Genomic DNA, 270352 nt, shown 5'->3' on the forward strand with positions numbered 1-270352 from the left:
TATAGTGCATGTATTTCTTTAGTTGATGGCAGCCCATGAGTCCTGTAGGCTTTCTTCATTCTTTTTCATTCTTTAATCTTTATGTTCCTTTGACTGAATAATTGTGAATGACCTGTCTTCTAGTTCACTGATTACTTTTTCAGCTTGATTGAGTTTGTCATTGACAGTCTCCATTGAATTTTTGAGTTCAGTCATTGTCTTCCTCAGTTTCAGAATTTCTGTATGATTCCTTTCAGTGGTTTCTATCTTTTTGTTAAACTTCTCATTTTATTCATGTATTGTTTTCCTAATTTCATTTAGTTTTCTCTCTGTGTGCTCTTATAGCTCACTGAGTGAGTTCCTTTAAGGTGATTATTTTGAATTCTTTGTCAGGCAGTTCATAGATCTCCATTTCTTTCAGGTAGGAGTTTTATTTTGTTTCTTTTTTTGTTTTTTTGTTCATTTGTTTTGTTTTATTTTTTTCCTTTTGGTCCTAGTTTGTGGTGTCATGTTTTCCTGATTCTTCACGATCTTTGTAGCCTTGCATTTGTGTCTGCACATTTGAAGAAGCAGTCACATCCTCCAGTCTTTACAGACGGGCTTTGGCAGTGAACACCCTCCACCATTCAGCCTCGCCAGAGATTCTAGGAGGGCCAGGTGCCAGGATCCACTGCAGGAAGGTCTACCAGGGGCTGCAGGCTGACAATTGAGATCCATACCTACTGGTTGTTGAACATCCCCACCCCTTTTCTTTGTTCTGATTCCTTCCATGTTCTGAGTGAGGCATGCCAGAGGTGGGACTCTTGGGTAGTACCTCAAAGGCGTGAAAAAGTTGGACATTCACTTTGCTCTCCATCTTTCCCTCTTGGAAGAACTTATGGACTGAAGGGATTTCTCTCAATGCTGCACCGTGCTAGCTTGGGGGAGCTGTGACATAGGTCAGAAGTCCCCAACCTTTTTGGCACCAGGGACCAGTTTTGTGGAAGACAAGTTTTCCACAGACCAGGGGTGGGGGGATGGTTCAGGCGGTAATACAAGCGAAAGCGGGGGATGGTTCAGGCAGTAATGCAAGCAATGGGGAGCGATGGGGAGCAGGAGATGAAGCTTTGCTAGCTCACCTGACGCTCACCTCCTGCTGTGCGGCCCGGTTCCTAACAGGTTGCAGACTCATACCAGTCCATGGCCCAGTGGTTGGGGACCCCTGATGTAGGTAAAGTAAAACTGTTCTTCTTACCCTTTTCATTATGTTTTTTCTCATTTTTGTGCTCCCCTGGGGTGCTGTAACCTCTCACCTGGGTTCTGAATTTCTTGTGAAGGTATTTTTGACTGTGGATGGTTGTTAAATTGGTGTTTCTGTGGGGACATAAGGGCTGAAATCACATTACTCCCATTCTTATTCAACACAGTACTAAGTTCTATCCAGCACAATAAGGTAAGAAAAGTAGATAAAAAGGAAAAATAAATAAAAGTATACAGATTGGAAAGGATAAAATAAGTGTCCCTATTTTCAGATGTAATGACTATTTGTATAGAAAATCTCAAAGAATTTACAAAGAAAATCCTTTAATAAGTGAGTTCAGCAAGGTCACAAGATACAAGATGAACATACAAAAATCAGTTGTATTTCTATATATTAGATATAAAAACGTTGAACATAAACTTTTACATAAAGTATCATTTGCAATGATTAAAAAGTAAAATAAAATTCTTCCGTATAAAACACATATAGGACTTATATGCTAAAGACTACAAAAAGGAGATCTAAATAAATGGAGAGAGATATTGTGCTCACAGGTTTAAAAACTCAACAAAAGACATCAATTCTCCACAAAATAACATACATAGGTTTAATGCAGTTCTTATCAAAATCCCAGCAAGGTTTTTGAGAACATAGACAAGCTCATTCTAAAATTTATATGGAAGGGCAAAGGAACTAGAATGACTAAAAAAGATTTTGGAAAAGATGAATAAAGAGGAAGGAATCACTCTACCCAATTTTAATACCTATTAGGTAGCGACAGTAATCAAGACTATGTGGTATTGGTAGAGGAAAAGACACAAAGATCAATGGGACAGAACAAAGAACCCAGATATAAACCCACAGAAATATACCCAATTGATTTTCAACAAAGGTAAAAAGCAACTCAATGGAGGATTTATCTTTTCAACAAATCATGATGGAGCAACTAGATATTCACAGGCAAAAAAATAAAAACAAACAAATCAACAACAACAAAACCCTCCACCTAAACCTCACACCTTATACAGAAAATAATTCAAAATGGATCACAAATTTAAAAGTAAAATGTAAAACTATAACACTTTTAGAATAAAACACAGGAGAAAATCTTCAGGACCTATGTTTTCCTAAAAGTTTATTAGTTTTATATTTGATCGAATAACTGGGAGAATTTAGCTGGAAGAATACTACGAAATGGACATTGCCTCCCATCTGTGCTCCAATTTTCATGAGACAATGTCCTTTGTAGCCTGCCCTAGCTGGAAACATATCAGAAAAGGAACTCTGGAAAATTATATTTCAGGCTAGCCAAATTAACACATCAAAAGCCATCACAGATAATATATATATGGAAAAACTTATGGTGACACCATACAATACATTATCACACCACACACAATACCAAAAAATCAATTCTGAATGTATTATATATCTAAATATTAAAGGCACAGCAATAAATCTTCTAGAAGAGAACATAGATAAATATCTTCATGACCCTGAGGTTGCCAAATATTTCTTAAACAGGGCACAAAAATTACTAATCACAAAGGAAATGACTGACAATTTAACTACATTAAAATTTGGAAGTTCCACGTGTGGAAAGACAAGACACAGACTGGGGGATTAAGCGTATGAAAGCAAGCCTCAGGCTAGTAAAATATATTTGCAAGATGTATATATAACCTACAAAGAACTGTATCAATAGTAGATAAAAAGAATGTCTAAAAAACTGAGAAAAAGGCAGAAAAGTAGAAAAAGAGGATTTCCAAATCACCAATAAACATGTGAAAAGATGTTCTTCAAAGAAATGCCAATTAATATATCCAGAGAAAACCATAATTCAAAAAGATACATGCACCCCAATGTTCATTGCAACACTATTTACAATAGCCAGGACATGGAAGCAACCTAAATGTCCATCAACAGAGGAACAGATAAAGAAGACGTGGTACATATATACAATGGAATATTAGCCATAAAAAAGAACGAAATAATGCCATTTGCAGCAACATGGATGGACCTAGAGATTGTCACACTGAGTGAAGTTAAGTCAGACAGAGAAAGACAAGTATCATATGATATCACTTATACGTGGAACCTAAAAAAAGGGTACAAATAAACTAATCTAAAAAACAGAAATAAAGTTACAGATGTAGAAAATAAACTTATGGTTACCAGGGGGTAAGGGGGAGGGAGGGATAAATTGGAAGATTGGGACTGACATATACACACTACTATATATAAAATAGATAACTAATAATGACCTACTGTATAGCACAGGCAACTGTACTCAATACTCTGTAATGGCCTATATGGGAAAAGATTCTAAAAAATAGTGGATATATGTATATGTATAACAGATTCACTTTACTGTACAGCAGAAACTAACACAACATTGTAAATCAACTATACTCCAATAAAAATTTTAGAAAAGAAGAAATGCCAATTAAAGCCACAATTAAATATCAAGTTCCGCCCAACAGAATGGCTAAATTTTAAAAAGCAATATCAAATGTTGTCAAGGAAATGGAGTAACTAGAACTTTCAGGTCCTACTGTAGGAGGTGTAAATTTGTACAACCAGTATAGAAAACTGTTTGGCAATGTCTACAAAAGTTAACTGCATTTATAACCCATGATTTAGCAATTTCCTCAAAAGATAGAAACAATCCAAATGCCACTAATAATAATAATAATGCCACTAATAGAATGGATAAATTGCAGTCCTTCATACAATAGAACATAGCAATGAAAATGAGTGACCTCTTGCTATATGTAACATCACTGTTGAATCTCACAACAGAAAATTGAATGAAAGAAGCAAGGCACAAAGAATATTGGGTGATTCTATTTATACAGTAATAGAGTTCAAAATAAGTTTAAAATCTATGATGTTAAATTCAAAGTAGTATTTATCTTTAAGAAGGAGAGTGGGGGGGCTTCCCAGGTGGCGCAGTGGTTGAGAGTCTGCCTGCCAATGCGGGGGACGTGGGTTCGAGCCCTGGTCTGGGAAGATCCCACATGCCGCGGAGTGGCTGGGCCCGTGAGCCACAACTGCTGAGCCTGCGCATCTGGAGCCTGTGCTCCGCAGCCAGAGAGGCCGCGATGGTGAGAGGCCCGCGCACCGCGATGAGGAGTGGCCCCCACTTGCCGCAACTGGAGAGAGCCCTCGCGCAGCAGCGAAGACCCAGCACAGCAAAAATAAATAAATAAATAAATAAATAAGAAGGAGAGTGGGAATAACGACTGAAAGGTAGCATTGGGTGTCTTCAGGGATATTGTTAATGTTCTATTTCTTGACCAGGTTAGTGGTTACAAGAGTGTGTTCCTTTTATAAAAATTCACTGAACTCACTTAAAATTTATCTACTTTCTTTTTAAATGTTACCTTTCAACAAAAATGTTATTAAAAAGTTAAATTTGAAATGGTGATGATCAACAAATACTAACACAAAAGGGGCAGAAGCTTTTAGATATAGATTGCCCTGGAGAGGATACCAGGATATACCAACCATGCAGGGAACCAGATGCCTGGAAATGAGGAACTTATCAGGAATGAGTGCCAGGAACCAAGAGCAGGTAAAGCCAGGAAAGATAAGCCAAGATACCAGACCTGGAAGAGATGAAACTAGAAGATCCCTGAATTACAGTAGCTGAAATACGAGATCAAAAGCTGAGGGCTTCCCTGGTGGCACAGTGGTTAAGAATCTGCCTGCCCATGCAGGGGACATGGGTTCGAGCCCTGGTCCGGGAAGTTCCCACATGCCGTGGAGCAACTAAGCCCATGTGCCACAACTACTGAAGCCTGTGTGCCCTAGAGCCAGCACTGCGCAACAAGAGAAGCCACCGCAATGAGAAGCCTGCACACCGCGATGAAAAATAGCCCCCAATTGCCGCAACTAGAGAAAGCCCGCGCACAGCAACAAAGACCCAACACAGCCAAAGATAAGTAAATAAATTTATATACATAAAAAAAAAAGCTGAAAAAATCTTCACCTTTAAAGGTGAAGGAAGTGGTGCCCCAGTGAGCATTCAAATAATGCCAGCTCAGGCATTACTAAGCAATGAGATCATCTGAAATAGTGACCTGTTTAACCTTTTATCCTAATTATTTTTTAGTCTTACTGTCTTGGTTCCCAACTGACACAGGTCACCTTGCAATCTTAGATTATAGAACTTAATTTCTATTTGACAATACTCAAAGGATTTCAGTGGAGGAGAGGAAGGGAGTTCTCACTATGATATATACTAAATATTCAGAACCACCCTTTCTCTGTCTCTCCTTGGTCTTTGAAAAACCAAGAATGTTTATAATACAATAATGAAATAAAAATAAAGTCATTCATCAAGGACCCTGTGTTTATTTTCTTTATGTCTGAAGGTTGTTAAATCCTAATTATCCTGAACTATTTTCATACTGCTAAGCAGTCTCCACTTATGAAGTCAGTAATTAATATTCAATTTGCCTAGAGCTTTCAGATTTGCATGTTAATTATTGATTTCTTAATCACCATGATGGGTATTTGAGAGATTTAGAGAACACTGACATTTCAGTAAATGTTACAGAGTGATCATCTCTGTAGATTGGGGTTTTTAAGAAAATATTTTGCAATCTTTTATTTTCAGATTTCCTCTCCACCTGCAGCTCTGATTCTTTTCCTGAGGCATCTGCGTAAGCTTTGCACTGGTGTTATTGATAGAATTATGAGTATGAATCTGGAAAGGGGCAATGTTATCCTTTATGGTCTCAGCCTGACCATCCTTCTACTACTGTCCTCTCTCTAGCAGGCGCAGATTTGGGAAAGTAAATTATAGCTAGTAGCTTTTAAATTACCTACATGAATCCACTTTTTAAGCAACTTTATACAACATTTTAAACTTATTTATTTATTTATTTTTGGCTGCATTTGGTCTTTGCTGCGCACGGGCTTTCTCTAGTTGCAGCGAGCGGGGGCTACTCTTGGTTGCGTTGTGCGTGCTTCTCATTGTGTTGACTTCTCTTGTTGCGGAGCACGGGCTCTAGGCATGTGGGCTTCAGTAGTTGTGGCACACGGGCTTAGCTGCTCCGCAGCATGTGGGATCCTCCCGGACCAGGGATCGAATCTGTGCCCCCTGCACTGGCAGGCAGATTCTTAACCACTGCGTCACCAGGGAAGTCCCTAAACATTTTAAACTGAGGGCATCGTGCCTGCAGTTTTCCCAACTCAAGAGGAAGCCAGATGCTTGACCGTGTGTACCTCCATTACCAGCTTTATATTCTACTCCATCCTTTTCCTGAAACATTTCTGCCCCATACTGGGATCTAAGCCTGACTTTGAAGTGGTCCAGCCTAAGCTTGATAGAGCAGCCGCTTTTAAATGGCTCACCCAGTGCTCAATTCTGACCCTCTTCTCACTTACCTGCTGTGGGAGATTGTATTGATAGCTCCAATTCTTCATCCTCCCTGGATCTGTTCCCTTTCTTTGTGATGTTTCAACCTCTCCTATGAAAAAGGTAAATGATATTCCTGTGCCCACTCCCACTCTGCCCCCAGCTTGGGTTCTGTCATGTGACTCACTTTATCAAAGTGAACGTGAATGGGCCTGAGTGAACAAATATTTGAAAAGTGCTTTTTCTGCACTTGGCTAAGAGGCACCGTCTGGATCTTCTGCATCTCTGACATGCCCTCAGCTAACTCCCACCTCCATCTAAGGAATATAAAAAAATTCAAGCTCTTATCCCTCTTGGGGCAGCAGTAATTCAGTAGGGTTTTCTATGGTCTTCTCTGCCCTGATACCCATATTTTATTTTCCTGCTTCCATACCATGGCAGCAGGGGAATAACTGAAAAGCTGCCATCCTCTAGGATTCCCTTGACTCTCAGATGCCTCATATTTTCTAGAGGTTACAGCCCCTTCACAAACAGTTTGGCGCTAACACTGGTGTCAGCTGAAAAAAATGCACAACCTAAAAGTTGAGAGTTATGTTTTACTCAGCAGACAAAACTGAGGACTTAAGCCCAGGACTCAGCATCTCAGATAACTCTGAGGGACTGTTCCGAAGAGGCAGGGGAGGAACCAGGATATATAGGAGTTTTTGCCACGAAGACCAGGTAGTTGGAACATCAAAAGATTACTATTAATTAAAGAAAACCAGATATCTCAAGGTAAGGAACTTAGCACTTTTCTATGTACGGGAAGATGCAAAGTCTGGGCTCATTGAATTCATTCCTTTGATGGGCACCTCAGCTATCTGGGGCCAGTATCCTGTGCTTCTCACCCTGAGTCTCTTCCGAGTGCACCATCTGGGGTGGGTGCAGTGGGTGACTGCTAGATGGGGGGCAAATCCTGCCTCCATCCTGAGTTCCCTCAGGGCTCACCACCAGGACAGCTGTAATGTGATGGCTTGATGGCTGCCACGTCCTTTGTTTACTGATATGGCAGGTGGCATTTTTAGTTCACACTGGGGACCCCTTTCTCAATGACCCTCACCTGCATACACTCTCATCCTTCATTCCCAACTCTTTTCTCTCTTCAAGTACAGAAATTTCTCTTTTCCTCTAACAGTAGAAATACAGAGAAAAGGGAATTGGCTAGCCAAGTATACTTCCAAACCAATTTCTTATGTCAAGATAATTCATTTTGCTTTTGTTTTCTTTCCATGCTATGACCTCCCTTCCCTGAAGGCCAAGGTCTAGTTTCAGTGATGGGAAGGACAATAGAACAAACAAGGGAACTGAGGCAGCAACAGCAACAGCACCAGCAGAAATCAATTACTACCCCATTTGTTCATTTGTATATCAGACAAATAAGTGCCACCTCACAGACAGGTGTGATCCAGGTGAATTGGCATGTCACCTGAAGTATCAAGCCCAAAACAGGAGCTCAAAAAGAGTATCAAGAAGTGGACAGCAAAGTAGAAGAAAGGTACTGGTAGAAACCTCAAGCCATAGAGACATCGAAAGAAAGAGTCAAGTAAGAGAAGATAAAATAGAAAGATCCATGCTGTGGCAGGGGTGTAGGATTCAGAAGAAGGCAAATTGAGGCTGTGGTTATACTGTGCATATGCAAGGGCGGGCCAGAGAGATACCGTCATGGCCACAGCTTGCTATTTCAACACGCTCATGCCTCAACTGTGCTGAGACCACACTTTCTCCTTCCTAATGCAGCTGTGTTCATAAGTCACTGTCTAACAATCTTGAGGAGTCTGGAAAGGATCTGTTTTGGTCCTCCAAATGGAATATGAACCAGCACTCATGGCTTTTTTGAGTTTTGCCACATTCACGTGTCTTAGGGATGCTCTGGTCATATAATTATAGGTACAAATATTTCTATCCCACCATTCTCACCTGTTATGAGTCCTCTCCCTTTAACAGAACCACCCTGATATTTTGAGGGTTTCAATGATTAGAAACAAGCATTTCTGATATCAATATATTTATCACTTCTACATCAATATAATAAAAGATGGAAGCAAAGCCATATCCAAGCTTACAAAGTCCAACACATAAAAGGATAAAATAGGATCCCCTTCCCCTTCCAAGCCAGCCTCCTGTAAGTAGTTGAGGTTTTTCCTTCTTTTCCTTTTCTCCCCAAATTAGTCCTTAAATCCTTGTCCACTTTTCCTAACTTGGATCTCAGGACCACTCCCAAGCTGGGTCAGATGCCTCTTCCTTCCCTGTGCCCCATGATACATCATGCATCTTTCTGTCACTCGACTTCCAATTTTTTTTAAACTCACTGTTTATAAGCCTCACTGGACTGTGAACTCCTACAATGAGGGACTACGGCTTTTCGTCCCTTCTCTATCTCATTCATCTCTGTAACCCCAGGACCGACCTAGCACAGGGCCTGGCATAGATTAGATTTTAGGAATATACAGTGGTGGTCAAAACACACTTGAAGTACTTGCGGTGTCTCTGATCTTTGTCCAAAAATCTGGATCAGGGGACTTCCCTGGCAGTCCAGTGGTTAAGACCATGCTCTCACTGCAGGGGGTGCGGGTTCGATCCCTGGTTGGGGAACTAAGATCCCGCATGCTGCGTGGCATGGCTAAAATTTTTTTAAAAAGGAGAAAAAGACAAAAATCTGGCCCATGACTTTGGTTGGGGACCTCCTTGGTACAGCTTTAAGAATCTCTTAGTGATTTCCTGCTGTTGGCCTTTCCCCATTACCCTGACCATAAACTGAAGCTCCCATGTACTCACATGGTTCTAGTATTGACCTGGACTAGCTCTACTCAGCCATGAGTCTCTAAACCCTAGAAGAAATATCTGGAGAAGAGGAAAAGGGAAGTATTCGAGTGCGTACAGCCTGAATACCAGTCAGAGACAAGCTGTGGAAGAATAAACATCTTCCATCTAAAAAATGATGTGCAAGCACTTTGTGCTGCCTCAGCTGTGAGGCAAGAGCAAGGTGCTGTCTGGGTCAAGGATAATCATTATTTCTGCTGTCTGGCCCACTGGAGACAGGATCCATGACCCCAGTGCATCTTCTCCATCTTTGACATATATTATTCTACGAATTTTTGATGTTTCAATCTGTGTACTTTGGGGAGAATAGTGGTAATTACAAAAGAGTACTTTCCATTCTCTTGGGCGTGTGATAGATGACTGGTTTCCAAGCATGTTTCCCTGCAGTAGGGGGACACCGAGGGGGCATTACGCTAGCTGTGAGCAGTTCTTACATCCACCACTTCTGAAAGACAGACTAAATCCTTTCAAGATAGAAAGGTGTGGGTTTGCCTCTTCCCCATCTTGGCAATTATCCTTTGGCTGCTCCATTTCATACAGTTATGGAGTGGTTATTTGCGATTAAAGGAGCAATTGAATCTGTATCAGAAATAAGTTTGAGATTCCTCGCCTCCCTGACAAACGTGTTATTACTGCCTGCGCAAAGGGGCATTTACCTGTCTGTCAGAAATACACTGTGTTTTCATTTTGTACGAAATTCTCTTTTACCTCTGAAAATGCATCTGTGAAATAAAATGAAGGCTTCCAGCAGATATTTCCCAAGGGGAAGCACAAGGCTTCACCCTGCTCATGTGGGTCCTGGCCTCTGAGCAGCACCATTTGCTAATGAAATGCAGTCTTGGCCCACGTGCTTTAAAAATAGAACCCCATGGATTGCCTTCATTTCCAAGGTCCCCACTGCTGCCCTCATTCACACGCTATTTAAGAGATTCCTTTCCTGAATGTTCTCCCTAGTTTTTCTGGAAATAAGTACTTTGCATTTAAAGGGGGGAAGCGTGGTAGCTCTGTGACTACCCTACCTAACTAAGACCCCGGGGCGTGGGTGCTCTCTTGTTTCTGAAATGTGCTCAGAGTTAGCAGTGCACCATCCTCTGGGTGAGTCATCCAGTTTTCAGGCTATCATCTCTCACACTTCATGAAAACCTTGAAAGTGTGTTGTCAAGAGCCAGCTCCAATATGAGTGGTAATACCTACCTAGAGCTTTCGATTTGCAGACTGCTTTCACATCCACTACCTCTTTTGAGCCTTTTAACAATCTCAGGAGGTGATGTTTTCCCACTTTCCAGATCAGAAAATGAAGGCTTGGTGAGGATAGGGGTCTTGCCAAAGTAAAGAACACTATGGATGGCCTAACCCAGCTCTCCTGAGTTGATAGCCCAGGCTTCTTCCACTGCCAAAGCAAAACCATTACTAATTAGACAAAAGTTATGGGACTGGGGCCTGGACCCAGGTAGGTGTTGGGCATGCCCACAGTTTCCTGGGGGTTCTAACATGACAGGGCTGAGACCAACTGCATTCCCCCATACATTCCTCCTCCAGACTCAGCCCTGGGCTCAGGGATCACAATGGAAGTAATCACTTTTCACGTCAGAAGAGGCTGGGGCTTTGTGTATGGGGGTGGGTGGGTGGGTGTGTTGGGGGAAGGGACAGGAGGGGAGTCTAATCTGCATATGTACCATAGGAACACTGGGAAGTCAGAGAAATGGGGTCCCTCTTCCTTAAGTATCTTATGCTCACTGAGAGAAACAGTGAAGGGGTTTTGGAGAAAGGTGATCAGATTATAACCACAAATTTGACTGTCTTTGCATATTGTACATTGATTTTATGTCAGAGTTTCTCAGCCTCTGCACCATCGACATTTGAGAACAGATAAGTCTTTACAGTGGTGGCTGTTTTGTGTATTTTAGGATGTTTGGCTGCATCCTTAGTTTCAACCCATTAATGCCAGAAGCAGCCCCCTCTTCCCCAGTTGTGACAGCCAAAAATGTCTCCAGATATTGCCAGATGTCTCCAGGGGAACAAAACCATCCTTCCTTGTTGACAACTACTGTTTTATTTCATTGTTAAATGTACACATATCTGTCTCCCCCTAACTGTGGGCCACTTGAAGTCGGGGGCTGTGCCGTCTGCACTCGCCTCTCTAATCCCCCAACCTGGCAGCAAACGGTAGAGACCTTTCAATTCACAGTGGCCACTTAAATTAACCTGTTGTTCCCGGGGTTTGTACTTCACAGCCCTGGTCCCTTGGCTGTAGTTTATTAGAGAAAAGGTGATGCCTAATTCAAACTCAACCGTCAGATTCTCCCTCCTGTTGGAACTGAGACTGATGGACTCTATGTCAGCATGGGCTGGTCTTCTGCACAGATGAGTTGGGAGCTGGGAGCAGCCTCTTGCACTATCACATGTACTGAGACACAGAGAAAGCCAATCTTCCAAGACATAAGAATTAAACCTATTCAAGCAGAGGCTAGGGACTAGATGGAGTACCCCTGGGTCCCTGATGGTTTTTCAGACACTGGCTGCATTCCTGTCCTTGGGTCCTAGGAAACATCCCTCCATCTTTATGACAAACTCCCTTTTTGTAAGTAAAATAGCTTGACTTGGATTTTGATACTTGCAATCAAAGAAACCTTACTAATACATGGGATCTGGCACTGCGTAGATAGCCAACAAATTTTGTTTAATTAATTGGTGAATGAATCAATGGGCCAGCAGCCAAAAACAAGAGGTAGTGAGAGCAGCAAGGCTTTCTCAGTAGCAATAGCACCGCTGGTCACCAGCGGTCCACTGGGACGGAGAAATGGCTCTTTCCTCTAGACGTTGCCTGGCCCTGCCTGGAAGCAGAGGCAGATCCAGACACTGGGAGACGAGGAGTTCCATGGTACAGTGAGATGTGCAGTAATAAAACCTGATAGGGTGTCGACAAGAATCCAGTCCTCTGGGATTCTAATTCAAACCATTGAGTCTTTCCAAGCTGGGCTCAGCCTGGGGTAAGAGGGTTCCAACTGGCCTACAAAGAATCTAATCATTTACTCAGCCACAGCTGTGGCTCCTAAAGCATTTCAGGGAAACTCCCATTTCTTAGTCACCCACACCGCAATGCAACTTTGTTCCCAGAGCCCTAAGAGTCTCCCAGGATGAGCTGAGATTCCTTCTGGATGTGAGTCTGCCACAGACTGGGATCCGAGGAAAGCTCTCCCAGCCTCCCGTGGGCACACCAGGATGGCATTCAGCTCTAAAAGGTAAAGGGCACCCAGTGAGGGGACCAAGCTGAGGTCCTGTGTGACACTGAGGGCAAGCAAACACACCCCTGCATGAGGTCAGGCAGGAGAGACACAGAAGGTCCCTGGCCTGCTGAAAGATCAGCATATGAGTCTAAGTGGTGGGATTGATTTCAGTAGTAACCAGCAAGGCTCCACATTATTAAGTAACAGTGGCTACTGACTGTGGCATCAAATAAGTGAAGTCAAAACCACGATGGCTATTATTCAGAATCGCCAAAAGATGGAAACAACCCAACTGTCTATCAGCAGATGAATTGATAAACAAATGTGACATACACACACAATGGTGTATGTATAGAGTATTCCCCCTTAAAAAGGGATGAAATTCTGGTACATACTACAATATGAATGAACCTCAAGGACATCATGGTCAGTGAAATAAATCAGTCACAAAGAGAAAAAGTTGTATGGTTCCTCTTAAGCACAGTACCTAGAGTAGTCAAATTCATAGAAACAGAAAGTAAATGGTGGTTGCCAGGGGCTGAGAGGAGTGGGTAATGGAGAGTTGTTGTTTAATGGATATAGTTTCTGTTCGGCAGGATAAAAAGAGTTCTGGAGATTGATTGCACAACAATGTGAATGTACTCAACGCTGCTGAAATGGTTAAGTGGTAAATTTTATGTTATGTGTATTTTACCACAATTTTTAAAAAACAACCGTAGTGGCCAAGAGTGTCACCAACATGCCAAGGCTGGAGAAACTAGACAACTAACATCTGCTCACTGAACAGATAGCTCTTTGTGAAAGGCTCTTAGCATAAGGCAAACAACTGCCAGCTGAGTTTCAGGAAAGGGACTTCTCTGCCTGGGTAGTTTCACTTGGACAACGTTTCCCTGTAAAACCTCCAAGGCATTTGCACGGCATGTTTCTGAGTCCATTCTTGCTGATCTGTTGTACCATCTGAGGCTGTCTCGGGAAGCTGTGACTCAAAGGCAACCCGAAGAGGGTATGTAATCCTCTCCATTAGCCTTGTAGGCATGGGCTATCTCTGTCACCAGAGGATCCTAGGAGTTGGGGGTCACAGAGCAGAGAGAGACAGATAAGTGAACTTTGACAATGAAAGTGCTGGATACCACTGAGATCCCAGGGTATCAAGGTAGATGTTACCGTTTCTGTACATTGAGGAGATAAATTTTGGTTGTGAAAGCAACCTTTGATAGCTTGAAAGAGTAACCCATAGGAAAGTGGATGGTCAGGAAGAAAACACCTCCTTGGTAAGGACTACCATCCAGAACCCTGACAGTAGGCAGCCAGTGGGATAAACAGTCTCCCACAGCCCCACTGAAGCCTAGGCAGGAGGGTCCCTCTAGGAATTCCTCCTCTGCTCAGCCTTCCTGGGACACCCCCAGAAGAGTGAGCCACCCCTTCCCAGGGACCCCAGCACTTCCAAATTCAACAGCATCTGGCTTGTTCCACAGGAGGGCCTCCCAGACGCAGGGATGACAGGCACGAGCTCTATACACGTTTGTTGCAGGAATGAACCACTGAGGAACACAGGTCCTGACAGCGAGGGACACGTCTTGTGGGGGGTCTTTGTCCCCTGCCCCAGCTCCCACAAAGGGGATTACTCCAGCTGACCACAGAGAAAGCCTGAAGGCCTACAATGCAATTTTGACATAAGCATTTCTAATGTGGCAAGTGACCTATACAATGTGGCATCTCTGCCCCAGCATCAAAGCTAAGGGAACCAACCACTGAGCCAAGCATGGCACAGGAAGTCCCCAACATCATTACACAGAGTGTTCACAAACCCCTTCAGGTCTAGGACTCATAAAACTGAACCTGAGCACCGTGCCCTTTTATAAAGAGGGTTATAGCAGCACCATGCTCTACATATCGAGGGTTCCTGGTAATGAAGACTCTACATTCCCTCCCAAGGGCCTGTCTTTCCAATACAGCATCCTAGGAGCCTGCCCTAGGGAGGAAAGTTGAGTCTCCCATCCTGGTCCACAAAGAAGCTGGTCTTTTAGAAGAACAATCACAATAAGGCTGTGTGTCGCATTAACTCAAAGCAATGACTTTTAGAGTGAGACAGCTTGATTCCACTACTTACTGACTCTATGAACTTGATCCTCTCTGTGTCTCAGTTTCCCCATGTGTAAAATGAAGATAATAATCCCAACTTCCCAGAATTTCTAAGTACATTGAAAGAGGGCTTGCACCAAGCCTGGCATATAAGACTCAGCAAATTTCAGGTTCCCCCTCCTCCTCTGGTCTGACTCTCCCTCCTCCCAGCCCCTGATGTGGACCCCATATGGTCCTCTAGAGCACCCGACACAGGCTTCCTTCCCCTACCAGGATAGTACTTGTTTCACCGAAACTCCAATTTCCCCAGTTTCTGTCAACAGAAAACCATCAGGACCTGAGGCATCCTTGGGACCACAGGTCTGTGAGTCCTCAGCGCTTACCTGTAGACCCCGCACATAAAGAGAAATAGCCCAGAGGAGGATTCAGGGGGTGTGGAATTCTGATAAGGGAATATTGGGGATAAGGAGACATTCAGAAACTCCCGGGAACACTCTCCCATCCCATAAGCACATCAGGACAGCCCTTCAGCAGTGAATCCACAGCTGAAAACCCTTCCACTGACAGGCTAAAGTGATCAGTTTTTCCTGAATTCCCCCTCTCCCATCCTCCTTCTTCCAAGACAGCACTCGAGGGTGGAGGAGTTGCCTATTTGCACGGTAGTGCCTCCCGGTTTTATTGCAAATTAAACATGCACACATTGTAAACAAACAATAGATGTTTCTAGAACAAATATACAGCTTTCAGACCCTTCATAAATTCTTCAAGAGGAGCTCTTTGCAGTTTATAGCCTCAATACAATTTTGAGTGAGTTACAGCCCTGTGGGGATGTCAGGAAGGAGACCGCTCACTTAGGGGGCGCTGAGAGTGACAGTCTCCACTCTCCCGTCTTGCTGCCAACTTGTTCAGGGTTGGAGTGTGGTGAAGGTCCGGTCTCACCCTGGCCCACACTCACTTTTTCTCCATGCCTTTTGATTTCTTATAAGATTCTCTTCCTCTAGCAAGCTCAGAATTCACCCCTGCTCCCCAAATACCAGGATTCTGGGACTAAGAAAATTGTATCCACTCACCTACTGTTACTGCTTTGAAGTCTCACGTAGGGAGACCAAGGCCCAGAGAGGTTAAGAAACTTACCAACAAGCGGCACAGCCAAGACCAGAACACAGATCTTCTGACTTCCAGCTCAGTCCTCTTCCTCACACATTGTGGATCCAGGAATCTGACTTAAATGAAGGGGCTTTTAAATACTTGGAATACTCAAAACTCTGGATAATCGTGTGCTGTAAAGGGCAGGAAATCAGAGCAAGAAGCTGAAGCCTAGCTGTGGCAGATAGAGTTAGGATGCCGAAACAAAACTCAGGAGCTAATTGGAGGGAACAGAACAGGATGGGGTGTGGCCAGGTTCTCATTCCTGAAGGAGGACATAGGAAACACGTGCAGGACCAGCTGCAAGCAGGGCGATGGATAGGAAGCGCAGGGCGATGGATTCCCAGCGCTGAATCCGGGAACAAGTTTACACTTAGAGCATCCCTCACTTCCATGGACTGAGTTTAGTGTCCTTGTAGAATCTGTACCTCACACCAACAATTTGCTCTGCGTCTTAGAGCAAGTCAACAGAAGCACCATACAAGCAGGTCCTAAGCTCAAGTGGGTGATTCCCAACTCAGGACACTCTGGGAGATTGCCCCATGCCACACAGAGAGTGGCATCTCGAGGTCTCCTGGGGGTCTCATGTGACCCTGGCAGGAGCAGGCTCCAGCACAGGTAGGTAGGTGCTTGGATAGTAGCTCTTGCCCTACCTTGTTCAGATGAGGAAACCAAGACTCAGAGAGGCCGGCTTGCTGAAAATAACACAGGTGGGAACCAGAAGACTCCTTATTTAACTCTGGCCTTCAGACTCCCATTCCAGTGCTCCTCCACCCCACCAAGCTTCCCCTGAACTACCTCCATGGCCTTGCTGCCTTCCTAAACTACATGTTGTAGGTGACAATGTTTTTTTAATTAATTCAGCTTTATTTTTTGAGGATGTTGTCAGTGTCACAATACCCCTTGAGAACACTGCCGAAACTCTAGAAGTCGTCTCTCTCTAACCCTCATGTGCATAGAGTCTGTGGAGAGATGAGAGAAAACAGGCAGTGGTAGAGAGCGGAGGTCAAGGTGAGTGAGTGACTTTCCATGCATTGTGGTTGCCTAGCCTTTCCCCTGCTTCTTGTGGGATTACCTCTTGTGGAAGGTAGGAAGCACCATGGAGATAGTTCCTTTGTCTATTCTTGTCCCCTCCCTGGGTATCCGCATTTGACTCTAGACAGCTAAGACTATCTTTCCATAAGGAAATAATCTGTAATGGTGAAAAAAGCAAAAAGAAAGAAAGGATTCTAAATGACCAAGAGTCAAGAAAAGCATATTATTTTATTAGCTAGGATAATATGTAGCTATTATAAGTGGCATTTATGGAGTTTATAATGTGGGAAAATACAGTCTGCAAAGTCTTCAGTAGAGAATGTAACAAATACATGAGAACTAGAAACAGAACTCTGCATAGGGAAAAGGCTGGGTTAGAAGCATAACTAAGTATTAACCATGGATTGTCTGAGTAGTAAGACTATAAGACATTGTCACGGACAGAATGTTTGTGTGTCCCTCCCCCCTGCCCCCTGCAAATTCATATGTTGAGACCCTCATGTGATGCTAGTAGGAGGTGAAGCCTTTGGGAGGTGATTAGGTCATGAGAGTGGAGCCTTCAGGAATGAGATTAGTGCCCTTATAAAAGAGACCCCAGAGAGTTTTCTCACCCCTTCCTTCATTTGAGAACACAGCAAGAAGATAGGCATCTATGAACCAGAAAGCAGGCTCTTACCACATGCCATATCAGTGGATACCTTGATCTTTGACTTTCCTGCCTCCAGAACTGTGAGAAATAAATGTTTCTTGTTTGAGCCACTCAGTTTATGATGTTTCTCTTATAGCAGCCCTGTCATATTTTTTCTCCACTTTCTGTTTCTCTAGTTTTCAACTTTCTGTAATGAATATAAATTTTATAACAAAAAAATTGACTTTATTTTTTAAAATTGTCTTTCCAAATGGTGCCAAAATTTTAGAGAACATAGAGTATAGCGATTAAGACTCGGCTCAGATAGACTTGTTTGACTCCCAGGGTTAATTGCTTGTTGTTTATCCCTCTGTGCCTCCATTTTCTCTTTCATACAGTTCGGATAAAAATAATGCCTGCCTTATGTTTTCATCATGAGGATTAAATGGGATAAAGTATGAAAAGCACCCTTCCCAACACCTGGCACGTAATAGGTTCTTCATAAGTGTGTAGCAACTATTACTGTTGTCGTTGTTATTGTGCTAAGGCCAGTGCACAAGCTGGTGGTCAACAGCACACAAAGGGTCAAGAACAGCCTGGGTCCCCCCTCTGGGTGGACTAGATCCCGAGGATAGTAAGTGAAGATGGCAGTGCTAGAGCAAGCTTTGAGCTTTTCAATTCCTGAAGAGCTACCGGCTGGTCTGCAGTGAGAAGTTCCTGTGCAAAGGACATTGGCCAGTTAGCAGTCACCGTTCCGCTTCACTGTGAGTTTCCTGACTCTAGACCTTCTCAGGACAGAATTACACTTTCTGGGTGGTTTAACTGTATATAAAATTTCCCAAGGAGGAAGACCCCCCAAGTTGTTTTCCAAACACATACGTGTTCTTTTGATTGGAACCTAAATTCTTACATTATAAGGACTGTTCCTGCAGCCAGAAGCATTCACCAATAAATGATGAGAGACTGGACAGGATAACAATAGAATTCCAAATAACAATTGCGTTTCTCTGAAGAACATGACGATTCCACGTCCAAGAAGTTCCATTAGCTCTTGGCATTGAGGATATGTGACTTGGAAAATATCAGTCATTTTTTCCAAAGTGACAGATTTCCTTAAAATAAATGAATGGATTCCCTTTATCCAGGTCCTGAAAATCCTATCTGAGCAGTTTCTAGACCATCACCTCTCTGGTCTGATGACTGTATTATTCATTTACAGACAGTCTTGGATTATTCAATGCATAGAAGGTCCTCCATGGGGGCAGACCTTCCTTGCTGCTTATAGACCTTAAGTATAAAACTGGTATCTAGAGTCAAGATAAAAATCAGAGGATTTATACCGATAAAGCACCTGAGCAAGGCCTGTGGAGACCTATGGGACAGAAAGTTACTGTTTGCAAGATATGTTGATGACATGCTGTTGGTTTAAAATACTATGAGTCCACTGAGCCCAGTGCTTTCTGCCATTTTTTAAGCTTAATGGTGAGGGGATCCTCCAAATGAGTCTGCATTCCTTCAGAGGTATCCAGGACACTTCGTGCATATGTCAATCAGTGGCGCTCCAACCCATTATTAGGCTGATCCGTCTCTGTGGGAAACTGAGGGAGCAAAGTACCAGAGACTGAGGACTGCACATGTCACCTCCTTGTCTTGTTTCCAGGTGGCAGCACCTCTGGATACATAACCTCCACTATTTCTCCCATTTCCAGTGCTGATGGAATAAATGTTTACGAACAGTAGAATCCATTTTATGGAGTGCAGGTTTTAATGAATACAGCTGTGTGTTTACCCCCAATTTATCCTCTGGTTTTTGGCAATAAAATTTGAATACATCTGAAGATTTTCATAGTTCTATAAAGAAAGGCAGCTTATGGCATAAAAAGCTTACAGCTTTTCAGAGAAAAAAGAAAAATTGAAGCTGGGAGTGGTTTAAAATATTTTCTTATATCTCTTAGAAGACATGAACTATCCTATCCATGCCCAGGGTCTTTGAGGTCTGTAGCAGGAAATCCTCCTACTATTTGACGATCCCATTTCCACAGTGACTGGCAGTTTCAGAAGCAAAGTGATTGCTTTTCTTCTAGATTTCTTTCCAGCATTATCGTTATTATTGCCATCACTGTTAGATTAGGCACTAGTTTTGCCTAAAGCAACAAATCATCAAAAATGCATAGCCTTCAAGGCTCTCCCTAAGTTACCAGTATACCTATAATGAATCTTATATTATCATTGTTGCATTTTTCTTTCTATCAGACCAGGACTCTCCAGGGATCTGAAAAACTCCCTCCACCTTTGTGAGCAGAAAAGCATTTCAAGGCTCCATAGATTTCTCCCAGAAAAATGAAAATAGTATTACCTGGAGAATTCAGACCCCAGTGTTGCTTTTGCCTGAACTAACAAGAAGATTTCATTCTACATTGCCTTTAATCCTCCTCCCGGCTATGAGAAATTCTACCATACTGGAATGGAGACCTAGATGCGATGTACAGTGGGCCCTCAGTAATGTGGGTCAACCAGCAGAGGGACAAGTCCTGTTGTGGGCGATACTGTGAGCTTGTGGAGGTAGGGACCCAGACTCACTTGTTCTCCATCCTCCAGCACCTAGTAGAGGATCCTTGAATGCTTGTTGAAACTCAGTGAGCTCAGTTAAAGAGGCTGGTTCCGGTAAGAGCAACTAGATAGACCAGGACTCAGGGTCTGACAGGTAGAGTTTGTTTTGCACTGACTTAGGCAAGGCCAGGCCATGATGGAGCGTGATGTAACAGGACAGGGCGTGATGAGTACCGAAGTGGAAGAGCTTGGTATTGGGGGAGACGCATACAGAGAGGTGATGGCAATTCTAATGATCCCTCTACGCCTAGCAGGACTTCAGCTGGTAATTTGGAAGAAAGGAGATTTCAGCACCTCTCCACCAGCACCCCTAGCTGAGAGAGGAGAAATGAACTGGGTGTTAAGTTCCAGCCACAGAGAGTTTAAGTCGGGCCCCAGTCATGGAGAGAGATTATAATACAGGGCATGACAGCCAAGCAACTACATCCGATACTGGATCAGGCAGTGCCAGGACTGGTGGCCTCTCAAACAAGCAGAGTTCATTCTTGGCCCTCAAATGTCAAGTCTGGAAGTGTGACTTAACTCCAAGCCCCCCAGGGATGGACGTCAGGCTACTAATGTAAGCTGTGTCCTGGTCAGGAATGGCTGAGGATTTATGAGGTCTTGGAACTGCATGTAGGAGGAGCTGAATGAGGCCAAGACACAGCAGAGAACAACTTGCTGTTCCTCCCAGTTTCTACCAAGGGTTCAGAGGCATGATAGTTTAGGCTCAGATTGAACCAAAACAGTACATTCTGGCAGAATGATTATTAAAAGATGACCTTGGCCTGATTTCTTTTCTTTGTTATTTGAAGGAAAAGAGCAGGTTGTACAGTATCTTTTTCTAGGTAGCAGATCTAAGGTCTTGATTCCTTAAGTGTCTGACACAAGGCTTAGGGAGGTTGGTGAGTAGGTTGGATGTGTCTTGCTTTGGGGAATCTTGCCCAGTGTTGGCTGTGCCCCCTCAGTGTAACCAGGCAACCAGATGATTTTATCAAGACGGCAAAGGCAGGAAAACTGGTCAAGTTCCACATACGAGTGCTCTGGGGAAAGGTATGCTGGTGGCTTCCAGGAGTAGATGAGGAGAGGAAGGAGGAAAGAAACCACTCACAATGACCACGGCACAGAGAGTAGGAGAAAGAGAGGACAGAGGTCATGATGGAAAGAGGAAAGGAGACTTTCTCATTCAAGATCCCAGGTGTCCAGGGATTAATGATGTATATGCCTCTTGCAGCCAACTGCAGTCTAAAAAAAGGACACAGAATCTTTATCCTTTTCTCCTCCCACCATCATCCAACTCTGAGTTTTTAAAGATGATATTCTACACCCATTGTATCAGTTGGGGTTTAATCAGAAAAAGAGAGTCCTCCCAGTTTTCCAAATAGGGAAGTTTTTAACATAGGGAATTAGACACATACACAAACAGGAGCAAAGATTGGGGTAGCAGCTGCCAGAGTTCATGAAATCAAAAAGTGGTCAAAGCGGGAAAGTAGCTTCAGACAACCTCTGCTGTCCACAGCTCAAAGCAAGTGACATAGGAGATTTCCCAGGGGTGCTGCTAACTTCAGGAATTACAGAGAAGCCTCAGTCTCAGCTACCTGCAGCAGGTGGGTCACAAGAACTCGCTTGGAAGTTTCTATAAATCTCATTTTTGCCCCCTTCCCATCTGTCCATGACTGTGCCAGAGAATAATGGCTTCTCCTGCTCTGCTGTCCTCCAACTGTCACATGAATTTACAGAATCTAACCCAGACCATTCCAGAAAGGAATTCCAGGAAATGTACTTGCAGACTTCTCTGTAATGATGATGTAATGATGAAGATAATGTAGAAGCAGACAGAGAAGATGCAGAGTTAACAGCAGACAATCTGGCACACCCACTGAGGATGGGGATTTTGCCAGTTTCTTTATCCTTGGCGTGTAACTTGTAGATTTGAAATTTATTGATTCCGTTTTGAGTCTATCTCCTTCCACACTGGGTGCTTGAAAAAGTGTTAGAGATGACTAGCTTATTTATTCACTCATTCCCTGAATATTTTCTGGACCCTTACTCTGTGCCAGGTGCTGGCCCTGCCCTCAGGGGCTTATACTCTAATTAAAGAGTACGTGACCGTAATAAACACACTGAACAAGGTAATTTCTTTTCTCACAGCTCTACTGAGATATATTTTACGTATCATAAAGTTCACCCGTTTTAAGCGGGCAATTCAATGACTTTTAGTAGATTTACTGAGTGGTACAACAATCACCATAATCAGTCTTATAAACATTTTCATTCCCCATATAAGATCTCTCATGCCCATTTACAGTTAATCCCAGTTCCCACTCCCAGCCCCAGGCCACCAAGAATCTATTTTCTGTCTGTATAAATTTGCCTTTTCTTAACATTTCATATAAATGGAATCATATTGACCATTTCAATTTGAGATAAATATGTGATTTAAATGAACCGGAGAGATGTGATAGAGTAGCTGGGCAGTAGAGAGGTGCACCTTCATTTTGGATGGTGGGAGAAGGCCTCCTTGAGAAAGACCGACATTTGAGTTGAGATATACCTTTTCAGATACACCAGGCATATATTGTCAAGAGCATGAGGTAGAGGCTATGTTAATTGGTATAAACTATACTAAATACATTCAAAAACACCAATACACTAAAATCATGGTTCGGAGATGATGTGAGGTTACGTGGCAACACTTATGCCCAAGGAGGGTGTGGAGGGCACATACTGGTGGAGAGAACTCAGGAAGAGGTTGAGCGACTCAGAAGAAAAGGGACAGAGGGCTCTATTTTCTTTATAAATGACAAGGTCCTTAGATTCCATTGACAAATGTGGCCCAACACCTACTAGAATATTCAGACATAAAAAGAGAGGGAACCAAACAAAAGCGTCTCCCTCAACTCCTCCTTTGCCCCAGGGGCTAAGCCAGGAACAGCAAACTTTCAGCCCTCAGAGCAGCATGGGGGAGGCAGGGGTTAAGACTTTGGAAGTAGAAGTTTTTCCAATCTCAGTTCCTACACTTCCTTGCAATGTCATTTGAGTTGTTGTCTCCTCATCTGCAATATGGGAATAAAAACTCATCTTGTTGGAACTTCGGGGGGATTAAATATGATAATATAGGCAAGTGATCAGCCCAATGCCTAACACATCATAAGGCCTCAATAAATGATATGATTTGTTATTTTGAAGGGAGGGGCTGCAGGCTCAAGATCCAGGTAGGTAAAAGGCGATGTGAGGTTATACATTACTTGGTAGATCAATTTTGTTTTAACTACTTTAGCCACCACATTTACATAAAAAGACAGATACTAGTGCTGCTACCAGGCAGAACTTAGTAAAAAGACCTGTCTCTTGGAAGCAGCCAGGGACAGGTGAGACTGAACATAATTCTGCAAACATATGAGCTTAGAATACAAGGTGACCATGAGCTTGAGAAACCCCAACCCACCCAGGGAATGGAGGTCTACTGGGTATCTACTGAGATGGGATGGGGGCTGCAGCCAATCTTATCTTAAGGGTAAGAGACCCAACAGATGTCAGGGTTAAAGCACTTGTTGTTGTTGTTTTTGTTATTATTATTATTACTACTCATTATTTTCATTCCCCCACCCCAGCTCAATTTGGCAGATGAGAAAACTAACCGATAAAAGCTAGGCAGACAAGGAGATTGAAGGTTCAGGAAGCTTCAGACTATGAAAAGCTAAGAAATGAGGCAGGGGGAGGGGGGCAAAAACCAAGAGGCCCCAAAACCTGGGGAGTCTGGGGCATAGTCATCACAACATTCATCACCATTTCCCCAAATTCCCTTCCAGGACTTTTTCTGAAAACAGAGATAAAAACCCTGAAAGGATTGTCCTCAGCTAGTAAAACCCAGTAACAGGATGAAAATAGTACCTACAGTTTCTGCAGTGGGTCATTGCTTGCATAGAGTCTTATCTCAGAATTCTACTCAGCAAACAATTCAAAAGAAATAAATACAAAGAAATATCCATCACTTAGCCCCAAGGGTTTCCAAAGCTGATATTAATTAGTACTGGCAAAGAAAAACCAGCCTAAGAATCTGCCTGCCAATGCAGAGGACATGGGTTCGAGCCCTGGTTTGGGAAGATCCCACATGCTGCAGAGCAACTAAGGCTGTGTGCCACAGCTACTGAGCCTGCGCTCTAGAGCCCGCGAGCCACAACTACTGAGCCCGCATGCCACAACGACTGAAGCCCGCGCACCTAGAGCCCGTGCTCCGTAACAAGAGAAGCCACCGCAGTGAGAAGCCGGCTCACCACGACACTCGCCGCAACTAGAGAAAAGCTCGCACGGAGCAATGAAGACCCAACGCAGCCAAAAAGAAAGAAAGAAAGAAAGAAAGGAAAACCAGCCACCAACTATCTTTCTGCTCCATTTTCCAAGGGGACTGTTTTCATTTCGTTTCCAAGTCTGGAGAAAAGACTTGGAAGGACTCTTCTGAGGATGCCTGCCATGTAAGATTGTACCCAACTGAGCCTAGCTCTAAAGGAAGATAGCACTGGCCTCCTCTGAGAGGGGAGATAATTGGAAGAAGTTCCATGAATAGTAGACACAGAAGAGCGTGTTATCCACTTTCAAGAGCAAAGCCTCCACAGGCATCAGAACCAGGTTTAAATCCTGGCTCTGCCACTTAATCAAGTGACTTAATTTCTCTGTGCCTCATTTTCCTTCTCTGTGAAGTGGGACAAATAACAGTTCCTGAATTATAGGGTTGTAATGAGAATTAAAAGAGATGATTTATGGAGAGGTGTAGCCAAGATGGCAGCGTAGGAAGACACTGAGCTCACCTCCTCCCACAGGCGCACCAAAATCACAACTATTTACAGAGCAACTGTCAATGAGAATGACCTGACGACTAGCAGGAAAGATTTTCCACAGCTAAAGATGTAAAGAAGGAACCACAACAAGACTTGTAGGGGGTCAGAGATGCAGTATAGTCCAGACCCACATCCCTGGGAAGGCGACCCACAAATGGGAGGATAATCACAATTGCAGAGGTTCTCGCCAACAATCAAGGGGCTCAGGCCCCACATCAGGCTCCCCAAACCAGGAGTCCTGTACTTGGAAGACGAGCCCTCAGAAAGGCTGACTTTGAAAGCCAGTGGGGCTTGCATATGGGAGAGCCAGAGGGCTGTAGGAAACAGGAAGTTCGCTCTTAAATGCACACACAAAATCTCACGTGCTCTGAGGCCCAGTGCAGAGGCAATAATTTGAAAGGAGCCTGGGTCAGACTCACTTGCTCATCTTGCAGAGCCTCCCAGAGAGGCAAGAGTCAACTGGGACTGCCCCTGGGAATACAGACACTGGCAGCAGCCAATTTGGGGAGCTCATTCTACCATGAGGACACTGGTGCTGGTAAGTGCCATTTTGGAGTCCTGTTAGCACTTACCCACCCATCAGCGGGCTGGCACCAGCCTTGGGGCCCCCAGACCCCACAGCAGCTGCTCTGGCACCCAGCGTCATCTACCAGTGGGCTGGCACCAGCCCTGGGAGCCCACAGGCCATGCAGCCAGCCATGTCAGGACCAAGCCCGCCCCCCCCCATCAGCAGGTTGACAGTCACTGCATGAGGTGGGCCCTGGCAGCCAACTGGGCTGAGACCCAGCCCCACCTACCAGTGCACCCACAGTCCCCATCACAACAGAAGAGCCCACTCATCCCACATAGGTGGCACTCACTCCTACAACATACAGCTCTGGCAACCAGAGGTGAGTGAGCTCCTGGGCCCAATAGGACATCTCCTTCATAAGACCACTTTTCCAACATCAGGAAATGTAACAAACCTACCTAATACATAGAAATAAACACAGAGAATTAGGCAAAATGAGGAGACAGAGGAATATGTTCCAAATGAAGGAACAAGACAAAACCCCAGAAGAAGAACTAAGCAAAGTGGAGATAAGCAATCTACTCAGTAAAGAGTTCAAGGTAATGATCTAAAGGTGCTCAGCCGACTCAGGAGCCAAATGGATGAACACAGTGAGAAGTTTCACAAAGACTCAGAAAATATAAAGAAGATCAAACAGAGCTAAAGAATACAATACTGGGGATGGGGGAAGAGTTTGCCGGTGGTCGAGGGAGGGAAAGGAATGATCCGTGCAAAGCTATGGAGACAGGAAATGGCGAGAAGTTGGGGTTGGCTAAAACCTGGTAAGGTAGGAAAGTGGGGGGAGAAGAGATTGGAGAAGCAGGACAGGAAAAGATGATAAAGGTCCAAACTAGAGCAGTGGTGCTGAAGGTAAGGAAGAAGAAAAGAAAGTGGGAGACATTTCTGAGGTTGCATCATCAGTTCTTAGCAACCAAAAGACTCGTTAGCAACCAAAAGGCATTGGTTAGCAACCAAAAAAAGGGATGAGGAGGAGCATCAAAGAGGGCTCTCTGTAATCAGCCTGGAGGACTGAGTAGGTGGTGACTCCATTGACGGAGATGAAGCCCTAGTAGGAAGAGCAGGTGGGGACCTAAATTTTCAGCTTAATCTGGCATGTGTTCAATTTGAGATGCATGTGGGGACATTTCCAAGCCACGGTAGGTTCCCAGACAAAGATATGTCTAATATGTAACTCTGTTGGAGCTCTGGGACCATGCTGGCTAAGGTTTACATCCTTCTTTCTGATAAGTGACCATGTCCAGTAGCCAATAGACCTGCAGATGTGTCTGGGCTGGACAGAGGGTTTGAGCAATCATCTTCAAAATGCAGTCCCTAAAGTCATAGGGTGGAAAAGGCACTCCTTGTACCCCATAGCTCCCAGCCAAGCGAAGAGCTTGATGAATCACAGCTACTGGGTTGACTGTCCTGGCACTGCTCTCCTCCCTACCCACCTCATCTTTTCTATCATGTTCATATCTTTCTTCCTTTCATCTCCTCCTGCTTCTCCTTTGCAGCTCCCAGTGAATGCTTGATGAATCCTGGCTTAGCGAATAAACTAAACCCTCCACTTAGAAAACAAGCCTTAGCTTTTATCTTCCTCTGTGGGTCTGGGTTTGCTAGAATCAAAGTAACATTAGCATGATTTGTTTGGATTAGCATGAAGACTCCTAATCCGCTCCTTTGCAATATTCCATATTTTAATAACTTTAGTAATTACTCCTTCCTTTTTTTAATTAAGAGCTTAGAGACAGAGCCCTTGGAGAGGGACCAAAACAGTGGAGTTTAGTATTGTGGAGAATAGGAAGAAACATTTGCATAGCAGAATCAATATTCAGAGCCTGCTAAGAAGCATTTGGATTTTATTTAATTCTGTGAGCATTACTGTGGACAAAGCCCCAAATACTAGAGATACAGATGTAGCAGGAGATTCTTTCATCCTGTTTGGGGTCCAACTAGGATGCCCCAGGTTGCACTCTGACAACAGTAGCATAAATTCCATAACCATATCCTCCTGGCAATGTTCCTAGCAGTCTTTAGAGCTTAGGAGAAGCCCAGACCATCCTGGCCTACCTTACCGTTCCAGCTTCAGGGAGGGGCACTACTGGCTGAGCAGAAGTTCCTGTTGGGGAGTTGCTTCCACCCACAAAAGTGGCTTCAAGTCCTCAGCTCCAGTAGCAGCCATGTGTTTTAAGGTATGTCTTCTCCACTGGACGCTAACTTAAAGGGCCTAGCTGAACCCTCAGGACTCTCAGGCTAACCTTTTCCCGTTTCCCGTTTCCCAGCTCTGCAGAGGTGTGGAAGCCACAACAAAGGAAAGCTCTAGCTTCTGGGCACGGGGCGGGGGTGGCGGTGGGACCCGGAGGCTTCGCAGAGGAGAGCCTTCAGAGGGGCACAGTGCTGTGCCTGCTGGCACAGGGCTCTCTCTGGAAGCCAGATTAGAGCTCAGAGGTGGAGGTGGGCTTTCTGCTTCTGCTTCTTCTCCTGCTTCAGCCCAGCACAGACACAGTCCTTACGCAGCATGTCTTTCTGTTTGCAGCCCTGATCAGGAATAAGCTGCTCTGGGATTGCTTCTGGGGTTGCCCGCCTCTTGGACCCAGAATCACTTTCCTCTTCCCTCCTGGGACCCGTCTTCAAGAATTGAGCAGCTTTGGTTGAGAATCTGCCTGCCAGTGCAGGGGACACGGGTTCGAGCCCTGGTCTGGGAAGATCCCACATGCCACAGAGCAGCTGGGCCCATGAGCCACAACTACTGAGCCTGCGCGTCTGGAGCCTGTGCTCCGCAACAAGAGAGGCCGCGATAGTGAGAGGTCCGCGCACCGTGATGAAGAGTGGCCCCCGCTCGCCACAACTAGAGAAAGCCCTCGCACAGAAACGAAGACCCAACATAGCCAAAAAATAATTAATTAATTAATTAATTAATAATTTAAAAAAAAGAATTGAGCAGCTTTTATTTTGAACTCTCACGCTCAGAGTTTTGTTAAGCCCTTTTCCCTCAATCATACTATACCTACTCTTTAAACAAAATCTATCTTGAGTGACTCCAGGGGCCTTTGCCTTTCTCAGAGAGACCCTTCAAAGGATTCCACTGCCACCCTGCTAAGGAATGCTAGCCTCAGAGAGTCAGAGGTGGCTTTCTGCATCACTCCCACTGAAGAAGAGAAAAAAAATGCACAAATTCAATCTCTAGTGAGGTGTATCCCTGGCAGGCATTCCAAACCCCAGAGATAAATCTGATGCACCTCTGTCTCAAAAAATCATGATCTTTTGAGGAATCTGACATGGGCAATAACACATTTATAAGGTAAGCTGACTAAATGCTAAATATAGGTTCAAAAAGTCCTCATTAATTCTAACTTGTTGAATTGGGGAGAGTTTCACAGAGGAAGTATTTGACCTGGTTCTTTGAGGATAAGAAGGATGTAATAGATAGATAATAAGGGAAGTGGCATTCTAGGATGGGGGTGCAGAATGAGCCAGCCAGGGAAGCTTGAAAATATAAGCTTTACTTAGGGAACAATGACGGGTTCAGTGTTGATAAAGAGCAGGGTTCATAGCAGGCAGGACAGGAAAAGAAGCTGAAGTGCCTAATGACACAGGGCCTTCAGTGCTGTGGGAAGGGGTTGGGTCTTTATTCTGGAGGGGCTGGAAAAGCTCCATGGCAGGTTTCTCCAGAGAGGACTGATCTGATCCTTCCTCAGATGAAGGAGCTTTAGGAGGATCAAAGCTCATCCATGGGAAGGATGGAGAAATTAACAACAGGCCACCACCTTGAAAGCTATTGCTACTGGCTCTGAAATGAGAGACAAAAACAAGATAAGAGCAGACACACAAAATTCTGCATATCATTTTGGGAGAATTTAAAGGCTCCCTTGAAGCCCAGCTAAGGTCACCAAGCTAAGACTTCTACTATAACAAGAGCCACCTGTGTTCAACACTAAGGCCACAAAGATGAATAAGACATGGTTCCTGCCTTCAAGGGGTTTGCAGTCTGGTGAGGGGGATCAAACATATATTCAGATAGTGATACCTCAGCTAGTCAGTTACAGGACCTACTGTACCATCTCTCCTATATCCTCAAAAGGCCCTGTGACCCCCCAAAAAATGATTAAAAACACACACTCTAGAAATGTGTCGCCTTCATCAATGCTTCTGACTCTCGGTTTCTGTTTTTATTCCTTCTCTAAGTATTAACTTCCCATTAAAACAAAAAACAAAAAAAACAGGGTCCACAACATTAAATGGGTGCTGTGAACATCATTACATTTTATTTGTAGTAAAAACCCAACATATGAATTCAGCTCTGGGTCTAAGTTATGCTGAAACTCTGAAAGACATTTTCCCTGCCAATACCTGACCTCATTCTCTGGTAACGCACACCATTTCAGAACCTATTCTCTAATAGCTGGTGCTTCTGTGAGGATGTGAATCAATTTTAATTTGGACTTTAGCTTCTGCAGCAAATGTCTTTGAGGAAGCACCTTCCTGAGAATGCCAACTTGTACCTTTCAATTATGGTCAGATAATTAGGATGGAGGCTCGCCTGCCGCCCATTCCATTTCTATGTGGGTGGTGGCGGACAGATGTGGTATTTCTGAGCAACTGACACGTTCAACAAACATTGAAAGGGATCACCACCTGAAACTAGTATAATTTTATATATCAGTTATATCTCAATTTTTAAAAAAGGATTATATTGTCCAAACCGTGGCTGAAGAAGATTATGCCACTTCTCCGTGGAAGACATGTCTTGGAAGCCAAACTGGATTTTCTATGATACCCCAGTATTTATGGAGTCTACATAACAGAGTATTTAAAGGTGGGATTGGCCTGGAAAATCTAGAACATGTGTTTGCTAGAAGAAGAAAACAGTCTCTGACTTCAAGAAAATATGCAGTCTGGTTGGGGGCATAAAATACGCATATAGGAGAAAAAGAATCTACTTGACAAAGGGACAAGGACGCGTGTGTTCAAAGCAAAGTAAATTATTTAGATTAGGGGAAGGGAGGTCATAGGAATTCTGAGAAAAGAGCTGCCACTGTGTAAGGTGGAGCATAAAAAAAGGGGTCAAAGGAAAGAAGTGGCATGCTATGCACCACATACACTCACATTTAATGTAATTTCCTTTCTTCTAACAATTAGGGAGTGTGCCAGATATGAGGCCAGGTCATTTCATATATATTTTCTGTTAATCCTCACAACTGTAATTCAGGTAGGGATTATTATTCTCATTTCATGAATGAGGATGACTGAAGCTCAGAAAGAGTAAATAACCTTCCCAGAACACACAGCTATGAAGTAGCTGAGCCAGAACGAAAGCCCAGGTCTGCCTGACTCCAAACACTAAATTCTTTTCACTTCACACAGTGTCCTTACAAGCTATTAGGACAATGCAGATGAACCCCAAAATTATTATGCTAAGTAAAAGAAGCCAGGCACAAAATGTCACATAGTGTATGACTCCATTTATATGAAACATCCAGAACAAGTAAATCTATTGACACAGAAAACTAGCAGTTAGTTGCCAGGTGCTGGGGGAGAAGGGAATGGGGGGTAATTGCTTAATGGATACGGGGTTTCCTTTGGGGGTGATGAAAATGTCTTGGAACTAGATAGAAATGATGGTGGCACAGCTAGTGAATGTACTAAGTGCCACTGAATTTACACTTTAAAATGGGGAATCATTCATTTTATGTTATGTGAATTTTACCTCCATTTTTAAAAGCTACTGGGAAAGAGAATTCAAGGAGACAAAACTAAGGAAATGAAAACCCACTCAGCATATCTGGGGAATAGTGAGCTGCCTGAGCCAAGTGGAACAGCATGATGGACCAGAATTTTCTTCTCAATTCAAGTTAAGGATTTGGATAAAGGTGTGAGTCTCTCTCCTTAGTTCAGAGTTAAGAGTTTCCAAGCACAGACACCTGTGTTTCTCAATCCCGGTAGACAGAGGTGCCCAAGACGGTTCAAAATGACCCGGAGAGCATTTTGGTGTTATGAGGGGTAAAGGCCACCCCTATTGTCGGTGCCCTGAATTCAGAAGACACAATATTCTGTTTGATCATTCTCAAGTGACCCCACAGGTCCATGAAATATGGTCATTTCTAGGTTGCTTAGGAGAAACTGAGTTTCTGTGAATCTGAACTATATGGAATAATCTCTTAGCTAATGACATAGCCAGTCACCCAACCTCCCACCTCAACTGGGCTTGTTCTTGGCATTGAGGGTATAGAAACTCTCATGAAGGGCCTAAGGGGTCACTTGAGATTTTTGATTTGGATTTACGGCCTTTTATGTGGGAAGTGATAGGCACTAAGGCAACCCATGAAAATGGGGGCTTAGACACACCCCCAGGCAAGGGTCGCCATCTAAGCAGCAGTGAGCCTGGATGCAGGACCTATCTCAGAGGTTCATTGTCCTTTCAGGCACTTTGGGAAAGGCACTTTGGGCACTTCACTTCACATTACCCTCAGAAGTCTTTGTGCTATTGACAGTGCCTTCTGTTGATTTGGAGTTTCACACAGCAAAATGACCCTTTCAAACCCTTGCAACCTTTCCAGGAGCAAGAAGATGGTGAGTGTGAGTGGGCACTACAGTTCCCCTGCCCATCCTTCCTCACTGCTACAGTCAGCTCAGGGAGCCCTGCAGGAAAAGACATGTTTACTCTGGTAGACTTGTAGCTGAGTCTCCTCCATAGCACAGGCTCTCTTCCTCAAAGGGCCATTGAGAGGGTCTGGATGCAAGAATTAAACTCCTCGGGGCTTCCCTGGTGGCACAGTGGTTGGGAATCTGCCTGCCGATGCAGGGGACACAGGTTCGAGTCCTGGTCTGGGAAGATCCCACATGCCGTGGAGCAACTAGGGCCGTGAGCCACAACTACTGAGCCTGCACTGTCTGGAGCTTGTGCTCCGTAGCAGGAGGGGCCACGACAGTGAGAGGCCCGCGCACCGCGATGAGGAGTGGCCCCCGCTCGCCGCAATTAGAGAAAGCCCTCGCACAGAGATGAAGACCCAACACAGCCAAAAATTAATTAATTAATTAATTAATTAATTTTTTAAAAAAAAGAGTTAAACTCCTCAGCTGCCCATTTCTACCCATTATTGGGGTCATGAAAGTGCTCAGAAAGGTGCTCTTCCTAAGGATCAGCTCAGAGTTGGGCAGGGTGCCAACTATGACACTGAAAGTCACATTCTGTGTGCAATGTGGTGGCACACAAAGGATTCCATCTAGAGCCTCATGCATTACCTAGTCACGTGCTCCATGCAGTAACTGCCCTGAGCCCAATGAGGTACAATGTGTTGCAGCCTGGGGAATGCCTGAGAGGACCTCAGCCCTCCCAAACGTAATACCTGCTCAAGTGTTCTATGCCATGCTCAGCAAAACTCCCCCTGAAGTGCTCTGAGCAGCACCCAGTGAGAGGTCCAACACGGTGCTAAGTATAACGTCTAGTGCCCAGCAAGTGGTGCCCAATGAAAGGCCTCTTCAAACCCCAGAGGAAGCCTCTCTCCTGCCCACAACACCCCAGGCAGTCCCCTAGGACCGCCCCGCTGGCCTCCTGACGACTCCAACCTCACTGCAGCCTCTCCGTAGCATCCTGGGGTCCTTAAAAAGCCACATAATATCATTTGATCAAAGCAAGCAACTTGTTCCAAACCTGAAGACAGCCAAGAATATATAAAACACCAGATACGAATGTAACAGACTTCTGTTTTATTTTGAGATTCTTTTTTACATTGTTTTAAAAATAGCATGCAATAAATACTCATTGTAAAACAAAACAATACAAGCACAGAGTACAGAAAATCAAGTATAAAGTGAATTCCCTGTTTCCTTTCCTCTCCCTCCCATCTCCCATCAAACCTTTCTAGAATTAGCCACTGTTCATTTGGTTTGTGTCCTTTCAGATATGTTCCATGCATTGTTCAAACATATATATTATATGTATATAATTCTCTCTTTTTTTTTAACACTTATTGGATAATACAGATTCATTCTTCTGAAACATGTTTTTTTTTAATTTAATATAATGTGGTCACCTTTCCACATCTCTGCATAAGTATTTGCTTCATCATTTTTGATTAATGCATATTATTCCATAGTAGAGAGGTACTATTATTTATTAACCAGTCCTCTGTTGATGGCATTTAGAGCATCTCCACTTTTCACTGCTACAACCAAAACACGAATGAACGTCCTTTAAATTTTGACAATACCCTCCAAAATGATTATAACAATTTACACTTGACACAATTGACAAAAGCGATGCAAATCTTTCCATTGCTCCTGGAAAACCATCAGTCAGCTCCAACTTAGAAGTTCTAGGAGGCAGGAGGCTCACAATGCAAGTTTCAGGCTGAGAGTGGAGGCGTCCGTTTCTCATTCTGTTGGACTGGCTGTCGCTTTCATGTCTTTTGACAACATGTAAGCTGGAGTCCAGTTCTTGGCACTTTCCCTCAGCCTGGTGTGTCCGACCCCTCCTAGCTGCCAGCAATAAGACCTGCCCTCAGCGCACGGGAGGAAGGCTTGACGCACTCGGCCATCAGGATTTGCAGGGCTTCTGCTGCCGCTAGCCCTGTCTCCGGAGATCCTGTGAGTGATGGGGCCTCCTTAAGCGAGCACAGAGCCAGAGCCATCTCCAGTTCCCACAGACCAGTCTTTCTGTCTGTCTAACAAGCTTCTGTCCTGGTCCCTGGCTTTCTCTTCAGTTCCCACTGGGAAGGGAACTCAGCTGGCCACGGTTCTCCTTCTTCTCCTTGCTCTTCCCAGCCCTGCTTCCCGTCAGCCCAGCCTTAGCACCAGCATCTTCACCACCAATGGTCACGCTGAGATTCCTGAGATGCCCACTCCTCTACCTGCTGTCTTGGATGGATCAGAATTCACCTCATCTCTAGAACTGAGGATTTGGACAACTGACTGCTCTGCCTTTTATCACAGCTGCCCAGGCATCCCTCAGCCCAGACATCCCTCTGTGCTCCCCTCCCTCCTGTAGTGCCAAGGCCTCACCTCACATTTCATTCATTCATTAAACAAATATTTATTATGTGCCATGCACATTTTCTACCAAATTGCAAAATTCCTAAAATAACTTACATACACATCAAGCTCTGTATTTCTATTACAATATGGATTTCAGGTTATTGAAATTTTATAAATGTATTACTATAGACTAGATATAATCAGTCCTTTTTCTGGAATAGATGCACTCCTAGGCAGTTACAATTATATGTATATGTATATTCCCAGTTACAATGGGAATTACATCCCATTCCATTGATATTGTATAATAATAGCCAAGATGTGTTAAGTGCTCAGTTTGTGTTGGTCTAAGATGTGTGCACGTGTTAATAATCCTCACCACAAAAACCCTGCGAGATAAGTACTATTGTCATCCCCATTTTATAGGTGAAGATCTGAGGCTAAATGAATCACCTAAGTTTACCCAGGCTGTAATTAACAGAGCCACTGTCCAAACCCAGGCATTTGACACCAGAGCCTGCACTCTTAACCGCTATGTCATTCTGCCTCTCTGTAGCAGTTTTCTACATCAGATCCTTGGGCAAAAGACCAAAAAGTTCATCAATGGCAGCTTTGGGGAAGCCTGAAAGATGAAGGGTCCAGGGCCTAAAATGAGAGCAACAGCCCTGGGCTCTGGCCAATGGAACCCCTTAGCAGTTTGGTGATCTACAGGCAGTGGGCACCAGTGTGTCTAGCATGTTCCAATGATGTGATGAGAGAGGTACTCAGAGGCTGATGCTGAGGACACAGAGCTCTCTGTGGTGTCCTTCTTCCAGGGGTCCTGCTGATGAAAGGTGGCTGTTCAGACTTATTTCAAGCCTTGTCATCTTCAAGCTTCACTGCATGGTGGTTAAGGGCACACATAAAGTTTAAGGGCAAGGACTCTGGGGTCAGAGTGTCTTGGTCCATCCAAATCCTGGCTCTACGACTTTATAGATGTGTGACCTTGGGATAAGTTACTAAACATATTTATGCCTCAATTTCCGGTGTGCAAAATGGTGGAAATAATATCTTTCTCAGAGAGTTGTTGTGAGGGTTTAGGTGATGGAATTCATATAAAGTACTTAAAAAGTACCAATAAATGTGAACTATTTCAATATCATCTCAAAGACTGGCTGACCACTTTGGAGCAGCTGAGGCAGTGAACATAAAGCCACAACAAAAAGATCTGGTCTTATATAAGTGTGAGGCAAAGTGCATTCAGCACGGGGGAATATGGCAGTAGAATGGCAATTTGAGTGAAAATAACTGTATTAGTCTGCTAGAGCTGCTTAACGAAGCACCACAGACTGAGTGGCTTAAAGAGCAGGAATTTATTGGCTCTTATTTCTGGAGGCTGGAAGTCCAAGATCAAGGTGTCAGCAGGGTTTGTTTCTTCTGAGGGCTGTGAGGGAAGGGTCAGTTCCAGGTCTCTCTCCTAGGCATAGATGTGTCTATGTATATCATCTCTCCTCTATGTATGTCTCTGTGTCTAAATTCTCCCTTTTTATAAGGATACCAATCATATTGGATTAGGGTCCACCTTAGTGACCTCAATTTTAACTTGATTACCTCTGAAAAGACCGTATCTCCAAATAAGGTCACATTCCAAAGTCCTGAGAGCTAGTATTTCAACATATGAATTTTCAGGTGATATAATTTAACCTACAACATTGACTAGTGAAAATAGTTATCATTTATTGGGTGACTGCCATGTCACATTATAAACTCTGACTCATTTAAAACCCACAGCAATACAAACAGCTCATGCAGCTCAATATCAAAAAAACAAACAATCCAATCAAAAAATGGGTGGAAGATCTAAATAGACATTTCTCCAAAGAAGACATTCAGATGGCCAAAAAGCACATGAAAAGATGCTCAACATCACTCATTATTAGAGAAATACAAATCAAAAGTACAATGAGGTACCACCTCACACCAGCCAGAATGGTCATCATCAAAAAGTCTACAGGGCTTCCCTGGTGGCACAGTGGTTAAGAACCCACCTGCCAATGCAGGGGACACGAGTTTGAGCCCTGGTCCAGGAAGATTCCACATGCCGCGGAGCAACTAAGCCCGTGCGCCACGACTACTGAGCCTGCGCTCTGGAGCCCGCGAGCCACAACTACTGAGTCCGTGTGCCACAGTTACTGAAGCCCATGAGCCTAGAGCCCGTGCTCCACAACAAAAGAAGCCACCACAATGAAAAGCCCGCGCACCACAATGAAGAGTAGCCCCTGCTCTCCGCAATGAGAGAAAAAGCCGGCGCGTAGCAATGAAGACCCAACACAGCCAAAACTAAAATAAATAATAAAATAAATAAATTTTTTTTAAAAAGATCTAAAAGAAAAGTCTACAAACAATAAATGTTGGACAGGGTGTGGATAAAAGGGAACCCTCCTAAACTGTTGGTGGGAATGTAAATTGGTACAACCATTATGGAGAACAGTATGGAGGTTCCTTAAAAAACTAAATATAGAGCTATCACATGATCCAGCAATCCCACTTCTGGGCATATATCCGGAGAAGACCATAGTTCAAAAAGATACATGCACCCCAATGTTCACTGCAGCACTATTTACAATAGCCAGGTCATGGAAGCAACCTAAATGCCCATCAACAGATGAATGGATAAAGAAGTTGTGGTACATATACACAATGGAATATTACTCAGCCATAAAAAGGAACGAAATTGGGTCATTTGTTGAGACGTGGATGGATCTAGAGACTGTCATACAGAGTGAAGTAAGTCAGAAAGAGAAAAACAAATATTGTATATTAACACATGTATGTGGAACCTAGAAAAATAGTACAGATGAACCAGTTTGCAGGGCAGAAGTTGAGACACAGATGTAGAGAACAAACGTATGGACACCAAGGGGGGAAAGCCGCGGGGGTGTGGCGATGGTGGTGTGATGAATTGGGCGATTGGGATTGACATGTATACAGTGATGTGTATAAAACTGATGACTAATAAGAACCTGCTGTATAAAATATATATATATATATATACTATTCAAGTCAAAAAAAAAAAAGATACATGCACCCCAATGTTCATTGGAGCACTATTTACAATAGCCAAGACATGGAAGCAACCTAAATATCCATCAACAGAGGAGTGAGTAAAGAAGATGTGGTACATATGGAATATTACTCAGCCATAAAAAAGAATGAAATAATGCCATTTGCAGCAAGATGGATGGACCTAGAGATTGTCATGCTGAGTGAAGTAAGTCAGAGAAAGACAAATATCATATGATATCACTTATATGTGGAATCTAAAAAAAAAATGGTACAAATGAACTTATTTACAAAACAGAAATAGAGGACTTCCCTGGTGGCGCAGTCGTTGCGAATCTGCCTGCCAGTACAGGGGACATGGGTTTCAGCCCTGGTCCGGGAAGATCCCACATGCCACGGAGCAACTGAGCCTGTGAGCCACAGCTACTGAGCCTGCGCTCTAGAGCCCGTGAGCCACAACTACTGAGCCCACATGCCACAACTACTGAGCCCACGTGCCTAGAGCCCATGCTCCGCAACAAGAGAAGCCACTGCAACGAGAAGCCCACGCACTGCAACAAAGAGTAGCCCCCACTCGCCGCAACTAGAGAAAAGCCAGCACACAGCAACAAAGACCCAACGCAGCCATAAATAAATAAATAAATAAATAAATTTATTTATTTAAAAAAAAAAACAGAAATAGAGTCATAGATGTAGAAAACAAACTTATGGCTACCAGGGGGGAAGGGGGGAAGGGATAAATTGGGAGATTGGGATTGATATATACACACTACTATATATAAAATAGATAACTAATAAGGGCTTACTGTATAGCACATGGAGCTCTACTCAATACTCTGTAATGACCTATATGGGAAAAGAATCTAAAGAAAGAGTGGATATATGTATACGTATAATTGTTTCACTTTGCTGTACACCTGAAACAAACATTGTAACTATACTATACTATACTCCAATAAAAATTATAAAAAAATAAAAAAGAAAACTCACAGCAAATCTTTAGCTATCTACTAAGAAAAGAGAGATTCAGATTTTGCCCAAGATTAACCAGTGGAACCAGGATCTCGATCAGAACTGTCTGATTTCAAGTTCATGCTCTTTAAATGCCATATAATAGTGTTCTTTTTCACTGGTTCCTAACTAGCCAGTGACTTGGGATCATTCCTGTGAAGGTGGAAGGGCTTATGTAATCCCTGTGCCCACCTCTGCAGCTCCTTTGCATGGAAGGGGGCTTAGATATGTTCCCATACAGATCCATGGGGACTCCAGAAAGTGACAGACTGCAGAGCAGGAAGAAGCCTGTGATGTCATTCAACCCATCCCCTGCTTTATCAATGAAGAATGAGTTACTTGCACAAGGTCACACAGGAAGAGGGGAACAGTACTGAATCTGTTCTCTACCCAACACTGCCTTAAGCCAGAAAAAAATCTGAAATTTGCTAGTTGAGCTAATTTATTTAGCAAATTCTTTAACAGACTAAAGCCATTTATACAAAATCAGGAGATTGATCTTTTTTAATCAAACACAGTCTGACACCATACGAAATAGCCGAGGGTAGGTCTGTCATGCAAACATCCTCCAACTTTAATTACCAAATGGTTGGAATGATGGCCAGCCCTTCGCATTTATCACAAGAAATATTAAACTTCTTAGATAATGTATTTTCTATGCCAATGTTTTGAACAATAAGAAGAAAGGGAAAAGGTAATCTGTTCTTGTCACAGGAATTTTTACATAAAAAAAGGAGAAACACATCAAATTTCTACATCCATCCTCCAGACCGTAAATGTGGTGTTTCTCCATAATAGTATCCACCTTCTCTCAATCACCAGCTCTGGGGCATAACCACCTAGCTGGCATCTAGGGCAAATGTACTCTGCCATGCTGGGTTTCTCTGTCCCAGAACACAGTCTGAGTTTCTTAAAAGCATCAATCAGGCAAAACGTCAACAGAATTGAGACAGCAACACAACTACAAGGCTGGTAGTGACAGGTGTGATTTCATGAAAAGAGTCAAAGATCTAGTTCCAGACCCAACTCTGCCTCTTAGAAACAGTACAACCTTGGGCAGATTCCTTTAGCCTTCTAAAACTCAATTTCCCCATCTTTAAATTTATTTATTTTTATTTATTTATGGCTGTGTTGGGTCTTCGTTTCTGTGCGAGGGCTTTCTCTCGTTGTGGCAAGCGGGGGCCACTCTTCATCGCGGTGCGCGGGCCTCTCACCATCGCGGCCTCTCTTGTTGCGGAGCACAGGCTCCAGACGCGCAGGCTCAGTAATCGTGGCTCACGGGCCCAGTTGCTCCGCGGCATGTGGGATCTTCCCAGGCCAGGGCTCGAACCCGTGTCCCCTGCATTAGCAGGCAGATTCTCAACCACTGCGCCACCAGGGAAGCCCCCCCATCTTTAAAACAGGAGAAATAATTGCCTGCATGACAGGCTGTGAGGCTTAAACAAGATGACTGTTGAGAAAATGCACAGCCCAGAGGCCGGCATATAGTAGGGGCTTAAATCTTTTTTTTAAATTGAAAGTGTATGGCAAATAATTTTCTTCCCTCTAAAATTGATCTGGGGTAATCTATTCCTTCCCTTATTCATATACAAATAAGGAAGGAATTGAGAATATCATGGGTTCTAACATAGCCAATCTTTGTTCTAATGCTGCCACCTGCTGCTGGACAGCCAACATCCCATGCTACTATTTCAAGGGGGTGCCCTGAAATACATGGGGGAGTCTACAGGGTGCAACTAGACAAATCCCTCCCTAGCACACTTCCCTTCATCTCTATCCTTCAGATCTGGACCAAGGTCACACCTGACTTATCTGACCCTGGGGTTACAGCCAAATTTCCTTGGCAGGAGGGACTTTGCAGACAGAGGATGACATTTTCCTAATAGATCACATTTTCCAAACTGGGAACATGAGGACAGCCCTGGGCTGAGCCGCACTGAAGTCAAAAACTAGTATGCATAGCATGGGGAGATCACCTCGGTGCTTTGTGACCACCTAGAGGGGTGGGATAGGGAGGGTGGGAGGGAGGCTCAAGAGGGAGGGGATAGGGGGATATATGTATACATATAGCTGATTCACTTTGTTATACAGCAGAAACTAACACAACATTGTAAAGCAATTATACTCCAATGAAGATGTTAAAAAAAAAAGTATGCAGCCTGCAGACGTGTTTCACTGAAACTACATAATGTTGGCCCATTATACGTTTCATAATATTCAAATTATCCACCAATGCTTAAATATCAGATTTCACCTGAAAATGTGAACTTTCAGATTGTTAAAAAAATCTAAGGATATGGCAACACGGGACCCACAGTTAGCGGGAGCTGAGTAGCAAACGTCCCTTTAGCCTGGAGCATTACCTCCGGGTCCCACTGCATCTCCTGCTTGGCCTGCCTCACTTAGTAAGGGTAACTTGCTGACTCCTAGCCCGCCTCTGCACGAACTGTCGTCTCCCTAATCTCAACCACAAACCCTGTAGAGAGTAGGGTGGCTAAATAGAGTAGGATTGATTTACACTTTCAAGTAATAATAATTAGTAATTACCAAGCATTTAGTCTACATCAGGCACAAAGAAGAGCATTTTGACCCTAACTTTCGACCTCAAAGATATTTTCATCCCATTGTGCACTTAGGTCTGACATCCTTGCTCTATGTATTTGCTTTGTGCTCTGGGCCAAGAAATGTAAAGTCACTAACACATCCAATTCATAATAAATATTACTTGCAGAAATAATCTATCCAAAACAAAAATTGCAATGGCAAAAGCTTCAAACAAGAAAATCTATTATTGATTTTTTTCTTTTTTATTTTTTTATTATTGATTTTTAAATGACTAAAAGAATCACATCTTTTAGGTATTACTGAAAACAGTAAAATTTGAACTCAAAACTTTGATCTGATAATTTGATCCAGGGGAATTGTACTTATGAAAAGTAATGGCCTTGGGAATTCCCTGGCAGTCCAGTGGTTAAGACTCAGAGCTTGGACTTCCCTGGTGGCCCAGTGGTTAAGAATCCACCTGCCAATGCAGAGGACACAGGTTCGAGCCCTGGTCCGGGAAGATCCCACATGCTGCAGAGCAACTAAGCCCATGCGCCACAACTACTGAGGCTGCACTCTAAAGCCTGTGAGTCACAACTACTGAGTCCGCATGCCACAACTACTGAAGCCTGTATGCCTAGAGCCCGTGCTCTGCAACAAGGGAAGCCACTACAATGAGAAGCCAGTGCACCACAATGAAAAGCAGCCCCCACTCACCACAATTAGAGAAAGCCCAGGCGCAGCAACAAAGACCCAATGCAGACAAAAATAAATAAATAAATAAATTTAGAAAAAAAAAAGACTCAGCACTTTCACTGCTGGGGGCCCTGGTTCCATCCCTGGTGGGGGAACTAAGATCCCACAAGCCCTGCAGTGCAGCCAAAAAAAAAGAAAAACAAACAAACAAACAAAAAGTTATGGCCAAAAAGAAAACTCACAGTAGCAAAAGTTATAACCAGTCAAGCTAGGTAGGAAAAAAATTGCTAATTAGTTGAGTCTTTGTCAAAAAATATATATGAAAAAAAATTGACCTTCATACAAATAATTTCAGTAAAATAAACATTTTAATTGGAAAAAGAAGTAAATATATTGCACAGAAAATTGTTGATGACATTATACTTGGTTTACTAACTTCCCCTCTCTATGCAATACCACAGAAAACTCATGTCAGTAACCTAGCATGAATCTGTCCATGTATTTCTCCATATTTATATAATCTCACACCTTCATATTCAGAGTGGGGGAAGCTTTTCATTGTTTCTCTTATGAAAATTGAATCATATTATCTTTTTTTGACTTTTTTTAATCGTTATTTATTTTTTGGCTGCATGGGGTCTTTTTTTTTTTTTTAAGATTTTTAGAAATTTCATGTAATGTCTGAAACATTTATATTAACATATTTCCATACAAATAACCCAAAGAAAGTTTAGTATTAGTTGGGTTTTTTTTGTTTGTTTTGTTATACTGCAGGTTCTTCTTAGTCATCAATTTTATACACATCAGTGTATACATGTCAATCCCAATCACCCAATTCAGCACACCACCATCCCCACCCCACCGCGGTTTTCCCCCCTTGGTGCATGGGGTCTTTGTTGTGGCACGCGGGATCTTTCGCTGCGGCACGCGGGCTCCAGAGCACGCGGGCTCAGTAGTTGCACCCGAGGCATGTGGGATCTTAGTTCTCCGACCAGGGACCGAACCAGCGTCCCCTGCATTGCAAGACGGATTCTTAACCACTGGACTTCCATGGAAGTTTTCTCTTATAAAAACTGAATCATATTATCTACATATCCTGGCACCTTGTTTTTCTCACTTAACAATATCTTAGTCTTGCAGTGCACTCGGCAGTGCCCCCGGCTCTGTCTCTTGCTTCCACGGTGTTTGGCCAGAACAGACCCAGCAACGCCCCTTCCTCCAGCCTCCAACCACCCTCCAACCTTTTTTCCAGTCGCAACCTCGGGAACCAGCCACTCAGCTATCCTCGGCCTCCGGGACCAGCTAACGCCATTTTCTGAGCTTCGCTCCTTATTACCCGTTAACTATGAGCTCCCAGATTCGTCAGAATTTTTCCCCTGGGGTGGAGGCCGCTGTCCATCGCCTGGCCAACGTGCCCCTGCGGGCCTTCTACACTTACCTCTCTCTGGGCTTCTATTTTGACCGCGACAATGTGGCTCTGGAGGGCATGGGCCACTTTTTCCATGGATTGACACAGGAGAAGCACGAGGGCGCCGAGCGTCTCTTGAAAATGCAAAACCAGTGCGGCTGCCACGCCCTTTTCCAGGACGGGCAGAAGCCATAGCAAGATGAGTGGGGTAAAACCCAGGACGCTGTGGAAGCCGCCGTTCTCAGGGAGAAGAACCTGAACCTGAACCTGAACCAGGCCCTTCTGGATCCGCACGCTGTGGGTTCTGCCCGCGCAGACCCCCACCTCTGTGACTTCCTGGAGAGCCACTTCCTAGATGAGCAGGTAAAAGCCGTCAAGAAGCTGAGCGATCACGTGACCAACCTCCGCAGGCTGGCTGGTCCCCAGGCTGGGCTGGACGAGTATGTCTTTGACAGGCTTACCCTCAGTCATGACTAGGAGCCTTTGGAGCTCAGTGGCCTTTGAGGAGCCCCTCTGGTGTCAGGGCTTCTACCTGAAGCCCCTCTCTGCAGCTTCTCACAGCTTTTTAACCACCCTGGAGCCCTCTCCCAAGCCTTGGACCAAATGGGAAAAATAAAGCTTTCTGCAGCCAAGAGAAAAGAGAGAGAGAGAGAACAAAAAAACACAGTATCTTACAGAAATCCTTTCAAATCAGGATGGGTTCATTTGTATAGAAGAAAGTCTTCAAGAGGGAATGCTAGGTTGAAGAAAAGATATACTTTTATTTTTAGAAGAAGTTGCCAGATCTCTTTACAAAAGGACTGAAATAATTCATATTTCCTTTGGCAAAGTAGGCAAGTACCTTTTTCTCTACGTCCCACCACCAGTAGTTGGCACTACTGTTTCTAACAATCAGGTAGAGGTAATGAATAACCTCATTATTACTTTAATTTGCATTTCTCTAACTACTAATGAATTTGAGCACCTTTTCGTAGGTTTACTGGCAACTGAATTTTCTGTTCCACAGAATGCCTATTTATATGACTGGGCCATTTTTTATTAGATAGTTCATCTTTAGCTTGCCTTGTGTAAGAGTTCTTGGTATATTTTCATAACAAATCTTCCACCTGTCACTTGCATTACAATTATTTTTTCCAAATTCGTCATTTGTCTATTGACTTTGCCCATGATATCTTCGCCATACAAGAGTGTGAATTTTTATACAGTTAAATATGATTAAGCTTCTGCTTAAAACGGTCTTTCCTCATCACTAGCAATTCTCATAAAATCCAGGAATGTAGTCTCCCAGAATATCTTGCAAGATATTATAGTTTAATTTTTTTTATATTTAGTTTTTACGTCTATCTTATATTTAGTTTTTACATCTATCTTTAATTATCTATTAAAGATAGATATAAAAACTATTTATTTATTTAGTTTACTTATTTTATGTTATTTTATTTTTTTATCCAAAATGTGTTTATTGGGATGGTTTCCCATTCATCTTGATTCTGGGGGCTTTTAGTGCTGCTTCATACATAAGATAGGGGTCCAAGTTTTTCTTCCAAATGGATAGCCAGCTTTGCCAGGATCATTCATCATAAAATGTATCCTTTTCCAACAGAACTAAACTATCCATTTTCTAATACAGAAGATGCTTATACATTGCAGGATCTATTTCTAGATTATTTATTTTATTCTACTGATCTAGTTACCTATTCCTATGCCAATACAACATTTAATTTATAGTATGTTCTGACATCTTGTAAATCCTCTCTCACTAGTCTTTTTTTTTTTTTTGGCTGTGTTGGGTCTTCATTGCTGCGCACGGGCTCTCTCTAGCTGCGGTGTGCGGGCTTCTCATTGCGGTGGCTTCTCTTGTTGCGGAGCACGGGCTCTAGGCCCACGGGCTTCTGTAGTTGCGGCTTGCAGGCTCAGTAGTTGCGGCACACGGGCTTAGCTGCTCTGAGGCATGTGGGATCTTCCTGGACCAGGGATCGAACCCATGTCCCCTGCATTGGCAGGCGGATTCTTAACCACTGAGCCACCAGGGTAGTCCTCTCACTAGTCTTTTTATAGTATTTTTCTGCACCATCTTTGGGCATTTATTTTTCTATATAAACTTTAATATTATTTTATTGAATCCTCCTCACTCCAAAGCCACTGGAATCCTAATTGCATTTAAAAAATTGCATTAAATTCATATATTAATTTTGGAAGAATTAGCCATTTTAATATCGTCTTCCCATCCAAAAACATGGTATTTCTATTTGTTTATATCTTGTTTTATGTCCCTCTATAAGACACACAACTTCTAATGAATTATTTGCTTGATATAAGTCCTATACCTTTCCTGTTAAATTTCTTTTTATTTTATACCTTTGTTGTTTTTATTTTTTTAACATTTCCATTTGTAGCTGTTTATTTTTATAATAGATAAAAATTGCTGATTTTTATATATCTTGCAGCTAGACAGCTAGCCAAATTATCTTATTAATTCTAAGAAATTTTTTACTACAGCTTCCTGGATTTTCCATGTATATAATCATATGGTCAGAAAAAGAGATTGTTCTTCTCCTCTTTCCCAGTATTTTTACCGATTATTTTATCTATTTATTATATTTGCAAGAACCTCCAAGACAATGTGAAATAATAATGGGGAGAGTAGGCACTCCTGTCTAGTTCTTGGTTTGAACTGAAATGGTTTTACTACTTTACCATTTAGGATAAAATTTGCTGTTCATTTCTGGTAAATAATCTTTATTTTACTCAGAATATTTTTTAGGAATAGTTGCTAAATTTTCAAATGTCTTTTCAATTGATAAGTTGATTTTTTTTCTTTAGCTTGTTGATTAATGGATTATGCTGATAGATTTCCAGTACTGAACTATATTTGCATTCTTGGAATAAACTGTACTTGTTTTACTACTCTTAGATACATTAATAGAGTCTATTTGCTAATATTTTAGAAATTTTGCATCTACATTCATATGTGATCATTGTCTATGACCTAGACTAGTTTATAAAACATTTGAACTATGTATTCTTTTAAAATAAGGAAAAAAACTCGACTGTGAATCTGTCTGGTCCTGTTGCCTTCTTCAGTCTTAGCTTTTTAGGGTTTCCCTGGTGGTGCGGTGGTTAAGAATCCACCTGCCAATGCAGGGGACACGGGTTTGAGCCCTGGTCCCGGAAGATCCCACATGCCACAGAGCAACTAAATCTGTGCACCACAACTACTGAGCCTGCACTCTAGAGCCCACGAGCCACAACTACTGAGCCTGAGAGCCACAACTACTGAAGCCCATGCGCCTAGAGCCCATGCTCTGCAACAAAAGAAGCCACCGCAATGAGAAGCTTGTGAACCGCAACAAAACAGTAGCCCCCACTCACCACAACTAGAGAAAGCCCGCGCACAGCAACGAAGACCCAACACAGCCAAAAATAAATTAATTAAATAAATAAATTTTTTTAAAAAAATGATGACAAAAATACTTTAAAAAAAAAAATCTTAGCTTTTTAATCACTTTTCCAACATCATGTTTGGTAATTGGTACATTTATATTTTTCACTTCAGTTTATTCCTTTGGAGAATTTATATGTACAGTTATTTTAATCTCCATCATTTCCAATTTTACATACTTTTTCCTCTCTTTTTTCTTTAATCTTAGAACCAGGGTTTGAACTCAAGTCTTTCTGCTTCCAGCCTGAGTCCTCATGCCACGGCTCCATACTGTGCCCTTAGAGGTTAATTAAGGCTGAATCCATAAATGTAAATTACTTTGACTTGTTTGATTAAAACAATCAGTCAATTGTAAAAGTTAGATTTATACAAAATTTAAATTATTCTCATTTTTACTTAAGATAGCTATCTTGGCATAAGTAGAATCATCAATAACATGGTCATGCTTGGCAAGATCTCAGGGAATTTGAATTGTCTTCATTTAGCAAGAAGGCTCCTTGTTTCCTTCATCCTAAAACTAGTTTTTGACCAGCACCAATAATTTCCATAGAAGAAAGTGAAACCCACTTTATCTGAGACTATGGTTACTATTTAATTCTTGAAAATGATGTTCAAACTAACGTGAAATTTCATTCACTTTAATAAAATACTACCTAATTAGGAAGAAGCTTTACTGTTATCTCTAGGGATATATTAATACCATTAAAAAGAACATACAGTTGAGAAAGTTGCATGTACATTTATAATTTTGTTCCCTTCTGAATATGAAAGACTATTTAATTAAGATTATTACTATCTTTAAAGCTTTTTCTCAAAGGAAACGTTCTTCATTCTAAGCTACATATCTTCTTTGGGGGAAAAAAAAAGGAATTTTAAAAGAAATCCTGAAATTCTCTGAGTGCATATGCTCTGTTTATACCCAAAGGAGGACTTCGTTTCTCCTTCCCTCATTATATTTCTGTAGTATAATATAAATCAGGGTTGCTTGCATATGCTTGCTTTCTTTCTCTCTCAGTGACAATTTTTTTCATGAGAAAACTGGAGAGATAAACCAATTCTTCATATAATCCAGGCAAAAACAAAAGAAAAGAGAGGGACCAGGCAGGAGGGTACAGAAAAGTCCACCCTCTGGACTTGGACATGGACACATGTTATTGCTCAGACATCCGTTTTGCTTTGTCCTCAATATAAACATTTTCTCTGCCCTCACGGTCAATCTACTTCAATTTGTCCCATGCTCTTCTGTTACCCTTCCACCACAGAGTTCCACTTCCTGACCTCTATTGTCCTATGTATAATCTGGTCTCTGCTGAAACTGTTCTTCCAAAGGCCACCTTCCCTGTGGCAAGTGGAACTGTGCCCCACCCCCCCCGAAAAATTCATATGTTGCATTTCTAACCCCCAGTATCTCAGTATGTGACCTTATTTGGAAATAGGGTTGTTGTAGATATAATTAGTTAAGGTGAGGTCATCCTGGAGTAGGGTGGGCCCTAATCTAATATGACTGGTGTCCTGATAAAAAGGGGGAATTTGGACACAGGCATGCCCACAAAGAGAACGCCATCTGATGACAAAAGCAGAGATTGGGGTGTTGTGTCTACAAGCCAAGGAATGGCAAGATTGCCAGCAAATCACCAGAAGCTAAGGGAGAGGCATGTAACAGATTCTTTCTCATACCCTCAGAAGGAACCAACCCTGCCAACACCTTGATCTTGGCCTTCTAGCCACCAGAACTGTGATTCTATACATTTCTGTTGTTTAAGTCACCTAGTTTGTAGTACTGTCATAGAAGCCCTAGCAAACTAATGCTTTCTTCTTCCAAATTTAATGGTGTTGGGCTTCCCTGGTGGCCCAGTGGTTTAGAATCCGCCTGCCAATGCAGGGGACACAGGTTCAAGCTCTGGTCCGGGAAGATCCCCCATGCCGCAGAGCAACTAAGCCCATGTGCCACAACTACTGAGTCTGTGCTCTAGAGCCCACGAGCCACAACTACTGAGCCCACGTGCCACAACCACTGAAGGCCACGCACCTAGAGCCCATGCTCCTCAACAAGAGAAGCCACCACAATGAGAAGCCCGCTCACTGCAATGAGGAGTAACCCCCGCTCGCCGCAGCTAGAGAAAGCCCACACTCAGCAACAAACACCCAACGCAGCCAAAAATAAATAAATAAAATTAAAAAAAATTTAATGGTGTTTTCTCTTTACTCATCTACATTAACTTCTCATTTCAATTGATAACAGTGAAACTCTCTCCTTATGAAACCAAGTCCTTGTGAAACTCTCTCCTTATGTTACAAAATCATTATCCATTGATCTTCCATTGTTTCTTCCTACCTTCTTCTCTGACTTCTCTCCCCCCACCCACCCCAAAAATGTCAGTGCCCCCAAGTGTCTGTCCACAATCATTCCCATTATTAGTGGTAATAAATTTTTTGAAATATCTAGCTTTTATTGAACATATGCCAGGTACCATTCTAAATATTTTACATATATCATCTTATTTAATCCTCACATCTCCTCCAAGGAAAATGCTATTTTCTATCCCATCTTACAGATGAGTAGACTGAGGCTTAGAGAGGTTAAGTAGCTTGCCCAAGGTCACACAAAAAGTATGTGGCAGAGCTAGGGTTCAAACTCAGGTCTCTCTGACCCCAGAGTACAGAGTTGTTTTCACACTGGTTCTCATTCTTTCTCCATAAAGAATAGACCTCCCCTCCTTCCTCTGAAATCTTATGAAATTCTACTGCTTTGTCTTCTATTAAATACAGACAATCTTGTATTCTACATCTCCAGAGCCATTTCCCTCCCATACTCTAAAGTCTGAATTTCCACCTCAAACTCCTCTTGTCCAAAACTGAACTCCTCCCATTTCCTTCCAAATATGCTTTGCCTTCTGTACCCGCTATTGGTTCCACAATCTCCTCAGCCACCCATGCTTGGAAACTTCATAGTATTTTTTTTATATTTATTTATTTATTTATTTGGCTGCACCGGGTCTTAGTTGTGGCACTCAGGATGTTTAGTTGAGGCATGCAGGATCTAGTTCCCTGACCAGGGATCGAACCCGGGACGCCTGCATTGGGAGGGTGGAGTCTTAACCGCTGGACCACCAGGGAAGTCCCCATAGTATTTTTGATTCATGTCTGTCCCATGTTTCTTTTTATAATCAGTTGCAAAGTTGTGCTAATTCTACCCAAAACTTCTGTCCAGGTTGCCCGCTCCTCTCCATCCCACCAGCCTGAACTAACCTAACAACTGCATAATGTCCTCCACATCCCATCCTTTCCATCCTCCTGTCCTACAGTCTACATCCAGCTCCTCTTAAAACACTCATCCCATCAGGTTGCACTGCTGCTGCACTGCTCACTGCCTGCAGAATAAGGTCCAAACTTCTTACACAGACCATAACGACCCCTACGATCTAGTTTCCATCTATCTTTCCAATCTCTTTTGTGCACCAAACAAAACTTGTGGCAGTTCTATACACACCCAGGCTTTTCTGCCACAGTTGCACCTGGCATGCCCTCTGCACCTCTAATCCTTTAAGTTTAGTGCAAATTTCTTGCTCTAAAATTCAGCTCCAGATCTTTCACTGGCTGTTGAATAGTTCTCCCTCCTCTGAACTTGCTTTACAGTTTATTTATATTTATCTTGAATCATTATCACTTTCCACCCTCTACTTCAGTTATTGATCTAGAGGTCTGATATCCCCCACCAGACTATGAGTTCCTAAAGGGCAGGGACCGTGATTAATCTTAGAATTTTCCACAGCACTTAACTCAGTATTTAGCGTATGGTAGGTATTCGGTAGGTAATCACTGGCTTAGTTTTTAAAGTCTCTATGTAAATGAATGTATTAACCAAACTGACTCTTAGACTGTTTGAAATTCACAGAGCTCAGAGCAGCTAAAGCCTGAAAGTATATTAAAATCACCTGGGTCCCCTTCCGATCCAGTCTGCTTTGTGTTCCTGTGGAACACTCCAGGCTAAACCATGTCACTGGCCCCAAAGCCCTTTCCTCACCATTCCCACCACACCCTGGAAGTTCATAACATGTCATTATCCTTCTTCATGTCTCAAAGTCTACAAGATGCTAGGTAGATGCCTAAACCCCTTTGCAGTGATAGGAAGACAACTGGTGTCAAAGTGCTTTGAACTCAGCAGGACCCACTTAGCCTGTTGTTACGAGCATCCCTCTGCCAAGAGGCCGCCTCTTGGAGGCTTCTGTAAGTCGCTGAAGCCTGGTTGTTTAGCAAGTCCATGGGAAAGATCGCAGAAAAACTTCAAAGTTTTCATTTCCAATCCCAAGACATGGGAAAGCTGGGTAATCTCAACTGACCATTCACCTGGGTGTACAGCCAGGGAGAGTCCCAAGGGCCCGATGAGAAACAAGAGCTTATCTTGTCTCTGCAGATTTGAGAATCATGGGGTGAGAGTTACGTGAATGGCAAAGTTTCCAGGCAGGACAGAGAAAGAGCTAAATCGGAGGATCAGAGAATCAGAGCTGGTAGTTTGAATTTTTAACCAGATCTGGTTACTTTCCCTGAGGCAAGTGGTCAAGAAACTATCAGAAATCCTATACTAGCTCCACAATATTATTATATAGTGTCGTTGTTAATATTCACATGGCTAATAAAAAAAATATAGTTTGTTGAGCACATGCTGTATACCGGGCATGTACTTTATTCTCTATATTTTATACCAATTGGCCCTCATTCTGCCCCTGTGAAGAACTATGACTATTAGGAAACTAAGGTTCAGAAAAATAAGTAATGTCCCAAGGTCACACAGCTTCTAAGGGACAGACATTCCAAGGCAGAGTGGAAAGCAAGAGCAAAGACACAGAGATGAGGAAAAGCAAAGTATTCACAGAGACCTGCAAGTAGTTGGGTGTTCCTGGAGAATAAAACATGAGAAGACCATGGAGAGAGGAGTTGCCCTTGTATTCTATGTTAGGTAAATGACTATCTTGCAGATAATTGGGAGCCTTTGAAGAGTTTCAAGCAGAAGAGTAACACATGAGACTTGTGATTTGAAAACTGAGGTGGAGAATGGATTGGAGGGGACAGCTGGAATGCAGGGAGATCAGCTGGAAAACTGTGCAAGTAATCCTGGAAAGAGGTGATGACACCTTTGCGCCTTCTCCATCTCTTGGATGATGGAGGGAAAGCGGTGGAACAGAGAAATACTTGGAAGATAAATCAGTAGTCTTGGGAAAGTATTGCATAAGGTTTCAGCTGATAACATCTCCCACCTCTTCAACTGCGCCTCAGACTCTCATATCCAACGTCCTGTGGATGATTCGTGAGTATTATGTCAAATTATGTAGGGGACACAAGAATGAACAAAACAAGGTTTCTGATCACTTTCTAGTTGGGACAGATAATGCCAATCAACACAAAATTATCTGGTAGATAAAAGTGTTATGCAGACAATTTAAAAAAGGTGATATGATAGGGTTTGGGTACCTTTAGAATGAGTGGTCAGGGAAACCTTTATGAATAGATGCCCTTTAGGTTTGCTAATGAAACAGGAGGGAAGGGGGCAGGGCACAACCTTTAAAAGAATGACATGGCCATAGGACATGACAAAAACTCTTTAGAACCAACTAGGTCCAAGATGGCAGAAGATTCAACTTCCAGTGGACCTTGAGCCTCATTATACACTCATTGTAATACATTAGCATGCTAAATGACACACCCACCAGTGCCATGACAGTTCTGAGGCTGACCATCAAAGTCCAAAAAGTGGGCAGTGGCCCAATTCCTGGAAATCCCCGGCCTTTCTCCGAAATAATTAGAATAATCCTCCCACTCATTAGCCTATGAAATTACCCAGCCCATAAAAACTAACCACACCATATTTCAAAGCTCTCTCGCCTTCTGAGAGGCCCACACTCTGTCTGTGGAATGTGTTTCTCTCTAAATAAATCCATGTCTTACCTGTCACTTCATCTCCGAATTCTCTCCTAATGAAGCAAGAACCTTAAATTCACCAGGAACACTAAGGCCACATGAAAACTCAAGGGAAAGAAGTGGCTTACTAGGTTGGAAGAATCCAAAGCAGGCCAGTGCAGCTGGAACAGAATGGGCAAAGAAGAAAAGGGAACAAAACTATATCAGAGATGTAGACAGTGTCCAGGTCACGTAGGACTTTCAAAGTAAGGTTAAGGAATTTAGATTTTATTTGAAGTATCATGAGAAGCTGGTGGAAGGTTTTAATCAAGGGACTGTTTTTACCTAATTTAAGTTGCTAAGTGATTACTCTGGCTTCTTGTGGAAAATATAGGCAGGGCAGATGTGAAAGCAGGCAAATTTTGTAGCTGTTCATTGAGAAATGGTGGTGGCTTGGAGAAAAGAGAATGGATCAAGGATCTGTTTTGATAGATTAAATGTGGAAGGTAAGAAAGAAAGAATCAAAAGTGACTCAGGGATGCAGAAGACTGTGAAGGAGCAGTTTGGCAAGAAATCAACAGCTGGGTTTTCGACATGTTGAGTCTGAGATTTCTTATAGAGATCCAAATGCTAAGTAGGCAGTTGGAAATACACGTCTGGAATTCAGGAGAGAATCTGAGGATAGAAATGTACATTTCAGAATGATCAGCCTACAGATGGTATTTAAAGCCAAAGGACTGAATGAGATGTCTTAGTGAATAAGAAAGAACAAAGAGGCCGAAACAGAGCCTGGAGACACTCAAACATTTAGAAGTCAGAAAAAAAGAGGAGCGACAGAAGGGGGACATTGAGACGGAGCAGGCAGTAAGTGGCAAGAAGCCAAAAAAGAGAGTGATGTTGAAACTGAGCAGGACCCTGTGGGGTCCTCCCAGGGTACAAATCCTTTCTGTGTCTCCCATTTCTTGTAGGAAATAGGCTTCCTTCAGCTTCCTTGACCTTACCTGAGTTCCAAAGGGTAGATTCAAACAGTTGCTTATCAGTGAAGGGAGGGAATGCAGAAACAAAGGAGGAGCAGACTTGAAACTAGAGTGCAGCCTTGGGGCAGGCTCCTGGTTCCTCCTCAAGGAATATTCATATCAATATCTTTGAGTTTTTCTGCAGAACTAAGCCCCCCACCCAGGTGGAGGATAGCAACTTCAGGCTGAGAGCAAGATTCCTGGAGCACCTCCCTGTTACCTCAACATCAACCAATCAGAAGACAGTCACACACTCTGCAGCCCTCACCCCAAATTTTCCCTGTAGAAACTTCTCTCTGAAAACCACCTGGGAGTTCAGGTTTTTTAGCACTAGCCATCCTTTTTCCTTGCTTGGCCCTGAAATAAATCTTTCTCTGCTAAAAAAAAGAAAGGAAAAGAAAAGAAAAAGTGAGAGGAAGAATTATTTTCTCTGCGTATCTTTTTATATGATTTGAATTTTTATCATGTGCCTGCATGACTTCCATTAAGTGAGATCCAAGGAAATACTCTGCTAAAAGGCTGTACAAGTAGAGACCCCTGTGGCACTGCCATCTCCCCAGCACAGAGGAGGGCCATCTCACACAGAGGGGTCCTCTGGGCAGCCATGGAAGAGGACAGGGGGTAGTTCTCTTGTGACTTCCACATCCTCTCTCTACATCTCTCCCACCTCTGCTCCTTCCCCGAACAGTCTTAGACCATCAAAGGCTGCAGATTATGACCTTCCTAAACTGCCTCTAACACAGAGCTCATGAGCTGCAGGATGTTCTGCACTGAAACTTTCCTTTGACCAAACTGAGTAAAAGTAAGACTGCTTCCTAGGGATCAACTTTTCTTCCTAAACGAAAAGACAAAAAGCAATCGCCGGGAGAGGACCTTACTTTTATTCAGATACATGGCACATTCTTCTTGCTTTCTTTTTTTTTTTAGACATCTTTTTTACAGTATAATTACTGTACAATGGTGTGTTAGTTTCTGCTGTATAACAAAGTGAATCAGCTGTACATATACATATATCCCCCAATCTCGTCCCTTTTGCGTCTCCCTCCCACCCTCCCTATCCCACCCCTCTAGGTGGTCACAAAGCACCAAGCTGATCTCCCTGTGCTACGAGGCTGCTTCCCACTAGCTATTTTACATTTGGTAGTGTATATATGTCCATGCAACTCTCTCACTTCGACCCAGCTTACCCTTCCCCTTCCCCTTGTCCTCAAGTTCATTCTCTACGTCTGCGTCTTTATTCCTGTCTTTTCCCTAGGTTCTTCAGAACCTTCTTTTTTTTATTTTTAGATTCCATATATATGTGTTAGCATACGGTATTTGTTTTTCTCTTTCTGACTTGCTTCACTCTGTATGACAGTCTCTAGGTCCATCCACCTCACTACAAATAACTCAGTTTCGTTTCTTTTTATGCTTGAGTAATAATCCATTGTATATGTGTGCCACATCTTCTTCATGCATTCAACTGTCGATGGACACTTAGGTTGCTTTCTTGTCATGCCTACTGTAAATAGAGCTGCAATGAACATTGTGGTACATGACTCTTTTTGAATTATGGTTTTCTCAGGGTATATGCCCAGTAGTGGGATTGCTGGGTAATATGGTAGTTCTGTTCTTAGTTTTTTAAGGAACCTCCATACTGTCCTCCATAGTGGCTATATCAATTTACATTCCCACCAACAGTGCAAGAGGGTTCCCTTTTCTCCGCACTCTCTCCAGCATTTACTGTTTGTAGATTTTCTGATGGTGCCCATTCTAACTGGTGTGAGGTGATACCTCATTGTAGTTTTGATTTGCATTTCTCTAATGATTAGTGACGTTGAGCATCCTTTCATGTGTTTGTTGGCAATCTGTATATCTACTTTAGAGAAATGTCTATTTAGGTCTTCTGCCCATTTTTGGATTGGGTTGTTTGTTGTTTTTGATATTGAGCTGCATGAGCTGCTTGTGTATCTTGCAGATTAATCCTTTGTCAGTTGCTTCACTTGCAAATATTTTCTCCCATTCTGAGGGTTGTCTTTTCGTCTTATTTATGGTTTCTTCGCTGTGCAAAAGATTTTAACTTTCATTACGTCCCATTTGTTTATTTTTGTTTTTATTTCCATTTCTCTAGGAGGTGGGTCAAAAAGGATCTTGCTGTGATTTATGTCATAGAGTGTTCTGCCTATGTTTTCCTCTAAGAGTTTTATAGTGCCGGGCCTTACATTTAGGTCTCTAATCCATTTTGAGTTTATTTTTGTGTATGGTGTTAGGGAGTGTCCTAATTTCATTCTTTTACATGGAGATGTCCAGTTTTCCCAGCACCACTTATTGAAGAGGCTGACTTTTCTCCATTGTATATTCCTGCCTTTTCTATCAAAAATAAGGTGACCATATGTGCATGGGTTTATCTCTGGGCTTTCTATTCTGTTCCATTTATCTATATTTCTGTTTTTCTGCCAGTACCATACTGTCTAGATTACTGTAGCTTTGTAGCAGTCTGAAGTCAGGGAGCCTGATTCCTCCAGCTCCGTTTTACTTTCTCAAGATTGCTTTGGCTCTTCGGGGTCTTTTGTGTTTCCATACAAATTGTGAAATTTTTGTTCTAGTTCTATGAAAAATGCCATTGGTAGTTTGAAAGGGATTGCACTGAATCTGTAGATTGCTTTGGGTAGTATAGTCATTTTCACAATGTTGATTCTTCCAATCCAAGAACATGGTATATCTCTCCATCTGTATCATCTTTAATTTCTTTCACCAGTGTCTTATAGTTTTCTGCATAGAGGTCTTTTGTCTCCTTAGGTAGGTTTAGTCCTAGGTATTTTATTCTTTTTGTTGCAGTGGTAAATGGGAGTGTTTCCTTAATTTCTCTTTCAGATTTTTCATCATTAGTGTATAAGAATGCAAGAGATTTCTGTGCATTAATTTTGTATCCTGCTACTTTACCAAATTCATTGATTAGCTCTAGTAGTTTTCTGGTAGCATCTTTAGGATTCTCTATGTATAGTAACATGTCATCTGCAAACAGTGACAGCTTTACTTCTTCTTTTCCGATTTGTATTCCTTTTATTTCTTTTTCTTCTCTGATTGCTGTAGCTAAAACTTCCAAAACTATGTTGAATAATAGTGGTGAGAGTGGACAATCTTGTCTTGTTACTGATCTTAGTGGAAATGGTTTCAGCTTTTCACCATTGAGACCGATGTTGGCTGTGGGTTTGTCATATATGGCCTTTATTATGCTGAGGTAAGTTCCCTCTATGCCTACTTTCTGGAAGGTTTTTATCATAAATGGGTGTTGAATTTTGTCGAAAGTTTTTCTGCATCTATTGAGATGATCATATGGTTTTTCTCCTTCAATTTTTTAATATGGTTTATCACATTGATTGATTTGCGTATATTGAAGAATCCTTGCATTCCTGGGATAAACCCCACTTGATCATGGTGTGTGGTCCTTTTAATGTGCTGTTGGAGTCTGTTTGCTCGTATTTTGTTGAGGATTTTTGCATCTATGTTCATTAGTGATATTGTCCTGTAGTTTTCTTTTTTTGTGACATCTTTGTCTGGTTTTAGTCTCAGGGTGATGGTGGCCTCACAGAATGAGTTTGGGGGTGTTCCTCCCTCTGCTATATTTTGGAAGAGTTTGAGAAGGATAGGTGTTAGCTCTTCTCTAAATGTTTGATAGAATTCACCTGTGAAGCCATCTGGTCCTGGGCTTTTGTTTTTTGGAAGATTTTTAACCACAGTCTCAGTTTCAGTGCTTGTGATTGGTCTTTTTATATTTTTTATTTCTTCCTGGTTCAGTCTCAGAAGTTTGTGCTTGTCTAAGAATTGTCCATTTTTTCCAGGTTGTCCATTTTATTGGCATAGAGCTCCTTTTAGTAATCTCTCATGATCCTTTGTATTTCTGCAGTGTCAGTTGTTACTTCTCCTTTTTCATTTCTAATTCTATTGATTTGAGTGTTCTCCCTTTTTTTCTTTATAAGTCTGGCAAATGGTTTATCAATTTTGTTTATCTTCTCAAAGAACAAGCTTTTAATTTTATTTATCTTTGCTATTGTTTTCTTTGTTTCTATTTCATTTATTTCTGCTCTGGTCTTTATGATTTCTTTCCTTCTGCTAACTTCGGGGTTTTTTGTTCTTCTTTCTCTAATTGCTTTAGGTGTAAGTTTAGGTTGTTTATTTGAGATGTTTCTTGTTTCTTGAGGTAGGCTTGTATTACTATAAACTTCCCTCTTAGAACTGCTTTTTCTGCATCCCATAGGTTTTGGGTCATTGTGTTTTCATTGTCATTTGTTTCTAGGTATTTTTGATTTCTTCAATGATCTCTTGGTTATTTAGTAGCATATTGTTTAGCCTCCATGTGTTTGTATTTTTTACAGATTTTTTTCCTGTTATTGATATGTACTCTCATAGCATTGTGGTCAGAAAAGATACCTGATACAATTTCAGTTTTCTTAATTTTACCAAGGCTTGATTTGTGACCCAAGATATGATCTATCCTGGAGAATGTTCCATGAGCACTTGAGAAGAAAGTGTATTCTGTTGTTTTTGGATGGAATGTTCTATAAATATCAATTAAGTCTATCTGGTCTAATGTGTCTTTTAAAGCTTGTGTTTCCTTATTTATTTTCATTTTGGATGATCTGTCCATTGGTGAAAGTGGGGTATTAAAGTCTCCTACTGTTATTGTGTTACTGTCAATTTCCCTTTTATGGCTGTTAGCCTTTGCCTTATGTATTGAGGTGCTCCTATGTTGGGTGCTTAAATATTTACAATTGTTATATTTTCTTCTTGGATTGATCCCTTGATCATTATGTAGTGTCCTTCTTTGTCTCTTCTAATAGTCTTACTTTTAAAGTCTATTTTGTCTGATATGAGTATTGCTACTCCAGCTTTCTTGTGATTTCCATTTGCATGAAATATCTTTTTCCATCCCCTCACTTTTGGTCTGTATGTGTCCCTACGTCTGAAGTGGGTCTCCTGTAGACAGGCTTTATACAGGTCTTGTTTTTGTATCCATTCAGCCAGTCTATGTCTTTTGGTTGGAGCATTTAATCCATTTACATTTAAGATAATTATAGATATGTATGTTCCCATTACCATTTTCTTAATTGTTTTGGGTTTGTTATTGTAGGTCTTTTCCTTCTCTTGTGTTTCCTGCCTAGAGAAGTTCCTTTAGCATTTGTTGTAAAGCTGGTTTGGTGATGCTGAATTCTCTTAGATTTGCTTGTCTGTAAAGGTTTTAATTTCTCTGTCAAACCTGAATGAGATCCTTGCTGGGTAGAGTAATCTTGGTTGTAGGTTTTTCCCTTTCATCACTTTAAATATGTCCTGTCACTCCCTTCTGGCTTGCAGAGTTTCTGCTGTAAGATCAGCTCTTAACCTTATGGGGATTCCCTTGTATGTTATTTGTTGCTTTTCTCTTGCTGCTTTCAATATTTTTTCTTTGAAGTTAATTTTTGATAGTTTGATTAATATGTATCTTGGCATGTTTCTCCTTGGATTTATCCTATATAGGACTTTCTGAGCTTCCTGAACTTTATTGACTATTTCCTTTCCCATGTTAGGGAAGTTTTCAACTATAATCTCTTCAAATATTTTCTCAGACCCTTTCTTTTTCTCTTCTTCTTCTGGCACCCCTATAATTCGAATGTTGGTGCATTTAATGTTGTCCCAGAGGTCTCTGAGACTGTCTTCAATTCTTTTCATTCTTTTTTTCTTTATTCTGCTCTGCGGTAGTTATTTCCACTATTTTATCTTCCAGGTCATTTATCCATTTTTCTGCCTCAGTTATTCTGCTATTGATTCCTTCTAGAGAATTTTTAATTTCATTTTTTGTGTTCATCATTGTTTGTTTGCTCTTTAGTTCTTCTAGGTCCTTATTAAACGTTTGTTGTATTTTTTCCATTCTATTTCCAAGATTTTGGATCATCTTTACTATCATTACTCTGAATTCTTTTTCAGGTAGACTGCCTATTTCCTCTTCATTTTTTTGGTCTGGAGGGTTTATACCTTGCTCCTTCATCTGCTGCGTGTTTCTCTGTCTTCTCATTTTGCTTAACTTACTGTGTTTGGGGCAACCTTTTCCCAGCCTGCAGGTTCATAGTTCCCATTGTTTTTGGTGTCTGCCCCCAGTAGGTAAGTTTGGTTCAGTGGGTTGTTTAGGCTTCCTGGTGGAGGGGACTGGTGCCTGTATTCTGGTGAATGAGGCTGGATCTTGTCTTTTTGGTGAGCAGGATCGCCTCCGGTAGTGTGTTTCGGGGTGTCTGTGAGCTTATGATTTAGGCAGTACATGGCACATTCTACGCCTATTAGCTTCACACCTTTTTTGCCCCATGCTTCTCTGGTTTTTTTTACTGTGGTTCTGTGATGATGCTGATCCTGGGGGCAATTTATAGGGGATGATACAGCTTTGTCAGAAGGAAAAGATATCCTCCTCTCCAAATGCTATTTAGCAAGCCTTTGCTGGCAAAATAAACAGGAGGAATAAGACCTGTCTGACACAGGGAAGAGGGGCTTCTGAGGGTGTAGCATTGTTCTTGTTTTTGGCTGACACATTGGCCTATCATCCATGCAGCATAGAAGGAGAGTGTGGGTGCCACTGTTCAGTGTTTACGGCACATGCACACATAACCAAGTACGCCCACTTAAAGAATTCTTTGCTGATTGTAGCTTTTCACTTTTCACATATACCAAGGGACTCAATGGCTATGTGGACAAGGGGAAATCCAGGCAGAGTAAGCATTTCTACCTTGGAATGACTGTAGAGGAAAAGAAAAGGAAGAGGAAAGACCCACAACTTTATCTCTTTCACAAGCTTTACTTCAAATGAGGTTTGACAACTAAAGTCATTATTAAAATTTTGGAAATTAGTGTTTATCATAATTAGAGAGTTGTTTCTAAATTGTATGAAGAGCCAAAAAATCTGACAAGTAATACGTTCTACAAATTGAAAGTGCTTTAGTCAGTTTACCAGTGAGCTCACAAAAGGAACATTTGTGCCCACCTCTAAAGTGTGGGAAGATCCCATATGCCGTGGAGCAACTAAGCCTGTGTGCCACAACTACTGAAGCCCGTGTGCCTAGAGCCTGTGCTCCACAGCAAGAGAAGCCACCGCAATGAGAAGCCCACACACTACAGTGAAGAGTAGCCCCCATTCACCACAACTAGAGAAAGCCTGTGCACAGCAACGAAGACCCAATGCAGCCATAATAAATAAATAAATTTATTTTTTAAAAACCCTATATTTAAAAAAATAATAACTTTCCAAAAATAGTTAAGACTATATGTGATGATATATCTACTCACACATTTGTCAAGGTAGCTGTAAAATATTGTTCATTATAACACATGAATAATGTACATAAAATATTTAAGATTCCACATTCCCAAACAGTGAGCTTTGAATCTTTAAAGAAATATTTGGAGTAACATAAATTTTACTGCTTAAACAGCAGCAAAAAAAAGCCTAGGCAATGTAATCAGCAATTTAAGCAACCGTCTATTTGTCTAAAAGTGCTCATATTTCTAAACTGCATAATGTTTTCAAATAAGCACTGTATTTAATTTGATAGCTAAGGATCAAACTCTGAGTTTTGTTTGAATAAGTATTTCTCATATGGTAAAGAAACTTAAACCCAGGCTGTCTACAAGACACCAAAATTTTTAGAAAAATATAAAATATGTTGATTTTTATAAAAATCCCTCTTTGTAAATCAACAATGAACAGATTTTTTTACTATTCACTTAATTGTTTCCTAGAAATAAACATTCACACTGAGGATTATTACTTAAAAAAAAAACACACAACTTTTTTTCTGGAACAGTAGACAACTAACATTACTATTTTCTATTCTTACTGAAGATGGAGTTCAGTTGACGTTGCCTTATCTAGATTTGCTGATAACTCAATGTTAACATCCCAAGAAAGTGTTGTTTCCCTAGTTCTCCAACCCATTTTCTTCCAATTAAAACAATAACAACAAAAACCATGCTAAAATTCAAAATTATATATGTATGTACTTGCATGTGTGTATATCATGCTAGGAATTTTTTGTTTTCATAGTACAAATATCACAAATATAAAAGCTGAAAAACTCTGCTTTGTATTTTGGATTAGCTCATATTCCTGAGTAATTTCTGGATTTAAACATTTCTCTTTGTCTCTGTTTTTATTCTCACTAAAGGCTCTTCAGGAATAAAAATGCTCACTTTTCTTTTTTTTTTTTTAATTTATTTTTGGCTGCATTGGGTCTTCGTTGCTGCACGCGGGCTCTCTCTAGTTGAGGCGACTGGGGGCTACTTTTCATTGCCGTGCGCAGGCTTCTTATTATGGTGGCTTCTTTTGCTGCCGAGCACGGGCTCTAGGTGTGAGGGCTTCAATAGTTGTGGCTTGCGGGCTCTAGAGTGCAGGCTCAGTAGTGGCGCACAGGCTTAGTTGCTCCGTGGCATGTGGGATCTTCCTGGACCAGGCCTCGAACCTGTGTCCCCTGCATTGGCAGGCGGGTTCTTAACCACTGCGCCACCAGGGAAGTCCAAAAATTGCTCACTTTTTAAGAAAGAGAATGAATTCAATTTTGTCTGAATATATTTTATCTCACCTGTTTTTTGCAACTTGTTGCAAACACATTTTCCCATCTGGCTATATTCGCTAAGGACTTTAATCATTATACCTAAGTCTTCATTATTGTCTTCTTTAAGGCTCACTGTCTCCAGAACATTTTTAGGAGTCATATGAACTCCATCGTTAGCATCTAGCATATTACAAAATACACTCCCAGGTCCTTTTAGCCAAGACTTGTTTCTTCTAGTCAAACTCAAATCCAGAGGCTATCTATCTAAACCTACTTTCTCTCTTTCTGAAGAGCAAGGAGATAACTCTGGCTGCAGAACTAAAGAAATCTTCGGTCTGACTGGTCTTCTCTTGGGTGCCCACATGGCTTCTGATTCTCTTAGAGGACCTTAGGTTCCTCTGGGTCTGGTAGCTGTACTCTTGAACTGTTTCTCCATGTAAAGATCTCTGCCCAATTTCTATAGAGTCACAAAATGCTGACCCCCTTCCCCACTTTTGTCTCTGACATGCTTAGGAGTGTTAAGGACAAATAACTACAGTGACTACTGGGGACAAGTCCAAAATTTTTTTTTAAGTCTTTTGAGTTAGAAAAATCTCTTGACTGTGATCAAAACTGCTGCCTATTTTTTCAGGGTTTGAGAAGCCTTCTTCTCTTTCAAGGTCCCCACCCAAAATTCATCTTCTGAGTTACATGTTTTCAATTCCAGCACAGATGGATTGGGTGACAAAGGAAGCTCTATGTTATGAGGACAGCTGTTTATTTCAGGGATGGCAACTCCTAATACAAGGCCAACAATGATTTCCTTGTGTGCCTTTTCTGCTTTTTGGAACCTGCTAGGATCCCATCATCAAAACAGTATGAAGCAGTTTTAAGATCTTCACTGCAAGTATCTCTAGAAGTACTGGCTACCTGGTGGTTACTGTCTTCCTCTGGACAGGCAAACATATAAACATTTACACAGTTCTTTTGGCCTTACCTTGATTTCACTTTTTGGGGGAGAGATGAGGTTTCTATGAAAGCTTTTACTAGTTATGTCTGACAATGAGTCTTGGCTAAGACTTTTAAAATGTGTTTTCTTCTTCTTTCTTTTCTTATCAACAACAGATAAGACTGAAGATGAAAGAGAAAAGGTTGGATGCTGATAAATATAATCTTTTATTGGTTTGATATTGCCTAGACCCTTTTTGGCATATTTAGAATGTTTGTTTTTAGGAGTTTTACTTTTTTTACAAGACAAGGCATTGGAAATGTTAGAGATGTTTTTCAAAAAATTCAGATTTCCTGAATATAGCATCATATCTCCATTTTCCTTACACAGCTGAAGCTTATTTTGATGATTCATGGGATTCTTCCATGTCTTATTTGATTTTCTAGCTGTATCTTTTCTGTAATGATGACTTGTTCTGAATTTTGCCTTATAGTCACCGGTTATCACACTGGTGCTCACCTAGTTACAATCGACGGGACTTAAGATAGACAACACTAAGCTCCATTCATCCATGTAATAAACATTTAAGTGGTCACTGTATGCACACAGACCTACACTAGGTATTATCTATGGTCATACCTCAAGGAGGTTTGTTAGAGAAGGGGAGATATAACTCCTTGAAAAGGAAAAACTCAGTACTAAATGAGCAAATACATAATAGGTGGTAAGACCAGAGTGTTATATCTAAAAGTAAATCATAAGTATTCTCTTAGTGATATTATACATAGTACACATTACAATAATTTCATTGCAATATAAATAGTATTAGATATGTCTAGCAAAACTGTAAGATGACTCAGCTGTAAGGGGTAGTGACTTGATGTACTTTAGGTAGAAATGGTTATTTTCCCAAGCACGTGCTCTAAAGTGCAGGGAAAAGAAAGTTTCCATTGTCAATTTGCCAATTTAGTGAAGTTTAAAGAAGGGAATGTTTCTGTTTGATAAAATGTATCAAAGTGGTATGTGATGTTTTGATTAAGAAAGCAAAGGATCAATGATGAAACTTCATCTGCATCTAGGAGGAAAGTCATTTTAAAGCTACAGACATATCAAGTCACCAAAACATAAAGGTGCCAATTTACAGTAACAAGCTGTATCCACCTAACACTGTATCATAAAACCAAAAAAGCTATGTTCTGCTGCTAAGGTACTAGTAAGTATCTACATAAACTTCCCCTAAGAACTGCGTATTATCCATAATAGTAATTTACTCTTGTATAGTGTGTTTCTGCTTTCAAAATGCTTTCACATCCCATAGCAATAAATGAGAAAGGATGCTATGCAATGTGCCAGATGTAACATAAGTTGAGGGAGGAAATGTCTGGACCATTAGGCAGTGGTTGCAGGCAGAATAGCTTTGTCTTTAGCACACTGTATTATGTGAAGATAAACCCCAGACTATGAAGCTGGGCTCCAATCAAAACAAAATCCAATAAGGCTGACAAAACAACTAAAGGACAAGGCAAGAGAAGCATGCTGGGTATGTGAATCAAACCTCTCCCCATTGACCTACACAATAACAGAGAAGGAATAAAAATAGAACACGAGTCTAGATTCCGCTGGTTAATTTAAACTGCTTGTCATCTCATCTTTAAACCTACCCCTCCAACTCATGGGGTTGGCAACACATAAATAGAGTGTGGTTTACAGAAAGGGCCTAAGCCACATGGCACCTCTCCATAAACAGAACTGATTTCAGAACAAAATAAACAAAACCCCATGAAATGGGCTAAGCAACCTCTTTCTTGGGCTCTTTCTCACCCTGTCTATTACCCTCCTATTTATAGTTCTCTAGTCTCCCCACCTGAACCCCAACTGTTCAGACTTCCCAACCCCCAACTCCTGCGGCTTAGAAACAGGAACAGATGTTCAGTGAATCAACTGAGATCAGATATTCTTCACCAGAACTTAACACATACAATCAGATGTCTGGAAGTCACCTTAGAAGTCTTTTTCCTCTAATTTTTCATCCTTTGCATCTATTCTCCTATAATAATCCCCACACATGGACTCCAGCCTCTGAATAAACACCTCTCTTGATTGTAAATCAAGGCCACCTGGGGCATCTCATTCCATTTCTGGACTGTTCTAGTCATTAAAAGGTTCTCAGTCATGTTAGCCAGAATTAGCCCCCTACAGTTTCTCCTCACTTGAGAAATATAAAACAAGTCCTTCTCCTCCTGCCAGCCTTTCACTTCTTTTGAAGGCAGCTGTCACCTCCCCACTGAGTGCTATGTCCCTGCAGTTCGCATATGCCCAAGTGCTCCTCATAGGGCATGATTTATAGGCTTCTAATCATCTTGCTTCTAATCATCATTCTCTCTTGGACATGTTGCAGCTCTCAATAAAATCCCTCTTCAAAAGTGTTGCCCAGAATGGAACTCAGTATTGCAGGAATGGCCTAAAAAAGGAATGAGAGCCTTTGTTATGTTAAAAGAACTACAGTCGCCAAGGTTCATATGAACAAAAGAAGGGTTTCTGTTGTTTTTATCAGAGTTTGGTTTTTTTTTGTTTTGTTTTGGGTGTTTGTTTGTTTGTTTGGAGAGGGGTGTTTGTGAGGAAGGTGGGGAAGAGTTCACCATGCTTTTTATTCTGTGATTCTGGAATTAAATTTAAAAATACAAATGAGAAAAAAGAAATACAAATGAGAATCAACTATGTGCAAAGCTCTCTACTAGGGACTTTTGGAGAAACAAATGAATACGATCCAGCCCTCAAAGAGTCCACATATTATGTCCCGCCCCTTGTCCCCTTCCCTTCAGGCAAATCACAATTACACAGGGCTTTTTGATAAGGTGGGCTTGTATTAGTCATCCATGTTAGAACACCTGGTTGGGGATAGGTGCTTGACCTGACCTCCGAACAGCTGTTGATGTCTGTTCCCTGGAACCGCAGAAATATGTCATACGCTTGCATCACTGGTCCCACTGACACCCCTACCACACCAGCCTGGCTCTTGAACCCTCTGTCCCCTCATCGCAGTCTGAGAGCCTTCCCTGCTTCTCAAAACACAGCCTCCTCCTTCTTCTACTCAGATCCCAGGACGCCACACATCTAGTATCCATTCTCCCGGACCCTGAGGTCAGGAAGGAAAGGCGGGCTTCTCCAGTCCCTGCAGATGGGAGCTCCTGAGCGCAGGGGGCTTCTTGCCGCGGCACCTTGAGCACCTCCAGCTCTCTTTGTCATAGCAACTGTTCACTGCCGAAGGGATGGGAGGTTTGCAGCCATCCCATGTGATTACGGGTGTACAAACTGAGGCTATTCAGCTCTACCAGGCTGCCTTTTATAGAATCACAGGACTGAAAAGTCTTGGAGATCATCCATTCTACAGTTGACACAATGAGGGAAGCCCAGAAAGTTAACTGACTCATTTGAGGTAACAGAAGGACCCTAGTTATGAGAGTATGGACTACCCTGAGTCCCAACTCAGCACCCCTCCCACTGAAGGGTGTTTTTGAAATCTAAATACTTTCTGTGTATTTGAAGAAGTGACCTAGGAGTGGATGTGACCCTATCTCTTCCTCTTAATATTTTAATAAAGACGTTTCCTAAAAACTAAATGCCCACCACACTTAGTGTAGAAGATATTTCCCTTCTTTGCTGTGTATCAAAAAGCTGTGACAGAGCACTGGTCTCCCACGTCTTCCTCGGGCAGAGGGCGAGGAATCGTAGCACAGAACTTGATTGTCTTCGATTTTCTGCTCATCGGGACCATCCAACAGCCTGGGCTCCCTAGCCCTAAAACCAGGGAAAAGAGGCAGAGGGGCAAAGTTGGGTCCCACAACCTGAGGCCACACCCCTCTCTCACTTACCCTGCCGGCCTTTCCAGGAAGAAAGGAGCTCACTAGGTTGGGAATGACCCTGGGGATCTGACTCCACCCTGGGTAAGGGGAAGAGGCTGAGCCAAAGCACCTGGGGCCAAAGGCCCCCTGCCGTGCCCACCCCAGGCCCCACCCTCTGACCCCGAGCGGCCCTCCCCATTCCCCTACACACCCTGCTGTCCTGCTCTTCCACCCATTCCTGCCCCATCCTTCCTCCCCCCAGCCTGCAGTACTCTTCTCTCCCAGAGCTGCCCCACACTCCCCAGATACTCCCTGGCCTCCCCTTCTGCCTCCAGCCCCAACAGGAAGGTGTAGAGAGCCCCACCATTGGTACTATACTGACAAATAGAAAGTCAAACTCTGCCCTGGAAGTTCTTGGTTTGAGCCCCTTATGGTAAAACACTTGTACCACCCATGAGTAGATAATTAAATATAATAATATGAGCTAACAGAGAACTTAATATGTGCCAGACTCTGTTCTAAGCAAGTTACCATTATTGTACCCACTTTACAAATTGGGAGACTGAGGAACAGCATGGGTTAAAAGTTTAAGACCTATGGATATACAGATGGCCAAGAGGCACATGAAAAGGTGCTCAACATCACTAATTATTAGAGAAATGCAAATCAAAACTACAATGAGGTATCACCTCACACCAGTTAAAATGGCCATCATCAAAAACTCTACAAACAATTAATGCTGGAGAGGGTGTGGAGAAGAGGGAACCCTCTTGCACTGTTGGTGGGAATGCAAATTGATACAGCCACTATGGAGAACAGTATGGAGGTTCCTTAAAAAACTAAAAATAGAATTACCATATGATCCAGCAATCCCACAACTGGGCATATACCCAGAGAAAACCATAATTCAAAAAGACACATGCACCCCAATGTTCATTGCAGCACTATTTACAATAGCCAGGTCATGGAAGCAACCTAAATGCCCATCGACAGACGAATGGATAAAGATGTTGTACATATACACAATGGAATATTACTCAGGCATAAAAAGGAACGAAATTGGGTCATTTGTAGGGATGTGTATGGACCTAGAGACTGTCATACAGAGTGAAGTCAGAAAGAGAAAAACAAATATTGTATATTAACACATATACGTGGAATCTAGAAAAAAATGGTACAGATGAACCAGTTTGCAAGGCAGAAACAGAGACACAGATGTAGAGAACAAATGTATGGACACCAAGGAGGGGTGGGATGAATTGGGAGATTGGGATTAACATATATACACTAATACGTATGAAATAGATAACTAATGAGAACATGCTGTATAGCACAGGGAACTTCACTTCACTGTACAGTAGAAACAAACACAACATTGTAAAACAACTATACCCCAATTAAAAAAAAAAAGAGATCTATGGATAAAACAGAAAGTGGTAAATCCATACAATGGAATACTACTGAGCAATAAAAAGGAATAAACTACTGATACACTCAGTAATGTGAATGAATCTTCAAAACATCAGCTAAGTGAAAGAAACCAGACCCAAAAGAGAACATATTCAATAATTCCATTTTTTATGAAATTCTAGAAAAGGCAAAACAATAGCAACAAGAAGCAGATGAGTGGTTTTGGAACTAGAGATAGGGCAGGAAGGAACTTTGTGGAGTGATGGAACTGTTCCAAAACTTTATGGTGATGGTGGTTGCACAACTGTGTACATTTACCCCAACTCATCAAACTGTACACTTAAAATGGGTGATTCTTGTGGTATGTTAAGTGTACCTCAAAACACTGCCAAAAAAGAAAAAAGAAAAATCAAGAGGGAAGAAGAAGGACAAACAAGAATCCTGGACAACACCAAGGATGAAAAGACAGAGAGGAAACAGGGAAGGAAAAGAGGAGCTGTCAAAGAGCTGAAAGATGGGGCTTTCCTGGTGGCTCAGTGGTTGAGAATCCACCTGCCAATGCAGGGGACATGGGTTCGAGCCCTGGTCTAGGAAGATCCCACATGCCACAGAGCAACCGGGCCCGTGAGCCACAACTACTGAGCCTGCGCGTTTGGAGCCTGTGCTCCGCAACAAGAGAGGCCGCGACAGTGAGAGGCCCGCGCACCGCGATGAAGAGTGGCCCCCGCTCGCCGCAACTAGAGGAAGCCCTCGCACAGAAACGAAGACGCAACACAACCAAAAATAAATAAATTAATTAATTAATTTAAAAAAAAAAAAGCTGAAAGATGGCCCAGAAGCCAAATGAAAAGACTAGTGACTGGTGTCTTGTAGGTGCCGAATGAATTCTTGTTGAATGAAAGAACAGCAGTGTCCAGAGGGAAGATGTGGTCAACAGGCCACAAGGAGGTCATGAAAGATAAACTCTCTAAAGAGGCCCGTGAGGGTTGAGCTGGAATTAGGGGGAGCAGCCTCAAGAGGGAAAGTGTCCTGGTTTTCTCAGCTTTAGTGTTCTGAGACCTTCCAGAAAGAGAGATGTAGGAACTTGGTGTGCTATCAACAGATAACCCGCCCTAGAGTTCAGCTCATCGTAATAGAGTTGTAAGAAAAACAATGGACTATTTGGCTCATTTGTGATTTTCCTGTTTACAAAATCCATCATGGTTTTAAAATTATTTAAAACATTTATTTAATAGGGTTTAATTATATGAAACAGTTTGAAATGTTTTTAATACTGCTTGACCAATGGCTTGAAGAGGGAGTTAATGATGATGGGTCCCACATTCTGATCTTTTGTGATACAGGCTCAAGGCCTTTGAAGAGTGACAATCATAGAACATATGGCCTCTGCGGTATGAAGTTCCTGACACTGATTTACATTGGTAGGAGAGCAGTGGGCCGTGGTATTCAGCAAAGCCAGCCAACAGGGTAGGCTTTCCAAACCCCATGCTCTGGCTTGCAGGACCTGAGTCACAATGACTGATGGAAGAGGGTGTTGCCCGAAAGTTAAGGGCTGGTAGGCTGATTAATGGTCTCAGCATGAAGCTGTGAGCCTCTAACCCTGACAGATCATTAGCTCCCAGAAAATGTCCAGCCTCTGGAGGTCATGGTTATTATTACAAACTAATAAATACATGAAAACATGAAACAGAGCAAATGGCCTTTTTATGTGCTGGGGATATTTAAAACCTAAGCTGCATGTTTCCATGCATATAGATTGCTGTTGGTAGCATAAATCCAACCTTAGCTTTCACAAAGCGGGAGCAGCGACCATTAGAAGAGCCATACTTCACCGTTAATGTTGCATTAAATTTTAACCACTGCAGTCACGGTTAAGGAGATATTTTCATTATAATCTGGTATATTCAGGACTTTACAACTTAATTTAGTTCAACACTCTCTTTTGGCAAATTGATTACATTCATGTTGGTTTCTTACTCAAAGGATATAATGTCTTAACTTCGATAAAACAGTCAGTTCTTAAGGTTACTTAAATGACAGAAAAGATAAAAATCCTCAGACACAGAGTAATATACATTATATGGGGAAAATATTAAGCTCCTGTAGGAAGGAAACATTGTTCAGTCACTGTTTCCTTGTTATTAAGTATAATATGTTCCAGTGGAAAAATACAAATAGTACCACTATAAACTGATGGTATGTAAAAAAGGAAGCCAAAAGCTAGTGATGGGAATCATTGTCTATTTCTTTAATTTATACTTTATATCTTCCCGGAAAAGAAGTATGAACCGGCTAACAAAAAGAGACAAATTGAGTAATGAGGAAAACGATCAAGGAAAAAAAAAGGGCAGACTGCGACTATTCCAGTAACAGGGGCCACTTCAGCTATTGAGATGGGGTCAGGGATCGAGACTCTCTGGTACTAAGGTCCAGAGGGAAACTAGATAACCTGAGGAACTGTCATCAGAAAGGAGAAAATTAAATTTTAGAAACCTGTGAAACGTGAATCATGTCCCATTCTTTTTTTTTTTTTTTTTGGAATTCCTTTATTTTTATTTATTTATTTATTAAATTTATTTTTGGCTGTGTTGAGTCTTCGTTTCTGTGCAAAGGCTTTCTCTAGTTGCGGCAAGTGGGGGCCACTCTTCATCGCGGTGCGCGGGCCTCTCACTGTCGCGGCCTCTCTTGTTGCGGAGCACAGGCTCCAGATGCGCAGGCTCAGTAGTTGTGGCTCACGGGCCTAGTTGCTCCGCGGCATGTGGGATCTTCCCAGACCAGGGCTCGAACCCGTGTCCCCTGAATTGGTAGGCAGATTCTCAACCACTGCGCCACTAGGGAAGCCCATGTCCCATTCTCTTTGACCATTAAACTGTACTGCCTTAGTGACACTTTGCTATGAACTGAATTGTGTACTTCCCTGCAAATTAATATTCTGAAGCCCTAACCTCCAATGTGACTCTATCTGGGTAGAGTCTGGAAAAGGTAGTTAAGGTTAAATGATGTAATAAGGGTGGGGTCTAACCCCAAAAGGCTATGGCCTTATAAGAAAAGAAAGAGAGAGACTTCCCCCTCTCTCTCTCTCCACCATGTAGGACACAGCAAGAAGGCAGCTGTCTGCACGCCAGGAAGAGAGTTCTCACCAGAACCTGACCATGCTGGCACCCTGATCTCATACTTCCAGCCTCCAGAACTATGAAAAAATACATTTCTGTAATTTGAGCCACCCAGTCTATGGTATTTTTGTTATGGCAGCCGAAGCTAACTAATACACACTTTGGCATAACCCATACTATCACCCTTAAGACATGAGAACACAGCATGCAATCAGGTGTCTGGAAAACTGGGTCTGATCCTGGCTCTGTATCTCCTTCCATGACTTGTCAATGTAGAAGACAGCAGGATCGAATTAGGTATTTTTGTCTGTCCTATAAACTGCAAAATAATAATAATTGATAAATAAATAAATTTGACTCTTCCTCAGTGTCATGAAGTAAAGTTATAGGTTTTCTTTAACAAACTATATGGTAAGTCTATTCGTGTCAGTCTGTTTTTAATAAGTTCAAAAAAAAAGCAGGGAATCTACATAGATGTTCAAAAATAGGAGACTGGTGAATTAAATTATGGTGCTTTGACTACATAACTATGAACTCTTGTTTTAGGAAATTTTTAAAAATATTTATGATGTAATACTAAGTAAAAAATTTAAATAAGACATACTCTGATTACAACGACATTTTAAAAACTATAAAGGTAATGTAAAAATGAGAATAGTAATAGGTAATTGAAATATGAGTCACTTTTGCCTAATTTTATTTTCTGAAATGTTGCTAGACGTTCTTTTTTTATCATTTACAATTTAAAAAATAATTTGAAAGCACCTATGGGTATCTTCTGTGGAGAACTGTCTTTTATTACCAAATTGACTGTGACTTTTGTTAGTTATTGAAGATTCCAATTGTGATTAAAGTTTCATTTGATTGATAGGAGTACTGTTATTTTAAATACACAGTCAGAATGACTAAATAGAAACAACCGAATGTTTTGGTTTTAATGAGCTCTGAAAGCTCTAATTTAGCTAAACACTTTCAAAAGACAAGGTCAAGATGAATGTTGTGGTGATTAGATATATTCATCTCACTATAAATATCAAAACTGTCCAGTGTTTCAAGATGAAACTGAGACGGTATTCTTAGAAATAGGAAAGCAATCAAACCCCACAAAAGCTGGATCCTGTTCACTAAGCATGAGTTAATAACAAAGTTCTCTTATGATTTATTCATTCATTTAGTCAATTAACATGTACTAATCACTTATAGAGTAGTGATTTAAGGCATGGGCTTCAGAGCCAGACTGTCTGGGTTTAAATCAGGGGTCCCCAACCCCCCGGGCCGAGGACCAGTACTGGTCAGCGGCCTGTTAGGAACCGGGCCGCACAGCAGGAGGTGAGCAACGAGCAAGCGAAGATTCATCTGCCGCTCTCCATCGCTCACATTACCGCCTGAACCAGACCCCAAGCCCCAGCCGTGGAAAAATTGTCTTCCATGAAACTGGTCCCTGGTGCCCAAAAGGCTGGGAACCGCTGGTTTAAATCTTCAATCCAACACCTGCTAGAGTTCTAATCTTGTGTATTAGTCAAGATAAGGTAGGTTTGTTATGATGTTTGAGTCTGTTTGGGCTGCTATAACAAAAGTACCATAGACTGGGTGGCTTATAAACAAACACTTATGTCTCACAGCTCTGGAGGCTGGGAAGTCCAAGATCAAGGCACTGGCAGATTCAGTGTCAGGTGAGAGCCTGCCTCCTAGTTCATAGACAGCTATCTTCTTGCAGCATCCTCACATGGCAGAAGGGGTGAGAGAGCTCACTGGGGTCTCTTTTCTAAGGGCACTAATGCTATTCATGAGGGTTTTGCCCTCATGACCTAATCACCTCCTAAAGGCCCTACCTTCAAATACCATCACATTGGGGATTAAGTTTCAATATATGAATTGGGGAGGTGGGGGGCTACCAATATCAGTCTATAGCAAATGGTAACAGATCGAAACCAAAATCTCAGTGACTTAAATCATCAGGGTTTATTTCTCACTCATACTACATTTCCACTGTTAGGGAGAGGGAGCTGTACTCACATAACCACTCAGAGATCCAGAGTGATGGGGACTATGGGGTCTTGCAGCTGTGTACGCACTTCAGCTTTTTGAGCACCGGAGGGTCTCATACCAGCAATTAAATGCTTTAGCAGGGAAGTCACCCATAGCACAGAAGTGATGCATATCAACTCTATTCGTAGCTTATTGACCCTTCTTAGTCACAAGGCCATCTAACTGCAAGAGGGTAGGAAAATGATCCTCCCACATGCCTAGAAAGATGACACCGGGGAAAGTGAGCACTAAAAGACTCTTGACATCTTGGGCAAACTACTTCATCTCTTTGTGGCTCCATTTCTTCCTCTATAAAATGAAGATAATAACAGTGTCTTGCTTATAAAGTTGTGAGGATTAAGATAATATACATAAAGCACATTTAACACCTAATATTCCATGAATGCTATTATTATTATGTACTAGTCATCGTGCTAAGCAATAGGGACAAAAAGATGATTAGACAGCTGTCTCCGCCCTGGGAGTTCACACATTAGCAGAGACATATAAGTAATAATTCCACAGGAAATCTGATTAATATAACTCGGGAAAATTATCTTGCTTCTGATTACTCAGGAATGCAGAAAGGCAGAGCAGCATGGGAAAGTGGAACGTAGGCTGTGGAATCAGGCTTTTCTTGGTTTGACTCTTGGCTTGGCCACTTACTGGATGTGACTTAGACAAGTGACTTGACCTCAGTATCCTTCCTGTAAAACAGTGAACTCAAAAACATTCACCTGCGGTTAGTTACAGGATTAAATGTGAAGCAGGTAGCATAATGGGTAATATGTAGTTCGATTAACAGGAACTACGATCTAGAATATATTCTTCAACATTCTAGACAGAAACTGTTTCCACCGTTCTGTTAATTTCAAGTCAATAAAAATGCATAGAGTGCCTATGTGCCTGTCCAGACTCACTGGGGAAAATTAATTTAGCTAGCTTGTCTTTTTCAGGTCACATCTGTTTAAAGCAAAAAATGGAAAATAAAGGGCTTCCCTGGTGGCGCAGTGGTTGAGAATCTGCCTGCCAATGCAGGGGACACGGGTTCGAGCCCTGGTCTGGGAAGGTCCCACATGCCACGGAGCAACTGGGCCCGTGAGCCACAACTACTGAGCCTGCGCGTCTGGAGCCTGTGCTCCGCAACAAGAGAGGCCACGATAGTGAGAGGCCCGCGCACCGCGATGAAGAGTGGCCCCCGCTTGCCGCAGCTAGAGAAAGCCCTCGCACAGAAACGAAGACCCAACACAGCCAAAAAAAAAAATAATAAATAAATAAATAAATAAAAATTTAAAAAAAAAAAAAAAAAAAAAATAAAAAATAAAAATAAAACAAAACTCTACATGATCCAGAGCAATATATTTCTTGATCTAACCCTCCCCCTTTTCCTGTACCTATTCTCTCCAAAGTCCAGCCCCACCCAGATTCTTCCCAAGTATTTTGCAATACCCCCACAGGGCATCTTGTGGTTTCCCCCAAAACTAGTCCTCTTTCCTTCCTCTCCTTCATCTTCCTGCATTGAGCCACTAGAGAGGGCTCTCCAGCTCTCACCAGCTCCATGGCCCACTCGCAGAAATGCATAAGATGGTCCATAGAGAGGAACATGGGATACTCTGCTGTAAATCAGCGGTTGTGTACATCCTTTAATTATTAACTTGTAAACAATAAGTTCTCAAGCCCTACACCATATTACTATGAACACCTATCTCTGGTCAAGAATCTTCACTATAAACAATCTTTTCTTTTGCATAGTAGTTCAGCTTTTAGCACAATCAGGATGAGCATTCACTGTTAACCAAAAGTTAAGTTACAAATCTGCCCAACCTGATGACCCCACTTCTATCATAGGTTTAAAGAGATAGCTTCAAGCACCATAAAAAGATAGACAGTTGGTATTTTCCTTAAATGTGAATTCCTAATAAATAATTATCTAGGGGCTTCCCTGGTGGCACAGTGGTTAAGAATCCACCTGCCAATGCAGGGGACACGGATTTGAGCCCTGGTCCGGGAAGATCCCACATGCCGCGGAGCAACTAAGCCCGTGAGCCACAACTACTGAGCCTGTGCTCTAGAGCCCACGAGCCACAACTACTGAGCCCACGTGCCACAACTACTGAAGCCCGCGTGCCTAGAGCCCGTGCTCTAGGCGCCACCGCAATGAGAAGTCCACACACCACACTGAAGAGTAGCCCCCGCTCGCCACAACTAGAGAAAGCCCGCGCACAGCAATGAAGACCCAACACAGCCAAAAATAAATAAATAAAATAAATAAATTTATTTAAAAAATAATTATCTATATACTTTTCTACTGTATAATCCCTAATATCCTATAGACAGTCAATAAATAACTAGCGATAGCTTATATATAGTGATGGCTGAGGGAGGGGTGTTCATACTCTCCCCTTACACTACCCCTGGGCACCGATAGCCACCAAAGACCCCGCATGTTGCTTTTGCCTGATGCCCTTGTCCGCCTCCTCCACAGCACAGTGCTGCTCTGGGGCAGAATCCTAGGCCTTTGGTTGAGTCTCAGCTTCCCCACCTTTGTGTTTAATCTGGAGAGAACCTCAGGTTCCCCTGGTCCCAGAAACCTGGTATGTCCCAGGATGGCATTTCTGCCTCTCTGGCCCTTCAGTGTCAGCCAAGTTCACAGTCCCTCTCCTCTTGTCCCTGAGAAGCATAATGGAGGGCCCCCAGAGGAGGGGAGCCCCAGTGTCCCTGGCTAGTATGAGGCTGTTGTCTCTCTCAGTTGGTTGGTGACCAGGCCCTCAGCTACTCAGTCATCTGATCTAAGATATTTTCTGCTTCCTTCCTAGAAAGATTTATCTCATTGAACCTGCAAATGTTTTCCCTTCATCCTTTTTTTTGTGAGAGATACAGAACATGTGTGCAAGTGTATGTGTCTGTGTGCATGTGTTTTAATTTAGGGCAGTGTCTAGTTCTGTTTCTCAGTCTCTATTTATATTATGTTCACTTAAGAAATGTGAACTCATTTTCATGATTGAATTTTCCCTTTTGTAACACACACCTTTGATTTTTAAAATTATTCTTATTTATCCACTCAACAGATATTTATTCCTGCCAATATGGTGACAGTGATGGGTAAAATAGCTCTTACAGAACTTATATTCTATTGGGATTGATAAATATTAAACAACTAATAACATAATTATTTAATTATAGTTACGTTAAATACAGAAAAGGAAGAAAATGAATTGCTAAGAGAGAATATGACACAGCACCTAACTTCATCCAAAGGGGGAGAAAGTCTTCCTTGAGGGTGTGCTGATTGAGCTGAACTCTGAGGGGTAAGCAGAAAATAACTGGGCAAAAGAAGTGTGTGGGGTGGGGGAAAGTGCAGTAGCAGAGAGCATCCCAGGAAGTTGAAACAGCATGTGCAAAGGCCCTGGGGAAGGGAAAAGATAACTCCTCTCAGAAACTGAAAGAATGTGGCTGAAATGCAAACAGTGCCCAAGAGGAAGCTGGTGAGCTGGCAGGCACCAGATCATGAGGGGCTTGTTGGCCACACTAAGGACTCTGGTCTTTACCTTATGGGCTGTGGGAAGTATTAAAAGATTGTAAGCAAAAAAGTGACATGATTCTTTTTAAAAAAGATTATTCTGACAACTGGGTAGGAAAGGTATTGCAGGGAGGGAGTAGAATTAAGAAGCTATTTCACTAGTCCTCACAGAGATGATAGCTTGTGGCAGTGGAGATGGAGAAAACTGGGCAGTTTTGAGATATATTTAGGAGGTAGAACTTGCAAACAACTAAGGCCTGAAAATTCAAAGCAGTAGATACTGAAGTTTAAATTTAAGTGTAAAGTTTAAAAAGGGAAAAAACTTAAGTTTCAGGGAAGTCCTTATTTAGAAAGGGTGGCATGTATTACTTCAAGACAGTAACATTTATGCAGAGACTGAAGGGTACAGTGGTAAGGTCAGATTTTATAAATATAAATTTTATTTTATATAAAATGTAATTGTAAATTACACATTCATTTCCTATATCTTCATATAGATATGAATATATATTCATATTATATCTATGAGAATATGTCTATTCAAATGTGCCCTTAAGAACAATGAGGAACTCTGAGATGTTCAGGTCATAATCCTGTAGAACACTGGGCTACACGGAACAGACTACTCAGCCCAGTTGGTTTGCTTGAGAAATAATGGATGAAGGTAGAGAATGCGTTTATATTACATAATTTAAATTGTACCTACAGACTTAATGCTACTCTCCTTCTTCTTCATTCCTGAGAGAAGAAGGACTTACAACCATTGAAACCACTGGTTTCCTGGGAAGGTGGGCACACACAAAGCAGCTGGAGAGAAAAATCTCTAGCTGTCTTCATTTCCTTCAGCCTTCTGGAATCCGAATCCTTCCTGGCTCTTGAGACTGCATGAATAGTGAAAGAGGAGTTTTGGTCATCTGGTACTTCGGGGAAAGTGCCATCGGATCGTGAAGAAAGCTCTGGGCTAGGAGTTAGGAAATAAGAGTTGTAATTCCAGTTCTAGACGTGGTCCTGGAGTGCCTTGAGTAAATTACTTGGCCTCTCTGGGCCTTGGTTTCTCAGCTGCAGGATTTGGCCTAGTTTATGTCTGGGGTCCCCATAGTACTCTTTCTATGATTCAAAGAGAGAGCATGAAGCCACCTACATAACATTTCACAGACACGGTTTCTCTAATTATTCCTTAATTCATTTGACAAATGAGAACCCACTATGTGCCAGTATTATTGCAAGCATCAGGGAACAAAAACAAACATCCTCAGGGAACAAACATCCTCATGGAATTTAGATTCTAGTGTCTGTAGTGGCTTTTATACAAATCCTGGGTCATCAGCAATAGCATCTTTAATAAACAGCTCAAAGAAGTTTCTTGTTTGTTTTTGTTTTTTAACATTAATAAAGGAAAGTTTGTTCTTTCAATACTTATCTCAGACTCCACCTCCTTCCTCCAGGAAGCCTTTCCTCTGAAGACTCAAGTGGGGCTGAGTAGTTTCTTCTTCTGCAAGTCATAGCATTTTGTGCTGTGCAATATATACATAACTTGTACGTGTATTCAAGTATTTATAGACATAACTCATTCCTATTGAAATTCTACATTGGTGTTGGTCATCTCACTCAGACTCTAAACCCCTTGCAGAAGTGACCACTTACCTTCAGGCTCGCAGCACGGTGCTGGGCCCCTGTAGGTGCTAGGTGTGCACCGTTGGCTCTGAGCTGCGGGAATACATGGGGGCTGAAACTCGGTGGCCTCACTGACTTGCTCAGCGAGAGTCTTCAGAGCAGGATTATGCCTCCAGCTCAAATCTGACTCTTAGGCTGTTGCCAGGTTTCCTCGCTCTGCCTGACCTTTCCCGCCATCCCAAGGCTCAGCCTTGCTCGGGTCCTGCTTCCACAGCAGGTGGTGCATCTATTCCTGGCGGCGCAGCTCCCAGCACCGGGACCACCAAGGTGGGTGGATACATTCCAGGGAATACCCTAGAAAACACCCTGAGTTGTGAGAAGAAAATATTAGAACACACACACACACACACACACACATCCCTACCTATTTACTTTTTATCCAAAAAATAAGAAAAATTAAGATTTACTGACATGTTATACGTGAGTGACATCCGCCCTTCCACTTGGCATGCGCGTCTGATGACCTCTCCGCACGTACTTGGAGGTCCCCGGGTCACTTGGAGGAGGTGGAAGGGGACCTTCCACAGCAAAGAGCGGGATCACTGAGGGTTCAGTGAGGTAGATTTATACATTACGTTATGTGGCTTTAACTCGCCTGCCCTCACAAAATAGAAAAGTGGCTTCAAAAGATTCCTACAAAAAAACGACCGTTGGAATATAATGCCAAAGATATTACATACTTCCGTGGCATTTACTACACACCAGGCACTGTCTTAAGTGCTTTATTAATTCATTTAACCCTCACAAAAACCCTGGGAGGAAGGGACGGTTTTTATTCCCATTTTAAATTTGAAAAAAAAAAAAATACTGGGTCATAGAGAGTTTAAATAAGTTGCTAGTCAATGGCAGAGCCTCAAGTCACCCCAGGCAATCTGTCTCTAGTCCGTGTTTTAATGTGATGCTCCTTGAAAGCACAAGGAAAGAAGAGCATGGCAGAGCAAACACTCTTCCTCTTCTTGGTACAATACCTCAGACATCTTAGGAAGCTAAAAGTCTGACCAGTGTGACTGTCAAAGGTATTTGAAATACAGATTTGCGTTCACTATCGTTAGTGATCAACTTTGCCTTAAGCTGTTTATTATGTCTGAGGATGTTAGCCAATAATAGTAAGAAAGTAAGTATATAAATAGATAGATAAATAAATAATAAATAAATATCAACACATATTAGCGCTTTATTAAATAAGCACCTGGTCAAAAAAAATTTGGAGACCACTGCCCTAGAGACTAACAAATAGCTAAACAACTTTCTGTGAAGGTCCGGAAGCTTACACTCCAAATCGTTTATTGTGGTTACTTTCTAAGAAATGAGATTGTATACACAAAATAGTTTTTTTTTTAATTTTTATTTATTTATTTATTTATTTATGGCTGTGTTGGGTCTTCGTTTCTGTGCAAGGGCTTTCTCTAGTTGTGGCAAGCGGGGGCCACTCTTCAACGCGGTGCGCGGGCCTCTCACTGTCGCGGCCTCTCTTGTTGCGGAGCACAGGCTCCAGACGCGCAGGCTCAGTAATTGTGGCTCACGGGCCCAGCCGCTCTGTGGCATGTGGGATCTTCCCAGACCAGGGCTCGAACCCGCATCCCCTGCATTGGCAGGCGGATTCTCAACCACTGTGCCACCAGGGAAGCCCCACAAGATAGTTTTAAGATAAAATTTCTGCTTATTACCTCTAGACTTAATAATGTTGGAATTTCCCAAACTACCATCAAACATTTTATAAGGAAAAGTTAAAGAACAGAATTTATTTCTATATCTCTACCAATAACCCCAAAGTGCCTAACTTCTTAGTGTGGCACTTTAGATCTTCCATGACGTTTGTGACCCTCTTCTCCAACTCAAAGTGCCATCTGTTGGTTTTGCCTCCCAGGAATCTCTTCTCCCTGGGGCCTCTACTGGGCTCTCAGCACTCGGTTCCTGCTTTGGCCATTGCATTAGGCATGTGACCCAGTCTGGGCCAATCATAGATAAAGGGGCTCCTTTTTCTCGCTGTGACACATCCTACCAGTCATCTGAGGCTCCAATGCCATGACCTGACAGAATCTATTTCCCTACACACTCAGGACTTTACACAAAATCTATTATATCTTTTTAACTTATTTGTTTTAATTATGAACAGGGCTGCCACATGCAATTGTGCAAGTTGTGCACTGCACACAGATGCCCAACTAAGGGTGAATGGAGGCTGAAGCCTGGCCCAAGCACTGCTCACCAAGCTGTGAGCCCCAGAGAAAGCTCCCCAAGAGTAGAGAACATTCTTGTTCATCTCTCTGGCACAGCTCCTGGCAACATGCCTTGTCAGAAGACTCTCAATAAATATCTGTTGAATTGAATTTCAGAGTACATTTTCAGACATAAAACTCTTACATGCCCCATCATTTTTAATCTTCTTTATTCAATTATGCAGGAAATCAGTCACCACACGGACTGTATGCTCTCTTAAGCATCTATCATAATATCAAACACCTTAGGGATATTTAGTGGGGATTAATTTATTATGATAAATGACCCTTGCTCATTTTCTGTTCTTTTCATTATGTTTTTTATCTATTTTATGATCCACTTTCTAAGTGTTATTTATTATATTTTATCCTCTAAAGAGCCTTGTATGACTGTAGTGCTCACACACATGATAAATTTTAAAATTTTTGTAGTTAAATCAAATGAGACATTGAGTCTGGTTAAGAATTTTTGGTTGCTCATAAACAGCAGTGCCATATACACTGCATGAACGCAATAAATGTTGATTATTGACAAAAACTGTGATGATTATTGAAGTTAAAAATTTACACTCTGGGGCTTCCCTGGTGGCGCAGTGGCTGAGAATCTGCCTGCCAATGCAGGGGACACGGGTTCAAGCCCTGGTCTGGGAAGATCCCACATGCCACGGAACAACTGGGCCCGTGAGCCACAACTACTGAGCCTGTGCGTCTGGAGCCTGTGCTCCACAACAAGAGAGGCCACGATAGTGAGAGGCCCGCGCACCGCGATGAAGAGTGGTCCCCACTTGCCGCAACTAGAGAAAGCCCTCGCACAGAAACGAAGACCCAACATAGCCATAAATAAATAAATAAATAAATAAATATTTAAAAAAAAAAAAAAAAAAAAATTTACACTCTGCTTCAGATAAGTAAATGAGATAATAGTTGAAGTTTCTGAATTTTTTTTTAAGTTGAAAACATGGCCTAATCCGTGCATGTAAATAATTCTATGAACAACTAACATCCAAGTGTCAATTTCAATTTTTCCTACTAAGGGACTCATGTAAGCCAATGAGAAAATATTCCTTTACTCACTTGTACTGGTCTGTGAAAGGTTTGAATAGACAAGTTTTGATGAAAAACTGCGTGCTTTATAAAAAGAGAGAAGAGGAAAAGTAGGAAAGGAATAACAACTGTTATTTACTGTTTATTTATTTATTTATTTTTGATGGAAGCACGGAGTCCTAACCACTGGACAGCTAAGGAATTCCCTGCTATTTATCTTTTTAAAGAAAAGGTTCACTTTTAGGGTTTGTAAAAAGACATTGATAATCTTCCAGAAAAGAGCAACTATAAGGATTAAATAACTAAATCTTTAAAAATGATTAGAAAGTGAAATCAGTTAGTCTAGTGAAAAATCATCAAATAATTGAAAGACCAGTTTCAACATTTAAAATGTGAAAGATGAAGCAACAAAGATCATTTGCTGAAAATTTAAAAGAAAGGCCCAGAGACTTTGAATCACCAACTTAGTTAAAAATTAAAAGTTGGGGGGGTGGGGTGGGATGAATTGGGAGACTGGGATTGACATATATACACTACTATGTATAAAATAGATAACTAATGAGAACGTACTGCCTAGCACAGGGAGCTTTACTCAATGCTCTGTGGTGACCTAAATGGGAAGGAAATCTAAAAAAGAGGGGATATATGTATACGTATAGATGATTCACTTTGCTGCACAGCAGAAATTAACACAACATTGTAAAGCAACTATACTACAATAAAAATTAATTTAAAAAAGAAAAAAAAGAAAGAAAAATAATACCAAATAGAAATTTGTATATACACAATTGAATGAGGAATGCATTAAACTGCAAATATGTGGATCTATATTTTAAAAAAAATTACAAGTTGGTGATTCATTGCTTTGTTCCACTGAAGATAAATTATATTTAACCATCAACAAAGAAAATACATACTATTGAAATATTTCTATGTGTTAAAATCTATTCTATAGTGTCTATAGAAGCAAACAAGGCTTTACCTATGATAAAAGACTTTGGAGTCAGACTTCTTGGATTGGAATCCTAGCTCCACCATTTATTAGCCTTGTGACCTTGGCAAATTACTTCATTTCTAGATTCTTGTTTCCTTGTCTGTATAATGCGGATGATAATTGTACCCAACTCAGCAGGTTGTTGTGGGGAGTAATGAGACACTATGTTTTCACATATTTAATACAAGCCCTGGACCACGGTAAATACTCAATAACAATTTGTGATTGTTATTAGAGGTATAATAAAGGACTTATGAACCAAAGCAGACAATAAAAGACCATGAAAGTTTTCAAGTATTGAGCATCTACAGTGTTTCAGTCACCATGTTAGTCAATTTCCATACCTTATTTTTAGATTAGTTGTTTTAAAATTATATAAGACAAACATGCCCCCCAGTAAAATAATTAAAGGAACACAGTGTGATTTAATGTGAAAGTGAAAAAGAAAAGATCCCAGCTAACCTTGACATTGACACTGACAACCTCTATTCCAAGAACTCAGAGATAACCAGTATAAATTTTCTTTTTGGTGGGGTAGTATCATATGCCACTAGAGATTTCATGCCCACATCAACAGAAAACACCTTGGCAAACATATCAATGGTGGAGACATAAATATTAGAGCTTACAACAACCAAAGACAAATTAGCCATGATACATCCAAGCTTTCTCTAGGGTTTTGCAAATGCTCAAATTTCAAGGTCAAAGAATAAGGAAGAATCTAATAAAATAAAGCTGGAGCCGTGGCATTAATCTTTTGAAATGATTCCATAAGATCTTTGCAATAGAGTAGTATTTATAAATTCGGTGGTTAGATAGATCTCAGTATCCCTTGAGAATCTCAGGGGTTTGTTGTAGTAATTACTTTATAGAATTACAAGGATTAGGAATAATGTATACAAAGGTGAATTTTATTTTATTTTTTAAAATATTTATTTATTTATTTTATTTTTGGCTGCGTCAGGTCTTAGTTGTGGCATGAGGGATCTTTCACTGCTGCGTGTGGGCTTCTCTCTAGTTGTGGCTGCAGGCTTCTCTCTAACTGTGGCACGGGATCCAGAGCACACGGGCTCTGTAGGTGTGGCACATGGGCTCAGTAGTTGTGGCACATGGCCTCTCTAGTTGTGGCGCGCGGGCTTAGTTGCCCCACAGCATGTGGGATCTTAGTTCCCTGACCTGGGATCAAACCCACATTCCCTGCACTGGAAGGCGGATTCTTAACCACTGGACCACCAGGAAGTCCCAAAGGTGAATATTTTATAATAGTATTGTCATGAAACAACAACAAAACTCAGAGATGCAAAGGAAAAGATAGTCATTAAAAAATTTTAACTTGTGCATAGCAAAATATAAATATAAATAAAGTTAAAAGACAAAATATCAGCTGGAAGAATATTTGCAACAAATATGACAAATGGCTAATTTCCTTAATATAAAAGAGCTCTTATAAATCAATAAGTAAAAAATGAACAATCCAACAGAAGAATGTTTAAAGATTGGCACTTCATAAAAAATGAATTACAAATTGCCAGTAAACGTCCGAAAAGATGTTCTACTTTACCCATCACTAAAGAACTGCAAATGTAAGAAACTGCCATCTTTACTCTCAGATTAGCAAGACTTACAGGGAAATAAGAACTCATTTAAATTTTGTAGAATATGAATTAATGTAAACTTCTTTGAAGGCAATAGGGCAATATATATCAAAATTACACACGGAGTGCTACATAACATGAGCTGTTCTGGTCAAAACTGCAAATATTAAGTTGGTAAATGCCAAGAGTCTACTTTATTACTCTCAGTTTCTAGTTGAGAGCAAAGAGGTTCAGAGAGGTCTTACATGGAGAAAGCGACAGAGCTTGGATCTCAAAACAGGTCAGTCTGGCTCCAAAGTCACATCACAGTAACTAAAGATCTTCTTTTTAACTCCATTAAAACATAGTCATGGTGAAAACCTCCATTCACATTTACAAAATACATTTAACATTATTACTAATAGTTCCAGTTATAGTGGTGAACATTATCACTAGCTCTTAAATTGTATCATATGACTTTGACTATAGGGCTTTATTTATTTATTTAATTGGAGTATAATTGCTTTACATTGTTGTGTTAGTTTCTGCTGCAGAACAAAGTGAATCAGCTGTATGTAAACATGTATCCCCATATCCCCTACCTCTTGATCCTCCGTCCCACCCCCCCATCCCACCCCTCTAGGTCACCACAGAGCACCGAGCTGAGCTCCCTGTGCTATACAGCACCTTCCCACTAGCTATCTATTTTACACATGGTACTGTATTTATGTCAACGCTACTCTCTCAGTTGACTATAGGGCTTTTTAAAAGTCACTTAAAACATAGAAATGTTTCACAAAGGGTCTTAAAATGTAAAAGAGGAAAGAAATACCTTAAGTGTTACCATGAACATTTTAAAATACACTTTTTATCTTGGAATAATTTTAGATTTGCAGAAAAGTTGCTAACACAGAACAGAGAGTACACATATTCCCCTTCCAGCTTCCCCCATGATTAACATCTTACATTACCATTGTACATTTGTCAAAACTAAGAAACTGACATCGGAACATTAGTAATCAAACTAGAGACTATATTTGGATTTCACCAGGTTTTCCATTAATGTTCTCTTTCTGTTTCAGGATCCCAGAGGGTACCACATTGTATTTAGTTGTGATGTCTCCCCAGTCTCCTCTTGTCTGTGGCAGTTTCTCAGTCTTTCATTGTTTTTCTTGAGCTTAACTGTCTTGAGAAATACTAGCCAGATATCCTGTAGAGTGTTCCCCAATCTGGGTTTTTCTGATGTTTTTGTCATGTTTTGACTGGGGTTATATTATGAATATTTTAAAGTGAAAGGAAAAAGAAAAATAATCCAAAAAAAAGTTATAAAGTAAACAGTCCTAGCACTTTTTTTTTACATGAATCTCATGTAAAAAATGTCATTAGTTCAACAAAAATTTATTAAGCACCTACTATGTGCCAGGCACTGTTCTAGGCACAGAAGATACATTAAGGAAACTAGTCTAGAGTGAATGGTCATGAAAGGCCTCTTTGAGGAACTGACATTTGAGAGGCCCAAATAACAAGATGGAACTAGATAAGGGCAAAGATTTGGGGGAAGAACATTTTAGGGAAAGGGAATAACAAGCCAAAGTCTCTGTAGCAGAGGTAAACCTGATGTATATTAAAAGCTTCAATAAAAGCAGAGTGGCTGGGTCATTGGTATAAGACGAAGAGGGTAGGTGAGATGAACAAGGCAGACAGGGCTGGATTACATTGGGTTTTATAGGCCATGGCAAGGAATATGGATTTTATGCTGAGATGGGAATTCTTTGAAAGTTTCAACTAAGAGAAAGACATAATCTGATATATTTTTAAAAGATCATTCTGGATGCTGTGTGGAGTAGAAATTGTTGGGGGATAAAGTAGAAATTAGGAGCCAGGAGTTAGGAGACAAATGCAGTAGTCCAGGCAAGAAAAGATGGTGATTGGAATGAGATGGGCAGCAGTAGATATAAAGAGAAGTGGTTGGATTGGGATATATTTCAGAGGAGGAAGCAATAGCACATAGTAATGAATTGAATGTAAGATGGAGATTCTCAGGTTTTTGGCTTGATAGACTGAGGATGGTGTAATCTGTTGAGGTGGGGAGAACTGACAGAGCAAATGTTGCAGGAGGTATAGGTGGGAGAGACTTGGAAATCAAATGTTTTATTTAGGTCAAGTTAAATCTGAGATATTTTGAGTTATCGAAAAGGTAGATGGATATATGAGTTTGGAGCCCATGGGAGAAGTCAGGGCTGGAGACATAAAATCTATACATAAAATAAACAAACATAAATATGTAATATCAGTAACTTTATTTACTAGGAAGAGTAGCCATACATCCCTGTTTGTTCATTTATTTATTAATCAATTCATGCATTCATATACTTATTCCACAAATGTTTATTGTATACCTACCAACATATCAGGCTCTAGTACAGTCATGCCAATGGCATCTAAAGAGAAGAGTGTGCAGCCAGAGAAGGTGGGTCATGGGAAGAAAATACTAAAACTTTTTAAAATATTGATTTTTATCTAAAAACAGAAAAAAGTCTTTCAAATATTTAATATATAGATCGACACTGCCATCTCACTACTAATGAGTGAAAAGTGTGAGTTAGGCATCGTGGAGAATAATTTGGAGATTTCTTCATTTTCTTTGTTTTAATATATTGTGATTTCTTCCAGTTTATGTGTGCTGGGTTAAGTAGATTTACCAATTACATTATTATTTCATTAAATTAACCCCCACGAAAATGGAAGTTGCTAAAAAAGATTTCTGGAAAGAAAACATGAGTTGGAGATAATAAAGCAGGCCTAAGCAAAAAGATGACGATAGAGATGACACATCTGCTGCTAGCATGAGCTCTACAGAAGCCATCTTATTAACTAGTGGGCATGACATTTTGAAATCAGAGATTTGGAAATATTTCCATTATGTGATTTTGATGCAAAATGACATATGTGTGCTAACCAAGGCTGGGACTACAGTGAGGCAAGTGAGGCATTCACCTCGTGCACGAAATTTAAGGGGATGCCCCAAACTCAGCAATCAAGATAAATATCTAAATGCAATATTTTAAAAAGTCAAAATTAATGCAAAAATCTATGATAAAAAAATACCAAATTTTAAATAAAGACAAGATCAGTACTCTAAAAAAAACCTTATACACGTACACTAAAACTTGAAGACAGAATTTTGCAACTTGTTAAAAGAAATCTTCCAGGCAATGCATTCCAAAGAGTTTTGAAAATATATAACAATGCAACTTCTTCTGGCTGACATCAGGAAAGACACAAAGTTACTAGCTGAATTTCAACAAAAACTTTTCATGGTTGGTGGACGGAGGTGATAAAAATGGATACTTGCATTGGAAGAGCAGCCAAAGATGTACTTCTTCCATTAGGGTCTAAATATCTTTGTGAGTTATCTTTTTCAGCTTATGACAGCCGTTAAAACAAAGTACAGAAATAACCTGAACGTTGAATCACACATTTTAATAACCGTTTCATAAAGTATTACAGATTTTTAAAACCACTGAAACCTAGTCAATCATATTGCTTTCACTAAATATTTTTAGCAAGAATAACAAGGATTTTTAAAAAGACAATTAATATAGAAAATAACTCTTACAGTTACTTTAAATGTTTATTTCATCTTCATCCTTTTTACGCTTTAAAAATCCTTTATGTCATACACAACAGGACGTGTATATAACTTCCATCAGTATACAGACTTTTTTTTTTGTAATAGGGAGTGCAATCAAAAAAAGTTTGGAGAGCACAGGTACAGGTAGTTAATGCCGTGGGTGTTAGGAACGTGGCAGGATTATATTATCTCAGCGTGCTGTAGAATCGCTGTACCACAGAAGTCTTCATGAAGGACACCGCACCAGGTTTTCATAAACGGAGGTTTGAGGAATGAGCAGGATTTGGAAAAATAACTATTGCAAAATTTGTTGCCTATAAAACAGAGCACAGTGCTTACTGCCAGAGGAGATTAAAGTACTCTAAAAACACTTTTAAAAGAAGATCCTAGGTCCAAACTGCAGCCCTGCTCTCTGAAGCTATCTCAGCCCCAGACTTGAACCTGTCGGAGAAGGAAGTTCCCCGAAATGGCCCAGGAGAGTGCAGCTCTGAAGGAGGGGGACTGGAGGGAGAGTGATACCACTTTTCCGAGCCATGGGCTGTCCCCTCCCCTAGCAGGAGGCCAGCCGTGAGGTCCCTTGAGCCGTGCCCTCGGGAGGGTGGGGAGAGGGGAAAAGAAAACGCAGTCCTTTCTGGCTGGGACCGTGTCTGAGTGCAGAGGCCGGGGGGGTCTGTGAAGAGGAGATGAGTTCAGGTGCTTTTCTAACGGGGAGGGAGAGCAGTGTTGGTAGTAGGGCCAGAGGAGCGGCTTTAGGCTCGAGTCTCTTCCTGGTGGGCAGGGAGTCCGAAGAGCCCAGGACGGCATGGAGGACACTTAGGCCTGGTCCTTTCCCTGACGGCAGAGGGAGTCCCGAGATGGACAGTCCAGAAACCCCCTCCGAAAAGCATTTGCTTGGCCGCTCAACTAATTTTATACATCCCGAGGCTAAGAGTTGAGGTAATTAGATGCGAGCGACAGCTGTCTCGGCACCTTGGGCGCCAGGCACCTGGCTTGGAGCCCGACGGGCCGAATTCTCGCGAGAACGGCAGCCGCCATTTTTCCATTGATTGCAGCGGGCTGGGGGAGGGGCCGACGACGAAGGCGACGGCGGCGGCGGCGGCGGCGACGGCGGCGACGGCGGCGGCGACGACGACGGCGGATCCTTGGGTCGGTGTCTGCGCGCTGGTGTCTGAGGCCCAGGCTGAGGCCTCCTCGGTAGCCGGAGCGCAGGCGGTGGAGAGGATGACGGCCGCTGCCGTTTTCTCCTGAGCTAGAGCCGCCGCTACCCTCCCCCTCCCCCGGCAGGGCGGAGAGGAGCGGCCGGAGTCTGAACGATGGTGCCCGGCGAGGAGAACCAACTGGTCCCGAAGGAGGTGAGGGGCCAGCGGAGGAGGCTAGGCCCGAGGCCTGCGGCCGCTCTAGGCAGCGCAGGCCGGGGCGAGGGGCCGGCTGCGGGCCCAGCTCGTGGGCCGGCCCGCCTGTAGGGGAAGGAGGTGTTGGGGGTGCATGGTGGGTGCGGCGAGCAATTGGGAGACCGGACTGGGTCTAGGGGACCGGGGAGCGGAGACCTCTCCCCTTGGGTTTGTGGGGCTGGACAAATAAAGGAGCGGACTGGAAGGAATCGGGTCCTGCTTTGGGGGAGAAGGTGGCTTCTCAAGTAGTTATTTAACACGTTGAGCCAAGGTAGAGAGGTGATTTCAAAGAAAACATTCTGCAACACTGGCTGACCGGCACGACAGAGTGACGGTGCTGCTTCTGGTTTTGACAGTGGCAGTGTATATAGCTTTCAGGGCTTGTGAAATCTACACCCAACTTGAGCTTTGTGGGAGGGCAGTTAACTGCTACGACTTTTTTGAACAACTGTTTCTTACTTGGTAGTACTATGGGCCTGCCTAAATGGGGCCTCCCAATGATCGGTGAAAAGTAGTAAATGTGACTTTCACGTAAAGGTAAGAGATAGCGAAGCATGACCATATGGAGAGCTGAATTACTTTTTGTAGTTGGGTTGTGTACGCCAGTTTGGGTGACTTCTTAAATTCTTAAAAGCAGTGATATGAGAAGGCTTGACTTCTGGCTTCTGTTGAATAGTAGGAGAGGATTAATGGTAGAATCCAGCACTGGCCAGGGAATTTCAATATATTAATAGTATCTTTGTTGGCTTTATAAATATCTTCAGGGTATCCAAACGTGTATTTTTAACTGGTTGATCATCAGGCGAATGCTTTGGATTTTTAGTTCTCATATACCTTAAATAGAGGCAAGTGTCTGTTGAAGTTAGCTATGTTGGATCTTGATATTTTTGAGTGATGTTCTTAAAAATTCTTAATTCTTTTTTTTTTTTTTGCCTTTTTTGGTTGCTTTGTAGCAATTTGTTGCTACTTGACCAAGCTCCAACACTGCAAAAGTGTTATTGGAGTTGTGTATGTATGATATGAATATTTTCCCAACATTTTCAGATGATTGTTTTGCAAGGACTTTTTTTTTAAACTAAGTTATCATGTGTCAGTATTTATTCATCAAGCACCACCAACTCTGCAAAGCAGATAAACAGATGAATTAATCAGAATTCTTGCCGTGGGAGCTTTTAAGGCTACTAAGGAAGGTAACACTAGTATTCATTGAACTCCAAGTAGGGACTAGGTACTTTTCTACAAAAGTAACTCTCATGCAGGGATGGAAGTGATAGGTGCTATGAGAGATATAAAAATGAATTTTCTTTTAGAGCTACATAGTGCTGGTTTTCATTCCTATGAAAAGCAAAGTTAGTCCTTTCTTAATTTAATTTATTTTAATTAATTAATTAATTAATTTATGGCTACATTGGGTCTTCATTGCTGCGTGCAGGCTTTCTCTAGTTGTGGTGAGCGGGGGCTACTCTTCCTTGCGGTGCGCGGGCTTCTCATTGTGGTGGCTTCTCGTTGCAGAGCATGGGCTCTAGGCGCTCGGGCTTAGTAGTTGCGGCTCACGGGCTCTAGAGCTCAGGCTCAGTAGTTGCGGCGCACGGGTTTAGTTGCTCCGCGGCATGTGGGATCTTCCCGGACCAGGGCTCGAACCCATGTCCCCTGCATTGGCAGGCGGATTCTTAACCACTGCGCCACTAGGGAAGTTCCCTTTCTTAATTTTTTGACCATTAGAAAATATAATATAGGTGGAACTTTGCTTTAAGAAAGCCCAATATTAGGTTTATTTCCCTAATAATTTGATTTATAGAAAACATGATATAAATAAACACTTTCACAGGAACATACCTGCAATGCTGCTTTTTCCTTTTGGATTTTAAAGATTAAACGCCTCTCCTTTAAGACTAACTCCCTTACCTGAGGCTTCAAACTCATCCCGACTTCCAACATTTTTTTTTTTCCCTACTCTTTCTGGACCACATGCCTTTATTTTCTGTTCCCTAGACTCATCTTCAGTCTTTTCTTTTTCCCTGACTCCTTTTTTGATTCCTGGAAACATGCACAGTACTCTCAAATCTCAAAAGTCTGTCACTTTTTTAGCTAGCTAAGTAATTAATTCTTTTTTGATGGCCATACTCCTCTTCTTGAATTCTTCTTGCCTGCTTCTCTTCCTTGAATTTTCTTTTGCATTTGATACTTAAAAAAAATTCCTTGATTTTAGTAATACTGTACTTTTGGGCCTTTTTCCCCTGCCTGTTTGTCCTGTCTGACCACTCATTTAGTCAATGTCTTTCTCTTTCTTCCTGTGTCCTTAATTATCACTTTCGTCTCATCTTTGTCATCCCCTGTCTGGTCTTTTTAAGTAGGAGTAGAATTATATAGTGCTAAAGCTGAGAGAACACATAGTGATCATTTAGTAACTTATACCCCTTCACTTCTATAGATAAGGAAATGAGGGCCAGAAGATTGAAAGTGACTTGTTCAGGGTCACATAATGAGTAAATAAATGACAGAGCTAGGACTAGAACTCACATCCCCTTGATTATACTCTATTTTACACATCCCTTCATGGAACCTAGAGGCTCCGTAAAAATAGTTTGTAACTCTCTAAGTCCATTTACTATGTGAAAATAAATTACAGAATTTTAAAATGTCTTACTTCTGTTCTAATGGCTTATTACCAACAATTTGGTGGGCTTTTTTTTAGAGAACCTCTGACACTTACTAGATTTAGATATTGGTTAAATGTGTGCATCCATGTGTGTGCAGTTGTTGAACGAATAATATGTTATTCTGGTCCCTGAAGCTCAAGGACAAATGTACCTTACAGGACTGCTGAAGAAGGCAGCTTAGTGTCATGCAGGGCTTGGCAAACTAGTCCCTGGGCCAAATTCAGCCCACAGCCTGTTTTGTTTGGCCCATGAGTTAAGAATGATTTTTACATTTTCAAATTGTTGAAAAAAAATCAAAATAATAAAAATAATCTGTGACACATGGAAGTATATGAAATTTAGATTTCAGTATGCATAAGTAAAGCTTTATTGGAACACAGCGATGCCCATTTATTTACTATTATCTATGGCTGTAGCAGAGTTGAGTAGTTGATACAGATGCTGTATGCAGGATAAATCTGGAACTATTTAGCTTGGTGTTCAATGCCTAGTACACTTTGATTGTGGCCACACTCTGCCCTTTCAGCTTATCTCTTCTTCCTCAAAACAAGTTTTTAATGCAGCCAAACAGGTTTTTCTCTAACTTGCTTTTCACTTCTATTTGTACTACCTCTTCTTTCCTACTTCTGCCCACTGATTCAGAACATTCATACACATCTTTCCCTCAGTACCTCATATCTCATTTATTCTAAAAAGCCTTTTCTGACCGTTTAACCTTAAGGATTTCTCCTTCTTAGCAGACTTTTATATATGAATAGAATTCATTTGGCAATTAATAAATAGTGCTTTGTGACATCTATTATGGTCTCAAACTGTATTTTATTGTTATTCATTATGGATTTCTTGACAGCAGAGATCTTTGTGTGTGTCTGTCTCTTTCTCTCTCTCCCTCTCTCTTTTTTTTTTTTTTTTTGGTATGTATTATACGTCTAAGACAGTGTCCTTTCTGAAGGACACTGATCTTCAGTAATATTCATTGATGTGGTTACAGGGTTGCAAGGAAACTTAGAGTTCTAACCAATTTCCCCTGCTTGGATATTTTCCACAACATCCTTGGCAAGGTGTTTTCCAGCCTTTGCTTGAATACCTTCATGGCATCTCTGGTAACATCTTTGTCTTAGAAGAGATCTGTTGTTTTAAGTTTTTGAGTTGAGAGAAGTCTAGATCTCTATAGCTGCCATCTTTTTTTGATAGTTGCCTCTGAACAACAGAGACATCTTAAATCATTTTGCATAGGACAGCTTTTTCTCATTGTTGAAGAGGGGGGAGGGGAGCAGGACTGAGCATCCTCAGTTCTTTGTTTCTCAGTTACTTTCTTTTAGACATAATCCAGTGTTTTTAATATTTCGCCTAATTGTTGTACCCAGAGGAGAGCAAAGTGAGTGTGGTCTGTTCTTTGTGGTAAACAACAAAGCATTTCACCTCACTTTTTCACTCTACTATATGTCTTTGAATTGTTTTATATTGATGTTGACTTTGAGATCTCTTTTAATGTCCTTCCACTTTTATTTATTGCATCATTGTTTTTATTATTCTGTTTCCTTATAAGGATTTGTGACATTAATATTTGTTGTGTACTCACTGTACATTACTGTACACTGCCATATAGGGAATATTTAGAAAAAGTTATTTTTTCCTCAAGTATTTTATAGTATAATTAAGGATAAAAGGTACATATTACTAATAGTTTTAAAATAATACTTTCACTGCAATACTTAAAGTGGCGTCCAAGGTGTATATAAATGTAGAAAGGGTAGAAAAATGAAAGAAAAAGAATATGTAGTTCCGTATCTCAGTGGAATTTTTTCTGCCTCTCTTTTCCATGTAATAAATACTACTTCTATCTGGAACTAATGATGATAGTAATAACCAAAATTTATTGAGCACTTATTATATGTCACATACTGTTGTATGTGCTTTGTGTGTATTAACTCATTTGAACTTCACAATGACCTCATAACTATATCAGGGCCGTTGATATTGAGAGCCCTCAAAACATTAAAACAACTTGTTTTTCATCTCTATTGTCTGTTTTTTAAAAAAATAAATTCCATTAATAAATATCATGGAACATGTCAAATGAGTATTCTTTTAATTTGTATGGCTTCAACCTTTGATTGTAATTTACACATTTATATCTACAGCCCTGACCTCTCTTCTAGTTTCAGATTTCCGCCTGCGTACTGGATATCTCTTCTTGGTTGTACTCTAGGACCTACAGATTAAATATGTGTAATATCAACCTCATTTCTCTTTCCCCTCTTCTCATGTCCTCCTCCCAGCATAGTTCTTTCTTTGTATTCTCTTGTTCAGTTAGTGTCATCATCATCTGTTTATTTGCTTAAGTTGAAACATTTTTTGACTCCTCCTTTTTCCTTTTTTTCATATATAGTTAAATCATCACTTGGAAAATATCTCTTGTATCCTTACCTTTCTCTTCGTGGCTCTGCCTCTATTTTCTCATTCAAATGTAGCCCTTTTAAATGGTCTGTGTTCTTCTAGGCTCTTTTCTTTCATAACTGTCCTCACCACAACAGCCATTACTTTCTAAAACACATGACATTATGACTTACCTGTTTTAACGTTTATAATTATTACCCTATGATTGCAAATTGAATACTAGGTAATATTAATAAACACTATGCACCAGACACTGTGCTAAACAATTTACACACTTACTTAATATCTATAAAGCCCTTTAAGGCATCTCTTATCTTTCATTATGTGTTTTATAGATAGATAGAAAGAAAGTAAGGCTTAAAGGGTAAGTAATTTGGGCTTCCCTGGTGGCGCAGTGGTTAAGAATCCGCCTGCCAATGCAGGGGACACGGGTTCGAGCCCTGGTCCGGGAGGATCCCACATGCCGCGGAGCAACTAAGCCCGTGCGCCACAACTACTGAGCCTGCGCTCTAGAGCCCGCATGCCACAACTACTGAGCCCACGTGCCACAACTACTGAAGCCCGCGTGCCTGGAGCCCGTGCTCCACAACAAGAGAAGCCACCACAATGAGAAGCCCGTGCACCGCAACGAAGAGTAGCCCCTGCTCGCCACAACTAGAGAAAGCCCACACACAGCAGTAAAGACCCAACACAGCCAAAAAAAAAAAAAAAAAGAGTAAGTAACTTTTTCAAAGTTGTATAGCTGTTTGTTTCTAAGTCATTGTGGCCTTAACCAGTAGGAAAGTCCTTCATAATGTAGCCTCAGTTGATTTGTTTTTTAAAATTAATTTTTGTCAAAGTTATACATGCACATATTGAAAAGAGTTGAATACCTCTGCTCTGCAGATTTCTCCCTCCCCTTCATTTTGGGCTCTCTGGAGGCAGCCACTTGCTGCTCATTCTTTTGATATTTATCTCCATATTTCAAAACAGTATGCCTGTAGTTTTCCCTCGTGATTTTTTTCAGTTGAACGGGTTGTCTACGGACTTCCCGCAATGGAAAATTTGGTTTAGCACTATCCTCAAACACAGACACACTTCTCAATTCTGCCCAATCCTTCCAATATTGTCATATTGCAAGTTGTTTGGATACATCAAGTTTCAAAGTTTATATCAATGTGACTGTATTCATAGTTGAGCCATGTAGTTTATTGTGATGATTTTCCCTTCTGTACAGCATTTTGTTTTCCATGAGTTAATATTTTCTAAAAATTTGCTTTTGCTTTGTTTTCTATGTATTTATCATTAATTTAACCAAGTGGTTCTCAATTGGGGGCAACCCAGAGGATATTGGCTATGTTGGGTAGGTGAGGGAGGACAGGAGTGCGCTACTGATATCTAGCGAGCGGAAGCCACCTATGCTGCCAAGCATCATCCTACACTGCACTGGACCGCCTCCCACAGCAAAGAATTATGTGGTCCAAAATGTCAATAAAAGCTCTGATTTAGTCCAAACTCTCAAGTGTATGAGTCTTTTCCTTATTATGTTCAAACTACCAATTTTTTGATAATTTCCTTGAATTGCAGCTGCTGTCTTAGATTTGCCTTTACAATCATCTTAGTAGTTTCCGTCAGGTCTCTCTTGTATTAGAGCTCCTGGTTCTATATCTGATGTCGTCATCTTTCTTTGTGTTCTCATTTTGGAGGACCACTTTCAATAGCTTTCTGGATGGGCTATAATTTTTTCAAGACTTCACATGTCTGAAAATGTTTCTACCCTCTTGCTTTATAGATAGTTTGGCTGGGCGGAGAATTCTCGGTCAGAAATAATTTTCTCTCAGAATTTTGAATACATTGCTCCATTGCCATATTGTTTTCAGCGTTGCTGTTGAAACGTCAGATGCCTAGAAGATTTTTTTTTTTAATTAATTAATTTATTTTTGGCTGCACTGGGTCTTCGTTGCTGTGCGCGGGCTTTCTCTGGTTGCCGCGAGCAGGGCCTGCTCTTCGTTGCGGTGTGCGGGCTTGTCATTGCCATGGCTTCTCTCTGCCATGGCTTCTCTCATTGCGGAACATGGGGTCTAGGTGCGTGGGTTTCAGTAGTTGCAGCACGCGGGCTCAGTAGTTGTGGCGCACAGGCTTAGTTGCTCTGCGGCATGTGGGATCTTCCCGGACCAGGGATCGAACTCGTGTCCCCTGCATTGGCAGGCGGATTCTTAACCACTGCACCACCAGGGAAGTCCCTGCCTAGAAGATTTTGAATCTTATTTTTCCTCTCTGGAAGCTTGGAGAACCTTTTCCCCTAGAGTTCTGAAATTGCTGTATTATGTGTACAGGTCTGTTTTTCTCCACTTCTGCTGGGTTCAGGGTAGTCTTATTCAATCTGAAATTTGTCTCATCAGTTCTGGGAAATTTCCTTAAGTCATTTCTTTTGTTTCTTTACCTTCGTTTTCTCTGTTCTCTCTCTTGAATTCCTATTATTTAGGTAATGGGTCTACTGTCTTGGTGTCTCTAATTTTCTTCTGTGTTTACATCTATTTTCCATTTCTTTTCCTTTTTCCTCTGCTTTCTGGGAGATTTTTCTCAATTTTATCTTCTAATTCTTCTACTAAGGTTTTATTTCTGTTATCATGTTTATAATTTCCAAGTACTCTTTTTTTTTTTCTCTGAAAAAGTTTCAGTATATCCTGATATATCCTGTTTTTGATATCCTGTTTTTGTTTTATGGATGCAGTGTCTTATCTCTCTTAGGGAATTATTGATACTTTTCTCCTCTGCATATTCTCTCTTTTCTCCAAATTTCCTTTTTCTGTTTGTTTGCTTTGGGCTTTGTCTTTCATATTAGATGCTTTTTTTGGGTGTCTGGTATTCCTTGGAACTCAATGCTTATTTAGAAGAGGGGCCTTAAAAAGCTGAATGGAAGCTCTGCCAGTGGGTAATTATGGTTTTCCTTGTACTTTGGATATGTGTGGATAATTTCCTTGTAGACTCCCAGTGACATGTTTTTCTCTTGTGCTGAATTGATTTCCCAGAAAAGATTTCTGATCTTTTGCTTGGAGAGAACAAGCTTGGGAGCTGAGTAGGAAACGGGGATGTGGGTTTCATCATAAAGTACATGAATACCCTTTCATTTAATTCTCCAGTTTTCAATGTGGCAGCCCTCAAATTTGATTGCACCTGGCATCCTCTAGTCCAGAGATACCTTGTTTTATGCTCTCCTGAGATTGCTTCGTCTTTTCAGGAAGGGTCAAAGAGTAAAAGAGAGAGGATCTGGGAGTTCTGACTGCTTCTTAAGCAGACTTAAATCTCTTATTCTAGCTTGGACTTCACTCTTGCTCCCAGAGTATCTGAAACTGCTAGTTCCTGAGCCTTTTTGGGTTTTTTTCTCTTTTTTCTTTTTAATTTTTTATAGAAAGCTTGAGAAAAGAATACACAGAGTTCCCATATACCTGTCACCAAGCTTCTCCTCATGGTAACATCTTTTATAACCATAGAACACTTATCAAAAGTAAGAAATTAACTTTAGTACAATACTATTAACTATAATACTACAGAATTTATTCAGACTTGACCAGTTTTCCGCTAATGTTTCTTTTTATTCCAAGATCCAAATTCAGAGTCCCACAATGAATTTTGTTGTCATGTCTCCTTAGTTTCCTCTTATCTGTGACAATTTCTCAGACTTTTCTTCTCTTTCATGACCTTGACATTTTGAACAGCACTAGTCATTTTTGCAGAATCGCCCCCAGTTTGGGTGTGTCTGATATTTTCTCATGATTAGATTGAGGTTATTAAAGAGAAGGCTATCACAGAAGTGATATGTCCTCTGCGCATCATTTGGTGGGGTGGGGGACAAGATGCTGATGTGTCCTACTGTGATGTTAACCTTTGATCACTTGGTTCAGGTGATTCTGCTACGTTTCTCCACTGTAAAGTTACTATTTTCCTCTTTAATAATTACTAACTACTTTGACACCATGCAGATATCCTGTTTCTGCTTAAACTTCTGCCCACTAGTTTTAGCATCCATTTATAGATCTTGTTACTGTTGCATTCTAATAGTGATTTTCTGTTTTCCTCATTATTTCTATATTTATTAATTGGAATTCTTTTGTGAGGAAAAGTTGTCCCTTCTCCCACATTTATTTACTTATTTATTTATGTCAGTATAGACTTAAGATATTTATTTTATTCTTTCGATTATAACCCCAAAACTATTGTTATTTATTTTGTTGCTCAAATTGTTCCAGTCTTGGCCAGGGGGAGCTCTTCCTGGTTGGCATCTGTGCTTATCCTTGCCTTTTGAGCACTTCTGTACTTTGTGGCACCACATAATGCTTCAACCCATCTTATACTTGCCGTGCCCCAACCCTGCAATCAACCACTTCTCCAGAGAGTTTATGTGCTATAAGCCAGGTGTCTTTGTTTTTCATCTAGGCTAATGTAGGTTTCAACCTTCTCAGGTGTAACAGTCACTACCACTTGTTTTGCTTTCTAGCTTCTAAAATTGTGTTTTGGTTTCCTATGGATTTATGCTCTTTAAAAAATTTCTTTATTCTTGTTTCAGAGAGATTTTGGGAAGCTTTTGAGCTAAATGCTTGTATTCAATCTGTCCTCTTTGACCAGAAATTCTTAATGTTTTTGTTATCTCTTGCCCCAAGCCAATTTTGTTTTAGCCACATTCAACCACATTAGTTGCTGTTCCCTGATGTGCTGTATGCTTTCGTGTGTCACTTGCCCTGAGTGAATAATATGAAATATTTTTTAATATCTGCTTTTTAGGGAGTTTTAAATGGGTGAACTTTGATTTTACATGAAAACTATTTAAGTACTTTCTTAAGTACATTTTTAGGATTCTTGCCTCTTATTTTACATTTTTTGGATTAGTCACATAAATGTTTTGTGTCTTAGTGCCAAATATTATAATTTTTTTGCCAAAATGGAGGGGAGAGGCTTAGTGCATTTCCAGAGTACTAACATACCATCACCATCATAGCCCAAGTTGAAAGAAAAGATTGTATTGAAAATAGGGGGTTGTGTAGAACAGGGAACTCTGCCCAATATCATGTAACAACCTAAATTGGAAAAGAATTTGAAAAAGAATAGATACATGTATATGTATAACTGAATCACTTTGCTGTACACCTGAAACTATCACAACATTGTTAATCAACTGTACTCCAATATAAAATAAAGTTTTAAAAAATAAAAAGTCATTGCCAAAAAAAAAGAAAAAAAAGGGGGTTGTGAAAAACATAATGTTAAATATACATTCAAATACCTATTGTAAATTTAGGTTCCAGAAGACATCGACTTTAAAAACTTGATTCATTGGTATTCAGGACCTTATTCAGTTCAGGCAACATGGTAGGTGTCATCATATGCAGAGGCATATTCTTTTATGAGGCTTATTACACGGATTTTAAAGTGTTCTGTCCAGGTATTGCTGCTTAGAATCTAATTTTGTACAGACATTCTCCACTGTAAAAAACTCTTTGGCAAAATAATTGTGACTAGCAGCGATGGCAAATGATTGGCAAAAATGATGTGCTCTTTCACATCAAGATTCTTAAAGAATGTATATTTTTCCTGAGCCTGCTTTTCTGTCAGTGTGATGGAAGAAGGGATGGATATAGGTGTAGTGTAAGTGAACAGATGTCTCCTCTCTGCTCTACTGAATACTTCTGTTTACTTTGTCTCAAGGTGTGGGAGCAATAGTAATTGCCCTATTCTCCTGTTTAATGGAACTAAACTGAACCAAGCATACCTAAAGTAGCCACGGACAGGAACATTTTCATTGACATAAAACTGTTGCTGCAATCCACTGTCGAGAGTGTTGAGAGATTACTGTTTTTATGAAACTTACTGAGATATATGTCTTGAATTTGTTTTTTGTTGTTGTTTGTTTTGTTTGTTTTTGGCCATGCTGCGCCGATTGCAGGATCTTAGTTCCCCCACCAGGGATCGAAAGCAGGCCCTGGCAGTGGGAGCGCTAAGTCTTAACCACTGGACTGCCAGGGAAATCTGTTTATTTACTTATTTGTTTGTTTGTTTGTTTTGGCCATGCCATGCAGCTGTATTGAATTTTTTATGTTTTTAAAAAGCAAGCTTTTAAAATCCTACCCAACCAGCAAAATCTAGCCCTTCTTACTACTATAAGAAGCCTTTCCTGATTCTCCTCTTTCAACCTGATAGCATTTTTCTAACCCTGAAATCCCATAACACTGTAGCTTTTGACATTTGAAAAATTATAAGTTAATACCTTTATTATTTGTGTTAATACCTTTATTAGAAGCTCTTCAAAGTCAGGACACAACAGTCAGAATGCTTGGGTTCCAGTACCGGTTTTGTGACCTTGGGCAAGTTATTTAACCTACCATTACCTAAGTTAAATGAGGATACTAGTAACTACCTCCTAGGGTTGTTGGGAACAGTTAATGAGTTAATACATACAAAGTGTCTTCCACTTAATAAGCACTCTTATAAATGTTATCTGTCATAATAAGTGTTACTACCTTCATTACTGTTATTACCTTCATCCTGTATTCTCCCTAGGGGCCAGCATAATGTACTGTACATTGTTGTTGTCCAATATGTATTGATTAAATAAAAATGAAGTCATATTTTAGTTATTAAATATGCTTAGTTGTTTGAAGTCAGGGATCTGATATGACCTGTCAGCATAAATCCTAAATGATTGTTAGATTTGACAGGTTCTTTTATATTATCAAGTAAGACCTGTTTTTACTACTTTTTGATAGTTGAAACATGTGACAAAGTACAGATGAAACTTCTTAGTCTAATGAGATCCTAAGAAAAATCACTTTAGTATATATAGATATTTGTTGAAATACTACTAGATTACAAGTTATTTTTTGTAAGTTTCAGTGTGAAATGTTATTTTAAAGCAGCATCCATGTTAAGAATAGTTTTGTTTCCGGGAGAACTTTATGTGTTTGATAATGTCTGATTTTCGAAAACTCTAGAGTAATAACCAGTTGACATGGATAGAAGAACCAATTAACCTGTCTATTTTTGTCAGGTTGTATTACTGATTGTGCTTTAGATTTGATGCTGTGTAATTGACTGCTACAAGACTTGCAGAGTCATTCAAATATTAGCAGAAATATAGTGGCTTTTCCAGTAAGAGAAAAAGTAAGGGCTAAGTGACATAATTAAGAAAAAAGGTCTGGAATTTAAATCTTTCTGTAATACAGTGAGTCCCAGTACTTTTTTTTTAAATTTATTTATTTTTATTTATTTTTGGGTGTGTTGGGTCTTCGTTTCTGTGCGAGGGCTTTCTCTAGTTGCGGCGAGTGGGGGCCCCTCTTCATCGCGGTGCGCGGGCCTCTCACTGTCCTGGCCTCTCTTGTTGCGGAGCACAGGCTCCAGACGCGCAGGCTCAGTAGCTGTGGCTCACGGGCCTAGTTGCTCCGTGGCATGTGGGATCTTCCCAGACCAGGGCTCGAACCCGTGTCCCCTGCATTGGCAGGCAGATTCTCAACCACTGCGCCACCAGGGAAGCCCGAGTCCAGTACTTTTGGTTTAGCTTTAGGAAAACAATGAACGTCATTTATCACCTAAGTGAAATTTTCTAGTATAACCAAAGCATTGTAGTTTGACTATAAATACCTTTCTTGTTTCAAATGATATTACCTATTTTTATTTCATCATAAATACGCTTTAATTTTTCTTAATGTAGATTTCCATAGCTCTGGATGCTGTCGAATTCATTCAGTTAAGCATTGAGTTAGTAGCTGCCAAGAACCAGAGAATCAAAGATGAATAAGGAATGTGACCTAGTTCTAGATGCTAGTCTAGTCTGGGAGACAAAAATTTGTAATGAGGCAAATGCATAATATGGAAATAAAGTGGGACCATAGAGGAGGGAGCTACCAGCTTTATCTAGGGGATCCTGTGAGAATGTAACACTTAAATTAGGTCACAAAGGATGACTTGACTGCCAGGTAAAGAAGGAAGTAAGAGCTTTTAGTTAGGAGAAATAGTATTTAAAACACACAAGTCTGTAATGCATTTTAAAAGTGGCAGAAAGTTTGGGGTAAATGCATGGGGTGCCTGGGTTTGAGTGAGAGAAGATAGTTCTGGCAGATTGTGTTTTAAAATTCTGAAGGCTTTGTATACCTAAAAGGAATTTAGGTTTTTATTGTGCAGACATTAGTGGGCAGGAAATGGTTTTTTGGCAGAAAAAGTTAACAGATTTGTTTATAATTGTTACAAACAAATTCAGTGAAACTTGTTCGTTGAAACATTGTTTACTTGCATGAATGTTTTATATCGCTGCATTAATATTAAACATTTACACACAAACGAAAATGGGGCAAGGCGGAATTTGCAATAATACCGATTCTCTCACCTGCTTTTTTTTTTTTTTTCATTTGCAGTCATATTAGGTACTTTCTTTTGTTCTTCTAAGAATAAAATGTTTCCCTTCATAATGCATCTTAAGTGCATTCTCCACATTTGAGTCATCCTGGCAGGATATCCTTTGGCATAATTGTTACATATTTGATATGGATAACACACAGGTAGGTATCTTCAAATAGGCTAACTAGATAGGCCTGATTTGCCTCCAGAAATGTGCCAGTAGCTGCACTTTGGTAGTGTAGATCTGGTTTGAAGTCCTGAACACTTGCAAGTGAGAAGTTCAGTGTACTTCAGGGACAGCCGCAGTATGAGGCTTGTAAAAATGTGGTTTCTTCACCTTTTCAGTATAAGACATATTCTTGGGAGCGACTTTTGTAGCTGGTTGCTTTCTTGAGTGCTTTACCACTGGCTGTTTACAGGCATTTGTCTTGGTAGGAGCCATAGTATAGAGAACTCCCTGTTTATACCCCCCTTCTTTTCGGCAGCTCAACAGGCTAGAAGCGGCACTGGTGCTAGAGTGATGGCTGGTGGCGGCTGCAGTAGCAGCAGCAGCAACTGAGAACACCACAAGGAGTGTTAATAGGGGATTAATGAAATCTTCCCAAGGATTTCCCCCGTGCTCCAAATTCAGTTGACTTTAGTATTTTACTGAGAGGAGCTCTTGATTACAACCCCAGTTCCAGGTTGCATTAGAAGGTAGAATTTTTGTATGACTTATACCTGCTAAAAGATACGTATTGCTTCAGTAAATATATCAATACAGAAACTATCTATGAATTCATATACATTTCTTCCATTTTATAGATATAAAATGTCTATCTTTTTATGTGTTTAGGTATTTTAATTTTGTTGCCTTTAATTTTACGTATACCAAGTTGTATAATTTATTACTTTGTTTATAGCACTTTGTGGTAATGAAAGGGAATTGGTGAAAAATAAGATACCTAACAATGAAGTCTCTTATTAAAAGACATCTAAGGGATTTCCCTGGCGGCCCAGAGGTTAAGACTTTGCCTTCCAGTGCAGGGGGTGCTGGTTCGAGCCTGGTCGGGGAGCTAAGATCGCAGATGCCTCGTGGCCAAAAGACCAGAGCATAAAAACAGAAACAATATTGTAACAAATTCAGTAAGGACTTTAAAAATGGTCCATATCAAAAGAAAAAAGACATCTAAGAAATATTGCTGCTTAATTTGACATCTTAAATTCACATCTTGAAATATTTATTTACAATTACATTATTTACCATTAACATAACACAAATATGATTTTTAAAATTCTAAGAAAAATAGACAGTGATGCAGAAAATATTTCTACAATTCAGTGATATGATTTAACACTGGAAGGGAGGTAGTAGTTAGGTATTACAGCTCCTTCATTTATAGGGGAGGAAAACATGAAGGCTGTAAAAACCCCATAACTTAATGTCTCAGGTAGTGGAAGAGCTAGAATGAGACTTTTTTGAAAAAGTCAAGTTTACTGAGGTATAATTTATATACAGTAAAATTTGCTCCTTTAAGGCATACAGTTTTATGAATTTTGACAAACTTATACAGTTGTATAACCACCACCACAGTCAAGATGTAAAACATCTCCATCACCTTAAAAAAGTTTTCTCATGCCTCCTATAATCAGCCCACCTCCCATCTCTAGGCTCTGCAACCACTGATCTGTTTTCTCCCCTCATGTTTTGCCTTTTCCTCGTATAACTGGAATTCAAATAGTATGTAGCATTTTGAGTCTGACTTTCATCTAGCATAAAACTACGATGTTTATCTATGTTATCTCTTGTATCACTAGGCTTCCTTTTTATTGTCCAGTGTCACAATTTGTTTATCCATTTATTAACTGATGGACATTTGGGTTATTTCCAGGTTTTGGTGATTCTGAATAAGCTGCTACAAATATCTGTGTACAGCTTTTTCTTTTGGTAGACATATGTCTTCATATGGTAAGTGCGTGTTTAACTTCGTAAGAAACTGCCAAACTCTTTTCTGAAATGGCTGTACCATTTTGCATTCCATTCAGCAATGTATGCACATTCCAATTGCTCTGCTTCCGTGTTGGTACTTGGTAATGTCAATATTTTTCAGTTTAGTTTTTTAATCATTCTAGTTAGTGTGTAGGGATATCTCTGTGGTTTGAATTTGCATTTCTTAATGACTAGTGAGGTAGTGTATCTTTTCATGTACTTGAAGTTTTTTATTAAGCCTGATTGTAAAAAATCATATTTTATTTGAATATTACATATTTAAAGTTTTGCTAGTACTGATAGGAGAGAGAGAAGTAAAAAGAGTACCTGTTCTCAAGGAGTTGATGATTTACATAGAGAAAACTGGTAATTGTGTTAAAGAGTATGGCTATAATTTTGACAGGCTTCTTGAGAAAGGGGTTCATATATTAGCTATCTGGTGGAGAGAATAATGGTTTGGGAATCAGAAAACGCATTGGTTTGACTTTGCGTTGCTTATCCTTTCTGGGCCTTTCTTTTTTTTCTTCTTTCTTCATCTCTGAAATGAGGGAGTTGGACTAGATAAGGGATAAGATTTGTCTCTAAATTATAAATCTACATAAACTTTTTGGTAGTAGTTTTTTGCTTCTTTTTCAGTAGTAGGTTGTTTTTTTTTTCCCCCAATAAATTTATTTATTTATTTATTTTTGGCTGCACTGGGTCTTTGTCGCTGCGCGTGGGCCTTCTCTAGTTGCGGCGAGCGGGGGCTACTCTTCATTGCAGTGTGTGGGCTTCTCATTGCAGTGGCTTCTCTTGTTGCAGAGCACGGGCTCTAGGCGCACGGGCTTCAGTAGTTGTGGCACTTAGGGTCAGTAGTTGTGGCTCGCGGGCTTAGTTGCTCCGTGGTACGTGGGATCCTCCTGGAACAGAGCTCGAACCTGTGTCCCCTGCATTGGCAGACGGATTCCTAACCACTGTGCCAACCAGGGAAGTCCCTCAGTAGTAGGTTTTTAAATTTTGTAAGAAGGCTGTGCGACCAGAAAACAAAGATTTTTGCAGATCTTTCCTGTCTGATGAAATTTCTATTACCCAAAAAAGATCATCTTCTGAAATTTTAAATAATATAAATTATAATATAAATATTATAGTTGAGAATTATATATTTCTTTTTTTTAACAATTTTTTAAACAATTAATTAATTGATTTATTTTTGGCTGCATTGGGTATTCGTTGCTGCACACGGGCTTTCTCTAGTTGTGGTGAGCGGGGGCTACTCTTCGTTGAGGCGTGCGGGCTTCAGTAGCTGTGTCTCTTGGGCTCTAGAGCGCAGGCTCAGTAGTTGTGGCCCACAGGCCTAGCTGCTCCGCAGCATGTGGGATCTTTCCGAACCAGGGCTCGAACCCATGTCCCCTGCATTGGCAGGAAGATTCTTAACCACTGCACCACCAGGGAAGTCTGAGAATTGTATATTTCTTAAGTCTATTATAAGGATGGTAGCTGACAGTTCTATGATAATACATTTTGTATGATACTGTATTATTATTATTATCATTTATGGAGCATTTTTAAGATGTTCACTCTTGATCTTCAGAAAAACTCTTTGTGGACCATGAGAGTCAGAGATAAGTGACTTGCATAGGATTACACGGCTAAAAGAAAAATAACCACCTTGACCTAAGGGTTCCAGCCTAGATCCTTTGCCTCTGCACTACATTGCTCTTTGCACTGTAGACCATTCCAATAGGAAATAAAATCTTTAAATTGTTTTAAATAACCTTAACATTTTTTTTCAGTTGTATAATTTCATGTTCAGAGTATTATCCATGCTTCTAAATAAAAAGCATGGTAATAGATAATATAAAAATCTACTTTGATTTAGTAGTAATGCAGTAGAACATTCAAGACTTGTAAACAAGTCAGTTGTATCACAAGCTGAGTCACTGCTTGTCAAGAACAGCCTACTCACAGAAGAAAACTTAGCTGTAATCAAAAATAAAAGATAACATGAATAGTAAAGGACATATTATATACCCTCCTGAGAGTAGTTTGTTTAGTTTCTAAGTATAGATGCCTAAACAGTGGGTAACCCATTAACAGTAGTAGAACAACTGTTAAAAAGAGTATGGCAAAAGTGGGAATGGTGTTAGGATAGAAGTGAGAGGAAAAATACTATTATCATAATTTTAATGACACAAATATTTTCAACATTATGAAGTCATCAGAAAGCTTGAATTTCTTAGGAGATCTGTGTTCATATGTGACCTTAGGGAAGTCACTTCAGGTTTCTTAATTTGTTGTTCATCTGTAAAATAAGGAGCTTGATCTGATGTCCAAAGGTTCATCCATCTTTAAATATATGTATTATAGTTCTGTGTCGTGTGTGATGAGTCATCTGATTGATTGCTTCTTAACTATCAAATGAAATATGTTGATCATAGTTAAATAGATTGTAAACTACTCTTTTAAAGTGCTGAAACTTTACATTGTTACTTTTCTACTAATCAATGGAAAGAGTACTTGATGTAATCTGTTACAAGAAAAAATGTTACAGAGTTTTCAGAGTTTTATATGTTTAGTTTTCTAATTATATTATGGGGGTTCTGGGAGCTTGATTTATGGGTATTTTAGAAGGAAGTGGAATGCAGGAGTCTGAGGGACACCCGAATACTAGAGCACAAAGGCAGGTATGAAACTACGTATTTTAAAATTTTAAAAACAAGTGTTATATGTTGACGGGCAGTTGATGTTATCATGTTCTATATTAGTTTAAGTTCAGAAAATCCATTCCATGATATATTAAATAAGTACCTGTTAATATTGCAAGTTAGTTTATCACAGAATTTGTATTTAGCTAAAATAGTAAAGTAGAATGTACTTACAATTTTTTTATGCCTTGAACTAAGCTTTTAGAATAGGTACAAAGTCATCTTTTAGAAAATTCCTATATGAAGATTTGAATTTGAAGAAACTCAATATATATGAAGAAAGCAGGTTAAAGCAGGGAGTGATTATTATCAAACTTCCTTTAAATAGTAAAAGCCCTTGCAGTAAAAAAAATTTCAAAATTTAAAATCATTTTGGAAACTTTTCAGAGTTTCCAAAATCAATTCAATTTTTAAAAATTTACTTAGAAGTTTTAAGAGCACACTATGCTTCCGAAAGCATCAGCTATAACATATTATGAATTATTTTCCTGATTGAATATATTTTGTTTAGAGAATTCCCTAAAGGACCTTAGACTTTCTGCTTCTGTGGTTTGTTTTTGGTAGTTAAGATTTTAAAGTACCCGTTTTTATTTCTTGGCTAAGTAGAATCACACATAAGAATCTGCTTATGTTTCTTCCTACACAGTTGTTGTGGTCTTTATTCACGTTCATATTGTATCTTTATGATTTTCTGAAGTATTTACGTACTCCTGACTAATCTCCTCAATTCCTTGGACATATTTGTTTGTTTGTTTTGAGTATATTAAGAAGAAGAGATAAATTCTGTTTTTTAAAAAACTGATACAAACCTTAGATATGTGAAAGAATTTTTTTTATTAGAGATTTGAGCTTAAAATGAAATAATTATGAAAAGCTATGGTTAATAAGACTGAGCCATTTGGGGGAAGTTATAGAGGACTAGTGAGAATGGACTTAACGTGGATACTAAGAAAGTTTTGAATTTTTGTTAGTAAAATGTCATTTGTATCACTTTCTGATTGTAATGATTAATAGAGATGTTTTATTATAAAGGCTTGACTTTTTAGGAATGCTAAACAAAAATGGGAATGGGAAATGTGACATATTTAAATGATATACTATGAAAAGTTTCAGAATACCTACATATATATTCTTAGTCATTTGATTACTTTCCATTCTATACAGTAATCTCTTTAATGTTCACTTTTGAATGGAACAAATCATCTATTTATTTTGATGTTTAAATTATTCCATATTTGGCCAGTGAGAGCCTTTTCAACTGGTTCCTGTGTCCTCTTGACGTATCCCACCAATGTTGGAGGATGTCCTTAATTTCTGGCAGTGCAGGGCATTCCAAACTCTGTGTATTTTCCCAGCCCTAACACTAGCATCAGCCATTTCTACAAAGACCTATGGATCCTTTTGTGGAGAATGGTATTCAGAAACCAAGATCTGGGCATTAGATGTGTTTATTGCTACAGGGATGTCATTGCTTCTAGGTAGTCTCAGTGGAAGGAGGTAGAAAATATGCACAGACATGTATATAAACATGAAATCTGTTTTTATTTCTATATCTATTTCTTTCTAAATGTATGTATATATACAGTCAGATCATCTGAAAGTCCTTAATCCATAGGCAAAAAAATTTTTTTGGTTTACAAGAAAAAAAGGAAATTTATTTCATGCTTATACATATATTTATATATATCCATAATATATTTTATGCATATTATGTGTCTGTAATACAGAACCATTGGAAACCCAATTTGCAGACAGTTTTGCTGCTTCCACAAATTTTGGTCGTAAGTTCTCTATTTAATTTTTCTTTTTAAATAAATTAATTAATTTATTTTTGGCTGCGTTGGGTCTTCGTTGCTGCGCGCGGGCTTTCTCTGGTTGCTGTGCGCGGGCTTCTCATTGCAGTGGCTTCTCTTGTTGCGGAGCACTGGCTCTAGGCGCGTGAACTTCAGTAGTTGTGGCTCGCGGGCTCTAGAGCACAGGCTCAGTAGTTGTGGCGCACGGGCTTAGTTGCTCTGCAGCATGTGGGATCTTCCCGGACCAGGGTTCGAACCCATGTCCCCTGCATTGGCAGGCGGGTCCTTAAGCACTGTGCCACCAGGGAAGCCCTGCTGTACTAGTTTTGTCATTTGTTTTCTGTAGACTCATCATTCTGTTTGCTGTACACACTAGGAGTGTAGTCCTTGGAATCTCCCCAGATCTTTTTCATGTACTGTTGTTCAGGAGTGTCTTGGCTATTCTTGTAGTTTTACACATTTGTACAAGTTTAAGAATCAGCCTGTTAGTCCTCCCTCCACCCCCAACACACACACACACACACACACACACACACACACACACACATGCACTCTTGGAATTTTGATTGGAATTACATTGGACCTATAGATTAATTTGGGAGAGTTAACTTTTCTACAGTATTGAATCTTCCAATTTATGAAAATGACACGTTTCATTACCTTATCACTTATTCAGATCTTTGTTAATTTCTTACAAAGCGATGTTATGGTTTTTTTCATAAAAGGCTTGCAGATTTTTGGTTAGATCTATTCCTAAGTATTTTATAAGATGCTATTGTAAATAGTTTTTTTACTGCATTTTAAATCTGTTGTTGGTTTATTGGTTTTTTAATGCATAGAAACTTTGATAAGCTATTATTAATGGTAATAATTTATATGAAAAGTATTTTGGGTTTTCTAGGTAGACAGTCATGACATCTGTGTATAATGACTGCACTTTCTAATCCATTTAGGTTGTTTTTCTTCCTTATCGAACTGTCCCTTTGGTACAGTGTTGACCAGAAATAGTGACTAGTGTGCAACCTTGTTTTGTTCTTAAAGTGAGAGCTTTCATCATTTTGTCATTAAATATGTTTGCTGTAAATTTTTGTAGATGCACTTTATCAAGTTAAGGAAAGACTCTTCCTATTTTGGTATGCATTATCATGAAAAGATGTTTATTTTCAGATGAATTTTCTGTATTGTATATGTTGTCATGATTTTCTCTCTTTAACCTGTTAATGTGTGGCATTATGTAAATTGATATTTCCAATGTTAAATGAACCTGGTTGTGATGTATTATGCTTTAATACATTGCTAGATTCAGTTTCTTAATACTTGGTTTCACATTTTTTGCAGTTTTCATGTGTGGTATTGGTTTATAATTTTCCTTTCTTATATTAGTCTTTTTAGAGTTTAATATCACATGTTAGCCTCATAGTATGATTTAGAGAGTGTTCTTCATTTTCTATAACTGTGAAGAAGTTCTGTAAAAATCAAATTATCTTTTGAGTATTTGGAAAATCTTAGTAAAATCATCCAGGCGTGGAAGTTTTTCTTGTTCTTATTGGGAGATTTTTAACTACTGACTCAATCTGTTTAATGACTTGAGCACTATTGTGGTTTTCTTTTGTTTTCCTTTGAGTTTGTTTGATGACTTATTTTTCTGGGAGTTTATCCATTCCATAATGTTTTCAGATAAGTTGGCATAAATTTGCTTGTGGCATTCTTATATCTTTTGTTGTTGTTGTTGTATCTAATAGTTACATCCCCTTATCATAATACTTTTGTGCCTTCTCTTTTTGGGGGATTGATCTTACCAGTGGTTTGTCATTAATTAGGTTTTGTTGTTGTTCAGTAGAATCAGCTTTTGACTTTGATAGTTTTCGTTATAGTATTTTTATTTTCCATTTCATTAATTTCTGCTTTTATCTTTTTATTTCTCCTGTTCTGGTGCTTTAGTTACATGACATAGATTTTGTTGTTGTTTTTGTTTTCTGCTTTCTGGAGACCAGCCACAGCCCCAAATGCCAAATAGTAGCAGAGAACTGACTATTTTTTCAGCTCTAGATTTTTGTAGTTCTTCCTGGCTTTCCACTCTATCTCACCTCTGCCTAGTACCACAAAGGCTCACCTATTTTGCCAGGAAAGCTCCCTGCTTCTCCCCTGCCCCCCATATTCTGTACAAGTTTGATATATTTTCATTATCACTTGGTTCTAAATATTTTCTATTTTCCATTATTCTTCTTTGACCTGTCAATTAGTATATGTTAATTTTGTAATTATGTGATTTTCCTAGTTACCTTTTTTTTTTTAATTTATTTATTTATTTACTTTTGGCTGTGTTGGATCTTCGTTGCTGCATGCAAGCTTTCTCTGGTTGCGGCGAGCGGGGGCTACTCTTCGTTGCAGTGCGCGGGCTTCTCATTGCGGTGGCTTCTCTTGTTGCGGAGCATGGGCTCTAGGCGCGTGGGCTTCAGTAATTGTGGCACGTGGCCTCAGTAGTTGGTGGCCCTCGCGGGCCACCCCCCCTCTAGAGCGCAGGCTCAGTAGTGATGGCGCACAGGCTTAGTTGCTCTGTGGCACATGGGATCTTCCCGGACCAGGGCTCGAACCGTGTCCACGGCATTGGCAGGCGGATTCTTGACCACTGCGCCACCAGGGAAACCCCTAGTTACCTTTTTGTTATTGATGTTTAATTCAGTTGCATTATAGTGAAGAAAGTGTTCTATATGATACCAGTCTTTTGAAGTTTATTGAGACTTGCTTTATAAAAAAACCGAGTATCAGGTCAGTTTTTATAAATATTCTATGTGTGCTTTGAAAATATATATATTTGCAGCTGTTAAGTATAGTCTTTGCATGTATCTGTTAGATGAGTCTTGTTAATTTTGATGTGTGTTTTTCTGTAACATTGATTTTTTGTTTTTGTTTTTGTTTTGGTCTATTAAATCTATCAAAAACGTGTATTAAAATCTCACACTAATATGTTGGATTGATTTATTTTTCATTATACTATCAGTTTTTGCATTGTATATTTCAAAGCTATTTTATTTAATATATTCAGGCATTTAGAACTGTCACATCCAGGATAATCCCCCATCTCCAGATCCTTAACTTGATCATATCTGCAGTCTTTGCCATAGAAGGTAAAATTTATAAGCTCTTGGGATTAGGACCTGTTATCTTTAGGGACATGATTTAACCTATTTCATTATTGTTGTTTCTTTTCTTTCTTGGCTTCTTTAGGTTCAAATGATATTTTTCATTCCACTTTAATTTTTTCTGTTGGTTTGGACATTATATACTGTTTATATTCTTTTAGTGTAAGTGTGTTTAAAATTGACTAATTTAATATGCACAGTTACCAAAGTCTAAAATTAATTATCTTTAATTTACTCTTGAATAGTGTAAGGATGTTAGAATGCTTTAATTCCAGTAACACCCTCACTTGTATGGTATAATTGTTATATACTTTAATTCTGTCTTTTCTTTTTTAAACATAGAAGACATTGTTTAGTTTACCCACATATTTATCAGTTCTTCTGCTCCTCATTTTTTAAAATTGTGATAATATACACATAACATAGACTTTACCATTTTAACCATTTTTATGTGTGCAGTTCACTGGCATTAAGTACATTCACATTGTTGTGCAAGCATCACTACCAGCCATCTCCAGAACTGTTTTTATCTTCCCAAATTGAATCTTTGTATCCATTAGCAATATCTCCCCATATCCTTCCTCTTCCTAGTCCCTGGCAACCACAATGCTACTTTCTGTCTATGAACTTGACTTCTCTAGTTACGTTGTATAAGTAGAATCATACAATATTTGTCCTTTGTGTCTGGTTTCTTTCTCTTACCATGGTGTGTTCAAGATCCATCCAAGTTATAGCATATACCAGAATTTCATTCCTTTTTAAGACTGAGTGATACTCCATTGTCTGTTTATGCCCACATTTTGTTTATCATGTCATCCGTCAATAGGCATTTGGGTTGTTTCTATTTTTTGGCTATTGTGAATAGTGCTGCTATCCTGCTAAAACCTATACTGTTTTCCAGTGGAAGCACCATTTCACGTTCCCATCAGCAGTGCACAAGGGCTTCAGTTTCTCCACACCCTCTCCAACGTGTTAGTGGGGGTTTTGTTTGCTTGTTATCGGTTTTTGGTTTTGTTTGGTAATAGCCATTCTAATGGGTGTGAAGTGGTTATCTTGTATTTTTTATTTGCATTTTCCTAATGATTGGTGATATGCTTGTTGGCTGTTTGTATATCTTCTTTGGAGAAATGTCTACTCAAGTTCTTTGCCTATTTTTTAACCAGAGTTTTGGGGTATTTGTTGTTGTTTTTGAGTTGTTAGAATTCTTTATATATTCTGGATATTAATACCTTAACAGATGCATGATTTGCAGGTGTTACCTCCCATACCATGGGTTGCCTTTTTGCTCTGTTGTCCTTTGATGCACAAGCATTTGAATTTTAATGAAATCCAAATTATGTATTCTGTTGTTGTTGTTATTGTCTCTGCTTTTGGTATCATATCTAAGAAATCATTGTGAAATCCAGCGTCGTGAAGCTTTTCTCCTATGTTTTCTTCTAATAGTTTATAATTTTAGCTTTTGCATTTAGATCTTTGATCCATTTAGAGTTAATTTTTGCAGCTATTTATTTCTTCTTGTGTCACACTCCTTTGTCAAAGACGAAATAACTACTTTGGGACCAGAATTTAAACACTGAGTAAAAATGTTACTACCAAAGAGCGAACTAGATCTAGTACAGAGGCATGGGGGTGAGGATGTGACACAAGACTCAAGAGAGGGAATATGGTTTTTTAAAGCTGAAATCCATGAACAGTCTTTTTCTCCATGCCTATGATTAGCTGACAATATATTGGGTTGGCCAAAAAAGTTCATTTGGGAAACACCCAAACAAACTTTTTGGCCAACCCCATATAAGCACTTTGTTTAGACATTGCATGTGCATTGAGCTGGTGGTGGTTTTTCTAGAAAGTTGTCTTCCTGGTGGACATGATTATGGCACCACAATAGTTGTTTAGTAGAAACCAGGTATGTCTCACTGTTGTCATGCTAGATCAGAATTCATCTCTTTCTCTCTAGGATTACTTTTCTTTCTGCCCATGATACATTTTTTTGAGAGGTTACTGTGAAATATAATTTTCCATAATATAAACAGGAAGACAGAAGAGGAAACATCCTCTCTTTCATCATGAACTTTCAATGAAGTTCTAAGAGCATATGATGCCTCAAGCTTTTGTAGTCTCTTGTGATGATTAGGATACAAGTCTCTCATAGGTCTAAGAACTGACCTGCCTCAAATGAGTGGTTCTCACTTGGAGTCTTTTATGTGGTTATAGACAGATGTTGACTGGGATTTTAGCCCTTAGAAAAGATTCTTAGGCAAAAAAAACACTGAGTGCCTAAGCATAAGAACTGGTAAAGAAGAATACCTTTTTAAGGGTTTCTTTAATGAGGATCTACTGGTCATAAAAATCTTTGGTTTTGCATTCCTAAAAGACATTTTTGCTGTATGTAGCATTCTGGGCTACCAGTTACTATTATTTAGAAGATTAAGGGTATGCTTCAGTCTTCTGGCTTCCATTTTTGCTGTTGAGAAATCAACTGAAAGTCTAATTGTTTTAGTTTATTTAAAGGTAATCTCTCATTTCTCCCTGTCTGCATTTAAACTCTGTATTTACTTTGCTTGGAATTTGTTGGGTTTCTTGAATCTGATTTGGTATCCTCCATTGGTTGTTGAAGTTCTTAGCCATCATGTATTTAAATTTTCTCTACTTCCATTCTCTCTCCCTTCTCCTGGATGTATCCTTTTTACTGCATCCTTCATGCCTCTTATGCTCTTAATGTTTTACATTGTTTTGTCACTAAAAGTTTAGAAAATTTTAGTTCTATCATATGAGATTCATTAATTCTTCAGTATTTTAAATACACTGTTAAACTTTGTGATTTTTACTTTTATTATTATATCCTTTTCTAGGAATTCTGTTTGTTACTTTTAAAAGCCTGCTGATTGCCAACGTCTACTCATGAATTCAGAGTTCTTTTTTATTTCTTGAAGCATATTGTACATTTTTCTTTTATAATGTTACCGATAGTTTCAATATTGAAACTTTTATTGTATGTCATCTGCTGTGTTTTATTCTCTGCTGACTCTCACTCATGGTGCCTTTTTCCTTATGTATTTAGTGATTAAAAAAAAAAACAATTTTGAGCTGTTCATATGTCTTGTAATTATGAGAATAATTTTTATGGAAATTATATGAACTTTGGAATACAAATGGCTTCTTTCAGAAGAAAATTGTGATTGTTTCTGCCATGTATCTGGGAGTACTGCTGTTCTGGAACCATTTTCAAAGTAATTCTTAACTTGTGGGTTTTTTTTAATACCACACAGATAGTGCGAATTGGGGCTGCAAATCAACATGAGGGCCAGTCTGCGGCTACACGTTCTCAGGAGTACCACCCCTGCTTCACTCCACTCCAAGGTTTAAAACAGGCAATCCTCTTTTAGTCTCTAGGAGAAGAGAGGTGGAAGAGTAGTAGGGTAGGCAGACGTATTATTTTTAAATTAAACTTTTAATTTTGAGTTAGTTATAGTTTCATCTGTAGCTCTGAGAAATAAAAAAGAGACATCATGTACTTTTTACCCAGTTCCCCTTAATGGTAACATCATGTAAACTATAGTACAATATAACAATCAAGATATTGGCATTGATACAGTCAAGATACAGAACATTTTCATCTCCACAAGGATCTCTCATGTTGCCCTTTTATAACTACACTCACTGCCCTCCCACTCCCAGCCCCTCTTTGATTCCTGGCAATCACTTAGCTGTTTTCCATTTCTATATTTGGTCATTTCAAAAATGTTGTATAAATGGAATCTTACTGTATGTAACCTTTTGGACTTGACCTTTTATACTTAATATATAATTGTCTGGATGCTTCTCTGGGTGTCCCATGTATCAACAGTTTGTTCCTTTGCTTATTAATGTCCTTGGTATGGATGTACCACAGTTTGTTTCCATTCAGCTGTTGAAGGACATCTAGATTATTTGCAGTTTTTGGATATTATGAGTAAAGCTGCTATAAAATTCATGTATAGGTTTTTGTGTGAAATAATTCTTCATTTCTCTGTGATAACTGTTGAATAGTACAGTTGCTGGGTTGTATGGTAGTTGCATATTTAGTTTTTTCAGAAATTACCAAATGGTTTTCTAAAGTAGCTGTACCATTTTACTTCCCAGCAGGAAATTATGAGAGATCCAATTTTTCTGCATCCTTGTCAGCATTTGATGTTGCCACTGTTTTTAATTTTAGCCATTCTGATAGGTGTGTGGTCATATCTCATTGTGGTTTAATTTGTATTTATCTAATGGCTAATGATGTTGACCATCTTTTTGTGTGCTTACTTGTCATCTGTTTTCTTCATTGAAATGTGTCTCATGATTTTTGCCTGTGTTCTAATTATATTGTTTGCTTTTTTATTGTTAGGTGTTCAGAGTTCTTTACAGTATAGTCTAGATACTAGTCCTTTCTTTGTCAATTATGTGGTTTGAAATATTTTCTCCCAGTCAGTAGCTTGTCTTTTCATTCTTTTTTTTTTCTTGTGGGATTTTTAGTTCCCTGACCAGGGATTGAACCTCGGCCCTTGGCAATGAGAGTGCTGAGTCCTAACCACTGGACCGCCAGGGAATTCCCTGTCTTTTCTTTCTTAAAAGAGTCTTTGCAAAATAGATATTTCAATTTTGATTACGTCCAGTTTATCAATTTTTCTTTTTGTAAATCATGCTTTTGGTGTCAAGTCTGAGAACTCTGCCTATCCTTAGCTCTAGAAGATTTTTTCCTATTTTTTTTTTCTAAAAGTTTTATAGGTTTACATTTTTCATTTAAGTTCATGATCTATATTCAATTACTTTTTGTATAAGGTGAGAGACTTAGGTCCAGGATTATTATTTTTTGCCTATGGATGTCCAATTATTCCAGCACCATTTGTTGAAAAGACACTCTTTCCTCCATTGAGTTGCTTTTACACCTAGTCAGAAATCAGTTGGGCATATCTGTGTGGATCTCTATTGTGTTCCATTGATCTCTTTGTCTATTTATCTACCAGTACCACACAGTCTTGATTACTGTAGCTATATTACTGTAGCTATAAGTCTCGAAATTGAGTAGACAGAGTCCTCTCGCTTTATCTTTTTAGTTATTCTAGTTCCTTTGCCTTTCCATATAAGTTTCAGAATATTGTCTATATCTTCAAAAAATCTTGCTGGGATTTTGATAGGACTTGCTTTAAAAACTGTATTTTTGTTTGGGAAGAATTGACATCTTTACTATGTTGAGTCTTCCAATGTAAGACTACATTATGTTGCTTTATTTATTTAGATCTTCTGTTGTCCTATTATGAGCAGAGACTATATTTGATTGTAGTTCTTCTAAATGTGTTAAAATTTGTTTTATGACCTGGGATATGGCCTGTCTTGGAATATGTTCCAAGTGCATCTGGACAGAATGTATATTGTGTCCCTTTACGAATGTTAATTAGGTTCTGTTGGTTGATGGTATTGTTGGTTTTTTCTGTGTCCTTGCTTATTTTCTGTTTAGTTGTTGTAGCAATTGTTGAGAGAGAGGTGTTGGAGTCTCCTAATTATTGTAGAGTTATTTTATTCTTTTAGTTTTACCAGTTCTGGCTTCACAAATTTTGCAGATCTGTTTGGTTCATACAAATTTAGGATTGCTATGCCTTCTTAGTGGATGGGCCCTTTTATCATTATATGTTCCTCTCTATCTCTGATAATTTTCTTTGTTCTGAAGTCTACTTTAACTGATATTAATTTTTAAAATTAACTCTTGTTTTCTTTGATGTTTGCATGGTACATTTTTTCCCTTTTTGACTTTCATATTAAATATTTTACATGAAACATATATCTTATGTGTAAATTTATTTTAAAGTGTTTTGTGTATATCATATATTTGACATAGTATGTATTCTGTATGGGTGTACATCTTTGTGTGTGTAGGTGTGTGTGTCTGAGTTTCTTAGAGACAGCATATAGTTTTAATTTACCCTCCCAAATCTCTTTTAATTAGTGTGATTAGGTCATTTATATTTAATGTAATGATTAACATGTTAGAGCATAAGCCTCCCATTTTATTTTGTTTTCTGTTTATTTTCTGTTTTTCATTTTGCTATTATCTTTTACTTGCCTTCCTGTGTGTTATTTGAATATTTTTTAAAATTTTGTTTTGATTTATTCATACTGATTTTGATCATATCCTCTTGTAATACCTTTTTTAGTGGTTCTTCTGTGTATATACAAGTTTATCAAAGTCTACTGGTGTCATTGTTTTACCAATTTAATTGAAATGTAGAAACATTACCTCCCTTATGTCTTGTTACCCTCCCGTCTACAATATAATTGTATTAAATACTTCCTCTACATACATTTATAACCACATCAAGCAGTCTCTTAATTTGTGCTTCAACTGTCAAACATTTAATAAAAACTGAAGAGGAGAAGGAAAATGTATTCTATTTAGCCATATTTTGCTAACTGTTGTTTTTTTTTTTTTTCCTGATGTTCTAAGGTTCCCCTTTAATCATTTCCTTTTTTGTTTAGAGAATTTTCTTTACCCATTCCTTTAGGGTATTTCTACTGGAGACAGATTCTTTTAGTTTTCCTTTATCTGAGCATGTCTTGAATTCTGCTTGGTTACAAAAGCAATTTCTGGGTCATTTTTTTTTTTAACATCTTTATTGGAGTATAATTGCTTTACAATGGTGTGTTAGTTTCTGCTTTATAACAAAGTGAATCAGTTATACATATACATATGTTCCCATATCTCTTCCCTCTTGCGTCTCCCTCCCTCCCACCCCCCCATCCCACCCCTCTAGGTGGTCACAAAGCACCGAGCTGATCTCCCTGTGCTATGCGGTTGCTTCCCACTAGCTATCTATTTTACGTTTGGTAGTGTATATATGTCCATGCCACGCTCTCACTTTGTCACAGCTTACCCTTCCCCCTCCCCATATCCTCAAGTCCTTTCTCTAGCAGGTCTGTGTCTTCATTGCCGTCTTACCACTAGTTTCTTCATGACGTTTTGTTTTTTTTTCCTTAGATTCCATATATATGTGTTAGCATACTGTATTTGTTTTTCTCTTTCTGACTTACTTCACTCTGTATGACAGACTCTAACTCCATCCACCTCACTACAAATAACTCCATTTCGTTTCTTTTTATGGCTGAGTAATATTCCATTGTATAAATATGCCACATCTTCTTTATCCATTCATCCGATGATGGACACTTAGGTTGCTTCCATGTCCTGGCTATTGTAAATAGAGCTGCAATGAACATTTTGGTACATGACTCTTTTTGAATTATGGTTTTCTCAGGGTATATGCCCAGTAGTGGGATTGCTGGGTCGTATGGTAGTTCTATTTTTAGTTTTTTAAGGAACCTCCATACTGTTCTCCATAGTGGCTGTATCAATTTACATTCCCACCAACAGTGCAAGAGTGTTCCCTTTTCTCCACACCCTCTCCAGCATTTATTGTTTGCAGATTTTCTGATGATGGCCATTCTGACTGGTGTGAGGTGATACCTCAATGTAGTTTTGATTTGCATTTCTCTAATGATTAGTGATGTTGAGCATTCTTTCACGTGTTTGTTGGCAATCTGTATATCTTCTTTGGAGAAATGTCTATTTAGGTCTTCTGCCCATTTTTGGATTGGGTTGTTTGTTTTTTGTTATTGAGCTGCATGAGCTGCTTGTAAATTTTGGAGATTAATCCTTTGTCAGTTGCTTCATTTGCAAATATTTTCTCCCATTCTGAGGGTTGTCTTTTTGTCTTGTTTATGGTTTCCTTTGCTGTGCAAAAGCCTTTAATTTTCATTACGTCCCATCTGTTTATTTTTGTTTTTATTTCCATTTCTTTAGGAGCTGGGTCAAAAAGGATCTTGCTGTGATTTATGTCATAGAGTGTTCTGCCTATGTTTTCCTCTAAGAGTTTGATAGTGTCTGGCCTTACATTTAGGACTTTAATCCATTTTGAGTTTATTTTTGTGTATGGTGTTAGGGAGTGTTCTAATTTCATACTTTTACATGTACCTGTTTAGTTTTCCCAGCGCCACTTATTGAAGAGGCTGTCTTTTCTCCACTGTGTATGCTTGCCTCCTTTATCAAAGATAAGGTGACCATATGTGCGTGGGTTTATGTCTGGGCTTTCTATCCTGTTCAGTTGATCTATATTTCTGTTTTTGTGCCAGTACCATACTGTCTTGATTACTGTAGCTTTGTAGTATAGTCTGAAGTCAGGGAGCCTGATTCCTCCAGCTCCATTTTTCGTTCTCAAGGTTGCTTTGGCTCTTCGGGGTCTTTTGTGTTTCCATACAGATTGTGAAATTTTTTGTTCTAGTTCTGTGAAAAATGCCAGTGGTAGTTTGATAGGGATTGCATTGAATCTGTAGATTGCTTTGGGAAGTAGAGTCATTTTCACAATGTTGATTCTTCCAATCCAAGAACATGGTATATCTCTCCATCTATTTGTATCATCTTTAATTTCTTTCATCAGTGTCTTATAATTTTCTTCATACAGGTCTTTTGTCTCCTTAGGTAGGTTTATTCCTGGATATTTTATTCTTTTTGTTGCAGTGGTAAATGGGAGTGTTTTCTTAATTTCAGATTAAGATTTTTCAGATTTTTCATCATTAGTGTATAGGAATGCAAGAGATTTCTGCACATTAATTTTGTATCCTGCTACTTTACCAAATTCATTGATTAGCTCTAGTAGTTTTTTGATAGCATCTTTAGGATTCTCTATGTATAGTATCATGTCATCTGCAAACAGTGACAGCTTTACTTCTTCTTTTCTGATTTGGATTCCTTTTATTTCTTTTTCTTCTCTCATTGCTGTGGCTAAAACTTCTAAATCTATGTTGAATAATAGTGGTGAGAGTGGGCAACCTTGTCTGGTTACTGATCTTAGTGGAAATGGTTTCAGTTTTTCACCATTGAGGACAATGTTGGCTGTGGGTTTGTCATATATGGTCTTTATTATGTTGAGGAAAGTTCCCTCTGTGCCTACTTTCTGGAGGGTTTTTATCATAAATGGGTGTTGAATTTTGTCGAAAGCTTTCTCTGCATCTATGGAGATGATCATATGGTTTTTCTCCTTTAATTTGTTAATATGGTGTATCACGTTGATTGATTTGCGTATATTGAAGAATCCTTGCATTCCTGGAATAAACCCCACTTGATCATGGTGTATGATCCTTTTAATGTGCTGTTGGATTCTGTTTGCTAGTATTTTGTTGAGGATTTTTGCATCTATGTTCATCAGTGATATTTGACCTGTAGTTTTCTTTCTTTGTGACATCTTTGTCTGGTTTTGGTATCAGGGTGATGGTGGCCTTGTAGAATGAGTTTGGGAGTGTTCCTCCCTCTGCAATATTTTGGAAGAGTTTGAGAAGGATAGGTGTTAGCTCTTCTCTAAATGTTTGATAGAATTTGGGTCATTCTTAAAGGACATTTTTCTGGTTATAGGCTCTTGGGTTAACAGTTATTTTCTGTGAGCACCTGAAAAATATTGTGCAACTTCCTTCTGGCCTCCTTGGTTTCTAATAAGAAAGTTGTCCCACTTTTCTGTTCTCTGTGTGTGTGTGTATGATTTTTTCCTCTCTTTGTCTCATTTATGATAGTTTCTATTGCTGGGTCTTCAAGTGGTTTATAATCTTTTGTTCAGTGGTACCTAATCTGTTAATCCCATGCATTCTATGTTTCATCTCAGATATTGTACTTTTTATCTTTAGAAATTTGAGTTGGATCTTTTTTTAAATTTCCTTTTTCTATAATTGAGTTTATTAATCTTTTCTTTCATAGTGTTTAGTGTCCAAGTCATGCTTTTTTATAATTGAATTTTTATTTTGGGTATAGTTGATTTACAGTGTTATGTTAGTTTCAGGTGTACAGCAGAGTGGTTCAGTTATACATATACATATATCCATTCTTTTTCAGATTCTTTTCCCATATAGGTTATTACAGAACATTGAGTAGAGTTCCCTGTGCTATACAGTAGGTCCTTGTTGATTACCTATTTTATATATGGTAGTGTGTATATGTTAAGCCCAGACTCCTAATTTATCTCTCCCCACCCCCTTTCCCCTTTGGTAAACTTAAATTTATCTTCCAAGTCTGTGAGTCTATTTTGTAAATAAGTTCATTTGTATCATTTTTGTAGATTCCAGCTGTAAGTGATATCATATGATATTTGTCTTTCTCTGTCTGACTTACTTCACTTAGTATGATAATCTCTAGATCCATCCATGTTGCTGCAAATGGCATTATTTCATTCTTTTTTAAGGCTGAGTAATATTCCATTGTGTGTATATACCACATCTTCTTTATCCATTCATCGATGGACATTTACGTTGCTTCCGTGTCTTGGCTGGTGTAAATAGTGCTACAATGAACATTGGGGAGCATGTATTTTTTCGAATTATGGTTTTCTCCAGATAGATGCCCAGGAGTGGGATTGCTGCATTATATGGTAGTTCTGTTTTCAATTTTTTAAGGAACCTCCATACTGTTCTCCATAGTGGTTGTACCAATTTACATTCCCACCAACAGTGTAGGAGGATTCCTTTTTCTCCACATCCTCTCCAGCATTTATTGTTTGTAGACTTTTTGATGATGACCGTTCTGACCAGTGTGAGGTGATACCTCATTGTAGTTTTGATTTGCATTTCTCTAATAATTAGCGATGATCATCTTGTCATGTGCTTTTTGGCCATCTGTATGTCTTCTTTAGAGAAATGTCTATTTAGATCTTATGCCTGTTTTTTGATTGGGTTGTTTGTTTTTTGATATTGAGCTGCATGAGCTGTTTGTATGTTTTGGAGATTAATCCCTTGTCAGTCACACCATTTGCAAATATTTTCTCCCATTCTGTGGGTTGTCTTTTCATTTTGTTTATGGTTTCCTTTGATGTGCAAAAGCTTTTCAGTTTAATTAGGTCCCATTTGTTTTTGTTTTTATTTCCATTCCTCTAGGAGGTGAATTGAAAAAGATCTTGCTGCAATTTATGTCAAAGAGTGTTTTGCCTATGTTTTCCTCTAAGAGTTTTATAGAATCTGGTCTTACATTTAGGTCTTTAATACATTTTGAGTTTATTTTTGTGTATGGTGTTGGAGAATGTTCTAACTTCATTCTTTGACGTGTAGCTGTCCAGTTTTCCCAGTACTACTTATTGAAGAGACTGTGTTTTCTCCATTGTATATTCTTGCCTCCTTTGTCATAGTTTAATGGACCATAGGTGTGTGGGTTTATTTCTGGGCTTTCTATCCTGTTCCATTAATCTACATTTCTGTTTTTGTGCCAGTGCCATACTGTTTTGATTACTGTAGCTTTGTAGTATAGTCTGAAGTCAGGGAGCCTGATTCCTCCGGCTCCATTTGTCTTTCTCAGGATTACTTTGGCTATTCAGGGTCTTTTGTGTTTCTATACAAATTAAAAATTTTTTTGTTCTAGTTCTGTGAAAAATGCCATTGGTAATTTGATAAGAATTACATTGCGTCTGTAGATTGCCTTGGGTGGTATAGTCATTTTGATTGATTCTTCCAATCCAGGAACATGATATATCTCTCCATCTGTTTGTGTCATCTTCAATTTTTTTTCTTCAGCATCTTATAGTTTTCAGAGTTCAGGTCTTTTGTCTCCTTAGGTAGGTTTATTCCTAGGTATTTTATTCTTTGCAATGGCAAATGAGATTGTTTCCTTAGTTTCTCTTTCTGATCTTTCATTGTTAGTGTATAGAAATGCAAGAGAGATCTACGTATTAATTTTTTATCCTGCAACTTTCTGAATTGATTGATGAGCTCTAGTAGTTTTCTGTTAACATCGTTAGGATTTTCTATGTATAGTATCATGTCATCTGGAAACAGTGACAATTTAACTTCTTTTTTTCCAATTTAGATTCCTTCATTTCTTTTTCTTCTTTGATTGCCATGGCTAGGACTTCCAAAACTATGTTGAATAAAAGTGACGAGAGTGGACATCCTTGTCTTATTCCTGACCTTAGAGGAAATGCTTTCAGCTTTTCACCGTTGCGTCTGATGTTAGCTGTGGGTTTGTCATATATGGCCTTTATTATGTTGAGGTAGGTTCCCTCCATGCCCACTTCCTGGAGAGTTTTTATCATAAATGGGTGTTGAATTTTGTCAAGGCCTTTTCTGCATCTATTGAGATGATCATATGGTTTTTATTCTTCAATTTGTTAATGTGGTGTATCATACCGATTGCTTTGTGGGTAATGAAAGATCCTTGCATCACTGGGATAAATCTCACTTGATCATGGTGTATGATCCTTTGAAGGTATTGTCGGAATCAGTTTGCTAGTATTTTGTTGAGGATTTTTGCATCTATAGTCATCAGTGTTATTGGCTCATGATTTTCTTTTTTTTGTGATATCTTTGTTTTTAGTATCAGGGTGATGGTGGCCTCATAGAATGAGCTTGGGAGTGTTCCTTCCTCTGCAAGTTTTTGGAAGAGTTTCAGAAGGGTAGGTGTTAAGTCTTCCCTAAATGTTCAATAGAATTCCCTTGTGAAGCTATCTGGTCCTGGACTTTTGTTTGTTGGAAGTTCTTTAATCACAGTTTCAATTTCAGTAGTTGTGATCAGTCTGTTCATATTTTCTATTTCTTCCTAGTTCAGGTTTGGAAGGTTGTACCTTTCTAAGAATTTGTCCATTTCTTCCAGGTTGTCCATTTTATTGGCATATATTTGCTTGTAGTAGTCTCTTATGATCCTTTGTATTTCTGTGGTGTCAGTTGGAACTTCTTTTTTCATTTCTAATGTTATTGATTTGAGCCCTCTCCATTTTTTTCTTGATGAGTCTGGCTAACAGTTTATCAATTTTCTTTATCTTTTCAAAGAATCAGCTTTTAGTTTCATTGATCTTTTCTATTGTTTTCTTCGTCACTATTTCATTTATTTCTGATCTGATCTTTATGACTTCTTTCTTTCTATTAACTTTGGATTTTGTTTGTTCTTCTTTCTCTAGTTGCTTTAGGTGTAAGTTTAGGCTGCTTATTTGGGATTTTTCTTGTTTCCTGAGGTAAGACTGTAGTGCTGTACACTTCCCTCTTAAAACTACTTTTGCTGTGTCCCAGAGCTTTCAGATTGTTGTGATTTCATTTTCATTTGTGTCCAGGTATTTTTTGGTTTCTTCTTTGATTTCTTCACTGATCCATTAGTTGTTTAGTAATATATTGTTTAGCCTCCACGTGTTTGTGTGTTTTTACAGGTTTTTTCTTGTAGTTGATTTCTAATCTGTTAGCATTGTGGTCTGAAAAGGTGCTTGATATTATTTCATTTTTCTTAAATTTACCGACGTTTGCTTTGTGGCCCACCATGTGACCTATCCTGGAGAATATTCCATGTGCACTTGAGAAGAATGTGTATTCTCCTGCTTTTGGATGCAGTGTTCTATAAATATCAGTTAAGTCCATCTGGTCTAATGTGTCATTTAAGGCCTGTGTTTCCATATTGATTTTCTGTCTGGATGATCTGTCCATTGATGTACGTAGCAGTGTTATAGTCTCCCGCTATTATTGTGTTACTGTCAATTTCTCCTTTTATGGTTGTTAACATTTGCCTTATACATTGAGGCGCTCCTATTTTGAGAGCATAGATACTTATGATTGTTATATCTTCTTGGGTTGATCCCTGATTATTATGTAGTGTTCTTTTTGTCTTGTAACTGTCTTTATTTTATTTCATTTTTTAAATTTCATTTTTATTTTTAAATTTTTGAATTATTTTTTTGTACACATTTAGTTTTATTGTAACAAATTTTTTTTTTTTTTTTTTTAGTTTTTATTTTGGCTGTGTTGGGTCTTTGTTTCTGTGCGTGGGCTTTCTCTAGTTGTGGCGAGCGGGGGCTACTCTTCATCACGGTGCATAGGCTTCTCGTTGCGGTGGCTTCTCTTGTTGCAGAGCATGGGCTCTAGGCACACAGGCTTCAGTAGTTGCAGCACATGGGCTCAGTTGCGACGCACGGGCTCTAGGGCAACGAGCTTCAGTTGTTGTGGTGCACGGGCTTAGTAGTTGTGGCTCGTGGGCTCTAGAGCACAGGCTCAGTAGTTTTGGTGCATATGCTTAGTTGCTCCACAGCATGTGGGATCTTCCCAGACCAGGAATTGAACCCATGTCCCCTGCATTGGCAGGCAGATTCTTAACCACTGTGCCACCAGGGAAGTCCCGTAACAGTCTTTATTTTAGAGTCTGTTTTGTCTGATATGAATATTGGTACTCCAGCTTTCTTTTGATTTCCATTTGCATAGGATACCTTTTTCCATTCCTTCACTTTCATTCTGTATGTGTCCCTAGATCTGAAGTGAGTCTCTTGTAGACAGCATATATGTGGGTCTTGTTTTTGTATCCATTCAGCCAGTCTGTGTCTTTTGGTTCGAGCATTTAATCCATTTACATTTAAGGTAGTTATCAATATGTATGTTCTTTTTGCCATTTAAAAAAATTATTTAGGATTTGTTTTTGTAGCCCTTTCTTTTTCATTCCTTTGTTGTTCACTTGTGATTTGTTGACTATCTTTAGAGTTCTGTTTGGATTACTTTTTCTTTTCGTGTGTGTATCTATTGTAGATTTTTGGTTTGCAGTTACCATCAGGTTTTGATATAGCAGTCTATATATATATACAAGATTGTTTTAAGTTGCTGGTCGCTTAATTTCAAATGCATTTCCAATATCCTGCATTTGTATTCTCCTCATGATTGCTGATTTTTATATAATATTTTTGTGTGGACGGCTTTCTATTTTTACTGTATGTTTGCCTTTACTGGTGAGCTTTCCCATTTGTAATTATCGTTTTTCTAGTCGTGGCCTTTTCTTTTCCACCTAGAGAAGTTCCTTTAACATTTGTTGTAAAGCTGGTTTGGTGGTGCTGAATTCTCTTAGCTTTTGCTTGCCTGATTTTTCCATTAAATCTGAACGAGGGCTTTGCTGGGTAGAGTATTCTTGGTTGTGGGTTTTTCCCTTTCATCACTTTAATTATATCATGCCACTCCCTTCTGGCCTGCAGAGTTTTTGCTGAAAAATCATCTGATAACTGTATGGGGATTCCTTTGTATGTTATTTGTTGCTTTTCATGTTTTTTTCTCTGTCTTTGATTTTTGTCAACTTGATTAGTATGTGTCTTGGCATGTTCCTCCTCGGGTTTATTCTGTATGGGACTGTCTGCACTTCTTGGAGTTGAGTGAATGGTTCCTTTCCCACGGTAGGGAAGTTTTTGACTATTATCTCTTCAAATATTTTTTCAGGCCCTTTCTCTCTCTTCTCCTTTTGGGACCCCTATAATGTGAATGTTGATGCATTTAATGTCATCCCAGATGTCTCTTAGACTGTCCTCATTTCTTTTCAAACTTTTTTTTTCTTTATTCTTATTTCTTTATTCACACCACAGCTGTGATTTCCACCAGTCTCTCTTCCAGGTCACTTATTCATTCTTCTGTCTCATTTATTCTGCTATTGATTCCTTCTTGTTTATTTTTCATTTCAGTTATTGTACTGTTCATCTTTGTTTGTTCTTTAAATCTTCTAGCTCTTTGTTAAAAATTTATTGTATCTTCTTGGTCTGTGCCTCCATTTTTTTCCCGAGATGTTGAATCATCTTTACTATCATTACTCTAAATTCTTTTTCAGGCTGATTGCCTACCTCCACTTCACTTAGTTTTTCTTCTGGGGTTTTATCTTGTTCCTTCACCTGTAACATATTTCTCTGCTGTCTTATTTTGTCTAACTTTCTGTGTTTGTGATCTCTGTTTCTCAGGCTGCAGGTTTGTAGTTGCACTTGCTTCTGGTGTCTGCCCCTTGGTGGGTGAGGTTGGTCCAGGGGCTTGTGCAGGCTTCCTGTGGGATGGACTCTAGCTGCCCCCTGGTGAGTGGAGCTGGTTCTTGTCCCTCTGGTGGGCAGGACATGTCAGGGGGTGTGTTTAGAGGCGGCTGTGCACTCAGGACAGATGTTAGGCAGCCTGTCTGCTGATGGTGGGGCTGTGTTCCCACCGTCTTGGTTGTTTGGCCTGAGGCGTCACAGCACTGGAGACTGCAGGCTGTTTGGAGGGGCCAGGTCTCAGTGCCAAAATGACCACCTCCAGAAGAGCTCACGCAGATGTGTATTCTCTGGGGCCTCTCCCAGCAGTGTCCTTGCCCCCACAGTGAGCCACAGCTGAACCCCGCCTCCCCAGGAGACCCTCTAAGGCCTGCAGGTAGGTCTAGCCCAGGCTCCTATGGAGTCACTGCTTTGCCCTGAGTCCCAGTGCATGTGAAACCTTGTGTGTGCCCTCCAAGAGTGGAGTCTCTGTTTCCCCCAGTCTTGTGCAGCTCCTGTGCAGCTCAAGCCCCCCTGGCCTTCAAAGCCAAATGCTCTCGAGGCTCCTCCTCCTGATGCCAGACCCCCAGGCTGGGGAGCCTGACGCTGGGCTCAGAACTCTCACTCCTAGGAGAACCTCTGCGATATAATTATTTTTCAGTTTGTGGGTCGCCCACCTGGTGGGTATGGGATTTGATTATATCGCAAAAGCCCTCCTCATACTGCCTCACTATGGCTTCTTGTCTTTGGATGTAGAATATCTTTTTTGGTAGGTTCCATTCTTTTTTGTCAGTGGTTGTTCAGCAGTTAGTTGTGATTTTGGTGTTTTTGTGAGAGGAGGTGAGCTCAAGTCCTTCAACTCTGCCACCTTGTCTCCTCTTGAGTTGAATCTTTAATATATCTTCCATTTATTTCCTTTGCATTCTTTCCTATACCTTCTTAAAATGTAGAATATAGTTATAAACTTTTTATATTTTTGTCTATTAATTATATCATCTGTATTATATCTGGGTAGGTTTTCATTGATTGATTTTTCTCCTCATTATGGGTCATCATTTCCTACTTTCATTCATGCCTGTTTATTTTGGATTGGATGCCAAACACCGAATTTTATGTTGATGGGTGCTGGGTATTTTTTATTTCCATAGATATTCTTGAGCTTTGTTCTCTGACCGTGCTAATTTACTTGTAAACATTTTGATCCTTTTGAGGCTTGCTTTTAAAAAGTGTTGTAAGTTTGATCCAGAATAGCCTTTAGGTTAGGCCTAATTTGGTCCCACTACTGAGACAATACTCTTCTATGTACTCTTATCTGAGCCCCGTGTATTATGAAATTTTTTTCACTCTGGCTGGTGGGAACTAAAGTGAGCTCCAGGGATTCTTTCCTGTGGTTCTTCCCCCTGCCTCAGGTAGTTTCTTCACATGCATATGCTGATGAGTACTCAGGGAGGACCACTACATGTCTCTGGAGCATGCTATTTGCACATCTTTCTTCTCTTCAGTATTCTGCTCTGTAAATTCTAGCTGAATTGACCCACTTGAACTTCTAACCTTATCTTTTCAGCTCAGGAAGATTGCTGAACTTTAACTGGGTTCTCTCTCCCCGCACTGCAGCCTGGAAGGTAGCTTACCTTTTTTGTTTGTGTTTTCACAGGGATCACTGTCCTGTGTTACCTGTTATTTAATAATATTTGAAAACTATTGTTTCATATATTTCATCTCTTCTTTTTAGTTGTTTAAGGTGGAGAGGGTAAATCCAGTCTGCTATTTCATCTTGGCTCATAATGGAAGTTTTTTGGGAGTTAACAATAAACAAGTAAAATACAAACAAATGTATCAGGTGGCTATAAGTATACTATGGAGAAACCTGAAGGAAGGGAGAGGAGGAGGATTGCAATTTTAAATAGAATGGTGAGAAGAGGACCAGTTTGAGAAACTAGCTGTTTTGATTACTTTTTGCTTTATAATAGCCTACCCCCACACTTAATGACTTTTGCTCATGGACGTGCAATTTGGGCCAAGCTGAAGAGAGACAGCTTGTTCTGCTCTGCTAGGCGTCAGTTGGAGCATCTGAAAGGCTGGGGTCTGGAATCATCTGAATACTTGCTCACATGTATGGTTGTTGATGCTGGTTGCCAGATGGGATCTCAGTTGGGTTGTGGCTAGAACATCTACACATGACCTTTCCATGTGGCTGCTTGGCTCCTATACAGCATAATGGCCAGGTTCCAAGGGTGAGCATCTGAGAGAGAGCCAGGAAGAAGCTGTGTTGCCTTCTCTATTTTCTAGCCCAGCCTTGAAAGTAATGTTATGTATCACAGGAAGTCACTAATGCTGGCCCATATTAAAAGGGACTGGAATTAGATTCCTAATCTTGCTGGGAGGCATGTCAAAGAATTTGTGGACACATTTTAAAGCCATCACAATGATACTTGAGAAAAGAAGGTAAGGATATCTAAAGGAAGAGCATCCCAGGTACAGTGTACAGAAATGCAAAGACTCTGAGGCTGGTGGATACGTGATGGTTTAGATTTGTTTATTTTGAATTTCCCCTGTACAGTGTCATCTCCTTGAGGGCAAGGGCTTTTGTTCACTGCTATTTTCTCAGCACCTAAAACAGTGTTTGACAGATAGTTGTAGTTTAATTCTTATTTGTGGAAGAGATAGTGTATTGGCAGCAGGTATCAAAAAAATCCTAAAAATGAGTACATAACCTTTGATCTAGAATTCTTTATTTAGGAAATAAACTTTAGGGAAAAAAATTGTACAAATAAGCAAAGCTGTAGTGAAAATTTGAAGGTTTCTAAATGGCTATTAATAGATTAGTTAAATAAATTATGGTTTGCCTATATAATGGAACACTGCAATTTTTAAACTAAATGTTTTGACCCAGAAAGATGAGTGAGTGTTGAGGGAAAAGGAGCAGAATTCAAACGACGGTGTTCAGAATGATCTTTTTTGGTTAATAATCTTTATATAATATATGCATAAAATGGAGAGGGATCTAATAGGATGTATATCAAATTTTTAATAATTGCTATAGGAGTTATTTTAGACTTGCTTGTCAAAAAAATATGTATTACTATTATAATAGAAATACATTTCTATTATAAAAGGAAATGAGGTAAAATTTTTTAACTGATGTAGAATAGTATCTAAGCTACTGTGAGTGATAAAAAGCACCTTTTAAAACAATATGTAGGGTTCTTTTTATTAATTAAAGAAGGTGGAGGAAAACGAAATTTGTACAGAAAAAGTGTGGGATGTAAAACCAAGATTTTTCAAGAGATTATCTCTTGATTATAGGTTATCCTTATTTCCTTTTATATATTTCTATATTTTCTTGATTTGCTAAAATAAGCTTCTTTTAAAATAAGGAAGAGATATTAAAAGAAAATAGCTGTAGGGGGTAATGTTAAGCAGCTTTACTTTAATAGTATTTATAATATGAAAAATCTAAATTTATAAGGTAGCAAAATCGGGGATCTTTTGGTTTTCTTGCAGAGTTCCTTTGATGGTCTCAAAATAGTGACTTAGAGAAAGACAAATACTGTATGATTTACTTATATGTGGAATCTGAAAAACTGAACTCTTATCAACAGAGAACAGATGGGTGGTTGCCAGAGATGGGGGATGGGAGTTGTGTAAATAGGTGGAGGTGGTCAAAAGGTACAAACTTCCAGTTATAAGATAAATAAGTTCTGAATGTAATATACAGCGTGATGACTATAGTTAACAATACTGTATTGTATGTCCGAAAATTGCTAAGGGAATAGAACTTAAAAGTTCTTATTACAAGGACAAAAAATTTGTAACTATGTGAGATGATGGATGTTAACTAAACTTATTGTAGTAATTAATCATTTTGCAGTATATACATATATCAAATCATTATGTTGTACATCTTAAAACTATTACAGAGTTATATGTTAATTATATCTCAATAAAACTAGGAAAATATGACTTAGAACATTTGATTTATACACAATTCTGAAGCTACTACTCTTTGTTAAAATGTGGTGGTTTTCCATGTTAATATTATTTTTTATCACCATAATGTAGGTTTTCAGTAACCTTACAAGAGTAATTGAGGGGCTTCCCTGGTGGCGCAGTGGTTGAGAATCTGCCTGCCAATGCAGGGGATACGGGTTCAGCCCTGGTCTGGGAAGATCCCACATGCCATGGAGCAACTAAGCCCATGTGCCACAACTACCGAGCCTGTGTTCTAGAGCCTGCGAACCACAACTACTGAGCCCGTGTGCCACAACAACTGAAGCCTGTGTGCCTAGAGCCCGTGCTCTGCAACAAGAGAAGCCACCACAATGAGAAGCCCATACACCACAACAAAGAGTAGCCCCCACTCGCCACAACTAGAGAAAGCCCGCGTGCAGCAACGAAGACCCAACGCAGTCAAAAATAAATAAATAAAATAAATAAATTTATTTTTTTTAAAAAAGAGTAATTGAGGCCTAAGATTAAAACTACAAATATAATTTATGAATGAAATCTTAGATGATATAATAATACTTTAATTCATACATATTTTGTTGTAAAAATGTTTTTAGGTTAATTGTTCTCATTTCACTGTCTTACCTCTTTATTTTAAAGAAATAATTTGTAATTCATTTTGTTCTTACACACCATAGGATGTGTTTTGGAGATGCAGACAAAATATCTTTGATGAAATGAAGAAGAAATTTTTACAGGTAGACTGCTGATGTAATTGCTTTAGTGTGATAATCAGCAGAGCAAGTAACAGCATGTTAGTATTTTTATTTAATAACAAGGCATGTCTTAAGTTTTATGCTTGTTTGGCTATTTTATTTCTACCTGATTTTATTTATTTTTCATTTTGTTTATTTATTTATTTTACCTGATTTTAATAATAAGAAAGTCACCTTAAATGAATATATGTCTGATAGTACCTTGTGTTTAACAAGTGAATGAGGTGGAAAACTGATATAAAAACTATAGAACCTTTAGTTTTGACTTTTGGGTATAATAGTTGTCTATTTTTTACAGATGTATTTATTTTCTGAAATATTAATAGTGCTGGGACTAAGTTATTTAATAATTTACAGAGTCAAAACCCAGACATCTTATTTGAAGAATTAAATAGAACTGTTACCTTCCTGACAACGTGTACGCACTACAAACCTAAACATTCCTGTGATGTAGCATCCTATTCTAACCTTTACTTAATACCTCACTTTCCTCAGGTCCCTTTAGCTCTAAGTTCAAGGTTCTTTATTTAATCTCTTCTGTCCTCTTCAGGTGATCTCTGGCAAGAGGCCACGTAGAAAAATATCATGTAACATTTTAGAGTTTGCTGGGGGAGTTGGAGTGGAGTGGAGGGAGGATCTTCAAAATAAAATAATCTTTTTCTCATGTAAGTTAAGACTCCCAGCACTACCCCAGGAATTGTTACTTGTTAAGGTAAAAATGCACAGTCTCAATGAGGCTGATAAATTTAATAAACTTCAGTGAGCAAAAATATTTATACCATCAATTTTTTTTTTTACTCTGTGGCAGTATATTAGCCGTGAACTGTGGCTACCCGGAAGGGTAATGCTCTAAGGCTTAATTTCTTAGCTCATAGCAGTTTCTTTATCAAGTAGTAGATAAAATGGACTCTGTGTGTGTGTGTGTGTGTGTGTGTGTGTGTGCATTTTTAAGTTTGCAACCATAGTATTATCATTTGTAATAACACTGAAAGGAAGAAAGTCTTGAGAGAAAATGGGTTGACTATTAAATTTAGAGGTAAAGAGGTCCCTTTGTAATGTTTTAAAATTATTCATATTAATTTTTTTCTTAGAAAAATCTTAATCTTGATAACTTTGAATTGTGTTTGATGTTGTTTTCTGCATGCTAATGCCATTCTAAATGTATGCATTAATTATACACCTTGTTTTGTGTTTTTTAATAAGAAACACCTACGAAGTATTTTTTTATTAAAGAAAAATTATGATGTTAACTTCAGAGAACTCCGATTTGAACTTAGAACTGTTCGGAATGCCAAGAATAGGAGACAGGATGACTTGAGAGGCTCTGAGACTCCTTAGACAGAACCATCTGTGTTGACCACTTCTAGAGGTTCCTATAGTGACCGTATCTTTGGAAGAAATATATGTTTTCAGTGTTTTTATCCCAGTATGTTTTATCTTTTGTAAATAAGACTGTCATTTTTGTTTGTTTTGTTTTTTCAAGGATTCTTTTTTCAGACTTTGCTGGGAAATCTGGCTTTGTTTCTGCATAGAGCACAAAGACAGAACACTCTCTTAGCATATAGTGTTAATGTAACTACTGTTGACTTTCCCCTTTTTCTCACAAGTGTAATATTGCTATGAGTTGCCCACCAAGTAAGTAGTTTTAATTTTATACTTTGTACCTTTTTTGTAATTGGCCAGATTTTCTGTGTAGGGAACTTTGTGCCCCTCTAATAGCTCACCTAATATAGATGAAATGTTTTCCCAAGTGGGACATGCTTTAGGCTTTTCTAAAACTTTGCATTTGTTTTTACTTACCTGTTTTCTCCTATTCATTATAGAACTTTTACTGACTGAAAAATTGTGCTCCCTTCCCTGAATTAGGATGTGTCTTCAGATGCTTTACCTTAATGTTGGGTGTAGTGCTTAAATGGAACCCCCGCCACCAACCACCATCACTAATACCACCATCACCACATTCTTCCCAACTAGCACTTGCATGTGCTTAAATTTATTTAGGTGTGTTTCTGTTATCTATTACTGTGCAACAGCCTACCCCAAAACTTAGTGGCTTAAAACAACTAGTTTATTTGCTCACAATTCTGTGGGATGGGATTTGGGCAAAGGCTTAGCCAGTCAGTTTTTCTGCTTCACATGGCATCATCTGGGATCATTACTTGGCTGCATTTGGCTGGTGACTGGCTTTGGGTGGAATGTCCAAGAAGGCTTTTCTTACTTATCAGGCACCCCAGTGCTCCACTAAGTAGCCACTTTCTCTCTGGGTGGATTGTTAGGGTTTTAACACAGCATGGTGGTCCCAGGATAAATGGATTTCTTTTGCCTGGCTGGCTTATAAGAGGAACATTCCAAGAGGTGCAAAAGCAGAAGTTTCCTGCTTTAAATCACACAGTATCACTTCTATCACATTCTGTTGGTCCTAGTTGGCCACAAGGCCAGCCCAGATTCATGGGAAGAGCAAAAAGAAAAAGAGTGGCAAAGAATTTTTAGCCATCTTTAATTTACCTCAAGATGGTGATGTTTTTTGCTTTGGGCATAAGTAGGACCAATCAGGGGTAGAACTCCAAAGAAATTAAGAAGAAAGAGGACACTCCTATTTTCCCAATTCTAAGAAATACTTTTTTACATTTAAGTATTGTGGACATCTGTATGTTTAGTATAATATTGTAGAATTTTTTTTCTCTTGAAAAGCTATAATAAAAAGATTAGTACAACCTTATTGATGAAATCTTAAAATTGGAAAAAAAATTTTTTTTCTTATTAGTTCCCAAATTGGGAGGCAGGGGGAGGAAAGAGATTTTGCCTCAGTGTAATTAGTGTGGGCAATCGCGATAACAAAAATTCAGATGTAATCTATGGATGATGGCTATGTAGTAGATTAAATTAGGACTGAAAAATGGGCCAGGAGGTTGAGTATAAAGTAATAAGATTTACACGTGGCTAGCTTAGAACTTTAAAGGTCAGAGTTTTTCGTTTTGTTTTTTTTTTTTTTTTTTCGTTTGTTTAAATTATCCTAGAATTGAATTCAAGAGTAATATGTGATTGGCCCAGAAATTCTTATAGGAATCTTAAGAAGAAACAGACAAGTGCACAAAGTTTTATATAGGTATTCATCACAAAATTATTTCTAAAGTATAATAAAGTCTAGCTTAAGAGTCAGTAAAATTAAATTGATGGAACAAATTATTATTAATCCATGTAATAAAATATTATTCAATTGTTAAAATGATGAGTTAGAAAAAGTTTGACAAGGAAAGGTTACATGATATATTTATGAGTAAAGAAAGAGGTTTCAAAACAGCATGTATATCTAACTGAATGTTTGTGTTTAAAAAGTGTGCGTGTATATGTCTGTGTTTGTGTAGAAAAAATATTTGGAATAATATAGACCAAAATGTAATAGTTATCTCTGTGTTATGAATTACAAATGATTTCCACTTTTTCCTTTATACTCTTCCTATTTTGTTTTTTTTTTTTGGCTGCGCTGTGCGGCATGTGGGGTCTTAGTTCCCTGACCAGGGATTGAACCCACAGCCCTGCATTGGAAGCACAGAGTCTTAACCACTGGACCGCCAGGGAAGTCTCTATACTCTTGCTATTTCAAAAAAAGGAATAAAATTACTTATGTGCAATGCACAGAAAAGAAAGCTATTGTCATTAAAAAGAATAAAAGGCATACATAAGATTAAATTTTGTGTTTACAATAGTACATTTAGCCTTCAGATGAGATTCCATTGGGGATAATATTACCCACATCTGGGTGTGGAAGGAGAGGAGGCTGGAGTGCCTGTACCTTGCACTTACTTTTTTAAGGAAAGAACCAGGAACTGCTGATGGCCATATGTTACCCTATCATCATTCTTATGTATACTGTTATGTCAGCACTTCTGATTTCTGAATTCTTAGGTAGAGTTCTCTTGCTTGGACCGTCAACTTCAACTTATCTGAAGCTTTAAAATCTGGCAGCTGTAGTGCTTTTCACCTGGAAAACTTGAGTCTACCTCTGAAGTATACTGTTGAAAGTGTAAAAGCAGATCTTTTGTAGTTGAAATTGATTTAGAGTTTCTCGTTTCTTTATTGTGAACCAGAGTTAAAAAGGGTCCACTTTATGTTTCTCAGTTTGAGATTAAAATGTGTAAAACCATCTGTTACAAGTGTTAATATAACACCTTAAGCTTATAGCTGAAGGCTTTTTTGTTCTTTGTTACCCTGTTTATTTTATAAGAAATGTATTTTTCTTTATTTTGTTTTTAAATGGGTTATTATTGGTAATTAAATATTTTGACTTGTCTGAAATATAGTGCTAGCCAGTCTTAAACATTATACTTCTGCTATGGCAACGTATTTCTGTTTTAAACTAATTGGATTAACCTTAGTTTAGGTAATCTCTTACAAACCCAAAATTATATATGGCAGAAACAAATTATAATTGTATTACCCTGCCAAACAAACAAACAAAAATACCTTGTGGTGGTCCTGTCTTCAATACAAGTCAATGATAATAACTATTCTTATTTAAAAATGGATAATATAGAAGTAACAAAAGATTGAGGTTAATATTATTGTGTTTTTTAAAAAAAAGGTGAGAAATACATTCTTGTGTACAATACCAGTTTGTACAGTTCATATTTGTACAAAGCCTTTTATGGGGATAGCGAGAGTTCCCTCAGATAATGACTGCTGCCCTAGACTTTGAGGGAAAGCAAGAGATTTACATGATCAGATTTGCATTTTAAAATACTATTCTGGATTGAAGGAAGATGAGATTGGAAGAAGCTATTGCCATGATCTTAAGGTAAGATTCTGAGTGCTGCAGGCAGGATTAAAGAGAAAAGGAATAGTTCAAGAGATATTCAGATGATAGAAATGATAGAATTTGGTGATTATGTGAGTTGAAGAAGAGGGAAGAAATGAGGAAGGTGCTCCTCTCTGGTTTCAGCAGCTGGTAGATGATGGTACCATTAATTGAGCTGGGCATTACAGGAGGAGGGAAAGAACTTCTTTCACCAAAGTGCCTGATGTAGCCTACTACTGCTGTGTAAAACAGGGAAAAGGGTCGTGTCCTTCAACAGCTTGAGGGAAGGCATAGCTTCTTTGAGAAAGTCTCCTTTAAAATGTTTTTCTCTGATTTATGTACTAGATAAAAAAGAATGAAAAAATTTGTGACCCTAAGTCCCTTCTACATTGGTAATTGAAAAGTATTTTTTCCTTGCTTTCCTTTACCCCTCTGCTGGCTGATCTATTTGGGTAAGCTTGTCAGCTCCTAACACACTGATAAATAGGGCTTTTGGACTTTTGGTCTGTGGGTACAACAAAGTAAGGGTCAGGATGCCTGATTGCTTTTATCCTTTAGTTATGGATTTTGCAATCTTAGACAATCCTCATTGCATTTCTACACAGTTCTCTTTCATCAGGAAACCCAGAAATGCTTGATTTGACCGTGCTAGCATAGTAGTGACACATTTTTAAGGATCAGATTTTGTTATTTTCAACTGAAAATTGCTCAAGTAAACTTGTCTTCATGGGCTTGTTGATCATTGATTTACAGCCTTAAAAGGTGAAAGCAGATATCCACAAAAGCAATGGTTGATTCTTAAATATGCCCCAGTTTTTCCAAAACAAACATGTATGGTGCTTTATGTGTTTGACATATCCATTAGAGTATATTTCAGCCATAAAACAGTAGTATTCACACAGAGAAAATAGTATTTTGTGGGGGTTTTTTCATTTAATCATAGAAAACATTAATAATTCTATTTTTTCTTTAAAGATAAATAGTATATTTTTTTAAATTTCAGGTAGAAAATGCTGCTGAAGAACCAAGAGTCTTATGTATAATACAAGATACTACTAATTCAAAGACAGTGAACGAACGGATCACTTTAAATTTACCAGCTTCTACTCCTCTCAGAAAGCTCTTTGAAGATGTGGCCAACAAAGTAGGCTACATAAATGGAACCTTTGATTTGGTGTGGGGGAATGGAATCAATTCTGCTGATATGGTAAAACTCTAAACTGAAAGCATCTTCTCTTAAGCTGCTAATAATATTATAGTCATTATTGTTGTTGTTTTTAATAGTATACTAAATCCTGGAATCCTTCGTAATATTGTAAGCAGGACTATAGAGTCTGTGTGCAACTTGATATTTGGATCCCTCTTCATCGTTTTCATTCTAGATTCAGTATTTGATTACCTTACAGTTTGCACAATGTCATTTCATTAGTTGTTTTATTCATGTAAGATGATTATCATAATATTGTGTCATCTATGGAAATTTTTCCAGCATTTACTGAATGGGATATTCATTTTAAATATTTAAGTGAAAAAAGCAGGATATAAAATCATATGTATTTTATAATCTAATTTTTGGAAAAGAAGAAAAAATGTATATAGAAAGAAAAAAGTAATAGAAGGACTTACACTCCAATATTAACAGAGATTATGCACCAGATAGAGTGGTAAACACCTGATCAGGAAGGTTGGTGGTATCATGACTTCAGCTTCAAAGACCTCACAGTAAAGTCGTAGAGATAGGTATATCAAAAAATAATTACACTAACATGTTTTAAGTGTTATTAAGTATGATTTATGAGTTTGCTGTAAGTGCAAAGAGGAGGCACTGACCAGTTTTGCATGGGAGAGTGGCAAAGGGGACTGTTGAGTTGGATCTCATCTGTATTTTAGAATAGTATTCTAAATAGTCTTTTTTCTTTCCTCTCAGTCCAAATTCACCCTGCATACGATTGCTAGAATTATCTTCAGTCATCTTAAATCATAGTACTCCTGTCACCTTCCAGTTTAGAAATCTTTAATGACTGCTCACCGCCCTGATTAAAAGTCATATTCCCTAAGTTAGCATTCAAGACAATTGGTCCTTTAAATCTAATCTTAGCTCACAGATATTGGACTAATTTATTTTCTTAACACAAAATTTCATACTTCTCCATCTCTATGTTTTTGCTTATGTTACCTCTTCCTGTCCTATACCATTGCTGCTCTTAAGTTTTCCAGGAAAATACCTTTAAAGGCAAATGAATTGAATGTGTATCCTGATCATATTTGGAGGGCATAGTTTTAATTGGCTCTGCAGAAGAATAAAAGGTGTTGGGTATTGCTTGATTTGCCTTTAAAATTGATGATATTTTGCCTTCTATTCCATAATATATTTATGATTTTTAAAAATGTAGAACTAGTGTTTTTAAATGGGAAAAGAATCTGAAAAAGAATAGCTCTATGTACAACATATGTATAATCGAATCACTTTGCTGTACATCTGAAACTAACCAACATTGTAAATCAACTACAATATAAAATAAAAAATTTTTTTAAAGTGTACTTACAAAAAAAAAAACCCAACCCTAGTGTTTTAAATTAGCCAACTTTCCCCCTCTGAAATTGGTCAGTAAAATTGGTAGTCCAACAAGTTATACAAAGAGAAATGATATTTAATCTGAAACTTTGAATACTCTCTTTTACATTACTGTGTAACTTCTAGTGTTGCCTCTTTTTCGATTTAAAGGATAGTTCTATACTGTCTGCCCAAGTCCTGTTTATCTCTTACTTTTAAGAAGCCTTACTTGATGTTTCTTCATGCCACTTTAAAAGTAATCTTTCTCTTTGTCCTCCTATTGCACTTTTTCTTCTGCTATGCCACTTATAGTCTTTTTATTATAGTTGTTATTCATTTGTGTCTTTCCACTTGATAGGATGTATTTTGATGTCTAGGACCTCATAGTATTCGTTTTGTATCCTCCAAAGATACTATCCCTAGGCACTCAAAAAGTGTTTGTTAAATTAACATCTGCTGCAGCACTATGCCAGGATTAACTATTTTTCTTTCTTCAGCTGTGACTGTTCTTAAGTACTTAATTTTTGTGTCTTAATATGCCTACTGTACATTTCTCTGAGTATACTCTTACCTGCTTACTGTACAATGCTGCATGTATGCTTCTTTGAAAACCTAATTCATTTATCTACTCTGCATCTCATACACACAGACAGACATTTATTGAGGTAAAACCCCTATGTGTTCTAGCTGTATCATCTGATCTTTTATGCCTGAGAGATGCTGAAAGATCTGGTTCCTGCCAGAGAATATAAGGGACCCAAAGATACCTTTCTTCCTTTCAAATGGCTTCTCTTAGCTTCTGGTTCTCTGTCCTGTTTTTCTCATGGATTTCTAGATGTGATCCAAAGTGAGATTATATAAGTGCATTTTATTAACACTTACTTTGTGCTTACTCTCTCTGTACCTAGTATTGTTCTGATACTAGATTTTATACAAATATAACCTCATTTAATCCTTTTAACCACACTATGAGGTAAGTGCTATCACAGCCTCATAGGTGAGGAAACTGAGTCATGGGGAAGTGAAGCAACTTGTACAGAGTCACACAAATAGCAAGTGGCAGAATCTCTTATAGTTAATTTTTTTGTCCTTAATTAATACCTATGCTTTTATATAATGTTCATTTTGTAAGAAATAAAGGCATCTCCATAAAATAAGTCCTTCTAAGGAGATATTCCTCATGTCTTTGAAACATTAAAAACATTTAATGAACAAAATAGTTTTAAAACAAAAGAGTAGGGCATTCATCACATCCCTCATTTTTCTCAACAGTGGACTGGAGTGTTGGGTGAGTATGGCTTGGAGCACGCAGAGCTCTGTCTCTCATCCACCAACTAGAGTGTATCATCAGAATGACAGCCAGGGTTTAAATTGCCTGCCAGGTAAAAGAGTTAGGTGAAGGCTAAACATGTTAGATGTTTAGTTTTCAAAGGAGTGATCACTTCTATCACCCTGGGATCCTCTGAATCCTGGCAGTGGACTTGAAATAGGTATCATTTACTAGGACAGGCTTTTCCTTCTGAAGGAAGGTCTTTCTGAAGGTGCCCATTTTTTAATGTTACATAATTATTTCGGTTGGGTTGCTTAGAGTGTTTCCTTATGTGGGAATTCTCATTATATTCCTATATCAAAACATGTTTTTACAGTTTTTAGTGATATAAAATAATCTTTAGTTAATTTTCATGAAAACCCATTGAATACTATATTGCATACATTTTAGAGAACATCGAAACAAATGTTTACAATTCTTTTTTTGTGTAGTACTTCAGTTTTTTAGATGTTGGGAAATGTGAACAGCTGGGATACCTGTCAGTATATGCCCTGTCACTGGGCTTAGCCATCCCAGTTCCTGAATAGATGAGTTAATTCCAAGCCTAGATGAATAGAATTTATCAGAATCTTCATTAAAAAAAAAAATACTGTTTAAGCCCAATAATTGTAGATATGTGTCTATTTACATATTACTTGTTTTATTTTATTATTATAATTAATGTTTCTCATAATCTGAGATATCTTATTTTATGCTTGTAGGCTCCACTGGATCATACCAGTGACAAGTCTCTTCTTGATGCTAATTTTGAGCCAGGAAAGAAGAACTTTCTGCATTTGACAGATAAAGATGGTGAACAGCCTCAAATACTGCTGGTAAACTCTTTAGAAAGCCCTGTAGTCATAATTTTTGTGCACTGTCACCTACTACTTGGGAAGCAATTTTCCAAAGGAAGGAGGAGAGATGTGTTTTGCAATTTATGTATAATAAATTATTTTTCTGTTTTCTGTTGGCTTGTTATAGGTATGTAAGTTAACATGGTTACACTGGGCGTCCATAGCACTTTGTTTGTGTATATAGTCTCTTGCCACACTGAGAATCACCACTAGAACAGGGATGGGGATGGGTCTAGGATCTCCTACTGTGTTTCAGTGGCCTTTTGTTTGGTTAAGCATTTGCTTGGTTGGTGTAAATCTTCAGCAGTTTTGCCCAGGTTTTCTGGTATTTTGGTAGGGGAACAGACCCCCAGAATTATCTACTCTGCTGTTTTTGCTCCCACTCCCCATCCCCCACCCCCCATTTTTTTGGAATGACTAGTTTGTAAATTCTTTGCTTTATTTCTGTTCTTTTAGTGTTTGCTGCAGTTCATATTTCAATAGCCTTTCCTGTCTGGTTCAGTGGCTTTAGTGATCGTCAAATCTAGTAACTCCCAATTTGAGAGAGATTCATTGAAAAAACCCGGTCTGACTTACCTTGCTGCTTTACAGACTGAGGAAACTCACAGAGTTTATGGACTTTTTCAGAACACTTCTCTTTAATGAAACTTTTCTCAGGAAAAGTTCTTCTGTTTGATGCTTTTCATTTAGAAGTCTATTGTGAATTAGAATGCCTCTCTGGACAGTAGACAGTAATTAAACACAGGACATCCATACAGAAGCAATGCCAGAATATGTTCTGACTTTGCTTAATCTCATTGTTTATTTTTATGACATTGTGAGAAGATTTTGATTAGTTTGAGTGACATTGAAACTAAATTAGCTATTAATTTGGGGATTCATGTTTTAAAATGCTTAGTAATTAGTCTTCAGCTCTTACTTGCTTGTGCTGATTTTATATCCCTTACTCCTTTTGGACATCTTCCTCATTAATAGGAAGTTTCTTATTGGAGACAATAGGAGACTATCCATTTCATTCAATACTTATTGAGTGTCCCTTACCTTTCAGGCCTACTTAGCAAGGATAATGTAAAAATAAATGATAAACTCTGTCATCAAGGAGTTCACAATTGTACTCTGATTAATTAGTACCAGAAATCTCTTCTCTCATGTAAACAAAATTTGAAAAAGAATTAAATAAAATTGAGAAAGTAAGAACTTTGGAAGGAGACCTAAGCATTTTTTCCAAAGTGTGTTATATTGGGCATCTTTCAAACCTTCCTACAGGAAATAATGAGGGTGTATACTTTGAATGTCTTGGTGGTACCAGTAATGCCTTGTCTCTTTTTCATTGCCTCAGGAATTAGTATGCCTTTTTTCATTGTTTTAGCAATATTTACCACTCAGTAAATATTGGTTATGCTGCATTTTAGGAGGATTCCAGTGCTGGGGATGACAGTGTTCATGACAAATTTATAGGTCCACTTCCAAGAGAAGGTTCTGTGGGCTCTACCAGTGATTATGTCAGCCAAAGCTACTCCTATTCATCTATTTTGAATAAATCAGAAACTGGTAAGATATATTATTGTTGTCATTGTTGTATTTTCATAAAATCATAGGGCATTAATCCAGAGTAATCTTAGCGATCTCAAGCCTAATCTTCTCATTTTATGGATTAGAGAAAACAGACCCAGAGCAAGATCGCTAGTTAGCAGAAGCAAAGTTAGAACAAGAATGTGGTTTCCCTTTCCCTCAACCCATTGTTATTTTTACTGTATTGTTACTGCCATTATTTAGTAAAAAATATTAAATACTGGATTTTGAAGGAAGACTTTTCTGTTTGATAATTTTCTATCTTGAATTTAATCTTAAATTTTTGAAGTTGACTTCCTCTGGAAAGGAATGTATCTCCGTGTGCATTGGAATAGACTATGGCAGATACTTTCATGTGGAAACAGATGGGCCAGGCTTATTTTATCAGAAATACTGTGTTATCTTCTAGTTTAATCTAATCACATGTTTGAAATTAATCATGTAATTTAAAAATTCCTGTTAGCTTTTTTCTGAATATGTTTAAACCTATATTTTTGAATTTTTTTCAATTTATTGAGCTAATGGAATTGCTTTATTTATGCAGTTTTGTATTTATTTATATATAAGACTGGTTAATTGCCTGAAAATATAATCTGGATACTTTCACATATCATTTTATCTTAAAACAAACATTTTCAGTAGGTAGTATTCATGTTAAAAGAAATGGAAACAGGCTTAGAGAAGCCTTTGATTATATAGCTAGTTAATGGTATTTCATGTTAGGTATGGCTTCAGAGTATTTACTCTTAGAACTTTAAAACAGAGATGACTGTAAATATTAGACACAAATATCTAGTATAAAAAGAAAACTGTAGAGTAATATTGTAGATTTTGTTTTAATGTGTTCTGTAATCTTCCACTTACTATATTTTGTAATTGAAATGTAGAATAATTTCCTCATAGCTAATCTTTTGTACAGGCTTAATGGTGTATTTGTTGTGAAAATGGTAAAAGCTGGTCGTGTTTGGTATTTAGGATCATTTATATCAATAGAACTTTTTGCAGCAAACTACCAAGAATAAAAGAGAATGACAAAGTATCTTTCTAATTATACTGTCTAGAGTGTAGTGATTCTCAAATTTTTATTTCTTTAAAAATCATTTTGAGATACTTGTTAAAAATGTAGGTTCTGAGGCATTACTCCTCCAAATACTAAGTTAGTTGCTCTGCAGTAGACTGGATAAATTGCGTTTTTAAAAAATAGATACCCTAGATTATTATGAGATAGTTGGAATACTTAGAGAAAGTTCCAGATTTAACAAGTCAGGATTCTTGAAATTTTTCTGTGTATTCTGACAACCAACTCAGTCCTTATGCAAGAAGTATTTACAGAACTCCTACTTTGTGCTGAGTACTGTATGGCTCTCTGATGCCTGTAAATTCCTAGAGACTAAAGCATACTTTAAAAAAAAAGTTCTCCTATTCTACGAATGTAATACATGTTCATTGTCGTATTGTAAAATGAAAAAAGTGGAAATCACTGACAGTACTATTAACAGAAACTGCTTTAATGATTTTGCTTATTTTTGTCTTATCTTTCCTTCATCTGAATGCTTTTAAGAAAATGGGGAAATCATGTTGCGAGCAGACTTTTAATATATATTTTTTCGTGTAATACTATATGAGGAGCATTTTTCAATGTTATTAAATAGTATTTTAATATGGGTTTTAAGTGACTGAAGAATAGTGTTTCATTATATGATTTAGATAGTTAAACTGTAATTATTACCTATGTTATGATGAACATACTTATACATAAGTTTTTATTTTCATCTGTGATTATTTCCTTAGAGTAAGTTCCTAGAAATTGAATTACTAAGTTGAAATTTATTAAAAATATTTTTAGAGGACTTTGATATACATTGCCATGTAATCATAGTCTTCATTCCCAACTATTGTTCCTCATACAGCTCTTTTCCCTACCAGTACATTTTCCTCCGGTGTTCTGGGGTACTGCCTTTCTGAATTAAAATAATCTGTACACATCCAAAGGAGCTGGGGGTTCAAAAAGTGTTCTTTTTAAAAAATATTTGTTTATTTATTTGTTTATTTGACTGCACCAGTTCTTAGTTGTGGCACACAGATCTTTGTTGCTGCATGCGGGATCTTCATTGTGGCACGCAGGATCTTTAGTTGTAGCATGTGGGATCTTTTTAGTTGCGGCATGCGGGATTTAGTTCCCTTAGTTCCCTGACCAGGGATCGAACTTGGGCCCCCTGCATTGGAAGTGTGGAGTCTTAACCACTGGACCACCAGGGAAGTCCCAAAAAGTGTTTTGTTACTGACTATTGAATTTGCGTTTTCCTTAAGAAATTATTGTAAATGTACAAAATGTTTTTATTGAAAAATGCTCTCATGATTTCAACTCAGGGCTGTAAGAAAACATTTCTCCATAATGCCGTGAGGCTGAGGACTTAACATATTCTTTCCTGTGTCCCTTGCCTACCAACTGCTCTGGTAGCCAGCCACTGTTGATAGGAGATGGTTGGGGGTCGGGGGAACTTTAAAGAATAAGGAGTGGATTGAAGGCTGATGTGGACTCTCAGGTGATTAGAAACCACATGACTGAGGTATTTCACCATTTAAAACCGAGATATCTTTCCTTGGGCAGTTTCTTTCACAATTCTTTTCGTTTTATTTTATCTACTTTAGGAGTTGGCCAGTTTCATTCTACTTCATTTGGCCTGTTCGAGTTCTCGTTCATTTCTTGTTGGTTCTGTTCAGGATTTCTTTCTGCATTTGCCATCTGCAGAATGGCATATGTTCTTATGTTCTTCTCCCTTAACTAGCTTGAACTTACAGTATTGACTCATAACTATTTCAGATAGAGGACCCACTTGATAACAGTTATCATTTGAAATTACAATATTGACTCATAACTATTTCAGATAAAGGACCCACTTGATAACAGTTATCATTTGAAATTTGCTGATTTAGACAATGCATAATGACAAAAGATTTCTATTCAGTACCATTTTATCTTACTAATCTCACTAAAACCTTCATACTTTTGGAAAATAGTAGTACATTTATTTGAGACACTGTTCATTCTGTTTAAATGTGGTGCTGAGTCAGGTACAAAAGACCATAGGTTTCTATATGATTCTTATTGCTAGTGGTAAAGTAAACAGCAGTGGCAAAAATTATTACTCCGTCCTTCCCTTAAGCCCCTCCCCCACCACCTTTTTTTAAGCCCAGGGAAGGGAAACAAAGTCACAAATAAATGATACATGATTGGTCTTAAGGTACACAAAGAACAATAGTAGTATTCATTTACCTTTTAAGGCTACAGGTAGAGTGGTTGTCCCTGACTGTTGAGGAACTGGGGGAAGGAGATGGAGAAGAAGGGAAATCCCAGGCAGCCTCAGCTGAGAAGAAGGAGCAGAACAACCTGGTCTCCTTGCTTGAGTGCTGTCGTTTGTGGGGAAGAGTCCGTTTATATAACCTAAGAATGAAGTAATGCTTTTTATTATTAATAATCAGTCCAGATATCGTACAGATTTGTATTACTTGTAAGTCATATGCACTTCTCCCTCATGTGCACCTGCTGCTATGCTAAGTAGTAGGATAGATAGAGAAATAAGATTTGACCCCTCCGCTCACAGTCTGTTGGGGAAGCCATACAGGTAAATAAACAATTATAGAACAGAGTAGGACAGGGTGTTGTGAGAACAACTCAGGTGGGGCATGCTGGTTAGGAATTGAAGCAGTTTATAAATATATAACAATGTAGAGTAAATATAAGTATTCTTAAAGATGGAAGGCACTAGAAATCAAAGCTCGAACCTTAGTCCAGAGTGAAAGATGGGTAGCTACTTGGTCTCTTCTTAGAATTGTACAAGCGCAGATAGCATGGAATCTATTCCTCTTTTCCACAGCTGACCAAGGTTCATTGTGCATTTGTTGGTCCTTTCATCACCTTCATTAGCAATATAGTTTATCCACAGTGTTTACCATTTCTTAAGATATTTTTGTTAATTGGGAAATTGAAAAAGTATTTCAAAAAGCTTCAGTGAACGCCTTTGGCATGTATTGAGAAAAGATTTAAGTTTTTTTGAGATAACCAAGTTTTTCAGTATTAAGTGGGAGTAAATAAGTTTAATTATTAAGCAATGTGTTTACCACATTTTACTAAAATAATGAGGTATAATAAAATGATGAGGCTGGTTTATGTGCATGTGTACCTCATAAACTGGGCCTGAATCTACTTCAAAGGAGAAGTTCCGAAAATGTTCTCAACAGTGGCAGCCATTTCCAATTAGGTATATAAAGCTAAGTACTTAAATAGTTCACTTGACTTTTTAATGCATGTAAGTTTCTCCTTTCCTTCTCCCCCTCCCTTGGTTCCCCCCTACCTCCGTCTCTGAGTTCTCTTCTTACTTTAATAGTCACTCTTTGCATAGCCTGCTGATCTGTGGGATTTCATACTTCATGGATGTGTTAAAACAGTGGAAGTCACTCTGAGTTTGTATACAGTGAATTTATCTCATGTTGTTAATTCTTGGTAGAAATTGGTTTATGGGGCCTGATGACTGGGATAACTGGTTCGGTACTGTCTTCGTTTGTTGGGTATATATGATGTTTAAAGTGAATATGTTTATACTTTTCCATTTTAATACACAACTTTTAGATTTGGTGAACAAAGATTATTTTTGTCAAAAAATACTATATTAAACATAACCCTCTTAAAGTTTTATTAAATGCTATGTAATATCCATGTGTATCTCTGGACATATAGCAAGATGTCCAAAGATCCTGACTTTTTCTGAGAAATAAGGTTTACATAGTGCACATATTAGCAAAAAGGTCTTTCTTAGGTGCTATTGAAACAATTGAAATAATTTCCAACTGTAACCTTAACCTCTCAATTTTTACTGTGTAGTAAATTCTTATTAAGTTTTCTTTTCATTAATTTTTTGATGTAAATGCTGATTTATATATATTTGTGTGTGCTTTTTTTTAAAGGATATGTGGGATTAGTAAACCAAGCAATGACTTGCTACTTGAATAGCCTTTTGCAAACACTTTTTATGACTCCTGAATTTAGGAATGCATTATATAAGTGAGTATTCAAAAAAATTCTTAAATAAAATTGATTTAAGAATGAAAATATAGTTTTTAACTAATTAAGTCTATCTACCTTCTTGCACTTATTTGTTAAGTTTGGGGCATTTCTCACTTCTTAAAACATACCTTGAATACTAAATAAAAGGATCTTATGAGAGACGAGCATATGAAAAATTTGTGGGGGGAGAGAATCAGAAATGCATAGACAGCAAAAGGATAAAGTTGATAAGATTTATGTTTAAGATAAATTATTGTATTTAAGCTTCCTCACTTTTAGCTTTAATGCCTTTGTGAAGAAATAAGTTATCTGCTTTTGGAGATAATCTGGATGTGTATACCATATGCTTTTTTTCGTCCACCTCTCAATTTAAGAAACAAAGTTGTCTTTTTAAACTTGCAGATTTTGTTTTTAATTAAAATACAGTGCAGCTGTTCTGGTGTTTGTGTGTGTGTGTGAGAGAGAGAGAGAGAGAGAGAGAATGTATTTTTAAAAGAATGTATGTATATCAGATACTTTAAAATGCTCTATGGAGGAAGTCCATATTTAAATAAACCCTAAAGTCAGACATTTATTTTTATGAGTATCCTATTATAATACATTTAATACACTCTCACTTTGTGTATTTCTTTACAGCATACGTAACTTATTTTTTAAGACATTTTAAAAGTACAAATAAACTGATTTTTTTTCTCATTTTTGTGTTACTTTTGAGTAACGTCTTTAATTACTTTTATTACTGTAAATATTAAACTATTTTTGGAACTTTTGATATTACAAACAACATTATATTACCATTGCATTCATATGTAAGCTCATCATCTGAATTTACTTGTAAAAATTGGCCTGTTTTTCATTCAGCAAGTATTTGTTACCTAGTGTTTATGTGCTAGGCACTTGGTAGAGAGAGATGAAGTTAGAAATAAGATCTTTGTTTTTAAGTAATTTACAGGTCTCTTCACAGTAGCAATATATGTATGTATAAAATAGTTTAAATAACATTTAAGGATGGCTAAATACCATGAGAGTTTAGAGAGAAGGGAGATTAATGAAACTTGGAGAAGTGGCTTAGAAGAGCAAGTACAACTTGAGGTAGGTCATGAAGATGGTATGGTTTGGCCAGGTAGAGATGAAAAGGAGGGCCTTGTAGACAGGAGGACTTTCAAGAGCAAAACTGAGTAATAGTAAGTGCTACCTAAATGTTTGTTATTGTTAGTTTGTATCAGGTACTGTTCTGAGCACTTTACATATAGACTCATTTAATTCTCATGGTAACTGTATGAATTATTGAATACATGCTGTTATCCACATTTTACAAAGGAGGTAACTGAAGACACAGAGAGGTTAAATAGTTTGCCAGAGGCCACACTGCTAGAAGTAGCAACCCACTAGATGCCAGAATTTCCATTACCCTATTCGACCTGTATTGTAGTTGATGCCACTAAGTACAACATATTGCAGGGGCCTCTGGGAGATCTGCTTAAATGGAGTTTTTGTCAGAGTACTGGAAGATGAGGTTAATAGATGAAATCTAGAGCTTGTCCTCAAAACTAGAACAAACTCAGTAGTCCATGATAATGTGCCTGCTCTGGGGAGTGTTGCTTAGGAACAGGGATCCCAGGAGCTTAACCATGAGTTCCACCCTGGAAGAGGTCTGTAAACATATAGCTCTGTGGAGAAGAGTAAGAGCATAGCCAGATTGATTGATTCAGCAAACATATGTTGCACACTTATTGTGTGCCAAGCACTCTTTTAGGCACAGAGATTACAGTGGTGAATAAGACAGAGTCCCTCCCTTAGACCTTCTGTAGGTCAGCCAATAGAATGAGCTCATTTCACAGTCATGTATGCCATGAAGAAAATCAGGGCAGTATGGAAAGAATAACTGTCGAAACGTAGGGTGAGTAGTTAGGGAGGGCCCCTCTGAGGAAATACCATAGAATAGACTTGACAGGAGTCAGTCCTGTGAAGATACGGGAGAAGAACATTCAAGGCAGAAGAAACCGTAAGTGCAAAAGCCTTTGAGGAACAAAAATCCATCGTGACTGGAGCCCAGTGAGTGGAGGGGGAGTGAGAGAGAAGATTAAAGAGGATGCCTTAGAGACTGTGAAAAGAGAATGAAGCTTTTTGCAGGTGGGGAAACAAACCCCAAGAGCCTGATGATGTTTCATAATGTAGAATTAAGGAAGGAATGGCTCCTTTAAAAAGCTGGACCTCGCTGGACTACAGATAGGGTAGCACTGGCATGAAGGATAGAGTTCTGTTTGTTTATTTTCTTCACTTGCTACATAACAGCCAGAGAGAACCTACCACTTTAGGTGTGTAGGCATGAATTATGGAAAATTTCAAAATATTAAAAAATAGTGAAATAGTATAATGAATCCCTCTGTACCCATCACCCAGCTTTGGATATTATCAACTCATTATCAATCTTTCTTGTCTATAATCCTCCATTCTGATTATTTGGAAGCACATACCCAATCATATCATCTGTAAATTACAACTCAGGTCACTGCTAAGATTTCCCTGACTGCTTCATAATATCTTTTTTAAACATTCTGTTCAAATCATGATCTAAACAAGATCTGTGCATTGAAATTGATTGATAAGACTCTTAACCTAGAAATGCAAACCAAAACTACAATGAGGTATCACCTCACACTGGTCAGAATGGCCATCATCAAAAAAAATCTACAAACAATAAATGCTGGAGAGGGTATAGAGAAAAGGGAACCCTCTTGCACTGTTGGTGGTGGTGTAGATTGATACAGCCACTATGGAGAACAATATGGAGGTTCCTTAAAAACCTAAAAATAGAACTACCATACAACCCAGCAATCCCACTACTGGGCATATACCCTGAGAAAACCATAATTCAAAAAGAGTCATGTACCACAGTGTACATTGCAGCACTATTTACAATAACCAGGACATGGAAGCAACCTAAGTGTCCATCGACAGATGAATGGATAAAGAAGATGTGGCACATATATACAATGGAATATTACTCAGCCATAAAAAGAAATGAAACTGAGTTATTTTTAGTGAGGTGGATGGACCTAGAGTCTGTCATACAGAGTGAAGTAAGTCAGAAAGAGAAAAACAAATATCATATGCTAACATATATATGGAATCTAAAAAAAAAAAAAAGTTCTGAAGAATCTAGGGGCAGGACAGGAATAAAGACACAGACGTACAGAATGGACTTGAGGACATGGGTAGGGGGAAGGGTAAGCTGGGACAAAGTGAACAAGTGGCACTGACATATATACACTACCAAATGTAAAAGAGATAGCTAGTGGGAAGCAGCCACATAGTACAGGGAGATCAGCTCAGTGCTTTGTGACCACCTAGAGGGCTGGGATAGGGAGGGTGGGAGGGAGACGCAAGAGGGAGGGGATATGGGGATATATGTATACGTATAGCTGACTCACTTTGTTATACGGCAGAAAGTAACATAACACTGTAAAGCAATTATACTCCAATAAAGATGTTAAAAAAAAAAAGAAGACTCAACCTATTGACTTTTAATCCCCTTTGATCTTTTTTCCACATTGCAGTTTATTCCTTGAAAAAATATATATATATATATCAAAAACTGATGGCATTTGTCCTATAGTTTTTCACAGTTTGGATTTTGATGGTTGAGTGCCATAGTGTCATTTAATATTCTGTTCCCTGTATTTTTGTTAGTTAATAATTAGGACAAGAATCTTGACCAGATTCAAGTTCATCAATTACCTTCAAATGACCTTTGCCTTTTATTCATGTTGCCTTCTTATGCCTTTTCTTGTGAAAGTCTAAATTTTTTCTAAATTTATGAATTAGAGAAAGACTAATGTTTCGTTAGATATTAATAGCTTCAGTTAATATCCAAAGCCCCCAGAGTTAAGATCTTAACATTTGTTATGATAATATTAATTATGCTTTAAAGAATAAAGATATTTTATAGGTAATTTTCAAACATTTCATTTCAATAGGTGGGAATTTGAAGAATCTGAAGAAGATCCAGTGACGAGTATACCATACCAACTTCAAAGGCTTTTTGTTTTGTTACAAACCAGCAAAAAGAGAGCAATTGAAACCACAGATGTTACCAGGAGCTTTGGATGGGATAGTAGTGAGGGTACTAATTCTCTTATAATGATAAGTATTTGTAATAGTCACAGGAATTCTGAGAGACCATATTATAAACAAATGACACATATTAACATCTTAATTAACTTTACCTTAAACCTTTTGATTGCTTTTTGCTGGCATTTAAAAATAACTTATTTTTAAAATTTAAGCTCTGAGGCATAAATTTTTTTTTTTAAGTTAAATTTTTTTTAAATTTATTTATTTATTTACTTATGGCTGTGTTGGGTCTTCGTTTCTGTGTGAGGGCTTTCTCTAGTTGTGGCAAGTGGGGGCCACTCTTCATCGTGGTGCGCGGGCCTCTCACTATAGTGGCCTCTCTTGTTGCAGCGCACAGGCTCCAAACGCGCAGGCTCAGTAATTAGAGGCATAAATTTTTGATCAATTAAAATTTTCTTGTAAAGTAAGTTTGGTTATACTCTATTTTTATGTACTTAAACTAAAATTTTAAAAGTGTGTTGGCTTAGATTTTTATTAACATATTTCTTGACTCTACAGTGAAAAATAACAAAAATAGCAAATATTGTAGCACTATAGAGCATATGCTATTTATAAAGTGATGAGCTCTAGTGATTCTTTTCCTTGTGATTGCCTTTTTATGACTATAATATATATTTTGTGTTCTTCTGAAATTTAGCATTATTTTATGTAGACTTTTCCATATTTCTGACAATTTGCTTTTAAACAACAAATTAATGCTTCATTACACTAAGTTAATAGCTCTTTTTAATTAAATTTTATCTTAAAATAGCTTGGCAGCAGCATGATGTACAGGAACTGTGCAGAGTCATGTTTGATGCTTTGGAACAGAAATGGAAACAAACAGAACAGGTAATTTATCTCTCAGGTTGAGGGGAGTGTTTTCTAATAAATTATTCATTACCTTAAAGTGACTTTATTCTATTGGAATGTTTTAAAACTTGGGCATTAGTCCAGTTGTCAAAGTACTGACAGTTTCCTCATCTTTAAAATAAGTTGGGCCCTGTGATCTAGATGATCTCTTTTTAGCTAAGAACTAGGTAATTCATACGTGTGTGTGTGTTTTGGGGATGATTTTTGGACAGTATTTTCAGATATTTGCCAAGTAAATTAGATGTTTTATCTGTAACACATTGTAAAGTATATTCATCTAGCATTACCTTCTTTTTTTTTTAATTAATTAATTTATTTATTTATTTTTGGCTGTGTTGGGTCTTTGTTTCTGTGCGAGGGCTTTCTCTAGTTGCGGCAAGCGGGGGCCACTCTTCGTTGCGATGTGCGGGCCTCTCACTATCGCGGCCTCTCTTGTTGCGGAGCACAGGCTCCAGACGTGCAGGCTCAGTAGTTGTGGCTCACGGGCCTAGTTGCTCCGCCGCGTGTGGGATCTTCCCAGACCAGGGCTCGAACCCGTGTCCCCTGCATTGGCAGGCAGATTCTCAACCACTGCACCACCAGGGAAGCCCGCATTACCTTCTTTTTGACCAGTGAGGTATAGTCATGCTTTTGACACTTAGGATCCTAGTTAATCTGACCCTATTCTTCTTATCCAGTGGAAGGAGGAACGGATTAGAAGTGGGAGAATATTAGATATATCATTGGGGTGAGACATAAGGCTGAACTGGATGGGGCTCAGGACTCAGTACAGAGGAGGGTTTATGCTAGGTGTAGTGATAGAAGATCACTAGGGGTAAAAAAGGGGAAGAATCTGGAAGGTAGCCTGGAGGATCTACTGTCTGATTGGAACTATTATGATGGCTTGGACTAAAGTTTTTCAAACTAGATTGTGATCCATTCATTTATGAAATAAATTTAGTGAATCAAGACCAGCACTTTAAAAAAAAAGGAATAAAATAGAAAAGTATAAGAGAAGCATCACATAAGTAAGGGTAAGTATTGTTTTATGCAACTTTTGTTACAGTTATATGTACTGGGTTGCAATGTAAATTATTTTCTTACTGTGGGTTGCTATCAAAACTGTTTGAAAAACACTGGATTGAAACACGTATAAATGCCCTCTCAGGTAGAGAAGACATAATCAAATATAACTGGGGCAGGTGAATGAAAAAAGCTTCATTAAATAAATAGTATTAGAGTAGACAGTTATGGTGGATCCTAATTTGAAGGCTTATGAATCCTAGATACTTGAAGAGGTATAAATTTATGAAAGAGGTAAACTGTAATATGCTTTCCCTCTTATCTATTCTTAAGAGATATTGGAAAAAATTTTAAGTTCATTTAGTGATCTAGTTTCTCTGCATTATCTATAGGATTGTATTTTCATAACTTTATGTAGATAGTATTGGGGGGTGTTTCTTTTTCGTAGGTCTGAAGGTACCCTTCCTCCTCTTTACATCCCTGTGTGGGTCAACACTTCTATTAAGACCAGCTAGGGCATTCCTTCTGAGTTCCCAAGTTTGGGTACAGGAATCTTGAGGCAAGACATTCACATGGAGGGTCCTTACTTAAGGAGTTACCTGCCTCCTTTGAGCCAGAATAGCCCCAGTTGGCTAAGTTTGGGGAGTAGGTGAGATCCATTCTTTTAGGTGAGGATATTTTGAGGGAGATGGAGTTTAAGATTTTTTTTTCAATTTCTGTACATTTTAAAAATTACAGTATATTTTTCCTTAAAGTTGTTTTATGTATATTACTGAAAGTTAAAAAGTTTTATTTGTACCTTGAGATAGAGGATATGATTTTAGAAATCAAAATATATTATTGCAAAAGTGGTAGTAATATATGTTAAGCTATAAAAGTAGCCAGTTGTTTATCTGTGTGATTATCAGTATGCCTAAAATGATCAGTTATGATGTATTCTCATCCTAATGAAAAGATAATACGGGGCTTAGTAGTAAAATAAGTTGATAACTGATTTCAACAAAACACATTTTAATAGTGGGATTTTTAGTAATGTGAGAATTGAAATAACTTTTGCACATTCTTAATTTATTTTGTTTTTGTTAAACCTTGATTTTTTTCTATAGAATTTTAGACTAGATAAATCTTAAAGCTTTCTAAAACTTCAACAGTAAGAATCAATATCCTTTTGAAAATCATTCTAAAAGGCATAAAATATTGGTAACTTACTTTTTTTTTTTTTTTTTTTTTTTTAAATTTTTACTTGTTTTTTTATTTGGTTGCACCGGGTCTTAGTTGGGGCGTGCATGTGGGATCTAGTTCCCTGACCAGAGGTTGAACCTGGGCCCCCTGCGTTGGGAGCATGGAGTCTTATCCACTGCGCCCCCAGGGAAGTCCCTGTCAGTGGTAACTTACTTTTAAGGAACGCTTTAAAAAATATAAATGTTCTTATTTTTTAGGCTGATCTTATAAATGAACTGTATCAAGGCAAGCTGAAGGACTACGTGAGATGTCTGGAATGTGGTTATGAGGGCTGGAGAATCGACACATATCTTGATATTCCATTGGTCATCCGACCTTATGGGTCCAGCCAAGCATTTGCTAGTGTGGTGTGTACCTTTCAGCTGACTGCTTGTGTATCCATACACAGAATACATAATAGCACAGTGGTATAATATATCCTAAGGTAAGTATCATCCTAGATACACCTTCTTGGGTTGTTAGACATTCCTGCATTTAAACTAGCAAGATCTAGAAGATTTTTGACCCTCCAGTGAGTCCTAATAGTGCATGTATAAGAGGGGAAGTATATGCAAATATACTGCCTCATGGCTCAATCTTTTATTCTTTCTTAGAGGTGACTAGATTATTTCACTTTATCTTTTTTTTTAAAGCTCTAAACAATCTATTTTATGAATGGTACTTTTTTTTTTTTTTGGCCTTGCCGTGTGGCTTGTGGGATCTTGGTTCCCTGACCAGGGATTGAACCTGGGCCCTTGGCAGTGAGAGCATGGAGTCCTAACCACTGGACCGCCAGGGAATTCCCTGTAAGTCTACTTCTGTGATTTTTTTTGTTTTGAGGGTATTGTTTTGTTCCATTGGAAAAATAACCTCTGGTTTTTATGACAAACAGAGGCCACATTTTTTAAAGGAGCATCCCTATTCTAAAATTTAATTTTTAAATGACCCAGGTATTATATAAACAGAGATAATTTGAAGACTCAGAACTATATATAATTAACTTAGTTACTTATATATTGAGTATCAAATTGGGCGATTAAGATTTTCTCATTCCTCCTTTTGTTACCTATTTTTAACTGCTTTTTGATAATTTTATTATTGCATTTTATTCTTATGTTTGTGTATTGAATTGCTTATACAAAGGGAGAGTCATGGAAGGAATTAGAGTTCAGAAATATTTATTTGAACCTGTAATGAGCCAGGGGAAACTTTCAAAGCTAACTAAGATATCTGAAAAAGTAGTATTTCATCATGATGTTGCTTTGGATCTTACTTATGCTGCAGTCAAGCCGATGGTGGCTTCACCTAAAATCAGTGTTCTTAAAGCTAGTCCATACTTTAGCCTCTAAAATAGTGCTACAAGTATGGTTTAGTACTCTGGCTTCTAGGACAATTGATGCCCTTTCTTTTTTTCTCCTATTTTTATACGACTTACAGGAAATAATCAGCAAGAAGTTATGGAATCAGTCAGTGGGAATCCAAAGTAAAAGACCTTTTCTGGAGAGTGGAAGATCAGGCCTCCTTTGCTCCACTGTTTTTCAGTCAGCTTCCTGAATAGATTTGAAAAATTTTGTTAAGTGCTTAATAGTACCCTTTGTAAACTGCCACTCTGGGTATATGAGATTGGCATTGCTTTGAGTGGCTAGTTTTATTTTTCATTTTTGTTTTGTTTTCACTTTATTTATTTTGACAGTTTAAGGTAGAAGTGACATACTGAAAAATCATTAACATATGTCTTTCAGTGACTTATCTCCTAGCTCATTTTAAAATATTGGCATTTCTTTAACAAAATATACTAGGGAAATAGTAGTCCCAAGTGATATACACTATTTTTTCTACTTTATTTATGAAAGTATTTTTTATGTAAGATTTTTCACATATATGTTCAGTTTAGTTTTTCTTTTTTTTACATATTTATTGAATGTTGAGAAAGCTAGTTTTATTTGTGTTATGTTGGAATCTAATATTTGAGTTCAGCAAATATAATTGCATAGCTAAATCTATATGTTGTAATTTATTCACCTGCTGAATCGTCACCACTCTCTTCAGTACATTATAGACATAGCAGTGGAATGATTTGGGGATATTTTTGGAGAAGTGAAGAAAGTCACATTTCTAAATGAAATTCTCCAAATTCTCTCCTACACTGATACATGGATGACGGTGGTGGTGGTGGTGGAGATTATTCAGTGGGAATTGGAAGTTACAGCTATGAAGCAGTATGTGAGCAGGTTTATAACACACATGCGCTAATAGGGCTTGCAGAAGGGAACCTAAACCTTCCTAGACTTTGCTGGAATCTCTTGAGGGAAATTACAGCAGGTGAAACTACCCAAGATAGGGGTTCTAAGGAGGATACTACCTTCAGAGAACTTTAGTTAGAGGTAAGTGGTTTCCCTTTATTTTCTGAATTCAAATTTATAACCTACACTTGTTAAACTGCAGAAATCATCATATAGCATCTAAATTTAGTGTTATATCACTGCTTGCCATTGTGTATTTTGTTAGTTCTATGTGTTTTAAAAAGAATTTGGTATAAATGTGGATTGTAAATATCTAGTTAAAAGAAACATTATAAAATCTCATTCAAACTATTATAATATTTGGCCTTAATTTGAGTTAAACTCTTTTAAAATTTATTTTTCTACTTTTATTAAGGGTCTCTGGTATGTTTGCCTTATTGGCTGTGTGTACATATACACATAAACATACTTGAATATATACACACATATATACACACATGTACTTACGTACACATACAACATTGATGGTTATATGTTCTGCTTATTATATATTGTTTAGTGAGCCACAATACTATAGTTATGTGTGTTCAGTGAGGTTAACACCTGGCGTTTAATTTCAGATAATTAAGTGTGAAATTCTGTTAAAAATGAAAGTTGTTTTTTTTTAACTTCATCTGAAACATCCAATTTCTGGAGTTGTTTTATCTCCATGTTTAAGTAAACTTGAGAATAATATTTAAGATTAAATTAGAATGGAGTTGCCGCTTAGTTAATTTATCATTATAACATCTGTAATCAACTTTCATGGTTATTTTTCAGCGTGATTGATAGCAGACTAGTTTTTTAATAAGTGCTAGGAATCGTGTATAGTTTTTTAAAAAGCTTTTCATCCTAATATTTTCTTTGTTGAATCATTTCTTAGTTATTATAACTATAATATTTGTTAAATTTCTGGTCTTCATTCTACCTGGCCAAGTAGTGAAAAGGGTTCTTCTGCCATTCTGTCTCTCAGATTGAGTTCTGTTCAACACTAGTCTCCAATGGGATTTAATAGTTGTTTGGGAGAAGGCTTCTGATTAAATAAATTTGGGAAACTGTGTAACTGTAATTCTCTTTGGGAAGTTTACAGTGCATATTTAATTTTAAATGCCCTGAGTGTTCCTATAGTAGAGAAATTTGTTTAACTGGGTTTAACCAACCTTATCTTTTCTCTGTGGGACCTGTCAGTATTTCAAGAGACACTAGGATTCTAAGGAACATATTTTGTGAAGCTCTGCATTAGATTAAGGTGATTTAAGGAAGTCTCTACTTTGTTACATTAACATTTATATCCTTGGGACCTTGGAGGGGAGTGAGAATACTAAAATATATGTTATAATTTCCTGTTGTTTTACATAGTTTGTTATTAATGTTGAAAAATTAATATCAGCTGAAAGATTGTATTAATCTTTTAAAAAACTTGATTCTCAGTGATTTATTAGGTAATTACAACCTTTTATTTTCACTGATTAGAGCTGTCTGCATAAAACCAATCTCTCTGAACTTTATAATCAAAGAAACCTTGAATCTGCTCATTGCCAAGCATATTTGAGAATGTCTTATTATAAGAAGATACTCCTAAATACATTCTAATGATACATAAAAATTGGAAATATAATTTTTATTGGTTAATTATGAAAACATTTCATAAATTAAACAAAAATGATATAGCCTCATATGTTTGACATTAACTAGGGAAGCTTTTCTACTTAATAGTAAATTTTATTTATTTTAAAATTTTTTTAATAGTAACTTTTAAACACTATCTTGTTATAGATACCCTTTGTCATGTATTTATTGAGTTGCTTGTTCTGTGGCAGGCACTGTTCTAGACCATTTATTTTAGGGTAGTTTTATTTTCTTTTGGGGTAAGTACATTTAAGTATCTGTTTATTATGACAAAATGTCTGAAATTGGATTTAGCTGTATAGTTCAAAAGTCTGAAATTGGATTTAGCTGTATAGTTCCATATAGTGTCCTTGGAAAGATCAGATTATGTACTTGTTCCCTAAGTAAACACAATTTAACGATCATTTTAAAGTTTTGACTAGAAAATGGTTAAATTCATAAGTATTTACGAAATCATAAGTGTTCCAAGTACTTAGTGTACACAAGTTTTATCATAAGTGCTACCCTGATTTAACAGGTAATTTGGACATTCTTATATGCCTGGCTTAACCACATAATTCATTTGGATGGTAGAGTAGTCCAAATTTGTCCAAATATGGTAAGCATCACATAAAGAAAACTCTCTTCCACAGACTGTATCCTCATTTTTCCAGGAATTTGTGTGGTTGGACATAGTGGGAACCAGTTTAAAAAGTGGGGACTTCTGCTTTCAGGATGATGGAGTAGATGTACATTGCCCTATTCCTCCCGCTAAAACAACTGAAAATCTTGAACATTATATATAAAATAAACATAAGAAGACTGAAAGGTGGAGAAAAGGCATAAAGACTAGGGACCTCAGGATTCAAGGAATGACATGGGGTGAGTTCCCTGGGTTTTCTTTTTGCCTAATATATCCCAAGCTTGAAGATGATGGCAGGCTGGAAATAGCAACTAGCACAGACTAATAAGCCTGCTCTCTCCAGCCAAAAGACTGGGAAAGACAGAAGAGGTAGCCAGTAACTGCTATGCTCTAGCCAAACACTGCAGAAAGACTGTGGCCCCAACCCTAACCCATGCCAGCCAAGGCTGAGTAGGGAGCCTAGACTTCCACCCTTATGAAGTTGTAACAAGGCTGTCCAACCCCCTGCTGGGGTGATTTCAGAGAAGATTGAGTAGGGAGGCAGGAGTTTCTTCCCTGCTCGACAGTACTGAACCTCCCCACTGCCATTCTCCCTTTGCCCTGGTTAACTGTCATTAGACACCATGTAGGGAGCCTGGCCTTACACTCCCACCTAAACAGTAAGGAGGTGCTCCTTTTCCTTCCCACTGGAATAATGTTAGAAGAGGCCTAGGTGGGAGTCAGGACTTTCACCGCTTCCCAGGAGTAAGGAGGCTCTCCCTCTCCTACCTGTGGTGTTGGTGGAGGCCACAAAGGGAGCAGTAATGAGATACTCCTGCCTCTCACAGCCCAGGTGGTGTCAGCGGAGGCCTACTAAGTAGCCAGAATCCCTACCCTTGCCAGCAGTAGTGAGCAACCCCTCCCCACCACCAGTTTCAACATTGGCCAAGTGAAATTGGACTTCTACTCCCACCTGGCAGTAATTGGGCAGGAACCTTTTCCCCAGCTGGAACAGTGTCAGAGGAAGCCAGCTAAACCGGAAGATTTAAAATAGGGTCCAGAATATCATAATACCCCACATGTTCAGATTTCAATTAAAAAAAAATCATTCTATATTCTGAGAACCAGGAAAATTTCATTTTCAATGAAAGAAGAGAATCAATAGACAAGAACACCGAAATAACAGATGTTAGAATTATCTGACAAATATTTTAAAGCAGGCATCATAGAAATACTTAAGTGAGAGTTCCTAAACCCACTTGAAACAAATGAGAAAATAGAGAGTCCTGGGGAAGAAATAGCAGGTATAAAGAAAAATGAAATGGGAATTTAGAACTGAGAAATGCAAGAACCAAACTCAAAAAGTTAGTGGATAGGCTCAACAGCTGAATGGAAGAGACAGTGTATAATCAGTGAACTTGAAGATAGAACAATAGAAGTTACCCAATCTAAATAACAGAGAAAATAGACTGGAGAGGGGATAAAGATCCTCAGGGACCCATGGGACTATAACAAAAGGTCTAACATTTGTGTCACTGGAGTCCTGGAAGGAAAGGAAAAAGAAGGCAGGGCTAGAAAAATGAAGAAATAATGACTGAAGACTTCCCAAATTTGGCAAAAGGCATAAAGCCACAGGTCCAAGAAACTGAGCAGACCACAAACAAGATAAGCCAAAAGAACTCTATGTCAAGTTCAATTATAGCTAAACTTCTGAAAACTAAAGACAAAATATCTTGAAAGCAGTGAGTGAGAAAAGGTACTGTTTCTACAGGAGAAAAGCACTCTGATATCTCAGAAGCAGATTTTTCATCAGAAACTATGGAGGCCTGAAGGCAGTGGCATATTTTTGAAGTGTTGAAAGAAAAGACCTATCAACTAGAGTTTTATACCCAGTGAAAATATTCAGGAATGAAGGGAAAATCAAGACATTCTTAGATGAGGGAACACTAGGAGAACTTGTCACTAGCAGACCTACCTTAAAAAAATGGCTAAAGAAATTTCTGTAAATAGAAAGGAAATGATAAAAGGAAGATATATTGGAACATTAGGAATGAAGAAAGAACATGGTAAGCAAAAATTTGGGTAAATACAGTGGGCTTTCCTTGTCCTCCTGAGTTTTCTAAATTATGTTTGATAGTTGAACCAAAATTGTAACACTGTTTGATGTGGTTCTAAATGTATGTAGAGGAACTATTTAAGACAATTATATTATAAATGGGAGAAGGTAAAAAGACATAGAGGTAAGCTTTCTATACTTCACTTGAACTGGTAAAAGGATGGGACCAACAGACAGATAAGTTTTGTGTATGTAATGTAATACCCAGAGCAACCACTGAAAAAGAGATAAACTCAAAAGCACTATAGATAAATCAAAGTAAAATTAAAAAAAATTTTTTTCGGGGGCTTCCCTGGTGGCACAGTGGTTGAGAATCTGCCTGCTAATGCAGGGGACACGGGTTCGAGCCCTGGTCTGGGAAGATCCCACATGCCGCGGAGCAACTGGGCCCGTGAGCTACAATTACTGAGCCTGCGCGTCTGGAGCCTGTGCTCCGCAACAGGAGAGGCCGCGATAGTGAGAGGCCCGCGCACCGCGATGAAGAGTGGCCCCCGCCTGCCACAACTAGAGAAAGCCCTCGCACAGAAATGAAGACCCAACATAGCCAAAAATAAATAAATTAATTAATTTAAAAAAAAAAAAAATTTTTTTCGGTCATCCACAGGAAGGCAGAAAAAATAAAACAAACCAAAAATTTTACATAGCATACTTAGTTACATGTAAATGGTCTAACTATACCAAGTAAGAGGCAGAGATCAGCATATTAGATTAAAAAAAAGTGACCCAACAGTATGCTAGCTACAAAAACTCCCTACAGTATATTGGTATAGGCAGGTTGATAGTAAAAGGATTGAAAATGATATACCATGTAAACATTAATCAAGATAAATGAGGAATGGCTATATTAATATCAGGTAAAGTAGACTTTGAAGCAAAATTACTAGAGACAGAGAAGGGCATTATCTAATGATAAAAAGGTCAATCCATCAAGAAGACAGCAATCCTAAATGTGTATGTACCAAGTAACAGAGCTGCAAAATACATGAGGTGAAAGCTGTCCTACCTGAAAGGAGAAATTGACAAATCTGCAATTATAGTTGGAGACTTCAGTGCCCTTCTCAATAATTGATAGGTAGAATCTCTAGACAGAAAATTAGCAAAGATATGGAACTTAACAATACCATCAACCAACAAGATCTAACAGACATTTATAAAATGGTCCGCTCAACAACAGCAGAGTATAACATTCAAGTGCCTGTGGACTACATACTAGGGTAGACCATATCCTGGGCCATAACACAAACCTCAATTTAAAAGAATTAAACTCATAGAGTATATGTTTTTCAGCCACACTGGAATCAAATTGGAAATCAATAACAGAAAGATAAGTGGAAAATCACCAAACATTTGAAAAATAAACAACACACTTAAATCCATGAGTCAAAGAGAAAGTCTCAAGGGAAATGTTTTTAAAAATACTTTGAACTGAATGGAAATGAAAATATAACATGTCAGAAATTTTGAGACACAGCTGAAGCAATACTACTGATAGGGAAACTTAGAACATTAAATGCTGCCCTTTAGCAAAAATTCTTACATTAGAAAAAAGAGGAATTGTTTTGAATCAATAATCTAAGCTTCCACCTAACCTGGAAAAAGAGCAAAAGAAACCCAAAGCCAGCAGAAGGAAGGACATTATAAAGAAAAGGACAGAAATCAGTGAAATTGAAAACAGAAAATTAATAAATGAGAGCTATTATTTGAAAACCAATCTGATTGACAAACATGTAGCAAGACTGACAGAAGGGGAAAGAAGATAAGAAAAAATTTTCCAGTATTAAGAATGAAATTAGTACCACTACAAACCTTGTAGATATCAAAACGATAGTAAGGGACAACTCTGCAAACATAAATTTGATAACTTAGATGAAATGAGCCAATGCCTTGAAAAGCACAAAGTACAACTCATCTAATATGACTTGAATAGCCCTATAACTGTTAAGATGTTAAATTCATAATTTAAAATCTCTTAGAAAGAAAATCTGTAAGTTGGAATGGTTTCACCGGAGACTTGTACCAGACATTTTAGCACAGTGAACACCAGTTCTACACAACCCCTTCCAAAAAACAGAAAGGAAAGAACCCTTCTCAGTGTATTTTATGAAGCTAGTCTTATCCTCATACTAAACCAGACAAAGACAGTTAAAACTACAACAGTAACAACAACAAAAAACAAAACAAAACACCAAAAAACTATGACCAAGCCACTATTCTTTATAATACACACACACACACACACACACACACACACACACACACACACACACACACACCTATATCTTTATTGGAGTATAATTGATTTACAATGTTGTGTTAGTTTTTGCTGTACAACAAAGTGAATCATCTATATGTATACATATATCCTCATATCCCCTCCCTCTTGCATCTCCCTCCCACCCTCCCTATCCCACCCCTCTAGGTGGTCACAGCACAGAGCTGATCTCCCTGTGCTATGCGGCTGCTTCCCACTAGCCATCTGTTTTACATTTGGTACTGTATATATGTCAGTGCCACTCGTTCACTTTGTCCCAGCTTACCCTTCCCCCTACCCATGTCCTCAAGCCCATTCTGTACGTCTGTGTCTTTATTCCTGTCCTGCCCCTAGATTCTTCAGAACTATTTTTTTTTTTTTAGATTCCATATATATGTTAGCATATGATATTTGTTTTTCTCTTTCTGACTTACTTCACTCTGTATGACAGACTCTAGGTCCATCCACCTCACTAAAAATAACTCAATTTCGTTTCTTTTTATGGCTGAGTAATATTCCATTGTATATATGTGCCACATCTTCTTTATCCATTCATCTGTCGATGGACACTTAGGTTGCTTCCATGTCCTGGTTATTGTAAATAGTGCTGCAATGAACACTGTGGTACATGACTCTTTTTGAATTATGGTTTTCTCAGGGTATATGCCCAGTAGTGGGATTGCTGGGTCGTATGGTAGTTCTATTTTTAGGTTTTTAAGGAACCTCCATACTGTTCTCCATAGTGGCTATATCAATTTACATTCCCACCAACAGTGGAAGAGGGTTCCCTTTTCTCCACACCCTCTCCAGCATTATTGTTTCTGTATTTTTTGATGATGGCCATTCTGACCTGTGTGAGGTGATACCTCGTTGTGGTTTTGATTTGCATTTCTCTAATGATTAGTGATGTTGAGCATCCTCTCATTTGCTTGTTGGCAATCTATATGTCTACTTAGGAGAAATGTCTATTCATGTCTTCTGCCCATTTTTGGATTGGGTTGTTTGTTTTTCTGATATTGAGCTGTATAAGCTGCTTTTATATTTCAGAGGATAATCCTTTGTCAGTTGCTTCGTTTGGAAGTATTTTCTCCCATTCTGAGGGTTGTCTTTTCGTCTTGTTTATGGTTTCCTTTGCTGTGCAAAAGGTTTTAAGTTTCATTAGCTCCCATTTGTTTATTTTTAATTTTATTTCCATTTCTCTAGGTGGTGGGTCAAAATGGGTCTTGCTGTGATTTATGTCATAGAGCATTCTGCCTATATTTTCCTCTAAGAGTTTTATAGTGTCTTGCCTTACATTTAGGTCTTTAATCCATTTTGAGGGTTTTTTAGTATGGTGTTAGGAAGTGTTCTAATTTCGTTCTTTTACATGTAGCTATCCAGTTTTCTCAGCACCACTTATTGAAGAGGCTGTCTTTTCTCCATTGTATATTCTTGCCTCCTTTGTCAAAGATAAGGTGACCATATATGCATGGGTTTATCTCTGGCAAACCAGTATTCTTAATGCATATAGATGGGAAAATCCTTGTCAAATTATTAGCAAATAGAATTAAGCAATATATAAGGAGAATTATATACCATGTCGAAGTAGAGTTCATTCCAGGGATTCAAGCCTGTCAGTATGTAAAAAATCAATGACTGTAATCTACCATATTGACAGAAAAGAAGAAAATTCACATGATCATATCAATTGACTTAGAAAAAGTACTTGACAAACCTCAATATCCGCTTATGATAAAAAAAAACTCTCTGAAAACTAGTAATAGAGGATAATTTTCTCAACCTGGTAAAGAACATATTCAGAAACCTAGAGCTACCATCGTATTTCATGGTGAAAGACAGAATGTTTTCTCCCTAAAACATCAAGGTTATCTAGGCAAGGATGTCTGCTGTCACTCTTACTCAGTTCAGTACTGGAAGTCATAGCCAGTACAGTAAGGCAAGAAGAGGAAATAAAAGGCATACCAATGAAAGGAAGAAATAAAATTGTTTCCCCTCCTTTTTATTTATTTTTATTTTTGAATTTTATTTTATTTATTTACTTTTTATACAGCAGGTTGTTATCAGTTATCTATTTTATATATATTAAGAGTATATAGCTCAATCCAAATCTCCCAGTTCATCCCACCATCACCACCACCATCCCCCCGAGCCTGCTTTACCCCCTTGGTATCCATACGTTTGTTCTCTACATCTGTGCCTCTATTTCTGCCTTGCAAACCGGTTCATCTGTACCATTTTTCTAGATCCACATATATGCATTCATATACGATATTTGTTTTTCTCTTTTTGATTTACTTCAGTCTGTATGACAGTCTCTACAAATGACCCAATTTCATTCCTTTTTATGGGTGAGTAATATTCCATTGTATATACATACCACATCTTCTTTATCCATTTGTCTGTCGATGGGCATTTAGGTTGCTTCCATGACCTGGCTATTGAACATTGGGGTGCATGTGTCTTTTTGAATTATGGTTTTCTCTGGGTATATGCCCAGTAGTGGAATTGCTGCATCATTTGGTAATTCTATTTTTAATTTTTTAAGGAACCTCCCTACTGTTCTTCACAGTGGCTGTATCAATTTACATTCCCACCAACTGTGCAAGAGGGTGCCCTTTTCTCCACACCCTCTCCAGCATTTGTTGTTTGCAGATTTTCTGATGATGCCCATTCTAACTAGTGTGAGGTGATAACTCATTGTAGTTTTGATGTGCATTTCTCTAATAATTAGTGATGTTGAGGAGCTTTTCATGTGCCTTGTGGCCATCTGTATGTCTTCTTTGGAGAAATGTCTACTTGGGTCTTCTGCCCATTTTTGGATTGGGTTGTTTGTTTTTTTGATATTGAGCTACATGAGCTATTTATATATTTTGGAGGTTAATCCTTTGTCCATTGATTCATTTGCAAATATTTTCTCCCATTCTGAGGGTTGTCTTTTCATCTTGTTTGTAGTTTCCTTTGCTGTGCAAAAACTTTTAAGTTTCATTAGGTCCCATTTGTTTATTTTTGTTTTTGCTTCCATTATTCTAGGAGATGGGTCAAAAAAGATCTTGCTGTGATTTACGTCAAAGAGTGTTCTTCGTATGTTTTCCTCTAAGAGTTTTATAGTATCCAGTCTTACATTTAGGTCTTTAATCTATTTTGAGTTTATTTTTGTGTATGGTGTCAGGGAGTGTTCTAATTTCATTCCTTTACATGTAGCTGTCCAGTTTTCCCAGCACCACTTACTGAAGACACTGTGTTTTTTCCATTGTATATCCTTGCCTCCTTTGTCGTAGATTAGTTGACCATAGTTGTGTGGGTTTATCTCTGGGCTTTCTAGCCTGTTCCATTGATCTATATTTCTGGTTTTGTGCCAGTACCATATTGTCTTGATTTCTGTAGCTTTGTAGTATAGTCTGAAGTCAGGGAGTCTGATTCCTCCAGCTCCGTTTTTTTCCCTCAAGATTGCTTTTCGGGGTCTATTGCGTCTTCATACAAACTTTAAGATTTTTTGTTCTAGTTCTGTAAAAAACGCCATTGGTAATTTGATAGGGATTGCATTGAATCTGTAGATTGGTTTCGGTAGTATAGTCATTTTCACAGTATTGATTCTTCCAATCCAAGAACATGGTATATCTCTCTATCTGTTTGTGTCATCTTTGATTTCTTTCATCAGCATCTTATAGTTTTCTGAGTACAGGGCTTTTACCTCCCTTGGTAGGTTTATTCCTAGGTATTTTATTCTTTTTGTTACAGTGGTACGTGGGATTGTTTCCTTTATTTCTCTTTCTGATTTTTCATTGTTGGTGTATAGGAATGCCAGCGATTTCTGTGCATTAATTTTGTATCCTGCAACCTTACCAAATTCATTGATTAGTTCTGGTAGTTTTCCGGTGGCATCTTTAGGATTTTCTATATATAGTATCATGTCATCTGCAAACAGTGACAGTTTTACTTCTTCTTTTCCAATTTGTATTCCTTTTATTTCTTTTTCTTCCCTGATTGCCGTGGCTAGGACTTCTAAAGCTATGTTGAATAATAATGGTGAGAGTGGACATCCTTATTTTGTTCCTGATCTTAGAGGAAATGCTTTCAGTTTCTCACCATTGAGAATGATGTTTGCTGTGGGTTTGTCATATATGGCCTTTATGATGTTGAGGTAGGTTCCCTCTATGCCCACTTTCTGGAGAGTTTTTATCATCAATGGGTGTTGAATTTTTTCAAAAGCTTTTTCTGCATCTATTGAGATGATCATCTGGTTTTTATTCTTCTATTTGTTCATATGGTGTATCACATTGATTGATTTGTATATACTGAAGAATCCTTGCATCCCTGGGATAAATCCCACTTGATCATGGTCTATGATCCTTTTAATGTGCTGTTGGATTCTGTTTGCTAGTATTTTGTTGAGGATTTTTGCATCTATATTCATCAGTGATATTGGTCTGTAATTTTCTTTTTTTGTAGTATCTTTGTCTGGTTTTGGTATCAGGGTGATGGTGGCCTCATAGAATGAGTTTGGGAGTGGTCCTTCCTCTGCAATTTTTTGGAAGAGTTTGAGAAGGATGGGTGTTAGCTCTTCTCTAAATGTTTGATAGAATTCACCCGTGAAGCCATCTGGTCCTGGACTTTTGTTTGTTGCAAGATTTTTAATCACAGTGTCAATTTAATTCCTTGTGATTGGTCTGTTCATATTTTTGTTTCTTCCTGGTTCTTTCTTGGAAAGTTACACCTTTCTAAGAATTTGTCCATTGTATTGGCATAGAGTTGCTTATAGTAGTCTCTTAGGATGCTTTGTATTTCTGCGGTGTCTGTTGTAACTTCCCCTTTCTCATTTCTAATTTTATTGATTTCAGTCCTCTCCCTCCTTTTCTTGATGAGTGTGGCTAAAGGTTTATCAATTTTGTTTATCTTCTCAAATTACCAGCTTTTAGTTTTATTGATCTTTGCTATTGATTTTTTGGTTTCTATTTCATTTATTTCTGCTCTGATCTTTATGATTTCTTTCCTTCTACTGACTTTGGGTTTTGTTTGTTCTTCTTTCTCTACTTCGATTAGGTGTAAGGTTAGATTGTTTATTTGAGATTTTTCTTGTTTCTTGAGGTAGGATTATATTGCTCTGAAATTCCCTCTTAGAACTGCTTTTGCTGCAACCCATAGATTTTGGATCATCGTGTTTTCATTGTCATTTGTCTCTAGGTATTTTTTGATTTCCTCTTTGATGTCTTCAGTGATTTCTTGGTTATTTAGAAACGTATTGTTTAGCCTCCGTGTGTTTGTGTTTTTAACGTTCTTTTCCCTGTAATTGATTTCTAATCTTATAGCGTAGTGGTCAGAAAAGATGCTTGATATGATTTCAATTTTCTTTTTTTTTAAATTTTATTTATTTATTTATTATTTACTTATTTTTGGCTGCATTGGGTCTTCGTTGCTGTGCACGGGCTTTCTCTATTTGCAGTGAGCGGGGGCTACTCTTCGTTGCAGTGCGCAGGCCTCTCACTGCAGTTGCTTCTCTTGCTGCGGAGCATGGGCTCTAGGCATGCAAGCTTCAGTAGCTGTGGCACGCAGTCTCGGTAGTTGTGGCTCGTTGGCTCTACAGCGCAGGCTCAGTAGTTGTGGCACACGGGCTTAGATGCTCCGCGGCATGTGGGATCTTCCCGGACCAGGGCTCGAACCTGTGTTCCCGGCATTGGCAGGTGGATTCTTAACCACTGCACCACCAGAGAAGCCCGAGTTCAATTTTCTTAAATTTACCAAGGCTTGATTTGTGACCCAAGTTGTGATCTATCCTGGAGAATGTTCCATGTGCACTTGAGAAGAAAGTGTAAGCTGCTGTTATTGGATGGAATGTCCTATAAATATCAAATCTATCTGGTCTATTGTGTCATTTAAAACTTGTGTTTCCTTATTAATTTTCTGTCTGGATGATCTGTCCGTTGGTGTAAGTGAGGTGTTAAAGTCCCCCACTATTATTGTGTTACTGTCGATTTCCTCTTTTAGAGCTGTTAGCAGTTGCCTTATGTATTGAGGTGCTGCTATATTGGGTTCATATATATTTATAATTGTTATATCTTCTTCTTGGACTGATCCCTTGATCATTATGTAGTGTCTTTCCTTGTCTCTTGTAACATTCTTTATTTTAAAGTCTATTTTATCATATATGAGGATTGCTACTCCAGGTTTCTTTTGATTTCCATTTGCACGGAATATCTTTTTTCCATCCCCTCACTTTCAGTCTGTATATGTCCCTAGGTCTGAAGTGGGTCTCTTGTAGACAGCATATATATGGGTCTTGTTTTTGTATCCATTCAGCGAGCCTATGTCTTCTGGTTGGGGCATTTAATCCATTCACGTTTAAGGTAATTATCGATATGTATGTTCCTATGACCATTTTCTTAATTTTTATGGGTTTGTGTTTGTAGGTCCTTTTCTTCTCTTGTGTTTCCCACTTAGAGAAGTTCCTTTAGCATTTGTTGTAGAGCTAGTTTGGTGGTGCTGAATTCTCTTAGCTTTTGCTTGTCTGTAAAGCTTTTGATTTCTCCGTCAAATCTGAATGAGATCCTTGCTGGGTAGAGTAATCTTGGTTGTAGGTTCTTCCCTTTCATCACTTTAAACATATTGTGCCACTCCCTTCTGGCTTGTAGAGTTTCTGCTGAGAAATCAGCTGTTAACCTTATAGGAGTTCCCTTGTATGTTATTTGTCGTTTTTCCCTGCTACTGTCAATAATTTTTCTCTGTGTTTAATTTTTGCCAATTTGATTACTGTGTGTCTCCGTGTGTTTCTCCTTGGGTTTATCCTGTATGGGAGTCTCTGCGCTTCCTGGACTTGGGTGGCTATTTCCTTTCCCATGTTAGGGAAGTTTTCAACTATAATCTCTTCAGATATTTTCTCGGGTCCTTTCTCTCTCTCTTCTCCTTCTGGGACCCCTATAATGCGAATGTTTTTGCATTTAATGTTGTCCCAGGGGTCTCTTAGGCTCTCTTCATTTCTTTTCATTCTTTTTTCTTTATTCTGTTCCATGGAAGTGAATTCCACCATTGTGTCTTCCAGGTCACTTATCCGTTCTTCTGCCTCTGTTATTCTGCTATTGATTCCTTGTAGTGTATTTTTCATTTCAGTTCTTGTATTGTTCATCTCTGTTTGTTTGTTCTTTAATTCTTCTAGGTGTTTGTTCTTTAATTCTTCTATGTCTTTGTTAACCATTTCTTGCACCTTCTCGATCTTTGCCTACATTCTTTTTCCATGGTCCTGCATCATCTTCACTATCATTATTCTGAATTCTTTTTCTGGAAGGTTGCCTATCTCCGCTTCTTTTAGTTGTTTTTCTGGGGTTTTATCTTGTTCTTTCATCTGGTGCGTAGCCTCTGCCTTTTCATCTTGTCTATCTGTGAATGTGGTTTTCATTCCAGTGGCTGCAGGATTGCAGTTCTTCTTGCTTCTGCTGTTTGCCCTCTGGTTGATGAGGCTATCTAAGATGCTTGTGCAAGCTTCCTGATGGGAGGGTCTGTTGGTGGGTATAGCTGGGTGTTGTTCTGGTGGGCAGAGCTCAGTAAAACTTTAATCTGCTTGTCTGCTGATGGGTGGGGCTGAGTTCCCTCCCTGTTGGTTGTTGGGCCTGAGGTGACCCAGCACTGGAGCCTACAGGCTCTTTGGTGGGGCTAATGGTGGACTCCGTGAGGACTCATGCCAAGGAGTACTTCCCAGAACTTCTTCTGCCAGTGTCCTTGTCCCCGCAGTGAGCCATAGCCACCCCGCCTGCCTCTGCAGGAGACCCTCCAACACTAGCAGGTAGGTCTGATTCAGTCTCCTATGGGGTCACTGTTCCTTTCCCCGGGTCCTGATGTGCACACTATGTGTGTGCTCTCCAAGTGTGGAGTCTCTTTTACCCCCAGTCTTGTCGAAGTCCTGCAATCAAATCCCCCTAGCCTTCAAAGTCTTATTCTCTGGGAATTCCTCCTCCCATTGCCAGACCCCCAGGTTGGGATGCCTGTTGTGGGGCTCAGCACCTTCATTCCAGTGGGTGGACTTTTGTGGTATAATTGTTCTGCAGTTTGTGAGTTACTCACCCGTGGTTATGGGATATGATTTGATTATGATTACGCCCTTACTACTGTCTCATTGCAGGTTCGCCTCTGTCTTTGCTTGTGGGGTATCTTTTTTTGTGAGTTCCAGTATCTTCCTGTCAATGAATGTCCAGCAGTTATTTGTGATTCCAGTGCTCTCTCAAGAGGGAGTGAGCACACGTCCTTCTACTCTGCCATCCTGAACCAATCTACCTGCTCCCCCACCTTTTTTAAACAACATAATTTTTTTGTATAGAAAACCTGAAGACATTTACCAAAACAAAACCCTAGAACTAATAAGTGAGTTTAATAGGTAGCAGGATATAAGATAAACATACAAAAATAAATTGTATTTCAAAAATACTAGCAAAGAAATGTGGAAAGTGAAATTAGAAATACAATACCATTTATAGTTGTGGGGCAAAAAAACCCTTAGGTGTAAATCTAACAAAATATGTACTGGACCTATGTGCTGCGAACTATAAATTCTGAAAAGAATATTTAAATAAAGGGAGAGACATACTGTCCTCATTGATTGGAATATTCACATGGTAAAGATGTGGATTCTCCCCCAAATTGTATAATTTTAATGAAATTCCTTTCAAAATCTGAGAAGATTTTTCAAGCTCATTCTAAAAAAAATAGCTAGAATAGCTAAGGGAATTTTGGAAAAAGAATAAAGTAGGAGAAATCAGTCTACTTGATCTCAAGATTTATTATATAGCTACAGTAATCAAGGCTGTATGGTATTGGAGGAATAGACAAATGGATCAGTGGAACATAATAGGAAACCCAGAACTAGATCCACATAAACATGCCCAGCTGATTTTTTTAGAATTGCACAGTGCAATTCAATTCAGCAAGGATGATCTTTTAAACAAATGATGTTAAAACCATTAGGAATTCATATATACAAAAATGAACCTTTTCTTAGACCTCACAGCTTGTAAAAAAAATTAACTCAAAATGGATCATAGACTTAAACAAAATGTAAAGTTACAAACTTTTAGAAAAAAAACACAGGAAAAAATCCTCTAGAAAAAGGGTTAAGCAATGAATTCTTAGACTTGATACCAAAAAGTAAAATCCACAAAGGGAAAAATTGACAAGTTGTATCTCAACAAAATTTTAAAAACATTTGCTCTTTGAAAGCCCATGTGATGAAGGTAAGAGAAGCTACAGACTGGGAGAACATATTTGGAAACCCCATATCTGACAGAGGACTCGTATCTAGAATACATAAAGATGTCTCAAAACACTATAGTAAAAAATGATAACAGTCCATTTAGACAGTTGGCAAAAGACATAAACAACATTTCATATAAGAGGATATGCAGATATCAAATAAATACAGGAACAGATGTTCAGCATCACTAGGGAAATGCAAATTCAAACCATAATGAAGATAACACTCTCTACCAACAGAATGGCTAGAATAAAAACTAACGGCAGCACCAAAAGCTGACAACAGTGTGGAGGAACTGGATCACTCATATGTTTTTGGTGGGAATGTGAAAAGTTACAGGCAGTTTCTCATAAAACTAAACATGAAATTATCGTAACCTCCAGCAATTGTACTCTTGGTTATTTATCCCAGAGAAATGAAAAGTTATCAAATATTCATAATGTCTTTATTTTTAATATTCTATAACTGGAATCAGCCCAGATGTCCTTCAACAAGTAAATGGTTTAACAAACTGTGGTACAAACAAACCATAGACTACTACTTAGCAATAAAAAGGGACAAACTACCGATACACACAGAAACTTGCATGAATCTCCAGGGAATTATGCTGAGTGACAAAAACCAATCTCAAAAGGTTACATATGGTTCCATTTATATAACATTCTTGATAAAACAAAATTTTAGAACTGGGAGATGGACTAATTATTGCTAGAGCTTGTAGATTAGTTGGCGCCAGGGGAAGGATGGGTAGGTGGTTACTATAAAAAGACAACATGAGGGATCCTTGTGGTGTAGGAACTGTTCAGTCTCTTAACTATGGTGGTGGATATATAAGCCTATACAGGTAATAAAATTGTAAAGAACTTAATACACACACATAGACAAATGAGTACACTGAAACTGAGAAAATTGGAATAAGATTGGTGGGTTATATCAATGTCAGTATCCTGATTGTGGTATTATACTATAGTTTTGCAAAATGTTATCAAATGGAGGAATGGCAAAGTGTACAGGGGGCTCTGTATTATTTCTTATAATTGTATGTGAATCTTCAGTTATCACAAAAATTGCAATTAAAAGTAGATGGCTTAAGTAAAAGTAGAGTTCTTTTCCTAGTTTAAAAGAGAAAACTATATATTCTGGGGAAGATAGTTGACTATCTGTAAGGAAGACATGTAACTATTTCAATAGCACAGAATTGCTAAGTATGTCAAAATCAGTTAGAAAATAGTTATCAGTAGTGGTTCTAATTTATCTTCAGTAGTTCAGTCTGAAAAATAAAGTATTATATTTTAGCAACCATTTCTTCATTCAAGCTGAAGTAGACGTTGAATGATGGAGAAAGAATTTTATATATAAGTTAAGAGTAAAAATAAGTGAGAGGATTTATATACCATTCCTTGGTTCTATCTTTTGATTGCACTGTACCTAGATTTTCTGTATTTCTTATTCAGAGAACTAAGGATGTAAGAATTCTCTATGTTCTATTCTGAATGCTGGAAATCAGGGTCTAAAAAACTCTGCACAATTACACTTTGTATAATATATAAGGAGGTGTAAGCTCTAGAAAATAAAACTATTATTTTCACTCTGGAATGATGAAAAACAATCACAGTCAACCCAAAGCTAGTTTGGAAACATGACACAAGAATAACATACTCAAGAGGACAGCTCATGGTAAGCAGTATAGTTTTTTTGTGTGTATTAATAATGGCATAATGTGTATAATATTTTCCATTTTTATGATCCATAACTTATTTTTTGGTATCTAAAATATAGTTTGGCACGATTTTTAGTTATCTTGTACATCACATTAAGTGAAGACAAATGTATGTAACCACATTAGCCCATGATTTACATAATTTATTTGTTGAATGAATGGATGAATTGAAGCTAATTTTTATAACTGAATAATTTTATTTATAATTATTCTGGGGTCAACTTTTTAAAAAATGAATAAGGAGCTAAAGAAAATTATTAATATAGCTTTAACTGGTTTCTGAATCTAAAGGAAAATGGTGGCTACTTCAATCTCCATATCTCCACATATCCTCCCAAAACCATAGGCTAGAAGGAACACAAATGAAACCCAACTAACCCATACTTTCTGGATTGCTAGGAGACAATAACATGAACTTCAAATTACCTGAAAGTAGCAAAATTATCAAGTTCCAGCAGAGCTTCCACTGCTGCTGCAAGTCTGTATATGTGGAGAGTATGAAGTGGGATGCTTTAGAGATTATGAAACAGAAGAGAGGGGACTGAAAAACTTAAACAAAATGAAGACAGAATCACCCTCAAAAAGAGAAAGTACAACAGTATGTGCCAAAATAGTGAACACAGACTGGGACTTGGTAGTTTATAGTACCAGCTACCAGGAAGGAGTTTTAGAGTGTGTAGGATTAGGAAGTGGCAGCCTTGGAGGAATTTTGCTTCTAGAGAAGGAGATAAGCAGAGAAGGGGTGATGCCACTGAGTCCTAGCAGTGAGGAGAAAACAAGAAGAAAAAGAAAAAGGGTTCTGCAAAATGAAAGAGGACACCAACCTCTTTTTCCCCATTACCCATTCAAGAAATTACACTTCCCTAAGTTGACAGAAGGTACTCACAAACTAAAGAATGCTGTCCACAAAATGAGTAGGGGAAAAATCAAACTTACACAGCACCACTGTTGGAAGAAAACAGAAAATATGTATTAAATCATTTCAGCTGATGAAAATCTATACACACACAACCTCAAAACCTTAGAAAAATAACCACAAAGTAGCATACTGTAACACAGTACTCTAGACTAAATAAAGTATTCTCAAGCAAGCAAAACAGAACTTGGTATCCAAAAATTTAAGGAGAGAAATGGATTAAAGAAAAAACCAAACAAACAAGAAATGCAATGCAAGCTGATCAAACTCAGGAAGGAGATTAAAGAAAAGACAAGACTACGTTAGAAATGAAGAATTAATTATAAAATGCTCAAGAGAAAATAGAATGGAATGAAAATCTAAGGAAGAACATAGAATGAAAATGAGATAAAGAAGTAAAAATTAGGATCTCAGAGCAAATGATGGAAAGGAAAGGCTGGCAAAGGAGGTCCAACATAATTGGAATCTGTGAAGAATAAAAATAACTCAGTAGAACAAAACTTATAAACTATAATCCAGGAAAACTTTCTGGGAATAGGGGAAATTTAAATCTACCTTTTGAAGGACCCACCACTGTACCTGGAAAAATGGACCTGGAATGATCAACTGAGACATATTTTAGTAAACTGCTAAACTTGAAAGACAAATTGGGCTGGCATCATACTTTTGAAGAGCAACATGCAAATCATGGCAATAGAATGGCAATTTCAGGAAAATCAAGGAAAAGTACAGGCCAAGGATTTGCTATCCAGCCAAGTTTTTCTTCAATTATTATGGCAATAGAAAATCAACTTTTGAATATTGAGGAACTCATTGACCATTGTATCCATAAGCCTTCTTGAGGAGTTTGTTGGAGGATGATCTCCATCCACCCAAGAGACCACTGGGGAAGCTTTAGCAAAAGGACCGTGAGCATTTAATATACTAAATTGTAGAATTAAGGACTAAATAAAACAAGGGTGGGGACATGGAAAGAAGAAAGTATGAAATGTTACATGTTAAACAACGTACAGAGAATACCATTCTTAAAAAAGGAAAAGAGAGTGAGAAGGGAAAGTAGAATGAGATCATAGACTGTTAAATAGGTGGGAGATCAAGGATACCATTTAAAATCAGCCAACCAGACACTAAAAGCTTAAGTAAGGAAAAGGAAGGATTAAGGGTACTAACAAAAGTACGTATAAATGCACTAGAAAAAAATTACTAACCTTCCTAAATACCAAAAGAAAATGTAAAAAGTAGCAAAGAAAAACACACCATGTAGAAAAAGAAACAGTATTACTTAATAGAGTAATTAAAATATACAGTAGTGACTGAGATGAAACAAAACGTCAGTCATATTAAATATGGATGGGCTTAAATTGCCTATTAAAGGTAAAAGATTTTCAAGTTGGCTTATGAAACAAACATACTAAAATTTGGTTTAAACAAGAATCCAATAGTGGATGCTAAACTAAGGTGGAAAGTTCTTTAAGGCATAGTATTTTTGTATGGTCTCCAAGTGTCTCCTTACAAATTGCTTATTAGCTGCAAGAGGAAAAAAATAATAACCACATAGTGAAAAAACTGGGCAACACCTTGACCAGGTGATTGAAGTTAACATCACCAGTAAGGATGTTAGGGATATCTTGCCCTTTGACTGTGATACCCTTAGAAGAACACATCATTACTTACTTACATTAGTCTAGTAAGGAATGCATAACCTGAATCTAACTGTAAGGAACATCAGACAAACCCAAATTGCAGAACATTTTTATAAAATAACTGGCCTCTTCAAAGTTGTTAATGTTATGAAAGAAAGGCTTTGAAACTGTACCCGACAAAATGAATCTGAAGAGGCAGACAGCCAAATGCAATCTGTTTTCCTGGATTTGATTCTGTACTGGATGGGGAGAAATACTATAAAGGACATTATTAGGATAATTGACAGAATTGGAATATGGACTGACAAAAGTACTTAACCAATATTAAATTTTCCTGAGTTTGATAACTCTTCTGTTTATGTAAGAATATGTTTTTTCTTAAAAAGTCACATTGAAGTATTAAGAGGAAAAGCACGTATGAACCTACTCTCAAGTGGTTCGGAAAAACACATAATGTGTGTGTGGGTGGGAGAATGATAAAGCAAGGTAGCAAAATGTTAAAAGTTGGTGAGTCTAAGTAAAACGTTTAAGGGAATTTTCTTTAAACTTTTCTCTAGGTTTAAAAGAAGAAAAAAAAAAAAAGGTAGCTCTGGCTGTGAACTATAAGCCAGAGATCAATACATACATATAGCTTAGTTTAGTAAAGTAGAATTTGAGTTACATAATGTTCTCACTCTCTCCTTTTACCCTCCCCCTGCTTTTTTAAGATATTGTTTTAACAGTTCAGTAATCCATTTGGAAAGCTCAGCTGATTTGGTATCAGTCTGTGTTAAGCTATAGATGTGATTGCTCTTAAAGCTTTTACCTCTCTTATGTTTTTAAAGAGTTTGCCTTTTTCGTACTTAAAATATGGGGAAAAAAATCCCAAAAAAATCGTTTTCTAAATGTGTCCTTTCCTATGACCTCCTGTAAAACGCTTGATTATGTGGAGAAAAACCAGCTACTTGGTCCCCCTCCCCCACCCCATTGGTTCTTCTTGAGTTCTGAGGACCAAATAGGAGATGGATGAAGTTAGAAGCATTTTGTATATTTTTTCATATTTTTTATCTTATTCCAAAATGAGCTATACCAAGCAATATGTGGATAGTAGTTTTTATATGCTTTGCTAGCTGTTTTACAGCTAAGTCCATTTTGCTAGATCAAGCTCCCTTATCTTTTGAGGAACAACTTGTTCTGTATCAAAAATTTTTTGAAGATATTTTGTCTTAATGATTCCACTTCTTTTTCTTTATATGTAATAAATGTTGTCAGTAGTTCTACTTAGACCATGTCTGAGGAAAAGAGATGACATCAAATGAAATTGTGCAATCCAATCTTATATGTTGTATTAACTAAAATTTCTTAATTGTGAAAAATCAATGATGAAAAATTAAAATAAAAATTTTATGCCTACTGATTCTTCAACAATATTCATACTAGTTTCTTACTTCTGTCTTAAAGCTGTATGGAGAAAAGAGAACCACATGGTTCCACTAGGTGAACAATCCAGCATCTCTCATACATTTTCAAATGGAGCAGTAGCTGACAAGCAGTGAGAAGGTTGCACAGTGGTTTTCAGTTTTTCAGTCTTCATAATTAATGCAGTGGTAGCTTACTGACTGACCCTAAATGTAGGGGTTAAGGATAATTATTAGATTTTTTAATGTACAGATAGTGTAAATTCTTCAGAGTGCTGGGTTATTAACTGTGCAGTTTAAAATTGTCTCCTTTTACAAGAAGGATGCAGTGACACATGCAACTGCTTTTCTAAGAAGTGTGGAATTACTTTTTAATCTAAAGACTGAGGATTTCTATTAGATTATTTAACCAAAAATCACAACGTAAAGTCTATGAAAATTAGGTAGAAATGACTAACTGATGTGCAACACTAGGAAACGCAGAGCTCATACAGAATGAAATAAAGTAATTTTTTGCTCAGTTTTTATAATGATAACATCATTTTGCTGTTGATACTTTTTTTTCCCCCTTTTTGCATTTTGAATTCCTAATTTTCTTGCTGTTCTACATATAAGTATTTTGGTAATTGCAGTGTTTTTATATTCAGGGCTTTGTCATTAACATTATAATATTTTACAATAATTATAAAACAATTTTTTTTTCTAACTAGGAGGAAGCATTGCATGCATTTATTCAGCCAGAGATCCTGGATGGCCCAAATCAATATTTTTGTGAACGTTGTAAGAAGAAGTGTGATGCACGAAAGGTAGATGCCATTTAGAAATTAATACTTAATTATCTGAGATAATATTCAATATTCAATAGATTCCCCCCACTTTTTTTTTTAGGGTCTTCGGTTTTTGCATTTCCCTTATCTGCTGACCTTACAACTGAAAAGGTTTGATTTTGATTATACAACCATGCACAGGATTAAATTGAATGATCGGATGACATTTCCCGAGGAACTAGACATGAGTACATTTATTGATGTTGAAGATGAGGTAAATACTTATAAATTATACTTCAGATATTCTTCTTTGATCAGAGTAACTTGTGATATTCTTTGAAAAGACAAAAAGGATATTAAATTCTGGAATTATTTCTTTAATTTGAGTGATAATCTTATGTTTCATAACTTTCTTAGTTATTGAAACGTACCAGTCTAGAGATGGGCTGCACTTGTGTTTCTGGCACATGATAAACACAGAACAGATATATTGAATGAACGAGCAAACTGGGTAGTATGGCCATAATTTCTTGTTTTGTCTTAGTGTCTTTTTCAAGCATTAAGGTTGCTGGGTTATTCTCCCTTAAGGTTTACCAGCTCTTAAATTGTCTAGGTTAGAAAGCTAGGTAATAAAGATATTTTTCTGTTTCTTTTTTAATTAAAACTTTTAAAATAAAAAATTTAAAACTATTTAAATATAGTTTGAGAATGGAACTTTGAGGGCACACATAAAGCTCATTAGTTTCTTCCACTCATTGACCTCCCCCAATTCTCTGGTTCCTCTATCCTTATCCAGTAAAAGATTCATAATGTCCCACTCTGTTCTCTTGGAAACTCTTCTGATTTAATTATTGGCAATATTTACAATCACTTAACATAGTTGTTACAGAGTGATAAATCTTTCTTATTCTCAAAACTGCCATGAAGTATTTTTTTCTGATTGGAATTCATCACAATAGTTAAAAATGCCTTTTCCCAGAGGCTTAAAAATAATTTTAAACATTCTCAAGTTTTATTTATGCTCTTAAGTACTAAGTGGCAAATGTTTTCTGAGCCTTACTTTCCTTGTCTGTAAAGTAAGGATGATAATTGCTTTTCATAGCTTTCATAAGATGAGATTGCCTTAGATAAAGTAAATGTTCATTGAATGGTACCTGTGACCAGGTAACAGTCTCTGAAAGGTTTAATTTGAAATAATATCTCAAACACTTGTGCTTAAGCTAGGAAGTCTGTCCAAAGTATACCAAACTTTCAAAGGAGATTCCTACTCAGAGATGAGTATTAGATGGGTCTTCTGTATATTCCTAATGTATTTCTTGTAAAGGGAAGTCTTTTCCAAGGGAAGAAAAGTGAGATACAAAGTTTGACCAGAACTTTTAGGAAGTTCTAGGTCCATTTCTTGGAAGAAGAGAAGATGTTCTGGCTTAGTTAAAAGGAGTTTCAGGGATGATCTCTTTGGACTTTGTGTAGAATTCTCAAGTTGCTTTTCACCTCCATTTTTCCTTGAACCATACTTTCTTGAGGGATGAAGACTATGTGTTAGGTGCAGTTCTTACAGCAAAATTCTTGGCAAGAAGTTGGTACTTACTACATATTGCTTGGTTAATTCAAGAACTTCTAGGCAATGCCTTAAACATATCAAGTGCCTACATCTTAGAGAAGAATTTTCAAACTATGTATTTAAAATATTAAAGGAGGGGCTTCCCTGGTGGCGCAGTGGTTAAGAATCTGCCTGCCAATGCAGGGGACACAGGTTCAAGCCCTGATCCGGGAAGATTGATCCCACATGCCACGGAGCAACTAAGCCTGTGCGCCACTACTACTGAGCCCACGTGCCACAACTACTGAAGCCCACAGGCCTAGAGCCCATGCTCTGCAACAAGAGAGAAGCCTGCGCACCTCAACGAAAAGTAGCCCGCGCTCACCGCAACTAGAGAAAGCCTGCACGCAGCAATGAAGACCCAACACAGCCAAAAATAAATAAATTTTAAAAATAAAATAAAATATTAAAGGAAAAGGGAGGAAAGAGTTGTTTGAGGATTTCTAGGAAGAATTCTTTAAATTAAATTTGTCTGAAAGAGATTTAAAAATCATAAAAGCATGGAAAAGTATTATTTACTGTTGTTACATTTCCACCTCCTTAACTGGAGTGTAAAGTTCTTGAGGATAGATACAGTGTCTTGTTTTTCTTTCTAATTGTCTGTAATACCTAGCATAGTGATAAACTGAATTGAACTTTTTGTTCAAGAACGGAGATGATATTCTTTTTTTTTAATATTTATTTATTTATTTATTTATTTATGGCTGTGTTGGGTCTTCGTTTCTGTGCGAGGGCTTTCTCTAGTTGCGGCAAGTGGGGGCCACTCTTCATCGCGGTGCGCGGGCCTTCTCACTATCGTGGCCTCTCTTGTTGTGGAGCACAGGCTCCAGACGCGCAGGCTCAGCAATTGTGGCTCATGGGCCTAGTCGCTTCGCGGCATGTGGGATCCTCCCCGACCAGGGCTCGAACCCATGTCCCCTGCATTGGCAGGCAGACTCTCTACCACTACGCCACCAGGGAAGCCCGGAGATGATATTCTTTTGGGATTTGAGAACAACAGAAGCTCGTTTTGGAGCTTAAGTTCTCTGCTTTTATGGTTTTTGATGAAAGAAATGGTAATTTCATATTGTTACTTTGCAGCTGTAAACATAAATGGGGTTTAATACAATTCTGAATCACTAATTTGTTGTATTAGAATTTTAAGGTTGTTAATAGAAATGCTTTTAAAATACACTTTTGTTTAATTTTATTTAAGGTCTCTCTTTTTAAGAGAAAATAAATTTGCTTAAAGTAGAATAAGTATTTTTATTAACAATAGCATCGTAAATTATGTGGGAAAAGCAGCATATAGATTGAAAGGTTTATATTTTCCCTTAATTTAGCTTATAATTGTAAGATAATTATGTTTTATTAAGAAATCTCCTCAGACTGAAAGTTGCACTGACAGTGGAGCAGAAAATGAAGGCAGTTGTCACAGTGATCAAATGAGTAATGATTTCTCCAATGATGATGGTGTTGATGAAGGGATCTGCCTTGAAAGCAATAGTGGAACTGAAAAGATTCCAAAACCTGGACTTGAAAAGGTACTTTTTGTAATTTGTGGTTTTTAGTTGAAAGAGAGAGTAAGGTAATCTCTGAGCTGCTATATAATTCTCTTTAAAAGAAGTTTAATTGCTACTATTTTTATGCATACATGTGGTCATAATTAAACTTTAGAAAAAACTACTCACAGGTGGGAGCATTAATTTCTGAGAGGCTGAACTGTACCTCTGAAGCAAGCTGAGTGGTGGTGTGGAAAGGGTGCCTAGTAGTGAGGAAACACTTCATTTTGCCTTTAAAGTAGCAGCAAGCCTCTAATATCAGAGTTTTCTCATATAGCAGAATGAAAGCATTAGACTAGATCTGTTAATTTAAAAAATTATGGCTATGGGACCCTTTCTGAAACAATAAGAGAACTAATCTTTTTTAGGTAGGGGACCCCTCAGTTTTCCTCCCCTCCCCTATGACAGCCCTTAAGGGACTTCAAAAAATGATACAATTCCATGGATTATCATTTGGAAACTACAAGACTGGATAGAATTTTTTTGTTACTAGGTCAGTGATTTTTAAGATTTTATCAAACCATTTCTTTCACATTTGTATAATTTGCTTTATTGAGGGGAGAATTACAGATCAGATGTCTTGAGCATGGTGTGAATAATTAATCACCAGTGTGAAGACTGATCACTAGCTCAAGTCTGACAGAGTCGTATTAAATATAGGGTTTTTTTAGGCATTTAAGAATGGAGTTTCACTTGCATAAATCTGTTTTTAGATCAAGACCATTATTCTCACCACCATTACCACTACCCTTTACCTTTTAAAATTATCTGTTTCTTTCAGGGCAGACACATGAGGTGTGGATTGCTATGTGATGAATAATGTAGTGGATACATTATAACTTAGTGTAAAGAACATTGCCTTCAAACAAGAGTTGGAAAACTGTGGCCCAAGACCTAAATCCAACCCCCAACCTGTTTTTCTACATAGACAATTATGCCTATCTTTTTTTTTGTTTTCCTTATCTTGTTCCAGTGGATAGGATTTCCCATACAAGGTTGAATAGGAGTGGTGAGAGAGGACGCTCTTGCCTTATTCCCAATCTCAGGAGGAAAGTATTCGGTCTCTTGCCATTAAGTATGGTATTGGGTCTAGGTTTTTTATAGATGTTCTTTATCAATTTGAGGAGGTTCCTCTCTTCCTAGTTTGTTGAGAGTCTTTATCATGAATGGGTTTGGATTTTGTCAAATGTTGTTTCTGGGTTCAATTGGTAAGATCATGTAACTTTTCTTCTTTAGCCTGGTTTACATAGGTTGATTTTTCTAATGTTGAACCAGCTTTGCATACCTGAGAGATATCAAATCAATAGATCACTGTATCACAGATATTACATAAATACATTAGAAGATGTTCAAAATAATTATATACCTTAGCTCTTTTTATAAAGGAAGTGGAATCTTATTTGGATTTTAAAAAATGTTATTTGGGATTTATTGATTTTGATGTGCATATCAGAATGGTCTCGTGTTTAACACCTCCTAAAATTTCAGACTATTATTTTCTTTTTACATAAATATATAAATTTGTATTTCAGTTATGCATTGTTCTAGAGGTTATAGCATGATTAAAATGTGAAGGAATACACTGAATGAAACTTGTGGTATATAAAATGATGTGGTGAATTACCATTTTAATGATCTTAGAGAAAAGTTGACTTGCCATAAATACACAGGACAACTAACATGTTACTTTGCTGTGTTTTAGTAGAGAATAGGAAATATACAAATTAGGGTTTTGTGTTTTTCCTCTGTGCTGAGTTACTTTTATTCTTTTCTTTAGAATTCTTTGATCTATGAGCTCTTCTCGGTTATGGTTCATTCAGGGAGTGCTGCTGGTGGTCATTACTATGCTTGTATAAAGTCATTCAATGATGAGCAGTGGTACAGCTTCAATGATCAACATGTCAGCAGGGTAAGGAGGGATTTTTTTTTAAGATTATTATTCTGAAAGACAGGAGTAGGGATGTTTCTCATCAACAGCAGGGTTTATTAAAAATGTGAGACTCTGTCCAGTTGAAGCATACCAAATTATTAACACATACCAGATGTCATTCTTTTGTTTTTGTTTTCAGTAAATTTCCTTTGTTTCTTTGTTTCGTTTTATTTTGGGCTTGCTGAGTGTTTGCAGAGCTAGACTCCCAGTTTTCTTCTTGCCCTGAGCCTTCACACCGGCTATCTATTTAAGAGCACTAGAAAAGATTGGCCTTTAGTAGCCACTGATTATGATTACATTTTGTGAACTGGTATCTGTGTGGTCCATTTAACTCTGAGGTTAAAACTTGGGTTACATATTGACATAAAGATAATGGTGTTATAGATCTTACCAAAAAAGTAAGTAATGTAACAACTTTTTAGATAACACAAGAGGACATTAAGAAAACACATGGTGGATCTTCAGGAAGCAGAGGATATTACTCCAGTGCTTTTGCAAGGTAAATAACTTCCTAATTTTTACTGTTTATAAATTAGAATTAATTACAGCTTTTCAACATTTTTTTATCACTAAAAGGATTTAACCCAAGGGTCAACAAACTATAACCTATGGGCCAAATTCAGCCTGCCTTCAATTTTTGGAAATAAAGTTTTATTGGAACACCATCATACTCATTTGTTTAAATATTGTATGTTGATCTTTTCCCACACAGCAGCAGAGTTAAGTAATTTTAGCACACACAGAATAGCTCACAAAGCCTATGGCTTTTACTATCTGGCCCTTTTCCAGAAAAAATTTGCTGACTCCTGACTTACCTGTAGTACTCATTCTAGGACAAAGGTTTTTTGAAGATTTTACTACGTTACCAAGAAAAGACACGGGATTTTCTCATACATATGTCAGTAAAAGCAAAGTAGTCTCCTTTTTTTTCAAGAATGTTTAAATCTGAACCTGTACAAGAACAGCTACATGATTTTCTAATTGTTTGAAACAACAAAATACTACTATTTAAAATAAATATTTGATGCTAGAAATGCAATCTTTACAATCTACTTTTTGTCCCTATTAATCTTTTTTATATTTTACTAGCTCCACAAATGCATATATGCTGATATATAGACTGAAGGACCCAGCAAGAAATGCAAGTATGTTGACATATAGTTACTTGATTTTAGTCTGTGTTATAAACCAGTTTTTTTGCAAGTTTTATAAACCCAAATAACTACTTTTAAATGATAGGACAATTAAATTTTTTTATGTGTGGAAGAATTAATTATAAAGACTGTTATGAGATAATACCAACTGGAAAAAAGTTGAACTGTTTTTTAATACACTAAGAGACAAAACTTACTCTGTATTGTGTACGTTGGATATTTATTTGCAGTAAGATTGTATTATATGTAGTTTGGTGCAGTGATGATAGTCTCCAGATCTGTGTAGCAGGCATAACTCACCATCTGCCTGTCCCAGAACAAGTTATTTAACTTTTCTAAGACTTACTTTCCACACATGTAAAATGGGAATAATTGTCGTATTTTATAGGATTATTATAAAAAATTAAATGAGATAAAATTTTAAGCATTTAGTATCGTACTAGAGTTAAACATCTTTGCTTATTTGCTTAAAAAGCAAGTAAAGTTTTATGAGTCGAGTATGCATCCTTTATTAGATTTTAATTTTATTAAGAATCCTAAAAATAATCCTGTATACAAAGCGTGTGGATTTGCCTTTCTTTTTTCCTTTCGTAACTGCTACTTTAAAAAATTACAGTTCCTGTGTTTTCTTGCTAACTCTGATCGTGACAGAGACAGTATTTGCACATAGGTGTGTAAAGCGTGTGTGTGTGTGTACATACGATATATACACAGGTGATGTGTTTGCTCATATTCTTTTCACAATTAATATAATCATTGTCTTTGATTTCAATATATTTCCTTTGTTTAGAAACTACTATACTATGAGTAAATCTATTTAAAGCAGTCAAATGTTTTTGTTTACATTTTCGTAAACTCTCATCAGACTGTGAATTCAGTTGGTGCAAGGCTTAGGACTTATTTATCTTTTCACCAATGATATAATCCAGGGTCTGTCATATAGAGGCTGTTCAATAATTTACTGTGTAATTATAGGAAAGAAAAAAGGAAATTATAATAAGTCATTTCAGAACAGAGATTTCAGAGTAGAAGTATTCATTCTTACTTTACACATAATGAAACTATACCCTAAAGAGTAATTTGTCCAAGGTCATAGCTACCTGGAGGCAGAGCCAGGTTTATAGTTTGTGTATCCTCTGTGGCACCCAGCATTCCAGATATTTCATGTAGTGCAGTAACTCAGCTTTCTTTTATCCGTTCCCCGTTTTATCCCCGTTTTATCTTTATCCTCTAGTTTTCTGATGAAGCACCAGGGGGCACTGTATATATGATATGGAATATTTTTAAAATTAGAGCTCATTTCTGTAAACAGTGGATTCTTACCTTCCACAGAGGCATGATTTTTTTAAATGTAAATTGTTCTCCCTGTTTAATGCCTAACAATCATTGGCTTTATTAAGCAGTGTTATAGTCTCATACTGTCACTTCGAATACTTTGAGTTACATATGAAGTTCTTTGATTAGAAGGCAGCTAAAAGACTACTTTGAGAACAAAGGAAAGATAATCATATTAGTGAATAATAATAAACAAATAAATACCATTTGTAATAGTAGAGCATCAACAGTATTTATTACATTTCCTTATATCCCAGGTAATAACTCTATGTGGTAAGGTGCTGTTAATAAGCTGAAGAAACCAAGGTCTGGAGAAGTAAACTTGCCCAGGGTTACACAATTTGATGGTGATAGCACTATTTGAAATCAGAAGTGCTTTTATTTTCAAGTTTAAGGGAGGCTTTTTCATTCTAAAAATCTTAATTTACATACCAGAGTTGTCTGGAGCCAAGAGGTATACAGATAAAGATATGGCTTTTTTGAGACCTAACCATGTGTCATTATCAACTACCTCTTCACCCTTGCCTGGAAGAAGCTCATGTTGCAAGTTGAAAGATTGATGTAATTGAGATATATTTTGATAACAGCTGTAGTAGAAGTGTATACTCTGGGAACATAGTAGAACAAAATTAAATAAAGGAAGCTCAATCTCAGTGGCACTGTTTTACCCTGTTTTTACTATTAATAGAATTTCTAGAAGTAGATGAATATCCAGAACATATTAAAAATTTGGTGCAGAGAGAGAGAGAATTGGAAGAACAAGAAAAGAGGCAACGAGAAATTGAGCGCAATACATGCAAGGTTAGATTTCCTAATTTTACTTTTAATTAAAAAGTGCTATTGAACTTTGCTTAACTGCAGTTCTCATCACTGACTCATTGGGTTGATTCTGTAGATAGTTATGCCATCATGATCATTAAACAGTGTAACCAACTATATTACTGAGGTAAAGTGATTTCATTTTATGCATAAAAAACCAGTAGCATGGGCTTCCCTGGTGGCGCAGTGGTTGGGGGTCTGCGTGCCAATGCAGGGGACGCGGGTTTGATCCCTGGTCCGGGGGGATCCCACATGCTGCGGAGCAGCTGGGCCCGTGCACCACGGCTGCTGGGCCTGTGCTCTGGAGCCGGTGAGCCACAACTGCTGAGCCCGTGTGCCACAGCTGCTGGGGCCCGCGTGCCTAGGGCCCGTGCTCTGCAGCGGGAGAGACCACCGCAGTGAGAAGCCCACATTCAGCAGCGAAGACCCAATGCAGCCAAAAATAAATGAATAAATTTATTTTTAAAAAACCAAAAGCCAGTAACGTAGTGATAATGCTCAGTGCTGGTGAGGTTACAATGAGATGAACATTGTAACATTCTGCTACAAGTATAAACTGATAAAACCTTTCTGCCTAGAATTTGAGTAGGATTTATCAAGAGCCTTAAGCAAATTCATATTCTTTTATATAATTATCTCAAGAAAATATTACCTAATGAGATAATGACAGATGCAGTAAAAATTTTGACCACAAAGACATTCTCCACAGTATTTTCCAAATTAGGGAAAAATTGGAAACAACTTGAATATATATCAGTAGGAGAGTGATTACGTAAATTGTGATACATGCTTATAAAGAAACATACAGTTGTTAAAATTAATGATTTTGAATTTTTTTATAACATGAGACAGTATCAATTATTAAGTGAGATAAATAGACAGGGAGAATGATCCCAATATGTTTTTTTTTAATTATAATATTTTGACTATTAGGAAAAAATACTGTCTACAAAAGAAGTAAGTTTGACTTATGACCTGTTGAGTTAATGATGATATTTTACATTTACATTTTCTAGATAAAATTATTCTGTTTACATCCTGTGAAACAAGTGATGATGGAAAATAAATTGGAGGTTCATAAGGATAAGACATTAAAGGAAGCAGTAGAAATGGCTTATAAGGTATGTTTAATTGCACTGTTGGCATTTAATTATTGATATTTTACGTAACAGTATTAACATTTTCCCAAGTTTTTATTATAGTCAGTAGTAATATAAGCACTTGCAGTAGCTTTGATAGCCCACTTAAATCCTATGTCTCTTAAAGAGTATAGTTTACACCTCTTCTCTGGAATGTGGTCCATTGCTTTTGAGAACTTTCTCACTCCGAAAGCCAGTTAAAGCTTTCTAAAACTCAGAAATAGAATTAGAAACAAAAATATTTATTTATTCTTTATATTCATTTGGCAGATATTTATTGAGTGTCTACTATATGATGCATTAGAGAACTTGAGTGAACAAGACCACATGAGGTGTTAGAGGTACCAGAGTGAGCAAAACAGGCTCACTGCCTTCTTGGAGTTTACAATCCCACTGGGGAAAAAAACAGACAAAAAATATTTAAACACCACAGTTTGCAAATATCTTATTAGATGCTATAAAGTAATTCAGTAGTATATTAAGGTTATTTAATCTGAGACTTAAACCGTGAGGAGACAGCTGTGCAAGAAGTTGGGGAAGAGTATTTTAAGTAGAGGTAACAGCATGTGTAAAAACTGAGGTGAGGAAGTACATGATCAAGAAGCTGAAAAAAGGAGCATTGTGTTTAGATCATCTTGAATGAGAATAGAGTCACATAAAATGAAATTAAAGGCTGTGTAAGAATAGAAGTTTGCATTTGATTCTAAGAATAATGCAAATTTCTAAGTGGGTTTTGAAAGGCAAATAGAAAAAGAAGCATTCTTTAACCAGATTATTCTAAATGTCATCTGTTATACTTGACAAAATATTTTGCCCTTTCCATGTAAACATTAACATCATTTGACTAAAGTTAAACAATCATTACCTAGAGAAAAAATTGCATACTACATCATTTCATTTATAATTATATGTAGAACCAATGAAAGAAGTAAAAATAACTCACAAGATAGCCGGCATTGTTTCTCAAAGTGTGATCCAGCACAACCTGCACCAGAATCACATTCCTATTAAAAAACTAATTCCTGCAAATGAATCTGAACTTATGTTTTGGCACCTGGGATTATGCATTTTAAACAGGTACCTCAAGTGGTTTTTAGACACACACAGTTTGAGAACTTGTATTGCGTACCTGGTCTTTCATAGCACTTTATCAGTATTGAAAATTTACATTTGTGTGACTATTTTAATTAATTAATGTCCCTCACTAAACCATAAGCACTTACAAGGGTGAAGAGTGTTCTGGTTTTGTTCACAGTTGCATTTCCACTACTTTTGCCTGATAAACAGGAGAGTCAAAATTGGATGGGTACGTGAATGAATAAATGAATGAACAAATAATAAAATGGATGAATGGCTCTGGGTTCACCTGATGAAAGTAAAAATCCTTTAAACATATTGGTGGACTGCAAGCAAAACAATAGTGAAACCAAATTAAACTAAAATGGAGAAAATGTCTTAACCGTTTTACACAGTAAGGTCAATCAGTGATAGCACTAAGGGTAGTTTATATTCCATCAGTTTTTAATGTAGGAAGAAAAAATCTTGTCTTAAAAAATAGAAAGTTTAAGTTCACAAATGTAAAGAGTGAAATAGAAAAGAGAAATAAATCGATCTTATGTAAGAAAAATAAAGCTCGATTTGTGGGAAGTGAGGGATGGAGGAGTAGAGGGCAATGCGGACATACCAAGGCTTACAGTAATGCTTTCTTTAAAGTTGTAATCACAAACCTCAGATGAGTATTGAATACTTCTAAGCAATCCTACTATGTTTCTCCAGGAGGTTCAGCTCCCACTTAAAGTGATGTTGCATCCAGGGTATGCCATCTACTAGTGACTTGTACTAGAGGGAAAATTTTTGATAGAAATTCCTGTGCCCAATTTGTTGGTGTTCCGGAGGCTAAGATTGAAGGGGATGGTTCAGAGAGGAGTCGGGTAGCACTTGGGAGGCATAGAAGCTATGGCCTTTGTGGTGGCTCTACAAGGCATGCTGTCCTCCTGTGCTAAGGGAGATCGTTACTACATGCATTAATTACCAGTTTTTCTCCAAATTGGATTAAGATAACAAAAGATGCATGTTCTGGTTGGTTGTTTTCCCCTTATGTTTCCAGCTTAGTGGTTATGAAGCAATAGCTTACAGTGCATTAATTTTGAGTACATCTAAAGTTTAGAATGTTAACTTTTGTAAAAACAAAAAAGTCTTTAAAATATGTTAGTGCATAGGTCGTATAATTTGAGGGATAATGAACTATGGTTATTTTAAAATACCCTTTAAGTCGTGCCTTTGAGCTTTGATGCAGATCATAAATATATGGATTTTATTGTTTGTTAGGACCTATTGTTAGTACAGTTACACATCAGACTAAAATATCAATACTATATATATTTTTTTCTTTTTCCTCGGGTGTTATATTCTTTTAGATGATGGATTTAGAAGAGGTAATACCTATGGATTGCTGTCGTCTTGTTAAATATGATGAGTTTCATGATTATCTTGAACGATCATATGAAGGAGAAGAAGATACGCCAATGGGACTTTTACTGGGTGGAGTCAAGTCAACATACATGTTTGATCTGCTGTTGGAGACAAGAAGACCCGATCAGGTTTTCCAGTCTTACAAACCCGGAGGTAAGGAATTTCATGGTATTTTGAGTTGTAAAGGACTTAAAATTTTCCTAAGAAAGTTTTTTGTTTGTAGAAATTATTTTTAAATTTTTTACATGTTCTTAAAATGTAGAATAATTCTGATAGGTTGGGAAGTAGTCAGCAACAAACCTGGAATTAAGTTCTAGATTACTTTCCAAAAAGCTATACACAAAATTTAAGAAACAAACAACAAAACTTCTGGCTTATAATCTTCAGTGGGATTTTTCTTCTCCAGTACTAAATCATCCTCCCTGCCTACCTCTGCGCCTACCCCAGCCTCTACCTCTACCTCTCTCTTTTTATAGAGAAGACCCTGGTATATTCCCATAAAGTCTCAGAAGTAGAGTCTCTTTTTCAGGGTCTCCTTGAAGACATGGTTTCATAACTCAAATTCTGTTCTTCTGTGGATCTTATACACCTCCTTTTTATGAAGGCTCTTCTTTCCAAAGTAGATTAAGTGTGGTATTCTTTCAAGAGCTCCTTTAGTCAGACTCCGCTCTATCTGTAAAGAGTCCCTTTGGAGCATTTTCTTGCAGATTTTTTGTTTTTGCTTTTTGCCTGCGTTGGGTCTTCGTTGCCGCGCGCAGGCTCTCTAGTTGCGGCAAGTGGGGGCTACTCTTCATTGCAGTGCGTGGGCTTCTTATTGCAGTGGCTTCCCTTGTTGCAGAGCACAGGCTCTAGGCACGCGAGCTTCAGTAGTTGTGGCACACGGGCTCAGTAGTTGTGGCTTGTGGGCTCTAGAGCGCAGGCTCAGTTGTGGCGCACAGGCTTAGTTGCTTTGCGGCATGTGGGATCTTCCTGGACCAGGGATCGAACCCATGTCCCCTGCAATGGCAGGCGTATTCTTAACCTCTGTGCCACCAGGGAAGTTCCTGCAGATTATTTTTGGACTAGACTGTAAAAATTATGATAAAAATATAACATGGGTCAGCAAAAAATCCACTTTTTAAAAAGAGAATTCTAAACGTCATTGTGGATTGTAAACCTTATAAAGTAATCTCCTTTATTCATTAATAATCAAGACTTTAGCAGAATATTTATTCAGATTTAGATTAGCAACATTTGGGGGAAATGGAGTATTGACATATACTACATATAAGAGATTAAAACAGTTAAGCTGGAGAATAACTATCTACTAAATCTGGTGTTTGAAGATCATTTATTTTTCTGGTGACTAAAAGTTAAGTTATATAATGATCTCCTGAAAATAGGAGAGGAGAAGGTGGCTTTAAATTGTAACGTGGGGACTTCCCTGGTGGCACAGTGGTTAAGAATCTGCCTGCAAATGCAGGGGACACAGGTTTGATCCCTGGTGCAGGAAGACCCCACATGCCGTGGAGCAACTAAGCCCATGTGCCATAACTACTGAGCCTGCGCTCTAGAGCCCGCAAGCCACAACTACTGAGCCCGCATGCTGCAACTGCTGAAGCCCGCACGCCTAGAGCCCATACTCCGCAACAAGAGAAGCCACTGCAATGAGAAGCCCACGCACAGCAACAAAGAGTAGCCCCTGCTCGCCACAACTAGAGAAAAGCCAGCGAGCAGCAGCGAAGACCCAATGCAGCCAAAAAAAATAAATGAAATAAAATAATAAATAAATAAATTGTAACATGAAGAATTTAAGTCAGAAAACAAACATGTAATCCAAAAGGTTTTCTGTTGAAATTTCCATAGGATATAGAGAATATTATTTTGAGGAGAAGAAGTCTTTGATTATGAACAAGGTCTTGAATTGTTTAATGAAGGTTGTCAAAAGCAAGTAGCGCTGCTATGTCCCCTTTAGTATTTGTTGTGCATTCTCTAGTTATTTACGTTTATTTAGTGTTGTGGTTTTGGTCTGTATTTTGGAACTTTGGGTACATATTTTTAATATGCTTGATAAATTTGACAGTGGTGTTAATGTTTTATAAGGAAACAAAGCATGTATTTTTAAAAGTCACATTTTGACTTTCGTCATTTTTTAAAGAGATCTATAAGAACTTTTTTATTAACTTCATTTTTTATTTCTTTATATATGTTTGTAATGTGATAAATTGTGAAAGTTTTAACATGTATAACATATGCATCTACCATCTTGATAATTAGAAAAATATTTTCTTTGCCATCTATTAGAAACACATTTAGAATGCATTGCTCATGTGAAATACCTTTTAAAAAATAACCTCCAATTGGGTTTTTATGTTTTTCCAATGGGACAGAAGTGATGGTGAAGGTTCATGTTGTTGATCTAAAGGCAGAATCTGTAGCTGCTCCTATCACTGTTCGAGCTTACTTAAATCAAACAGTTACAGAGTTCAAACAGCTTATTTCAAAGGTAAGTTTTAAAATTGGTCAATGAATATTTTTAAGTACCTGCTGTGTACAAAGCACTATGTGATAGTTACAAGATGTAGGAACCAATATTTACCTCAAGGAGCCAATATTTATAGCTAGGAGACAACTGTGGTTAGGAGAGAACGATGCTTCATATGGAAGAAACAGATTGACCCAAGTGTGGAGGTAAGGAGTGTGAAGCAAGTGCACATAGCAATGATACGTGTGCTTGGCTGGATCATTGTAAAGTACGTGCCTGGAAAACAAGTTCACTTTATCTCATGGAGGGTTTTTAAATGTAAGCTCAAAAGTTTGGGCCCTGTTTAACGTAAACAGTAGGAAGTAGGTTGGTTGGTTGGTTGTTTTTCTAAGTACAGCAGTGGTATGATGAGAGCTCTGCTATAGCGTGGTAATTCTGGCACACTAGACTGGTGTTCCCAGTGGACTGAGGGAGGACTCAGGAACATAGATGAGGAGGTTGTTGAAATTATTCAGGTGAAGGCATTATGACCAGAAATGAGAGAAGTGGCGATTGTAAGAATGAATGTATAAATAGAATTGGCAGCACTTGTGATTGGTAAACATTGGAGCAAGGCAGGAGCACAGAAGACCTGAGGAGTTTCACACTTGGGTAACCAGAAAGACAGTGATAGATGAATAGAAGTAGAAGAGAAAGGTGATGAATCAAATATTAGCCACATTATGTGAGTTAGTGGTAAATAGCAGAGGCTCATTCAGAATTTTTGAACTGGAAAAATATGATGATGAAACATTCAGATTTCCTTGGACAAAAAAACGATTCCACTCCAGAGAAATGGTTATTATCCTTTCAGGGGTCTTGTACGCTATAGAACATTGAGCATACAAACAAAGGCAAAATTAACCCCAGGTTAAGATTCCCTTGGTGTGGTGGAAATTGTTCAGAAATCGCAAGTCAAGGAACTTCCAGTTTCCATTCATTATCTCATCTGGGGTTTTTTAATGCCTGTTTTAACAGGGTTGTTGTGAACATGAACAAAACAAATAAATGCTCTTTTTGTGGGAAAAAAAATTGTAAAGTATTATATAGAAGTTAGTTTTTAATTAGTTTTATGTTTAAAAAAAATGACTTCCAACAATTTGCCAAAGTAATAATTGGAGGAAACAAATCATACTGTGAAGTCATAGTTTATGATTAAATTACTCATAAAAAGACAACATTAGTGTAACTGCTCTGTATTACAGTTTAATCTAGAATATGAGCACTGAGGTAGTACAAAAGGAACACATGCATTTCCTTCCCTCAAGAAGCTGATAATTTTGTTGGGGAAAAATATGTCTAAGAATAAAGACAGTCAGAAAACAGGATGCCAAGAAATATAGTGTTTAATGTATAACGAGGATGCCTAAGAATTAGTTATCATTAGCTGTAAAACAAATCATGTTTTATAAAATGTAAATTATTTTTATCTGCTCATTTCATGAGAAATTTATAAAATAACACCAAAAATTAAGGACATGGAATTTTAGAAAACTTTAAAATTTACCTACTAATTTAATCTCATTTTACACAGAAGAAAATTGATTTAGTAAAAGTATTAACAACTATTCACAGAATACAGAAGAACTCATCAAAAGTCAAGAAGTTAAACAGGTGTTGGTTTGACATCAGTTCTCAAAGTCAGTTACTCAGTTTCTTTGGAATCAAATCACCTCATTTACTTCATGAGTTTGAGAGAAATAGAACTTTTAGTGAAAGATTGTTACTTTTAAAATAGTTTCAGAGCATACATTTATAAGTGATACTCTGTTTTCCTAATTTACATCATAGTTTAATGGATGGGACCAATAATTTTTCCCATAGATTCTTTAAAAATTTGTAAACCTCTACTAAGATTATTTTTCTCTTAATTTTCTTTCTGCTATTTTTAAGAAGAACTCAGCAGTGTCTCATTTTCCCATATTTCCAAATCAAGCAGAATTATTCTTGAAAGAGCACTTTTTAATTAAATTACTTTCATTATAGGCCATCTATTTACCTGCTGAAACAATGAGAATAGTGCTGGAACGCTGCTACAATGATTTGCGTCTTCTCACTGTGCCCAGTAAAACCCTGAAAGCTGAAGGGTTTTTTAGAAGTAACAAGGTATGTCTTTTATTTTTTCATGACTATTTTCTATGCTGCCATTCAGCATCTGTCTGAAATTTACTTTTTAAATTCTCACATCCTCCCAATAATTACCTTCCTTTATAGTCAGGTCAGATCTTGCTTCTTTGTCTTCTCAGTCAGTCTTGCTGGGTCTCCTCTTTGCCTTGTTCATGCGCCGCCCCACCTGGAGTGTTTCCCCCTCTTCCTACATTTTGTTTCAAGCCCCAGGTTAGTCCTGCTTCTTTGGTGGAGCCTTCATGACTAGTTCTGGTCACAATGATTATGTTCTCTGAATTTTGTTCATTCTTGAGCTTCTCCCATAAAGCAGTACTTCACGGTGAAAGTCTGAAGCATGCCTAGTGTGGAGAAAATTATTATCTTGGGTTCACCCCACATTATTCCCTTTTCCTACTCATTTATCTCTGTAAGAAAAGAGAAAGTTCATGTTGATCTCTTTGTTTTATCTCTTGATATCATTATGTGTTCCATCATTTATCATTTTTCCTATGTTTTTATTCCTAATGCCATTGGTTTACTCTGGATAAATTGTATCAAATTTTCCTCATTTGCTGTCTTTTTTATTTATCACCATTTCCAGTCTCATTCATCTTAGGGCAGTTTGGTCTTCTATCATATTTAGCCTTTTTTTTTTTTTTTAAGTATTGTTTTATTAATTCTGATGTGTAATTTTTATTCACCCCTAGTTTCTTCCAGTACTTCTGTGTGGTGTTTGTGTGTAACATTAAAATCGCTAATCCACCCTAATACTGTTTTAGGGTAAGGAGTGGGAGGGATCTAACTTTATTTTTTTCTTTAAATGGTTAGCTGATAGTCCTGATTTATAACATTTATTGAATAATAATCTTTTTATGCAAAATTCAAAATACTAATAATTGCCTGATTATGTATATGCATTTCATTTTTTAAGTTTATTGTGGAAAATTTCAAACATATGCAGAAGTGCATGGATAGTGTAATGAACCCTTATGTACTTATCACCCAGCTTCTATAATTATCAAGTCTTGTTCATGTATATTTAACTAACTACTTCCCCCAGATTATTTGAAAAACATTCCCAGCATATCATTTCGTCTATAAGCAATATGATTTTATATTTCTAAAAGATGAGAACTCTTTTTAAAAACATAACCACAATTACATTATTACACCTAAAAAATTAATAGAAATGCCTTAATATCAACCAATACCTAGTCAATATTCAAATTTCCCTGATTATCTTAAAAAAATTTTTTTTCAATAAGATTTGTTTGTTCAAATCAGGATCTAAATAAAGTCCATAATATCTTTCAAGTTTATTTTAATCTAAAGATTTCCTTAATGTTTGTTTCCTTGCAATTAATTTGCTGTAGAGTCAAGTCATTTGTCCATTAAATTTTTTATATAACCTGGATTTTGGTGTTGCATTCCCAAGATGTTTTCATACATTTTCCAATAAACAGGATATTTGTTTAGCAGTTTTATGGCTAATTACAAAGACATATGAACATAATATTTATTTTATTTAGTCTCCAAAAACAATGGGCGTGTCCTTTAGAAACATTATCATCTCAAATTTTATAATTTATTGTGCACTGTCTTATATTGATGCGATATTATTCGTATAAATGTCACCAAAATTAATGATGTAATATAACTCTTTGACTTACTGTTCAGGTGTTCGTTGAAAGTTCTGAGACTTTGGATTACCAGATGGCCTTTACAGACTCTCATTTATGGAAACTGCTGGATCGGCATGCAAATACAATCAGATTATTTGTTTTGTTACCTGAACAATCTCCAGGATCTTATTCCAAAAGGACAGCATACCAGAAAGCTGGGGGTGACTCTGGTAATGTGGATGATGACTGTGAAAGAGTCAAAGGACCTGCAGGGGGTCTAAAGTCTGTGGAAGCTATTCTAGAAGAAAGCACTGAAAAACTCAAAAGCTTGTCACTGCAACAGCAGCAGGAGGGAGATAATGGGGACAGCAGCAAAAGTACTGAGACAAGTGACTTTGAAAACATTGAATCACCTCTCAATGAGAGGGACTCTTCAGCCTCAGTGGATAATAGAGAACTTGAACAGCATATTCAGACTTCCGATCCTGAAAATTTTCAGTCTGAAGAACGATCAGATTCAGATGTGAATAATGACAGGAGTACAAGTTCAGTGGACAGTGATATCCTTAGCTCAAGTCATAGCAGTGATACTTTGTGCAATGCAGATAATGCTCAAATCCCTTTGGCTAATGGACTTGACTCTCATAGCATCACGAGTAGTAGAAGAACTAAAGCGAATGAAGGGAAAAAGGAGACATGGGATACAGCAGAAGAAGACTCCGGAACGGACAGTGAATATGATGAGAGTGGCAAGAGTAGGGGAGAAATACAGTACATGTATTTCAAAGCAGAACCCTATGCTGCAGATGAAAGTTCTGGGGAAGGACATAAATGTATGTACTTAAAAAGAAAAAGGCTCCTTGAAACACTCCTCAATTTTTTTTATCAGTTTATTTAAATTTTTAGTTAAGAATCAGCTAAGAGATGATTTGTCCTAAGATTACCTGTAGCTTCCTGGGTTATAAGATTATCCTCTCTCTCCTTTGCTTTCAGTTTTGATGCAGTTATAGTAAATGGTGTCCTTAGACCTGTGCATTAGGCCTGTGATGGTAATGATGTCAGAACTTTTGTTGAGATGATTTTAAAAAAAAGGAAAGAAGGAAAAGAATTAAGTTTTTTTTAAAGGAAAGAAGTATGATAACAGTACTAAGTAAAAAAAAAAAAAAAAAAAGAATTAGTTTAAATAGTAAATAATATACCAAAAAAAGGCCAGACACTTTAGAAAATTTTATAGTCAGTACCTAGAAAAATTTTTAATTTGTGCATTCCTTCCCTTTCCTCCATCACCTAATCCAAACTGCACCCTTCCCACACCCCCTAAAAAGTACATAACTAACCGGAAAAGTCAGAGAAAGAAAAGGGCCTTCTTTTGGTTTTTTTTTTTAAGTTTCTTTGAAGGAAGCTTCAGGCAAGATATAAACTAGAAATTCTGAATTATATAATCTCAGAAGGATGGAAGAGATCTGTCAGTTTGGGCATTTAGACAAACAGCAACAACAAAAACATATCAACATTGGTGAGATTTAAAATAATAAAAGAATTCATAAAATATCAGACTAAAACCAGCCAGAGAATTAGCAGGACAAGCAGGTTCAAGATACAAAATCTTTCTTCAAGTATAAAAGGGAAATAGCTGAAAACCTAAATACTTTGCATTAGTCTGAAAGGCAAATATTAATATTACCCCTTATATTTTTATATTTTAGTTTTCAAAACACTTTTTCTCACTTGAAGCTTTTCTGAAATTAATAAAGCAAACAATGATATCCTCATTTGACTGATAAAAAAACAAACTGGTAGAGGGTGAATGACTTTCCCAAAAATACATACATATCTAGTAAGTAGTGGAACCATTACTAGAGGTTAAGGCTTCTAATTGAATGCATTTGCTCGTATTACTTTTGGAAGAGAGTCCCATTCATCAATCCATTTATACACCCACACAGTTATTATTTCCTGAATACATGCTAGGTGGTGGGCCGTATGTATTTGTTAGAAGTGAGGATGACTAAGATGCAGCCTTATGCTTCATCTTGTGGAGAGAAGGTGCACAAACAACCACTGTATTAGTTAAATGCTATGATACTTGTAGTCTCAAAATTAGATCTTTTAAAAGAAAGTGGTAGAAATCATGAAATCAGTAGTAAAAATACATAAATTTGTGTTTTTAATTAATTAGGTCCAAATAACAATGTAATTATTTGACATCCATACCTATATCTTGCAGAAACTCAAGTGGGAAAATGTGGATTAGTGAGTTAAAATGGAGATAGAGAAGCTCTATTATAGTAATGCTTTATTTAAATTTCTATGGAGTTTTTTTCTTATAACTCTTATGAACATGTTATCGCATTTAGTTCTCAACAGCTGTGTGAAATTGATATTGTTAGACACTTTTCACTGATGAAGAAACTGGCTCAAACAAGTTAAATAATTTGCCTGAGGTCACACAGTTAGTTGGTCACACTGCTGGGATTAGATTCAGGTATTCTGATTGTAAGCCTAGTACTCATTCCTCCACCTCCTCACTGCTACCACTGTTACTTACTTACCTCACAACATAGTACAGGAGAAATAGCTAGTACCTACTCTGCTTTCTGACCATCCTCAACCCTTCAAGGGCACTGCAGAAATTAAAAGTAGCTTCTCTTTGGAAAAAGGTTAGAAATTTCTTTCAAGGAGTTTGTTTTTGAAAGATGTGCTGAAAATTAGACTGCATGAAAGTTTCAACGGTAGGAAGGATTCAGTGGGAATATTTAGAATCATAGTCTAAAGGGTCCCATTTCCATCTTAGAATGCTTAATGAAGTCTTTACAAAGGAGATTGCTGGCCATTTTAACCTTTTTAGAAATCCATTGTGGGCTAATTTACTAGCATTCATTGAAATAGTAAACATGATGAAGAGAAACCATTTTCTACAAATTATTTAGGCTTTCAGAAGCCATACAGAAGGTTTGTTTGAAAAGAAAAAGTGAAAACCCTGGAAAATGCCTTTTCATGTTTAAAGAACTGGCCTAGGGAAAAGGGAGTGGGGATGATAGCCAGCAGCCAGGTGTGTCAGGAGTCTCTAGTAAGACGGCTTCGTCACAGTTCTGCAGGGATCTGAAAGTAGGTGCCTGGGAAACATGGACGATACGTAATAATGCAAGTTCTTCAGAGTGATGAAAGGGCAAGGTAGAATAGGTAAACAAAGAATTTGATATCTGAAGAGTGGTATACCATGCACCGTATAGACAACTCATTTAGATAATTACCAAACAGCACTTAACGTGATGGTCTTTAAGCGATTCATTATAATCCAGAAATTGTTTCAGGGAGTATAGAACCTGTCTTTGAAAATACTGTCCCAGTGTGACCTAGTTGTAGTCTTCAAGCACTGGGGTATAAACAGGAAGGCCAAAGTAATAAAAATGGTAGTGTATTTGCACTGAAATTTCTTTGTACAGTTTTGGCTACCACCTCTTTCAAGAAATACATAAAAGACAGGAAAGAAACAAGGAAAGCCTTTGAGGCTATTTTGAGGTTGCACTGTGAAGAGACTGAACTTTTCTGTATGAAGGGGTAGATAGGAAAAATGATATGATGGTATTCTGTAAAACTACAAAATAATTATAGCTCATCAATTAAGCTAACACTTTGTCAGTGCTATGTTAAGCATTTTACATGTATTGACCCAAAAACACATTATGAGATATAAATACTGTTACCTTCATTTTGTAATAGAGGTAATTGAAGTACAGAGAACTTAGGTCAAAGTCACAAATCTAATATGTGAGGAGGAACCAAGACTTCATTCCAGCCAGGCCATGTAACTCCAGAACACTTGGTCCTGATCACCATGTAGGACTATATCAATAACCAACAAACATTCATGTCTTCCTATGATACAACATTACTAGGAGTTATGAGAGAAACCAAAATGGCAGTGATAGCTTTTATTTGAGTAATGCCTTAGAATTTACTATATTTGTCGAACAACAATCAATGAGACTGGCATAATAATCCCATGAGAAAACGGAGGCTCAGAAAGATTGGATGACCTACCTACAGCCATTTATCAGACTGAAGTGGCAAAACTGAAATCCAGCCATAGGCTTCTCATTTCTAATCAAGAAATTTTTTCATTACATCCTTCTCTCAAGAAATTTAGTCCCTCTCTGGATAATAGAGTCTTGTTTGCCAAAAGCTAGATTTTAACATTTAGGGGCATTCCTTAAAGCTTAGAAACAGACATTTTAAACAAATTAAAAGAAATGCTGCCTCAAAAGGTATATACAGTAAATATAGTTCCTCACCCTGTCTATGTTTTCTGCTAATTCATACTTGTCACATTTTCTCTAGTGAACCAGTATTTTATAACCAGGAAAATAGTAAATAGACATTATTTGAAAAATCCATTTAGAAAAATTCATCAACCTGAGTTGGGATGACCTGAGAATGGAAATCAGGAGTGTTTTAGGGTTTTATCCTTAACCTTTCATATGGATTTCACAGAAAACTGAGGTCTGCCCTAGAGGGAGCCTTAGGGCTGCAAAGAGACCATGGGCCTGAGGCTGCATGGCAGCTCTTGCATTCTGTACTGCTTTATTACAAGAGAAAGATAAATGAGTGAAGTTTTTGCTCTTTACTAGAATATGAAGACCAGAGTAAATAGAAATATATTCCAGAAGTATCCTCATGAGTGGCTTATAAAATAAAGGACAAAAGATTAAAATAATAAGCATTAGAAAAAAATAAAGCCCATCAAAGATAATACTATTATAATGCCAACAGAGCTTAAACTGAAGCTTGGAGGAGGTGGGAGTTTCTGATCCATTTAGATATTATTCCTGTTGCAGTCCAACCAACCACATGATAAAACAGACATCTTCATCTGCTAGTCTTGACATTTTTCTCTAGTAGAAATCCCAGAACTAGATTTACTAACAATTTTTGAGGCGATATATATATATATATATATGTATATAAAACTATTCTATAAACATATTACCTTTGAATTTACAGTGAGATACTATGAGGTAGGTACTGTTATTAGCTCCATTTTTCAAATGACAAAATGCAGGTAGGGAGGCTGGTGGCTTGCTCTGTGTCTCACAGCTAGTAAGGAAGCAGAAGAGGTAGGGGTGGGACCCAGCCAGAGCCCCCACTACTGCTGTGTAGATCTAGAAATGTATGTGTTTGAAGAGAATTCCTATAAGTTTGGTTTTTAATTCAGCAGCCAAAATAAATAAGCAAATAAACACTTAAATATCTCAGAACATTTAAAGCTGTCAGATTATCCCTAGCATTTGCTCAGTGTCCACGTTTTTGTCCATTCAATGTAGTATATTAGCTAAAAGTCAAATAACTGAAAAGGGGTACTTTTTCCTGCTTACTGTATAATAAAAAGTATATGATCTGCTTTATTTATACTCTAAGAGGTTTCTTTTACATTTTTTTTCTGTTTTTTTTTTGTGTGTGTGTGCTTAGGGTTGATGGTGCATGTTGATAAAAGAATTACTCTGGCTGCTTTCAAACAACATTTAGAGCCCTTTGTTGGAGTTTTGTCCTCTCACTTCAAGGTCTTTCGTGTGTATGCCAGCAATCAAGAGTTTGAGAGCGTCCGGCTGAATGAGACACTTTCATCATTTTCAGATGACAATAAGGTTGATCAAAATAATTCTGAATAATTAGAGTCTGTTTTAAATGATAGATTTGAGAACATCTTGCACTACTTCCAAGTAAGGTGAAATGGATACCCTAAAAGGATAATTTGTCCCTGAGGCTTAGTGATTATTTGGCTTTTTTGTTGTTGTTTTCTCCATTCATCTAACAAACATTTGTTAAATGTTAACTGTGTGCCAGTTAGTATTCTAGGCACTGGGGAATCGGAGGTAAAAGATATACCTGTTTTCAAACAGCCCAGAATCTAGAGAATTGGGAGAAAAATACTAAACAGTTGGGATGAAAATGGGTAGTTTATTTTAATGAGACCATACATCTTAAAAGAAAACTGTTTTTAATTTGTAGATTACAATTAGACTGGGGAGAGCACTTAAAAAAGGAGAATACAGAGTTAAAGTGTACCAGCTTCTAGTCAATGAACAAGAGGTAAGTAATATACTTACAAGCAATGTAAGGTAACTTTTGATAGTTATTAAAAACATACAGTGCACAGATTTGATTACTAGACATTTCTTTTTATCTCTCTAAAGAAGGGGATGGCAAACTTTTTTTTAGGAAATATTTCAGTTGTGCAGGCCATACTGCCTCTGTTGCAACTTCTCAGTTCTGCCAATGTAGTACAGAAGCAGACACAGACAATACATAAGCCAGTGGGGGTGGCTGTGTTCCAGTAAAATTTCACTTACAAAAACAGGCACCAGATGAATGTGGCCCTCAGGCCGTTTTTGTCATCCCCCTGGTCTAAAGTATTGCTACAAATGCTGGAGGGGCAAACATTTTCTGCTTTTAAAAGGGGGTTTGTTTGTGCTTCTGGGAATGATCGTATAATGCTACAGAAGGATGGCAGTTGACTACTTTTTGTGTTCAGAGAATCATTTTTAGTATTTAACTAGCATTATATATAGTGTCTCTTTGTGCTCTAAGTGCTTACAAATATTAACCCTTTTAATCCTCATCAATTAACTATTATAAAAGTACTATTATTCCCATTTTATAGATTAAGAAACCGAGGCACAGAGAAGTAACTTGCCCAAGGTCATACAACTTGTAAATGGTGGATTAAGGATCTAAACCAGCTATGTTTTTCAGAGAGTAATAAAATATCTTAGTTCCTGTGATATATAAGATTGTGGTGAATACCCAGAAGAATAAGGCAAAGACACTATTTTTAAGACATTTATAACATCTCAGTGAAGACCTAGACAAATGTGAAAAACAGCAAATAAGGGGATAGTGTTTTCATAAAATGCCTTCATTTGTTCAACAAATATTTTATTAGGCATCAGTCATATCTCTTATATGTGATCCATTACACTCATTTTGACTTACATCTTCTGAATTTGGGGTTTGTGAATACTGTATCTCTTTTGAGACAGTCAGTGAATGTATTTGGAGAATTAGTATTCATTTCTCTCATTTTACTCTATAAAGGTGATTCTTTTTACTTTCAAAATTATGGTCATTGTATTACAAAAAGAGAAATATGAATGTATTATCATATTTAATCTCCACAATGACTCTGTGAGCAAGACATTGGCTCCAGTTTACAGATGAGAAAACTGAGGCACAGAAATGTTAAGTAAGCTTGCTCAAGATAGCAGAGTTATTTAGTAAGTAGTGGAGCCAAGATTTAAACCTAGGAAGATAGACTCCTAAACCCAGTCCAGTAATTGTCACACTATAAAGTGCAAATAAAACGTCTTGTTGATCCTTATTTTAATGTGTAATTAAGGGTCTAATTGTTTATGTTTATATTCCTAGCCGTGCAAGTTTCTGCTAGATGCTGTGTTTGCTAAAGGAATGACTGTACGGCAATCAAAAGAGGAGTTAATTCCTCAGCTCAGGGAGCAATGTGGTTTAGAGCTCAGTATTGACAGGTAAAGTAAAATTACAGTGTCATCAGCAATTTGAAGAAGGACAGTGTGATCAATTGATATGGATTGGTATAATTTTCTAAAACTAGAAGAATTTTAAATTCCTGTACCATTCAGAATTTTAGTACTGCAGATTAATAGAACTAAGCAAAAGTATTAGCATTTGTTTGAACTTCCTCTGTAGGATACTAAATTTGATGTCTTGAGAGCTTTTCATTATATTTTCCCAAAATTTTAATGAATAACCATTTGACTTTTGTGTTTGAACATAGTTCATTTTTCTTTGATGTGTCAGATTCATGTCATTTTTTTCAAGTTAAGAATTTCGAAGTATAGTAGTTTAAAATGTCTTATCACATTTGTAGGTTTCGTCTAAGGAAAAAAACATGGAAGAATCCTGGCACTGTCTTTTTGGATTATCATATTTATGAAGAAGATATTAATATTTCCAGCAACTGGGAGGTTTTCCTTGAAGTTCTTGATGGTATTATCAATATTTTTGTGGAGAAATACCAGGAATTCTCTAGAAATAATAGAAGTTATCATTTTTTCAAATAATGAGTTTCTTCTGTCTCTTCTCTGGGCACCATTTGCCTTTTAAATATTTCTTCTTTTCTCCAATTTTAAGAATATGAATTCCTCCTTTCAGGGAAGTTGCAATTTCAAAGTTGTATTTTTAGTACTTTTTACAGAAAGTAAAAGTTTCTTAGCCATGTTTGTTATTTAGTCTCTTTTTTCATTAAAGCTTGTTTTGAGGCTGTGGTATTAATAATTTTTCAGAGATTTTGAGAACAGTGACAATATTAGTTTTCTAGGCTGGTACAAAGTACTACAAACTGGGTGGCTCAAACAACAGAAATTTATTTCCTCACAGTTTCGGAGGCTAGAAGTCTGAGATCAAGGTGTTGTCAGGGTTGGTTCCTTCTGTGGGCTGTGAGGGAGAATTTGCTCCATGCCTCTCTCCTAGCTTCTGGTGGTTTGTTGGCAGTCTTTGGTGTTCCTTGGCTTATAGATGCATCCTCCTGATCTCTGCCTTCGTCTTCACATCATGTTCTCCGTGTGGGCTTTCCTATCTGTGTCCTGATTTCCCATATTATAAGGACCCTAGTCATATTGGATTAGTACCCACTTTAATGACCTCATTTTAACTTGATTACCATTGTAACGACCCTATTTCCAAATAAGGTCACATTCTGAGGTACTGAAGTTCAGGACTGCAACATGTCTTTTGGTGGGGGACATAATTCAACCCATAACAGTGTAACAGTGACCTAGAAGAGCAGTTCTGTTTGTCACACCTCCTAGTTTTAATTATCAACATTGGTACGTTTTAATCTAATGTTTTTTGGAAGAGTTAGTGGGGGAAAAGTTGGCTTTTGGGAGATATCAAGGGAAACAACTAGTTCTATATTCTTTTGTGACTTTGCTGTTGCTTAGAAAGTTTTTGATTTTCCTTTTCTTTTTCCATAGAAATTAATATATCATAAGTTCTGGATATTTTTATGTAAGATTATGATAGCTTTCAGAGTGTTCAATAATACTAACACCTCACCTATTTCAGGCTATTTCAGGTCTAATTTGGTTTAAATTTCAATGTTTGAATTCTGATTAATTGACAAGTTAACTGGGGAGACAAGGAATAACCAGGACGCCATCTACCATGATTTGTAGGCAAGTGCTCCAGATTGTAATTCCTTCTCTGAGTATCTGGGGCCTGAGAGAGTAATCACTGTGTCTGGGTAGGCCAAGAAGAGATGAAGGACATAGACGTCACCCTTGTTAGGACGGTGTATATATTAGCAGAGATGGATTAGCCAGAACATGTCTCTGGATAGTAGGTCCTTGCATCAGTATCATTTCAGTATATATTTTAGCATCGAAATACTTGATTAAGATATGTCATGTGATTAAATCTAAGAAACATTTATTGACCTGTAATTTGCCAGACATTGCTGATCCTTGGTGCTACAAAAATGAATAAAGACGAGTGATTGCCCCCCAGATGCACAGTGTATGGGAGAGCCAGAATTACAAACCTGTAATTCCAAAATGATAGGTGTTAAGGACCAAATCAGTACAGTTGGCTCTTGTGTACATCAAAGAGAAAGGTGGCAGTTGAGCTGGGCTTTGAAGAATCAGTAAGTTTGGGAGTAAATGAAAAGAGAAGGATTAATGATAGCTTGAGTGAAAAACGAAGATAAACTGAAAGCTATTTGATTATGATTTTAGATTGTGGGGTAGAAGCCAACAGAGGAGCAAAGATCATAGATCCAAAGCAGAGAGTAATTGGTAGAGCAGTGTCCAGCAGGAGCCGCAAGGGAGTGGAATTAGGAGTACTGGTGGAAGGAGAGCTGGCAGGGGTTAGCGATTATCTTCTGAGACTTGGGGGAAGAGGATAAATATTTTATTCTCAAAAACTACTTGGGATAACTGGTTTCTTTTATGCCCACTCTTTCTTTTTTATATTTATTTATTTATTTGGCTCCGCCGGGTCTTAGTTGCAGCGTGCGGGATCTTTAGTTGTGGCATGTGGGATCTAGTTCCCTGACCAGGGATTGAACCCGGGTCCCCTTCTTTGGGAGCACAGAGTCTCAACCGCTGGACCACCAGGGAGGTCCCCATGCCCACTTTTTAAGAATAACACTTGAAGTAAATCTTTTTGTTTAGTCAGGCAGTACAAGAAAAGGCAAATTATGAATCATTAGAGTAAATAGAATGACGGCCTAATCTTGCATATTAGGGGCAGAGAAGATGAAATCCATGTCACAACTTGCAGTTTTGTCAAGACGGTGGAGGCCTTCAGAGATGAAGTTGGATCCCTTCCAGGAGGTTGTGTTGGAAAGCAGTAGTGTTGATGAGTTGCGAGAGAAGGTAAGTTCACTTTAAAGAAAATGAACTAACATACATTTTTCTTTGTGGTGCATAAGAGACACCCTAGGAAGTGAGTGCCAGACACTGACGCAGCAACCTCTCTTTCTTTGTCCCTGTCACACCTTGTGCCACACTATTCTTGTTTCTTAGGGCTGCTGATGCTTTGAAAAATTACCTTGGCTTCTGGCCATCCAGAAGTGAACCGCCACCTTCTGTTACTTGGACCAACTTTGCCTTAAGTAGTTAGGATTAGTTAGAGGCACTAGAGTAAATTGCTGTATATGCTTAAAACCCAAATGAGGTAGAATCGAATAGAGAACCCAGATGAAGATCTCTTCTGCATTTTGCATTTTAAAGGTGGGAATTCTAAGGATCCCTGGAGAAAGGGTGAATTATTCATAAGTGGTACTAGGACAGTTGGCAGTTTGGGGAAAAATTTATTTCCATATTTCACACCAAACACAAAAATAAATTCTAAATAAGTTAAATTTATATTTTAAAATATAATAAAATGATAAATGTTCTAGGTGAAAATATTGAGAATATTTTTATAATCCCAGAGAGGGAAAAATATTTGTAAGTATAATACCAAAAGCCAAAAAAGAAAAGATAGACAACATAAAAGTTTAAATCTTCTGCACAGTACCCCCCCCCCGCCACTGCCAAAAAAATTTTTTTAAAGCAACCCATAAACAAAACTAAAAAACAAGGGAAAAATATTCGAAACATATGTGAAACATGATGTCCAAATTTAAAAGGAGCTACAAATTAATAATATGGACAATCTAATTTTAAAATAAGCAAAGAACATGAATAGGCAATTCATAGAAGAAGAAATACAAGTTAAAATAATAACAGCACTTTTTACCTCTTAAATTGGTAAAGATTTAGAATATAAAAAAATACCTAGAGTCATCGTGGTTTGGGGAAAATGCAATATCGTACACCTTTGATAAGTGGTTAAATTGTTACATTTTTTTCAGGGTTCAGCTTGGCATTGTTTATCAACATTTCAGATGTGCAATTCTACATCTAAGAAATATTTGCAGAAATATGCAAAGAGATATTTATGGAGATGCATATTATAGCACTGTAACTGGGAAAACCTAAAAACATGCTCAGTGTCCCTCAGTAGGAAATAAAATGGTATATTTTTCAACTATTGAAGAGAATGAGATTACTCGGTATCCTATTCTTATATATAGACTATATAAAGTTATTATATAGATATATAAAACTGTATTTATGAAATATATTTATAAATGTGTGTATGTAGTTTATATATGCGTAGGAAAGGTCTGGAAGGAGTATACTAAATTGATATTTCTGAGACATGGTGTTTGCAGGTGGACAGAGGAGAGAATTCCACTTCCTGCTTTTTAAAAAATTTTTATACCAAACATGTTACTTCTTTGAACAAAAAGTCAAGCTACGTCTGTGTTTATGAGGTTAAAGGAAAATAACTTCTCAGCAAATTTACTTTTTAGATGAACTCATGTAAAATGTTTCCTTTTACAGCTTTGTGAAATCAGTGGAATTCCTTTAGAAGATATTGAATTTGCCAAGGTAAGACCCTGAGAATGTTTAAATCTGGGTACTAGGGGCTCAGTAAACATGGCTAATGGCATCATTTATTCATTCATTCTTTTCTCCTTAGGGTAGAGGAACTTTTCCCTGTGATATTTCTGTCCTTGATATTCATCAGGATTTGGACTGGAATCCTAAAGTTTCTACCCTGAATGTCTGGCCTCTTTATATCTGTGATGATGGTGCAGTCATATTTTATAGGTAACATTCACAATGTTTTGGTTATTTCTAGTGATGCCACATTTTTGTTGTGCATCTTGTTTTTCATAAATAGCTTTACAATTGTTATGATATAGAGCAGCCCTGACCAGTGCAAGCCATATATTACATTCTGAAATTCCTAGTAGCCACGTTTTAAAAAGTAGAACGGTGAGACTATTTTAATAAAGTATTTCTAACCCAGTACATCCAAAATATTATCATTACAACATGTAAACAATATAAAGATCATTTACAAGATACTTTACATTATTTTTCATAGAGTAAGTCGTGGAAATACTGTGTATTTATTACACTTGCCGCCCATGTCAATTTGGAGCGGACATATCTCAATAGGCACACATGGCTAGTGGCTACCGGATCAGACATAACAGATATAGAAGGAAAAGAATAGTCATTGGAGGCTGGCAGATATGTGTTCAGATTTAGCGTTGTTATTTACCTAGGTCCTCATCTGTAAAATGGCAACAGTGATGTCAACCTTGCAGGGTTTTATGAGAATTAGGAACTATTGCATTTTAAAAAACTGGCCTAGTGCCTGTTATAAATAAATGTTCAATAAATGATAGCCATTATTATACTAATAGTAACATGGAAATTATTCTATGCCATTTTTCAAAGTGAGTGCCATGTTAATATAGTAAACACATTAGAAATCTAGGATATCGTAATATATGAGGTATTTAACTTCAGTGGTGATAATCAGATTTCATTTTCTCACTGAGGAGCATTAGAGCATTTAAGCATAAATTAAAAGAGACAGATGGCTCTACTGGTCTAATATGTCATTAATATTTTAAACGTAGGGATAAAACAGAAGAATTAATGGAGTTGACAGATGAGCAAAGAAATGAACTGATGAAAAAAGAAAGCAGTCGACTCCAGAAGACGGGACATCGTGTAACGTACTCACCTCGGAAAGAAAAAGCACTAAAAATATATCTGGATGGAGCACCAAATAAAGATCTGACTCAAGACTGACTCTGCTAGTGTAGCATTTTCCCTGGGGGATTTTGGTTTTAATTAGACGGTTCACTGCTACTGTGTAGTGTGCCATTATAGCCGGACGTGGTTAGGGGTAACCCAGTGATACCAGCACTGATTGGACTGCCCTTCACCAATCAGAAGCTCAGTGCCCAATGGGCCACTGTTTTGACTTGGAATCATGTTGTGCACTATAGTCAAATGTACTGTAAAGTGAAAAGGGATGTGCAAAACAATAAAAACAAAAAGCAAAACCTACTAGAAAAGGGGAAAGGGGAATGAGTAAACTTCTTTTCTTGCGGACAGATGTGCACATAGCCGCTAGTCAAACCAGCCTCAAACAGGATGCTCATAGCTTAATAATAAAAGCTGTGCAAAGGCCATGAATGAATGAATTTTCTGTTTATTTCACTGATACACACATTACCTCATTGACAATTCGGAAGTAAATGCAACGTGTGTTGACTCTTGGAAAGCAGCAAAAATAGCAGAAGAAAGAAATTCTTAGAACCAGCCATAACCCAGTAAAGAAAGAATCGTGAAGTTGTGTTTTCGTTTCCTTTTTTTCAAAGTATTAAGAACATTATCCTAGATCATCAAAACGTTTCCCTTAGACCACTCCCAGCAGGTGGCAGCTCAAAATTGCTGCAATACTGTAATTATAACTGTACGTAAGTTATGGATGTAGAGAATTCATTTCACTCGTTCATTCAGCATGTAAATAAAATTGATCCTATTGAGTTATCATAATTGCAGTTCAGCTATTTCCCATGGTTATTCCTTTCACATATCATTCATGGTGTACATTTGTGTACATTGAGAAGTATAGCAGTTTATGTAAATGTAACCCTCAGTGGGGTTCCTCAGTGCTGGGTCCCATACGATTGTATTTTCCCTTGTTAATGAGGTTTTTCTGTTCAGCGGCTTCAATTTTTTCCTTTTTTACATTTATTTTTGAAGATTTACTTCAAGTTTGAATCTTCTAAAACCCTTTTAAGTTCCACTTTAATTTTTGGAGTTGATACATAGTTACATGTAGTTTAACTTTGGGGAAACATCTTAACATCGTGTTGAATAAACTTGCTAGTAAGTCAGGTCATGACACAGGCTAATGCAGTCAACATGATTTCATTGCAAAGTCTATTAGAATCGGCAAGTGTTTGCTATGCTAAATACAACTATTCAATGAACACAATTCTACGTAAATTTTGAAAATGCCATCTAATTTATAAAAAAATCAATAAAAAGGTTTTGGTAAAACTTTTTCATGCCAGATGCTGTTTACAACAATGAACATGCCAATAAAACATTTGTTCATTCTGTTGTGTTATTTTGGTCATTAAACTTTTGTGGATGAAGAATCCGGGTTCAGAAGAGATTTGTTTTCTTTAAATACCACATTTTGTAACGTATATTGAATAATTATTTCTGTGGTAACGTATGTTTACAGTAAAGTTCTCATAAGAGAGATGGAAAGATGTTAATATTTAACTTTGGAGGATCCTGTCAATATTTCAAAATCAAAATTTTACCCTTTTTTTCCTTTTAAGAAAGAATTAGAAAATAGTGTTAGCAAATGTTGGTTGCAGTTTGAATATAATGATTGAGAATTCCATAATATCTTAAAAGTCCCCACAAGGGGGAAAAAAATCTAATTTTTATTCCATATAAACTCTGTAGCATTCTGCTAAATTTGATGGCGGTACTGTTCTGGGTTTGCATTAGTGGAATTGGTGGTGTTCTCAGAGGAAAACTTGAAGCATTTGTGATGAAGATTTGTCTTTTCAGACCATTTGATTTTCTGATGTAACATGACAGCTATTTGGTTCTGATGCAGGCCAGCTTCCTTGGGATACAGGGGTCAGTAAATGTGCTTTCTGCTTTCAAGGACTGACTCTGTGGAGCAGAGGCGGCCGATTTGTAAGTAGAATGGGTTTGGGGCCTTGTTTGCTTCGGTTTAGTGTCCCTATAAGAGGAAATGGTGGAATCTTCATACCTGCTCCTCATTCTGTGCCTTCTGCCCTTTTTACTGTTTGTTTCGTGTTTGCTGTTTCTAATTGCAGGCGTATTACAAATACCAAGGGTAAAGAAAATATGTATTTCATTATAGAAAAGAAAAAGTTAAAGCTTCTTGCTCTTCAGTGCCTGATAGAGAGAAAACACAATGTTGTACTTGAATAATTTCAGTAAAGGGGGTGGTGATTTCAAAGTGGATTTGTGACAGTGGGAACAGTAATTTGCGGGAAAGAGATTAATGTGTCAACCTCCCCCAGACTCAGAGAATCAAGTGAGCACCTGTAAGCCAAGGGGCACATTAACTGTGTGTTCCCAGGCCTGGGGCAGTGGAACCTGGTGATTACTCATCTGCTGAATCTTCTGAGGCTGAGGCAGGCCACATGCAATAAAGGGTGACCCTGCTCCCCATGGGTCATGCCAAGGTTTTGAAGAGTTTTTTCTGTGGGGCAGATGAGTTTGTGTCAGCCAGGGACACCCTGTGAGGACCAAGTACCTACATATCTAAGGCAGGTGCTGAAGGTCAGGGGTCCATTCTGGCCAAAGAAGCCAGAGCTATGGTTTCAGGACTCTGCCTTGCTTATTTAGCTGGTCTGTACAGTGTTTATTTAGCTGGTCTGTACAGTGTTTATTTAGCTGGTCTGTACAGAGGTTTGCTAGATGAACGTCTACTTGTCAAACGAAGTGTAAGTGATAGTAGTCATGACAAGATAAAAAGTGAGGGGAAGTGCCCTGTACTACACAGTGTTTGGTAATCTCTTTCGTAATGAAATGGAAAGTACTTTAAAACTCTTGAGAAAACGGGAAGTACTTTAAAATTCTGAGAAAACGGGGGTGAACTATGCTACAGCTAGAAAACAATCAAGTAGGCAGGCTACACTGTTAGGAATGGTATCTAGGCGGAGAGAGGAGACAGCTATAAACTTCCAACATGGTCCGAGCTAGAGTGCACAGCATCAGAGCACTGCAGTGTTATTGCTAAATCTGGAAGTGACCTGTGAATGTATGGAATACAATAAAATCTTTTATTCTGATTCATTCGCTAGTATTTCCTTTTCAATTGGCTATTTTCCTTCTGAATTTTGTCCCTTTGTTCAGCATCAAGTCTCTAACCAGCTCTTGTACTTGTGACTTGCAAATTGTAGTCTAGAGTATATGGAATAGAAGATAATCTAAATTAGCAAGTTTTTTGTTTGCTAAATAAAAGTATGCCATCTAAACAATTCTGTGTAATTTTTGCAAAACAAATCAATATTTTGGTCACTAGCAGTCAAAGGCTTCTAGGGCCACAAATCCTTAAATCCAATGCAAAATTGTGTGTATGTGTAGTTTTCTAGGGATCTAGTAAATGCTTTTTTAATCAGGTTTGCAAAGGAGTTCACGGTCCAAATAAAGCTTGTAGCCACGTAGGCTTGGTGTACATGAAGCTGGTGTACAGAAGATGCTCCTTCAATGTCGTTCATATGGGGAAAGGGGTACTATGATCATTTGGTTAGATATAGTGTTAATTTTCAAAACGTGGCTTTCAGAAACAATGCTTGACAAAATCAAGAGTGTGTTAAATCATGTGTGACTGTTTAGAGAAGAATGCGACAATCACTAGGGGCCAAGCTAGGAGGGCAAAAAAGTGTGAGGGAGGGATGTGCTCCCCCTTCCCCGTGATAGCACCACCACCTACCTCCCCCTCACCGGTTAACCTGCACAGGAGAAGCTGGTCTTTTGACTGGTCAGAGCCTGAGGATTTACCAGGCCAGGGGATTATTAGTGGACCCGAGAGCCCTGCCTTAAAGGTGAGTACCATGCTCCCCCTCTGCTTCCTTTGCTCCCAACCTGCCCCTTCCCCCGGTATAGAGGGCACAGTTCATGTTCAGCCTTATAATGCTTAAGCAACCCACTGAATTAGAAGGTATCATCTTGTTGAGATACAAATAATGCAGTGGTTCTGTTTTTCCAGTAACTGTGCCAACTGTTTTGTAGAATGCAGTTTCGCACTGGAAGCAGATTTGGGGCAACCCTATAACTTTTAAGTCACTTTGCATTATTCAAACAATCTGACCTTGTTGAAGTTTTTTAGTCATTTGATTTAAAGCGCCTCCCCCCACCACATGCACAGTGGCTGCTGGATGTGCCACTCTCTGCTTGGAGAGGGAAGGAGGCTACGGTCAGAGCCCTCCCTCCCCACTGGCTCTTTTCCGCACCAGCTCTGTGGATGGTGGAAGAGGGAAAAGAGCAGCCTCCTGTGGGTGGTGGTGAGGTTACTGTCCCCTTTTACCTGGTCACCACGAACTCTCGTAGGAGGTAGACGCCCTACGGGTCCTACCAGCCAAGGATTCAACTCCAAACAACACTGGTGGTTCCTTATGAAACTTGACTATCTTTTGCCGACTTCCTGCTGGCAAGGGACATTCCTCTGAAATGCGTACCACGTTATCCCATGATGCCCTGGTCCCCACCAAGTCTTCAACCCTTAATTGCATGTTTCTTCCATGGCCCTGTCTCTCGGGCTGTGGGTGCAGTAGGAATCTATCTTCTTTGCATCTGCCCTCCTCCACCTCACTGCTCCATCCAGCCATCTCTCCCTGATGCTCCTCCTTCCACGGTACTGGTGGCAAGTCAACGTGTCCACCTTCTACACAACCATCCCCCTTTGAGATGTCAATGGCTCCCATACAAATTTTATTTTTTTATTGAAGTATAGTTGATTTATATTGTGTTCATTACTGCTGTACAGCAAAGTGACTCAGTTATACAAATATATATACATTCTTTTTTCATATTCTTTTCCATTATGGTTTGTCACAGGATATTGAATATAGTTCCCTGTGCTATACAGTAGGACTTTTGTTGTTTATCCAGTCTATATGTACCAGTTTACATCTGCTAACCCCAAACTCCCAATCCATCCTTCCCCACCTCCCTCCGCCTTGGTAACCACGAGTCTATTCTCTATGTCTGTGATTCTGTTTCTGTTTCATAGATAGGTTCATTTGTGTCATATTTTAGATTCCACATATAAGTGATATGGTATTTGTCTTTCTCTTTCTGACTTACTTCACTTAGTATGATAATCTCTAGTTGCATCCATGTTGCTGCAAATGGCATTATTCTTTTCTATGGCTGAGTAGTTTTCCATATGTACCACATCTTCTTTATCCATTCATCTGTCAGTGGACATTTAGGTTGCTTCCATGTCTTGGCTATTGTAAATAGTGCTGCTATGAACATAGGGGTGCATGTATCTTTTTGAATTATAGTTTTGTCTGCATATATGCCCAGGAGTGGGATTGCTGGATCATACGGTAATTCTATTTTTAGTTTTCTGAGGAACCGTCATACTGTTTTCCACAGTGGCTGCACCAACTTACATTCCCACCAACAGTGTAGGAGGGTTCCCTTTTTTCCACACCCTCTCCAGCATTTGTTATTTGTAAACTTTTTAATGATGGCCATTCTGACCGGTGGTACCTCACTGTAGTTTTGATTTGCATTTCTCTAATAATTAGCAATGTTGAGCATCTTTTCATGTGCCTATTGGCCATCTGTATTTCTTCTTTGGAGAAATGTCTCTTCAGGTCTTCTGCCCATTTTTGCATTGGGTTGGTTGGTTTTTTGTTGTTGAGTTGTCCCATCCAAACTTTATGAGTGTTTATCTGAAAGTTCCTCCCATAGGTTTTAGCCAAAGGAATAAGTCTAATTTCCCCTGCCTCACAGGAGGTCAGACAGGGAAATAACCTGTTTTCCAAACACTGCCATCTCCCAAAAGGGGCTTTCTTACCACCTCTCTCGTCATCTTTATATAGGGCAATTGAGTTGCTGCTGCTGCAGCGGCACCTCTCAGCAGCCCCTGTTATGAGGTGCCTAGCTCCACAGCTGTCGGCCCTCTGACTTTGGAAACCCAATCTGGCTATCAAAACATAATCTCTAATCTAGTTGCATTTCTTGACTCTCTGGAGGGGATGCACAGACTACAGGAATACTTAACTGCCCTTTATCCCACGCTTCCCTCCCACCACAGCAGGCTCCTGGCTTTTCTCTTCAGCTCTCATCCTTCTGCCCTGCACCCCTTTCTCCTGATCGTGTCAAAAGCGCAAAGAACCAGGCTAGGGAGGCTAGAAAAGCCAGACCCTGGGAGGAGTAAAGAGGGAGCAGGAACAGAACATGAAGAGGGGAAGCTGGGAAGAGTCAGCAGCAATCATTGTTGTTCCATCACAGTCCTCTTCCAGTTTAGTCTAAGGCCATGTGGGTGGACAAGCCAGCCACTCCTCTGGGCGGAAGGTGGGGCTCAGACTTGGAGCCTGCACCACACCCAAACACTTCATTTTCTAATCATCTTGCTTTCCCACTGAGGGTGGGAAAGCGGGTGGGTTGGGATTCATAAAGCTGCACATTGTTCCCCTTTTAGTTGTTTCTGGTTTCAAACAACAAAGACTAACAGCAACTTTATGTGTCATATTGCTGGTTTACTTTAGAAGGAGTCCAGAAATAGTTGACAGAAGGGCTGCTTTCCTCCTCAATGTCATCAAGGACTCAGACGTTTATCCTTCTGAGGTAAGTAGAATAACGGCCGACAAAAGATGTCCATATCCCAAACCCCAGACCCTCTGAATATTTACCTTACATGGCAAAAGGGACAGCAGATATAATAAAGATTAAGGACTTTGCCATGGGAAGATTATTCTGGATTATATATGAGTCACTGGAAGTGAAAAACCTTTCCCAGCTGCAGAGATGGCACCAAAAGACCCAACATGTTACTGCTGGCTTTGAAGATGAAGGGGGCCATGAGCCACAGAATGAGAGCAACCTCTAGAGGCTAAAAAGGGCAAGGACGTGGTTTCTTCTCCAGAGCCTCCAAGAAGGCAGCCCTGCTGATGGCCTTGATCTTGATCACATGATCCCAAGATGGCTGCTGCAGCTCCAAATGTCACATCCTAAACACCTGTGCTCAAAGACAGGCAACCAGGGAAGGGGGTGGAGGGTGGGGACATACTTCCTGTAGGCCTCTTTCCTTTTGTCACTCAGGTAAAAAACCCTTCCCAGAAACTCTTTGGCAGCCTTCCCATTTCCAGGGCCAGAACTGGGTCATGTGGCCATCTCTAGCTGCAAGTGGGGGCTGGGAAAGTAAGTGTCCAGCTTTTTCAGCCTCTGTGATGGTGGGAGAAGCGCAAGAGGGCTGGGATTAGCTGTCACGTAATTGAAATGACAGCATCTACCGTGGCTTCCTTGGCAGGAACTCCGGATCTCGGGAAGGGCAGGCAGGAAGATGCAAGTACCAAGCTCCACCTAACCTTTAACACTTTCCACTTAGAATCGTGAGTAGAGGAGATACACCAGCGTGTTTATATGTGAATTTCAGCCAAGAATTTTGCCAAGCGTCTCATGTTCTTAACATTTTTGTGGCTATGATGACAAAGTGGAACAAGATAATATACCTGCATATAAGCTCCATGAGAAAGTGACCTAGTTTTTATCTCATGTGCCACTGTCTCCCTGGCACCTGACATAGGGCCTGACATTTAGTAGGTGCTCAATAAATTTTTGGATGAAATAATTTTCAGCCTCTTCTCCAAACGCTCAAATTTACCTTGCCTTCCAGCCACTGTGAATTACTTGCAGTTCCCCCTATATACCATCCCTCCTCCTTGCCTCCCTCCCTCTGCCTGTAGCCCAGAATGCCCTCTCCTATTCCTTCTGTCCTCCTGATATACTATCATCTTTGAAAGCCAGTTTCCATGCCAGCTCTCCCAAGCCACGTGCTCCTTTGAGGATCCCGTAACGCTCTGTTCAGATATCAGGTTGACTGCTTTCATTTTGTCAGTGCTGAGTTTAGTGTATCTATCTCCCTCATTAGGCTGTGATGCCTTCAGGGTAGGACCCTATCTGGATCAACTTGGTACCCCTAGTGCATATCACAGCACCTGGTTCTGAGTAAATATCTGTTGAGTAATAAAGATGTAGAGTGGTCCTGATGATTCTGGACATTGAAGAGAAAACAGCTAATTTTAAGAGATAAACTTGTCAGTATATCCTGGGCATACTGTACTAGATATTGTTTTGACTTCTAGCTCTATCACTTAATCTTTTTGAGTCTCCATTTCTTCATCTGTTAAATGAAGAAAATACTCATGGGTTCAATGAATATTGAATTAATATGGGTAGACTGTCTAATCTGGTGTCTATCAATCACCCAGGTGACCTTCATATATAGTAGTTTATTATTATGGATTATGATGCTCACTGAAGATCTTACTGTGTTTGGCCCAGAACTGCATTTGATTAAAGAAGCCTCCCCAGAAAAGAGGCATACACATTCCATTTACTCTTTCAGAGACAATGAAGCACTGACACTCTTAAGGACTAATTCCCATCCCAAAATGGTTAACATTTCTAACATATTTTGATGCTAAAAGAGGTATGCTTCCATTGTCTGGAAAATTTGCTTTATGGAAGAACTTTTTTTTTTCTTTTTGGACAATGCAGGTCATTTCTATTTTATTTTTTCTGGCTGAAAGGGCTTTATATTTATTCAAAGTCAAAAGGAAAAAGAAGTCCAAGAGCTACAAAAGAGTAGTTTAAGTGATTTATGCTTGATTTCTAAATGCAACATGTGTTTATACATAATTTAAAACTTGAAGAAAGCATGCTTGTACAATTGTGTGTGACTTTAACATTTAATAACTCTGAATACATGATGGAAACAGTCCATGACACTTGAAAATATTTATAGAACAGCATACAATTCAGTGCTCTTAGCTTGGATATTACAACCATATTTCACAGTCTTGCTTGGCTTGATTTTCTCCATGCAGTCAATAATGGTCTTCAGTTGCTGGTAAGTGATTTTGCAAATTTCATTTATAATCCTGGCCCTAAGATTACCTAAGTACTGTTTCTGGCACGTTAACTTACATATTATGCTCCGGTCATGTGTACCTTCAAAGTTAGTTACTGATACAACTGACTGCCACAGGGGACAGTGTCAATACCTCTGTCTCCACTGGAGTGATGGCCACCCACACTGGGGAGAACGCTGGGGAGAATGCTGTTTTTCTAACAGCAGAACTTCTTTAATCTTACAGGGATGTGTGAACTACTTTGACCTTAGTTCCAGATGTGCCTCAAAAAAAAAAAAAAAGGAAAAATCTCATTCTTTATCCTCGTAGGGGGTACTTTTGGTGGCACTGAGGCTGGTGGGGAGAGCACTGGGCTTGGAATCACACCTGGGTGACATCCTGCTCTGGTCTTCACTAGCTGTGTGACTTGGCAAGCCACTTGACATGTCTGAGCCTCCGAGATCCTGACAGACGGGGAGACCAACGCCCCCTTCACCAGGCTGTGGTGAGAGGACATGACACTGCTGCCCTGGCACAGAGGTAGGAGCTGAGTAACACTGCTGAGAGGATGAATGCAGGCAACGCTGAGTGAGAACGTTTCACCTGCAGCAGCTGAGGGCAGCACTTGCCTGTGCCCATGGGGAGAATGGCATGAAAGAATCACTTGTTGCATTTTCGCAGGTTTACGTTTGCAAAGCAGGGCATTCTTCTCCACGTGTTTGAGAATCAACATTTCCCCAAAACCCATCGTGGGGAAATTCTGCATTCTTTTCCATCCCCTCCCCTCCAACTATTCTCGAGGCAATGTCATACAAAACAAAACATGCCGTCTGCCAACCAGCAGAGGCGAAGCAGCCAATACTTTGGACCAGTGTAGCAGCCCTATTCTACCTTCAGCCTCCCACACCCTGGTCTTCCCCGGACACCAGAATTGTGATGCATGGGGGAGGGGGGTGGGTGCTGGGCAAGGGTGCAGCCCCTCATGTTGTTTCAAGCCAGAGGGGAAAATGTACTGGGAAGAGGGCACGGAAAAAAAGCCTGGTGAGCCCACACCTAGGGACACAGCTGGGGAAATAAATTAACTACTTCCGTTGCATGTCTACCCATAGAACAGTGGGTCTAAATCTCCTCTCCCTCCAGCAGCTCCGAGGCGGCCCCGAGCTCCCTGAGAGCCATTTCCACTGACAGGCTCCTCTCCAGGTTCTCCAGCTCCCGGCGCACCTCCTCGATGAAGCCGCCGTCTTCGTACTCGTCCGGGACGTCTCTGGGCACCAGGTTCGCTCCGTCCTCATCGCGGCCCCCGACGAAGGTGGGCTTGCACATGTACACCAGGCTGTGGCTGCGGAGGGAGGGACAGGGGCGAGGCCCAGGCCCCCAAACTGAGGCCCCGCCCTCTGCACGAGCCCAGCTCACTTTCACGGCACCTCCTCTAACATCCTGCCTTAAAGCAGATGCCGAGGGAGGGTCACCTTTGGAGAAGGTGCTCCAAGGTGAGCTCCCCCACGTCTAGCCACAGGTCTGTCCTCCTGTCACGGACCCTCTCTGGCAGCCCTGAGGACTCCGGGGTCTGAGCGTTTACAGCCCCCTGCCCACCCGGGCCCCCAGGCAGCAGCAGCCCCTGCTGCACCTGTGGGGAGCCCTGGGCCTTGTGGGCCGGGGCCAGGTTCTGTCTGTCTCCCCAGCCACCCTGGATTCTGCTGGGAGAGAAGGCGAAGCAGCGGCTGCTGAGTGAGATGCGCGCGGAGAACTGAGCCTCTGAGCAGGCCTGGTGCTTCACGTCTCTCCACAGCCTCTACTCTGCTGGCCACTCTCCCGGCTCCCCTCCTGCCTCTCTTACTGCACCTTCTGTCTCCTCTGCTCTTTCATTGCGCTGGGCCTGGGCTCCCTCCACACGCCATCTTTTTTAAGGTCATCTACTGAGGAGGCTTCAACCCTCACACAGATGAGCCCAAATCTGTACCCCTGGCCACACCTCCTGAGCCCTAGTCCTATAGATCCGCTATTGGACCCTCCATCTGGAAGACCCAAGGACACCTCCAACTAAACCTACCTTAAATTAAATCCACATCTTCCCCCCACCCTGCTCCTGCTCCTGGGTCCCCACTGGGTGGCACCTCATTTGCTCTCAGCCCCCGACAGAAAGGGCAGGTGAGACCTCACCTCTGAGGCTGGCAGAGGAGGCCACTGGCACATGGGCATCGGTCCAAAGCTCCATCAGGCTCCAGCTCCCAGGTGATGAGATCCAGAAGCCGGCTGGCAGGGTCGTGGCAGAGCTCACCCTCCACGGGCAGGGGTGTGCACACAGGAAACAACAGACCTGGAACCAGCTGAGGGTTACCCCTGTACCAGGCAGGCAGGCACCAAAGGAAGGAGCAGAGAAATGGGGTGCAGCCCCCCAGCTTCCACCCTGAACCCCAAAGTGGAGGTAGGGATTGAAGAGGTGGAATGGTAGGAAACCAGAATGACGGCATGGGCTCAGGAGGGAACAAGCTGGGAGGGCTGGAGCAGTTAGGGAGGACTGGCTGGAAGAGGTGGTCTTGTGCTGGGTTTTGAGGCCAGAGGTATGGAGAAATTAAGAGTGGAAAAAGGCACTGAAGTTTTTTTTGGAGGGGCAGGAATTACTGTAACAAAATATGTGTTCAAAGAAAAAAAAATCTGGAAGGATATAGATAAGACCTTTGCTTATCTGTATCTTCCAGTTTTCCTACATTGAAAATGTATTATTTGTATAATTAAAAAATGAAAGTAAATATGTTTATATATATATGTAGAAAAATAAAAAAAAAAAAAGGCTGGAGCACAGAACCAACAAAGGCCTGGGGTTGGGCTGGTGAGAAAGGTTGGGACAGCGAGATTCCCAAATGGGCCAAGGAGTAGAGAGAAAAGGAGGACAGGTAAGCTGGACCCGGCAGAGGTCTTGGAAGGCCAACTGAGGAGTGGAACTGAAGTGACAGGACAGGAGCAACCGCAGCTCCCAGAGGAATCATACCCAGGGAGCCATGTCCTTGAGGAAAACTGCTGGGGCAGCAGGTACCAGGTGGACGAGGGGTTGAAGGAGGGGGTTAAGGGACGGTTTCAGAAACACCCGTGGATGGGGAGAGCACCTGAGCAGACCTCACCTGGGAGGGGCAGTGAGAATGGGAGACGGGAGTAGAAGGGGGCCACTCGCAGGAAAGCGGACCAGGGCCAGGTGCTACCCTGAGGCCTGGGGAATGGGTGGAGTGGGATGGGGAGGGGGTGCCCTCATCCCACCCATCTGGGGGTATTCCTCCCTCCTTGGGCTCATGCATCCTGAAGGAATTTAATTTCTAGGCATCACAGGGGGAAAAAGAAAAAGAGAGAGAGAGAGCTGGTCTTCAGCCCCGGGCAGAAGTTGTGGCGCTGGGACACATACCAATGAGCATTGGGGACCCTGCCTAGGAGAAGGTCCCTGAAAAGGTGTGGTTGGCATGGACGGGGCCCCAGGAGGCCCAGTGTGCTGGAGCTTGGGACAGGGCTTGTCCTGCCCCCAGAGGGGAGCCCACCCACCTCTCTGGAAGGCACAGCACAGCCCCGGCTGGCAGTCCCTCTGGTTGTCGCAGATGGTCCCGTTGCCGCCTTTGGTGGCCGTTTTGGTGCAGTGACCCCAGACGCACAGCTGGTCTCCACAACACTCGCTGTCCCGAGTGCAGAGCTGCAGCGGGAAGGGAAAACACAGGCGGCTCACGGACCTGAGGGAGCCCAGCTTGTCCCTGCCCCCAATCCAGAAGCCTGGAGACAGCGCAGGTCGGCTAACCCACATCCTCCTACTATAGACAGGAGGAAACCGAGCTCCTTGGTCTGGGGGTGTCTTAGGGAAGTCAAGGGGGGTGGAGATGGGAGCTGGGCAGGAAACATGACACCTGGGGGAGTCCTACGCAGCTTGAGATTTTATAAAGGATGGTTGCATCTTTTCGGTTCCCCCCCAGACTTGGCCTTGCCTCCTTTTCATTAGGTCCCTAATTAACGGTCAGGAAGGAAGATGGCTTATGGCCCACAGACGCGGGCAGCAGCGTGAATCTGAGCAGCTGATTAAATTAGGGCCCAAGCCTGGGCAGCCACATGGACAGGAGGGCACTGGGTGCCTTGGACCTGGGGTCGCACATGTGGAGCGGTGGCACCGAGCAGGCCAGGAGCTGCCTAACCACAGGTGGGGCCAGGCGGGGCAGCAAGAAGCCCTCTATTTTCCAAACTTGTTATTGTGCTGTGTTATTGCCTTAATAACGAAAAGGACCAGAAAAGCCCATATATGGCTTTGTCCAAAACATCTGCTGGGCGGAGGGAGTGTCACTCTTTCCCGGCTTCCCGCTTCTCTCTGGAACCTCCATCTGGAACATGCTCTGGCTTCTTCCTGGGCCTCCTTCTGCCCTCTCTGAGCAGACTGGGAGAAAGATCTGGGGGGTGGGTTGCCCCTTCCCTGCCCAAGGGCTGCCGTGGTGTTGCTGGCTGCGTCTACTGGGATGGTCTTCCCCAGGGAAGGGGCAGGGTGGGGCCTCCTCTGTCCTCCCTCCCCATCTCTGGTATCTATGAGGTGGGCAGGGTGACAGCAGGTCTGCAGACGGCTTCCTGGTCACCCCAGGAGTCAGCCCCACTGGGCACCATGGACTGCCTGTTCCAAGCGTGGACACGGTGGGGCCCCATAGGAGGCTTCCAGGAAGCCCAGCTGAGAACCGGGGGGCCACTGGCCTTCTCCCCCGGGTCCCCTTTTCTGGGCCCCCATGGCCCTGGCGCTGCAGCTCTGGGGGCCTCTGGGCACACTCACTGTCTGCTGGTCCCGGCACGGCTGGCAGGAGTACTCGAAGCTGGAAAACTGGCAGTACCTGCCAGGCCCACAGTCCTCATCAATGATGCACTCCTGGGAGGGAGGGAGGGAGGGAAGGAGGGGAGGAGAGGAGAGGAGAGGGGAGGAGGGAGCAGCTTCATCAGTGAAAGGCAGATCAGCTGACCCGCGGTGCCCTGGAAGGGCCAAGCCCCACTTTATCCCGCAGTCTTAGCCCACAGGAATGGGCTAAGCTTCAGCATCCACTCCCTCCAGGCTAGCGGGGCCCTCACCAACCCCGCACGCCCGGGCTTCTGCCCTGCAGGATGCCACACCCAGTGCACGCAATCGAGTCTGCGTGCAGCCCTCCCCCTCACACACCCGGGATGGGAGCACAGAGACTCAGAGCCATTCTTCAACGAGGAGCAGATGGCTTTAATAAGAAGAGCTCATGAGTTCCAGGCCCAGGTGGCTGCACAGGAAGGGCTGGGGTCCCGGCCCAGCAGGGCCCTGCTGACAGTGAAGGGAAGTGCTGCAGAGGCTGCGCAGCTGCCGGGGGGCCTCCTGAGGCTCCTGGTCTGGGGTCCAGGGCTGCCCGGCAAAGGCAGCTGCCAGCTTTGAAACCCGAGGAGGGTGCAGCTGGCACTCAGCCCTCCAGCCCAGGTGCCTTCTCATGGCTGCCAGCCCTGCTCGGCTGGACAAATGGGGGAGAAGGGGAGAGAAGGGATCTGTCCACCCCGAGGCCCGAGGCCCAGGAGAGGGAGGCCACCAGAGAGGCCACTGTGGCCCGGCCACGGTCGCCAGTCACGGGCAGGAGCAGGGCTGCTTTAGCTCCGGCCCTGCTGTCAGGCTCAGGCCCGGGGCTGGCAGCTTCAGAGGGAGGGAAGGGCGGGAGAGGCGAGAGGCATAAGATCCACCACTGCCAGCCCGTCACGGTGCAGCCCCGGCAGGCTCAGCGTCCCTGATCTACCTCGTGGCTTCCCCAGCAAGCAGCAGGGAGGGCTTACTTTCCCCGTGCTATCAACCTGGAAACTGAGGCTCAGAGAGGCCCCCCAAGGGGGCCCCCCAAGACAGAACAGCTATCCAGGGTAGGGGGACCCTCTCCACCACCAGCCCTTGGCTGAGGGGGCCTAGGGCTCCAGATGCGGCCGTCAGGGACCCACGGATGAGGAACTCTCCTGAGGCGGGTGTCCTGGGGCCCCAGCAAACCTTATGGAAGGGTCTGGGGGAGGGAGGGACCTGCCTCTCCGCTCTGACCTGGGCATGCTCCATGCTGAGAGCAAGTGTGGAGCCCGACCCGGAAAGGCCTGGATGGGCAAGCCTTGGCCTAAGTGGCCTGGGCTGGTCCCTACCTCTGCTCTGTGAGCTGAGGCACCAGTGCTAATGGGTATGGACAGGAGACTGTGAACGGGGTCTTCTAGGGACCCCCAGGGCCAGAGCATGTGTGTAGGCCTGGGGGTCAGCAGGGAGGCTCTGGCCAGGCAGCCTAGGGAATGAAGCTTTGTCCCTGGGAAGTGACAGGTGTCCCCAGGCCAACACTGCAGGCCTGAGAAGATGGGTATTTGGTTCAGGGCACCTGCAGGCTTGGCCTCTGCATAGGAGTGTTGCAACTCCAGCCTGGCACTGACCCCCAGCCTGGCATACCTCAGAGCATGCGGTCACACTCTGTTCACCAAGCAAGGCTCACCCAGCCAGGAAGACCATCAGTCCCACTGGACACCATCTTCCCACAGCCCCTCTGAGGGATGACGGGAAAGAGGCCAACCTGGAGACGTGGTACAAGTCACCCCCATGTGCCAGGCTCTGTGCTCATCAGGGGTTCCAGAAGGGACCAGGGCTGACACCCAGAATAAGTGAAAAGTAATTTAAATCTCTACTGTAACTTCTCAAAAAGTGACAAGGGTAACCAAGCAGGACCCAACGGGGCCTTCCTGGGACAGACCCTCACCCCCACCCCATGTCCTCCACCTGCCTCTTGTTTGTAGAAAAACTTTAACCTCCTAGGCCTTCCCTGAGTTCCAAAGAAAAAATTTAATCAGAAAAGTGAGAAAATGCAGAACCAAAGGAAAACAGTCAAGCAAGACAAAATGGTGATAGTTTAGCCATTAAACATGTCCTTGAGCTATTTTGCAGATACTGAAACCCCCAGCAGGTGGAAGAAGTTAACTGTATGCTGATCACAAGCCCACAGACCCCAGGCAATTGGAACCAGAAGACTGATGATGTTGACTCCCAGTTACCTTCCCACCCATCAGAAGAAAGTCTGCAAGCTCGTCATGCACATGTGCAACTCTCTCCCTCAACCTGTCTTTACAAACCCTTCCCTGAAAGCCAAGGGGGAGTTGGGATCTTCTGAGCTTTACTGCTTGCTTGGCCTTGCAACAAACGCTGCACTTTCCTCACCACGACCCGGCATCAGTAGATTGGCTTTACTGTGTGCAGGCAAGTGGACCCAAGTTCGATTCAGTAACAAAAGGAGAGCACAGGGCTTCCCTGGTGGCGCAGTGGTTGAGAATCTGCCTGCCAATGCAGGGGACACGGGTTCGAGCCCTGGTCTGGGAAGATCCCACATGCCGCGGAGCAACTAAGCCCGTGAGCCACAACTACTGAGCCTGCACATCTGGAGCTTGTGCTCCGCAATAAGAGAGGCCGCAACAGTGAGAGGCCCGCGCACCGCGATGAAGAGTGGCCCCCGCTCGCCGCAACTAGAGAAAGCCCTCGCGCAGAAACGAAGACCCAACACAGCCATAAATAAATTAATTAATTAATTAAAAGAAGCTTTAAAAAAAAAAAAAAAAAAAGGAGAGCACACTGCCCAGCACCCTGCAAGATGACCTAAAATTGCTCTTCTCTGTGTCTCCCCAGCGTCCCACTCATCTTGGCCCACAAGCCCCCTCCCACGGCTCTGCCTGAAGTTTCCGTCACCACGGCAGTGCAGCAGCTCAGCAAGTAGGGTCTGCCCTCCCAAAAGGAATCGATCTTGTCCCTGTTCCCAACCCAGCAACCCTAAAAGGTCAGCTGTTTTTACTGGTGAGAAAACTGAGTCTCAGAGGGGCGGAAGGGCCGCCCAAATCAGGGCCTGAGCTGGGGGCAGGGCACCCCGTCTGTGTGACCCCAGAGTCCATAATAGCCTGAGAAGCCGACAGGTTTGTAAGTAAAGCACTCAGCCACCGCGCCTTCCTCGACACAGACTCAACTCAGCCAGTTAAGCCAGAAGCGTCCTGACATTTCTTCCAAAACAGAATAGCAAGAGCATGGGGTAGGTGGGGGGAGGAGGGAGGGAGGGGTAGAGGGCCCACAGGTATCAAGGCCCTTCTCTGAACCCGGCCACATTTTGAAGCATTGGGATGCAAACGTGAATAGGAGAAGGCCTTTGCCCTAAAAAATTTATCATTCAATTTAAAAAAAAAAAGGCAACCCAGCAGAAAGGAGAGAAGGGTATGAAGAGGACAACTTACAGCCAGTGAAACTGCTTTGTCTCTTCACGCAGAAAAGATGTTTGATTTCACCAATAATCAAGGAAAATGCAAACTTGAAAGAGCAGAATACCAGTTTTTCACTTAGAACAGAGACAGAAGTTTGATACTATCTGCGGTAGGCAGAATACTGCCCCCCCCCCGCCAATGTCCACACCCTCATCCCTGGAAGCTGGTGGACATGTCATGTTTACATGGGCAGGGGACATTAAAGTCACAGGTGGAATTAGGGGTGTTAATCAGCTGACCTGACATAAGGAAAGAAGCCTGAATTATCCAGGTGCACCCAGTGTAACGGTAAGGGGCTTTGCACATGGCAAGGAGCAGCAGGGTCAGTGTCCAGAGCAATGCCCACATGCAAAGACCCTCATCCCCAGTTATCCGACCTAACTGGCTTGACTATGGAAGGGCCATGGGCCAAGGATCAGTATTTCTCCTAGACTTCCAGAAGGAGCACAGCCCTGCCAATACTTTGATTTCGGTCCAGTGAGACTCCTGTTGGACTTCTGATTTATGGAACTGTAAAGATAATAAATTCCTGTTTTTAAACCAATAAACATATGGTAAGCTGTTACAAGCAGCAATAGGAAACTAATACATTGCATAATATCCCATGTTGGTAGGGATTTGAGAAACTGAGCATTGCCCAGATGGCAATTTGGGTGTAATTAAAATTGAAGTAGATGTTCTTTGCAGGCAATTCATCAGCATCTATCAAAAATGTAAATGCAAAAACTGCAGTGGGGTGGGGATGGTGGTGTGCTGAATTGGGGGATTGGGATTGACATGTATACACTGATGTGTATAAAGGTGATGCCTAATAAGAACCTGCAGTATAAACAAACAAACAAACAAAACAACTAATACTAAACTTTCATTGGGTTATTTGTATGGAAATATGTTAATATAAATGTTTCAGACTTTACATGAAATTTCTAAAAATCTTATATTTGTATTTGTATGGAAATATGTATGGAAATATGTTAATATAAATGTTTCAGACATTACATGAAATTTCTAAAAATCTTAAAAAAATAAAAACTAAAAAAAAAAAAAAAAAAAAAAAAAATAAATGCATAGATCCTTTGACCCAGTAATTCCCCTTCCAGGTGGCTATCCTCAGAAATACTCATCCATATGTGCAAATATCCATGTACAGGGATGTTTAAGGCTATACATCAGTATAATATTTGTAATCCAGAAATAATGGAAATGCCCAATAAGAGGGGACTGATTAAATTATTGTACAATCATTTCGTGGGAAAATGGCACCAGGCAGACATTAAAAAGAATGAGGTAGTTCTTTGCACTGTGATGTTTACAATCCATCAGTAAGTAAAACAAGCAAGTGAAAGAAGCATGTAACCTCACTCCTGTAAAGCAGAATAACAATACGTGTGACACGCGCCTGGACCCAGCACAGCGCCTGGCATGCGGGGGCACCTGATGGATACACGCTGAGTGGATGATGAAACCACTTGTTATGTTACTGGGGAAAACAGGCTAACAAAATGCTGCCCGTTAGCACTGATCTGGGAACCAAAGCAAGAAAATTGCACATTCCATTAACTTGGCTTCTCATTCCCCAAGAATCCTGTAGACTTGGAATTTTACTACCATACTTCCCCTTCCAGATCTTTAATTTAAAAGATATGAGCTGTGGGGGCAGGGGTGGACTTCCCTGGTGGTCCAGGGGCTAAAAGCCCACGCTCCCAGTGCGGGGGGCCTGGGTTCGATCCCTGGTCAGGGAACTAGATCCCACACGCCGCAGCTAAGAGTTCGCATGCCACAACTAAAAGATCCTGCATGCCGCAACGAAGATCCCACGTGCCGCAACTAAGACCCGGGGCAGCCAAATAAATTAAAATTAAAGAAAAAAAAAAAAAGATATGAGCTAAGAGCCCCTGCTGTTCGCAATTCTCCATCAGGCAAAGAACAGGTTCATCCTCAGGAATATCTTCCTTTCCCTAAACTGACTCCTACGCAGAACAAAGCATTCCCTACAAAGTCACAGTGAAGCAATTAATTTTTTTCTAGGTATGGAAAAATTTTTGGCATGGAACCTTGTCAAACACTTTTGAAAAATCCAGATACACTAAAGCAATGGTTTCCTTTGCAGACATGTTTCTGCTACCTGCCAGGGGCTCTGGCAGGTTAGTTCAGCATGACTGACCCCCAAGAAAGCTCGGTGCTTCTGTGTTAACGGTCTGCCGGCTCGCTTATTGTGGATGTGCATTCCCAGCAGCTAGAAATGCTAGAGATGCTCTTTGAGAATTGTGATCATACTGGAAACCGTGGAACTTCCAAGTGTAAAGAACCCCTAGAAAAAAAAAAAAAAAAAAAAAAAAAAAAAGAACCCCTAGAGGCCAAAAGAGCAGAAACTGAATTCTGGTTTTGCCACTTCATAGCTGTGACCTATCTCACGGGGCTGTGAGAATGCCAAAAAATTTTTAAAAAAGAAAGAAAAGAAAAGAAAAGAATGAAGGGGTCATGTGAGCACCACGGAGCAGGTGGGATGAGGTGCTGGGGTGAGATGACAAGCTGAGCCTACACCAGCTGCCCACGGCGTTCTGGCACCAGGCCCAGGCACGGCCGGGTCACTGCTGCCGCCACTCAGCACCAGTTCTCCTGAATCCCCCCAGCGTGGGCCTTAGTACCCACACTTCCCAGATGTGGAAACTGAGATTTAAGGTGAAGGATCTGTCCAGAGTCACCCAGCCCAGACGTGGCGTTGCGAGTCCAAGCCAGTGGGTCTGACCCTGAAGACAGGATCCTTCCATCTCCCCTCCTGGGAGGATCACCTCTCTCCCTTCAGCACCAACCAGTCTCCTGTGCCTCAGTCCCAGCTTAGCAGAGCCCGCCTGGGACAGGGCCCCAGGCCCCACACATCCCCGGAGACTCAGGGCCAAGGCCACGGCCCGTGGGCGTCTGGGCCTCAAAGCTGGGTCACTTAGAACCAGCTTCTTCAGAGGCTCCTCCGGTCCTGGCCACTCGCTGTCTTTTCCCCCTCCTCCCTCCCATCCTGGTGGGGAAGGCTGACAAACAGCCTAGAGGCCTGCCGTCAGGGCCGAAGCCGTTCAGAGGACGGGGTCTTTGTTGTTCTGAGGATGGAGCTATGTTTAGAAGGTGCTCCGCACAGCACTCTGCTCAGAGGCCGGCGGGGAGGCGGGGCTGGCAGAGAACACACTGGAGATTTGGCAGAATGCTAGGCCGGGAAACGGCCCTGGCACTTCGACACTACCATGAAATACTGGAAAATGGCAAAGGAGCCATTCTGCGTCTTTGATTTTCCATTTCAGAGTTTATCAGGGGAGGCAAAGGAAGGGGGGAGAAAACAGCACAGGAACCCCACGAGGCCTTCCTCGGCTTCTGTGTGGCGAGCGGCGGGGGAGCTCAGCTTCTCTGTGGCCCTCCTGCTGCCACACTTCGCTTCTCACACTGGCCGGGACATGTTGTCCATGGTCCCCGGGAATCCAGACATTCTTATATCGAGAAGCCTAAAGGAGGAGGCCACCAGGGGGGCCCCTGCCAGGGCACATGAAATGAAGGCCCAGGGGACCTCCACCAGCTGAAACTCGCTGGCCCTTGGAGCTACACCCCCTGCAGCAGGGAAGGTGCAGAGAGCACCTGCTGCGTGCCAGCACCTGCTTGGGCTTCCATGGCTCTCTCTATCCTCACAGCCCCGTGAGGTCACTTCACATCCCCCAGCATGTGCCTGGCGCAGAGTTGCCATTCAGTTAAAAATACATAGATGAACCAAAGACCAATCTCCACTTTGCAGATGAGTAAACTGAGGCTCAGAGCCCAAGGTCATCGATGGAGTTGGAAACACTAAGATGTAAACCCAAGTCCATCAGACCCCCAAGCTGAGGCTCACTGACCTTCCACCACACCCTGTTGCCTCTGAATACCCAGGTACAGGTTGAATTATGCTCCCCCCAAATTCATATGTTGAAGCCCTGATTCCTAGTACCTGTGAATGAAAAATGTTGCCTGCCATATCAGTAAACAAAGGATGTTACAGCCATCAAGCCATCACATGACAGCTGCCCGGAACCATGAGCCCTGAGGGAACTCAGGACGGAGACAAACCAAAGGGGCTGCCCACTGCCAAGCCCTCAGCCATTGCAGTCACCCCCAACTGTGCACCCCGGGGGAATTCAGAATGGAGAAGAGCAGGGTACTGGCCCCAGACAGCTGAAGTGAACATCAAAGGAATGATTTCAGTGAGCCCAGACTCTTGCATCTTCCCATACATAGAAAAGAGCTAACTTCCTTAACTTGAGATATCTGGTTTTCTTTTATTAATAGTAATCTTTTGATGTCCTGACTACCTGGCCTTTGTTACAAAAACTCCTATATATCCTGGCTCCCCACCCTTGCCTCTTCGGAACAGTCCCTCAGAGTGATCTGAGAGTCCTCTCTTCCGGGCTTGAAGTCCTCAGAATGTCCACCGAATAAAACATAACTCTCAACTTGCAGGTTGTGCATTTTTTTTTTTTTCAGTCGACATACCTCAGAATGTGACCGTATTTAGAAATAGGGCCATTGCAGATATAATTACTTAAGATGAGGTGATTAGGGTGGGCCCTAGACCGATACACCTGGTGTCTTTATGAAAAGGGGAAATTTGGACACAGAGACAGACACAGCTGGAAGGAAGACGTTGTGAAGAACAGAGAGAAGATCTACAAGCTGTTCCCTCAGAGCCCTCAGAGGACCCACCTCGGCCAACAGCTCGACTTCAGACCTCCAGCCTCCAGAGCTGTGAGACAACACATTTCTGTTGAGTCACCTTGTCACCTAGCTTGCGGTACTTTATTCTGGCAGCCCTAGGAATCTTACACCCGCCACTCCCAACAAGCCTGTGGCCAAATCTCCTCTGTTTCGGACCTTCCACACACATCCAGCCTCTGTTCCTGAGCTTCAAATCTCCCTCGGGGTGGGGGCCGGAGGTATGACAGAGGGGATGGGGGTTTGTGGCGGGGGAAGACATGGCACATTCTGAAGGATTTTTACCCCAGGGACCAGAACAAGGTTTCTGCGCTGAGCCCAGAAACTTTCAACCAGCAAGTTTTTGGCCCCAGGCCCATGCTCTGGTTACAGAGTTTGGATGGATGGTCTTCTCCTGGCCCCAGGTGTACAGTGGTGGTGCCGGGCCCTGAATGCTCCTGGGATGCGGGGATGGTACAGTCTGAGATAAACAAATGTCCCTCCCAGACGTGGGGCTGTTCTCTGAGCCCCGGCCCTCCTGAGTAGACTGTGGGCACCAACCGTCCTCATCTGCCCAGAACTGGGGGGCTTCCTGCAGTGCCTGCGGGTCCTGCAGTGCCAACACTGGGAAAGTCCCGGGCACTCTGGGAGCACACACCCTCACACCTCCCTCTCTGGGCCCTGTCGCTGCACTCAATGCACTCTGGTTACTCCATGTCCTCCAGCCCCTCAAGGCCACGTGGCACCAGTGTACCTGGGGTTGGCATGAGGGTGAGCTGCAGGCTTTGGGGCCCAAGCCGGGAATTGAATACAGGTTCACTTACAAGCTGGGTGACCTTGGGCAAATTACTGAGCCTCTCTGTGCCTTGATTTGTCTGTAAAATGAGAAACCTCAAGAGGCTGTTGGACAGATGAAAAGAGATAAAATGTGCATGCTCTTGGAACAGTGCCAGGGCCCCCAGGACTCAACCCCCAGGGCGCACCTCTGTCTGCGCTCTTAACTCACTGCAGGAGCTCAAAAGGTGACCGTGGGAAGCCTTGAGTAAGCTTCTGAGCTTAAGTTCAGGCCAGTAAATCTCATTCTATAGTGAATACCTGTCCTACTGAAAAGACCCAGAATGTCAGGTCTAGCCAGGGCTCTCCATCCATCACCACAAGACAACCTCCTGCTTCACCCTGGAGCCCTCTGCTGTGGGGAGACAGGAGGGAGGAGGACAGGTGCACAGAAGCACAAGGGGGGCCCAGGGATGCCCAATTACAAGAGGGCATGCAAGTGGCCAGGAGACACACGATTCAATCACCCTGGGTGCTAGGCACTTGGCAACCCTCATCTCATCGTCTTCCAAAGTGAGCAAGAGAAGCCCAACTTTACAGACCAAGGCAGTGAGGTCACTTGCCAAGGTCATGGGTAAGAAGTGGTAGGGCGGGGCACTCAGCCCAAGAGTTCCATCTGACCCTGACCCAGTGCTCTAGGGAGAAAAGGGCAGACCCCAGGGAGCAGGCAGGCTGGGGGCCCAGGCCAGGGGGCAGGAGGGAGAAGTGTGGGGCAGGAGGCCTCTGGGGGAGCCTGGGAGTTGCCAGCTCTGCCGGCAAGGCAGGGCAGGGTCTCCAAGGCTGGGCCCTGGTGCACATGCCCAGAGGGCTGGGAGCGGTGCTGAGAGCAGCGGCAGGCGGCCTCCCCTTCCTTCTACGGGATCTCCAAGTCAGCTTTCCCTGTTCCTCAGAGTCCTTTTTTGACCTTAAGACCAGGCCAATCGCAGGAGCTGTGACACTCATGCACATTTGTCTCGAACACAGCAGGGTGCCCCCAGCCTCTCCTAGAGGCTGCCCTGGAAACTCTCAGCCTGAGCTGCAAACCTCACCCAGGGTTGTGGCCTGACCCACGCTGCAGGGATCGCCCGATGGAAAAACCCAGGCCAGAGCCAGGAGCCAACGCCAACTATTGTTACCCTGAAGTCCCAACATCTGCAAAGGCCTGGGGCTCCGGGGCTGTTCCCACCAATATCTCTTCCCCAGTCACAAAGCCCGTGAAAGAGGAAAATGCGGCCCCAGTTGGGCTCAGCACACCAGGTGTGGAGAACCATACCCCCGAGCCTTCGGTGCCCACATCACTCAGGACACGGTCCTGGAGTTCTCCTCTCCTCCTGCCCCCCCAGAGGTCTGGGCCCCCCCAGACCTCGGGCCCTCTGGGGAGACCGTCACGCCCACAGGTCCTCAAGGATGGAGAGGGGTGTTCCAGACTAAAGCCTGTCCCACAGACAGGCCACAGAGACAGGCAGCCCCACACTCACAGAACTTCCCAGCACATTCTTTTAGCCTGAGCCATGTTGCCTCTGGGGAATTTATACCCATATTTAATTCCAAAAAAAACTTATTCACATGCCCAATCTGTGTCTAACCAATTGAGTGTTGTCACCGCCTGGGTTAGAAGCAGTGGAATGAGCCCTCCACCCTCTCCCCATCCACGTTTCTGAGGCTCTGAGTCTGCACGGCCCCCACCTCCCATTCCAAAGGCCGACTTTGAAGGTCTGACCTTCACCAAATACACACGGGACACGGTTGGTGCAGAAGATACCTGCTGCCCAAGTCATCAGGAGCCTAACCAGAATTGTTCTGAAAGCTGCTCCAGCAGAGGGGCCCTGGAGGAAGCTGAGGTTGGACTAATTCAATCATTGCCAAATTGGAGGAGACAGGCAGCCCTCCAGGCCCAGGGAATGGCCAGACTGCATCTGTGATGGTGGCATAATAACAAAGTGTGACAAGGGGAGAAGTGAATAAGAAACAGGTATGCCCCCCTGTGACCTGAGAGACGGGGGCCCGAGGTTCCGGCACGGGGAGCTCTCTGCCTGTGCCAGGCAGCACCTGGAACCGTGAACTGCCCCCTTGGCTGGAATTCTCACTCCCCCAGCAACCCTCAGACAACCAACCTGGCTCCTCAAGACCCTGACACCAGATGGGGGGTGTCCTGGATGGGGCGCCAACGTTCCTGCCACTGCAAAGAGATGTTCCTCACCCGTGCAAACTAATAACCTACACATCAGTGAGGTCTGAGTTCAGTTCACAAGAGGGCCAAGGATGTCCAGTGTCTGGATCTGCAGCGCTCAAGGGTCCTAGCAAATTCACCCAGGTTGTGAGTTCCGGTGAGACCTTCACCCTGAGGACACTCCATCTTGTAACTCACTGTCTTCCCACCTTCTCTGCCTACAATGACCCGAGTCCAATCTCTGCACGGCACACAGAGCCCTTCACGGTCAGTTCCCAACCTGCTTTCCAGTCCAATTTCCTGACCTCCCCAAGACCCAATTTTGGTCACTGCTTCTAGAATGCCCTCACTTCCCTGCTCTGCCAATTCATCGTTAAGGAGCAACACAATGTGTCCTCCTCAGACACATCCCTGACCCTCCCCACTGGGCAGCGAGGGCCTGTCTCCTGGGTGCCCCTGGCCCTCAGTATCCACCCCAGTGAAAGCCGGGTGAAGAGAAGAATACGTTTGGGCTACAAAGACCAACAGGCATTTATAAGACTTGCCAAGACTGACACTGGGAGAGCCAAGATTCAAGCTGTGGAGGCTTCAAGTGTCTGTAATTGGCTTTTCTCTCTGAGGAGTGACCCCGTCCAGCAGCAGCCAAGGTGACCGGTGGCTGGCTGGTCATTTGTGTCTCTAGGCAACCCAAGGCGGGACGTGCCTCAATTCCCAAAGCCCTCTGAGACCTTCACTTGAGTCACTGGCCTGGTCTCACCAGAGCACTTATAGCATCTTTGGATTGTTTTCTGAAATAGGTAGTTGGGGGGACTGAAAGGGCAGTCCCTCAACTATCCCATCCAACCTAGGAGAGCACCTAGGCTCACTTTTTTTTCAGTTAATTAATTAATTTATTTTATTTTTGGCTGCGTTGGGTCTTCAATGCTGCGCGCAGGCTTTCTCTAGTTGCGGCGAGCGGGGGCTACTCTTTGTTGCAGTGCGCAGGCTTCTCATTGCGGTGGCTTCTCTTGTTGTGGAGCACGGGATCTAGGCGCACGGGCTTCAGTAGTTGTGGCTTGCAGGCTCTAGAGCGCAGGCTCAGTAGTTGTGGCGCACGGGCTTAGTTGCTCCACAGCATGTGGGATCTTCCCAGACCGGGGATCAAACCCATGTCCCCTGCATTGGCAGGCGGATTCTCAACCACTGCGCCACCAGGGAAGTCCCTAGGCTCACTTTTTTTTTTTTTTTTTTTTAATAAGTGTGATAGATTCTGACTCTTTTTATTTATTTATTTATTTATTTATTTATTTTTGGCTGTATTGGGTCTTCGTTTCTGTGCAAGGCCTTTCTCCAGTTGCGGCGAGCGGGGGCCACTCTTCATCGCGGTGCGCGGGCCTCTCACTGTCGCGGCCTCTCTCGTTGCGGAGCACAGGCTCCAGATGCGCAGGCTCAGTAGTTGTGGCTCACGGGAATAGCCACTCCGTGGCATGTGGGATCTTCCCGGACCAGGGCACGAACCCGTGTCCCCTGCATTGGCAGGCGGATTCCTAACCACTGCGCCACCAGGGAAGCACCCTAGGCTCGCTTTTAATGAATCTGATACAGTGATGCTGCATGACTTTCAAGGCTAGGTCATGAGAGGCAACACAGCTTCTGCTTGGCTCTTTCCCTCTTCAGATGCTTGCCCTCTGACCCAAGGCTCCATGCTGGGAGGAAGCCCAGGCTGTGGAGAGGCCGCAGCACCAGCTAATGTCCCAGGTGACAGCCAGAAGCATGAGTATGAAGAGCTTCTAGATGATTCCAGCCTTAGCCACTGAGTCACCCTGGCTTCAAGTCAGAGCTCTCAGACTCTGGAGCAGATATGAACCATCTCACTGAACCTTGTCCAAATCCCTAGCCCCTAATCCACGAGCGTAACAAATGATTGTTTTATACCGTGGAGACTGGGGTAACAGATCACCCAAGCACAGTACATCCCAAACTTGCCCTTTGCCTTGCCAATCTTCCCGCCTGGCACCCTGGTGATGATCTCACGTCTCAGTGGGTAATGCCGGTGTCTGTACAGGGCTCACTCCCCTGCTGGTAGGCAGACAGGAAGCATGGCAGGCTGTGTCCTCAGCAGTCTCGGGCAGTTGTTTAGAGCGAGGAGGCCAACTCCATATCCCTCTGCTTGGTCACCTGCTTGGTGGCTGATTTTGTGAACTCTTTCGTCTCCACTCTGACCCTCTCTGGCCTTGGCCAGGCTATGGCCTCCTCGGTCTTCTTGGCTGCTCTCCAAGCCAGACAGGTTTGATGTCATTTTCCTTGGCTGGACATCTCCGCTCACTGTTCAAGAGTCCAGCAGAGCTAGAATTCCTATGAATCCACATGGTTTTTCATAAAATATCAACCCTTGTTGGTGGTGAGTCTCCAAAGTAGCTGCTGACAGGGCTCCCTGTGGTCCTGCTTGGTCTCTGAGGCAGAGGCCACCCCCCCATCCCAGCCTGGACCCCGTGGTACTGGCAGGGAAGTCCACGGCAAGGGTCTTATACCTTCTCTCTTTTAACATAAACATTCTGAGCAATGAATGGCCACCGGAAGCAACATCTGGGATGTGATGGTGGATCCTCCAGGGCTGTGCTGTGTCCCAGGAGACAGGAGCGCCCCTGGACTCCACTGCGTCGGGGGCCTCGAAGGAAACACAGGAGGAGACGCCTTCGGGGAACCGTGAGCAGCCCTCCCTGCAGCAGAGGATGGGCTCTCCCAGGGAGAGGGATTTGGGTGTCAGGGAAGGTCTCCCAGGAGCCAGCTCCCGGGAGTCATGACAGGAGTGTCTATGGGAAGGCACGTCTCGGTTCTCGTTTCCACCAGCTTCTTGGCACTGGTCCACAGCACAGCCGCTGCTGTCCCCTCAGCCACAGACTCAGCCACCTCGGGCAAATCTCCATCACCTTCCTCTTCCTCCTTTCCTGGTTCAGGGCTGAAATTGCTGTGTGGCTCACGTCTTCATGCACATTCTGTATCCCCTCGGCTCCAGTCCTGCTGGGGCCTTGGCCACTTTTGGGGACACTTGCAACCAAATCAGAGGTCCCCTCGGTGCTGGCATCTGCCCCAGACAAATAACGTTCAGCCATGGAGGGCAGTGAGCCGTTGCCATGGCAGAGGTGTTCTGGGCCTTCGTGCGTCTGTGACTAGGGGAGGCCACGGCCAGTGCCAGTCACAGGCGAGAAGGATGCTCGCAGGTGGCTGCAGTGGGCGGGATCCACTCAGGGCCTGTGGGGACCAGAGATCTGTGTCCCCACCCTCACACAACTCCTCATACAGGCCCTAGTGAAATCACCTCACTTTCAAACAAAGCAATTACCAGGAAGAAACTTAAATCACATTCACATTTACCTGCACCCAGCTAAGCCCGGTATGGTTCACACGATCGTGTGATTCCTTCATTCATTCACAGGAAAGGATAATGCAGGAGATGAAGTAGGAACAGAGTAGGTTTCAGGGGCAGGGTATGAGTGACTGCTTAGGCTTTCCAGTAAGTAAGCTAGTAGGTTCTGAGAGCGTTTTTACTGCTCAGGTACATTTTGATTCTATTTAAGACCCTCCCTCCATCACTGGGGATAGGTGGAGTCTCTCCATATTTACTCACTTGGTTTCTTTTTACTCTTTTCGCATGAGTTAGTGAGCTGACTTGGCCTAACCCAACCCCTTCAAATTGTTTTTCCTTTGCCTTGGGAAGAAAGTCATGAATGTGTCATGTCCCAAAACACTCTTAGCCCTTGGAGAGGGTGCCTACGTAAGATCCAGTTTCTCAGAGTAAAGCATTCTGAGGCTCGGGCCCGAGGTGCGTGTGCTGGAGAGAACTGGGGGTGGTGAAGACTAGCTCGTCTTCCTTCTCTTCTTTGTCCATCCCAGCGGCTCGGGGCTGAGTCTGCAGGACAGCGGGTCAAGTCTTCTCCAGGAATGAACAGGACTACGGGGGGGTGTATGATCCCTCCCAAAACATCAACAATCTCCAATGGGACGTCCTGTCTGTGTCCTCAAGCTGATCCACTGGTGAAAAAGGCCTCAGAGGGAGGCGGAAGTCTGGAGATACGTCAGGAGGTGGCTCAGGCTGCCAAGCCCCAGCCAGGGCCTCGGGCCTTCCCAGAGGAAGACTCGCCTCCACCGGAGCCCTAAGCTGCAGGGGTCTGCAGGCGTTCCCACCTGGCCCACCTGGTGTCAAACGGCAGATTGTGGACCAACCTGCACATTCCAACTCTGAGATGGACCCTAACCTGCATTTTCAAGGGCCCCGCAAAGCTGGTGATCAGAATTTTTTCTAACTTCAGTTTCCTGCGAACAGGTCTGCGGAGCCCTTAGGCTTCAAATACCTGAACGGAGGCTGGCATTACTGGGGTCTGGAGGTCACGTCCCATCCACAATGGGGGCGATCCCACGCCAGGGAATGCAACGGACAGATCCCCTTCAACAACCTTCCCTCTGCCAGGGAGGCCACGTCTAACTCTGAACGACTAAGAGGCCCCAGTGTGGGCACTGGCCCCTGGCCTTTTTAAAAACAGGGGATCTTAACATTTTTCACGCCATGGACTCCTATGACAGCTTAACAAAGCCTACAGATCCCTTCTCAGAATAATGCATTAGGTAAATAAAGGAAAACACACAAGACTACAAAGGAAAATGATTGCACTGAAATACAGTTATCAAAATATTTTGAGGGCTTCCCTGGTGGCGCAGTGGTTGAGAATCTGCCTGCCAATGCAGGGGACACGGGTTCGAGCCCTGGTCTGGGAAGGTCCCACATGCCGCGGAGCAACTAGGCCCATGAGCCACAACTACTGAGCCTGCGCGTCTGGAGCCTATGCTCTGCAACAAGAGAGGCTGCGATAGTGAGAGGCCCGCGCACTGCGATGAAGAGTGGCCCCCGCTCGCCGCAACTAGAGGAAGCCCTCGCACAGAAACGAAGACCCAACACAGCCATAAATAAATAAATAAATAAAATTAAAAAAAAAAAAATATATATATATATATATTTTGAGATACAGTGTTTTATGGGCTTCTTCATTAACACACTGAGCAATAAGACCTACTGGCTGGTCTGACAATAACCTTAATTTCTAAGTAGTGATGAGCGTAAATGCTGTTTCAAGTCATCTGCAACAGTGGCGAGAGAGCACAAAAATATGCCTGACTGCCACCGGTAACGAGGGAACTGCTAATGATACTGTGGTTTGTTGCCTACTTTCAAGATTGAAGGAAGTGCCACTTTAATTTAAAAGTTGGTGAAAATCAAAGTGCGCTTCTTTTCCATGAGTTCTATCCAGGTTAAGAAGGTGTTTCTAATGCATGTCCAAGGTTAAGGGCTACTCCTTTAGTGCCTCCCATCTAGCACCCTCTTTAAAGGATACATCTCAAAGGATTCCTTCAAGTTCTTTAAAAAAAAAAAAAAAAGATAAAGAAAATGTAAAGTAACAGAAAACAAAGTTGTCCCCCCCATGCAGAAAAAGTCACTTCCCCAGGCAACTGCCAGGCCTTTGGATGGGAAAGCAGCCTGGCATCCCCCCTGGGCCTCAAATGGGTTTCTAAAGCCCTTGGTCCTGGCCTCTTTCCTGCTGTCAGCAATTATGCTTTCCCTCCCCCCAACAATCCCCACAAAGTTCACCACAGTGAGGACTGAAAAAGGGGCTTGTGGAATTGTTAAACCTTCCAAGTTGAACCATTTGTGCTAATGAGCTTGGAAAAGCCTTAATATGTTTCCGTCGTGGAAAAACACATACTCTGACCTCGTTCTGCTCACAAGTGGCCTCATCTTATTTTGCTTCATCTTCGTGCGATGGCAGGGGACACAGAAAGCTACAGCTCTAAGGGGGAGGCCGTGGGCTGTGGTCTAGGGAGAGTGGTCTTGGGCACACCTAGGTTTCTGCCCCAGACAACCCTGGAGCCACCTATCATCATGATGGCCCCCGCGCTGCCTGCCGAGGTGCCGGTGCCGAGGAATCCACCCCCATCACCGGGTCTGCTCCAGCTTTCCAAGCCAAGATCCCGGTCACGGGCTATAAAAGGGACACACTACCCCTACGGTGAGCCCCCAGGTCTGCTTCCTTCTCAACACTTCTTGCTGGGTAAGTCATTTAACATCACTGGGCTGCAGTTTCCTCATCTGAAAAATGGGAATGACAAACCCGAACCAATTATGTTGCTAGGAAGATTAACGGCGATACGTGTGTCCACATATCATGGCCTGGACCAGACCTTCAGTTACTATTAGTGACCTTCCCATCTGCCCCTTTTGTAAAGTAGTGTATGGTAGAAGAAGGCTAGGCTTTGGAGTAAGACAGACCTATTTCCAGATCCTAACTCTGCCACTTACTAGCTGTACAACCTTGGCAAGTCACTCTGTGCTTCCTCATCTTTAAAGCGGGGCTGGTACCCCCTGTTTTAGGTGGGTTTGGTTAAGAGTTAAAGAAAATCACTTCTATGAAATGGTCCACAGTACCTGGCACATAGTAGATGCTCGATGAATATTAGTTCTCTTCCCTTTCTCTCACCCTCCAAATCCTAGCAAAGTTGTCGGGGAGGGGAACAGTTCCGCCAAGGCAGGCACCGAGCATGACTTTGATTTAGCCTTTCTGCAGGGTGTGTGTTCTCCCTGGGGAAGGAGGTCCTTGCAGACATCATGGGGAAAAAACAGGACCCCAAAGCAATGGGAAAAGCAAAAGGCTACTGGGAGGGGGGGTGGGAGGCTGACCCTATGGCCTGCTTCTTGCAGGGCCTGAGAGGGATGGGGTCTGTTGGCCCCTGGCCACTTTGAGCCACCAGGGACCCACTGGCCTGGGGAGCAGGCCTCCTCAGTCTGCGAGGCAAGATGTTTTTCCACCCTGACTGCTACTCACCAGGCAGTGGGCTCTCTCTGCTTTTTGTACCTGCTTCCTCTTCTGGGAGGCCATGAATTATGAGACTGTGGAAAATTCAGACTGTGGCTGTATTTTCCACATCACATCATTGAAATGTGTCAGTGGCCAAACTTCAAATACAGGTGCCTGCCACCCACTTAAAATGCTCCTCCTCGGTGGTTTAGAATGTTCCCCTTCAGGGGCACGGGTCTCATACCCGACCAGTGGCGAGAGCAGAAGAAATCGGGTGAGAGATTCTACAGTTTCCTAACCCTGATAGCCTCTCCCAGTGACCCCCAAGGGGCTCTGCCATTCTTGGGAGGGAAAGAGCCCTGTGTTTATGGCCATGCAGTGGTCCTTTTGTGATTCTGATTCTTCATTTTGAACATTTGGTGGGGGGGGTGTTCAATGACTCTTGATATAAATGACAGGAATGGAACTAGGTGGTGGAAGGTTCGTGATAACCTCTTCAAAACCACCCCAAATTATGGCTGCAAGCTTCCATGACTTTTTCTATCAGAAATATATCTTTTATTGAAAAGGCCAGTTTATATCTGGTTTCAGAGGAATAGGAACCCATTTTACCATTCAAACCATCTACCATGACTTGGGAAATTTAACTTCTCTAAACTCCAGTGTCCTCATCTGTAAAACAATACCATACTTTCCGGGACATCCCTGGTGGCGCGGTGGTTAAGAATCCACTGCCAGTGAACTGATGAGGATGAGTATAATTTTGTGACTTTCTGTCTGAATTAAAAAAAAAAAAAACCCAACAAGGACTCAGAGGCAAAGAATATACAAATCAATTTTCACTGCAAAGTAAAGGAGCTGTTACAGTGGAGGATTACTGGACTGAATGTCAATATTATGACATAGTATGAGTGTGTTTCATGTTTGGTAATTGCAATCATTGTTGCTTTTGTTGTGGTCATCCATGTACAATGCTTGGTGTCAGTCTATTTATCTCTTGTAAAAATAAAATACAGTGTGTGTGTGTGAAAAAAAAAAAAGAATCCACCTGCCAATGCAGGGGCTGCGGGCTCGATCCCTGGGCCGGGAAGATTCCACATGCCATGGAGCAACTAAGCCCATGTGCCACGACTACTAAGCCTGTGCTCTAGAGCCCGCGAGCCACAACTACTGAGCCCGCGTGCTGCAACTACTGAAGCCCATGCGCCCTAGAGCCCACATGCCACAACTACTGAGCCCATGCACTGCAACTACTGAAGCCCGCACACTCTAGGACTTGCGTGCCACAACTACTGAGCCTGTGTGCTGCAACAAAGACCCAACGCAGCCAAAAAAAAAAAAAAAAAAAAACCTACTTCTCAGTATTATAAAAATTAGAAAATAAAAGATGTAAAGATACCTGGTGTACAGCCCAGCAAACAGTAGGTGCTCAATAACGTAGATGAACGAATGAAGGCAAGAAAAACACAAAGAGGACCATTTTTTCAAGCAAATAAAACTCATCTACGTATTTGTAGCTCTTTGCTGGATCTTATCTTCAAGGACTGCTGCTTCTGTTTATAGTACCCAGCTTACTCCTTGGTCATACAGCTTTCATCTGTTAAATTTGTTCATTCAACTACTAAGTGCCGATCCCGTGTTAAACAGGACGAAGCCCCTGCCTTCCCAGGGCTCACAGTCTCCTAGATACTCTCCTGGCCACCACTTCATCAACTTCTGATGCTGCTCCTGAACCTGGGAAGCTCCTTCCGAAAGCAGTCATCACCACCTTCTCAGCATTAGGCAGGCCATCTCCCCGGTTACTAATCTTATTAGATATCACAAAAACGGTGACACCAACGCCCTGCTTCCCCAACAGGAAACTCCATTATCAATGGCTGCTTGAAGTGCTGTGTTATCTCAAATTCTGAAGCTCTAGCTGGGCTCATTAGGAAATAACTGCAATTGATTAGCCGTGTCTGCTATGGGTGCGGCAGTGGGGAGGATGGCAGTGTATGTGCCCCGTGTTTTCAACCCTGGTCTACAGGAACTCAAAGGACCCTGTGAATCCTGCCATTTATAATCCTGTGACTCAGTGAAATCTTGCTTTACTTACCTTTGGCACAAGGCCTGTCTTCACACAACAGCTTTTTCATCTGTTTGGTCTAGGACCTTAGCCAGTATCACCTGAGAAAGTTTCTCAGTTACTGGGTTTCAAGGGACAGCAAACTTACAACAAAATAAATACAGGTACTAATGTATCACCCTCATATTTGGTAAATCACTGCTCCTAGAGGCCCAGGAAATGAGCTCAGAAAGGAGAATTTATTTGTATTGAGCATCTATTAAGTGCCAGATACTTGCCATACATTATCTCTTCCTTCTGAAACACCCTTAGGGCAGTCGCTAACTCCTCCTCTCATGGGACAGGAACCAGTGCTCAGAGCAGTAGGGGAAGCTGCCCAGGTAGCAGGGATCCCAACCCGTGGCACTTCAGACTCCAAACCCCACTGCTCTGTGCTCCCAGAAAACGTACCCGCATGTCTTGTTTATTCTTCCTCTTCCAGGAGGTGGAGGTGAAAAATGAAACTGACAGTGGGTCTAGACAGAGCGATGAGATCTGGGCAAACGTTTAGATGACTCAGTCCTCATCCATCATTTTTCCTACAGTCTGCTGGGCATAGGACCAAGAGAAGACATTCCTGCCTGATTTGGGAGACCAGCTCAGCTCACCAGGTTTGGGGCATACTGTGAATTCCCTGAGAGCATTAAATACATACCTCTGCATCCCAAACTTTCATCCTGACCCAGTTCCCTTCCACTGGCTCTGCCTCTGACCCCAGAGCCCCTGTCCTCTGGTCCTCCTCCCAGGAAGCCCTCCCGACCACCACAAAACCCTCTCCCTGGAGGCCCGAGCCCCCAGGAGTCTGCAGTGCCCTGACAGGAAAGTGGGAGCTCCCCGAAGCCTCAGGGATTCTTTCAGGAGACATGGTGCGGGATCTCACCAAGGAGGGTGTGGATGGGAAGGAGATTCCTAACGATCAGGAAAACCACATCTTTGGATCCTAGAAATGAATTTACAAGGATGCAGCCTGAGCCTGCCTACACCCAGCCGGGGACAGGGGGAAGTTTTCAGCATGTTGGCTAGAGGGGGGCATGAGTTAGTGTTTACTTACACCTCTGGTTAGTGGTGTCAGGTACCCCTCAAAGACACCCCCTGAGACGATGGCTGCCATACTGCAGAGGCTACTGGTGGGACCAGTGTTGGGAAGGCACTGCCTTGACCTAGGGCAGCAGAGCCCAGGGATTTTTGTACAGCCCTTCAGTTTACATTGGGCCCTTGGGTTCCCTCGTGCCTACAGTCATGGAAACCAAGAGGTAGCAAAACATCCCTGTCTCATGCTCCACTGGTGGGAATGTACAAGGGTGTAGCTGCTGTGTAAGAGTATGGCAGTGCCTCGGAAAATTAAAAATAGAATTACAATATGATCCAGCAATTCCATTCTGGGTATATACCCCAAAGAATTGAAATCAGGGATTCAAAGAGAGATTTTTACACCCATGTTCATCGCAGTATGATTCACAGCAGCCAAGAGATGGAAGCAACCCAAGTGTCTACTGACAGACGAATGAAAATATACACACAATGGAATACTGTTCAGCAAAAAGGAAGGAAATTCTGACACATGCTACCATATGAATGAACCTTGAGGACATTATGCTAAGTGAAATAAGCCAATCACAAGAGGACAAATACACTATGATTCCATTCATGTGAAGTATGTAGAATAGTCGGATTCATAGAGACAGAAAGTAGAAGGTTGGTTGCCAGGGGGAGGGAGGAACGGGGAGTTATCATTTAATGCATACAGTGTCTTAGTTCTGCAAGATGAAAAGAGTTCCGGAGACCGGCTGCACAACAATGTGAATACACTTACTACTGAACTACATGCATAAAAATGATTGGGATGGTAAATTTTATGTTATTTATTTTTTACCACAATTTTTTAAATGTTCCATTAAGAACATGGGTTTGAAAGGTTTGGCAATAGATAAGACCTAAGTAATTTGTTTGTTTTTTCTCTTAGTACTGGCTTTCCACCCAGCTCTGCTGTTTAACTTCTCTGAGCCTCAGTTACTTCATCTATAAAATGGGATCAAGAGTGTATGTGCCCTGCATGGTTGCTGTGTGGAGTACGTGAAGGGAAGCTGGCCAGATCCCAAGCACAGTGCCTGGCACACAGCAGGGGCCCCATCAATGGCAGCTCTTATGTTCATCATCGTCTATTACTGTTATTGTCATTACGATCAGTAATTATTACTGAGTCCTGGATGACATCACCGCACTGATGAGCTGGTCTGATCGGTTACCAGGATTTACCCTGAAAAGGAGAAATACGTGGCTTTGGAGAGAGGATGGCTAATCTGATCACTTTCTGAGTCTCAGTGACCAAACGAGGGAACGTTGTGGTCCTTGATATTCTTTTAAAAATAAAATGATACGGACTCACAGGCTCTGTGAGTTTCTCAGAACTACGCCAAAGATCAAGGACGGGCAGAGCTGCAGATCTTACAGTCAGGCTGGTCTAGAAGGATCCCCAGGCCCTAATAGCCAGGGACAGCCACCCACCTGCACAGGGAGCTCTTCAGCCCCTGACATGCTCGGGCTACTCAGAAGCCACAGAAATAGGCTTGCCCTGCAGCGTCAGCCTAATGAGATTTCAAGTTCAATCACTGTCGTTTATTTGACCTGCCTACTGGCACCAAGCAAAAGCAGCGTGTTCCATTTCTAAGTAACAGTTTCCAGACTCCAAGCCCCGAAGCCAGGCTTTTTTGCAGGGCACAGACGACTCAGTCTCGAGTTTCAGCAGGATTAAGCAAAATCCTGTCCCCACCAACATCTCTGTCATCCAAACCACGACTTCCTGGCTCTTTATCCTGGGGATTGCGTGGAGCCTCCCTATACTATACCGAGGCAGGGTATGTTCCTAACTCAGCATGTATTTCCAACTAGGAGTTGGCTGGGCTCTTGAAACCCTTCCTGATCTAATTCCTGCCTCTCCCCAGCCTCATCTGCTACTCCCCCAAGCACGCCTCCACCTCTGGCATTCTAAACTATGTAGTGTTCCTCAGACATGTTCCAGCCCCACCTGCCTCCTTGACTGTGAACAAAGAATGCTTCTGCAAGGAATGCCCTTCCTCCTCACAACTGAGAATTCCTCGACACCGTTCGAAACACAGCTCAACTGCCACCTCTTCCAGGAAGCCTGCCAAAATGTGTGAAGGGTCTGAGACTTTACTTGCAAGGGGACAAGTGAGCCTTCCACAGTTTCTTGGTTGCCAGCAGAGAAGTCAGACTCCTGGGTCAGAGACAAAGGGCTTCATTGCTGACCGCACAGAAGCAGCATGAGCTTCATGTCTGTGACAGCTCCCCTCACCCCCAAGTCCCAGGGGGCAACATGGAGGGGCCCAGGTGGATCCAGTGTGTGCAGTAGGTGTGCATCACAGCTGACGAATGTCAGGCTTAGAGCACCCAAGTCTCATATAATGGACTGCAGCAAACCTTCCCTCTGCCAAGGAGGGAGCGCTGTCTCTGTCTTCCAAGACTGCTTGCTGTACAAACATCCTGGAAAAGACATTCTGAAACCAAAGGGCAATTAGTCCCTCTGCTTATAAAATGTGCAGAAACTCCAGAAACCAAGAAGGATGGTTTCCTGACAAAACCTTCCCTGGCTACCTCATCCAGCACTCACACAATGCTCCCACCATGCTCTGTCCACCACTGCCTTAGGAAACACGTATGAATCCATGTTGTAATGACCTGTTTACTTTGCTGTTCCACCGCTAGCCTGGGTCCTCTCTGCTGTTAGGGACCATCTTTTACATTTATCTGCCAGACACACATTAAGTGCTCAATGAATGTGCAAATAAATGGATGAGTTGATTAATTAACACCGGGAATTTTGACAGCCATGGTTTGGGGGTAATCAGATAATGATAACAACAAACAGCTGACATTTACTGACTGCTTATGCTCACGTTCTAGGCGCTGTCTGGTATTTTTTTTACCTGGATTGTTTTATTTTATCCTCATGAAACACTATATGGAAGGTACTCTGATGAATCCACTTTACATGTGGGGAAACTAAGGCTCAGAGCAGTTAAGGGATTTCACCAGTCACACAGCTAATAGCAGTAGAGTTGCACTCTGAGCCAGCTCTCCTTGGGCCCAAGCCTTACCCATCCCGCTAAAGTGCTTCTCCTCTCAGAGGGCATCTAAGCTTTGGGGTGTTTGTGAAAGTGGCCAAAGAAGGGAGGAGGGAGTGCCTGCCTCTGTGTTTACAGGTGTGGCAGCAGCAGCCTGTATGTCACCATCACCTCCTCCCCGGTGTGACTTGCAGCCCCTCAGCCATCACGGTGGACACGGAACGCACAGATAGTTCCTGCTGGAACCTCACACCTTCCTAATCTGTCCCACACTGGGCCAGATGGTATCTGGCCTTGGGAACAGCCTGGAATGCAAAACTGACCCTTCTCCCTGAAGAAGAGAGGAAGGGATGAGATAAATTTGTGGACCATGCTCTTGTTTGCTACAGCTTACAATTCTCAAACAGCCATTCCCCTTATCAAAGAAATAGAAACAAAAAGAAAATATAGGTGGTCACCCACTATAAAACCCACTGTAGGTGAGGGAGGGTTGGTGAAATTATCTCAGAAATTGCTGCTAGGAGCAAAAATAGTACAACCTTCGGGAGGAAAATTGGGCAACATCTCTCAAAATCTTAGATAGGCACACCCTTTGACACTGCAATTTAATTTCCAGGTTTTACACAAAGAAACACTGGCAATGTTGTTCAAAAATATAGATAGATGTCTATAGCAAAATTGTAAATAGTTCAAACACTCTTCTTAAAACACTCAAAACATATAGAGTTCTACCAAGGAGAAGTCTCTGCAAAGTTCAGTTCTTCCAGAGATATCTACTAGTAATGATTTTGTGTACATTTTGCCAAGCTTTTTAATGCATACTTTTTTTTTCTAAAAATGAGATATTTTATAAAGTATATCTTAAATATATAGTAAATATACCGCTTTACAATTGCTTTTTCTTCACTTAACATTTTATTGAAGACATCCTTTTATACCAACTTGTATGAAACTGGTTTATCAACTTCACAGTATTTTGATTTTGCATGTGGAATCACGAATTCCTTCTTGAAGGATATTTAGGTTGAGGAGAGTACAATTTAATATAGCCAGGTTATAGCTCAAAAAAAAAAACGCCTACTCCTTAAAAACTGCTCACCCACAACAACTTTATTTATTTGGGGATTGCTTATCCACTTCTCAGAATGATCCAGAGCTCTTCAATTGTTTGTATTATGTTTTCCTACTGGATTAAGGCATGAGGGCCTTATACTCGGCCAGAAATTACAAAACCAATGCAAAATATAAATCTAGAAACACAAATGGACCCAAGTGTCTGGTTATAGGACTGTGGAACTGTACATTCACACGAGACTCTGCCATCACTCTTAGAACCACAAGTGTGTTGTTTTCTATAGAAACCAAGATACGTCCTGCCAACCTGGCCCCATCCTGGAACTTGTCAGCACCTGACCATCACCTATGCTTCTTATCATTCATTAGGCCCATCCTTCCTTCTATTTGTATCCCCAACACCCAAATCAGACACTTATGACTCATGACGACAAGAAGTGCAGGGTGAGTCAGGCTTGAGGCAGGGAGCACAGAGTTTCTAGCAAAATGCATTACTCAAGAGGGCGAGGCAGAGCTCTAGAGAACTTAGCCCAAGGCCACAAACATCAATGGGAAGAGGCCCGTGGAGTCCTGAAACACAGCCTCAGCCTCCAGGGAAATTCCACTCTTTTTTTGCAGTAGGTTGATGGGAACCAGCGGAGAAGCCAGTTAGAACCCAGTGTTAATTACTTGTCAATAATAATGAGCCTTATACAAAGAGCTTTTATAAACCTTGCCTTACAAGACTCTCACCCAATTTTGTGAACCGGGGATTATTAGCGTCACTGAAGAAAGAAAGAAACTGAATCACAGAGAGCTTGTGAGGGTCAGGACAGCTTTGAACCCAGGTGGGCCTCACATCTTGTTCAGACCTCATTCTGCCCCCAGACTGACCGATAGGGAAGGGCTGCATTTCCTGGGACTTGGCCACACACCCCTGCCCGCTACCACACCCCCAGCAGGACTCTCCAGGAGGCTGGGCCTTTGGGAACTGACTGACGTTCTCTAAGGAACCCATGCCCTCCGCCAATGCACTTCTGTTAAACTAAACCCCAGTGACTCCTCAGCATGGTGCCCTGTGCAAGTCCATGAAATTGACAAGGGTGACTCCAGCCTCAGAAATCAGGGCAGAGGGAGCAGACGAAGCTGACACCCCACCTGCGTTTACTCTGTGATGAATGAACAAGCTGGGGACAAGGAGAACCCGAGGACTAACAGGGGAAGAGGCCATTCAACTCGCTTTCTCTGCCCACTCTCTTACTGGGTCTCTCTGGGCTTTGAAGTAACAGGATGTTTGCTGTTCAATGCAAAACAAACAAACAAATCTTGGAGAAGTTCAGCCACAGCTTACCATTCCTCTTCCCCCAGACTTCAACATAAAGCATCCTCGCAGCAGAGAAGACACTGAGTTCATACTAGTGGAGAATTCCATTGTCATTGCCCACAGTCTGCTGTCTGCCCTGACCATTCTCTTGGACAAGGAAGTCACGGGGTTACTCAAATCACGACTATCTGGGTGTTTTGGGTAGTGAAATTTGTCTACCTAGGCCCTCAGAAGTCTCCAGCAATACCTTGGAGTTGGTTGTATGTGATTGAACCTGTAGGTTCAAATAAGGTATGTTCGGCTGGAGAAACAAACAGACCTGCTCTTTTATATCATATTCTAATGTAAAAACAGAAAAGACAACAAATGCACAACGTGCTAAGCTCTGTTGCTCTGAGCTGTATTTTAATGAGAGGACGCGTCCCTTCAGAATGGTGCCTTGGCTAATTGGGCCAGATCCTTCATATTTGGGGACATGGTTATAAACAAAAGCCTTGCATGTGTGCATAATGGCTTGTCTGCTCTCTAGCTTCCAACAAGCCACTTTCCTCCTAACCCCTTGCACCGGTCAGCCCACCCAGTGGCCCACGAAGGGCAGAGACAGAAGGCTCCACACAAAAGCCTCACAGAAAGACGTCAGACCACATCACCATCGCCGGGGCGCTCCGGTGAAATAAGACAGCATGTCCTTTTCCCCTTTCGCACGTGAGAGCAAAAACAGACCCATGCCTTGCACGTACTGTGTTAGGTTTTCTAGACGGGTCTATAGTGTTACTGTCTGTGACTTTCCGTGGGCCTCCTCGGGTTACCATACATATGAATACACATCCCAGCATTTGAAGAAAGGAAAATATGGGGTGCTTGGTGAATATTTTTAATTGAATTCATCTGGGAGTTTTAAATCCTGAAAATTTAGCTCCTATTTATAGTAGCTTAAGGTTGGAACAGCATATGATTTTTGTCTTTTTGAGTGGCAAGCCTCCTTTTTGCATTTAAGAGAATGTCTCATTGGCACATAACGCATTTTCCAGAGCCAACTGTAAAAATCATTAAATTGCCAAACTGTGGAATGGGACGGTGGGTGATGACGTTCGGTTGTTCTCGTGCCTTTGAAGGCAATCTAGTCTTTACGGCTTCCCACTCAGAAAAAGGAGCTCTACGTCTCTTTATGCTTGAGTCCCAGCTCAGTTGTGTCGGGACAATGGTAACCCAGGAACCAAAGAGGATTCGAATGGAAGGATTCTGTGGGCATCTGAAACCAGACCTTGCTTCTCTGACTGCTGGCAAGGCGTTTGACAACAAGCAAGGCTCTGTAGTGAGGTAACACACCACCGTTCCTGCCATATGACCTCCCTCTCACAAATGCCTTGCAAAGTCTCCAGGCTGTTCTCTAAAGACCCATGGGATTCACCAGGCACTGGCAAGTCAAGCATCAGATGCCCCAGGTCACCCTTCTAGCCAATCAGATTGGAGCTCATTCTCATAGAGAAACTTGCTGAGTTAAGATTCCAAGGGCCTGAGCAGGAATCTGGAAAAACTCAGTGAGGCTCTACCTTCTGGATTTCTTGGCTATGTCTCTCCCTGTCATTCTCCTGCATTCTCAGGACCATTGTACACAGGGGTTCATGATCAACGTATGAACCTACATCTGCAGGCATGGGGATTCTGGGCCTCCCAGCTGAGCCTGGCACAAACTCAGAGGCGACAGCACACAAGTGCAGGCAGCTGCTCCCTGAGCCGTGCACGCTCTTGGCATCTTTGAGGTGTGGTCTCTCAGTCACCCACCACTCTCAGAGCCTTGGTTCTCCCCGCCACAGGGCTCAAAGCCTGACACAGCTGCCTCACTCGGAGGGCAGAGCGGGGAGCGTGGGATGTGCACCTGGGTCTCCAGCAGGTACAGAGGTGCTCATAGCAGTGCTGTTGCCCTCTGGGCTCTGGGAAGCTCTCCAGAGCAAAACTATACTATCATGCAATCATACACCTTTTTTTTTCTTGAACACAAAAGCTTTCTTTTTGTAGTTCACAGCCCTGAGAGTTGTGTTTCCGCTGCCCTTTCACAGAGACTTAAATCTGGAATATTCTAAAGCTTTTCCCTCTTGGTACCATCTGTCTGTCTGGGTTTTTTTCTATTTTTATGTTTTTTTTCTTCTCTCTCCCCACCTTCAAAAGCTGGTCTCTCCTCCCTCCTGACCTTAGTCAATCCTATCTTTGTGTCACAGGCTTCTGTACTTTCAGAGTTGGGAGAGATGGTGAAAATCATTGCCTCATTTAAAGATGAGGGAAGTGAGGTGACCTAGTTTATATGTGACAAACTCATGCTTCCAGCCTCTGCCACTAAGTCTCTCTTCATTGCACCACACGGCTTATCCTCCATCAGCTCCCAGGTCCCTTGAATGGGGGGTCATCACCACCACACAAAGCTGACTGGACTCCCCCAGCCTGCAGTAAATGTCTGAGCACTGTGCCAAAACAAGCAAAAAGAACCCATCCAGTCAGCAGAGGGAAGGAAATAATAAAGACCAGAGAGGAAATAAATAAAATAGAGATTAAAAAAACAATAGAAAAAAAATCAATTAAACCAAGAGCTGGTTCTTTGAAAGGGTAAACAAAATCGACAAACCTCTGGCCAGGCTCGCTAAGAAGAAAAAAGAGAGGACCCAAATAAACAAAATAAGAAATGAAAGAGGAGACATAACAACCAATGCCACAGAAATACAAAAAGCCATAAGAGAATACTATGAACAGTTATATGCCAACAAATTCGACAATCTAGAAGAAATGGATAAGTTTCTAGAAACATACAGCCCACCAAAACTGAATCAAGAAATAGATAATTTGAATAGACCAATCACTAGAGAAGAAATAGAATCGGTAATTGAAAAACTTCCTACAAACAAAAGTCCCAGACCAGATGGCTTCATAGGCGAATTCTACCAAATATACAGAAAAGAATTTCTACCTATCTTTCTCAAACTCTTGCAAAAAACTGAAGAGGAGGGAACACTCCCAAAGACATTCTATGAAGCCACCATCACCCTGATACCAAAACCAGACAAAGACACCACCAAAAAAGAAAATTACAGGCCAATATCTTTGATGAATATAGACGCAAAAATGCTCAACAAAATATTAGCAAACCGAATCAAACAACACATAAAAAAGATCCTAGACCATGACCAAGTGGATTCATCCTAAGCTCACAAGGATGGTTCAACATACGCAAATCAGCACCACATAAACAAAAGAAAAGACAAAACCGCATGATCATCTCAATAGATGCAGAAAAAGCATTTGACAAAATTCAACATCCATTCGTAATAAAAACTCTTACTAACATGGGCATAGAGGGAACATATGTCAACATTATAAACGCTATTTATGACAAACCCACAGCCAATATAATACTTAACGGTGAAAAGCTGAAAGCCTTCCTGCTAAAATCTGGAACAAGACAAGGATGCCCACTCTTACCTCTTCTATTCAACATAGTATTGGAAGTTCTAGCCAGCCACAGCAATCAGATGAGAAAAAGAAATAAAAGATATCCAAATTGGAAGGGAAGAGGTAAAACTGTCATTTTATGCAGATCACATGATTCTATATATTGAAAATCCTAAAGACTCCACACAAAAACTACTAGAACTGATAAACGAATTCAGCGAGATAGCAGGATACAAGATTAACATACAGAAATCGGTTGCATTTCTTTACACTAACAATGAAATATCAGAAAGAGAAAGTTAAAAAAAAAGTCCCTTTTAAAATTGCATCAAAAAAATAAAATACTTAGGAATAAACCTGACCAAGGAGGTGAAAGACTTATATGCTGAGAACTATAAAACACTGATAAAGGAAATTAAAGATGGTTCAAAGAAATAGAAAGCTATCCCATGCTCTTGGATTGGAAGAATTAATATTGTTAAAATGGCCATACTACCCAAAGCAATCTACAGATTTAATGCAATCCCTATCAAATTACCCATGACATTTTTCACAGAACTAGAACAAATAATCCTAAAATTTATATGGAACCATAAAAGACCCAGAATTGCCAAAGCAATCCTGAGGAAAAAGAACAAAGCTGGAGGCATAACCCTCTCAGACTTCAGACAATACTACAAAGCTACACTAATCCAAACAGTATGGTATTGGCACAAAAACAGACATATGGATAAATGGAATGGAATAGAGAGCCCAGAAATAAACCCATACACCTATGGTCAATTAATCTTCAACAAAGGAGTCAAGAATATACAATGGAGAAAAGACAGTCTCTTCAGCAAGTGGTGTTGGGAAAGTTGGAGAGCCGCATGTAAATCAATGAAGTTAGAACACACCCTCTCACCATACTCAAAAATAAACTCGAAATGGCTTAAAGACTTAAATATAAGACATGACACCATAAAACTCCTAGAAGAGAACATAGGCAAAACATTCTCTGACATAAATTGTACCAATGTTTTCTTAGGTCAGTCTCCCAAGGCAATAGAAATAAAAGCAAAAATAAACAAATGGGACCTAATCAAACTCATAAGCTTTTGCACAGCAAAGGAAACCATACACAAAATGAAAAGACAACCTACAGGCTGGGAGAAAGTATCTGCAAAAGATTCAACCAACAAGGGCTTAATTTCCAAAATATAGAAACAGCTCATATAACTCAATAACAAAAAAAAACCCAATTAAAAAATGCGCAGAAGACCTAAATAGAAAACCTATGTCTCCAAAGAAGACATATAGATGGCCAAGAGGTACATGAAAAGATGCTCAACATTGCTAATTATTAGAGAAATGCAAATCAAAACTACAATGAGGTACCTAGCACCTCACACCAGTCAGGACGGCCATCATTAAAAAGTCTACAAATAACAAATGCTGGAGAGGGTGTGGAGAAAAGGGGACCTTCTTACACTGTTGGTGGGAATGTAAATTGATACAGCCACTATGGAGAACAGTATGGAGGTTCCTTAAAAAACTAAAAATATAACTACCATATGACCCAGCAAACCCACTCCTGGGCATATATCTGGAGAAAACTATAATTTGAAAAGATGCATGCACCTCAATGTTCATAGCAGCATTATTTACAATAACCAAGACATGGAAGACACGGAATACTACTCAGCCATAAAAAAGAATTAAATAATGCCATTTGCAGCAACATAGATGCAACTAGAGATTATCACACTAAGTGAAGTAAGTCAGAAAGAGAAAGACAAATACCATATGATATCACTTACATGTGGAATCTAAAATATGACACAAACGAACCTATTTACGAAACACACTCACAGACATAGAAAGCAAACTTATGGTTACCAAGGGGGAAAGGGGTGGGAGAGGAATAAATTAGGAGTTTGGGGTTAGCAGATACAAACTAATATACATATAAAATAGATAAACAACAAGGTCCTACTATATAGCACAGGGAACTACATTCAATATCCTGTAATAAACCATAATGAAAAGAATATGAAAAAGAATATATATATGTATACATATAACTGAATCACGTTGCTGTACAACAGAAACTAACATAACATTGTAAATCAACTATACTTCAATAAAAATAAATGAGTAGGGGGTTTCCCTGGTGGCGCAGTGGTTAAGAATCCGCCTGCCAATGCAGGGGACACGGGTTCAAGCCCTGGTCCGGGAAGATCCCACATGCTGCGGAGCAACTAAGCCCGTGCGCCACAACTACTGAGCCTGTGAGCCACAACTACTGAGCCCACATGCCACAACTACTGAAGCCCACGTGCCTAGAGCCCATGCTCTGCAACAAGAGAAGCCACCGCAATGAGAAGCCCGTGCACCGCAACGAAGAGTAGCCCCCGCTCGCCACAACTAGAGAAAGCCCGCACGCAGCAACGAAGACCCAACACAGCCAAAAACAAATAAATAAAAAATAAATGAGTAAATAAATATTAAAAAAAAAAAAGGACCCATCGACTACCAACCACAGCAACACCACCTAACAATTATGGGTACACTGCTTCTTTTCCTGTGATAAGGCCACAAGGGGTGAGGGAATATCCTGGATCCCCTCAGAAGGCTGGGGATGCATTCTACACCTCAGAGAGGAAGAACGTGCAGTGGGAAGTTTGCATAAGGTGCCTGGGCACAGAGAGGCTGGCCCTCGCAGGCCCCATAGAGCAGGCACTTTTTACAATGGACCATGTCACATGGCAGTTGCCTTGTCCACTCCTCACCAGGCCTCTGCATCTGAAACCAGCTACCTCTTTGCGAAGATAAGGTGCAGCTGAGTCACCTCTCATCTGGGAATCTGGACACCAGTGACTTGGCCTGGGTCATCCCCCAACCTATGCCAGGCCTTTCTTCTGTGAAATGATGTCTCTCTCAATGTTCAGAATCTATAATTCTCTAAAAAACAGCCCACTTTTGGACTGCGCAACAGGCCACTGAGTAGCGGGTGCAATCACAAGGGGCCCAGCGTGAAGCCTGGAGCAGGAGGACACCTTTCCAATGGGCCACTGGGTTCCACTTAAGGTTTTCTTGCTCTCAAACTGCCAGACCAGGGCTGGGATCCTAAATGACGTGGGTCACACCAGAGGTTCTAGGGTATTTTCAGGTCAGATGCACCACGTCTTGTCACCAGGGACCCTGACCAATGCACCCGATACTTCAGTGTTCCCCTTCCAAGGCTGAGCCTCAGCCATGCAAATGACAACTGAATTGAATGTGTCCTGCCATTTCTGAGGCAAAGTGCATATGGAGGTAGAGCCTGTTACCAGACTGCAGCTGTCTGGCCAGAAATGTAGGCACTGGGGAATCTTGGCAGAAACGAAACAGGAGAGGTGCGGGGGAGCCAGCTCCCTCCTGCACCCACTCTGAAGTCTGGGTCAGCTCTGGCAGGCTCAGCAAAGGAGTGTGTGCCTCGGGTGCGAGCACAGGGAAGATGACCACTCACGTGGCTCCTTTTGCCTTCTTCATCGCCCATTGACGTAATGACCGTCTCTGAAAAGACCATCTGTCCAGTCTGGTTGTTGGTGATCTATAGGAGAACAAGTACAGTGAATGTGAAATAGCAGGAATTCTGGACAAATCCCACAGGTTGTTTTTTGTTTTGTTGTTTGCTATTTTCTGAAGCAGGAGCACCTGTCAAAGTAGACAGAATGCCCACTCCCTCCCCTCTTCTTAAATGCATTTTATTTTTTTTATATTTATTTTCTTTATTTTTTTGGCTGCCTCGGGTCTTAGTTGCAGCATGCGGGATCTTTCGTTGCAGCACGCGGGCTTCTCTCTAGTTGTGGCGTGTGGGTTTTCTCTCTAGTTGTGGCACGCGTGGGCTCTGTAGTTTGCAGCACGCGGGCTCTCTCATTGAGGCGCGTGAGCTCAGTAGTTGTAGCACGCGGGCTTAGTTGCCCCACTGCATGTGGGATCTTAGTTCCCCAATCAGGGATCGAACCCGCGTCCCCTGCATTGGAAGGCAGATTCTTTACCACTGGACCACCAGGGGAGTCTTGTCCCCCTTTCTTTCTGAGCTCCACCAGCAGCGTCAGATGGTGCAGCGATAGGAGATGTAACAGAGCCTACAGCATGGGGCTGCTAGGAGGAGGGCCAAGGAGGTCTGTGTAAAGCCCACAGCACACAGCCCGTCACCTCGCAAATATTCAGCGCTAGCTATTTTTTTAATTTTTTTTTTTTTTTTTTTTTTGGCTGTGTTGGGTCTTCGGTTCTGTGCGAGGGCTTTCTCCAGTTGCGGCGAGCGGGGGCCACTCTTCATCGCGGTGCGCGGGCCTCTCACTATCGCGGCCTCTCTTGTTGCGGAGCACAGGCTCCAGACGCGCAGGCTCAGCAGTTGTGGCTCACGGGCCTAGTTGCTCCATGGCATGTGGGATCCTCCCAGACCAGGGCTCGAACCCGTGTCCCCTGCATTGGCAGGCAGACTCTCAACCACTGCGCCACCAGGGAAGCCCAGCGCTAGCTATTTTTATCATTCTCGGGGCTCATTTACTTGAAATTCAGTGTCAGCTTTCTTTTCAACTACAGGTCTGGGTATTGAAGGAAGCAGGTTTTAGCTACAGCTGCCCCCCTTCCTGATTCTGGGGAACTGTCTTGTTTCATCAAAAAAGTGCTTAAGTACAATGGGAGGCCCGGCCCTGTATTCCCCTATCTGTTGTCTGCCTTCTGTAAACAGGAGCAGGCACCTCAAAGCCGAGCCTTAGAAACCTGACGTGGAACCCAGGCTATTCCCACCCCATCCAAGGCCATGCCAAACCTCTGTGTTGGTGATAAAAAGACAGAAAGAAGCCCAGGAGCTAGGAGACCTGTGTTCTTTGAGCCCTGCCTCAGACACCAATGACCGTCTAGTATGTAACCTGGAACAAATCATTTCTATTCTCTGATTCACAGTTTTCTCATTTCTAGGTCATCTTTAAAGTTCCTGCCAGCTCTAATGTCACAGGCATGTGCAGCCAAAACGAAGTGGAAACTCTTAGGCTAATGCGCAATAGTGGATCAAATTCTAGTTCTAATTCCAGTTCTGAGGAGATAAGGATCATGTCTTTATCAACATACTTTATTTTTATCTAAATAATTCCTCTCTCTGGCAAAGAGATGATGTCTTCTTCCTTTATGCCCGATTTTTACAGGATTAACCAATGTTATATTTTTTTAAATTGTACAGTCCTATATGTATAGGTTGCAGGACTTCTCAGAGCCTTTATTATACTAAGGTGCATTTTTGTATCTCTAGGAAGAGAAATATGTACAATGTTTTCCAAACATGTTTCACCACTGAGCCCTTCTTTTATAAAGCATCACACAGGACAGGAGCTCCATGGAACCCACTCGAGAACTACCACACCGTGCGGATACCGTAACTTTACCGTAAGAACAAGAAGAAGAAGAAGAATTTGCCGCTGGATAGCACTTCATAGTTTACAATGACTCTCACATACTTTAAGTTATTGGACCCCCATAATACCGTCATGTAGATGTGGATATCCCTATTTGCTAAACGCAGTTAGTGAGGGTCATGAAATTGATGTAATTTTTTCAAAATCACACTAGTTACTGGTAGGACTCACGTTTGGGTGTTCTGATATCTACAAGGAGAAAATTTAAGAAGCAGCTGAAACTACTGGCTGATTATTCTCAGAAAGGATGACTTAATATTGGTTTTGACAAGAATAAAACAATCCCTTTTGGAAACATTCTCCAGTCTTCAGACGAGCAATGCGAGAGGATTCTGTTTGGCAGGTGGCTCATTTATTTATGCGGGGGGTACAGTCTGGAGCTGGGCCATCAGTATGTAGCAGAAGAGCCACACAGAGGCTACTTTATAGTCAAGGCAATAGCCCATGAAAATTGACCCCTTTATCCTCTATAGCACAGAAGTGCTATTGTTTCAACCCATTACCTGGGCACTTGAACAAAAGCAGGGCTCTTTTGTGAGAGCTGTCATGGCCTTGCATGTAGGCACTGAGATGAGATCAGAGGTCAAGCTCCTTGATGTTCACAACAGAAGGTCAACTCTACAGCCTCTAACAACGACGCTGAACATCTGCACACCAGACTCTCTTCAAGAGAACACAGGCCACGTGGTTTGCTCCCAAAGTCCTGCCAAACTCATATCGGAGACATCTCACACTAGGGGCAAGCTAACGTCACATTCCTCTAGGTTTGCAACATTTTCTTCCTCAAGTCAGATTGAGAACAAACCTGCTTGCTCTTCGTGCAAGATATTGGACCAAGAGACACTTAAGATGTGTGGTAGGTTAGGAAACACTCTGCTGTAGAATTTTGAATGGATAACCAGCAAACAAAAGAATATTTCATCTCCTGGCAATAGAGGCTTCTTCTTCTGAAGACTGAGTATATCACATTTGCGCTCCTCCTAAGGAAATGGTGAAGATCTGTTCACTACAGCATGAACTCTATTTCAACTCACCACTGAAACACAGATAAAAACCTGTGAAATAAATTCCTCAAATTCGATACTAGGAAAGTATCTCTCTAAACACTTGTTTGCTTCCTTTTCCCAAATGATAAAAATCCCTGAACATTCCTTTGCAATTGGACTGGCAGGAAGAGTAGAGTTAAATTTACTGCTTAAATACAAAAGCAATTTATGTTTTTGATACATATCTTTCCCCTTTAAATAGCTCCCTCAATCCCTCTGGTTTTTAACATGTATTTTACCATCCTCATTTGTATTTTTTGGCTTGTATATCAAATATGTAAACAAGACCCTAGTCCTCTGATGGGACCGGGTGATGAGGAAAGGAGGAAGTGCCGGCCACGACCGCCCTTACCTTGTGAATTTCTCGGTGGACGTGGATGGTGTTATTTCCAACCTTGGTTTCCGTGTTGGTCTCATTGTGATAGCTGGGAGGTAAGCGTGCCAGGTTCACTTCTGAGGACGTTTTAGCAGCAGCCTCTTCTGCCTCCATCTAATTAAGTCAATGGATTTAATGAGCAATATTGTTTTCTCTTGATACAAATCACAGTCCATTAGAAAAAAAGAACCACTTCTCTTTTCCTCTTCTGCAATTACAGTGGTGCTGATGATAGTAGGTACCAGTAATTGAGTACCCAGTAGAACAAGACGTTGTTCTAAATGTTTACGTATATCATTGCCTTACATCTCACAACCTCCCTGTGAGATGGGTGTTAATGGCCCCCACTTTACAAGTGGGGCAACCGAGGCTCAGGAAGACTAGATAACTTCCCAAGACTCTCAGTGGAGGGCAGAGTCGGGATTTGGGAATGCCTCTGTTGAACAGTCTTGACCCCTGTATAGATGCTCTCGGGGCCACGCCCATCTCCCCGTGGCCTAATCGGGAGGTCACCCGCATTCGTTCCCTTATGTGCCAACAACCACCTCTGTCTCTCTTCGAGAGCATTCTCTGGCTGCAGAAGTGTGCTCAGTCTGCACAGGCCCCACGTGTTAGGGAGTGAGCACTCCAGAGACAACCCTTAACCAGTGAAGGACAGGCTACAGGGGTAAGTACCCCAGTGCCCTCTCCCCTCAGTGGGACGGCCTCTCTCCAAGGACCCCAGGGGGATTGAGCCCTAGTTGTCCCTAGCAGTAACCTGCTCATGAGCACAGCCTTTGTTGCCTCTCTTCTTTTCCATCTCACTTTCCCACTTCCTCCTCGTGTTTCTGGGATCACATCACAAATGAATTATTTGCTCCCAAATCCTTGTTTCAGGGCCGGGTTGGGGTGAGGACCCAACCTAGGACAGCCCCTTCCCCACTGCAGGTGGCTCCACAGCTACGTATCTTCCCCACCCACCCCCTGAGTACAAGAGGGACCCCTGTAGAGGGTCAGGTGACTAGCTCCCGGGGTGCACCCTCCTTCTGGCTCTTCTTGCACAAGTGTCTTTTTCTGATGCCACGTTTCTCAGGCCACTGTCCACAAATCATAAGCTTCCATGACATCTATACCAGACATGTCAGTCAATTTAAATCTGTACCCAATTCCAGCCCCAGTCCTGAGGACTGGGCAGGTGACAGTGTGACCAGTCACAGTTGATTGGACTCAGAGGTCATGTCATCGACTAACTGAGCCAACCCGACACTCTCTCTAGGAATTTAAAATGAGAGACACAGAGAGAAGTTGTAGCTGGTGCTTGGCAATTTTCCAACAGTGCAATCTTTGACTCTGGGCTATTTTTATTCCTTTAAACGAATCCTCAAAAAAGATTCTCCTATTTTAAAAATCACTGACCTCCATTCCCTTACATACTACATGAAGCCCCCTCTTTTCCTTTCTCTCCCATCCAGATTTGCTGAGCTGGGTATACATGGAGAAAGAATTCCCATGTCTCAGTATAGCACAAAGACACTGCACCAGAAGTGTGAAGAAAGTCTGGTCAGCATAAAGGACCGGATAACCAACCAAGGACTTGGTCAGCAACCGCCGTGTTTGACCCTGAGACAACTCGTCACATGTCTGAAACCTGGTCACTGGCTCCGTCATCACCATCAGTCGTTGTGATCATCACCTCCATGCTTGGGCAGCAGCTATGTCTGAGCCATTGCACCAGCCCCTTCCATATCTCCTTAAATATTCACAGCAACCATAAGAGGAAGTGTTATTACCCTCATTTTGCAGATGAAAAGAATGAGGTTGACAAAAGGGAAGGAATCTGCCTAAGGTTATCACATTCTTAGTAAGTGGCAAAACTCGGATTAGAACTCGGGTCAGTCTGACTCCAAATTATGTGCCTTTCCTAGTATATGCTTCTGCATATACTTTTGCTGGGGAGATAGGAGAGCCCCACACAAGCCAGTTTGAGGATGATTATGACAGTCTGTAGAAGCGAGTCAGGGGTTCAAAGAAGAGAGAAAAAAGGCTTCCAGGTGGAAGAGGAGGCATGATTGGGTTGGTCTCACAGGACAGATACGATTTGGATAGAGAGGAGCATAGAGGAGGCGAAACTGGCAGCCTGGATGAGAACGGTGTGTCATGGGCTAGGGCAGAGGGTCCATGCTGGACCCTGAATGGATAAAATAATGGATAATGAAGTAGAGACAAATTGACAGTGAATCCAGGGGCAGTTCTAATGCAGACGATGTTAGCCTGGTTCTCAACCGAGAGGCACCTCAGAGTCATGCCCAAACTTTAAAAAAATATATACATATCTGGATCCCTTCCAGATCTGCCAAATTAGAATTTCTGGAGGGGGGACCCCACATATCAATGAGCTTCCCAGATGATTCTGAGCTATTCCCTCCCCTCTACTCACCCTCAGGTAAGAACCTTTGCACCGAGCAATGGGGAGCTGCAGCAAGTTCTGAAGACTATTTGGGAGATAATACAGAGTCCAGAGAAGAAAAAGAACGGAGTCAGGGGACTAGCTAGAAGCAGGCTGAGTCTCAGAAGTTTTAACTGGGGAGGGGCCTTCTAGGTGGTAAAGGCTCCAAATAAATCTAGAAGGACCAAGCCACTGAGAGCTGGCCATTAGATTAGGCAAGAAGTTACCCGCAGTATCGTCAGAAGGCAGCACAGTAGAAAAGTGCCCGGGTTCTGGAGTCAGGTAATGGGGGGCAGGGGCAAGTCCCAGCTCGGCCACAAAGCAGCCACGTGACCTGGGGCAAGATACCAAATATCTCTAAACCTCAGCTTTCTTGTTTGTAAAATGGGGATGGTTCTACTTTGCTGAGCAGATGTAATGATTAAGGATCATGAAATCTGAGTGCTTGGTACAGTATCTGTCACCCTGCAAAGGTGTAATACTTGCATAATATAGTCGTCTAAGAAAGCAGTTTTAGAAGAAGCTAGTTTGCCGGGGGATGTCTGGGTAGGAGTGGAAAGAGCAGGTAATAAATAACATGTGTTCCAAGGGTTTGCTAATAAAACGGAGTAGAAAAGGATGAAGCTGAGATAGGAGATTTAAGACTACGAAAAAGGCTTTTTAAATTTAAGTGAGAGAGCCTGAGATGTTTAGTGATAGAAAAGATACAGCTGGGAAAGAATGGGAGTCTGGAGATGCTAGAGGGACTAAAGCCAGAAGGAGAATGGAATGTTTTAATGCTTTTAAAATTTCTATAGGAATGGTAATCCTCCAGTTTGGCTTGCAAATAATTGACAAGTTACCAAATTTAGAATTTGCTCTGAGCTGAACAGATAGTCTTTATATAAAACCTTCTCCCCCTCAACCAGTGGTTATTTCAACAGAATGAGCTAAAGCTCTTTCATGCCACCACAAGCTAAAAGTACAGCTTACAGTGGAAATTTCAACCACAACTATTACTGCCACTAGCACGAGAAACTTAAGCCTGAAGCAACAGGACTTGTTTCACAGAGGAGGCACCTACAATTAAAATGGCACCTACAATTGGTTGAATCTGTGTGTCTGTTAAAGGAGCAGAGTAAGAAAAACTGGAGAGAGAAATTCAGGCTTGGTATTGGGGTTCTTCCTAGGAATAGGTGAGGTGATAAGAACACTCTAAAATATGCCAGTTACAGATGTGGCAATGGAGGGGCGGGGAATGGTTTTATCCTCACAATACTTTTATCAGTAACATACAGAATAATTAAACAGGAAAACAGGAGCAGCCCAGACTGAACCATTGGAAGATTCGCTTCCCCTCAATAATGATCCTACAAGCAGAGTTAACTATTTTCCCTTAAGAGAAATCAGCAGCTTGAGTCAGCTGGAATATTTTAAATGTCAGGGAGTTACTTGAAAGTAGATTCATGATGCAACTATGTAAACAATTAATGCATCTGGCCTCGGGTTCTTTTTGGCTCTTCTCTGGGACAGTAAATAAATAGTAACTATCTTGTGTTTATGAGATTTAAGGGGTTTTCTGGCAGTCTCTTTTAAAAAATTAATACTAATAGCCGTAATCTTTTGTGAATCTATCATATATCAGACACTGGTGGTTCTTTTGTTATCATTCATACTAGTGTTATTAATATGATGATAATGAGAGCCATTATTTATTGAGAACCAACAATTTCCCATAGTCCTGACAACCACACGAGGGGGCAACTTATATTGCATCAATTTTACTTAACCACATTTTATCTTATTTTATTTTTTGGCTGTGCTGCGCAGCTCGCGGGACCTTAGTTCCTCGACCAGGGATAGAACCCGGGGCCACGGGCCCATGGACCACAGCAGTGAAAGCACCAAATCCTAACCACCGGACTACCAGGGAAGTCCCTACTTAACGCATTTTAGACGACCAGAAAACTTGCTTTACTTACATCTTCTCATTTAATTCTCCCCATTACCCCCAGGGGAAATGGACATTTCCTCCATTTCAGAGCCTGGATCCCATCACTCGTAAGTGGCAGAGCTGGGATGAGAGAAGGAAGGTTGGTTCCCACTGAGTGGGGTGGAGGTGCCAGCCCATGTCTCCCTTGGTGGCAAACTGCAGAAGTCAGGCAGAGCCATGTCTGGAGGAGGAAGGCCGGGGCCCAGGCAGAGGCAACGTGGCCAGCTCCCTCAGAGTGAGCACCAACACAACGTCCCGCTGGCCGCAAACTGCTCTCATCAGTGAAGAGACTGAAGGGGCCCTGCCGCTCCCTCATCCCCCCTCACCAGGGGCTGCCAGCAGAGGACCATGCTGCATGGGCAAGTTCACACTGAATGAAAACACGCAGGTGACCTGGTCAGGCTCAGTGGGAATCCATGGGCAGGAGGGAAGCAAATGACCTGCTCTGGAACCAGAAGGATCGTGTGAGCTCAGTTCAATTTGAAGGTGCAAAGTGAAAAGACACTGGGGCCTCTGATGCCCCGGCCCCTTTCATTGTTCCATGTCATGATTCTTTTGCTTTCTCAGGAAACAGGAAGTCCACAGGTTTTAGAATCTGGCCTGTCCAGTGGATGTTCAGGTACAGCTGCCCATGCAACCGCCTCCCAATCCAGTGTCCCCCCTTCACCAGTGTCCAGGGTCCACCAGGTTGACTGTTGTGGGCAGGAAGGGGAACTAACCCAAACCACACAGGGGTGGGAGGAGAAAGCCACCTCTCCTGGTAGACCAGAGCCAGCTTTGGAGGCTTTGTCCAAATGCAGTGCAGAGAAGCAGGGATGTGGAGGCACCTGACCTTCCAGCCTAGACATGTGGTCTCTCACTGACTCCTTCACTGTATGGCTGGCTTCTCTCCAAAGACAGGCTGCAGCAGAGGCAGGCCCAAGAGGGGCCATGCCCACCCACCCCAGGCAGCAGGGCCACCTGGCTGGGAGAGGTGGGCCAGCTGCACCTCCTGTCCAGGCAACCCTGGCGATGCTTGCATGCCCACCATAGAGGATGCCATCCATAGTGTTTGGACCTGGGAGGCAATGGAAGGAAGAAGCCAAGCAAAGTTTTCCCAAGGCATCTGGTAACTGATAACTATCAGCTGCTATATATTGCGCATCTATTATACGCCAGGTGCTACACATAGCGTGGATTTAATTCTCATGGGACACTGAGGTACAGGATGTTAAGGGATCTGCCCAATGCCACCTGCTAGTGAATGGCAGAAGAGGACCCTGAGCCCCGGACTGACTCCAAAGCGCTCTTGGGGTGGGGTGGGAGGTTGCCTTTCACACTGCTCCTCCTCTCACCCACCACCTCTGACAACTGACACTGCTGGGATTTAGGATTCCCAGTTTCCTTCTCTGCCCCACATGGCACTGGGGAAGCCCAGACAGGTTACCAGCAAAGCTCAGGGCTCTTTGTCCCCACATGGCACCCTGTCTCTTGGGAAGATGGCACAAGCTCAAAGCCCAGCAGACAAGCTGGGACTTGAGATGCCCGGAGCTTCCTCAGCAAAACCACAGCGCTGGAATACCAGGGGCCTTGCAAGCCTCCGCTGAGAACAGGATGAGGCCAACTGCACACCTGAAGATGATTGCAGGGTGATGGCCGGCAGCCTGCAGGCAGGTGGTGACCCCCGCTGCCCATGGGCAGGTCCAGCCGGAGTCTCTGGGTGGACAGACTCAGATCCAGAGCTTTTGGCAGGAAGGCAGAACGAGGCGGGAGTTGGGATCACCCCGCACTGCCTTCAGATAACTCGGAATCTGCTGCCGGCCCTGCCCAGCCCTTTAGCGGACCTGAGGACCCTGGCCAGCGCTCGCAGCACGGTTTCCCCAGCCCCCGCTGTCACCAGCGTCGCGCTTCCCCGGAGCGCGGGCCCTTCGGGCGCACCCACCTCCTCCACCGCGCTGCGCAGTTTGTGCTGCGTGTCTTCCATCAGTTCCTCAACCTCGCGGAACATCTCGTTGAGGGTGGCCTCCTCCTGCGGGTAGCTGAGAGCCGGGCCGGGCTCGAACGAAGCCGGGGTCACTGTCGGAGCTGGCGCGGGGGCCGTGGGGACCGCCGCCGCCAGCAGCAGGCACAGCAGGGTGCCCCCCAGCCATCGCATCTCGGCTCAGCGCCCTCCGCCGCCGCGCCGCCGCCTGCGCGTGCCAGAACGCTGTCAGAGGCGCGCCGACCACCCTCTGGCCCGCGCCGCCCACCCCGCCGCCTCCGGCACTACGAGCCGGGCCCGCCCCCGGCGCCCCGCTTCCCCGCACCCACCCCCAGATGGGAGGAGGCCGAGTCCCCTCCGGACGCAGCTACCACGCACAGGGAAGACCCCCACCCGCTCCAGCCCCGCGCCCGAATCCCCTGCGTACCCCCTGGCGCATCCTCCGGCACAGGCTGCGCTCTGCCCCCGCCCCAGTGATAGCCCCCTCCCGCGGGCAACAGAACCCGGGCGCCCCCAAGCTTGCAACCCTCTCCCCTCACCGCCCTCCCCACCGGCCCCCCACCCCGGCTTGGTCCCGGGTTTGAGCCCTGTTCCCTCCTCGACCAAGTCAGAGCACAGCTCTGGTGCCGCGACCCTACTCCCACCCCAGCCCTACCCGAGCCCCCATCTTGGGTGGTCAGAGAACAGCTTATCACCGCCCCCTCCCGATCCCCGGGGTCGGAACCGAGTCCAGCGCCCAGTTCCTCCCCCACCCAGGAGCTACCGAGATGAGCCACCTCCCTTCCCCGCCGCCGCCCTTCACCCACCCCGACTGGACCGAGCTGTGCTCCGGGGTGGACCTGCCAGGCCTCGCCAGGGGCTGCCTCAGGGCTGCGGAGCGGGAGCGGCGCGCTGCGCGGGCCGCGGGTGCGGGGAGCTCGGCGGGGATGCTGCAGCGCTGCTACCCGGGCGAGCCCGCAGCGCTCGCCCCGCCCGCCCCGCCCCGCGGGAGGGGCCGCGGCCCAGCCCGCCGCCAATGGCCGGCCCGGGCGCTGGCGACCTCCCGCCCCAGGCTGGCCTCCTCTGCCGCCGGCGCCCGGCTCTACCGGAAGCTGTTGCCGTCTCCGCATCCCGTTGCCCCGCGGCATCCCAGTCCATTGTCATGTCTGGCCCAGATTCTTGCCACAGTTTACGGGAGGCGAGGGGAAG

At 40.5% G+C, this 270352-nt stretch overlaps 2 protein-coding genes and 1 pseudogene across 4 annotated transcripts; 2 read left to right on the top strand and 1 right to left on the bottom strand.

Moving 5' to 3' along the window:
* The first annotated feature begins 43152 nt into the window (after nt 1-43152).
* Nucleotides 43153-43692, top strand: LOC118899940 (annotated as a pseudogene).
* A 45453-nt stretch (nt 43693-89145) lies between these two features.
* USP47 (ubiquitin specific peptidase 47) lies at nt 89146-213641 on the top strand. Of its 3 annotated transcripts, XM_036862651.1 has the most exons (30): nt 89146-89449; nt 104784-104860; nt 132906-132965; nt 138782-138985; nt 142364-142477; nt 143911-144049; nt 149036-149132; nt 153116-153261; nt 154024-154103; nt 156566-156715; nt 180845-180940; nt 181023-181175; nt 183857-184024; nt 185820-185951; nt 186395-186471; nt 187062-187117; nt 189150-189262; nt 190297-190401; nt 192837-193044; nt 195261-195376; nt 197381-197500; nt 199178-199955; nt 204592-204767; nt 205132-205212; nt 206548-206663; nt 207026-207144; nt 209401-209531; nt 211050-211097; nt 211189-211319; nt 212144-213641. In XM_036862651.1, the coding sequence occupies exons 2-30, from the start codon at nt 104858-104860 to the stop codon at nt 212316-212318; spliced, it is 4092 nt and encodes a 1363-aa protein (XP_036718546.1). In that variant the 5' UTR covers nt 89146-89449; nt 104784-104857; the 3' UTR covers nt 212319-213641. The 3 variants fall into 3 exon arrangements, with proteins under 3 accessions (XP_036718546.1, XP_036718545.1, XP_036718547.1); XM_036862650.1 differs by lacking the exon at nt 104784-104860; XM_036862652.1 differs by lacking the exons at nt 104784-104860; nt 132906-132965 and having other exon boundaries at nt 89147-89449.
* Nucleotides 213642-220892: 7251 nt separating this feature from the next.
* Nucleotides 220893-270120, bottom strand: DKK3 (dickkopf WNT signaling pathway inhibitor 3). Its single transcript, XM_036861902.1, has 8 exons — nt 269971-270120; nt 269126-269372; nt 262784-262921; nt 259435-259518; nt 225948-226040; nt 224696-224840; nt 223328-223484; nt 220893-222506 (listed from the first exon to the last, which is right to left on the bottom strand). Exons 2-8 carry the CDS (start codon nt 269336-269338, stop codon nt 222287-222289), a joined length of 1050 nt encoding a protein of 349 aa, XP_036717797.1. The 5' UTR covers nt 269339-269372; nt 269971-270120; the 3' UTR covers nt 220893-222286.
* Nucleotides 270121-270352: the final 232 nt, after the last annotated feature.

The sequence above is a fragment of the Balaenoptera musculus genome, chromosome 8 (assembly GCF_009873245.2).
Source record: "Balaenoptera musculus isolate JJ_BM4_2016_0621 chromosome 8, mBalMus1.pri.v3, whole genome shotgun sequence".
Lineage (NCBI taxonomy): Eukaryota > Metazoa > Chordata > Mammalia > Artiodactyla > Balaenopteridae > Balaenoptera > Balaenoptera musculus.

Bases quoted from the DNA above. Each gene is read 5' to 3' on its own strand.
- DKK3 (XM_036861902.1), bottom strand. From the start codon at position 269,338: ATGCGATGGCTGGGGGGCACCCTGCTGTGCCTGCTGCTGGCGGCGGCG. The intron at 262,922-269,125 runs GTGGGTGCGCCC...TGACTTAATTAG, and splicing joins TGCGCAGCGCGGTGGAGGAG to ATGGAGGCAGAAGAGGCTGC. The intron at 223,485-224,695 runs GTGGGTGGGCTC...AGCTGGTTCCAG, and splicing joins GTGCTGTGCCTTCCAGAGAG to GTCTGTTGTTTCCTGTGTGC.
- USP47 (XM_036862650.1), top strand. From the start codon at position 89,411: ATGGTGCCCGGCGAGGAGAACCAACTGGTCCCGAAGGAG. The intron at 181,176-183,856 runs GTAAATACTTAT...TGTTTTATTAAG, and splicing joins TTATTGATGTTGAAGATGAG to AAATCTCCTCAGACTGAAAG. The intron at 185,952-186,394 runs GTAAGGAGGGAT...ACAACTTTTTAG, and splicing joins ATGATCAACATGTCAGCAGG to ATAACACAAGAGGACATTAA.